At 42.1% G+C, this 288,358-nt stretch overlaps 3 protein-coding genes and 1 pseudogene across 5 annotated transcripts in view; 1 reads left to right on the forward strand and 3 right to left on the reverse strand.

The window, feature by feature from the left end:
• The window catches only part of NOB1 (NIN1 (RPN12) binding protein 1 homolog), a 12,138-nt gene extending 2,843 nt beyond the window's left edge, over positions 1–9,295 (reverse strand). The window contains exons 1-8 of one of the 2 annotated variants that reach the window (XM_032614344.1): positions 9,126–9,295; positions 8,872–9,004; positions 6,908–7,038; positions 4,413–4,484; positions 4,072–4,200; positions 3,777–3,977; positions 3,076–3,173; positions 768–912 (exon numbers count right to left, since the gene is read on the reverse strand). In XM_032614344.1, the coding sequence (XP_032470235.1) occupies positions 768–912; positions 3,076–3,173; positions 3,777–3,977; positions 4,072–4,200; positions 4,413–4,484; positions 6,908–7,038; positions 8,872–9,004; positions 9,126–9,212 (996 nt within the window). In that variant the 5' untranslated portion in view covers positions 9,213–9,295. The remainder of the gene's footprint in view (positions 1–767; positions 913–3,075; positions 3,174–3,776; positions 3,978–4,071; positions 4,201–4,412; positions 4,485–6,907; positions 7,039–8,871; positions 9,005–9,125) is intronic. The other variant, XM_032614345.1, reaches the window with a different exon arrangement.
• A 5,012-nt stretch (positions 9,296–14,307) lies between these two features.
• On the forward strand, positions 14,308–166,038 carry WWP2 (WW domain containing E3 ubiquitin protein ligase 2). 2 transcript variants are annotated; one of them, XM_032611982.1, is made up of 24 exons: positions 14,308–14,392; positions 34,281–34,365; positions 41,669–41,816; positions 42,158–42,279; positions 70,769–70,906; positions 73,100–73,196; positions 96,263–96,384; positions 116,018–116,228; positions 131,772–131,861; positions 144,354–144,528; positions 150,823–150,877; positions 154,402–154,483; positions 155,084–155,212; positions 155,906–155,981; positions 156,264–156,335; positions 156,565–156,653; positions 158,549–158,708; positions 159,961–160,094; positions 160,521–160,661; positions 161,357–161,477; positions 161,816–161,920; positions 163,353–163,449; positions 163,640–163,712; positions 164,193–166,038. In XM_032611982.1, exons 2-24 carry the CDS (start codon positions 34,296–34,298, stop codon positions 164,290–164,292), a joined length of 2,607 nt encoding a protein of 868 aa, XP_032467873.1. In that variant the 5' UTR covers positions 14,308–14,392; positions 34,281–34,295; the 3' UTR covers positions 164,293–166,038. The 2 variants fall into 2 exon arrangements, with proteins under 2 accessions (XP_032467873.1, XP_032467875.1); XM_032611984.1 differs by lacking the exons at positions 70,769–70,906; positions 73,100–73,196 and having other exon boundaries at positions 14,349–14,392; positions 42,158–42,228; positions 96,326–96,384.
• Positions 35,898–36,006, reverse strand: LOC116744829 (annotated as a pseudogene).
• Positions 166,039–175,856: 9,818 nt separating the features above from the next.
• On the reverse strand, positions 175,857–185,075 carry PSMD7 (proteasome 26S subunit, non-ATPase 7). The gene is made up of 7 exons (XM_032611985.1): positions 184,897–185,075; positions 182,692–182,783; positions 181,709–181,801; positions 180,891–180,988; positions 180,221–180,301; positions 177,942–178,033; positions 175,857–176,805 (listed from the first exon to the last, which is right to left on the reverse strand). Exons 1-7 carry the CDS (start codon positions 184,968–184,970, stop codon positions 176,367–176,369), a joined length of 969 nt encoding a protein of 322 aa, XP_032467876.1. The 5' UTR covers positions 184,971–185,075; the 3' UTR covers positions 175,857–176,366.
• Positions 185,076–288,358: the final 103,283 nt, after the last annotated feature.

The following is a 288,358-nucleotide window of genomic DNA, read 5'->3' on the forward strand; positions in this document are numbered from 1 at the left end:
ACACAAGTATCTAGGTGCAAAAGGGCGTCATGCATAATTTACTCTCAGATGGTTTAGGGGAAAAGAAAAAATATAAATGATAAAGCAAATATAGTGAATGATTAAATTGGGAAATCTAAGTGAAAGCTAAATGGGAATTATTTGTACTATTTTTGGCAACTTTTTATTAAAAAAAAAAAAAACTATGAGATACCATTAAAAAAAATTATTTCAAAATAGAAAGTTAAAAAAAACAACCTTTCTAACGTTAGTGGCATGCACCATACCTGGAGAACTCAGAGCCAGGTCAGCCACACTCATACTTGCCTGCCTGTCAACCCTTCTCTCCTGATTCCTCAAAACAAATCCACCCCGCTGTGTATCCAGCCCAGGACTCTCTTGTGCTGAGTATTTACACAACCTTCCCTTGTGGTTCTTGAAGCTTCTAGACATTCTACCCATCCTCAAATTCCCACACAAATCCATCCTCCACCGTCCTGCAAACCATCCCTCTTTGAACCCACATATATTTGGACCTTGCTTTTTACCGTGTGGAATTACTGGTTATTTCTCCTTAGACTGCAAACTCCTCAAAAACCTCACAGGGAGGTTGAGTTGTGAGCTCTCCCCCACCTGCCTTGGTCCCTGGATAACAGGCTTTCAATAACTATCTTTAGAAACCAGGAGGGTCTGTTTGTCCTCTCTGATCATTTCGATCCTGGTGCTAAAAGGTCTCGCTTCCCCGACCTGGGCCCTGCTGTTAGGGGAGCGGGAGATGCGCCACTCACCCGGAGGCCCCGAGGATTCAGCACCTTAGGGTTGCGGGAAAAGTGCATGCACAGGGTTCCATCGTCGCTGACGGTCACAGACACCTTCTTCAGTGTCTTGTTTCCACACTGTGCACAGAACACTCTGCTCATGTCAGATGTTGTCCTGCAGAAACAAAGGAGATGCATCACACTGGAGTCAGAGGCAGCAAACCCCATCCCCAGAGCGCAAGGTGAGTCTCGGGCCTCAGAGGAGGAGACACAAGAAATGGGGACAGGCTGGACTGCACCGCACACATCCCAGACCAAGGCCACCTGCCCTCACGCTGCTGATATAAGCACACTGCTGCTGCACAGCTCCCACAGCAAAGGTAAATGACATAAGGAGCAAGTTAGTAAGTAAGAAAACTGAGCAGGATGTTGTTACAGTAATAATGAACTCTTACTGAATTTTGTTAGGCATTATTCCACAAGTTTAATGTCAAAATAACCCTATGAAGTTAATATATCTCCATTTTACGGATGGGGAAACGAAGGCAAGGTAAGGTAGCTTGCTCAAGGTCACAGAGCTAGTAAGTGGCAGGTATAAGCCCAGGGAATCTGGCTCCAAAGTCAGTGCTCTTACCACCACCATACTTTCTCAAGGGTCATATTATTACATTACTCAACTATTTCTGAATACCTTGTGCCCAAGTATCAGCCTAGGCATTAAGCCAGGAGGTGGCTCTGGAGGTGCTGAGAATTTACTAACCAACAGGACACACTATCAAAGCTACTATGATTAAATGGGTGTGGGTGCTGAGGCAGACCCACAGGCCTTGCCTCTCTCCCACCCGCTCAAGGCCCAGCGAGGGACCCTGAACAGGCAAAGCTGCTGTTGTCAGGGACCAAGCAGGAGCCCTGGTGTCTGTCCTTGAGGAATTCTCCCTCAGTTCCCAGTGGTAAGGACACAAGAGCTGCGTGAAACTGCTGGAGAAGCCAAGCCCTTTCCTGAAGTCTCTGCGAGTGAACTAAGCAACAGGGGCTAGGAAATAATTATTTTGTGCAAGAAACCACTCAGTCACTGGGGTTAATCTAACAAGAATGGAGAACATTTCCAAGTGTTTCTAAGAACGAATGTTAATTTGAGGAACTTAGAGCTTTTGTAACAAAGGACAATGGGGGAAATGAGATTTCATGAAGCAAAAAGCTTTACCGACATGAGCCTGGCATGTTTAAACACTAAAGATTCAAAGAATGCAGAGGCAGTTTTGAGGAGTGGCTCCCCAGCAGACCTGCAGAGGACGGTAATAGAGATGGGCCCCGAGCCACGTGGGGGAGGGCTTCATCCAGGCTACTCCACCGTCAGTGGAACAGCACTGGGGACACAGGGAGAGACACCTTACTGCTTTGGAAAGCAGTGCACACAGGCCTCCACAGTAAGGGGCTCCACCAGATACCTGACATGATGGCTACCATGTCTAGACTGAATCTGTGGAAAGGCTGGAAGCCACCAAGTTCCCAGGGCCACGCTTCACTCAACAGCAGGGCTGCAGTATAGTCTCTTACATTCCAACCAGATCTCGGATCCGGGGGCCTCTCCACACACCACCAGCCCTCACCACGAGAAAAACCAATTCATGAGGCAGAAAAGAAATGGGGAGGACTGCATGGTCAATGAACTAAACAGTTCACCTCAACGGAGCACTTCCTATGCGCCAGACAAGCACTCTTTTATGTGACGATCTCCCTAGTTCCTCACAACCACCTTTCTAATTTTACATAAGAATCATCTGAGGTACAGAGAAGCTGACCAACTTCTGCAAAGTCACACAGCTACTAGGAGACAGAATCTGGATTGGAACCCACTTAGTCTGGATCCAGAGTCCACTTTTTTTTTAAACAGAAAATTTCAAACATGAAGTAAACCAAAGAGCACAATGAACCCTCATGGACCCATCACCCAGCTTCATCTCTACCCTCACCCATTCCTCCCACTTCTGTTTTATTTCAAAGCAAGTCCCAGACGTTATCCCATCCATAAACATTTTGGCACTTACTGCTAAACGACTAGGGCTCTTTGCTCCAGAACCCACACCCTTAATCCTATACACAAAGGTAAGGACAAAAAACACCCGCCCTGGCTTTGTCAGGTGGGAGGTCACTGGCCACCTCTGTCCCAGGGCTTTCAGTGCCCTGGTGGGGGCAGAACCTGGCCTGAGTAGGAATGACAAGGTGGAGGGAATGCCTGTACCCAAGGCAAGGCTCTCCTTCAAGAAGTCTCTAGAAGGTTTAGGAACAGAGGAGTGTTCAACAGAGGGGCACTGAGCCCAGGTTATTGGCTACATACTTGAAACAGCCGTGGCACCGCAAGATGTAGCTCCGGGCCTCGCGGATCAGCATGCCGTTCACGGCCAGCACATGCAGCCCCATCTGGAGCAGGACATTCTGCAACCAACAAGTTAAAGGGAGACTGAACTCATAGCAAAACCAAGAACTGTTTAATATCTGCATAATCACAGGTAAAAGAACTTCCCAAACCCTGGTTTGGCTCATAAAGGGCTTCTACTAAAGAAAAGCAAGCTTAGGATACCTCTCAAGACATGTAAACTAGGACAAGGACCCAGATTTTTCTTCTCTCAGGTGCCATGGACCGAGATCATCATTTCGCCAAGGCCTCCTTTAGCAATCTCTCTTAACAGAGACATTTATTGTGTGAGAGCAAATATACTCATTTCTGGACTCAAAACCTCTACAGTCTCCAAATACTTAACTGAGCACAGGACGTTACACACACTGAAAGAAAAGCAGCAACAGATCATGAATACTGAACATCAGAAATTTAATATACCACATACATTCTGTAGGTATATTATGATTCCCTAACCTCCAAGCAAAACTAAAAATTACCAAAGAGCACAGGCAGTTTCTAGAGCCAGGAAAAGAAGCATTACACAACAGCCCTGTACACACCCCCAAACCTCCAAAGGACCACTGCCTGTAACAGGTATGACACCAAGCCCAGGGCCAGCCGATGCCCATTCCACCCACCTGCATGGCGAAGTCTGTAGTCACACAGCCGACCCGCACATCCTTCGGGATGGCACACTGCTTCATCTCCTGCTGGACCTGCTTGATGTTGCTGGGGGTTATCCACCCACCCCCGTCCTCATCACTGTCTTGGTCCTTCCTTTCTTCAAATCCATTCTCTTCGTTCTCTTCCTCACTTGGAATAGCCTCACCTTTGTCAATCTGAAACGTTAACAGAATTCAAACTTCTCGCCCAAAGGAGCAGCTGGGAGACGCTAGTCTGTTGTCATCAGGAGATCATAAAGCAGGGCCTTACCAGCAGCTCCTGCAGTTCATGATCAATATTAGGCAAAGGATTTCTCCAGAACACAAAGGAACTGAATTCTAGGTCCTCAGGCTCACCGACTGGGTGTCCATGTTCTACTGTTCCTCGTGCGGGTTTAGGCTGAAGTTAAAAGAAAAATAATTTTAAAACCTGAAAATTGAGAGGGTTATAAATGAAATGATATACGATATACAAGCCAGATCAGACAAGGATGGACAAACTATGCTATCTGTCTAGGTAAATTTGGTTCCCTCTAAACAGACAATTTGTGGAGATCTGACATGTAACAGAAAAGAGCATGAAGAGCCTGGCTGGCCTGTCTAAGAAATTACCTTTGAGGGCAGATGGAAACCAGAAATGTGTAGAGGAGTTTCTGGGTGCTGAATTGATGAACTCACTTTAACCTTTAAAAAGAAAAGAAAAAAGTGACAGCTCTAAGCAAAGAAATGCAGGTTGAAAATTCAACATGGAAGAGTAATTTTTTTAAAAAAACAGAAAACAAAATAGTTCCCCCTGGTTATTGAAATAAAAGATATTCAATGTTTTTTAAAAAGTGGGAAACATAAAAATATATGTAAAGAATTTTTTTAAAAAATAAATTTTTTTATTTTTGGCTGTATTGGGTCTTTGTTGCTGCGTGTGGCCTTTTCCCTAGTTGCGGTGAGCAGGGGCTCCTCTTCATTGCGGTGCGCAGGCTTCTCACTGCAGTGGTTTCTCTTGTTGCGGAGCATGGGCTCTAGAGCGCAGGCTCAGTAGTTGTGGTGCATGGGCTCAGTAGCTCTGCGGCATGTGGGATCTTCCCAGACCAGGGCTGAACCCGTGTCCCCTGCATTGGCAGGCGGATTTTTAACCACTGAGCCACCAGGGAAGCCCGTAAAGAATTATTCAGGGATTCCCCTACTACCAAATAACCACTTCAGGACATTTCTTTTTTGTCCCTAGACATAAAGGTTTAATGAACATCATTATGTGTAAAACTTGGAAGTATCTTTGGTTATATCCTTAGGATAAATGCCTAAGAGTGGAATTGCTGGGTCAAAAGACAGGCTGTTTTAAAGCTTCTGATACAAAATAGCTAATTCCTGCCCAAAAGACTGCAGGAAAGGGCAATTTTTAGGAATCTCAAATTGACAGATGCCAAAGCAGAAACCCAGCTGAGCCACAAAGTCAGAGTTTATATGAAACTATTCCCTTCACTCCCATCGCCCCAAAACATTCTGGTGACACACAGATGTCTATATTTTAGGCATCACTTTTAGACTTCTTGGACTGGAGGACTCTACACTTGGTTGAAAACAAGTGAAGGCAGTTCTGCCTAGAATAGAATCATGAGCCCACTACAGTTCTGAGGACCTTAAGACAGTGGAGATCAAGTAATTCTCTGCAAACACTACTTGAAATTACTTATTTCAGTATAAGGTTAATAATCTATCTTTCAAAATCCTCTGGCCTAGAAACAGGTAATGGGGTCCAGGCACAAAACCATTAGTCTCTTCAACTTAGCCAAGCTGGACAAGTCCCTAAAAGCACAACAGGAACCCAGAATTTTGAAGGTAGCAAGAGTTGAAAAAAATGGTAATCATTTAAAGTGTTCTTTCTTGCTTGCTTCTGGAAAAGAATTCTATTTTTAAAAAACTAGTGAGAGGGGCTTCCCTGACGGCGCAGTGGTTAAGAATCTGCCTGCCAATGCAGGAGACACAGGTTCAAGCCCTGGTCCAGAAAGATCCCACATGCCATGGAGCAACTAAGCCCGTGCACGACAACTACTGAGCCTGTGCTCTAGAGCCCGTGAGCCACAACTACTGAGGCCTGCGCACCTAGAGCCCGTACACCGCAATGAAGAGCAGCCCCCGCTCGCCACAACTAGAGAAACCCTGCCCGCAGCAACAAAGACCCAACACAGCCAAAAAAAATGAGAATATTTTTACTCTTTCTGCATTTTATTATTTTAATTTAGTTTATCTATTTGGTTGCACCAGGTCTTAGTTGCGACAGGCGGGCTCCTTAGTGTGGCATGCAAATTCTTAGTTGCAGCATGGGGATCTAGTTCCCTGAGCAGGGACTGAACCTGGACCCCCTGCACTGGGAGTGTAGAGTCTTAACCACTGTGCCAGCAGGGAAGTCCCTGCATTTTAAAATAACCAATGTTACCAAGAACCTACAGGTCAAGACTGAGACATGTTTGCTAATTGCAACGTATGAACCTTATCTGGATCCTGATCCAAACAAGTAAACTATTAAAAAAATTTTATAAAATAATTGCGAAATGTGAACACAGATTGGATATTTGATGATATCAGGGAATTACTATTAATTCTGTGTAGGTGTAATATTGGTTTTGTGGTTATTTTTTTTAGAGACATACCTTACCTTTAGAGACACACCAAGAAATATCTATCAGTGAAATGTTAGGCTGTCTGAGTTCAAAATATTCAGGGCTGGGGTTGGGTAAAGATGAAAACAGATCATGAGTTGACAACTGTGGAGGCAGGATGATGGGGACACTGGGTCCATTATACTATTCCCTCTACTTCTGTACATCTGATAGTTCTCATAATAAAAGTTAAAACAGGGCTTCCCTGGTGGCGCAGTGGTTGAGAGTCTGCCTGCCGATGCAGGGGACACAGGTTTGTGCCCCAGTCCAGGAAGATCCCACATGCCGCGGAGCGGCTGGGCCCGTGAGCATGGCCACTGAGCCTGCGTGTCCGGAGTGTGTGCTCCGCAACGGGAGAGGCCACAACAGTGAGAGGCCCACGTACCGCAAAAAAAAAAAAAAAAAAAAAAAACAAAGTTAAAACAGATAAAACCAACAATCTTTCTTATTTACCTTTTCTGGTTCTTGTTTTAGGTGAGACACCCCAACAAACTCTGCTTCCAGCTGGTAGGTAAGTGCCAGTACTTGGATATCTGTGGCAGAGAGGCTGGGATAGTCTCCAGTTTTCTTTGAAAACTCAGTCACTGTAAACAAGAGATTCCCAACTTCAGTTAAAAGCAAAGAGCTATATGACCTTGGATAACCATAATGAAAGTATAAAAAGAACTTAGGATCAGTATCCCAAGAAAAACGGAAGCCCCAAATCTTTTTTTTTTTTAAACTGAAGTATAGTTGATTTACAATGTTGTTAATTACTGCTGCACAGCAAAGTAATTCAGTTATACATATACATACATTCCTTTTTAAAATATTCTTTTCCATTATGGTTATCATTGGATATTGAATATAGCTGTCTGTGCTATACAGTAGCACCTTGTTGTTTATCCATTTTATATATAAAAGCTTACATCTGCTCACCCCAACCTCCCCCAACCCCCTTCCCCTTCTATGTCTGTGATTCTGTTTCTATTTCAGAAAGGTTCATTTGTGTCATATTTTAGATTCCACATATAAGTCATATCATATGGTTATTTGTCTTTCTCTTTCTGACTTCACTTAGTATGATAATCTCTAGTTACATCCATGTTGCTGCAAATGGCATTATTTTGTTATTTTTTGTGGCTGAGTAGTATTCCATTGCATACATGTACCATATCTTCTTTATCTGTTCATCATCAATGGACATTTAGGTTGTTTCCATGTCTTGGCTATTGTGAATAGTGCTGCTATGAATATAGGAGTGCATGTATCTTTTTGAATTACTATAGTTTTGTCTGGATATATGCCCAGGAGTGGGAATGTTTCAGCCCAATCTTATGAAGTAAGTACTGTTAGTATTTCCTCAAAAAGATTAAGTAACTTGTCAAAGATCACACAGCTAGGATGCTGGAGAAAGCTAAAGAAGTCACAAATAGTGTAGGTAACAACATCTCCATTATCAGGCCTTTAAACCCTAAAACACTTCCAATCACCTAGGTCCTTTCCTGGGCAGGATCACCGCCTTGATCCCTACAAGAGAACAACGCTGACTCCTAAGCCAAGTGAGAGTTGTTTAGTTTTCTTTCAGGACTAATGTAAGGCCTAAAAGCCATCCCTTTTTCTGATTTGAGGCTGGCCTCCATATCCAAAACAGTCATCACTCTTATCTACTGAAAAGAAATGGGCGAGAGTAAGAGATCTGGGTTCTTCTATTTTTTTCTTAATCTTTTTAACATCTTTATTGGAGTATAATTGCTTTACAATGGTTAGTTTTTGCTGTATAACAAAGTGAATCAGCTATACATATACATATATCCCCATATCTCCTCCTTCTTGCAGCTCCCTCCCATCTTCTATTTTTAATCCAAACGAATTTACTGAATACTTACAAAGCGCTGGACACTGCTGAGTGACATTATTCCTCATTTAATGCTCCCAGCAACCCCTCGGGTAGGTACTGTTAATCCCACTTTACAGATGGAGGCAACCGAGGCCTAGAGCGTCTGAGTGATATTCCCAAGGGCACATAACTAGTAACTGGCAAGGCCTGGCTGACTCATGACCCAGAACTCCTCTCTCCCACCACGGTCTCCTAGACCGTGGAGTTTCTTTTATTTACTTATTTTTTGAATTTTTGAATTTTATTTATTTTTTTATACAGCAGGTTATTAGTTATCCATTTTATACACATATTAGTGTATACATGTCAATCCCAATCTCCCAATTCATCCCACCACCCCCATCACCACCACCCCCTGCCACTTTCCCCCCTTGGTGTCCATACGTTTGTTCTCTCCATCTGTGTCTGTATTTCTGCCCGACCGTGCAGTTTCTAAATCAACTCTGATAAAGTATCCAGACTCCGACTAGAACCATAGCAGGTTCAGTCAGCAACCCGGGAACCAGCTTCGCCATTAACACCGGGCAGAGACACTCACCCAGCCGCACGTATTCCGGGAAGGGCTCCCTGAAACGTAGCTCGTAGGGCAGGACTGCGAGCCGCCTGCGCGTGGCCTTATCCCGAATCTCGCTGACCACATCCCGAATGGTGTAGATGTTCTTCCCGATGTCCTGAGGGGAGACCGGCCCAACTCACACCCGCCCGCACCACGCAGCGCGCTGCCCGATTTCCCAAGCTCCTTTAGGGGCCACCAGCCCAGACCCCGCTCCTCTCCGCCGGAGCTCCCTGTACCTGCAGAGCCGCGTCCCGCAGGAAAGCCCCTGCATCGGCTACAACGTGCTCCACCGGCGCCATCTTGGCCCATGTAGGCCGGAGCATGCATGCGCATGCAGATTTGCGCCCGCCCCTCTGTCCCAATCTGGGCCTCTGGGAGCCGGGAAGAGCAGCCGCGGCAGCATCTTCCGGCTCAGGGCTCTCCGAGCGCATGCGCGGTGAGGCCGCCCCATCTGCCTGGGAGGTGTGGGCGGGGTCAAACCTTGGGAGGGGCGGGGGTCCACCCGAGGAAATTCGCTTTGGCGTCTGCTCCTTAGCGCCTTCTTTACGCTTAAACGCAAATAGTCTGTATTAGTTTCATTGTTAACAATCAATACAGAGGCCCTAATTTAAAGATCACAACAACCCTATGAAATAGGTACTATTTTACGGGTAAGGGGTAGCTGCTCAGGAAAACTAGGCCCAACTAACATGGGTAGTTAGTGAGGTATCGAGATTAACACTGAAACAAACCGACTCAGAGCCGCTTTCTTACTACTGTGCCATACCGACCGCTGCTTGCTTACTTACCCCCGCTTCATTTTGAGCACCTTGGGTCCAGGATCTCTTACGCCACTTACATAAGCAAGGCTCATAATTCCTTGCTGAGATTCCATAATTATGAGATCTGGTCTATTAGAAATTCATGCTGGCGAATTTTGGCTGAATGATGACTTGAGTTTTCGGTCATCCACCTTCAGAGGTGTTGAGTTATTCTAAACTTTCTTTGTCAAGTCTTCACTCCAGTTTTTACCCCTTGGTTATATATATATTTTTTTTCTGTACGCGGGCCTCTCACTGTTGTGGCCTCTCCCGTTGTGGAGCACAGGCTCCGGATGCGCAGGCTCAGCGGCCATGGCTCATGGGCCTAGCCGCTCCGTGGCATGTGGGATCTTCCCGGACCGGGGCACGAACCCGTGTCCGCTACATTGGCAGGCGGACTCTCAACCACTGCACCATCAGGGAAGCCCACCCCTTGGTTATACTTTATCCATCGTACTTCCAAAAATTGTTCACTGCCCTCGGGGGTCTTTTAATAGGTGCCCAAATCCCTTTTCCTTCCCCAGATGTCTCAATTTTTTTTTTTCTTTTTTGTGGGATCTTAGTTCCCCAACCAGGGATCGAACCCGGCCCCAGCAGTGAAAGTGCCAAATCCTAAGTGCCTAGACCGCCAGGGAATTCCCTATGATATAAATTTTTTTGTTCTTATTTCTCTATACTTTCAGTTTCTGTGCAGAATTTTACAATGCTGACCATTTCCTCTTTCTGGACTGTCTCCTTGCCTCACTTTGGTGTTACATCACTATCCTGGTCCCGCTGTGTCTCTGATGATCTCTCACACTCCTTCACTGTCAGTTCTTCTGCCTTGCTCACAGGGCACCCACCACAGAACTGTCTTGGCCTCTGTATCTTAAGTTTTCTCCTTCACCAATACTATCTATCCCCAAGGCTTATCACAATTATCGCATTATAGGAATGCCTTTGGAATCTACAGGTCCAATCCCTGTTTATTCCCTAGCCTAGCCATTGGCCACATCTTTCTGAAATTTTTGGCATCTTCACTCAGGAGGAAGGTTAAAACTAAGGTAGTTTTCTCTCCTGCCCCCGCTTAAACTTTCTTCACTGGTTGAGTTCCTATTTTTCCGAATGGCATTACCAAAAAAGGTACTCAAGGTAAGAATCTCTGAGTCATGTTTATTCCCACTCTCAACCCATACCACTCTTGCTAAACTTTATTGATGTCACTTCTGAATTGTTTTGAGGTGCCTGGGTCTCCTCTCCATTCATTCACCTCACTCTAATCAAGTTTTTATTTCATGCCTAGAAAATATAATCCACTCAACGCTAATATTCGTATCTCTAAGTTCTTCCTCAATTGCTCCTGTTGCCTAAAAAGGGAGGGAGTGTATAGAAACTAGACTCCACAATAAAAGAGGTTTATTGAAGTTGGCAATAATTCTGTAGACACTAGGGTGAAGAAGAATGATCGAGATCAGTGTTGTGAAACTTGACTGTGAATTAGGATCACCTGGAGAGCTTGGAAAACTAGATAGCTGGGGTTCATCCTCAGTTTGATTCAGTAGGTCTGGGCAGGGCAGGAGAATCTGCATTTTTAATAAGTTCCAGATGATGCTGGTGCTGCTAACCTGGGGCCACACTTGAGAACCACTGATTTAGGGGAATAGCCAGGGAAAGAAAGATCAGGCTCTGAGCCATTCACTTTCTAGTAAATATTAAAAATACTTGTTAATATAAAAGGTTTCTTGACATTTTGTAGTTTTTGTCATTTTTTGTAATAGTTTAATCCCTTTTCTGTTTCCCTGTAACACTCGCTAGACTTCAAGTCCACTGAAGCCTTAGGAGGACTCTTATTTAGTGAACAAATAAGTACTGAGAGCTAAATTATACCACCACAATTTGGGTGATATAACAGTTATGAACAAAGTGATATTTTGTGTAGTGTCTAGGGGCACCTTTGAGCTTATGACCTTGGAGCCAAATCTTGAAGGATGAGTAGGGCAAAAGCATTGAGGTATGAAAGTCCAAAGGGAGTGTTCAGGGAGTTGAGGGTAGTGCCTGTGGTAGCACAGGGTGTCTGGGGACAGGTTCTCTCAGAAGTGAAGTGAACCCTGAAACACTTCAATTTTTTGAAGCTCCTTGTTTTTTAAAAAGTGAAGAAATCTCAAACATTATTATGAAATTATGGTCACTTGAAACAGTTTACCTTAACAAATTAACACTTTCAAACATATTTAGAACTCCATGTATAACTTATCTGGAGGTAATGACAACTTTTACATGTGAGGCCCTTTATGAAAGAAACGTCTTGTGTGCCAGTGAAGAGCTGACTTCACTTCCAGGACTGGAAGATGTACAAGCTATGAAACTATATGCTTAACAGTGGGGTAGGGGAGATAAAAACTTGAAACAGTGGGATAGGGGAGAGAAAAACAGTGGGGTAGGGGAGAGAAAAATGACATGAAATCAGTAAGTATCCCTAGAATTCCTCTGAACTTTCTTGGGAGTGTCCTGGACTTTCTTGTCTCTGCCTTTGCCCTTGTTTTCTCTTCTGCCTGAAAATTCTGCTGGCCAATCCCTGCGTACTTGGTCTCCAAGAAGCAGCTCGATTGTTTCCTTTGTAAACTGGTCCTCATTACCCAAATCAGATTTTTCTCCAAGGATGGATATGAACCCTTCTTTCTCACCATACTTAAGACAGTTTGATTCTATCACTCAATAAGCAGTTATTACTTCTGCTTTGCATTGTAGTTAATTGTGTGTCTTCTTTAAGTAGGTTGGAAATCAGGGGTCTTTCTTTAGGGGTCTTTCTCCTTAAATGAACATTTCAATTTACTTTTTAACCTTTGCAGGGCACTTTTATGATGACATATTTCAGATTTTTTATGTGTCTTAAAAAAAATCTCCTATATTGTAGGACCTTCAGCAATGAGTTCAGTGCTCAATAAATGTTGATGAAGTCTATGCATTCAACAGATTGTTTAAAGAGGCCTCCTATGGGCCAGGCACTGCTTTGAGAGCTGAGTTATAGCTCCTGTCTTCATAATTTTTGTAGTGGGAAACAGACATATATATATATATATATGTAGATATACATATATATATATATATATACACACACGCACACACATACATACATACACACATATTCATATGAAAGTCAGATAGTGCTAAGCTGAGGAAATACGGAGAGAAAAAATAAAGCAGGAAAGGGCTGGTAGGAGGGGAAGGAAGAGATGAGTTGCAATTTTAAATAGGGTGATCAGGAAAGGCTTCACTGAAAGGGACAGTTAAGAAAACATCTGAAAGAGATGAGGGGGTGAGCCAACTGACTACCTGGGGAAAGAGCTTTCTAGGAAGAGGGAAAAGCCAGTCCAAAGGCCCTCAGGCCAGAGTGGCTGAAGCAGGGTACTGAGTGAAAGAGTAGTTGGAGATGAGATGAAACAAAGGGGAGGGCTGGGAGGTATCACCTAGGGCCTTTATAGGTCCAGGTATATATTTAGCTTTTACTTCCTTAATGCACAGTGAGAGCCTGCCTTGCCTAGTCCCTTTTTTCCTTTTGGTCAACACCTACTCAAATGCCACCAAATCAAAGAGGCCTTCCCTAATTCCCCTAAAAGAGAATTAGTACAACTCCCATCAATGTTACTAGAGAAATTTTAATAGTTTTTTAGATAGGAATTAAGGTGTTAAGAGAGAGCTGTAGCTCCTTGAAAGGCCATGTCCTGGATGGATTTGGAATGGCAAAATAGAGACTAAATGCTCAACCAGTTTCATTTGTACGCATAACAAGATCCATCCAAACTGGAAGAACCAAAAATAACAGAATAATTAGTGCACAGTGCTTAGAGCTAATTAGGTGATTAGTATTAATTTTAGTTAATGGTGATTAAAAGTGAAAAATTCAGCCTTCATTCAACTTGTCAAAGCTGAAGTTCTCAACCATCAGTAAAGAATACTGATTTAAAATGTTTTTTTCTAGTTCATAAAGGTCCGTCTACTCTGTATACTAAGGAAATGGGGGTTAGTCCGGTGTGGTGGGGCACTTTATGGACCCCCAGCAAGAGTTTTGGAGCCTTTCTGCCTTTGTTTCATGTCACAAGAACGGACGCTCCACAAAAGCTACTTTTGTGTTTCTAGAGCCTAGAACCGTGCCTGGCACATAGTAGGCTTTGGGTCGTCAGACATAACAAATTAAAACACAAGATGCCTAATTAAATATGGGTATCAACAACAAGTAGTTTTTTAGTATAAACATGTACTGTACCAGGCAATATTTGGGGCACACCTACGTATTAATGGTTGTTTATCTAAAATTCAAATTTAACCGGGCGTCCTGTATTTTATATGGTAACCCTGAGTTCAATAAATATCTGCTGACTTGATTGAACACTTCCTCTCACTTGTAAAATGGGGCTAAGACAGGCCCGCCCTCGGGGTTGATGGGAGGAGTATATGAAGCGCCTGGAACTCAGCGAGCCCTCAATTTATTTGATTGCTCGGAGACCATTAGCGAGTGGAAACCCCTCTCACTTTTAAACCTACAGAGGACAAGAAGGCCTTCTGGCGAGAGGTTCTCAGGCCTGGCCTAGGTTGCACACACCTGCGGTCCGGCCAGCCTTTTCCGGGTCAGGTGACAGCGCGTGGTCACGTGACCTGGCCCGAGTGCGGGCGGTGGAAGGCGGAAGTGGGAGAGGAGTTGGGCGCCGCTTCTGTGGCCGCAGCAGGTAGCGAGCACCGGCTCTGGGGGCGCGGCGGGCGGGCGGGGGCGCGGGGAAGTCCGGGAGTGGCGGGCGGCGCGGGGTGGGCCGGGGGAGGCGCGGCCAGGGCGCTGGGGGGCGGCGGCTTCCTGTGGGAGGGGCCTGGCGCGGCGGTTCCGGCCTCCGAGGAGGGGTGTCCCGGTTCCCGCCCGAGAGGTGTGGGCTTGCCGCGGGTCGTGCGCGGGGGCTGCTCACAGGTGGGCGCGAAGGCAGTCATGGGTGCGGCGGCCAGCAAGTCCTCCCGGAAGGGGAAAGCGTCTTAGGTGCCAGGGATGAAGAGGAGTGACCTTTGTGCAGGGATCGGAACAAGGGGAAGGGGCGACTTGGGACTGAGTTGGAATGGGTCGCCTGAAATTGGGCGAGTGACATGGGGGGAAAGAAGGAGAAATCAGTATGAAGATGCAGCCTGAACTGCTCCTGAGAGTCTTTTCTTTCCTTCCTCTTTGTAAATGCTTGGTACCCGAGACTTTGATTTTGGTCCCATTCAGTTTTTAAACTTCAGGGAGGATCACAGAATCTTGATCATCTTGCTTTCGTCACACCCACTTACTCCTGCTTGGGTAGGGTTTCCACTTCTTGGGAACCTAGCCCTTGGGATCATCTTTCTTTGAGATTTTTCTTAGATCAGATCAACTTCTAGGCTTAAGAAAAAGTGTGGGCACTTTGCTCTGGCCATAAAATGGCTTTTAGCCTACCACGTTGAGCACGACCTAATCCCAGCATTACCTCACCAATGCAGAGACTGCTGTAACCTTGGACACTGTCTACCTTCCCTGCTTCATGAGTTTTCCTCTTTCTTCAGTTTAAATTATTCAGTTTCCTTTACCATGTGACTGCTTATCTTGACAAACTGTAACTAGGTAGCTGACTGAGAGGTCTGTGTTTTGTTCCTTAGAACTGTGACCTGGATCATAATTTTGATATTAAATATCTGTGCTAAAGCTGTTTATCCTCTTTTTCCTTATGTTTACTAACATTTGCAAAAGTGGAATGAATTTCACAGATGTGGTACAATTGGAGTGAATGTTCAAACTGGATGTTTGCAGGAGCCGGAGTTGTTTTGGGTTACAAGTAGGAAAAAGAAAAGTACTTTGCTAATGTATAATGAGTTCAGGTTTTTGGAGTACTTGACAAACATTTAAAAATTGATTTTTGTGGCAGCTCTGTGAGTTAGATTGGGAAGGTGTTATTCCCATTTCACAGTGAACAAACAGACCTAAGAGAGATGACTTGATTTTTTGACAGTTGTTTGCTTTTTCTTCTCTGCTGGTCTCTTTCTCCCTGCTAGACTGCAAATTCCTCAAGGGCAGGGTTCATATCTTATTTGACTTATTTGGCTCCTAGCCTAGTGCCTTGTCATGTTGTGGGCACTTGGTGTTTGGTGAATAAATGAATTTCTAAAGGTCACAGACCTGTAAGTGGAGGACAAGAGATTTGAACCTAAGTCCTAGCTCTTCTTTGTCAGACAAGCTTGCCATTTTCTGTTATTGGTCCATGTGAAAATGACAGGCATGAGGAAAAGGCTTGGGTTGGCTTCTCAGTCTCCTTTATTTAATGACTACTTTCCCAATTGTAAAGAGCTTATGACAGCATCTCATTTAATCTTCACCATGATCCTGTGAAGGTTGGAATTGTCCCTATTCTGCAGATGAAGAAACTGAGGCTTAGTGAAGTCCTTGCTTTAGAGTCTGGAAGTAGTGAGTGACTGAGTAGGGACTCACGCCCCGTCATTTTATCCTTAGACCCATTCTTTTCCATTTATAGAGGCAACATAAAGTTTTATTTTAAAATATTTTTTCAAGTGGACAAAGTATGACATTTTAAGGGAAAAATAGTACAGGTTACAGCAAAAATTGTGAATATGGAGTGTAACTGAAGTTTAGAAAATCCTGTGCTATATCGTAGCTGCCTCTTCCTGGGAAAACATTTTTTTCATTCAATGAATATTTATAAGTACCTACTCTGTACCAGGCATTGTTCTAGAGTTGCATTGTCCAGTATGGTGGTCACTTTCCAGTGTTGAACACTGGGGGTAGGCTATGAGTATAAAATACACGCCAGATTTTTGAAGACTTAATATGAAAAAAAAAAGAGGTAAACTATCTCATTGATTTTTTGAAATATCATAATAAATGATAAATATAAATATATGCTATAAATCATAACATTTAAAGTTTATTGGGTTAAATACAATAGAATTGAAATTTCCTCTGTAGTTTTTATTTATTTTTTTAATAAAATTTTTTTAAAGCTGTACCTTTTTTAGCTGTACCTATTTTAAATTTATTTATTTATTTATGTTAGGCCACGTTGGGTCTTTGTTGCTGCGTGTGGACTTTCTCTAGTTGCAACGAGTGCGGGCTACTTTTCATTGCGGTGTGCGGGCTTCTCATTGCGGTGGCTTCTCTTGTTGCGGAGCATGGGCTCTAGGCGCGCGGGCTTCAGTAGCTGGGGCACGTGGGCTCAGTAGTTGTGGCTCACAGGCTGTAGAGCGCAGGCTCAGTAGTTGTGGCACATGGGCTTAGTTGCTCCACGGCATGTGGGATCTTCCCGGACCAGGGCTTGAAGCAGTGTCCCCTGCATCGGCAGGCGGATTCTTAACCACTGCACCACCAGGGAAGTCCCCTATTTAGTTTTTAAAATGTTTCCTAGAAAATTAAAAATTATATTGGACAGTGCTATTATGAGCACCAGGACTATAGTATACAAGGAAGGCAAAAACCCCTGCCCTTGTGGATCTTAAATTTTAGTGGGGAAAGGCACAATAAACAAAATAACCAAGAAAAATGCACACTACATTGTAATAAAGTAGGGAGGCAGGATGTGGGTTATTGGCTGCCATTGCGGTTTTGAAGAGGGTCCTTAGAAAGTCTTCCTGAGAAGGTGACAGTTGAGCAAAGATCTGAAGGAGGTGAGAAAATGAGCCATGTGGCTAAATGGGGACACAGTGAGCAAGCTCAAAAGCCCGAAGGAAGGGCCACCCCTGGCAGGCTAGTGGACCGTGTGGCTGGAGGGGGTGGTGAAGGGGGGATGGAGAGGATGAGGTCAGAGAGGCGTTGGGGGAAGGGAGAGATGGGCAGGTTGTGGGGGCCTTGCAGGCTCTCGTGGGGATGTTGATTTTCCCTCAGAGTGAGTTGGGCCATTGGAGGGTTTTGAGCAGTGGAGTGGACATGTTTCATCCTGCCTTCTAACAGGCTTACTCTGGTTGCCTTGTGGAGAAAGCAAAGAGGAGTGAGGAGTAGAAGCAGGGAGACAAGTTTAGAGGCTTCTGCCGTGATCCAGGTGAAGGATGGCCTGGGTGATAGTGATGGAGGTGGCCAGCAGCGGTCGGGCCCTGGGTATATTTTGAAGTACAGCCAACAGGATGTATGGAGGTGGGATGTGAGAGGAAGAAGGGAGTCACGGCAATGCTGCAATCTTTGGTGTGAACACCTGGAAGAATGGAATTGCCATTAACTGAAATGGGAAGACTGAATTGGGGGCTGAATTTCTTTCACACTGATCGTAAAGTGCCCAGTAGAAAAACAAGTGAAGGTGTCATGGGCAGTTAGATAAGGAAGTCTGGAGCCGGGCTGGGCTGGGGATGTACATGTGGAAGCAGTTAGCATGAAGATGATATTTAGAGCTAAGAGACTGAGGGAGGTCACTTAGGGCGTAGTGTGGATACATAGCCAAGAGTAGTGCTAGAAGTTCAATTTTGAGACAAAAATCTCACTTTATACTATTATACTAGTAGGTATTTTAAGTATAGCAAAGCATTGCATTATATCTTGGGGAACTTTGTTTTCTCTCCTTTTCACTTTTCATTTAAAGACCGTTTTGAAAACCACAAGCTAATGGGTCTCTTTTCTTCCTAAGGAGGCTACTCTTCCAAGCGTGCATCTTTGTAGTGCCGCTGAAATCAATATAAGTCCCAGTTTCTGGAATTCGTCAGGCTTTCTGGGTTGGCAACCAGTTTAGAGACCTCCAAGAAGGATGGGAAAGAGACAGCTTGGAAGGATGGGTAATGGCTTTTTAATGTTTAAAATATTGGTTCTACCTAACATTATTGAATGTATGTTGTTGCCAGGCATCCTGCTGTTTTATAGATTTAAAACAAACAACCTCACTGTGGTGAAGTGACCTGCGCATGAGGTCACATAGCTAAGAGATGGAGGAGCTGGCATTTGAACCTTAGTCTTCTGAGCCCAGATCTGATGCTTCTGTCAGTAAGATATGCAGTAGTAGATGCATGAACATCACCTTCCACTGGAATCAAGTCAGTGAGTGACTTTGGGTTGCTTCAGACTATTATAGACTCTGGAATTTCTGAGAGGTAGGGACAAAAGGGAAGATCTTGTTTCTCTTAAAAAGAGCCAACTGAATCTTTTTTTTTTTTTTTGTGGTACACGGGCCTCTCACCGTTGTGGCCTCTCCCGCTGCGGAGCACAGGCTCCAGACACGCAGGCTCAGCGGCCATGGCTCACGGGCCCAGCCGCTTCGCGGCATGTGGGATCTTCCCGGACCGGGGCACGAACCCGTGTCCCCTGCATCGGCAGGCGGACTCTCAACCACTGTGCCACCAGGGAAGCCCCCAACTGAATCTTTTTGAGAAGGTTGTAGTCCCCTGTTCCTGCCTCACCACCACAGCAGCTTGAAAACAAACATTCAGTGCTTTCAGTCAAGTGTTAATCACCATTTCTAGGAATATACTGAATATCAAGACTTGGCAGCCCTGACCTTGGGCAGGTCCTCTTTCTCTCTGTGTCACCCATGCCTTTTGCTTCCTGTTTTGTCCTTAGAACTGCTTTCCAGTCTCTCTCTCTCTTTTCTTTTTTTTCTGGCTGTGCCGTGCGGTTTGCGGGACCTCACTTCCCCAGCCAGGGATTGAACCTGGGCCATGCCAGTGAAAGCCTAGAATCCTAACCTCTAGGCCACCAGAGAACTCCCCAGTCTCTTTTATTACTAGCTTATAATTCCACTGCGCTTCCAATGCTGTGACTTCCCATGTCCCTCCCTCCCTCTCTTCTTATGTGCTTGGTCTTTGTACAGATGGCATTTGGCCAAGTTCAGTTCTGTTTGATTGTTTTTCAATATGGGCCTTCGGGGAATGGAAGGTAACTCAATGCTGAACAGAAGAAAGAAGCGGAGAAAGAATCATCAGCCTTGGAAAAGCATGAGAGGATGGAGGGAAGGAAGAATCTTTTGAACAGACCCTTCTCATCCGCATCTTTCAAGAAGTGGATACAGGGTGGGTCTGTACTTATAAGTAAGAAGCACTGCCTGTTTCCACAGTGGCCTAATTAAAAATAAACTCTTAGTGCTGTTGAGTCGTTTTTGCTCTCCCCTGCCTCATCTGCTACACAGGTTCTTTCGTGTCAAGATCAGTGTTCAGTGATTTCTTGACTCAAAGCTGGGTCAAGAATTTCAGGAATCTCAGAGCCTAGAATTTCAACATCAAGAAGAACAAGTTTAGCTTGTAGTACTACTTGAAGAGCACTTAGTATTTGCTGGCTGCTTTACCTGAACTCATTTATTCCCTATGATAATCTTATAAGGTAGTGCTATCATTAGGTTCATGTCTCAGATGAGGAAACTGAAATTTAGAGAGGATGAGAAGTAACTTGTCCAGTGCCACTCAACGGCTAGTGACTGGTGAAGCCTATTTGTTTCCAAAAGATTTACTGGTCTGAAAGGTTCTTGCCGAAGTTGGGTGATAAGAATAATCAGGTCCTTCAGATATTGCAAGAACTGTCACTTGCTAAATCTGACATGTGTTTGCTTTCTCCTGCCAGAAGCTCTTCGAGGATTTATTTAATGGGGGACTCTTAGAGTAAGATATCTGAACTCCCAGAGGGCAGGGGCCCTGTGGCATTCTGCTTTGTATTTCCAGGGCCTGGCACAGAGTGGGGTCTATGAGCATCTGTTGAAAGACTGACTGTGGCTCAGGACTGGATGGGGTGAATCAAAGGGGTCTGGAAGAGGTACAGTCAGAAGGCTGGCTGCCCTCTTGCCGAAGGTGCCCTTGACCGTTATAGTCCCCTGGCTTCAAGAATCAACCCATCCTGGAAACTCCCTAGAGGTCCAGTGGTTAGGACTCGGCACTTTCACCGTGGTGGCCTGGGTTCAGTCCCTGGTCAGGGAACTAAGATCCTGCGAGCCGCGTGGCTCAGCCGACGACAACAAAAAAGAACCCCCCACCCCCCAAAAAGGGGGGGGCTTCCCTGGTGGCACAGTGGTTGAGAGTCCGCCTGCCAATGCAGAGGACACGGGTTCGTGCCCCGGTCCGGGAAGATCCCACATGCCGCGGAGCGGCTGGGCCCGTGAGCCATGGCTGCTGAGTCTGCGCGTCTGGAGCCTGTGCTCCGCAATGGGAGAGAGGCCTGCGTACCGCAAAAAAAAAAAAAAAAAAAAAAAAAAGGAAAACCCTTCCTAATAAGACAAATGTTGAGTTGTCCATTGACTGATGAATTGATGAACAAAATGTGGTCTGTCCTTACAAATGGAATATTATTGTTTTTTCAAAAAAATATTTGTTTATTTCAACTGCACTGGGTCTATAGTTGCGGCACACAGGATCTTTTAGTTGCAGCATGCATGTGGGATCTAGTTCCCTGACCAAGGATCGAACCCAGGCCATCTGCATTGGGAGTGTGGAGTCTTAACCCCCAGACCACAAGGGAAATCCCTGCAGGGGTTATTTCTTAAGGGAGGTTACAGCCGGGCCTGGGTCCAGGTGGATATGGAAATCTAGTGCCCCAAGGATGTGTTGTTGGAAGAGGCTTTTCAGTTTCAGCTTGCTGTCATGAAATCCACATCTTCTAAAAGCCTTTGTCCTTAATCGTGTTAATTTCCAATTCCTCCTGTGTGTAACAAATTATCACAAACTTGGTGGTTTAAAACAACCGAAATTTGTTCCTGTATAGTCTGGAGGCCAGAGGTCTGAAATCAAATCAAAGTGTCAACTGTGTCAGCAGAACTGAGATCCTTCTGCGCACTGGGGGAGAAATCCTGCTTTGCCTCTCGTAGTGGCTCTAGGCATTTGTGGGTTTGAGGTTGTGAGACTCAAATCTCAGACTCAGTCTTTTTTTTTTTTTTTTTTGGCCGCACAGCTTGCGGGATCTTAGTTCCCTGACCAGTGATTGAATCCGGGCCATGGCAGTGAAAGTGCCGAGTCCTAACCTCTGGACACCCAGGGAATTTCTTCAGTCCATGTCTTCATGGCCTTCTTCCCTGTGTCTGTGTCTTCTCTCTTCTGTCTCCTATAAGGACACTGGGCCACCCTAAAGGATGGTCTCATCTTGAGAGCTTTAACGTAATTACATCTATTTCCAAATAAGGTCACATTTACAGGTTCCAAGAGGGTAAGCACCTAGGCATATCTTTTGGGGACCGCAGTTCAACCCACTACACTAATTAAATGTAGACTGGGTGCTCTTGTAAAAATTAAATAAGGACATCATCCTACGACCTGATTTGAAGAGACCCTTTTTCCTTTCTTGAATTTAAATTTTATATATGCCCCAAATAACACACGCACTTAGTTTAGAAAGTCCAATAGCATTACACGGCTCATAACGCAACAGCACTTCCTTGTTTCACTCCCTTTTGTTCTTGATTCTTGTTCTGCAGAGTCAATCAGTTTTAACTCATTGAGCTGTTTTCTGGTATAGACTTCTGCATCTCTAAATGGCATCCTTATACCATCATTTCTTAGCTTGTCAGTTTTTTTTTTAATTGAAGTATAGTTGATATACAATGTTCTATTAGTTTCTGGTGTACAGCAAAGTGATTCAGTTATATATATATACACACATATATATATTCCATTATAGTTTATTACAAGATACTGAATATAGTTCTCTGTACTATACAGTAGGACCTTGTTGTTTATCTATTTTGTATGTAGTAGTTTATATCTGCTAATCCCAAACTCCTAATTTAATCCCTTCCTGCCGCGGCCCTTTCCCCTTTGGTAACCATGTTTGTTTTCCATCTCTGTGAGTCTGTTTCTGTTTTGTAAATAAGTTCATTTATATCATTTTAAAAGATTCCATATGTAAGTGATATCATGTGATATTTGTCTTTCTCTTTGACTTACTTTATTTAGTATGATAATCTCTAGGTCCATCCATGTTGCTGCAAATGGCATTATTTTGTTTTTTTTTTTATGGCTGAGTAACATTCCATTGTGTATATGTACCACATCTTCTTTATCCATTCATCTGTCGATGGACATTTAGGCTGCTTCCATGTCTTGGCTATTGTAAATAGTGTAGCTTGTCATTTTTATCTATTGCTTTTTTTTTTTTTTTTGTGGTACGCGGGTCTCTCACTGTTGTGGCCTCTCCCATTGTGGAGCACAGGCTCCTGGTGCACAGGCTCAGCAGCCATGGCTCACGGGCCCAGCCGCTCTGCGGTATGTGGGATCTTCCCGGTCCGGGGCACGAACCCATGTCCCCTGCATCAGCAGGTGGACTCTCAACCACTGCGCCACCAGGGAAGCCCTTATCTATTGCTTTTTAACTCTTTGAGCTCTTTTCTGGTATAGACTTCTGCTTCTCTAAATGGCATCCGTACACCATCATTTCTTAGCTTGTCAGTTTTATCTGTTGCCTTTTAACCACTGAGGATGGATGCTGAGCTCTCTTTCTGGCCAGTCTCCACAAATGTACTCTTCTACCCCCACCTTCTGATTGCAGCCATATCACAAGTTTTGATTAAATTGTTCATGCTATTTTGATTATAAATATTATTCACAGCTGAGCCACACTGTGTATTAGGATTACATTTCCTTTCTCATAATAGCTTTTGTTATTACTAGAGTTGTTTATTTCCTGATTTTTTCATTTGCATAATTTTCTGTGTACCTATCACTACCTCAGCCCCAAACATTCTGGTAGAGCTAAAATAATACTTCTTTCAGTGCAATCAGATGCCTCATCTAATCTATTTTGTCAGTTTTTTTCTTTCATCTAAAGATGACACATCTTATGAACTCTCTCATCTGGACTGGTTGCTCTCTAGGCTAATGGACAGTAATGCCTTGGGATTTCTCTTCATCGTTAATCTGGGAATTCCTTTTGCCTCTCCCATGTGAATACACACTGTCCTCCAACTTTCTCATTTACTCCCCTAGAGCGTATCTTTCAGTAGCTTCCTAAGAAAATGAGCTTTGGAAGCAATTTTTTTGACACGTTACAAAGCTGAAAATATCATTGTTTTCCTGTCATGCTTGATTGATGGTTATGGAATTCTGGATTGGAAATAATTTTTAATTATAAATTGGGATTAATCATTTTATTTAATAATTGGAAATAATTTTATCTGAAATGTGAAGCATTGCATTGTCTTCTAGCATCCAGTAGTACTGTGAAGTCTGATGCCATTCTGATTCCTGTTCTTTGTAAATGTGGCTGGAAGCGTGTATACTCTTTGTTCTCGTGTTCTGAACTTTCATGACGTTTTGTCTTAGTGTGTTTTTTTGTTTTTGTTTTTCATTCATTGTTCTGGGCACTCAGATTCTTTCTGTATATCCTTCAGCTTAAGAAAAATCTGTAACATTTCTTTGCTGTCTTTCTTCTATTTCTGGACTAAGTCAGACATTGGACATTTTAAATGAATCTACTATTTTAAAAAAGTGTTAGGAATTCCCTGGTGGTCCAATGGTTAGGACTCCGAGCTTCCAATGCTGTGGGCCCAGGTTTGATCCCTGGTCGGGGAACTAAGATCCTGCAAGCTGCATGGCAAAAAAAAAAAAAAAAAGAAAGAAAGAAAACAAAAAGGAAGAATTAAAAAAAATCTTTTCTCTCCTATCTACCATCTTCTTTTTCTTTTGGTTCTATTTCTTAGAATATGTCCTCACTTTATCAACTTCGTTTCTGCTATGAGATCTGTCCTTTCCAAGAGCATTTTCTTATTCTCTGAATCAACCAACCAACCAACTTCCCTCTCTACCTTCCTTTCTTCCTTTAAAATTACATTCTGTTTTTGTTTCATGGATGCAACATTTTCTCTTATCTATCTGAATTGTTTTGAGGTTTTCTCTGACCACAGTTACATTTAACTATGAGTTAAAAAAATTGAAATATAATTCACATACCTTAAAATTCACCAGTTTGAAATGTTCAGTTCAGTGGATTTTAGTATTTTTTACAAAGTTGTGCAACCATCACCACTATCCAATTCCAGAATATTTTCATCACCCAAAAGAAAACGTGTACTCCTTAACAGTCACTCCGACCCCCAACCCTCTGCCCTGGACAACCACTAATCTACTTACTGTTTATGTGGGTTTACCTATTCTAGATAGTTCATATAAATGAAATATGATAATTGGGTCTTTTGTTCTGGCTTCTTTCACTTAGCATAATGTTTTCAAGGTTCATCCATATTGCAGCATGAAACAGTACTTCATTCATTTTTATGGCCAAATAATATACCACTTTATGGATATACTACATTTTGTTTATCCATTTATCAGTTGATAAACGTTTGGGTTGTTTCCACTTTTTAACTACTACAAATAATCCTGCTATGAACATTTGTGTACAAATTTTTGTGTGGACACATTTCAGTTCGTTTGGGGGTATACCTAAAAATGGAATGGCTGGATCTTAATGGTAATTCTGTGTTTATCTTTTTGAACAAACTGTTCCAAAGCTGCTCACCATTTTACATTTCTTGCCTGCAGTGTATGAGGATTTCAATTTGTCCAAGTTCTCGCTTGTGCTTATTATTGTATGCTTTTTGATTTTGGCCATTTTGGTTTGTGTGAAGTGGCATCTCATTGTGGTTTTAATTTCCATTTCTCTAGTGATTAATGGTGTTTGAGCATTTTTTCATGTGCTTATTGTTTATTTGTATATCTTCTTTGGAGAAATGTCTGCTTAAATCTTTTGCCCTTTTTTTTTTTTTTTTTTTTTTTTTGCGGTGTACTGTGTACACTTCTTGGGGGTCGGAGTGACCGTTAAGGAGTACATGTTTTCTGTGAGTCTCTCCACAGTTGTGTATGCTTAAGTGTACTAGGACCCAAATGAGGGAAGGTAAGTGGGGATGGGGAAACCTCTCATAGTTCATGATATAGACTTTCTCTTATCTCCCTGGATCAATATGGTGCCTTATCCCTACTCTCAACCATGCCTTAAGTTCTCAGGTCTGATTTAACCTATCCAGAGATTAAAATTTAACACTCTGTTTGGGATTAGGGAGGGATGAGTGCCTAGCTGAGGTGGGTGGGGACTGGAGTCTGGGACTCTTTTCCATGCAGGTTTTTACCAGCCTTCCTGTTTTTAACCCCACTTCCCCCATCGCAGGCAGTTAGATTTCAGTTTTGACTCACTTGCCACTTTCCAAAATGTTGCTGCCATCTCTGTTGTTTCCTTTTCCATTCTTTTTTAGTGAGTTTACGTTCTTTGTGTTTCTTTCCTGACATTTTGATGGGGTTTGAGAAGGGAGCAGAGATAAATATAGGTGTTTAATCTGTCATGTTCATTGAAAGCCCCTGGAAGACTCTCTGTGGGAAAAGTTGGCATCAAGGAAGGTGGTGCAATACTTAGTCTCCTTGGAACCACTCCTGGAACAGCTCCTCCAGTGTATTCTGTTCCTAGAGTTACATATCACCCCACTTTTTCTTTTTCTTTTTTTTTGGCTGCGTCGGGTCTTAGTTGCGGCAAGCGGGATCTTTTGTTGCAGCGTGCCAGCTCTTCATTTGCGGCACGCGGGCCTCTCTCTAGTTGTGGTATGCGGGCTCCAGAGTGCGCGGGCTTAGTAATTGTGGCATGCAGCCTCTCTAGTTGTGGCGTGTGGGCTCAGTAGTTGTGGCATGCGGGCTCTGTAGTTGTGGCTTGCAGGCTCCAGAGCATGTGGGCTCTGTAGTTGCGGCTCAAGGACTCAGTAGTTGTGGCATGTGGGCTCATTTGCCCTGCGGCATGTGGGATCTCAGTTCCCCGACCAGGGATTGAAGCCGCATCCAGTGCATTGGAAGGTGGATTCTTAACCACTGGACCACCAGGAAGTTCCCCCCACTTTTTCATTTGCAATTTTGGGACATAATTTTAGTTTAACCTTGAGCCTTCTGATAGAGGTAAAGTCCTACTTTCAGTGCACTCAAATTAGTTGAAGCCTCAGCTGATTCAGTAACACTGATCCAGTGGTTCTCGCCACAACTTCGCTTTGGAATCGTTTGGGTAGCTTTTAAATAACACAGCTGTCCCCGGCCCACTCCAGACCAATCCAATGAGAATCTCTGAGGTTAGGGTTTGATTGTCAGTGGGGCTTTTTTTTGTTTCGTTTTGTTTTTATTGCTCTTCAGGTATTCAAATGTGTAGAAAGAATAGAGGACCACTGCTCCAAGGCATTTCATAGTTCATTAAGGATGATTTTACCTAACAGGATAAATTCAGTTGCATCTTTTTTTTTCTTAATTTTAAAAATTTTTGGCTGCACCATGTGGCTTGTGGGATCCAAGCCATGCCCCCTGCAGTGAAAGCACAGGGTCCTAACCTCTGGACTGCCAGGGAATTCTCCAGGTGCATCTCTTATCACTATCTTCTTCCTCCTCTTTCACTGCCCTCCAGCCGCGCTGGCCCCCTTTCGTTCCTTACACTTTCAAGACATGCAGCCATCTCAAGAGCTTTAGCTCTTGCCCTTTTATCTGCCTGGAATGTTCTAACACAGATATCCTCAGTTCCCTCCTTCTCCTGTGTCAGATCTTTGCTCAGAAGTCACCTTCTCAGTGAGACTTGCCTTGTCCACAATGTTCAACATTTCTACTTCCAACCCCCTCCCAAATTCCTGTGTTCTTTCACTGCATGGTGTTTCCCCATACCTCTCGTCACCTCTCTAGTTCTCTTGTCTGTTCCCTATTTGGTATCCGCTTCCCACATATGCCCTTCCCGTAAGCATTAGTCTTTTACTGTATAAAGAAGCCAGTGGTTGGAGCTTCATTTATTCCTTCTGCCATGCTCTTTTCTTTGTGTAGGTAGAAGTTTCTGACCTATATCATTTTCCTTCTTTCTGAGGAACTTCTTTTCAACATTTCGTGCAGGGCAGGTTTTTGTTTGAGAAAGTCTTTTTTTCTCCTTCACTTTTAAAGGGTAACTTCATTGGATACAAAATTCTGGGTTGGGTTTTTTCTTTTAAAAAATATTTATTTATTTATTTGGCTGCACCAGGTCTTAGTTGCGGCACTCGGGATCTTCGTTGCAGCGTGCGGGATCTTTGGTTGTGGCATGTAGGATCTTTAGTTGCAGTGTGCATGTGGGATCTAGTTTCCTGACCAGGGATCGAACCCAGGCCTCCTGCATTGGGAGCGCGGAGTCTTTACCACTGGACCACCAGGGAAGTCCCGGGTTTTTTCTTTTAACACTTTAAATATTTCACTGCACTCTCTCCTTGCTTCTTTTTTAAGTTTATTTTTTGATTTTTGTATTCATCCTGCTTGATGTTCTGTGAGCTTCCTGGATCTATTATTTGGTGTTATGTCGTTAATTTTGGGAAATTGTTGACCATATTACTTCAGATATTTCTTTTGCTCTGTTCTCTCTTCTGATATTCCAGTCATGTGTATTTTGTACCTTTTGAAATTGTCCCACAGTTCTTGGCAGTTCTGTATTTTCTTTTAATTCTTTTTTTCTCTTTGCATTTTAGTTCGAGACGTTTCTGTTAATATATTTTCAAGCTTACTGATTCTTTCCTCAGCCACATCCAGTCTACTCATGGGCCCATCAAGGCATTCTTCATTTTTGTTACCATGTTCTGCATTTTCTTTTGATTCTTTCTTAGAGTTTCCATGTCTCTGCTTACATTACCCATCTGTTTTTATATGTTGTCTACTTTTTCCATTAGAGCACTTAACATATTAATCATAGTTATTTAAAATTCCCTGTCTGATAATTCCAAAATCTGTCATATCTGAGTCTAATTCTGATGCTTGCTTTGTCTCTTCACACTATTTTTTCTTACGTTTTAGCATAACTTATAATTTCTAACTGAAAGCCAGGCAGGATGTATTAGGTAATAGGAACTGAGGTGAATAGGCCTTTATCTAGTTGGGAGTTTTGTGTAATCTGGCTAGGAGTTGGCTTGTGTTTCATGATTGATGTAATTGTAGGTACCAGAGGCCTCAAATTATGCTAGTATCCTTGTTTTTGTCTCCCCTGTAATCTCTGGTCTTCCCTAAGAACCCTTTCTTAAATAGAGTATACACCTTTTAGCTCTTTCAGCTGTAGTCCACTGTTATTTTATTGGACCCTCGATATGGTGGCAGAGTGTGGGTGAGGGAAAGCATTTTATAATTTTATGATTAAATCTCAGTCTTTTAGTGGGTCTCTGTCCCTGGGCTGTGACCTTTACAAGTGTTTATGAACTGTTTTCCTTTCTCAGTGCGATAAGAAGTCTAGAGGGGGCCTCAGGGAAATTTCCTCCCCCGCAGTTGGGATAAGTCCTGGTAGAGTCCTTTTCCTGGAGTGAAGGCTGCTGTTAGAGAACACTCTGGGCATACAGCACAATGGTTACTTTTCCCATCCCCCTGTCAGAGCCAGGATCATTCTTGGCTCTTTACCAGGAGAATCTTACAGGGTAGGAATTTTTTTTTAATGTTTTATTCATTGATGTATCATTAGCACCAAAAACAGTATATGGTACAGAATAAATGCTCAGTACGTATTGAATGATTGAATAAATACTGTTTTACATAGATGTGGGAAAATTTCTCAGACCTAAAATGATAATAATAAACTGATGGCATTTCTCTGAGTGACTAGTTAGTCCCCAATCTAGTGTTTGTCTATTTGCTTAGTGTTTGTGTCTCTCTAATCCAAAACCCTAAGTAAGATAGGATTGTTGTAGAGCAGTTGTTCTCGAGAGGTTTTGACTACAATCTTTAGTAAGACATATACATATTTTATATCATGACCCAATATACATGAAGATGTAAATATACATTTATCTGAACAAACTTTTTATGAAATAATACTTTCCTTTATGTATGGTGTACTTTAATATTTTCTACTCTGTTATTTTATATTTTATTTTAAAAAGTGCTTGTCGAGATTTACATAGAGGTTAAGTTCAGAGGATAATGTTTTTTTTTTTTTTCAAGAAATTTGGGTAGATCTACCACACTTAGTTCTGGCTTCCCCCTTTTTCTCCTGATAAATCCATGACTTCCTTGAATAATGAAATTCATTGAGCATCTATAACCTTTGGTGATGTTTTAAACATGTTCTCCCTCCTCCCCCTGCCTGCCCCAGGCTTATGCTAACTCAGTTATTTTGGAAGTGATTTGAATGCAAACACTTCTCATCACTATTAGAAGGGGAAAAAATTACTTGAGTGCATGTACAGAGTCATCTATTTGTGTTGCTGAGACAGGTGTAGAGTAAAATCTGGGTCTCAGGTTTCATAAGCTTCCTAAAGTGGCTAGTAGGAGTTTGGACCTCATGCCCATTGGAAACCCTGTCCAATATGGGGCCCTGAGACAGAAATTGTAAGTACTTTGGGGTACTTTCCCTTCAACAGTAATGGTTATTTGTCTTTATACATGGATTGCAAAGGTTCAATTCAAGATACCTACCTTGGGGCTTCCCTGGTGGCATAGTGGTTAAGAATCCGCCTGCCGGACTTCCCTGGTGGTGCAGTGGTTAAGAATCTGCCTGCCAATGCAGGGAACACGGGTTCGAGCCCTGGTCCGGGAAGATTCCACATGCTGTGGAACAGCTAAGCCCGTGCACCACAACTACTGAGCCCACAGGCCACAATTACTGAAGCCCATGCGCCTAGAGCCCGTGCTCTGCAACAAGAGAAGACACTACAATAAGAAGCCCGCGCACCACAATGAAAGAGTAGCCCCCGCTCGCTGCAACTAGAGAAAGCTGGTGCGCAACAAGGAAGACCCAACACAGCCAAAAAAATAAATAAATAATATAAATAAATTTATTTAGAAAAAAGAAAAGAAAAGATACCTACCTTGTAGTGTCAGGGTGGTATCTTGCTAATGGATCTGGAGACAAAGCCGTGCATAAATAACATGGGCTATTGTTAGTAAACAGTGGCCTGTAATTATGAAAGACATGGGAGGAAGAAAACATGGTAGTCTTATCTACTCTATTTCTACTACTTTCCCTGTTGGTTTTGTTCGGAGCCGCCTCTGGAATTTATCTGATTGGTTTTGTTTTGGAGCCACGAAGTATAGATCGAAAGGTTTGGTCTTTCTCCCCTGTAACAGGCCATGCGAGGGCTTTGCGTTTCATTCTCCAGAATTCTCTCTAGTTCAGAGCAAAGGCTAAAAACAGCTAAAGCTCAGGGAGAACAAGCTAGTTTAAAAACTACCCTTAGTCAAGTTGCTTCTACCCTTAGAATGAGTCCCAGTAGATGTAAACATTTTTAAATTGTTTTCTTTTTAAAGTCTATAAGTAATGGATTTCCAGCTTTTAGTGCTTTAATCTGTTACTAAAAGCCCCGAGGCTTAATTTACAATCATTAATCTTTCCTTCATTATTCAAGATATCATCTTTTTATCCCCTTTAAAATTATTGTTAAATTATGAAAAAGATCAAACATATGAAGTGGTTCAGAGAATAAGATAACAAACAGTCATGAAAACCACCATCTGGATTTAATGAACAGTAGCATTTTGCCATATTTGCTTCAGAACTTCTTCCTTTAAAACATGAAATGTTGCAGATACAGTCGAAGTTCCCTTGGTCTCTCTGTTCACTCCAGTTCCCCTGCTCCCTCTTCCGCTACCCCAGAGGTAACTTCTGTCCTGAACTTGGTGTGGTTCCTTCCCATCCATGCTTCTATACTTTCATACCATTTATGTGTGTCCACAACAGTAGATACAATTGTTTTGTGAAAGTTCAAGTGTATACCAATGGCATTGCCCTACACTTAAGCTATCACTTCCTTTTTTTTTTTTTTTTTAGTTCTAGTATTATAGTTTGGGGTTTGTACATATAAGTTGAATTCATACATTTCAAGAACTATATAGCATCCCATTTTATAACTATTTCACAATTTATGCATTCCCTCATTGATGGACATTTAGGTTATTTATAAATTTTTGCTGTTATAAACATTGCCATGATGAACATTTTGAACATGGTTGCTTCTGCATTTGTTGCAAGATTTTCCCCTGGCAAATACCTAGGAGTGGAATCCTGGGAACTACAATATATGCATCTTTAACTCTATCGGAGGTTGCCAGGTACCGTCTAACTTGCACTGCTTCCAGAAGCCTGTGAGGCTTCTCAGCAACACTATTGTCAGACTTCTGATCTCTTGCTAATCTGATGGGTAAAAGAGTTGATATGTTTATTGCTTTACCAAAAAAACTTCAAGGGAGTCAAAACATTATTCTTTTGAATTTCAGAAAGTTGATGCACCTCTTCATTCATTCAATAAATACGGAGTTCTTACTAGGAGCCAGGCACTATTCCAGATAGTAGGCTACAGGGCTAAGAGGGGGACACACATCTCACCCCTCATGGAGCTTACCTTCTAGAGGAGGGAGACAGTACACACAAGAAGTCAATACACTATGAACCGTGTCAGTGATAAATGCTAAGGCAGAAATGTAAACTAGGGAAGGATGGGTACAGAGTGTGTGGAGAGGTGAGGTTGACAGGGTGGCCAGGGAAGGCCCCTTAAGAAAGCAACATTTGAGTTAATGCCTGAAGGCAGTGAAGGAATAAGCTGTATATGTGGACAGTTGGGAAAAGAGAATTCTAGACAGAGGGGTAGAAGTCTGATGGGGGAACGTGGCTGGCATGTTCAAGCAACAGCGAGGAGGCCCATGGGGAAGGTAGAGAGAGGGGAAAGAAATGGGAGGCCAGGTCAGAGAGGTGTGTGGTAGTGTATCACGCAGTCCCTCTAAGGTCATTACAAGGACTTGGAGGTAGATGGGCAGCCACTGGAGAGCTTCCAGCTTTTGAATAGCACAGTGATATGATCTGATTACATATTAAAAGACAGGACTCTTGCTGAACATAGAAATTCAATTGAAGGGGGCAGAGAGCAGAAGCAGGGAAAACAATAACCCAGCTAAGAGATGATGGTGTTTGGAGCAAGGCAGTGACAGTGCAGATGGAGAGAAATGTTTGAGCTTAGAAATATTTTAAAGGTAGAATCAATAGGATTTATTGATGGGTTGAATGTGGGGTGTGAGAGGGAAAGGGGAAGCACGAATGAGCCCCAGAATTTTGGCCTGAGCCACTGGATGGAGGGAGTTGTCATTAACTGAGATGTGGAACAGGATTGAGGGCGAGTATCAGAAGCTCAGTATTGTCAATGCGCAAAGAGGACCTGAGGTTCTCCTGCATACTGAAGTATAACTGTTGTGCTGAGAAAAAGCACTGTATGACTGAATTAAAAGCTGTATTACATAGTTGCTTTTTTCATGAAATACCATTTTTACTTTAAAAAAAAATCAACAGATAAACTAACGTTAATAGATTTGGGTGTTTGGCAGACATTTTCCTGAAGATGAATGAAGTAAGCCTGTCACTTCAAGGAAAACAACTGACAGTGCTTGTTGCCAATGATAGAATATGAGTTTTTAAGTGAAAATTAGAAATTTGGAACACTTCCATCTACCACAAAGAGCTTGACAGCTTCCCAATACTCAAAAACTTGTCTGATGAGATCAGTGGTGACATTCACAAATGTGATATTTTGGATAGGGTATAATGAAATGGGTCAACATTTGGAATATCTATAGAACTCAGTGAACCAAATATTTTCCAAATGACAAATGACGATGTTACACAATTATGTATGAGTAAAAGATCCACTCAAAATGCAAGATAGACTTCTGCTTCTAGCCAAGATGGAGTGACGGGGATGCCTTATGGCTAATGAGGTCCATCAAAAATTATTTCATGTGCTTTGTTGGCCAGGTCCATGTGCACATCCAGGTGATAGCAGAGTAGTCGACTGGATGAATGTTGGGCTTTGGAATCAGAAGATGTAGATTGAATCCTGGTCTGTCTTTTCCTTGGCCAATAAACACATTTACTGGTATATCTTCTTGGAGAAACTTTTATTAAAATCTTCTGTCCATTTAAAAGATTGGTTTAATATTACTTTAGAATTTTTTTTAATGTTTAAAAATTTTATTTATTTATTTTTTGGCCACACCGTGAGACATTTGGGATCTTAGTTCCCCGACCAGGAATTGAACCCGTGCCCCCTCCAGTGGAAGTTCAGAGTCTTAACCACTGGACTGCCGGGAAGGTCCCTACTTTTTAAAAAATTGTTGAACTGTGACTTTCCTTTTGGAGATATTATTTTAGGCTCTCCATCCTTAAGAGGTTGATATAGCAGTGCTGTGTCCTTCTTAGCCCATCCAAGTGCTACCCAGATTCAGTACTCATTACAAGACAGACACCACTCTGCCTGAAGCAGCGTGGCTGCAGTTGCTTAGATGTTTATATTTTCTTTTTTTTTAAATAAAATTTATTTATTTATTTTTGGCTGTGTTGGGTCTTTGTTGCTGCGCGTGGGCTTTCTCTAGTTGCAGTGAAGGGGGCTACTCTTTGTTGCTGTGCATGTACTTCTCATCGCGGTGGCTTCTCTTGTTGAGGAGCACGGGCTCTAGGCGTGCGGGCTTCAGTAGTTGTGGCACGCGGGCTCAGTAGTTGTGGCACACGGGCTTATTAGTTGCTCTGTGGCATGTGGGATCTTCCCGGACCAGGGCTTCAACCCGTGTCCCCTGCATTGGCAGGTGGATTCCTAACCACTGCACCACTAGAGAAGTCCTGGATGTTTATATTTTCTTGCTTCTATCTCTTTAGACTTAGATATTAAAATTGGGTTCAGTTCCTCAGTCTCTTCTCAGATATCCTCTAAACCTGCTGCTTTGTTTGTCTTTCAGTTTCCTGGTGATGACATGGCATCTGCCAGCTCCAGCCGGGCAGGGGTGGCCCTGCCTTTTGAGAAGTCTCAGCTTATTCTGAAAGGTGAGTGGCACTGTATGAAGTTTGTCATTTCAGGTCCAGCCCCATCTTTGGGAAAGAGGTGGAATTATACCACACTTTGGCTTACGAGCATAACTATTCATTCTTATAGGGTTGTCATATTATAGCTGGAGTTTTTGAAGAGGAGGGGGATGAAAAGAACTTTTGGAAAGAATTATATAAAATGGCGAATCCTTCCTGCTCCAGGGCTCTTTTCTATCTACGCTCATTCCCTTGGTGAGCTCATCCGAACCTTATCACTTTAAATGCCACCAAATAGTAGGATCACTGCCACATTTGTATCTCCAGCCTGGCCTTGTCTCTGAACTCCAGGTTTGTATATCCAGTAGCTCACTTGGCATCTCCACTTGAAGGCTTAGTAAACGTCTAAAATGTGACATGCCTGGAACTGACCTGATTTTTTTTTTTTCTCAATATCCTGTATTCAGCAAATCTGGTTTTGTCTACATTCAAAATGTGGGCAGCGTTCAGCCACTTCTCACCACCCCTGCTGACCCACCAGCTGGCATCATCTCTGCCCTAGATTAAGGCGGTAGCCTCCTAACCTGGCTTCCTACTTCTGCCCTTTGCCCCGCTTCATTCTGTTTATCGCACAGCAGCCAGTGATCTTGTTACAGTGTAAGCCAGCTCTTGTCACTTCTCTGCTCAAACACATCAAGGACTGTCTATCTCACTCCGCATACAAGCTGAAGATCCCACGTGATATGACCCCTTCCATTTCTCATTTCCTGTTCCACATTTACTCCTCTTTGGCTAGATGCACAGGTCCACGTGGACCTCCCGTGCTATTCATTGCCTCTACCAGGTACACTCCCACCCCTGGGCCTTTGCACTTGCTGTTCCCGCTGAATGAAATGCTCTTTTGGCTGAGTTATCTACCTGGTCTGCTTCCTTACTTTCTGCAGGTTTTTACCCCGAAGTCACTCTCTTCAACGAGGCCTTCCCTGATTCCCCCATCTAAAGCCTCCCTACCCTGATTCCCTCATGTCTCTCCCCTTCATCACCTTATCTTTTTCTTATCAGCCCCTGTCACTATTTAATGTTTGACCTATTGGAATCTATTTCATTTATTCACTATCTCTTTCCGTAGAATGTAAGCCCCACGAGAACAGGGGTTTTTGTCTGTTTTGCTTACTGTTGATGCCCCAAAGCCTAGAACAGTGCCTGACACATAGTGAGGCCTCAGTAAATATCACACGGATGAAAGCCTGCTGCTCCAGTAGCTTTAGGAGGAGGAGTCACGGGACCACAAGATGCTCGGGGAGAGAGGAGTGGCATTCAGTATCTGGGCTCAGGCCTCTCAACGTGATCATTGGGAGGCAAAATTGTATCTTTGGTCCAAATTTTTAAATTATTGTTTGAAAAATGGAAATGTTATTCATTTATTTCACACACTCACATAGTTTACAATTGTTTCCGTTCCTGCAGCTCCCCAGTTCCCTCGCCTGGAGGGAACCTGTTGTTATCAATGAGTGCTCCTTTTCCCACATCATCTTTTTTTTTTTTTTTTTTTAAGCCTACAGCACCTGGTATTGCCAAGCGGTCTCCCATCCAAGTACTACCCAGGCCCAACCCTGCTTAGCTTCCGAGTTCAGGGGCATTCAGGGTGGTACGGCTGTAGTCCCCACACTTTTACCAACATGATATGTTGTCAGATTTTTTTTTTTTTTTATCTTTGCCAGTCTGGTTGGTTAAAAAAAAAAAATTGTGTTCTCAGCATAGTTTTATTTCTCATTAAATGATAAGTGATGTTTAGTGTCCTATCATATGTTTAAGTAAATCTGTATTTCCTTTTCTGTGGGTTGCCTGTGTCTATTCTTTGGCTGTTTCTTATTGAGTTATTGTTTTTTTTTATAGTTTTCATACATTTTAATTACTTTCTTGGTGTCTCATGGCTGTTCCAGCCCTTTTGAGAAGGGAGAAGGATTAGAGTGAACTGGTAGGGTCTTGAACTTGAGACTACAGCCTTTACTGCCTAGCTAATAATTAGCAGGGCTAGGTCAGAACAGAAGCCTGCCCATGGAAACTGGTGATATCCTGAGGTCCCTGTTTTGGGACCATGTTATTCAGGAACAGGCTCTGACTTCTAAAGATTTCTCTCTTGCCTTTCCCTGATGTGTATTTTCTCACTAGTGTGGAGAGAGCTAACTTGATAATACAGGTGCACCTCGTTATATATGCACTTAAGCTATAGGGAGTTGATAATACCATCCAGGAAAATGGTGGGGGAGAAAGAGGAGAGAAGCAACCATTTAAACAGTGTGGGTGGTTCTTCCTCCTGTGCATTTTGTGGATAGAGCCTCTGGTGTAATTTGGGAGCTGTTGCTATGCTGTCCCCTCTCTCTGCCTCAGTTCCCTGTGCCTCTCATAGTGCAGTCCTAGAGATTTATTTTTTTATTTTTTATCTTTAAAAATTTTTATTGGAGTATAGTTGATTTACAGTGTTGTGTTAGTTTCAGGTGTATGGTAAAGTGAGTCAGTTATGCATATGCACATATCCCCTCTTTTTAAGATTCTTTTCCCATATAGGTCACTAAGGAGTATTGAGTAGAGTTCCCTGTGTTATATACAGTAGGTCCTTATTAGTTATCTATTGTATTTATTTTTTTAATTAATTTTGTTTATTTATTTTTTTGGCTGCATGGGGTCTTTGTTGCTGCACGCGGGCTTTTCGCTAGTTGCCACGAACGGCGGCTACTCTTCGTTGTGGTGCACGGGCTTCTCATTGCAGTGGCTTCTCTTGTTGCGGAGCATGGGCTCTAGGCGCGAGGGCTTCAGTAGTTGTGGCACGTGGGCTCAGTACTTGTGGTTCTCTGGCTCTAGAGCGCAGGCTCAATAGTTGTGGCGCACGGGCTTAGTTGCTCTGTGGCATGTGGGATCTTCCTTGACCAGGATTCGAACCTGTGTCCCCTGCATTGGCAGGCGGATTCTTAACCACTGTGTCACCAGGGGAGCCCTGGTTATCTATTTTATATATAGTAATAGTGTGTATATGTCAATCCCAATCTCCCAAGTTATCCTTCTCCTCCAGTCCTAGAGTTTTACAATACACTTTTTAAATACACTAAGGTCCTCAAACGTAAGCCAACTATTTTATCTGATATTTAACTGAAGGAACACTGAAAACACAGCACAGCAAAGCAAAAAACTGGCTGTTTGGAACCTATAGAAGGATAATATGCCACACTTTATTCTGTTGCCTTCCTAAGAGCTTTTCAGGGGTATAATTTTGGAAATATGTGATTTTTTGCCTTATTTGTTGACTTTAAAAGCTAAATCCTATGTGAAGATGTGACTCCATGTATAAGAAACTGACATTTACATTTTATCAAATAGTAAATAAACTTTCTAGATAAACTTGAGACCTTTATTTTGGCTTGTCTTTTTTTTTTTCTTTTTTTTTGGCTGTACGCGGGCCTCTCACTGTTGTGGCCTCTCCCACTGCGGAGCACAGGCTCCTGACGCACAGGCTCAGCGGCCATGGCTCACGGGCCTAGCCGCTCCACGGCATGTGGGATCTTCCCGGACCGGGTCACGAACCCATGTCCCCTGCATCGGCAGGTGGACTCTCAACCACTGTGCCACCAGGGAAGCCCTGGCTTGTCTTTTAAGAACAAGAAACATTGAAAATATCACCCCACTTATTAATTATAAATTACTGCGGGGAAAATGTATCTTTACAGTGGAGTGACCTGGCAAACCCCACATTAACCATGGGATCAAAATTAGTATCCCCAATAGGAGGATGGCCTGGTGTGTACAGTAAGAAGTATACAACCTAACCTGTGTAGTTAGTATTCTTGACAAAAATGTTCACTGTAAATCTAACCATGAGGAAACAATCAGAAAAATGCAGGATTTAGTATTCTATAAGACAGCTGGTGGAAGGAAGTCTTTAAAAATCATTGTCATGGGGCTTCCCTGGTGGCGCAGTGGTTGAGAGTCCGCCTGCCGATGCAAGGGACGCGGGTTCGTGCCCCGGTCCGGGAAGATCCCACATGTACAGTTTGTTCATCTTGATTGGATCCTGGGTTGGGAGAAAAACAGCTATAAAAATATGTTTGGGGGACTTCCCTGGTGGCGCAGTGGTTATGACTCTGTGCTCCCAATGCAGAGGGCATGGATTTGATCCCTGGTCAGGGAACTAGATCCCACATGCATGCCACAGTTAAGAGTTGGCATGCCACAACTAAGAAGCCCGCGTGCCACAACTACAGAGCTGGAGGGCCGCAACTAAATCCTGGCACAACCAAATAAATATTTAAAAAAAAAGTTGGGAACAACTGGGAAAATTTGAATATGGAATGGGTATCAAATGATGGAAGGAGTGACTATACATTTTTTTTTTAGGTATAATAATGGTGGTGTGGTAGGTGGAAGAATGCCCTTATTGTTTGGAATTGCATTCTGAAAGTAATCAGGGCCGATCTGTCATGATATCTCCAACTAACTTTTTTTTTAAATACAGATGTCATATATATATCTGGGTCCTGTGCTATCCAATAGGGTAGCAAGTATAGCCACATAGAACTATTTACATTAGAATTAAATAAAATTTAAAGCTCCAGTCCTCAGTCTCACTAGCCATATTTCAAGTGCTTTATAACCATATGTATCTCATGGCAATGTATTGGACAGCGCTGGTGTAGAACATTTTTATTATTGCGGAAGTTCTCTGGGTAATATTGATGATAGACGCTGAGAGAGAGACAGAAAAGCATATGTGGCAAAATGGTAGCAGTTAGTAAATAATGTGCAATTATTTATTCTATTCTTTCAATTTTTATGTAAATTGGAAACTTCACAAAAAACTACTAACTGCACCATGTGATCTTAGATTGAGTCCAGGACTAGAAAAAAATCTTTTCTCTTTTGCTATAATGGACATTGATAGGGTAATTGGCAAAATTTGAATAAGGTCTGTACCTTAGATAATAGTATTAAAGAATGTTGAATTTCCCAGTGTTGATAATTATACTATGGTAACATTAGAAAATGTCTTAGTTCTTAGAAAAGACACACTGAAGTATTTAGGGAGAGAAAAAGAGGGAGTAATAAAGCAAGTAGCGTAGAAAGTTAATATTTGGTGACTTTGGGTGAAGGGTTTTTTAATCAAATTAATTAATTAATTAATTTATTTATTTGGCTGCGTTGGGTCTTCTTTGTGGCATGTGAAATCTTTTGTTGTGGCACTTGGGCTTCTCTCTAGTCGTGTCATGCAGGTTTTCTGTCTCTAATTGAGACGCGTGGGCTCAGTAGTTGTGGCGCACGGGCTTAGTTGCCCCATAGCTTGTGGGATCTTACTTCCCCGACCAGGGATTGAACCCACGTCCCCTGAGTTGGAAGGGGGATTCTCTACCAGTGGACCACCAGGGAAGTCCCCGGTGAAGGGTTTATAAGAATTCTTTGTATTAGTCTTGCAACTTTTCTAAATGTCTGAAATTATATCAATAAAAATTTTTTTTAAAGTAGATACTAAAAAAACAAGGGCCAAAAGGGAAACTTGATGGAAGGGTTCAAAGAATCAGCCCGGGAGCTGAGAGGCTTGATTCCAGGCTTAGCACTGCCTTTGACTAGCTCCGTGATTTTGGATATGTCTCACTTCCCTGGATCTTAGCTTGCCCAACTATTAAATAAAGGGTTTGAACTTGTTGATTTCAAAGAAACTGTCTAGCTCAAAATGGTAGGACTCTATATAACTAGTTCCTATTTTTTATCTATATTTTTACATTTAAGGGTCTGCCTGCAGATCTGCGCTCACACCACCAGGTGGCCTCAGTTAACCTTGGTCTATGTGTGTAGTATTTTCATTTTCCCACTCTGGGCCACATTTCCCAGCTCTACGACCTTTTTTCCTAGTACCAACCCTTGTTGCTTCTTAATCTTCACGACAGCTTTTGTTGCTGTTGTTCCTTGACTTTCTCTCTAGTGTTCTTTTGGTCCTGGAGAAGACACGTATTGCTAAAAAACAATCAGAGGTGGCTTTGCCCTTTGCCAAGTTGTGGACCCTTATAGGACTGTCATCCCTCAGAAAGGTCTAGGAGGGAGAGGTTTGCTAACTCTTGATGGGAACTCAGGTTCAGGCAGTCTTGTCATCATGGGTAAGGAACGTCAGTTATATGCTCTGATTTGGGGCATAGGATAGAAAACATCCAGATGGGTTTCGTCCTAGTGATCTGGAGTTTCCACCATGGCTGATAAATGCTACAAAAGGAGCTTGTCTAGCATCCAGCCCTGGGCGTATGCTTGCTTAGTTGGTGCTGAGCCCCTCGCTTGCTGGTGCCGTGTAAGCATCAGAAATGCTGCCACATGAAGGAAATGAACAGAAGAGGAAATGCAGGTGGTTAACAAGTACATGGAAAAACTGGTCAATCTGGCTAGTAATTGAAGAAAAGCATTAGAACAAATAAGCAAAGTCTGGAAATGGCATATAGCATGGTGTGGAGTCAGGCTGCCAGGTGCACATTGTGGTTCGAAGCTCCCTGGATGGGTAGCCTGGGGCAATGACCTAGCTTCCCCAAGCTTGTTTCCTCGTGGGTGAAACGGAATGATGATGTATTTCCTGCCTCATTGTAAGGATTCGGTTAGATAATGTGTGCATAGCACAGGATCTGTAATAAGTGCTCATTAACTCTTAGCTATTATCTTTATACTATTTTTTTTTTACCTACATGATTTGCAAAGGGTGAAAAAAACATAGTACTCAGTGCTATGCAGTGTTTGGTGAAATGGATATATTCCTATAGTGCTGATAGGTGTCTACATGGGTTTAGAAAGGAACTGAGCAGTTTTAAGAACTTTAAAAAATGTTCATATCCTTTGGAAGAATACTCAGAAATGCATGCAGATACTATATACATTTGTGGTCATTTTCCCCAAGCCAAAAGTTGGAAGCAATCTATTCAACAGTGAAAGAATAGTTGCCTAAATTATGGTGTATGCTTGTAATGGGCTTATGTTGCAGCTTTTTAAAATGGATTTTGGGGGGAGAGGAATTTTTAAAGAATTGGAGACATAAAAGATGAAAGTCTAGAAAGTCTGTATTTACCAACATCTTAATGATAATTATCCCAGTGTTTTTGGGTTAGGAGTGATTTTTTTCTCTTATGCTTCTTTTCTTATGCTCTTTTTATACCCTCACATTAAAAAAGAAGTCTTTTTAGAATGAGGAAAAGACAAGATTTCTTTTTTAAAAGAAACAACAAAAAAAGAGGGAGCACATCTGCCACAGGGGGGCAGCTGGGAGCCCTCTGACTCATCCTTGACTTCTGTCTTTCCTGTCCAGTGGTGTCAGCAAAGCCCAAGGTGCACAGTCGTCAACCTCGAATTAACTCGTTTGTGGAAGTGGCAGTGGATGGACTCCCCAGTGAGACCAAGAAGACTGGGAAGCGAATTGGGAGCTCCGAGCTTCTCTGGAACGAGATCATCATTTTGTAAGAGAAAACCCCTTCTCTCCGAATGCAGCCTCCCAGGAGAATAGAGGAAGGGGTTGTGGGAGATCCAGGTTTCCTGTAGCAGCCTCTAGTCCTTCCGCCTTTGGTACCTGAGGCACTTTCTCTTCAGGTGTTTTTACATCATCGAGGTCACAGAGTGTTCATTGTTAGCTAGATGGTTACAGGGTCAGCTCTGGGGGGGAAAGGGTATATGTGAGTGTCTTCTTCTTTGGGGTTCCCGCCACCTTCAAGATGTCAGCAGTGTAGTTTCTCTGTTTTCTTCTAAGTTACAGGAGTGACTGATCTGCTTGGATATGATGAATCAAGTATTTGTTTTCCAGGAATGTCACGGCCCAGAGTCATTTAGATTTGAAGGTCTGGAGCTGCCACACCTTGAGAAATGAACTGCTAGGCACCGCCTCTGTCAACCTCTCCAATGTCCTGAAGAACAATGGGGGCAAAAGTATGTACAAAGAAGGGGTACCTGACGTCATTTATTTGTGGGGGTGGGGGAAAGAATGTGAAGGCGTGGATGTCTCTCACATGGTGGATAAACCTGGTGATGCAGTTTCCTCCAGGACCAGAGGCTGCAGTTACTGTACTCCCGGTGGATGTGGTCCGTGGAGTTCTAGGAAGACTGAGAGCTACTCTCTGCCTCTATCGCGGAACTCAGCCCCTTGGTCCAGGGCCCCTAGTGGTGGGATGCACTGATGTCTCCCCCTTGATCCTTCCTCAGGGATGCATACTTTCCCTCTACCCCTCTTTTCCTGATCCTGATGTGTGATGTGTAAAATCAAACTGTCAAATGCCTCCAACCTAAATCATTACTTTCCTAGTCTGATCCCTCAAACACAACAAAGGAGCTTCGTCTGTGGGTGGGTATGTACATGTGTGCCTGCCTGTCTGCGTGGAATGGTGTTACAAATGGTGCCCTGTGCTTAGAAGGCGCTCGATAAACATTTCCTGGTTGTTGGAATGCAGTGGAAGCTCTATCATGATTATTCAGCATGCCTCGGCTGCACGGAAATCTAAATCCTCACGTCTGTTTATTGCTGTTTGTGGTCAGTGGAGTAACCCATGGCTGAGGTATCTGGATCCTCCCTCATAAAGCCTCTATTCAGAGCAGTACCAGATGTGGTGAGGGAATGCCACAGAAAGAAAGGCTCCTTCTTTTCTTGATGTGTGCTGTCTAGCAAATATTTTCTGAACGTGGATTTAGTTTAAGAGAGATGTGTGGGTGGGGAGCCCCGAGTCCCAGGGAGAGTGCTGCTTGATTCAAGAGTCTTTCCTTTCTGAGCCTGTCCTTTCTTATGGGCCTCTTGAGTAGGGTGTGAGGCTCCGCCGGTCTTTTTCTTTCTGCTGGGCACACACTGATGTGGTGAACCCACTCCGGACTCGGGAATCGTCTGAAATGAGGATCTGCCTCTATTCTAATTCTGCAGGGAACACCCCGCTGCTCTGTCTTCTGAGTCGGTCTTTATTTTCCCAAATGCTAGCCTGCCTTTTATAATTTGATTCTCAAGGAGGATTATATTTACTATGTCATTTGGAAATAGACTTGTGGGCATTCTCACATTAGGATCAGCAAGCGACATGAGTGTCCTTTTCTCTCCTTTTTCATTTGTCCAGTTGGCATATTTTTGCTTTCAATTACAAAAGTAATTGTTGAAAAATTGGGAATCACACAAAAGCACACAGACACACAAAGAAGATAAAATTCTCCTGGAAGCACAGTACCTAGAGATAATTATTGTTAACATTTTGATATATGCCTTTCTGAGCTTTTTGTCCCTGTGTGCAGTGTATTAATATTTAAGACATCAGTGAAACAAAATTGAGATCATACATGAACTTATTATTTTGCAACATGCATTCTTCTCTTTAAAATGTATTACTATATCTTTATTTTTAATTGTGATTTAAAAAAACACATAACGTAAAACTTACCATCTTAACCATTTTTAAATGTACAGTTCAGTGGCATTAAGTACATTGACAGGATTCTGCAGCCATCACCTCCATCTGTCTCCAGGACTTTTTCATCTTGCTAAACGCAAACTCTGTACCCATTAAAGAGTAACTCCCTCCCTTCTCTCAACCCACACCATTCAACTCTCTGTCCCTATGAATCTGCTTACTCTAGGTACTGCATATGAGTGGCATCATACAGTATTTACCTTTTTGTGTCTGGCTTCTTTCACTCAGCATAATGTCCTTAAGCCTCTTTCACGTGGTACGTGTCAGAATCACCTTTTTTTTTCTTTCTTTTAAAATTTTATTTTATTTTATTTTGGCCACACTGCACGGCTTGTGGGATCTTAGTTACCTGACCAGGGATTGAACCCGGGCTCTCGGCAGGGAAAGCACGGAGTCCTAACTGCTGGACGGCTCAGTAGTTGTGGCTCGTGGGTTCTAGAGTGCAGGCTCAGTAGTTGTGGCGCACGGGCTTAGTTGCTCTGCGGCATGTGGGATCTTCCCGGACCAGGGCTCGAACCCGTGTCCCCTGCATTGGCAGGCGGATTCTTAACCAGTGCGCCACCAGGGAAGTCCCCAGAATCATCTTTTTTATGCCGAATAATATTGCATTGTATGCCGCATTTTGCTGATCCATTCATCCATCCGAGGACATTTGGGTTGCTTCTACTTTTTGCCTGTAGTGAACAGTGCTGTTGTGAACATGGGTGTCCAAATATCTCTTCAAGTCCCTGCTTTCAGTTCTTTTGGATATATATTCAGAAGTAGAATAGCTGCATCACATGGTAATTCTATTTTAAGTTTTTGAGGAACCGCCATACTGTTTTCCATAGCTGTTGTACCATAAAATATTTAATTGTTCCTCAGAAGTCAGTTTTTGATCACTGTCTGGTAGTAGTCTTATCAGATGGCTGTGTGAAAATTTAAGGTTGAACATTTGGGTAGTTTTCAGTATTTCACAGTCACAAATAATGCTATTTTGATAAACTTATAAGTTTACAAATCTTTGTACCAATTGTTAAAAATGTGTATTAAATTATTGAACATAGACTTGCTGGATTTAAACATTTTTCAAGGTTTCGGACACATTGCCAGATTACCCTCCAGAAAAGTTCTACCCATTTATCCTTCCATCAGCAGTAGCTGAGATGGCTGGTTTCTATTGCACTTTAACATTTATTGGATTTATTTGTAAAAAAAAAATATATACATATATATTTTTTAGCCTATTTTATAATTAACATTTTGCCAGATTTGCTTCATCTATTTCTTTTTGGTTGCAGTATTTAAAGTAAATTACAGGTGTTTCAACCTTTTATCCTAGATTCTTCAGCATGCATCTCATTAAAAAAGGACTTTTTTTACATAATTACTGTACCATTATCACACCTGGCAATATTTACACGAATTCCTCATTATCACCTAATACCCAGTTCATATTCGATTTCACCATCTATCTCAAAGTGTTGTTTTACAGTTGGTTTGCCCCAACCTGGATTTGGGCAACGTCCCCTCATTGCATTTGGTGGTTATGTCTTTGAAGTCCCCCCACCTCCACTCCACCTTTTTTAAAGCTGTAATTTACTCAAGGAGACTGAATTTTTTTTTTTTTCTGGTACGCGGGCCTCTCACTGTTGTGGCCTCTCCAGTTGCGGAGCACAGGCTCCGGACGCGCAGGCTCAGCGGCCATGGCTCACGGGCCCAGCCGCTCCACGGCATGTGGGATCTTCCCAGATCGGGGCACGAACTCGCGTCCCCTGCATCGGCAGGCGGACTCTCAACCACTGCGCCACCAGGGAAGCCCTGAATGTTTTTAAAGTGTGCTTATTGCCTTATTAATGTCCTTTGCTCATTTTTTTACTGAAATGTGCATTTTTCTCTTTTGGTTTTGACAGAGCTCTTTATATGTTAAGGCTGTTATTCTTTGTCTTGTAATTTGTGTTTTCCCAGTTTTTCATTTGCATTTTAATTTTTCAGGCTTTTTTTTTCCTTTTTTCCATACAGATGTTTTAAACTTTCTGTAGTCAAGTCTGTTACCTTTTATATTTTCAGCCTTTTCTTTTATGTTTTGGAAGGCTTTCCTTTATTCTGAGATCAGGTAAATGATCATCTCTATTTTCCCCTAGTTCATTGTGATTTTATATTTTTAATTTAATTCTTCATCCAAATGAATTTATCTTTGTGTACAGTGTGAGTAGGGATCTAATTTAATTTATCCTGAATAGTTAACTGATTACTTTAGCACTACTTATTAAATAACCTATCTATATCCCCAGTGATCTGAGTTGCTACCTTAAGCATATATTAAAAACATATGTATATTTAGGCCTGTTTGGGACTTTCCATTCATTGCTGTTTTTTTTCAGCCTTTTCAAATCACTCTGCCTTAGCTAGTATAACATTATGTTATGTTTTTAATATCTGACAGTTCAAGTTTCTCTTCTTTTCAAAATCTTCCTGCCTCTTCTTTGCATGGATGACATCATCACATGAATTTTACATTATTTTGTCAGGTTCTCCCCTCTTCCTATTCTTCTACCCCCAATCCCTTGAGATTTTTGTTGGAATCTATCATATGTAAAGTTTCTTTATGGAGAATTTTCATACCAGGAACATGGAATGTCTCTAAATTCACTCAAATCATTTTGAAGTTATCTTCAGATAGATTCTTTTAGTTTTTAAAGAAGGTTTGATATTATTTTCAGTGGGATCTTTTTCTATTATGTCTTCTAACTTAGTGTTGTTGGTATATGACTATTAGTTTCTGTATTTTCTTTTATATAATCAGTCACTTGCTGAATTCTTAGTATAGATTTTCAACAGTTTCTTTTGGATTTTCTTGGTAGACGTTTATGTGGTTTCTAAGATCGAAAATTTTGATCGTCTTAGGAGATAATTTTACTTCTTTTTCTTTGTTAGTTGCTTTGTATACAACTTCCTGTTTTAGTGGTGATGGAGTGGGCATTCTCCCCTAATAACTAAGCTTATAGTGACTTATTTAGGTGTCAGGTTGGGTATTAGTTGGTAACCTGTCTTCTTGGTTTACTAATCATTGTTGTCTTTTTTAAAAAATCAGGATAAGGGTTGAATTTTGAGCAAATAGTTTTTATTTTATCTTTTAAAAAATATTTATTTGGCTGCGTCGGGTCTTAGTTGTGGCACGCGAGATCTTTTAGTTGCAGCATGCAGCAAATAGCTTTTAAGCAACCATTGGGATAATTATATGTTTCTCCTTTCAATGTATTATATTAATTTCCTTGTAGTAACAACCTTAGAATTTCTAGAATATACCTAATTGCTCATGGTAGATTATTCCTTGAAAATTTTTTTAGAATTACATGTTCGTATTTTATTTGGGGGTTTTCCATCTAATTCATAAGTGACATTTGTTTGTAGTTTTGTACTATTTTTGTCATCTTTGGAATCAAGGCTAGGCTAATTTTATAAAGTAAATTGAAGTGCTTTCCAACTTCGGGAATAGACTCTATAACATGGGAATTATCTGTTCCATGAGTGCAGGAAAGAGCTCACCCATAAAACCAACTAGGTCTGGCAGCTTTCTCTGAAATAATTCTTTGATGACTTTTTCAGTTCTTTCCCCATAATGATTGGTTTGTTCAGCTTTTCTGATTTATCTTGTGTCAATTTTGTTAATGCATATATTCTGAGAAAACTGTTTCATGTTCAAGTTATTAATATAAAGATTTGAGATAGCATTCTCATTTTTAAAAATGTTTCTAGTTTTTCTCACTTAAAAATGTTGGTATTTGTGTGTTTTTTCCCCATTTTTTTTTTCTTGACTTGCATAAACATTTTTGTTTTAACTTTTGGCTTTTAATTTATTTTTCACAGGACAACTACTTGGACTTATTTATCAATTATACCATGTTTTCTAACGTTAATTTCTATTTTTAACTTTGTTAACCTTTTTCATCTTTTAGCTTTATTTATTCAATAGTCAGTCATTTATAGCTTTTTGAGTTGAAAGCTTAGTGCATTTATTTTTGTCCTGTCTTATTTAATAATAAAAACATTCTTGCTTTAAATTTGTCTTTGATTTTTACCCCACTTGGTATTCAAATTTTTTTCTGCTAAAGAAAAGTGCACAAATCTTAAGTGAGACAGCTCAGTGAATATTTACATGTGTTCACATCTGTGTAATCACCACTCAGATCAAGAGATAGAACATTCCCAGAACCCCAGAAATTTCCCCATGTCCCTTGCTTGCCCTGCCCTGAGATAACAGCTATTCTGAATTTTATCACTGTTGATCACTATTGATTAGTTTTGCCTATTCTTGAATTTTGTATCAGTGAAATCAATTCATCTGTGCTTTTGCATGTAATGAGAGTTTGTTTTTTTTTACTGGGGTATGGTATCCTATTGTATGAATATACCACAATTTATTTGTCTCATCTCCTGTTGGTAGCCGTTTGGGTTAGTTCCAGTTTTTAGCCACCATGAGCAAAGCTGCTGTGAACATTCTTATACAAGTATTTTGGAAGACACAGACATACACTTCTGTTAAATCTATCTATGTGTCTATCTATCTATATCTATCTTGAGGACTTGTTTCATAGGGTGGATGTATGTTTAGCTTTAGTAGAGACTGTCTGGTGGAGAACCAATTTGCCATCCCCTACATTTTGCTGTGTTCTGCTCCTTTTTTGTAATTGCTCTTGTGATTTTCTCTTTGAGCCCAGCGTGATTCAGGAGGATGTTTCCTATGGCTCCCAGGGGCTGTGTTGCTTGTGGCAGTGGCTGCAGCTTCTACTGCTCTTGCTGACGCCAGCCTTAGCACTTTGAGTGTGTGGCTGGGTTTAGTAGTGAGGCGCATCAGATCCAAATCTGATGGAAAATTTGGGCAGTGGGCTGCTTTTTCTTAGAAAAACAAATCTAGGATGACAATATAGATAATATTCTGGCTGTGTTTCCTAAAGCCCTCTGTATAGAGCAAGGCTGTTTCTGATGATTGCAAATCTGTCATGTAGAGAAGTGGTTAAGAACATGTGGACTCTGGAGTCAGACTCCCGAGGTTTGAATCCTGATCCCACCAGCTTTGTACATCAGACACTTAACTTCTCAGTGCTTCTGTTTCCTTGTCTGTAAAATATTGTTTTGAGATTAAGTGAGCTAACAACAGTATGTGACACATGTTCGTACTATAGTAGTAGTAGTAGTAGTAATGGTAGTTATTATTCTGTCTCCTCTGATACTTTCCTTCCCAAAGATTGGGAGGTACAAATCCCAGAGATGGACAGCAGAGACCCAGTTTCCTGATATGGGACCTCCTTGCCTAAATGGGAGGCAGCCCTGAGGTTGTTCCAAGAGAGAATTCTAAGACTGGACAAATGCAAAAGCTTTGCAGGTGTGGAGTGGGGAGGCCATTATTAACATGGGACATTTTTCAGCACCACGGCCTTGGAGCCTGCTCTCCTTGGGGAGCTGCTGGACGGGAAATGTTTCCAGAGTGGTGTCTAGGTATGAATATGGTTTCGTAGGGTAGTGGGTTACAGTAGGTGAGGTGACTCCTCTCATTGTGGCCGGGTCTTCCTGAAACCACTTTTCCTGGGAAAGGGAGTGACGGGTAGTGGTTACCCCACCTGGTGTTTTTCTGCTCCATGGGACATAATTCATTCTTTCATTTGCTCCCTTGTTTTCCCCTGGGTGGACTTGGAGGTTGACTGGGAGACCCAGCTGATGTTTCCTGCCTCCCCTGGCCGAGGGATGCTGCAGTGGAGGGTTTTACTCAAGTCCAGCAGTTACGTAATGGTCAGCCTTGGCTGACTCTGCAGGGACATTGACCTGGCAGTGGCTGCACAGAAGACTTGACTAAAAGTCCTGGTTTGGCTCTTAAGGATGGTTCTAGTCATCTCTGTGTGGAAGCCAGCTTTTGAGTTTGACTATTGCTTTTTTTTAAATTTATTTTTTGGGGACTTCCCTGGTGGTCCAGTGGTAAAGAATCTGCCTTCCAGTGCAGGGAACAGGGATTTGATCTCTGATCGGGGAACTAAGATCCCACATGCTGTGGGGCAACTAAGCCCACGTGCCACAACTACTGAGCCTGCACGCCACAACTAGAGGGCCTGCATGTTGCAAACTACAGAGGCCATGCACCACAACTAGAGAGAGAAAACCCACATGCCACAACTAGAGACAAGCCCGCGAGCTGCAACAAAAAATCCCGCATGCCGCAGTGAAGATCCTGTGTACCACACCTAAGACCCAATGCAGCCAAAAAATAAAGAATAAATAAGTACAATAAAATAAAAATAAAAAATCTTAAAAATAATGTTAAGTCCCCAAAGCAAGAACCAATGCTTTAAGAAAATAAAAAAAGAAAAATGATAATTTATTTTTTAAAAAATTGAATGAATACCAATTTAAAATTTATTTATTTATTTATTTGTCTGCGCCGGGTCTTAGTTGCAGCATGTGGGATCTTCGTTGTTGCCTGCAAAATCTTTAGTTGCAGTGTGCGAACTCTTAGTTGCGGCAGGTGGGATCTAGTTCCCTGACCAGGGATCGAACCCCAGCCCCGTCCATTGGGAGCACGGAGTCTTAGCCACTGGGCCACCAGGGAAGTACCCTGAATACTGATTTTTTTTTTTTTTTTTTCGGTACGCGGGCCTCTCACCGTTGTGGCCTCTCCCGCTGAGGAGCGCAGGCTCCGCACGTGCAGGCTCAGCGGCCATGGCTCACGGGCCCAGCCGCTCCGCGGCATGTGGGATCTTCCCGGACCGGGGCACGAACCTGCATCCCCTGGATCGGCAGGCGGACTCCCAACCACTGCACCACGAGGGAAGCCCTGAATACCGATTTTTTTTTTTTTTTTTTTTCGCGGTACGCGGGCCTCTCACTGTTGCGGAGCACAGGCTCCGGACGCGCAGGCTCAGCCGCTCCGCGGTATGTGGGATCTTCCCAGACCGGAGCACGAACCCGTGTCCCCAGCATCGGCAGGCAGACTCTCAACCACTGTGCCACCAGGGAACTGAATACCGATTTTTAAAAACCTTTTTATTAGGGGAATTTTCAAACATAATCCCCATCCCCCAGTAGTCACCAGCATATGTTTCAGCCGTACCCGCCCCTGGATGATCTTCATTTCTTTCTAGCTTGGTAGCAGATAGGAGCTGAGACCCACTTTTCTCTTGTAGCTCTCCTCTCTGGTAGTTGGACTCATCAACACTGCAGACCTTGGCACTACCAGATTGTCCTGCTTTCAAGGAGGGAAATATGGCTTGAAGTAGATTAAAAAAAAAAATCCAAACTTCTTTATTTTAAAATAATTTCAAATTCAGAGACAAGTTACAAGGCTAGGACAAAAAACTCCCCTATACTCTTCATCCATGTGGTGATATTTTGATGCATTTGCCTTAACATCGTCTGTATGTCTGTATATGCATGTATGGTGATTTGCTGAATCATTTTAAATTATAAATCTTATACATCTTTGTCCCTGAATATTTAAATGTGTATTTCCTAAGAAGGATATTTTCTTGCCTAACCACTATAAATGAACCTAATCAAGAAATCTAACATTTTTACAGTATTGTTATATAATTCGTATTTTCTAATTGTTGCAAAAATGCACTTCAGGTGATTTCCAGGATCCCATGCAAGATTGTGCATTACATTTGGTTGTCCTTAAATCTGGGGTCAGTTCCTCAGCCTATTTTTGTCTTTGATGACACTGTCATTGTTAAAGAGTTCAGGCTGTCTTTTTGTAGAATCTCCTCAGTTTAGATTCAGAGTACTACACATTTTTGGCAGGAGCATTCCAGAAGCGATGTTGTATCCTTCTCAGTGTGTCAGATCAGGGGGCACACAACTCAGCTTGTTTCATTATTGATGATGTGAACTTTGACCATTGGGTTAGGGTTGTGTCTGCCAGGCTCTCCACCGTAAAATGACTATTTTCTCTTTATAGCTAAGAAGTTTTTTATGGGGAGATACCATACTTTGAGACTATGTAAATATCTGTTCCTCATCACACCTTCACCTACTAGTATTTGCATTCATTAATGATTTTTGTCTGAATCAGTTAATATTCTGATGGTCGCAAAATTTTTTTTCCAATTTAGTCATTCCTTCTACATTTATTAGTTGGCATACTGCTGCAAGGAAGAGCTTTTCTTTTTCCTTTATGTAGGTATGTATTATCAGTCTCAACTCATGGATTCTTATTTTATGCATGCGTTATAATTTATTACTGCCATTATTTTGATGCTCAAAGTATCCCTGGTTTGGCCAGTGGGTGCCTCTTCAAGCTTGCTCCTGTATCCTTTTTTTTTTTTTGCTATACGTGGGCCTCTCACCGCTGCGGCCTCTTCCACCACGGAGCACAGGCTCCGGATACGCAGGCCCAGTGGCCATGGCTCATGGGCCCAACCGCTCCGCGGCAGGTGGGATCCTCCCGGACCGGGGCACGAACCTGCGTCCCCTGCATCGGCAGGTGGACTCCCAACCGCTGCGTCACCAGGGAACCCCTCCTGTATCCTTTTGACATGTCTCCATCATATATTTTTTTCCAAACATCATCCAACGTAGATAGAATTTACTATGTGATAAAGGTGGCATTTAAAATCAGTAAAGAAAGGTGAACAAATTGGGACCATTGGTTAACCCAGTGGTTTTCAAAGTGTGGTGTCCAGATCAGCAGCATAGGCGTCACTTGGAAACATATTAGAAACATAAATTCTCAGGCCCTCTCCCAGTCCTACAGAATCAGAAAACCTGGAGATAGGGCCCAGCAATGTGTGTTTTAACAAATGCTCCAGGGCATCCTGATGCCGGTTCAAGTCTTAGAACCACTGAGTTACCACTTGGGAAAAAATACAGTTAGATACCTTCCTTACACTAACACTTGTGCTGGTTTTCTTTATTTAGTTTTTAAACGTTTAACGCTTTAATCAATCTGGAGGTTTTTCTGGTGTATGGTGTAGGCCAAGGATCTAGTTGTATTTTTTCCTTATGGGTTTTATGGTGTCACTGTTTTCACTGGAGGGAGTGCCAGTATCAGTTTGGACATCCCTCTCCTCACTGCTTTTTTTTTTTAATTTTTATTTTTTTGGCTGCGTTGGGTCTTAGTTGCAGCATGCGGGATCTTCATTGAAGCATGCGAGATCTTTCGTTGTGGTGCACTGTCTCTTCGTTGCCACACTCGGGCTTCTCTCTAGTGGCGCACGGGGGTCCAGAACGTGTGGGCTCTGTAGTTTGTGGCATGTGGGCTCTCTTGTTGAGGCGCGTGAACTCTGGCGTGCAGGCTTAGTTGCCCCGCGGAATGTGGGATCTTAGTTCCCCGACCAGGGATTGAACCTGTGTCCCCTGCATTGGAAGGTAGATTCTTTACCACTGGACCACCAGGGAAATCCCCTCACTGCTCTTTTTCTTCAAAACTTTCTTGGCTCTTGAGCCTTCATTTTTCCTGAAAGACTTTATGTATACACACACACACACACACATAAATATCTATTCTGTGTCTATATATTCAAGGTGATGAGTTTGTGCTGAAATCTCCAATTCTAATTCAACCTCACAGAGTTCTTCCTAACTTTCCTCCTTTCCCCACGAGAACCCTGGCTCTCACCATCATCCACATCTTTACTCATTTCTATATGCACAGGAGGCGGTTAGAGAATTGCTGTCCCCAGACCACTGTGAAAAATGAAGTACCTTCGAAAAGCTTTTTGCTTATGCTCTTCGTTTTCTATGCGTGTCTGTTTTCTTTCCCCATGTGTGTCTCCCAGATTTAAAAAAAAAAAAATGAGAGAGGGAGAAAAAGCAAACAGCTCCCTATTTATTTAAAAATCTTATAAGCAGAGGGTTGTAACTGCACTTTATGTTCCAAGAACAGATAGGCCAGTCACGAGGGCTGCACCACCTCCCTCCCTCTTCCATGAGGATGGAGTGTTCTGGTGGGTGGGCCATGCATCTCAAGGAGGCAAGCCTGACAGACAGTGCATGCATTTATTTTAAAGTAAACACCACACTGTTTTTCCAGTTTTTCAACTGAAAGAGAAATAAACCACTGATCCTTGGAACCTGAGTCAGAGGGAGAAGAGACAAACTTTTTAAAAATTGCTCCTAAGTTAAAAACAATTTTAAATTTAAGTTTGAGAAATTATTCACTATTTCTTCAGATGAGGAGGAGGCGGGCAAGAGACAAAAGTGAAAGGAAGGATGTGACAGTCCTGTAAGCTGGTAGGGAGCTATTATTTAGGGCATAGCTACAAACTCCAGTGCCTTGATTAGGCCTGATGGGAGAATGGCCAAACCAGTTCTGCATCGCCAAGTAGTTACTTTTATGAACCTGGTAAACCACTAAGACCTAGTTATTTCAGTCTCATGGAATACTCACAGAAGATTTCTGAGAAATTCTCTCTTGCTCCCCAAATTGAAAATAGTATAATTGTATCTCTGGGATGTGCCCCCCCACCCCCGATACCACAATCCACAGATGCTCAAGTCCCTTATATAAAATAGCATAGTATTTGCATATTACCTATGTACATACCCCCGTATACTTTAAATTATCTCTAGATTATCTGTAATACCCAATACAATGTAAGTGCTTTGTAAATAGTTGCTGGAGCACAGCAAGTTCAAAGTTTGCTTTTGGGAATTTTCTGGAATTTTTTTTTTCCTGAATATTTTTGATCCACACTTGGTTGTATCTGAGAATATGGAGCATGTGGATATGTGGCGGGGGAGGCTGACTATTAATATTTTTTCTGATAATAAAAGCAACGTATGCTCCTAAAACTGAAAATGTTACTGTTATTTTTCTGATTATTATTGTTGTTTTATGCTTATTGAAAAAAAAGACAAAGAACATTGTGAGTGCTAAGTATGTATCAGGCATTGTTCTGAATTCTTTATCTCTATCTGTCTATCTATGTCTATATCTATTCTTTCCATTTAATCCTCCTGCATACCTATAATGTAGGTTGTACTGCCATCCCCTTTAATGAGGAAATAGGCAGATTTTATGTAACTTGCCCAAGATCACATAGTAGGTGGTGGCAGAGTTGGGATTTAACCCAGGCCTTTTTGGTCTCAGAGCCTTTGCCTGCAACCTCTGCATATACTGCCTTCCAAAGAAGAAGCTTAAAAAAATCACTGGAAATTCTTTTTTTTCCCCCCACAAAGCTAGCAAATCTTGTTCCGTTATTATGAACTCCATTGAATGTTTGCATTTTTTTTTTTTTTCTTTGCGGTACGCTGGCCTCTCACTGTTGTGGCCTCTCCTGTTGCGGAGCACAGGCTCCGGACGCGCAGGCTCAGCGGCCATGGCTCACGGGCCCAGTCGCTCCGCGGCATGTGGGATCTTCCCAGACGGGGACACGAACCCGTGTCCCCTGGATCGGCAGGCGGACTCTCAACCACTGCGCCACCAGGGAAGCCCCTGTTTGCATTTTTTAAAGACAATTTTTTAGAGCAATTTTAGGGTTCACAGCAAAATTGAGAAGGTACATGGAAATTTTTTTATTCAGAGCTAACCTGGTTAATACTTTGTTATATATCCACTCAGCTTTTTGGGGGTATGTCAACCATATATATATATATATATATATATATTATATATATATATATATATATATAATATATATGTATATAGGTGTGAGTGTCTGACTTTTTCCCCAAATTGGGAACTCACTCTACATATTGCTTTATAACTTGCTTTTTTTTCCACCCAGTTTTTCTACCTCAGTGAAACTAGATCCTTTTAATGGCTACAACAGCATTTTTTTGGTATGAATGCACCATAGTTTAACAGATCTTTTATTGTTGGCCATTTCTGTGTCTTTACTACTACAAGCAAGACTTTTCAGTAAATTATTGTAATGATATCTTTGTTCTCCTGTCCTTTTTTTTCCCTTAGGGTAGTAAATTCCTAGGCATGCATTGCTGGGTCAAAAGGCAGGCACGCTGCAAGTTCTGTGATATCTGTGGCCTCGGTCTGCTGCAAAGACTGGACCCGTTTACACAACCCACCGTGTGTGTGCACGTGTACTTGTTTCCCTTCCCCCAGTGGCGCTGGGCAGTACCAGTCTTTTAACCTCTGCCAGTCTGTTCGGCTGCGACAGTGATTTCTCTTTGTTATTTTAATTTGCATCTCTTTTCTTTTCTCCTCTCCCTTTCCTTCTTGAGGAACTCCTGGGTAAACTTTTGTCCTTGCTGCCTTGCTGCAAATGCTGTACCAGGTCTCCGGTCACCTCCATGTGACTCCATCCAGGGTCAGTTCTCACTTCCAACTCACTTGCCTTGCAGACTGGATACAAGGAATCCATCCCTCTTCCTTGACCTACTCTTTTCACTTGGTTTTCAGGACACCACGCCCGGCTGGTGTTCTATATTTCCAGTCACTCTTTTCCAGTCTTCTTTGCTGGTTTTCTCCTCGCTGGTCCAGAAGCCTTGGGATACCCCAAGTTGGCTTAGTCCTGCATCCACTTGTTAATTTATACCTCTTCCTTTCACGATCTCATCCAGCCTCATGGCTTTAAATTTGGTCCGTTCACCTATGACTTGCACCCTGGACCTTTCTCCGGGCAACCTGAGACCGTGTTTCTAAATGTCTAATCAGCATCCTCGAATTAACCTGTTAAAAGCTGAGCTATCAGCTTTCCATCTCAGGCAACGGAGATGGAGATTTGGTGTTGGTCAGGCTGAAAACCTGGGTGTCCTCCTTGACGCCATTCTTTCTATTACAACCCACACCCGGTCCATCAACATGTCCTGCCCTGATTACCTTCGAGGAACTGACTGTTTCTCACCCTGACAGCTGCCGTCACCCATGTCCACCTCACCACCACTTCTCGACTCAGGAGGCAAAGGCCTCCTAACTGGTCTCCCGGCATCATCTGCCTTTGTCTCCCTACACTTCATTTTTGAGCCTAGCAGCCAGAATGATCCAACCCATAAGTCGAATCACATCCCTCCTCCAGTGGTTGCCTTTCTCACTAAAAGTAAAAACTGAAGTCCTTCCCAAACGGCCTAAAAAGCCTTCCCTGATCTTTCTATCACCTCTCTGTTACCCCATCTCAATCATTCCACCCTCACCAAACCGCCTCCTGCCCACAGGCCTTTGTGCTCTTCCTCCAGCCCACTGCTGCTCTTGTCTCAGGGCCTTTGCACCGCCCTGACCTTCTTCCCCAAATATTTCTTCCTTGTGTGTCCTCCTGCCTTTCTCCCTCACCCTCTTCCAGCCCACTCAGATGTCACCTCAGTGAGGGCTTCCCTGATCAATTCAGTGATTTTTTTTTTTAAATTTTACCAAGGTGTGCAACATTACCGTGAACTTTCCCACCACCTCAGTAAGATCCCTCCTGCTCACTTAGCTCTGGTTCCCATTAGTTCCTGTTCCCAGCCCAGCCCCTGGCAACCACTACGCTGCTTCCTGTCTCTATAGATTTGCCTTTTCTGGACACTTTATACAAATGGAATCATACATGTGGCCCTGACCAAACCACCTTAATTTCAGTTCCTCCCTACACAACATTCCCTATTCCTTTCCTTGCTTTATTTTCTTTTTAGCAGTATCCCCATATAGTATATATATATATATATATATATATATATATATATATATATATACTTTATTTATCTGACTTATTGGCCTCTACAACTAGAATGTGAGCTCCATGGGGGCAGGCACTGTTTGGTTTTTGTTAACTCTTGTACATCCCCTCACTCCTGTGCCCAGAACACAAAGAAGATACTAATAATATAATATAATATAATATATACCATAACATAATATATTATACAATGTAATGTAATAATATGATATTAGTATATATATAATATACATATTTAATTAGATTAGTGAGGATGAACATCTTTTTATGTGACTGTGGTTTTTGTGGCCAGTGTCGTGGCTGACCGCTGAGGCAGAGGTAGGACCAGGGAAGTGCTGGGTGCCCTCTCTGGGGAGGTATCAGGCAGAGTCCGTCCCCAGCCTCCAAATGCAAGGCTTTGTTTCATTTTACCTCCATCCAGTTGCAGTTGTATCAGTGACTACTCTCCTTGATGGGCACCAGATGCCAGGCATTGGGATTTAAAACCATATTTAATAGTCTCTGAAAAGCTCCCTGTGTGTTGCTTTCCATCATTGTGCACCTCAGGCAGATACGGCCAAGCCAGAACCTCAAGGAATTTCTGAAGAAGCCAAAAGCCACCCCCTCCCCCGACCCCAGACCCCCAGCTTCTCAAAGTTACAGCTGGGCCCAGCTCGCAGCTTTGGTGTCAGTGGAGAGCTGGTCGAAAGAAAAGGTCCTTTTAGCCAGGAGTCTCGAAAGTAAACACACAGGCCCCTGCCACGCAGGGTAAAACAGACCTGCTCTCTGTGTCACCGGCTGAGAGGCTGCCTTGTGAAACCTCACTTGAAAAAAGAAGAAAAGCTTTCTGTCAGGAAAGCCATCCCCTGTACGTGGCTGCCTCAGTGTGGCCTGGGGTTTAAGGCCGCCTCCAGAGTGTTCTGTAAACTTACTGGCTTTGGAGGGCCGTCAGCCTCGTGGGAATGCCTGTTTGAACAAAGAGTGATGCCACCCCTCAAAACACGAACGCTGGCTGAGGTCGTCCCCCTTTTTCTTTTTCTAATGGTATATTGAAAACTTTCGCATTTTAATCCATAGTATTTGGTCAGACAGTTTTCCCCTCTTTTCTTTCTTTCTCTCTCTTGTCTTCTTTTTTTTTTTTTTCTTTTTAGACTTGTGAATTTGTCAGTGTTGGATCAGGATTTTGTATAACCGGAAATTTCCTTCTTTTCTATCGGGCATTTTCTTAGGGTTGTGAGAGGGGCCTGCGGCGGAGTCGGGGGTGGGGGCAGGGTGGGTGTGAAGTTTATTTACCAGCATTTGCACAGTAAATCTCTTTGAGCACTGGGCTAGATGCCGGAGATGCAGCAGTGAAGTAAGGCAGACAGTCTCGGAATTTAGGATCTAGAGAGGAAAGCGGACAGATGTTGGACAAATAACTGGTGCAGACTGTTCCAGTTGTGACAGATACGATGGAGGAAAGTGCAGGGTGCTCTGGGAGTATATCATTCAGGACTCAACCTAGACTGGGGTCAGGGAGTGTCAAGGAAGGCTTGCCCGAGGAAGTGACACCAGAACTGCAGAAGGATGACATGCGATTGTCCAGGCCAACAAGGAGAAAAACATTCCAGACTGAAGGAAGCTTGGAGGCAGGAAAAAGCTTAGTTCAGTCAAGTTACACAGAGAAGGCCCCCGGGGCTGGCCGGGCCTTGGCAGACAGCTGCTCGAGATTATGACCAAAAACAGCAGGAAGGAGGCGCCCAAGCAGCGCTGTCCAGTAGAAATGTGATGTGAACCACAGACACAATTTAAAGTTTTCTAGTAGCCACATTAGAGAAAGTAAAAACAGAAATAAACAGGGGGGAAATTCGTTTTAATGATCTATTTTCTTTAGTCCAATATATACCAAATGTTATTGTTTTAACACATGAGATCTGGTGTGTCATTTACACGCCCAGCACATCTCAGTCTAGAGATAGGAAAATGAGACTGTTGCCTGGATATGAGCAGTTTCCTTCCGCTTGCCAGAAAAAAAACCAACCCTGAAACATTGCATCTGATGACGGGGCCTCTTCCTTGTGCCAGTTCCCTGAGAGTGGCTCCCGCCTGCCTACCCATCCAGTCTCCCAGGTTCTTCAGGGGAGACACCGCGGCTGCTGGGGTCATAACGAAGATCAGACCTTGTTTAGCCCATCGGAGTACCTGATTTCCTCTTTTCCTTCAGTCTTCTGGGATTCTAGGAGCATTTTTCTTAGAGCAGGAGACTTACTCTTGTAGGAGAGTGGTGAGTTGGGAGGGAAAGCAATCCTGGATCAGAGTGAGAGTGCCACAGTTACACGCGTGGTGCGGTCAGTGCTACGGTCAGGTACAGAGCGGAGATTTTCACCTTAGCGTCAGGCCCGGCCTGGGGGATGCTGTTTATTATGTACAGGATAGCAAGGCACACAGTTCTCAGAATATGATGTCTGTGTCTTCCCTCCCTCCCACTCCTAATTAACTGATTAATGTTTATTTACACGTGTATTACGTGAATTCATTCTTTTGGGGCCGGGGACTTTGTGGTAAAGGCTGAATTCCCTTTGGACGTGCTGCTCCCTCAATCCTAAAACCCTCCTCAACAGATAGATTGCTTCTGTATATATTTTTAAAGATTCTTAGGATACTTTACAAGTCAAGGGGCACAACTTGTGGGCCTAGGGTGAATTCACTTTTGCATGTGTAGTTTATACGTGTGTTTTTGTGCTGGTGTTTGCAAGTCTGGTGACTTCATACAAAGTTGACGACAGTGACCTATGTCATGGGGAAAGGGTTTGGAATGTGTGTGCTTACATCATATTTTGAATTTCTTTTTCTTTTTTTCATATTTTGAATTTCTGCTTGAATTTTTAATAATAAGCATGTTTAAAAAATTGTAAGTTAATGTTATTTATTGTGGGGCAAATATTATATAGCATAAATGGGGAAATTTTTAAACTTTTTATTATGGAAAGTTTCAAAGATAAATAAAAGTAGAGAGAATCATATAATGACTGAGTCATCCTGTATCCATTACCCACTTTGAACAATGAGGAGCACGTGTCCAGTTGTCTTTCATCTCTAGCCCCCACTTTTTGGGGATGTATTTGAAAGCAAATCTTAGGCATCATGTCATTTCATTTGTAAACACTTCGGTATACGTGTGTAACTGATATTGGAAATTGAGAAAAAATACATATGCACTGTGCAGATAATGGAAATTTAAAAAGTGAAACCGTTATTTCATAATCTGACTCTTCAAACACAACTTATTGTTTTTCTCTGCTTCATTTATTTCTTTGCCCCTTTACATACTTATTTTTACAGGGTTTTATAGTAGGGTGCTTTTTATAACTTCATGTTCTTGTTTTTTTTTAAATTAACATTGTAGTGTAAATGATTTTCCATGTTGTTCACTCTTCATAATCATTAATCCAAATCTTTTTTTTTTTTTTTAAGATGTTGGGGGTAGGAGTTTATTAATTAATTTATTTATTTTTGCTGTGTTGGGTCTTCATTTCTGTGCGAGGGCTTTCTCTAGTTGTGGCAAGCGGGGGCCACTCTTCATCGCGGTGCGCGGGCCTCTCACTATGGCGGCTTCTCTTGTTGTGGAGCACAGGCTCCACACATGCAGGCTCAGTAGTTGTGGCTCACGGGCCTAGTTGCTCCGCGGCATGTGGGATCCTCCCAGACCAGGGCTCGTACCCGTGTCCCCTGCATTAGCAGGCAGATTCTCAACCACTGTGCCACCAGGGAAGCCCCATCCAAATCTTAATAGTGGCATAATATTTCACTCATTTGAGATTTGTAATTTTTCAAAAGCCATTTTTTAAAAGGGGTAGTTTTTTTTTATTGTGAAGTGATTACCACAATAAGTTTAGTTAACCCTTATCATCTCAGGTAGATACAAAAAGAATAAAGGAAAAAAGTGTTTTTTTTCCTTGTGATGAGAACTTTTAGGATTTCCTGTCTTTGCATCTTTCCAATAGATCATACAGCAGTGTTAACTGTAGTCACCACGCTGTCCATCACATCCTTGGTCCTTATTTATCTTACAACTGGAAGTTTGTACTTTTTGGCTACCTTCATCCAATTCCTTCACTTTGCTGATTTGTTTAAAAGGAGAACCTTAACCATGGAAGCGCTCTTCTAGCTGGGCTCCTGGATTTCACTATTCCGAGACCGTTGAAAAGGAGGGTTATTCATTGAAACCCTTTCTCTGCTGTGTTTACAGACACGTCCTCAATTCTGTGCAATGGGGAGAGGTGGTATAGTCACCGAGGTTCCCTGAGGGCGCAGAGAATGGATGAGCTGCTCAGATGGGACTAGTCTAGGAATCCTCCGAATTAATGGGTGATGAGGACCACCCCCGCCTTGGGATAGAGGAGCTCTAATGACAAGGCCACAGTAATTAATGTGAACTGACAGTTTATCCTAAAAATGCAGCTTTCCCAGATCTGTATTTATTTCCTCTAAATCACTTTAAAAATAGGCTATAGCTTTACAAACAGTGAGATTCACCAAGACACATGAGGCTTTTTTTTTGTTTCCTACGTGAAGGGGACCCTCAGTTGATTCAAGAGGGACTCTTTGTCTATAAGGTACCTTATTAGATAGATGACTCAGATGAATAGCCAGTTCTGAAGTGTCTATGTCAGTGCATTTTTTTTTTTTTTTTTGTGGTACGCGGGCCTCTTCACTGTTGTGGCCTCTCCCATTGCGGAGCACAGGCTCCGGACGCACAGGCTCAGCGACCATGGCTCACGGGCCCAGCCGCTCCGCGGCATGTGGGATCCTCCCGGACCGGGGCATGAGCCTGCGTCCCCTGCATCGGCAGGCGGACTCTCAACCACTGCGCCACCAGGGAAGCCCCATTTTTTTTATTTTTTATTTTTTTGTAAGTAAAGAAAAGCATGTGTAGCTTCAGGGGTTTGGACTGTAGAACACTGTGACCCTGAATCAAGAGAAATAAGGACGATCATGACTGACGAATCTGTCATGTACCTAAATGAGGATGCATGTGCCTAACCTCTCCTCCATCATTCTTGTGGTTGGAGGCGAGCCGTCCCTCTTCCTCCCATGTGAAGGGCAGACTCTCCATCCATGCTTTGGAGCCCACCCTTTCCTGCCTTCTCAGGACTCCTTTCTGACTTTGCTCCTGCCTCTCTGACTGGTCTTCTTCCCCAACCTGCTTCACCCCGCAACGTGCTAGCTCTTTGCCTGAAACTTCAGATCACAGTTGAGCTGTCAGTTCCTCAGGAAACTTTTCCTGATGCCCTGACCAGGCCAAATATCCAGCACTGATGGGACCATAAGGTCTCTTGCATGAAATCTGTTTCACAGTTGCAACTTTACATTTCTTTGTGACATTATTTAGTCACTTCTGTTTCTCCCACTGACTTGTGAGATTCCTAAAAGCAGAGACTATGTCCATTTTCCTTCTTCATTATAACCCAGCTTCTAGCACAGTGTCAGGCACATAAAGGATGCCCAGAAAATGCTTCTTGAATGAATGCACAAGAAAAAGAGGAGAAAAATAAAAGTTTAAAAACTGGCTTTGTAAAATGAAGCTCTTTTCATTTTTAGAGGAGTTGATGCAACCGTCAGTCAACCAAGACTTTAAACTTTTATTTATTTATTTATTTTTGGCTGCGTTGGGTCTCTGTTGGTGCGTGCGGGCTTTCTCTTGTTGTGGCGAGTGGGGGCTACTCTTCATTGTGGTGTGCGGCTTCTCATTGCGGTGGCTTCTCTTGTTGCGGAGCGCGGGCTCTAGGTGCGTGGGCTTCAGTAGTTGTGGCACCTGGGCTCAGTAGTTGTGGCTCGCGGGCTCAGTAGTTGTGGCTCACGGGCTCTAGAGCGCAGACTCAGTAGTTGTGGCGCATGGGCTTAGTTGCTCCGCGGCATGTGGGATCTTCCCGGACCAGAGCTTGAACCCGTGTCCCCTGCATTGGCAGGCGGATTCTTAACCACTGCACCACCAGCGAAGCCCCAGACAAGACTTTAATTTGGAGATAATTAAGGATACATTCCAAGCAGTAGCCTACAGAAGAAGCTTCAAGGCCAAGGTAGACGCTTCCTTACACCATGTGTTCTGGGAAGACTCTGCCAAGGCTTGAGTGATGGGGGCCGAGGGAAGGTGGGTGAAGCAGAGTCAACCTTGGTACCCTAACAAGAATTCCAGTGTCTACAGCGTGCTGCTAGCTTGGTAGAAGAGGCTTTCTCTTGTTAGGCTCTGGCTAAGGTTGGAAGCCAAAGAGACATCGTAACAGTAAATCCTGGAAGCCTCTGGCTTTCTTTACTGCGAAGGGAATGTGAAACAGTGTTCTCTTTAAACCTGGGGTAGCCTCCAGTCTGTGTGTGTCTGAGTTAACGGGGAGCCAGGGAAGGGAAAGGAGACTGTTTACTCTCTGCCCTTCTGGAATTTCCTCCGGTTCCGTTCCTCTGTGCACCAGTGTTTCACAGCTACGTGTAGAATGAACACTGACCTGTTAATGAATGCCCTGTTTATTTTCACTTTCTTTTGATGGGCCTATGGGATTGAGGGCAGAAGGAGGCCGGAAGAAGGAGGTTTGTTTGTTCCACTGAACAGCTCTGTTAAGGCCAAATCAATCACATCTTCCTCGGGCTTCTGAGACTCTTGGCCGGAGAGTACTTGGTCTCCCTTAAAAATATCCTACTTTGTGTCCTGTTTTGTTTTTGTCAAATTTCCAGGTAAATCCTTACATTTGTATTCTGAGTTAGGAAGAAAATACTTTTTCTCTTAAATGATATAAGCGTGATATACATGCACATACATTTGGTGGTGTGAGAGCAGGGAAGGACAGTGATGATAGAAGATTCTAAAGCAGAAAGTTCCTTCATACACTGCAGTGAAACTGCCCAGGCAGGGCTTCTGGTCTTAACTGAATTGCACTAAGGGACACAGTTTGGCAGTTCTGGTTTATGTAGTTTTTTCTTCTGTCGGAATGAGGAAGGCAACTTCCATGCCCTATTTATCTATACTTATTGGTACCATATGCAAACAGCATATGAAAAAGTCCATGTCAGGAAAGGGAAAAAGTAAGTCTTATAAAAATATTACTCATCCTTGTTGCACGTAACAACTCTTCCCAATAGGAAATTATTAACCTGAAGCCACTTGCAAATCTGAGGCTTTGAAGTAAGGGAAAATTAGCATCAGAGCTACTCCCTAAGCAGCTTGATTGTATATTTTATACCTTTTCATATTTCAAAATGTGTATGTAGCATTGAATTTGTGTAAGTTTTTTAGTTTACAGTCACTGTTTGTTCTTTAGGTATGCTGGCTTGAAAAAAGAAAAGCTATTATGGAAAATGTCAAAATACACAAAAGTAGAAAGAATAGTCCATGAACCCCTATGTGCCCATCACTCAGATCCACAGCGGGCTACAGGTGGCCATTCCCACCCCACCTTCCACGGGGTTATTTTGACATAAATCTCAGACATGTTTCATTTACAAATATTTCAGTATGGATCTCTTAAAGATAAGGGCTCTTAAAAGCCATAACCATGATACCAGCTTCATACCTGAGAAGCTTAATGGTAATTATTTAATCTCATCAAATATTCAGAGAGTTTTTAACGTTTCCCCAGCTGTCTTCACATTATTTTCCCCCCACCATTGGTTGTTTGAATCAGATCCAAACAGGATTGACTTAAGTCTCTTAAGTCCCTCTCCCTCGCCCCGCAACCAGGGATGGAACCCGGGCCCTTGGCAGTGAAAGCTCGGAGTCCTAACCAGTGGACTGCCAGGGAATTTCTTCTTTCTCTTTTAAACCAATATGTGCTCCTTCTTCTTTTTAATCCCTTACAGCTCATTGTTGAAGAACTGGACAGTTTGTCCTGTAGCTTCCCAATATTGGGTTTTGCTGTTTGTGTCCCTGAAATGTGTTTTAACATGTTTCCTCTGTCCCTCTGTGTTTTCTTGTAATCTCATACCTGTTGAGATCTAGATCTAGAGACTTGATCTGATCCAGGTTCTTATTTTTTCTTTTTAATGAGGTAGTGTGTGTTTCCACCAGGAAACACGCTATGTCCTTCTTGTCTCTTCTGGTGTGCCGGCTTTTAAGGGATCTCCTGGCACAGTCCTTGAGGATTTTCCTAATTCTTTCCCCTAGCTTCTAATCTCCAGCCCTACCGCTGTATGTTGACCTCCATAAAGTAGCTTTACAAGGTATTGGTAACCAGTGGGTACTTAGGAAGAGAAGAAGGACATTTGCTGAAGTTAGCATGAGCTCATGACTTTGGTTTTTCGGAGGAACTAAAGTCTCTTGCCGTCGGAATATTTTCATTGTATATGTTCCACTTGGTCGTAATTGAATCTGACTTCCCCCAGCCATGCTCTACGTTTGTGCTTTTTGCAGCCCCTGCCTATGATTTGCCCAAAGCTTTGATTCCAAGGGGCCTGATGGGGCCCTGTGGGACCGACTAGTGTGCTCGGTGGGGAACCATGGGGCTTTCCTAACACGTGCTGGAAAGGGGGAAAAGGGCGAGTCTCCCTTCTGCTACCCTGCTCCCCAAAAGGACACTGCCAATCGCCTGGCCCAAGCTACCAGCTACTCCCGCCTGGAGTATTGCAGTGACTTCCTCCCCGGTCTTGTCTGCTTCATCTCTTGCTCCTCCTGCAGCTGGAGTGATTGCGCTGCAACAGAAGTCACGTCCCTTCCTTGCTCACGAGCCTCCAGTGGCTCCCAATCTCCCGCCGAGTAAACGCCAGCGACCATGCCAGCGCTCCAAGGCCCTCCTTGTGAGCTTCCAGTTCCCTACCACCCTCATCTCCTGCTCCTCTCTTTCCCCATCCACTCCAGCCACACTGACCTCCACGCCATTCCTCAGATCTGCCAGGCATGCCCCCATCTGGGGCCTCTGTGTCTTATTCTCTCTCTGCCTAGAATATCCTTCCTCCAGATACTTACGTGGCTCCCCTGCCTCATCCTTCTCGAAGTCTTTGCTCCATTGTCACTTTCCTGGCGAGACTTTCTCGCCACCCCAGACCCTCCTCCCACCTCTAGCACTCTTCATCCCTTCCCCTCCTTTCATTTTTTTTTCTACTGCATTTGCCACTAACAGATTGTGCAATTTACTTTAAAAACAAAAAACATTGCCTAGTGTCTGTTTGCCCCAACTAGAATATAAACCCCCTGGGGCACAGCTTTTTGTCTGTTCTGTGCCTGTTGAATCTCACCGACCAGAAGAGTCTGTGCTCGCTGCACACGTGTGGACTGCATGATTACAGATGGAGCAGGGCCGGATGAGGTGGACGGTGGCTGGTGAGCCTCCTACGCTCAATCTGGTTCTAGTTCTGGAACTTGACTTACTACACCCATGTTTTCATCAGTTTCTTGATTTTTGAGCAGTGCCTGAAAAGGTGGGGGAAGACCTGGTGCAAGAGAAAGGCCCTTTGTAGAGTTGATGGCGTTGCTGCAGTGAAACCCGAGGGCCCCAGAGGAGAGGTGGCTAATGCTGCTATTTATAGCTCAGATTCCAGTGTATGTTTTCCAGCCACACTTACTCCTTTCAGCCTCCCCTGTATGCTCAAGTCTGTCACTCAATTAGCTAATGGTTTCTTTAGTCCCATTATGCATTGTAGTGCTCCTCTGGCTCAGGTGTGTTCTTTTTGTTTTTTAAGAGAATAACAATGTTCTATTGTCAGAGGTTTAATTCTTTAATAGCTGTGGCCAATTAAAAAAAAAAACACAACCCTTTCCCAATGTTTTATCGTGGAATTTTCCAACATACAAAAGAGTTGAAAGAATAACACAATGAATGCCCAAATGCCCTTCACCGGGAACCAACACTTCTTAAGATTTTGCTGCATTTGTTTTACCTGTATGTGTGAGCCTGTGGGTGTGTGTGTGTTTTTTTCCCTGAACCATTTGAAGGTAAACTGCAGACATCGTGACACGTCACTCCTGAAAACTTCAGCCTATTTTCCTACAAAACAGTTTGAGAATAAGTGCAGACATCATCATAATATACTCTTGGATCTCCCGAGAATGAGACCATTCCTAAATACAACCACAGTACCATTAGTGAACCTAAGAAAATCAACAGTAATTTCAGACATCATTCAATATCCAGTCTGGATGCAAATTTCTCCAATCGTCCCAAGAATGTATTTTTCAAACCAAGGTTTTGTCAAAATTTATGCAAGGCATTTGGTACTTATGTTCCTTTAAATCTAAAAGAGTCTTCTTCCTGCCTGCCCCCGCTCCCCTTTTAAATTTATTTAATGACATTGACTTTTTGAGGAGTCTGGGATGGTTACAGTATGGATGTCCCATATTCTGGGCTGGTCTGATTGCTTCCTCGTGGTATCACTGAATTTATTCCTCTATCCCCTTATTTCATGTAAGCTGGGAAAGAGGTTTCGAGGCTTGATTGGATTCAGGTTAAATGCTTTTGAAAGAAGACTTTAAAAGTGATGTTGTGGGTTTCCCTGGTGGCACAGTGGTTGAGAGCCCGCCTGCCGATGCAGGGGACACGGGTTCGTGCCCCGGTCCAGGAGAATCCCACATGCCGTGGAGCTGGGCCCGTAAGCCATGGCCGCTGAGCCTGCGCGTCCGGAGCCTGTGCTCCGCAACGGGAGAGGCCATAGCAGTGAGAGGCTCGCGTACCGTAAAAAAAAAAAAAAAGTGATGTTGTGTACTTCATCCTGTATCATGTCAGGAAACATGTGGGTGTTGAGTTGTCTTGCTCTGAGTGATGCTCACTTCGATCACTTGGTTATGATTGAAGTGATGCTTAGAGGTCTCTCTGAACTGTTCTCTTTTAAGTAAATAGAACAGTAGAGCATTTTGTTCTCAAAAGCTTAGTTTAAAGAAAAAAAAAAAAAACCTCCCCTGTCACTGGTTCTTTTGAAGGTCAGATGTGTCTCTAAGATTTGCAAGGTAACTTCCAAGCCTATATGTATATAATGACTGCTGGACATGATGAGCAGGTAAACCAGACAGAAGAGCTGAGTTGGAGCTTTGAGTTGAGGCCGCGGAGAGGAAAATGTGGGCTCTGCCCCTGGCTTTGTCAGAGGACCGTGGCAGGGTGGCTGTTAGGAGGTTGAAATTAGCAGCGAGAGGCCTTGGGCTCTTCCAGCTTCCTGTTGAATATTAACATTCTTCCAGAAAGGAGGGGAAAGGTACCCACACTCCATTTGTAAAGTGATGGCCTTTGAGATATCAAGGAGGGAATTAAGGAGCCCTTCTAGAATTCTCATCCCGGCATGTTTCCTAAGAGTGGTGTACCGGACATCTTTAGGAAGTGTCCTAGATACAAGATGAGAGGACCATACATCCTTGTGATAGGTATGTGGGTGATCTTGGAAGATTTTTGCTGACCTTGGAGTTTGTTGTCGAAAGCTGAAAAAGGCGTGGAAAGGTCAGGAGAAGAGCAAGTATACAATGAAAAAATTAGATTGAGAGAAATCAGGACTTTTCAGCCTAAAAACAGGAGAGTCAACAGGGAGACAATAAAAATGACAGTTTATTGGGAACTTACCAGGTGCTGTTTAATTCATTACATGTGTTCCCTGAACAATGTGTTCTTACTGCTCCTGTTTTGCAAGGTAGAGAGACCAGAGCTCAAGTTAAGTAATTTGTGTAGTACCGCATAGTACTAGACAGAACTGAGATTTGAATGCAGTCTGTCTGACTGGTACCCGCCCTCGACCTCTGCGCTTTGCTGCCTGCTAGGGACTTATACCCTGGATCTCAGTATGATAGAGTAGGGAGGTGCTCCTTGACTTTAGAGAAATAAATAAATATTTATTACCTCGTAGTTTCGGTGAGTCAGGTTTTGGGAGCGGCTTAGCTGGGCAGTCTGGCCTGGGATCTTCCACGAGGTTGCACTCGATACATTGGCTGGGCCGCAGTCATCTGAGAGCTAGACCAGGGCTGGAGGATCCATCTCCAAGGTGGCTCATCTGCACGGCGGGCATGTGGTGCTGGTTGAAAGGCCTCAGTTCTTTCCCTCTCTTGGACCTTTGAAGGAGCTAGTTTTCAGGTTGCAAGTGTTCTTTTATAGAAATATTTGGAACTCACCAAGCCCCTTAGTAAAACTGACTGAAAACAGACTCAAAAGGATTTGGAGAGATCCATCACAGGGAAGAAAGGTTAAGGGGAGGGAGAGGTGCTTCAAGAGCTTGAAAACATGAGGGAAAACTGGTTTCTACCTTATTATAGTAGATCCTTGAATTGATTGAGACTGTTGTTTTTTTTTTTTTTTTGCTAGGTTCTTAAAGGGCTGTGTCTGTTTCTTGGAGAGATGCAGGGTAGACTTTTTTGGTGAGGGGAGGTTGTCTCTAGGAAATGCTCATGGAGGTAGTTATTTATACATACCCTGCCTTGTTCTAGAAAGCCAGCTTATAATAATACAGTAGCAACAAAGAGAGAAAATGAAGTGGCGGTTTGATGGATACTGTGGGTGGGGAAGGAGGTTGGAATATGTGGCACTTTCCTGGTCTGGCTTTGTAAGATGTGGGGTGGCGTGGAAGGGCTGCATACTCTTTGGAAATCCTCATAAACGCTGCTCTTTCTTGGTAATTATTGAACGGCTCTGAACTGGAGGCTCTGGGTCCTCAGCAGTAACTGGATGGAGGCCATTCGGTGCGGCCAGGCTTGGTGGGTGGGGTCAGGGGTGTGTGTGCAGCAGTTTCCAGCCTGCCTAGGGTTTGGTGCTTCTGCCTCGTGCCAGTTAGTTCTGTTTCTTGTTCGCCCACAGGGCTGAATTTGCCTAGTGTTCCAGGGGCTGGGTGACTCTGAGCTGCCTTCTCACCTCACTGATGGAGCCAGGTGTTGACTAGTCTCTCCCTGTGGGACTTACCCAGGACCGTGTAACGATGGGGCTGACTTGCTTGTACTGAACTTTTGTTGTTTTAAACTTTTTTCCGCCTTATTTCAAAGTGAAACATTTTCCGGATTGAAAATTAAAAAACACTTTTTAGCCCAAATAATAAGTCCCTGAAATCCTTTATCTAGAGATGACTCCTGATAACGTTTCTTTAGGGTCTCCTGACCTGTTTCGATACTTTTTGCCACCCCTCTTCCTATGGGTGGGGGGGATGCTATTTGTAACTGCTTTCTTCCTCTATATGCCGTCAGTATCTCTTACTCTTTTCTTACGGTCCTGCAGGTATAAGCAAACAAATAAATAAAGTAGAAATTACCTAGTGAACCTAACGATATAAAATGTTCAGAAAAAAATGAGCACAGCTTTCCCCACCAGCCTGATACCATGGTGACAGTTAGGCATATTCCTTCCCGTTCCTTTTTCTGTGCCACGAGACAAGTTTGAAGATGTAGAAAAAAGTTGCCAGGAAAGTCAGAGTCGGTTAAGTGGGAGTTTATAACTTACAGAATCTGAACTCAGTGTGCATTTGCTTTTGTCCATCCATGTTGCTTTTTGTGTCCAACAGTGGAGAACACACAGCTGACCCTGAACCTGCAGACAGAGAACAAAGGCGGTGTTGTCTCGGGTGGTGAGCTGACAATTTTCCTGGACGGGCCGGCTGTTGATCTGGGAAGCGTGCCTAATGGCAGCGCCGTGACGGATGGTGAGTGCCGCCCTGCTTCCCAGGGCTGTGCCGGGATGGGACAGGGCAGGGCAGGGCGGGGCAGAGGAGGTGCCCAGATCTTGGTTCTCTACCAGATACCTGGGTTTGGGTACTGCACAGCCAGCCCTGACTCTTCTTTTTTTTTTTTAACTGAGGCTTAGGGGTCCTGGGCAAGTCCCTTAACTGCTTTGAGCCTCAGTTTTTTGTTTTTTTTTTTTTTAATTTTGTTTATTTATTTATGGCTGTATTGGGTCTTTGTTTCTGTGCAAGGGCTTTCTCTAGTTGCGGTAAGTGGGGGCCACTCTTCATCGCGGTGCGCGGGCCTCTCACTATTGCAGCCTCTCTTGTTGCGGAGCACAGACTCCAGACGCGCAGGCTCAGTAGTTTTGGCTCACGGGCCTAGCCGCTCCACGGCATGTGGGATCCTCCCAGACCAGGGCTCGAACCCACGTCCCCTGCACTGGCAGGCAGACTCTCAACCACTGCGCCACCAGGGAAGCCCCCTGACACTTCTTAGCATCATGGATCACAATCAGGACATGATTTTTCAAGGACTGTTTTCTGTTAAAGGACCAAAATAAATACCAAGCCTTTGTAAGCGTGTTGTTGTTTTGGTTCTAGAGCAGAGAAAAACATGTTTTCAGCCCACATGGACTTTGTAAAATAAAACATCTTTATTAAATGTTACTTAGGCCCATTTTTCTTCTTCCCAATCCAGTTAAACTTCCTGGAGAGCTTGAGAGTGTCTTTTATGAGATGGTCTTGGTTGGAAAAGGGGAACTGTGTGTCTCAGAGATTCACACTAGCTGAATACAGGCAAGAAGCAGGGAAATTGGAGTGTCTCCTGCTCTGTCCTGAATGTTGGCGGTTTGTTTCTTTTCATCTAGTTTGAAATTAGTCACTTTTGGATCTAGCAGGAAATTACTTCATGAAGTCTGAGGTCCAAAACCGGTTGGCTTTCTCCATAATTTTTCTTGTTAAGCGTGATGTAACTATGGCACCTTCCAGGCCCCAAGCAGGCTTTCTGTAGCTTCAAGGGGTGGGGTTTGAATTCTATCTGAAGGGCATTTGACTGGAATCTCAGTGACTGGATGGGCCTTGACTTCTGAGAATCCTCCCTCAACTAACCTCCATGGTGCTTGGGGTACTTTTGGTACATCTAGAAAAACCTGCATCGTTCACTCATTGAGCACATACATCCACAGCTGAGCACCTGGTATGTACTAGCTCTTGGACCAGGTGCTAGCCAGACATCAGGGGCAAAATTCACATGGTCTCTACTCCCTAGAGCTTGTGATCTACTTGGCAGGGGCAGGGGATGTTAGATATCAAATGAGTAAACACAGAAATAATTATATAACTGTAACTGTGAACAAATCTATGAAGGAAGAGTACTGGGTGGTATGAGGTTCCTTTACTTGAGGGGGAATCTCATCTAAATTGGGGGGCCAGGGAAGGTTTCCCTGAGGAAACTGAGTCCTGCTGGAGTACAAGGAGTTTGGACAGGCCAAGGCGGGGGGGTGTGGGGTGTAGGGGCAGCTGAGTAAGAGGTGGAGGGGTCTCACATGCAGGGGCTCTGAGGTGGGAGCGAACGTGGCCTGCAGCGGGTACAGAGGCAGCCAGGGCAGCTGGATCGTGGGGAGCGAGAAGGAGGTGCTGGGAGGTGATATCAGTCAGGTCACACAGCCTCGAAGACCTTGGTAAGGATTGTGAACCCCAACCTAAGAAGTAGAAAGCTGTTGAGGGGTTTTTAATCAGGAGAGTCTCATGATTTGATTTAGATCGAATCTGATTTGGCTTTTTAAAAGCTCTCTGGTTGCTGCCATGTGGAGAGATGCCCCAGTGCCTTGCCTCCACTTTGCATGGCCAGCATCTATCCTCTGTCTCACGGGGTGTGGTTCATTTAACGTATAAGGCAACACGCTTGTAAGTGCCTTAGACATTCTTGAAGGTCTTGGGAAGAGCTGTTTCCCAGGTTTGAGCCCCTCTGTTCTGCAGCCCTGATCAGACCTCACCCAGCCGCCCCTGTCCTTGTCATGCTGGAGGCTGCAGCTTGCTGGACCGTTGGTGTCCCCCTGGGGTGGGTAACTTTAAAACATGCACTTGGCGCTGTTCCTGTACCCACATCTCAAACAGAGGTGTGAGCTTCTCAACGTTTCTGCCTTTTTTTTTGGTGATTGTTCCCTTTTCCAGGTTCACAGCCGCCTTCGAGAGAATCCAGCGGGACGGCTGTCACTCCAGAGAACCGGCACCAGCCCCCCAGCACAAACTGCTTTGGTGGGAGATCCCGGTAAGACACCTCCCTCCTTGTGAATGAGGAGGAGCCTGGAAGTTGCTTAGAGCTCTTGAAAACATGTTGGGAAGCGGCGAGGAACAATTTATGTTAGAAACTGTTGGAAATTTCCAGAGAGCTTATAACTGACTTATAAGTATGTTAAGACGGCCCAGAGAGGAATACACAACTCAGGATTCTCGGAAGGGTCAAGGGTGCCTTGACAAAGCTTGGGACTGACTCAGTTGGTTATTTGGCTGAGCGGAACTGTTGAACAGAGCTTGACTGCTTTTTAGGCATCAGGTACAGTAGCCACAGTTATCCTTCCAGGATGCACATAGGAACACTTAGAGCAGTGGTTCCTTGTATGTGAAATTTTCTGTCTGTACATTTCTATTTGCAGGGGGTGATCCATGATTCCCTTTGGAGTGTTGGTTAAGACCTCCTGCACACAGAGTCTGACCTGTATTATACTTGTTATATACATCCCAAATGACTTAATTTTATTTACCGACATTCCCATCTTATACCTGTGTTAATGGTGCAAACTCCTCTCCACGGTCACCGAATTCCCAGGCAGAGGAATAGTTTTAAGTGTATTTGAGAGATGGGGAGGAGGTTGGGAACCTGCTTTTTTAAATAAATAAATAAATAATTTATTTATTTATTTTTGGCTGCGTTGGGTCTTCGTTGCTGTGTGCATGGGCTTTCACCAGTTGTGGCGAGCGGGGGCTACTCTTCGTTGAGGTGCGCAGGCTTCTCATTGCGGTGGCTTCTCTTGTTGCCGAGCATGGGCTCTAGTGCACGGGCTTCAGTAGTTGTGGCACACTGACTCAGTAGTTGTGGCTCGCAGGCTCTAGAGCGCAGGTTCAGTAGTTGTGGCATACGGGCTTAGTTGCTCCGCGGCACGTGGGATCTTCCCGGACCAGGGCTCGAACCCGTGTCCCCTGCATTGGCAGGCAGATTCTTAACCAATGCACCACCAGGGAAGTCCCGGGGACCTGTTTTATTGTTTATTACAATGTACAAAATCCCCAGACATTTTAAGGAAATTTTAAGGAAAAGAATCATATGGAATGTAGTTTGTATCTGCAGAGAGTAGGCGAATAACTGGTAAAAATCCTCCCAAACCAATCCCGGGCGGTGGGTAAATAATGCTTTAAAAACAAAGCATATTTTAGCCAATACCCACAACATCTGGAAAGATCCCTCTGAGGACAGCCTTCAGCCTCTCTGGATTTGGTTGTTTTGAGGGTTTGTGAGGTCTTGATGCTTGCCAGGTGTCAGGAACAAGAGAGGGTTGGATGTTTGGATCTTTTGTCTATAGCATCATTAGAAGCAGAGGTGCTATTTGCCTGTCATCTTTTCTCCAAGCCTCTGCAAAGGTCTTAATTACCTCATACCATGAAGACTAGTCATCTAGCGAGTCACAGAGAAGAGTGATTTGAAGGTTGAGATAAGTAGTTGACTCTCACAGGGTAAGGACCAACGATATAACTGGCAAATCTTATATCAACAAAGGCATGATTGGCGCCCAGAGCTAGAGAAAAGAAAATCTCTTCAATGGTGAGTAGCTGGTGGAGAGGAACAACTCAGACATTCACTCTGAGAATGGTGCCTTCTTGGCTCTGGTGCTAGTAACTACCATCTTGGTCTTTTAGCTGACTTGGAAAATTGGTGTCCAACACAACTGATGTCACTTAATTTGGGGCTGGAGGGCAGTGTTCAGCTCTTAACGTTTGGACTTAAGTTCTTGACCTATTTGTTGCTCTCTGAAGTTCTCTAGTTGATAGACCTTGAAATTTACATGTCTGGATAGCCCTTCTTTGCTGATGTGTTGAGGATTCTTGAGTGTTACAGCAGCAGGCAGACTTCAACAGAAAATCGGACGCATTTTTGCCCATAACACATGGCGGACGTTCAATGCTAGTTGATTGTTAGTAGGCAAATTGCCTTCTAGGTAGCTGAAGCCGTGTGGGAGTCCTCTTCCGCCTGCCCAGCTACTGCAGCATTTTCCATGCATGGTCTCTGAATTTTCACAGGCCTCTTCCATCTACGTATTTATTGTGTGTTCGCATGGAACCTGCTGCCATTCAGCAGCAAACACTTTTGGATGTATGGCCCCAAGGCAGTCTCTTCTGCATCCTTAGGAGCCCCCTTTCCCCACTGCTGCCGCATTTACGAAGGTCACCGTGCACACAGAGTAGTCTGCTGGATGAGTGTGAGGCTCTGGAATCAGATGTAGATTGAATCCTGTCATTTACTTGCTATACAATATTGGACAAGTCACTGAAATGCTCAGCCTCTCAGTTTTTTCAGGCATGAAATGGGGACATCGCCTGCCTCACAGGGTCATTGTAGGGATTAACTGAGATGAGTTCTGTCAGCCTGAGGGCCTTGCACACTGGGAGCGCTCAGTGAAGGTGGCCAGGAATTGCATCTGGAGACTGTCTTGCGCCCCACATCCCCACACCCAAACCTGGGAAGCACGGCATTACTGAAGCATTCCTGTCCAGGAGACTGTAGTTAGGAGGGTGGTGAATCTAACGTTCAGGATTCAGGGACAGTCCTCCGCTGTCCTTGGTTTCCTGTGGCAGAGAGAATGACGGGCTTCTGCTTGCCGCCTCCCAGACTAAATATTTAGCTTTCGCTGTCTGAATGGTAGGTTTTTCTTGGACTTGGGTGCTGTTCTCCACGATCAAAGATGCTCTGATGTGCCCATGAAGGTGAAGATTACAATGTGAAAGCAGCCTTTTCCTCTCCTTCCCCTGCTTTATACAGCCATAGAACTGGAACCGTGTAAGAGTTTTATCTTAAAGGTTCATCTACCCAAGCTCATCCAGCAAAGCTACCACGTGCTTGCTAAACAAGGCCTCAAAGCTCCGTCTCTTACTGGGATCTTTCTCACTATTTAGGGATCATCAGGTGAAACATCTCTAGTTGTTTTGCCATCTGAGCTGCCACGTGGAAGCCAGCACGGGATCGCCACCGATGGCATAAATTTATTAGCAGACAGACCATGTCAGTATCCAGTCGGTGGGTCTGGCTGAGTAAAGAAAGAGTTAACATTGTACATCGTTGTTTAGTCCTACAATGAAATGCCGTCCCATAACAAAAATGGAGAAAAGATAGTTGCATCACTGTGGTAGAATTTCAGAAACATAATGTTGAACGAGAGCAGCAGATCACGGAAAAAATATATAGTATGATGTCATTTATGTGCAGTTCAAAAATGTAAACTGAAACCATGTATTTTTTTTTAATTAATTTATTTATTCATTTATTTTTGGCTGCTTTGGGTCTTCATTGCTGCGCGCTGGCTTTCTATAGTTGCAGCGAGCCGGGGGCTACTCGTTGCTCTGCAGCACATGGGATCTTCCCGGACCAGGGCTCGAACCCGTGTCCCCTGCATTGGCAGGCAGACTCTCAACCACCGTGCCACCAGGGAAGCCCCTGAAACCATGTATTTTTTATGGATACCTTCATAGGTGGTAAAACTATAAAAATGGGAAGGGAATGCTCATTAGCCCTGAATCCAGGGGATGGTTGTCACTGGTGGGTTTACTGAGGAAAAAGCACAGTGAAAGCTTCTGGGTATGGGGGATGCTATTTCTTGGCCCTGGGTGTTCATTTTATTATTCTTTTTCAATTGACTATATATTTAATATATTCTTTGGTTTACACCGTATTCTTCATAATACAAAGACTGTCATCCACCAACCTAGGTAAACTGTATAGTGATGGTGTTAGGTTGGAGAAATTGCTGTGTGCCATCGAGGTAGACAGATTTCAGAACTTAGGGATACTCCAGGCTCGATAATGACCACTCATTTCTCTTCTGCCCAGTTTATCTTTATAGCAGTGGAGCCAGTGATTCTAAGGCGATGCTTCACGTTGGCCTTGTTGGCTGTGCTCCTGTTACTTAGAAATCTCAGGTGGGAGAATTTAGTTTGGGCCTTGGGAAAGGGTTCCAGATGAAAGCTGGTCACTGCCAGATCATGTGTCAGAACAGCAGTAATCTTGGGGGCCCAGGAAGCCCTTTGGTGTTTGGAGCAGGGACCATTACGTGGTGTACCCAGGGCTCTGTGAGTGTGCCGTCCTGCCCTGCGTCCTCAGCCAGCGTTCCTTATTCCAGTGTGTTATGGAGCCCCCTGGGAGAGTGTGTGCTAGTTGGCACGGGGAGGGCCTACCACACCCTTTAATAACCCCCCAGTGTTTATTTTATTTTGCTGGAATGAGGGCCAGCTTGGGAACCGTGCCTAAGTCAGTTCAGGCTTTGCAGTTCTCATGTGTGCCCGGTGTCGTGCACACATCGCCTTGCACGAGGCCTGTCAGAAACATGGTGTCTGCTCTCCACAGTGAGCGCACAGTCTTCGTGGCGTACACGATGTATATGAAATGGAGAGTGTCACGGGAAGCTCAGAAAGAGGAGAGACGAGCATGTGGAGAGGGAGAGACCGAGGCGAGGGGGGGGGCGTGGGTTTGCAGAGAGACTTGTGCACTGTCCAAAGGTTCAGTACAGTGTCTTAGGGACTAACACGTGAGGGTGCTAACTAGTGAACTAGAGGAGCTAGTGCTGTCGTGGACGTGGAGGGGGAAAGAACCCAGCAAGGGGATCCACTCTGGTACCGGCAGCTTTCTTCAGAGCTACCGCTAGGTTAGAAAAGCCAGGACGTTGGAGTCCCTCTGTGGTTTGCCGATTCTTCATCACCTGTGATTTTTTTCCCCACTCTTCAGCTATTACATGAAACCAGGGAGTTAAGGTGATGTCGAAACCATAGGACTGCCCGTGAGCACTGCTGCTGCTCCAAGCATAGTCTTAAGATTTCTTCTGACTTGAGTAACTAGCTCCTCCATCTAGAATACCCGTAGATTTTCCATCGTCATACAGGGAAATGGTACCAACAAATGGAAGAATGCATTGAATTTGCTTTTAGGTTCCTAAAGATTTTCATTAATAGGTCTGAAAACTGTGAAAGGGATCTTGGTTAAGAATCTAGACATAGGGGCTTAGATAAGTTTTCTTCATTATGTATTATGTACATATTTATTGTAAGAGTATATGTGAATGTGCGTGAGTGTGTGCACGTGTTTGGTGTGAAGGGCTGCAGGCCTCCGTCCTCCGTCAGCTGTCACTACTGGGCAGTGTTGGTTGGAATCTAGATTTTAACAAACTCCCACACAATTCTTTTGCATGTGAAAGTTTAGACCCTCCTGTAATAAGTTTTCATCCAGCCTCCTTTCCTCTCTCCCTTTTTATCCTGCTTTGATGAAAACATATCCGATTTATTGACTCCCTTGCCTTGGCATCAGTGACCTCTGGAGATGTAAAAGAGCTGTAATCTTGGCAGCATAGAAAGGCGCAAGGTCTCTGGTGAGCTCTAAATAGCTCATCAGCTGTGTCTGCAGACAGCCTAGCCCAGAAAGGAAAGAAAAATAAACTTAACGGGGCCTGAGACTGCTGGGAACACTGCTGGGAGTCCTGGGAAGCAAAACTAATGGGGTAACGAGGGGTGGATAGGAACTGAGCCTTCAGGCACTCTGTCATTGTTGGCTACTGTCACCTGTCCTTCCACTGAGATGACTAAAGGCTAATTGATTTGGAACTGTAGTCATGTGGCGATGTCACCCTGTCAGCATGACACTGAACCCAGCATCTTTACAGTTCAGGCCTCCCATCCAATAGCTTTTACTTAAAATCTAGCTCTAGCCTCACTACGATTACTGGGGATGAGAAAGGAGTAAGAAAAGGAATACGTGTACTTCATTTGCTTGTTCATTGATAACTAAGATCTGGTCCCTGCACACAAGGAGCTTTCAGGGCTCTCTTCTGAGCAGGTGGTGTGTAAGGAATAGGATTGAGACTGTGGACAGGAGCCCCACTGCGTTCTCAAAGGCAGACATTGAAAAGTCATCCTGGAGATTAACTACACATTAATTTATATATTAATTAATTATTAATTTATCAATCAATTATTTATTAATTCTGCACTAATTAAAATTATGCATTATACATTATTGTACATTTTTTTGTTTGCTTTTGGCCATGCTGCGAGGCTTGTGGGATCTTAGTTCCCCGACCAGGCCCCTGGCAGTGGAAGCACAGAGTCCTAACCACTGGACCGCCAGGGAATTCCCTATTGTACGCTTATTTATTCAGATCCATTTATTTCATTGGTCTTTACTGGGCATCTCTTCTGAGCCCAGAGAGGTGTGGTATGTGCCAGAAAGTAAGGCAAGTATCCGAAGTATCTGCGATTGGAGGCAATATTTGTTCCACAGACATGAGTGCCAGGCTGTGAGCTAGGTTGTGGTGATAAAAAGATGAAAAGCCGAAAAAAAAAAAAAAAAAAAAAAAAAAGAAAAGCCACGGCCCCTGACATTGAGGACTGGCACCCAGTAGGAGACAGAGTCACAGGTGAGAATTCTAGTTTAGTGCAATGGACCCCATAGTGATGGTGAGTGAAGGCAGTGGAAAGTTTACCTAAATCCACCTGGCGGGGCTTAGGGGAAAACCTCACACATTTGAGCTGTACGTTTTTTTTTTTTTTTTTTTGCGGTACGCGGGCCTCTCGCTGTTGTGGCCTCTCCCGTTGCGAAGCACAGGCTCCGGACGCGCAGGCTCAGCGGCCATGGCTCACGGGCCCAGCCGCTCTGAGGCATGTGGGATCCTCCCGGACCGGGGCACGAGCCCGTGTCCCCTGCATCGGCAGGCGGACTCTCAACCACTGCGCCACCAGGGAAGCCCCTTAAGCTGTACTTTTAAGGAGTTTGCAGACCATTGAAGTGGGGGTAAGGGAAGTCACTCAGGCTGAGGGAGCAGCGTGGGAAAATGCAATGGAGAAAAAGAGAACTTTGCATATTCGAGGACATATTAGTCATTTGGTAACATGGACACATAGATATTCAGGATGATAGCTGAAGCAAACCATTGTTTGCAGGTCACATCCAGGCTGCCACCTGTTTGTTTGTTTGTTTAGAGCAGTGTTAGGTTCATAGCAAAACTGAGTATGAGGTACAGAGATTTCCCATATACCCCCTGCCCCACTTACACACAGCCTCCCCTGCTATCAGCATCCCACACAAGAGTGGTACATTTTGTTACAATCGCTGAACCTACATTGACACATCATTGTCCCAAATGATAATGAGGGACTTTACCCCCCAACGTCCATAGTTTATATTAGGGTTCATTCTTGCTGTTGTACACTTTGTGAGTTTTGACAAATGTATAGTGACTTGCATGCACCATTATAGTATTACGCAGAATACTTTCGGGGCTCTAAAAATCTCCTGTGTTTTGCCTATTCATACCTTCCTCCCTATTAATTCCTGGCAACTACTGATCCTTTTACTGTCTACATAGTTTTGCCTTTTTCTAGAATGTCATATAATTGGAATCATAAAGTTTGTAGCTCAGATTGTCTCCTTTCACTTAGTAATGTGCATTTGAGGTTCCTCCATGTCTTTTCATGGCTTGATAGCTCATTTGTTTTTTAGCACTGAATAAAATTCCATTATCTGGATGTACCACGGTTTACTCGTTCACCTACAGGAAATCTTGGTTGCTTCTGAGTTTTGACAGTTATGAATAAAGCTGCTGTAAACATCCCTGTGCAGGTTTGTCTGTGGATGTGTTTTCAACTCCTTTGGGTAATACCAAGGAGAGCAATTGCTAGGTTGTATGGTAAGAGTGTAAGAGTATATTTAGTTTTGTAAGAAATTGCCAAGCTGTCTTCCAAAATGGCTGTACCATTTTACATCCCTACCAGCAATGAATGAGAATTCCTGTTGCTCTGCATCCTCACCAGCATTTGGTGCTGTCGGTGTTCCAGACTTTGGCCATTCTAATAGGCATGTAGTAGTATCTCATTTGCATTTACCTGATGATATACGTGGTAGAGCAGGTTTTCAAATACTTATTTGCCATCTGTATATCTTCTTTGGTGAGGTGTCTGTTCAGGTCTTTTGCCCATTTTTTAAATCAGGTTTTTCCTTTCTTTATTGTTGCGTTTTAAGAGTTCTGATAACAGTCCTTTATCAGATATGTCTTTTGCAAATATTTTCTTCCAGTCTATGTCTTGTCTTCTTATTCTCTTGACCACCTCTTTTTGTAAATAAAATTTTATTTGAATACAGCTATACTCATTCATTTACATATTATCAATGGCTACTTTCACGCTACAATGGCAGAGTTAAATAGGTATGACAGAGACCATATGGTCTGCAAAGCCTAAGATATTCACTGTCTGGCCCTTTACAGAATGCTGATCCCGCTGTGGGAGATGGTAAGAAGGCGAGACCAGTTCACAAAGGGTTATGCTTTGCTGAGGACTTCAGATTTTATTCTTTGGAGATAGGAAACCACTGAGTTCTGAGCAAGGGCATGTTGTGTTATTTCTGTGGTAAATTATTCAGGTAAGTATCTGCTGGATGAATTTGAAGTTGTGTCAGTTAGGGTTCATTGCAGGAAACAGAAACCACTCTAGGTATTTTGAGCAGAAAGGGATTTAATATGGGGAATTAGGTATTTATAAAAGTCACTGGGTGGGCTGGAGGAGAAATGAGGCCCTCCCCATCCTTGGTTTCAAGGTCATAGTCCTGTGGTGGCAATCCAGACAGATGTCAGGAAACTTCTGCCCCTCCAGCCACTGCATGTGCATGAAGTGGTGTCCAGGCAGTGAAGCAGGGAGACTGCTGGAACTACTGACAGCCATCACCACCACCTGGTGGTGGTCTCTCCCTTTCTTCTGCTTTCCAAATCTCCTGCAAGAGCTTCTCATTGGTGCAACCTAAATCACTTCCAGAACCTAGGGGCATGGTAGTCTGAGAGTTTTCTGGCCCATGCAGTGAGGGGACAGGACAAGGGACACATGTGGAATAGAAGAAGGTAGGAATGTCTGACACAGTGGAGGTTGAGGCTAGACTCAGGGACCAATAAGAGGACTGCTGTGGGAACTGGTGAGATAGGAGTGGATGACTAGCTGTGGGTGGTGGCAGATTAGGGAGGAAATAGGAGAAAGACCTATAGGAGGTGTAATCATTGAGCAGGACTGGGTGACTCACTAGTGAGACAGGGTGGAGGATGAGGAGGCATATAGGGGACTCCCAGGCTCTTGGATTGAGACGCCATTCATGGAAATAAGAAATGCAGGAGGGGAGCAGCTTATGAAGCTGTCACTTTAAGGTGGCATCCCCCATGACGGTTGTGATTGGTGCTTAGCAGGCTCTGTGGAACTGGGACGGAGTCATTCCTCTAAAAGCGTATCCATAGGAGGAGGAATGCAGAGCAAAACAAACTTAGGAGATACAGAGCAAATCAAAGTGTATTCCTGACAGTGAACAATGGGGCCAATATAAGTGTCTCCACGATTTAGGGGACGGGGTGAAATTTCTATTGTATTTTAACTAGCTCTCTGTCTGGATTTTAGCACTTCTCAGTCCCAGAAAATTGTGATTGAAAGGGAAAGAGTTTAGAGAGAAACCAATAAAAAGAGTATGCATCTCAGAGAAAGGATTTTTTAGTCATGGGAGCTTGAGCAGTTTGGGTATGGGATGATCAAAGATTGGAATAGAACTGACTGCAAATGCTTTGGACAGATGTGGATGGTGGGGGAAAGGGTTGCTGAAGCCATGGTGTTTGTGGTTGTGGTTTGGTGAGGTTAGACTTTTCCTTTAGGATTCTGTTGGCACTGGATGGCTCCTTTTGAAAGTGCCAAGGTCTGTGGAAGTGGAGATTTGGGGTTTGGTTTAGTGACTGTCTTTATGATGGCGTGCTCCATAACCTAAATAGAACGACTCCTTTCAAACACTGGAACAATTCTATATTTAGCTTTTTCATTTTGCGTTAGGTAAAAATAGTCACAGAACTGAAGCACGGAATTTCTAGTGCTTTACGCTCTACATGCCACAGGGGTTCCTGAAGTTGTTATGTACCCATAACTTACTGAAAATATAGTGAAGATATTAGTCTTAATATTCTATGGGTCTCCCATCCTTATCTCTATTTGTGTATTAGTTCGCTTCATTCTAGCATCCGCCTCTATCATTCTGCCAAAATTACAGCCACAAAAGGCCAGCTGACTTGTCTGCAGGTTTCACCTTGTGGACTCATCCTTTCTGGAAAAGTTGCCTGCCTTGGCATCTGTAGTAGTGTGGAATCCCAGAGTGTTCCTCTTTTTTCTGGTTTTATTGATCTTCATTATTTAAAAAACAAATTTGATCCACGTGAAAAAAAATATATATAAATGTATTACACAATAGCAGAATGCACAATTATATAATGCAGTCAAGAGAGGTATCATTAGGGCTTCCCTGGTGGCGCAGTGGTTGAGAGTCTGCCTGCCGATACAGGGGACAGGGGTTCGTGCCCCGGTCCTGGAAGATCCCACATGCAGCGGAGCGGCTAGGTCCGTGAGCCACGGCCGCTGAGCTTGCGCATCCAGAGCCTGTGCTCCGCAACGGGAGAGGCCACAGCAGTGAGAGGTCCACATACCGCAAAAAACAAACAAAAAGAGAGGTATCATTAAGAAGGTGACCTATAAGCAAAGATTTGAAGAAGGTGAGAGATTTATCCATGAGGCTATCTCAGAGAAGAATGTTGGGCAGAGCAATGGCTCTTGCAAAGGAACCGAGCTGGGAACGTGCCTTTGGAGTTGAAGGAGGCCAGTCTGGCTGGAGTGGAGGGAGTGAAGGGAAAATAGGAGGTGACAGCAGTAACAGGTAGGGCCAGATTATATCCATGAATTTCTTTCCTTTTTTAAAAAATAAATGTATTTATTTATTTATGGCTGCGTTGGGTCTTCATTGCTGGGCACGGGCTTTGTCTAGTTGCAGTGAGCAGGGGCTACTCTTTGTTGCGGTGCGCAGGCTTCTCATTGCAGTGGCTTCTCTTTTGTGGGGCTCTGGGCACACGGGCTTCAGTAGTTGTGGCGCACGGGTTTAGTTGCTCCGCGGCTTGTGGAGTCTTCCCGGACCAGGGCTCGAACCTGTGTCCTCTGCATTGGCAGGCTGATTCTTAACCACTGTGCCACCAGGGAATTCCCATGAATTTCTGCGTTATGTATTTCAAGGTTATTTTGTCCACAATGCAAATTTGAAGTACGTCTTGTGGGTGAATTGAACCTTTTATCCTTATCTCACGATCTTCTCTTTTTCTAGAGTTTTTTCTCTTAAAATTTATTTGTTTTGAGCAATAAAAAGGAACAGCCTACAACAACATGGGTGATTCTCAAAAGCATTATGCTAAGTGCAAGAAGCCAGACACAAAGAGCTACATTCTATGTGACTCCATTTACATAACATACTGGAAAAGGCACAATTATTGGGACAGAAATCAGTCAGCAGTTGTTGGGAATTGAGGGGGGGATTGACTGCCAAGGGCACCAAGAAGTTTTGGGGGGCGATGGAAATGTTTTATGTCTTGACTGTGGTGGTGGTAACACGATTGTATGCGTTTGTTAAAACTCACTGAACTGCACCCTTAAAAAGGGTGAATTTGACTGTATGTATTAATAAATATGCCTGAATTTTAAAAATCATTTAAAAAATCTGTTTGGGGGACTTCCCTGGTGGCGCAGTGGTTGAGAGTCCACCTGCCGATGCAGGGGACGCGGGTTCGTGCCCCGGTCCAGGAAGATCCCACATGCCGCGGAGCGGCTGGGCCCATGAGCCATGGCCTCTGGGCCTGCGCGTCCGGAGCCTGTGCTCCGCAACGGGAGGGGCCACAACAGTGAGAGGCCCGCATACCGCAAAAAAAAAAAAAAAAATCTGTTTGGTTTGACATTAACATAGCTTCCCCAGCTGACCTTTGTTTTGTGTTTTCACAGCATATTTTTCCCCACACATTTAGTTTCAGCCTTTTGGATGCTTATATATTAGATGGTGTTGCTTGCAACAGCATTTAATGGGATTTTTAACAAATAGTATGAGGTGCGTGGGAGGTTGGGAGAAATAGGTGAAGAGGATTAAGAGGTGCAGACTTCCAGTTATAAAATAAATAAATCATGGTGACGTATGTACGATGTAGGGAATGTAGTCAATAATATTGTAATCACTTTGTATGGTAACAGATGGTAACTAGACATTGTGGTGATCAGTTCGGAATGTATATAAATGTTGAACCACTATGTCGTATACCTGAAACTAATGTAATTTATATGACAACTATATTTAAATTAAAAAAAAAGGTTGAAAAAAAACCCAAACCAATATGATACCTTTTATCTTTAAGCTCTCACGGTTAGTCCATTTATGTTTCTTGTGATTCTCGAGATCTTTGGAGTTTTCTCCAAAGATGCTATCTTTTTGTCTTCTTGCCTTTTAATTGCTATCTGTCCTGCCTTCCTTGTTTCCCTTTGCTAAGCTAACTGCACTTTAAGCCCGTGTTTGGCCTGCCTTTTCTTTGTCTTGATGAGTTGAAGGTATCTTTGGCTCACTGATTATTTGATAATGGAGTGTGAAATTCTGCACCTAACAGTGTAAAGAGAACAAGAATTTCTACCTAGGCTCCCTGTCTGAAGATTTTCTGTTTGGACTTGGACTTTACTTGGACTTTTATGGCACATCTACATGTTGGGTCTATTTTGTGTGCTTATAAATGGCCTTTGAAGGTACAACTTTAAAATGAGAAAACAACAACACTTTTTAACATGAGATTAGCGAACGTCTAGAATAGGAGATGGTATGAATAATTGTTATTTTGTGAAGGAGAAGGGGAGATGAGGACATGGTTCTTTTTCTTTAAAATTTTACCTTAAAAAATTTACCTTAAAAAAGGTAAGCAAAAAGCTTTATTTTAAATCACATCATACAATTTTGCTTTGCACTTAGGAAAGAATGGTGAACTGGGGACTCCTGAGGAGTTAGTTTTTCCTCTTCCATCTACAGCACTCCTTTCTTTGGAGGTGGGGAGGGGTACAGGGGGAGTGGTGCTGAGTTCTCAGCCAAACTCATCTGGACCTTATGCATCTTTGTGTCCCTACCAGGGCCTAGAATAGTGCTTTGCTGCACGTAGCAGCAGCTCAATAAATCCTTGTTGAGTTGAAAGAGTCTTGTGTTCCTGCTTCTCACTTGCCAGGACTTTGGGGTGGGTCTTCCTACTGGTTTACATTCCTTGGCACCCTGACTCCCTGAGAAGTGGCGGTTTCAGGGGCACAGGTTACAGGGGAGACTTTTTATCAGGATGGCCTTGTGCTTTCCAAGGCTTAGCCGGACCACCAAGAATGTGGTGGGTTCCCACTGCCTGCTCTGTCCCTCCTGTTCCTCCTCTTTTTTTCTTCATGATTGATGTTTCCACTTTGAACCCTTTTCATGGACTGTTCTCAAATCCTTGCAATTTTTAAGGTTAACATTGGAATCAGAGATAAGTTGACACATAAATACGTCTTACTTGGAAAAAGAATGTGTGAAGTCCATGTGCCTGAACTCTACCAGGAAAGAGAGTTACTTACTCACTCTCTGAGAACAGTAATGTCCCACATATATATAGCTGTTCAAATCCCCAAGTGATGGTTGAATGTGAGGAATGCGTGTCTCATAAAGGACATTCGGATCATGGAAATGTGTCCCTATGAGATGAGCACTGATTCCATAGGGCATCTCCATCTCTGTATAAGGCCTTCTAACAGAGTGAGGTGGGGTGCTCAGCAAGAATTACCTGGGCGTATATTTGAAAATTAGTATTTTCTTCTGTGGAAACTGACATTTATTTGTGCTGAGAGGATCTATTAGTTTTCAACTGCCGTGTAACAAATCACCACGAACTTAGGGCTCAAAACAGCATCATTTGTGAGCTCACAGTTCTGTAGGTCAGAAGACGAGGACACCATAGCTGTCTGACTGGTCTCCTTAGGGTCTCACAAGGCCAAAATCAAGGTGTCAGCAGGGCTGCATGCTTGTCTGGAAACTAAGGAAGAATTTGCTTCAAAGCTGATTCAAGTCATTGACTGAGTCATTGTAGGACGGAGTTCCCATTTCCTTGCTGGCTCTCAGTTAGGTCCTTACTCAGCTCCTTATTAAGGCCATCCACATTTCTTCTTATATGTACCCCCCCCCCACCCCACTCATCATCAGGTTGGCAAGGGTGTGTCAGATTTCCCTCGTGCTTTGAATCTCTCTGATTTTCTCTTCTGCCCTCCACTTTTGACAACTGCTGGAGAAAGTCTTCTGCTTTTAGGAGATTATGTCATTAGATTGGACCCATCTGGATGATGTCCCTTTTTTCTTTTTTTTAAATACATTTTTTTTTTATTTGGCCACATGGCATGGCAATCCCGACCGGAGATTGAACCTGGGCCCCAGCAGTGAAAATGCCGAGTCCTAACCACTGGACTACCAGGGAATTCCCTCATGTCCCTTTCTTAACATCAGCTATGCCATATAGTATCATAATATTATCATATATTACTATGGTAATATCACGTGCCATATAATAACATAATCAAGGGTGTGATATATCATCATATTCCCTAGTTTTAGGCATTAGGGTGGGGTGTCTTTGGGAGGAGGGGCATTTTAGAAATTCTGCCGACCACAGAAGGTATCTTTCTTAAATCCCATATTTAATCACTTGCCTAGTCTTCACCTGTTGGAGAGCACTTGAAAATTATAGCTAGAACAAAAAAAACCATGAAAAATAAAATTTGGTTGGATTTGAAGATTGTCTTGCAATTTTAGTAATCAGTCTAATGAAATGATTTTTATCTGTAGACCCTGATGCTAGAGAATGTTTTTTTTTTTTTTTTTGCGGTACGCGGGCCTCTCACTGTTGTGGCCTCTCCCGTTGCAGAGCACAGGCTCCGGACGCGCAGGCCCAGCGGCCATGGCTCACGGGCCCAGCCACTCTGCCGCTTGCGGGATCCTCCCAAACCGGGGCACGAACCCGTGTCCCCTGCATCGGCAGGCGGACTCTCAACCACTGCGCCACCAGGGAAGCCCTAGAGAATGTTTTTACATGATGTTCAGGGCTAACCTTTCTGGAAGACACTAGCTCTGGCACTTCTCAATACCTGGTAGATTGTGGATTCCATCTCTCAGCACGGATTCCATTCTTTAAAAGGGTGGAGGGAGATGGGGAGGTGAGGACTGGTTGCCACAAACATGGGAAGTATTAGAGATTACAGGCCCAAGAGTGCTTTTGTGCTTGAGAGCTTGCTTCTTTTATTCATTCAGCAAATGTTTTTATATGCCTACTCTGGGGCCAAGCGCATTCTAGGTGCTGGTTATACAAAGGTACACAAAACAGACAAGGTCCTACCGCCATGGGCCTTGTTGAAGTCAGACATTAAACAGATAAACATATAATCACAAATGGAAGTGCCATAAAGGAAAAGTTTAGAATGCTGTGTGAAAACAATTCAAGGCAATTTAGTGCAGGCTGGGAGGTGAGGGACATTTAGACTAAGATTTGGATGAGAAGCCAACTGGGTGAAGAGTCCAGAGAAGAGGATGCCAGGCGAGTAGATCTGCAAAGGCTCTGAATTTTCCTTGGGAGGAGTTTAGAAGGAGGTTTGGAGGAATGTATGTTGAACATATTCTTTTAGGAGCTTACCTCCCTCCTGCTGAATCCCTGCCTTTGCGATTCGTTGTCAGAACACTTAGAAATAACGCCCCGTGTACTGTCATCCCTGGTACCGCAGGGTCCCCTGTGGCTCTTTCAGGTCTGGGGCTGTAGCACAGGGACACTCTGGGCTGGGCCAGGTTCAAACAAGATGTGATGCCGGGAGGAAGAAGGTGGAGATACTTTTCTGGCCCACCTGTAGCAGAAGCTGGAGCTCTGTATTCAGGGTCAGCCCTGTGCAGCTTCCTCCTGCGTGTCAGTGGAGGCAGATGGTCCACCACGCTCATCTCCTGAGCTGCTAGAGCATCCCATGCCCTTGTACCATCTCAGGACATGGGACAAATAAGTCAGGGGCTGCCCTCTGTGTTCAAGAAACCTCAGATCATCCCCTCCTGCCCTGAGCGGGGGTGGGGTGGAACGAGACAGTGACCGCTTCCCCTGGACTTCATCTCTCGGTCAAGTTTGGGAGGGCGTTTGAGCGTTCTTTTTAGTGAAGCCCAACATGCAACCTGGGATGAGATGAGGTGAGTCAAAATTTATTGTATTTTCTCTCTTAAAATGATTTTTTTTAGTCTCAGGAAGCTGCCACCATTGAGAAGGTCTCTATATTCCAGGTTGGGCAAAAGTAAATCACTTGTCTTTCTGTCACGTAGAATGGACTTGCAGCAGTTTTATTTTTACCTTTCCTGTCGTTTCTGAGGCTGGCAGCTAGAGGTAGGGTGTGGAATGGAGCCATAAATTACCCTTGGAATGACTCGGATGGCCCCATTTTTAACTCTAATTGCGCCTTTCCCTTTTCACCTCTCCTTTTTATCCCCCTCCCCCCGCCCCTCCTCCACATTTGAATGAGAAGGAAGAATTGAGGCGGCTGTAGGTGGGAGCAGGTTTGCTTAGTGACGCCTCTCTGAATGGTGGAAAACGTTTCTTTTCCCATCACCACTTCCCATTTTTTCCCTCCATGCTTCTATTTTAAGTGGCTGGTGTGTTTTTTTGTTTTTTTCTTTTTTCTTTTTCTGGTTCTTTTACTGGAAACCAGCCCAGCCTCACTCAGTTTTGTTTCCATGCTGCTATTAAAAGACAATGCCCAGTTAAGAGGACTTGGAGGAGGGGCCGCCCTCTTGGTTCTAGTCATCCAGGCAAAAATCGATTCCCTGGATTGGAGTGTGAGAAGAGTTTTAAGATTATTAGGCTATGGGAACATATGTATATGTATAACTGATTCACTTTGTTATAAAGCAGAAACTAACACACCATTGTAAAGCAATTATACTCTAATAAAGATGTAGAAAAAAAAGATTATTAGGCAATTTTTAACTTCTGTATCTGTTTTTTGGTTGTTTTTTTTTTTAATTTAAATGGAGGAAAACCCCACTATCAGTAGTTCTACCCTGAAACTTCTCTTTTGCTGAGCTAATGGGCCTGAATTCTGAGGTCAAAGAACCTCCCTTTAGTATCCTGGGCCTCTTTTACCAAGATAGAAAAGTATGCTTGGCACCCGGTATCCGGTCAGCCATGAATTCTTTTTTTTGCGGTACGCGGGCCTCTCACTGTTGTGGCCTCTCCCGTTGGCGGAGCACAGGCTCCGGACTCGCAGGCTCATTGGCCATGGCTCACGGGCCCAGCCACCCCGTGGCATGTGGGATCTTGCCGGACCGGGGCATGAACCCGTGTCCCTGCGTTGGCAGGCGGACTCTCAACCACTGCGCCACCAGGGAAGCCCATGATGAGCTGTTTTTGCAGTGATTGAAACACACAAATTGCTTTTTAAAATTATGAAGATAGGTTTACGGAGGTATACAATAAAACGCCCCCTATGCAATGTACAGTTTGATAAAAGTATAGCGTCTGGTAACCACTACCATAGTCAAGATATTGAAAGTTTCACCCCCCCCAGAAGTTCCCTCATGCCCCTTTATAGTCAGCCCCTACTTCTTTCTCCAGCTATTGGCAGATACTAATTGCTTCCTTTCCCTACAGTTTTACCTCTTCCTAAATGTCATAAAAATGGATGGCTAGACTCTGTAGCCTTTTGTGTCTGTCTTCCACTTAACATAATGCATTTGTGATTCATCTATGTTGTTGCATCATCAGTAGTTCAATCCCTTCATTTACTGAGTAGTATTTCACTGTGTGGATGTACCGCAGTCTGTCTGTTCATTCACCAGTTTGGGTTGTTTAATGTTTTTGGAAATTATGAATAAAGTCACTATAATTTGCCTACAGGTTTCGTGTGAACGTTTTCATTTCTCTTGCGTAAATACCTAGGCATAGGATTGTTGGTTCGTATGCTAAGCGCATGTTTAACTTTATAAGAAACTGCCAAACTCTTTTCCAAAGCGACGGTGCCACGTTGTGTTCCCTCCAGCAGTGTTTGAGAGTCCCAGGTGCTTTGTGTTCTCACCAGTACTGTTACTGGCAGGTTTTTTTGTTTTGTTTTTTTGTGTGTGATTTTTTAGGTTTGTTTTGTTTTGTTTTTACTTTGTCCATTCTACCAGTTGTGTGATGGTACCTCATTGTCGTTTTAATTTGTATTTCCCTAATGACTAATGATGTTGAGCATCTTTCATGTGCTTATTTGCTGTTTGTAGATCTTCTCTTTTAAAATCTTTTGATTATTTTTATTGGTTTATTCTTTTTATTATTGAGTTTTGAGAGGTTTTTTTTTTCTAGAAATAAATCCTTTATCAGATAGGTATCTTGCAAATGATTTTTCCCAGTCTAGGGACTGTCTTTTCATTTCCTTGATAGTGTTTTTGGGAGAGCAGGAGTTTTAAATTTTGATGAAGACACCAACTACTTTTTAAATCCATTTCCTCATAAAGGATATGATAGATTTATCAATCCCAAATTCTGAGTGACCACCAAATTTAGAATTTCATTTTTTAATTTAGCAAAAATTTTTGTTTTCGTGTCTGTGAGCCATCACTTTTTTTGACTCTTCATTTTGTTTTCATTTGCATTACTGATGCAAGGGCTGGCTTTTTTATTTAAACAAAGTTTTGTTTTGTTTAATTACCCCACATAAGCTATTACATATGTGATGATCAACAAAGCTGCACTGGGTGACAGCGCCAAGTTATCAGGCAGGCTCACTCACTAGACAAGTGGCTCTCTCACACACTGGCATTGTAGGGTGTGATGCAAATTTGTTTCTGAGCAGAAGTACAAATCACTGCATTTCCACTAAGATGTAAGCTCCTTGAGATGAGCGACTCTTTCTGTTTTGTTGCTAGCCCTAGAACAGGGCCTAGTGCTCGGAAGATAATAATTGAATGCAATTCTCTGGCCTTCATGGAGAGCAATGCAGGGTGTCCCACAACATTGGAGGCTGTGGCTCTCAGGGTCAGCTGAGGACTGACTGACGCCAGTGCTATGAATGTCAAAGCTTGAATGGCAAGGGACAGCCAAGAGCCCTCTCCTGGGGACCTCACCTGCATCAGTTCTCTTTCTGCAGAGTGGAGAGAGAATCCCAGGGTCCTGACCTTGACTGGCATTCCTTAGGGGGGTCTTAGTTTCTGATCTGAGGGAGGAACTTAGGTAACTTCACACCAGCATTTTGAGAGGCACGTGGTATAGTGAGAGCTGAATCTCTGTAACTAGGTGACTTAAAACCATTCGTGGAATTTTGCCGTTCTGCCTTCTTCTGACTGCCCCAGGGGCTGCATAGCTCCTCCCTCCCACCCCCAAGGTGGTGGAGGGATCAGGCCAAGGTTGAAGTCATTGGCAGAGCCGAAGCCAGGCTGCCTGTGGTGGGGCCCAGCTCATCTCCACCCCATCGCCCCGCTTGTGTCCTGGTACTATTTTGGCTTATGGTGTGTGGTTTCAGCTTTTGGGCCAGCTTTTAATCACAACACAGTCCCATCTTTTAAGGGTTGAGTGACCTCCCAGAGAGAAAACTGCTGAAGAGAAGATTGTCCTCAAACATTGAGGCCTTCTCTTCCTTCTAAGAGTCTTATTTTAAAGGTAATTCAAGAGGGGAACAGTGGAAGCTCCAGATTTAGGGCAAGAGAAGAATCTGGGGGAAGGGTGTTTGTGTGTGTGTGTGTGTGTGTGTGTGTGTGTGTGTGTGTGTGTGTGTATGGGGTGGGTGGGTAGCTGGGTGGCCGTGGGCCACGGGCAGGGAGGTGGCAATTCACACAAAGTGGTCCCAGCTGCCCCTGGCTTACAGGCTAATCCCGGCTCTGCACCAGCCTGTCATTCAGGGTGTGCTGCTGTCATTAGTGGTTGAACATTTCTGAAAGTATTCTCTCTCAACTCTGACAACACGCCCCTTTGGGGAAGGGAGGGAGGGGCTAGGAGAGTAATGGGACCCATCCTGTTGTCACGCCCAGCTGCTCTGCAGAGGGACAAGGAGCCCAGGACTTAGAAGGAATCACAGGCCTGTCAGAGCCCGTGCGTGTGACACAACGAGTGTCGCATTTTCTATGCTGCCCCCCGACCCCCTGCCCTGTGGCCTGCTGCGCCCAGAGGGGTGAGCCCTCTGCTGTGGGCTGTGAGTACAAAATCACAGAGACTTTTTTACTTTTGTCCTTTTTTTTTTTTTAAATTAATTAATTTATTTTTGGCTGCACTGGGTCTTTGTTGCTGCGTGCGGGCTTTCTCTAGTTGCAGCGAGCGGGGCCTACTCTTTGCTGCAGTGCACGGGCTTCTCATTGCAGTGGCTTCTCTTGTTGCGGAGCATGGGCTCTAGGCACGCGGGCTTCAGTAGTTGTGTCATGCGGGCTCAGTATTTGTGGCTTGCGGGCTGTAGAGCGCAGGCTCAGTAGCTGTGGCGCATGGGCTTAGTTGCTCCACGGCATGTGGGATCTTCCCGGACCAAGGCTCGAACCTGTGTTCCCTGCCTTGGCAGGCGGATTCTTAACCACTGCGCCACCAGGGAAGCCCTTCTTTTGTCCTTTTAAGGGGATTTCTTGTCTGAAATAAACCTTCTATTAACCAATTTGATCTCTCTCAAGCTCTCTGCCCTCAACACATATACGCACATTCACCAGTGGCCAATGACCATCTTTCCCTTTGGAACAGTCTGCACTCATTCTGCTTTCGAAGAGGACTCATGGTGAAATGCTCAATATTAATATTCCTTCCCATGGAGTGGGGACTCTGAGATATTTTTCTTGACTGAGGTGTGATTGACAGCTTTCATTTATGAAATTAGCTCAGGGAAAAATAAGACGGAAAAAGAGAGTCCAAATTAAATCTTTATTTCCACAGCTCAGTCGTACTCTCTCTATCCATTTTTAAGTGCCACGCAGCCTTAGGTACAAAGGACTCTAGGGTTTGCTATGTTTCTTTTTCTTCTTCTTTTTTTTTCTTTTTTGTAGTTTTGGCCCCAAGAAAAAACTTTTTTTTTTCTTTTTAAATAATTGTGTTTCTTCCTTGCTCAAAAGTAGACATGCTTAATGAAGAAAATCAGAAAAACCCAGAAAAGCACAAAAGGAAACACTAAAGGCATCCATATTCCCAACGTCCAAAGATAATCACTGTTAACATTTTGGTTTATACTCATCTTGTTGGAGAAGGTAGTCAGTGGGGGCACTTCTTATTCCTCTAGGAATCTGAGTTTGTTGTGCTGTAAGTTTGTCCCAACATACTGGACCAAAATGTCTCACCAGCAGAGATGTTCTGGTGGGTATGGAGCCTCCCAGTGGGGGGAGCTTTCTTTCTTCCTTCCTTTCTTCCTTCCTTTCTTTCTTCCTTCCTTTCTTCCTTCCTTTCTTTCTTCCTTTCTTTCTTCCTTTCTTTTTTTCTTTCATTCTTTTTTCTTTCTTTCTTTCTTATTGTTGCTGTTTATTTTTAAAAAAAATTTTATTGGGGTATAGTTGATTTACAAAGTTGTGTTAGTTTCAGGTGTACAGCAAAGTGAATCTGTTATACATATATGTACTCTTTTTTTTTTTTTAAAGATTTTTGATGTGGACCATTTTAAAAGTCTTTATTGAATTTCTTACAATATTGTTTCTGTATTATGTTTGGTTTTTTGGTCCCGAGGCGTGTGGGATCTTAGCTCCCTGACCAGGGATCGAACCTGCACCCCCTGCATTGGAAGGTGAAGTCTTAACCACTGGACCACGAGGGAAGTCCCTATCCACTCTTTTTTAGATTCTTTTCCCATATAGGCCATTACAGGGTATTGAGTTGAGTTCCCTGTGCTATTATACGGTAGGTCCTTATTAGTTATCTATTTTATATATAGTAGTGTGTATGTGTCAATCCCAGTCTTCCAATTTATCCCTTCCCCTGCTTATCCCCTGGTAACTATAAGTTTATTTTCTACATTTGTGACTATTTCTGGGAGCTTTCTGTTAGAGGTCTTCGTCTCGCCATTGACCAAATGACCAATGAATAACCTGGAAGGGATTCAGCTTAAGTCCAGGCTTCCCACCCCCAGCCTCCAACCAGAGAGAATGGGCTCTTGACCTTAGAGCACCTGGATTCGAGTCTTTGCTCCATTGCTCACTTTCTCGGTGTCTGTTTTCACCTGTAAAATGAGCATAATAATATAGTAAGCCACCTCTAGCGTTGCCAGGTTAAATGAGATAATATATGCGAAGTGCACAGTACACCACAGGTACCTGGAACATAATATTCCAGCTCAATGAATATTAAATTCTTCCATAGTCATTGTTTTCACGTTTCTTGTTGGTGGTATTGTCACTGCCCCGAGTCCCGTGGTTGTAAATTGTTCTCTGGATCTCTGTTTCTCTGCCTGGAGAGGGGTGGTCTTTTCTTCACTGGGTAGTACTTAAATCATCTCACTGTTGAAAAGTAGTATATAATGAGTAGGAAGTAGAATAACCTCCTTTGACAAAACTGAGAAAGGCAGGGAAGCTTAGACATTTCCATCAAGTGAACAAAATCAAGCTACCACAGGACCGTGAGAACGTGTACTGCCTGTTGCCTTGTGTCCTCCGAAGATGTTAGATCGAGCCTCTGCTGCTGTATTCCACCATTTTCCTTGCGGTACAGATCCCTCTCTGCATTTGTTCCTCATTTACTTGCATGGATGTTGAATCACCTTTCCTAGATAAAACATGTCAACATACACATTGGTTGAAGTTGTCTAATGCCCCTTGACTTTTATTCCCAAGGCAAGCATGTTTCTAGCCATAGAGAATATGGATTTGGATAAGTTTTGGGCTCTTTTTTGGCCAATGGGAGAAACATGTCATCTGTAGCCTGTGCAGTGATTCTTGTTTATTTCTTACATCCAAGCCCAATAAAAATAATGTGATGGTCACGGGATATTTTGCCAGTTATTTCAGATGTGGGGGAAATTCACTCTGGATTTGTTCACTTCAAATGGAAAAGTTTACCGAAAGTTGCCTTCTGTGCTTTTACCAAGAAGGAAGCTTACATGGGTCTCTCCATTCAGGGCCAGCTTCTGTCGAGTCAAAGACCAGAAGGACGATTATGGGGCTTATTTCCCATAAATAGCAAGAGAGGGAATACAGTGACTTAGGTGGGGCACACCTCTGTCTTTTTCACAGTGACTTATATCTGTCTGCTTTATATTTTGAACCCCCAGGACACACAGACATTCAGGTGGTTCAGCCAGAACAGCAACTGGTGAGCAGAGCCCCGGTGCTAGCAGCCGGCAGCATCAGCCCCTCAAGAACCCAAGCCACAGTGGCTCGGCCAATGGCACAGGTGAGTGACAGCGCAGAGCACCAGCCCAGACTAAGCATGGCCTCTAACTTGTTCTCACATGGAGTCGGGGCCCTGCCCGCTGTGTCGGGATGCAGGGTGGGCGAGAGAAGACTCCCACACTAAGATGGAATTTGAATCCATCAGTCTTTCCGTGACCCGTCTTCTTTTCTCTCTGGCATCGTGTGTACAGCCAAGGTTATTCTCCACATGACTGTGCTCGTCTGAGATCTTCCTTCGTACAGAAATGAAAAGTATTGATATTTAAATTCATTTCTTATCAACATTGGATTTCTTTGCGAGGGGGGCGATATCTTACTTACACATGACACGTTTTTTCATTTCCTTGATTTAAGGGACTAATCAGACTAGGGAGAAAGAAGACTAAGTATTGTTGTGAAGAGCTGGCTTAGAGAAGATGGCAGCACTGTTGAGCAGGTTGGGATGCCGGACCAGGAGCAAAACCCAGCTGCCACTGAGGGGCCTCCTGTGGCTGTTCCACTGAGAGTATTTGGTCCATTTGAGAGCAGATAGCGCTTCCACATCCACATGGAACCTCTCTGCACTTGATCCTGCTTCCCCATAAGTGGGAAGAGAAGGACCTATTTCAGAACAAATCCATTTTCGTTGTGTTCTCCTTCTGTCTCATCCAGACAGTGTTGAATTTAAAAGGGGGAGGGACCAAAAAAAAGGTTTTTTTCCTAAACATCTTTTTTTTTTTTTTTTTAAACATCTTTATTGGGGTATAATTGCTTTACAATGGTGTGTTAGTTTCTGCTTTACAACAAAGTGAATCAGCTATACATATACATATGTTCCCATATGTCTTCACTCTTGCGTCTCCCTCCCTCCCACTCTCCCCATCCCACCCTTCCAGGCTGTCCCAAAGCACCGAGCTAATATCCCTGTGCCTTGCGGCTGCTTCCCCCCAGCTATCTACCTTACTACGTTTGTTAGTGTGTATATGTCCATGACTCTCTCTCGCCCTGTCAAAACTCACCCTTCCCCCTCCCCATATCCTTAAGTCCGTTCTCCAGTAGGTCTGCGTCTTTATTCCTATCTTACCCCTAGGTTCTTCATGACATTTTTTTCCCTTAAATTCCATATATATGTGTTAGCATACGGTATTTGTCTTTTTCTTTCTGACTTACTTCACTCTGTATGACAGATTCTAGGTCTATCCATCTCATTACAAATAGCTCAATTTCATTTCTTTTTAAGGCTGAGTAATATTCCATTGTGTATATGTGCCACATCTTCTTTATCCATTCATCCGATGATGGGCGCTTAGGTTGTTTCCATGTCCTGGCTATTGTAAATAGAGCTGCAATGAACATTTTGGTACATGACTCTCTTTGAATTTTGGTTTTCTCAGGGTATATTCCAAGTAGTGGGATTGCTGGGTCATATGGTAATTCTATTTGTAGTTTTTTAAGGAACCTCCATACTGTTCTCCACAGTGGCTGAACCAATTCACATTCCCACCAGCAGTGCAAGAGTGTCCCCTTTTCTCCACACCCTCTCCAGCATTTATTGTTTCTAGATTTTTTGATGATGGCCATTCTGACTGGTGTGAGATGATATCTCATTGTAGTTTTGATTTGCATTTCTCTAATGATTAATGATGTTGAGCATTCTTTCATGTGTTTGTTGGCATTCTGTATATCTTCTTTGGAGAAATGTCTATTTAGGTCTTCTGCCCATTTTTGGATGGGGTTGTTTGTTTTTTTGTTATTGAGCTGCATGAGCTGCTTGTAAATTTTGGAGATTAATCCTTTGTCAGTTGCTTCATTTGCAAATGTTTTCTCCCATTCTGAGGGTTGTCTTTTGGTCTTGGTTATGGTTTCCTTTGCTGTGCAAAAGCTTTGAAGTTTCATTAGGTCCCATTTGTTTATTTTTGTTTTTATTTCCATTACTCTAGGAGGTGGGTCAGAAAGGATCTTGCTGTGATTTATGTCATAGAGTGTTCTTCCTATGTTTTCTTCTAAGAGTTTGATAGTTTCTGGCCTTACATTTAGGTCTTTAATCCATTTTGAGCTTATTTTTGTGTATGGTGTTAGGGAGTGATCTAATTTCATACTTTTACATGTACCTGTCCAGTTTTCCCAGCACCATTTATTGAAGAGGCCGTCCTTTCTCCACTGTACATTCCTGCCTCCTTTATCAAAGATAAGGTGTCCATATGTGCGTGGGTTTATCTCTGGGCTTTCTATCCTGTTCCACTGATCTATCTTTCTGTTTTTGTGCCAGTACCATACTGTCTTGATTACTGTTGCTTTGTAATATAGTCTGAAGTCAGGGAGCCTGATTCCTCCAGCTCCTTTTTTCGTTCTAAAGATTGCTTTGGCTATTCGGGGTCTTTTGTGTTTCCATACAAATTGCGAAATTTTTTGTTCTAGTTCTGTGAAAAATGCCAGTGGTAGTTTGATAGGGATTGCATTGAATCTGTAGATTGCTTTGGGTAGTAGAGTCATTTTCACAATGTTGATTCTTCCCATCCAAGAACATGGTATATCTCTCCATCTATTTGTATCATCTTTAATTTCTTTCATCAGTGTCTTATAATTTTCTGCATACAGGTCTTTCGTATCCTTAGGTAGGTTTATTCCTAGATATTTTATTCTTTTTGTTGCAATGGTAAATGGGAGTGTTTTCTTGATTTCACTTTCAGATTTTTCATCATTAGTATATAGGAATGCCAGAGATTTCTGTGCATTAATTTTGTATCCTGCTACTTTACCAAATTCATTGATTAGCTCTAGTAGTTTTCTGGTAGCATCTTTAGGATTCTCTATGTATAGTATCATGTCATCTGCAAACAGTGACAGCTTTACTTCTTCTTTTCCGATTTGGATTCCTTTTATTTCCTTTTCTTCTCTGATTGCTGTGGCTAAAACTTCCAAAACTATGTTGAATAAGAGTGGTGAGAGTGGGCAACCTTGTCTTGTTCCTGATCTTAGTGGAAATGCTTTCAGTTTTTCACCATTGAGGATGATGTTTGCTGTGGGCTTGTCATATATGGCTTTTATTATGTTTAGGAAAGTTCCCTCTATGCCTACTTTCTGGAGGGTTTTTATCATAAATGGGTGTTGAATTTTGTCGAAAGCTTTCTCTGCATCTATTGAGATGATCATATGGTTTTTCTCCTTCAATTTGTTAATATAGTTTATCACATTGATAGATTTGCGTATATTGAAGAATCCTTGCATTCCTGGAATAAACCCCACTTGATCATGGTGTATGATCCTTTTAATGTGCTGTTGGATTCTGTTTGCTAGTATTTTGTTGAGGATTTTTGCATCTATGTTCATCAGTGATATTGGCCTGTAGTTTTCTTTCTTTGTGACATCCTTGTCTGGTTTTGGTATCAAGGTGATGGTGGCTTCGTAGAAGGAATTTGGGAGTGTTCCTCCCTCTGCTATATTTTGGAAGAGTTTGAGAAGGATAGGTGTTAGCTCTTCTCTAAACGTTTGATAGAATTCACCTGTGAAGCCATCTGGTCCTGGGCTTTTGTTTGTTGGAAGGTTTTTAATCACAGTTTCAATTTCAGTGCTTGTGATTGGTCTGTTCATATTTTCTATTTCTTCCTGATTCAGTCTTGGCAGGTTGTGCATTTCTAAGAATTTGTCCATTTCTTCCAGATTGTCCATTTTATTGGCATAGAGTTGCTTGTAGTAATCTCTCATGATTTTTTTTATTTCTGCAGTGTCAGTTGTTACTTCTCCTTTTTCATTTCTAATTCTATTGATTTGAGTCTTCTCCCTTTTTTTCTTGATGAGTCTGGCTAGTGGTTTATCTATTTTGTTTATCTTCTCAAAGAACCAGCTTTTAGTTTTATTGATCTTTGCTATCGTTTCCTTCATTTCTTTTTCATTTATTTCTGATCTGATTTTTATGATTTCTTTCCTTCTGCTAGCTTTGGGGTTTTTTTGTTCTTCTTTCTCTAATTGCTTGAGGTGCAAGGTTAGGTTGTTTATTTGAGATGTTTCCTGCTTCTTAAGGTGGGCTTGTATTGCTATAAACTTCCCCCTTAGAACTGCTTTTGCTGCATCCCATAGGTTTTGGGTCGTTGTGTCTCCATTGTCATTTGTTTCTAGGTATTTTTTTATTTCCTCTTTGATTTCTTCAGTGATCACTTCATTATTAAGTAGTGTATTGTTTAGCCTCCATGTGTTTGTATTTTTTACAGATCTTTTCCTGTAATTGATATCTAGTCTCATGGCGTTGTGGTCGGAAAAGATACTTGATACAATTTCAGTTTTCTTAAATTTACCAAGGCTTGATTTGTGACCCAAGATATGATCTATCCTGGAGAATGTTCCATGAGCACTTGAGAAAAATGTGTATTCTGTTGTTTTTGGATGGAGTGTCCTATAAATATCAATTAAGTCCATCTTGTTTAATGTATCATTTAAAGCTTGTGTTTCCTTATTTATTTTCATTTTGGATGATCTGTCCATGGGTGAAAGTGGGGTGTTAAAGTCCCCTACTATGAATGTGTTACTGTCAATCTCCCCTTTTATGGTTGTTAGTATTTGCCTTATGTATTGAGGTGCTCCTATGTTGGGTGCATAAATATTTACAATTGTTATATCTTCTTCTTGGATCGATCCCTTGATCATTATGTAGTGTCCTTCTTTGTCCCTTTTAATAGTCCTTATTTTAAAGTCTATTTTGTCTGATATGAGAATTGCTACTCCAGCTTTCTTTTGGTTTCCATTTGCATGGAATATCTTTTTCCATCCCCTTACTTTCAGTCTGTATGTGTCTCTAGTTCTGAAGTGGGTCTCTTGTAGACAGCATATATAAGGGTCTTGTTTTTGTATCCATTCAGCCAATCTGTGTCTTTTGGTGGGAGCATTTAGTCCATTTACATTTAAGGTAATTATTGATATGTATGTTCCTATTTCCATTTTATATATTGTTTTGGGTTCGCTACTATAGGTCATTTCCTTCTCTTGTGTTTCGTGTCTAGAGAAGTTCCTTTAGCATTTGTTGTAAAGCTGGTTTGGTGGTGCTGAACTCTCTCAGCTTTTGCTTGTCTGTAAAGGTTTTAATTTCTCCATCAAATGTGAATGAGATCCTTGCTGGGTAGAGTAGTCTTGGTTTCAGGCTATTCTCCTTCATCACTTTCAGTATGTCCTGCCACTCCCTTCTGGCTTGTAGGGTTTCTGCTGAGAGATCAGCTGTTAACCTTATGGGGATTCCCTTGTGTGTTATTTGTTGTTTTTCCCTTGCTGCTTTTAATATGCTTTCTTTGTATTTAATTTTTGACAGTTTGATTAATATGTGTCTTGGCGTGTTTCTCCTTGTATTTATCCTGTATGGGACCCTCTGTGCTTCCTGGACTTGATTAACTATTTCCTTTCCCATATTAGGGAAGTTTTCAACTATAATCTCTTCAAATATTTTCTCAGTCCCTTTCTTTCTTTCTTCTTCTTCTGGAACCCCTATAATTCGAATGTTGGTGCGTTTCATGTTGTCCCAGAGGTCTCTGAGACTGTCCTCAGTTCTTTTCATTCTTTTTTCTTTATTCTGCTCTGCAGTAGTTATTTCCACTACTTTATCTTCCAGGTCACTTATCCGTTCTTCTGCCTCAGTTATTCTGCTACTGATCCTATCTAGAGTGATTTTAATTTCATTTATTGCATTGTTCATCGTTGCTTGTTTCATCTTTAGTTCTTGTAGGTCCTTGTTAACTGTTTCTTGCATTTTGTCCATTCTACTTCCAAGATTTCGGATCATCCTTACTATCATTATTCTGAATTCTTTTTCAGGTAGATTGCCTATTTCCTCTTCATTTGTTAGGTCTGGTGGGTTTTTATCTTGCTCCTTCATCTGCTGTGTGTTTTTCTGTCTTCTCATTTTGCTTATCTTACTGTGTTTGGGGTCTCCTTTTTGCAGGCTGCAGGTTCGTAGTTCCCGTTGTTTTTGATGTCTGTCTCCAGTGGCTAAGGTTGTTTCAGTGGGTTGTGTAGGCTTCCTGGTGGAGGGGACTAGTGCCTGTGTTGTGCTGGATGAGGCTGGATCTTGTCTCTCTAGTGGGCAGGTTCACGTCTGGTGGTGTGTTTTGGGGTGTCTGTGGCCTTATTATGATTTTAGGCAGCCTCTCTGCTAATGGGTGGGGTTGTGTTCCTGTTTTGCTAGTTGTTTGGCATAGGTTGTCCAGCACTATGGCTTGCTGGTCGTTGAGTGAAGCTGGGTGCTGGTGTTAAGATGGAGGTCTCTGGGAGATTTCCACCGTTTAATATTATGTGGAGCTGGGAGGTCTCTTGTTGACCAGTGTCCTGAAGTTGGCTCTCCTACCTCAGAGGCAGAGCCCTGACTCCTGGCTGGAGCACCAAGAGCCTTTCATCCACACAGCTCAGAATAAAAGGGAGAAAAAGTAGGGAGAATTAGTAGAAGTATGAGTAAAGAAAGAGGGAAAGGAGGAAAGGAAGGAAGGAAGAAAGAAGCAAAGAAGGAAGGAAAGGAGGGAGGGAGGGAGGAAGGAAGGAAGGAGGGAAAGAAGGAAAAAAAGACAGAAAGAAAGATGATACAGTAAAAATAAAATAAAGTATAATATAGTTATTGAATTAAAAAATATTTAGAAAAAAAAAAAAAAAGGGACGGATAGAACCTTAGGACAAATGTTGGAAGCAAAGCTATACAGAGAAAATCTTACACAGAAGCATACACATACACCTTCACAAAAAGAGGTAAAGGGGGAAAAATCATAAATCCTGCTCCCTGAGACCACCTCCTCAATTTGGGGTGATTCGTTGTCTAAAGGAGGGAGGGAAGGAAGGAAAGAAAGAAAGAACGAAGGTAAAGTATAATAAAGTTATTACAATTAAACTTAATTATTAAGAAAAAGAATTTTTAAAAAAAAGTCATGGACGGATATAGCCCTAGGACAAATGGTGGAAGCTAGAGTATACAGACTAGATGTCACACAGAAGCATACACGTACACATTCACAAAAAGAGGAAAAGGGAAAAAAATCATAGATCTCGCTCCTAAATTCCACCTCTTCAATTTGGGATCATTCCTTGTCTATTCAGGTATTCCACAGATGCAGGGTATATCAAGTTGATTGTGGAGCTTTAATCCGCTGCTTCTGTGGCTGCTGGGAGAGATTTCCCTTTCTCTTCTTTGTTCTCACAGCTCACAGGAGCTCAGCTTTGGATTTGGCCCTGCCTCTTGCGTGTAGGTCGCTGGAGGGCGTCTGTTTTTTCGCTCAGACAGGACGGGGTTAAAGGAGCCGCTGATTCGGGGCCTCCGGCTCACTCAGGCCGGGGGTTGGGGGATGGGGGAAGGAGGGGCACTGCGTGCGGGGCCGGCCTGCGGCGGCAGAGGCAGCGTGACGTTGCGGCAGAGGCCGGCGTGACGTTGCACCAGCCTGAGGCCCGCCGTGCGCTGTCCCGGGGAAGTTGTCCCTGGATCCCGGGAACCTGGCAGTGGCGGGCTGCACAGGCTCCGCGGAAGAGGGGTGTGGAGAGTGACCTGTGCTCGCACACAGGCCCCTTGGTGGCGGCAGCAGCAGCCTTAGCGTCTCCCGCCCGGCTCTTGGGTCCGCGGTTTTAGCCGCGGCTCGCGCCCGTCTCTGGGGTTTGCGCTTTCAGCCGCGGCTCGCGCCCGTCTCGGGGGCTCGCGCCCTCAGCCGCGGCTCGCGCCCGTCTCTGGGGTTCGCGCTTTTAGCCGCGGCTCGCGCCCGTCTCTGGAGTTCCTTTAAGCAGCGCTCTTAAACCCCTCTCCTCGCGCACCAGGAAACAAAGAGGGAAGAAAAAGTCTCTTGCCTCTTCGGCCGGTGCAGGCTTTTCCCCGAACTCCCTCCCGGCTAGTCGTGGTGCACTAACCCCTTCAGGCTATGTTCAAGCCGCCAACCCCAGTCCTCTCCCTGAGCTCCGTCCAAAACCAAAACCCGAGCCTCAGCTCGCAGCCCCGCCCGCCCCGGCGGGTGAGCAGACAAGCCTCTCGGGTTGGTGAGTGCTGGTCGGCACCGATCGTCTGTGCAGGAATCTCCCCGCTTTGCCCTCCGCACCCGTCGCTGTGCACTACTCCGCGGTCCCGAAACTCCCCCCTCTGCCTCCCGCAGTCTCCGCCCGCGGAGGGGCTTCCTAGTGTGTGGAAACTTTTCCTCCTTCACAGCTCCCTCCCACTGGTGCAGGTGCCGTCCTTATTCTTTTGTCTCTGTTTTTTCTTTTGCCCTACCCAGTTACGTGGGGAGTTTCTTGCCTTTTGGGAGGTCTGAGGTCTTCTGCCAGCCTTCAGTAGGAGTTCTGTAGGAGTTGTTCCACGTGTGGATGTATTTCTGGTGTATCCGTGGGGAGGAAGGCGATCTCCGCGTCTTACTCTTCCGCCATCTTCAAGGTCCCCCCCCTAAACATCTTGAAGATTGTCATATCTTTTGTGACTGCTGGTCATTTGGTAATTTGTCTTAATTTGGGGCAGTTGGGAAGGGACACGGGTGTTTGCTTTGGTAAGCTGTAGGTGGGGGAAATGCAGGTGTTTAAATCAGTAAGAGACACTGAAATAATTTTGTAGATGCTCGTGATAGCAGAGGTGTGGCAGGAAGGACGGGAAGTTCAGAGCAGCACAGCTTCTTCACATAAGCGTTACCATGGTACTGTTCCTGCCCTTTGTGTGACAAACTTATTGAGCAGGAGAAGTCGATTGGGGTTACTTTCTAATGACTTTTAGTTCTCTTGCAGCACTGCATGAGGGCTGCAGAGCCCCTTTGATAGCTCAGGGTGCTCGGCTGTACTGTCGTCTGCGGCAGACTGCAGGGTGGAGTGGCCTGCGTCCCGCAAGGCTCACTGTGTGTGCAGTGGCCTGACTTTCTCCCTGGAGTTTGGGACCCGCCTGCAGGAATTGAGTTAGTGAGCTCGCCCCGAGGCTTGAGGACGAGGGTGAGCTGGAGGTGAGGGGCATAAGTGGTAGCTGTCTCAGCCTGCCTGATGCTCCTTTGCCAGCCACAGTGTGCAAGTGCTGGAACTGCCAGTTACAGAAGCCAGGGGTGGCCTGGCTTCCCGTTTGTGTGGTGGGGACAGCGAGGTGGGGGCCGTGGACTGTGTTACAGAATACTGTATGCAGCTCCGCGAGCACCAGTAAACATGTTTCTCTTAAGCAAATAAGTCACTTGTGGGAATTCCCTGGTGGTCCAGTGGTTAGGACTTGGCTCTTTCACTGCCAGGGCCCAGGTTAAACCCCTGGTCCGGGAACTAAGATCCCACAAGCCATGTGACGTGATGAAATAAAAAAGCCACTCATAGATGAGGGCCGGTGTTCACAAACGGGCAAGGGGAACTGGCTTTGGAACCAGTTGTTTCCTGGATGCCACAGGCGTGATACCAGCCACTTTGTTCCTCCAGGGGCCTGCATCGTTGTGATGCTGGTCTCCCCCAGCCATCTCTGCTTGTCTTACAAAAACTATGGGTAGGACTTCCCGGGTTGTCCTGTGGTTGGGACTGCACGCCTCCAATGCAGGGGGCGCAGCTTCGATCCCGAGCTGGGGAACTAAGATCCCACATGCTGTGTGGCACAGCCAAACCCCCCCCCCCCCAAAAAATAACCCCAAAAAACACCTGTGGGTAAATTGCCTTTCTGTGGTGATGGTCTTTGAGTAACTCTCCTTGGACATTTAAACAGGTCTGTGTTTCCCCTACTCTTATTTTTAGGTACCTTTGTGTATTGTCCTTATCTCCAGGAACATTATGTATTTCAGCAGATGAGGCACATGCCAGCCACGTCTTCCAAAAGCCACGCCTTCCAAAAGCCCCAAACTGCCTTGGAGATGTCTTATGGTGCTGTGTCTGAATGCCCAAACTGTTCCCAAACATGTCTGTGAAGGACAGTCATTGAATGTTAGGGATTTCTGCCTGTTAAAATACAGGCCTTGGCCCCTATCTTGTTTCCTTTCTGCTCTGAGGACGGTTCACATTTGGCTCACAGCCAGCCTGGACTTTGTAGCCTTTTTAATGTCTATCCAAGGGGTACAGAAAGATCTCACCTTTCCTTTGGGGAGCAGACAGAAGTGCCCCTCTTTGGTAGCGTAAAACTAGAAGGGGGTTGAGGCACTGATTGAGGACATCTCCATCCCTGTATGGACATACAGGTATATGGACATCTCCATATACCGCTGTTCGAACTGCTAGGACCAGTTCCAAAATGGTGGTGGTAGAGAGCCGTGCTTCCAGGAAACATTTCCAGAGACATACAAGATTTATTTAGCAAGCCGTTTTGGCTGTGCTCTGCAGCTATGCGTGAAAAAGACATTTGGGGCAAAGATGGAGCTGACTTCCAGGTGTTTTTTTCACATCACAACTGTAAAGTATCCGTTTTTATAAAAAGAAAATGAATGGCGGTCTGTCTGTATAAATATTGTATCTCTGAGTTTTAGAAGTGGTGGAATCAAGGACTAGGCTAATGGTATAGCACTTTATAGAGACTTGTGTGCAATGATTTACTTTCTAATTTTTTCTTGAAAACTTTACCCGCCCCCCCCCCCCCGAAAAAAAATTACATCTCTCACTCATTCCTCCCTTAAATGTGATTTCCATGCCTGTAAGGTGGGGAGTCACATTGACTGCAGTCAGATTCTGCCCCCGGTGTATAGCACGTGTGTAAGACCCAGGGACTAGTTGGGCCTTAGTTTTCTCATTAATAAAATTAGGACAAGATTATATATCTCATAGCGTTGTTATAAGGAATAAATTATATAAAACATGTAGCATGTCTAGCACAGTGCCTGGGACATAGTAAGCTCTCAGTTAGCTTTTGTCTTTAAGAATAATTTCATATGGTTATAATTATGCAGCGTGAATAGATATTCTTTTTTCCATTTCATTATTTTTGTTATACGTGTTCATGTATCAGTGGTCTTCTTGTTTACCTTTTTTTAGTGGCCTCATACTATTTCACAGTTAATATGCCATAACTCATATAACCATTTTGCAGTCCTTGTGTATTTCCCTTTTGTAAAACAAAATCCTGATGCAAACATTCTTTGCATACAACTTTGTTTCTTCCAGAATGGAGTTCTTGAGTCAAAGGATGCAAATTTAAAAAATCTAAAGTGTGTTACCAGAGTGCCTTCCAAAAGGTTTGAAATAATCATACATCCCAAGGCACTGTAAAATTTTCCTCATGGCATATGAGGTTTATTTTTCCCTTGACCTTGTAAATACTGGTTTGTCATTTTGCTAACAGGTATTGGGTGCCACCTCATCCTTTAACCTCATTGCATTTCTACAATTATCAGTTGCTTTTCTCTTAAGCGACTTTTTTCATGGTGTTCAGTTATTTGTCTCATGGAGTTATAGATATTTATTTTAGAGATTTATATAGTCTAAGTACAGGTTTTTAATAAAATTGTGGTAAAATGCGCATAACATAAAATTTACCATATAAACCATTTTTAAGTGTATGATTCAGTAGCATTGAGTACATTCACAGTGTCGTGCAACTTTACCACTATCCATTTCCAGAACCTTTTCATCATCCCAAACTGAAACTCTGTACCTTTTACACAAAAACATTCTCCCTTCCTCCTACCCCCCAGCCCCAGCCCCTGGTAACCTTCGTTCTGCTTTATGTCTGTATGAATTTGCTTATTCTAGGTACCTTTTGTCCCTGGCTTATTTCACTTAGCATAATGTTTTCAAGATTCATCCACGTTGTAGCATGGGTCAGGGTTTCACTCCTTTTTCAGGCTGAATAATATTCTTTTGTATGTTTTTACCATGTTTAATTTATCCATTCATCTGTTGATAGACATTTGGGTTGTGTCCACTCCTTGGCTATTGTGAATGCTGCTGTGAACATGGGTGTCCAAGTATCTGTTTGAGTGTGTTCTTTCCATTCTTTTGGCTGTATACCTTGGAGTAGAGTTGATGGGTCATAGGGTAATTCTATGTTTAGCGTTTGAGGAACCCTCGAACTGTTTTCCAGAACAGCTGTACTGTCTTTTCCCACCAGCAGTGAATGAGCATTCCAATTTTTTAATATCCTTGCCAACACTTGTTTTTTTCTAGTTGTTTTGTTTTGTTTTGTTTTGTTTTTCCCATACTAGCCGTCCTAATGGGTGTGAAGTATCTAGGTACAAGTTTTATCTGTTATTTGTATGATTATAAGTTTTCCCCCTATATCATTGTTTTGCCTTTTGTCTCATTTTCTATGGTTTTTGTAGCAAAGGAGTTAAAAACTTAAAAAAAATTGTTCCTGAGCATTTTTTTAATATTTATAATTTTAACTTTTGCTTCAGTAGTGAAAAGATTCTCTTGTCTCTAGATGGAATAAATATTTTCTGTTTTACTTTTTTTTCATGTTAAAAATATCCCACTGGAAATTATACTGGTTTATCTGTATCTATACATTCATAAATAGAATGAAAGTTGGGTTTCAACTAATTTTTCTCTATAGCAGGGTCCTGTTATCCTGTAAACATTAATTACTTTTTTTCTTTCTGTGGTTTTACTCAGTGTTTATCACTTACTGTATTCTTATATGCAGTGAGTATTCATTTCCGGACTCTGTACTTATCCCATTTATTTCTGGTTTTGAGCCAGTCTTGCGTGATTTTGATTATAGACATGTTATAGGATGTTTTTCTAATGTCTGGAAGGGTTAATCCTACCTTATTGCTTTTTCTCCATGATATTTTTTGATAGTTTATACATTTTCAAAACAAATTTCAGACTTTGAATGCTTAGAAGCGTGGTGGAATGTAAGTGGAAACTGTATGAATCTACATATTGAGCAAGGAAAGATTGAACTTTCCCATCAGGTGACATGGTATGGCTTTATCCATTTTTAAGTTTTTCTTCTTTTTTCCATCTAATTTAATTGCTTTTAAAAATATAATCCTCACCCACCCTGTGTCATACTAATTATGAAATATTTTTCTAGTTTTGGTCCGCTCCCTCGAAGAGCTGAGTTGATCGATTGCATTGGAAGTCATTGCTTGGGTTTCACGGGTGAGAGATACCGACTGCTTTACCGTGTATCATAAGTTACGAGCTGATCTTCAGTTTAAAAAGCTTCCATTGTTGGCAGTCGCCTTCTCCATGCCCGAGTGAGGGGGCTGAAAAGACCTGTGTGTCCAGTGAGAGTCTGTGCTACACCACACACACACCTAAAGATCTTGGAACACACAGTGAGCTGGCAGCCTATCTAGGATTAAGAAAAAGAATTTCCAATTCCTGATCTTTTTTTGGCCAACTGTGACTAGAATATGTCTTAGTCCTGAGTGAATATCTGATTCAGAAAGTTAGAATGTTTAACCAACATCACAGAGGGAACCTTGTGAAATACCCACAATTGTAGAAATCAGCCATTTTACCCCCTTATCCCATTTACCCTCTCATCTTGGTACCCAGCTTTTCTTTCCCACACAGGAAAGCCATCTAAGCCCTCTTCATTTCTCCTCCTCCCACCTCCTTCCATTGTTTTTGTTTAATAGTCTTCTGGTTTTGAGTGCTGGTTCTGCTACTTGCTGGGCACCTCTCTGAGTGGTACCTCTGGGAACCTCAGTTTTACCTTCAGTAAAATGGGAGTAATACTACTTTCCTCATGGGGTTATTAGGAGGATAAGTGAGCTAATGAGAATGAACTTGTGAAAAGCAGCATGGGATCCTGGATTGGATCTTGGAAAAGTAAAAGGACATTTGTGGAAAGCCTGGTGAAATCCAAATAAATTCTAGAATTTAATTAATAGTAATATACTAATGTTATTTTTTTAGTTTTGACAAATGTGCCATAGTTCAGCAAGGTAGTAATAGCATGGATGAAGGGCATGGATGAAGGGCATGCTATCTTTGTACTTATCTTTGTAATTTTTCTATAAATTTAAAACTATTCCAAAATTTAAAAAATTTAAAAAGAACCTGCTTTGCAAGTGATAGTGTTACCCAAATATGAGGCGGTTTTATTTCAGATATCTTTTGCTAGATTATTAGGCCTATTAAACAAGTATTTATTCAATCAATATTTGTCGAATGCCATTTTGCTAAGCGCTATGACAGTGTGAAGAAGTCTGAAATAAGGCCTTTGCCCTATAGTCTGTTTCAGGGAAAGAAGCTGAAAAGCCCCAGTCAGCCAAGTACCAACACAGCAGATGTCACAGGGGCTGCGAGGTTGAGTAGCCAAGGCCACAGGTGCTGTGGGCTCTGCAAAGGGATCGTCTGGGCTGAAGTGGTGGGGAGAGCCTCTAGGGAAGGAGGGCTGAAGTGAGCAAAGGGGTGGAGACAAGAATGTAGTAGGTAGAGAATGGAAGTAGCAAAAAATGAAGGAAAACAAATTTGCCCTCATTCTCAAGAAGGATGCTGTCTTTTGGGGGAGATAAGTTGTGTACATCAAATAATTATGATTAATAGAGAACACTGGCTATACTGAATAGAGCTTAAATGTAAAATACAGCAATTTTCTAAGGCATGATGAAATTGTAACTCCTCGTCTTTGTCAATCCAGTTTTTCTCTCTACTTGAACTCATGGCTCAAGTGTGGCGCTCTGTCACTTTTTTACCAGGGTGACCATGACGCAGTAACTGAATTATCTGAACTTTGGTTTCTTCTGACTGTAAGCTGCGATGGTTTGGATTTACTTCTGAGGTTTCAAGCCCTTATGTTCTGAGAACATGTGTGTATATACAGGCATACCTTTGTTTTATCTCTTTTTGCTTTATTGTGCTTCAGAGATATTACATTTTTTCTTCTTCTTCTTTTTTTTTTTTTTTTTTTTTTTTTTTTACAGATTGGAGGTTTGTGGCAACCCTGCATCAAGCAAATCTGCCGGCACCATTTTTCCAATAGCATTTGCTCACTTCGTGTCTCTGTGTCATATTTTGGTAACTCTTGCAATGTTTCTTTTTTTTTGGCCATGCCGTGTGGCTTGTGGGACCTTAGTTCCCTGACCAGGGATTGAACCTGGGCCCTCGGCAGTGAAAGTGCGGAGTCCTTACCACTGGACCACCAGAGAATTCCCCAGTTCTTGCAATATCTCAAACTCTCCACCAGCAAAAAGATTACAACTCACTCAGATGACGGTTAGCATTTTAGCAATAAAGTATACACTGTATTTTAAGATATCATGCTATTATTGTACACTTAATAGACTGCAATATAGTGTAAACAAAACTTACACGCACCAGAAAACCAAAAAACTTGCTTTATTGCGATATTTGCTTTATTGTGGTGGTCTGGAACCAAACCTGCAATATCTCTGAGGTATGCCCGTACGCACACACATACAGAGTCTTTGAGAGCAGAGAATTTAAGCATGGACCCATAAAGTTTCAATGCTAGGATATCTGGCTTTCACATTCAGTTTCCAAATCTAAACTCGACAAACCACAAAGCTCTTAAACAGATGAACTACTCTGGTGAATCAAAGGCTCTTGGGAAGCTCTGTGGACAGATGCAGTCCTGGTGGGGACCCTTCTAACTAGATTTGCAGCGGCATGAACGGTCAGGTCCAAATAGTATTGACTAGGCCGTCTTTTCCACTGGCATGCTACAGGGCTCTGGTTTTGTTCTTTTCCTGGTTGAAAATTTCATAAAAAATTTTTTAATAGGCAGTACATATATGTTGTCAACACTTTAATGGTATGAAAGCTTAAACAGTGTAAAGAAAGTCTCCTTCCTATTCTGGTCTTCCAGCTTCCCCTTCCCTCCCCAGAGGCAGTCACTGTTGTGTTTTGTACGATTCTTTCCAAGATATTCTTTGAATATACAAGCATATTCTTTGAACATACACACACAAATGGTAGCACAATATATATGCTGTTCTGCACTTTCCCATTTATTAATTATCTTAGAATTTTTTCCAAAGAACTTGAAGGCAACTTGAAGATCTTTGGCCCTTCCCTCTTCTGCTAACCCCAGCCAAAGATGGGGACAATATTAGTTTCAATAAGAACAATAATCACAAAAGATTGAAATGCTTTAAATATATTTAAATCCAAGAACTCATAATGATTTTTAAACAGAGCAAAATTTCACTGTTTGTTTTTGGAGAACATGAGAGTATTAACTCATTCTTCTGAAAACTGGTAAATGAAAGAAAAGACTCAAGCAATTCTCTTGCCTTTTCTTTACAAACTGAACCTCAAGGTAACCAGATAGTTGATAGGGGAAATTTCTCTTTAGAGACATGATAGAATTAGAATATTACTATTTTTCGGTTCTTTACCAGTTAGTGGATTTAGGCAATAATCATCAATGGCTGCTAACATTGCAAAAGAGAAATGACCAGACATTATGTGCCTCTCCTGATGGGAGTACACACTCCATCTGTGCCACGGACATTGAATATGTACAAAAGTAAAAAGGAATATTACAATGAACCCCTCACCCAGCTTTGACTGTTATTGACTCATGGCCATTTTAATTTCACCTGTAGGCCCCCTGACCTCTCTTTGTACCCACCCAAGCTTCCCCCCACCTCCCAATTATTGTATTTAAATTTTTGGTGTTGCCCAGCTGCACTCCACAGAGGTTCTAGCAGTTTCTCCTCTTACCAGCAGTATGTGAAAATCCAGTTTTTCTTACATTCTTATCAGTGTGGTTGAATATTTTTCACTCTTGCTAGTGTGATAGGTTAAAAAATGGCATTTCATTATAGCCTTAAATTGCATTTTTTGGTCTCATAATTGAGGTTGAGCATCTTTTCATATGTTTAGGGGTAATTTGTATTTCCTTAACTGTGAAGTGTCTGCATATTTTTGGTCTTTTTCTTACTGTTTTTTTTTAAATTAATTAATTTATTTTTGGCTGCGTTTGGTTTTCATTGCTGTGTGGGCTTTCTCTAGCTGCGGCGAGGGGGGGGCAACTCTTCGTCTCTGTGCGTGGGCTTCTCATTGCGGTGGCTTCTCTTATTGTGGAGCACGGGGTCTAGGCGCGTGGGCTTCAGTAGTTGTGACACGTGGGCTCAGTAGTTGTGGCTGTTGGGCTGTAGAGCACAGGCTCAATAGTTGTGGCGCACAGGCTCAGTTGCTCTATGGCATGTGGGATCTTCCTGGACCAGGGCTCGAACCCGTGTCTCCTGCATTGGTAGGTGGGTTCTTAAGCACTGCGCCACCAGGGAAGTCCCTTTCTTACTGTTTTGTAGAGGCTTTTTTTCATATCAAAGAAATTAGCAACTGGTTTGTAATATGAATTGATAATAATCTTTCCCAGTTTGTTGTTTTTCTTTTGATTTTAATTTTGCTTATGGCGGTTTTTTGCCATTTAGATTTAAAAAAAATTTAATGTAGTTGAATTCATCAATACTTTATGACTTTTAGATTCTGTCTTTTCCACTTTGAGATTATAAAACTGTTCTCCATTTTCTTTGGTTCCCCTGTGATTTCATTTTTTATGTCAAAATCTCTGATCTCTCTGGAATTTATTTTGATGTAAGGAGTGAGGTAGGAATATATCTCAGTTTTTGTCCAGTACACTACCCACTTGTCACAGTACCTTTTACTGAATACTCTGTCTTTTCTTCAGGAATTTAAGATGTCACCTTTGTCATATACTAAATTCCTTAATTCCAATGTGTATTTAATTCTGTTTCTGAACTATCTTGTTTATTTAATCGACATCTGCCTATTCATATATCAGTGCCACATTGTTTTAGTTACTGTAGCTTTATAATATGGGTTAATTAATACCTTAGAAAACTATCTCCTCCCCTCTCCCCCACCGCATGCACACAAGACTCTTTGTCTCTAGAATTTTTATGGCTATTCTTCTGTGTTTAGTTTTACTTATAAATTTTAGAATGAATTTATTTAGTTCTCATAAATGTCATGATGGTTTTTTCATTGGAATTGAGTAAAATTTATAGATTTGCATAAAAATAATTGACATCTGTTGTGTTTTACTAACTCAGCCGAGATAGACTAGGAATATAAATAAAAATTCTTGCATTTATGTTGAGGAAACATCAGTTGCATAAAATATAGTCATTTATTAAACAACTAATTTAGTCTGTGTGCCAGACAATATTTTATATGCTGAAGAGAAAGCAGATTATTTAAATTAATCGTAGGCTCCTTGCTGTTTGTTAAGATCAAGCTTGGCATCATCTCATGTGAAGAAATTTTAGTTTCAGCTGACCACCAGTCTCACGTCAGCCGACAGGCTCATGTGGTTGCTTCTGAGTTATTATAATCCCGGGCTGCATTAGAGGATGCGCAGAGAGGGAGAAGTAGAGTGTAGTGAATGAGGGTTCAGGCTCTGGAGGCAGACAGCAGGGGTGTGAATTAGGTGCCCTGTGACCTTGGCAGGTTATTTAACCTCTTCGAGCTTCAGTTTCCTCAACTGTAAAATGGGCTTGTGTATGAGGCTTAAATGAGATAATCCAAAAAGCAATGATGTGTACTTTGGCTGGCATTCTGGTGTTCTATAAATATAACTAATATCATTTATATTGGAAATCTGACTCTGCTGGTCTGATGGTATCTTGTTTATTATGTTCAGTTCATGATACCATTATTTAGAAATGGGAGGCAATAGAAGAAAATATCTACAAGAGGGCAGCCAGATCATAAGAAGAGAGTAATAACCTAGAGACATTAAAGAAATAGTAGGCCTTTTACTGGAATAGAGAGGGTGAATGAGAAACAGGATGGCCGGATACTTATTTTGTATTGCTTGGGGTGTGGGGACTGAAACCATCTAGTGGAATTCAGCTTAACATAAGAAAAATCTTTCTGGCAGCTACATCTGTTCAACAGTGGAATGGCTCTGTAGCAAGGTGTTTGTCAGAAGAAATGTTCAGTCTGGATACCCATTTGTTAGGGGAACTGCAAAAAGAGTTTCTGTATTAGGAAGATGAGACTAAACCAAGGAGTTTTCCTACGAAATTCTAGTGTAAATGTACACATATGCAATCACATATGTAGAAAATTCTGTTTATGGCTTATCCGTTTTCAAAGAATTTTAATTCTTTGAAACCGCATTTGATCCCTTTCTGAGTGAGAGGATATTGCAGTGCTTTGGGATCCTTGTGAACATGAGTGATCGTCAAAGGAATGGAAAAATGAGGAGACTCAGGAATCAGCTTATTTCACTTCTGTCTCTTTGTCTATTGTTACCTTGGAGACAAGTTCCTTCTCTCACAGCCCCATCTTTTCCATCTAGGGTGTTAATCCTTGCCCCGCACTTTGAGCATGAGTCTTTAAAAGAACAAGCACATTATTGGAAGTTTTCTACCTCTTAGTGTGTATGGAGCTTTTTGAAGGAAGGTGCTATTTGTGCCTAGCAGACAAGTGACAAAGAAAAGTATACAACCCTATGAACTTGGCTTTGGCCTTGCTCCATGTAGCACTAACATTAGTTAGTGCTGGTATATTAGTGCTGGTACATTATTTTTTCTGCTACTCTTTTATCGCTGTAAACGTAACCATGGCATGTTAGAAAAATTTAGTGAAGTTATATAAAAGAGGTAATATTTAATAATCTATTTATTTCAGCTCCATCTCCCACTGTTCTTCTGGCAGGCCCTCACTGACTTGCTGTCCTTTCCAAAGTTATGTTCTGTAAAACTTTTTGCCGTCACCAGGTAACATGTACAGTCACCTTGTAGGTACTGTGTTACCATGTTAAGTGAGGAACCTGGTGAATGTGAACACACGCTGAGTTGATCTCTAAACTACGGTTCCGGTATTTTCAGTGAATGACGAACCCACTGCAGCCACTGACCCCGAAGGACCCTCCGCTGTTGCTGTGGTGTCCCCGCCTGCTGCGGCATCGAGTGCGGTCCCCAACCCCGCCACCGCGACACTCCCTGCCACGGCCACGCCGGAGGAAGGAGAGGAGCCCAGCACTTCGGGTACCCAGCAGCTCCCAGTGGCTGCCCAGGCCCCTGATGCTCTGCCTGCTGGGTGAGTAGCCTTCTGTCCCACAGCAGCACCTCCCTCCCCACCCCCTGAAATAAAAAACAACTGAGGCTCCTTCACCAGGGTAGAAACAACGTGGTTATTTATTACCTGGTGGCTGGCTAGTAGTCTCTGGGGAGGCTGCCATGCATAGGAACAAGGGAGGTGTGGGAGAACTGCTCGTTCTGCATAAATCTTGAAAAGGATCTAAATCATCTAGGGCAGAATCAATGGTACCTTATACCGCGACTTGAAATGCACAGCTTGACTCAAAGAATGTGGCTTTTATGGAACAAGGGGCTCATTTTGCCCTCCAGCATCACTGGATTTGCCTGGATCCTGCCTAGAAAACAGCTTTTCTCCCTTGCATTTTATCTCAATGGCCCATGGAGGACTTCAGGCTCTGAATATTACTGTACGTTATTCCCATGGCCGGGGCTGACGTTAGTGCGGGTTCCTGGTTTTCTTGGAGCCACCTTTTAGTTCAGAATTAAATCTGATGCTGAAGGCCTTGAATGACAAGAAGACGGCCCCAGTAGGCCAAAAGCGAGTGGAGATTAAAAGCATGGACCTGGGAATCAAGTAGATCTGGGTTTAACTCCCCACTCAACCCTTTATGACTTTGCCTGCGTGACTTACCATCTCGGTAAGGTGGAGGTAATAATCATGCATATATATCTCCCCAGGAAGTTAAGGGACTCAAATAAGACAGTGTATATGAAGCCCTCACCCAATGGTGGGTGTTTTACCTGGTGAATGATATTTTTTAAGTGGGTATGAAGGAAGCATAAAGGAACAGAACAGTTCTGAACTGGGAAACAGAGTCTTATCTAAGGACTGCTGATCACTTTCAGGGCCAGTCCTGTTGTGGTCCCAATGCCCATCCTGGTTATCAGTTGGTACTGAGAAAACCAATGTCCATATCACCACAGTCACCATGGTCTGGCCGGTGGTGGTGGTGTGGGGTGATTCACAAAGGAAAAGGGAAGGATGGATGGTCTCTTGCTTGATGTATAACATTCTGTATTGTTCTTAAACCAGTTTAGAAAACCCAGTTGTTTAAGCAAAAAATCCTAAATCCGAAGGCATTTGCGATCCCCAGCATTTGGCACACAACTTAACTTATATTTCTTAATAAAACACAGTGAACACGTGAAAAGTATTGCAAATAGTTTTTAATACCTCAAACCCGGAGAGAATTGGGGGTATTGAGAGGTGGCTCCAAAAAGTCTTCTGTGAAGTTTTTGATTTTGTGAAAAGATTCATAAGCCATTGCTTGTGTGTAACTCCTCCCTACAGAGGCGTTCTTTTTTTTTTTTTTTTTTTTTCTCTTTAGTACGTGGTAAGGAATACTTGAAAGACCTTTGTTTGGTTTATAATTTGAAATCTGTATATAATTTGGGGGGAGCAGGGCAGAATCATTTTGGTAGAAAGGAGAGAAAATGGCTGCCCGGGTGCTCCAGGAGCTGTTTGTTTGCTTTGCGCTGAGCAAATGCCTGGAGGGCGGGCTTCACTCCCGGTGTCAGTCACAGGCAATTAGGGCTAATGGCTCAACGCGTCTTTATGTATGGCGTGTGTGAGGGTTACTGTTCTCCTGGATTGGGCTCTTCCTGTTTCCAGGCAGCTGGAAAACTCCAGGCCTTGAAAACACCCTTTATTCTGATCAGGTCTGGCGATTGAGAAGCCTGTTCTCCTGCCCCCCACCTCCACCCAACCAGAGGCTGAAACGCTTTTCCTGAGTACAGTTTGAACAGCATCTTCTCCGTGGAGCGTTTAGAATGGGATGAGGCCCTGTGTGTGTGTCTGGGGAGGCCACTCCCCACTTGAACATGTATCGTGGTCCAGAGAAGGGTACCGAGACCCAGTTTTCCAGCCCAGATGGACTTCCAGGTGCCCACTGGAAGCTCCGGTACTTTGTGGGCTGTCTCAGGGCCTGGAGATTGCCAACGGCACTGCTGAGTGTGTGGCGGTGAGGATGGCAGGCTTTCAGTTCTCGGCTCTGTGACAGCAAGCCAGAAAGGGCGCACTTTCCACTGTGAGCCTTCCAATTCACAGACCTACCGTCCCCGCCCTAGCTTATTTACAAGTTTAGGAGATTCAGACAAGATGAGTTATTCCTCTTTTCCTGGTATCTTTTTTTTTTTTTTTAACTTTTCTGAAATTATTCTATTTTTATTAAAAAAATTTTTTTTAATTGGGGTATAGATGCTTTACAGTGTTGTGTTAGTTTCTGCAGTACAGCAAAATGAATCAGCTATATGCATACATATATCCCCTCTTTTTTTGGCTTTCCTTCCCATTTAGGTCACCACAGAGCATTGAGTAGAGGTCTCTGTGCTATACAGCAGGTTCTCATTAGTTACCTATTTTATACATAGTAGTGTGTATATGTCAATCCCAATCTCCCAGTTCACCCCACCCCTGCCTTTCCCCCCTTGGTGTCCATATGTTTGTTCTCTACATCTGTGTCTCTATTTCTGATTTGCAAATAGGTGCATCTGTACCATTTTCTAGATTCCACGTATATGCGTTAATATACGACATTTGTTATTTCTGGTATCTTGCATTCAGGAGTCAGGGGACCACTTTTAACCTTTTTAAATAAAACTCCGAGCATGACATTTCACCACTTAGAATGCTGCAATGGCTTCCTATTGTCTTTAGGGATAAATTCTCAAATCTTAATAAGACCTAAAAAGCCCTGCAGTGTAGGACCTCATCTACCCCTCAAGGCTTCCATGGAAGACATTCTTTGCTTTGCTCTCTAAGCTATAGCTGTAACTTATTTTAGTTTGACAGATGTACCACCCTTTCTCTGGAATTGGGACCCTCTGCCATGCCGGTTACCCTTTCTGAAACCTTCCTCACCATTTTGTCCATTACTTTCTATCCATCTTCAAGTCTCAGATTAATCAGCACTTCCTCTGGGAATCCTTCTTCTATCCCCGGTAGACAAGGTCAGACCACCCTGTGTACTATAACTTCTCACACGTGTAATTGCATGTTTTGCGTCTCTCTGCCCTGCTGGGCTGTAAACGCCAAGATGGCAAGAAGCCTGGCACAAAGTTGGCCCCCGAGACATACTTGTAGTGAATTAATGAATCGATTTAAATGCCATCTTTTTTTTCTCCACCTGGATGAATGTTTTCTGCTTCTTTGATGCCTCAAATAAAGAGGAACTGTGACAGGAATACTGCATTTTTTCCCCAAGAACAAGACCCTAAGGGGTTACTAACTAGGCTAGGTTGTCTAGCTTTGGGTTCAAGTATGAATCTCTCACAGGGTCAGGATGCTCTTCCCTGCTCACTAGGGGTCCTCATGCCCTGGGAGACACTGTGAACCTTGTCTCCCCTTTGCTAAGGCATTTCTGAGCCATGCTAGACTGCTTTTTCATGGCATCCAGCTGACTGTCTCTTTCTAACCTTACCTTCTCAACCTCCTTTACAGAGGGATCGGGCACAGTTCATTTGGGGATCCCAAGGGCTTATTTTTCCAGTTGCTGCATTGCCTTTCTAAAACTTGCAGCAGATGAGACTGGACATAAAGATGTCACGTCAGTCTGTGTGTTTTAGTGACCCAAGGCCACCGAAAACTGGGCCACATAAATCCAAATAGAACACCCTTTATCTCTTTCCTCTCTCTCCCTGTCTCCAAACCCTCCTGCTTTCCCTACCTTTTAATTTAATTAGCATGAAAGAAGCTAGTTGGAAAGGCACGGTGTTTTCAGCTGGCAAATGTCCGTTAAAGGAGGGGGTGCCTGCCAGGAAGGCTCGGGAGACATGGTGAGATAGTGGTCCGGGCAGTGGGCAGTGTGGAGGGAGGCCACTTTGATCAGCTGGCCCTGCATCTGGTTTTTATCAGCAGGGAGCCCACTTTGGGGACCAAATGCTCATTAACAGACCGTGTGTACATGGCTTAGATAAACTCCAAGTGCGTCCCAGGCTCTGCAGCTCGCCCAGGCCCTCTCACACAGAGGCACATTATTTCACCCTGGCAGCCTGCGCTGTGCTGTGGTTTCTTACATAAGGGAGGCCGTTGTGTTTGGACTCTGCCGACTTACCTCAGCACTGCCACTTCACACCATCCCTCTCCTCTTGCAGTCATTGGCTGCCCTGGCTGTTTCCTGCCTCAGAGTAGAAATAATTGAGGAGGGTGTTTTCTGGATCTGTTTGATTTGCCATCTTCCCCTACCCCCAGGCCCAGTAATGGAGACCCAGAGGTCCTTTCTCCAGGTGGTCCTTGACACACTATCAAGGATGACAACCTGGTAAGAGTTCTTTGATGTTTTCTTTGTAGAGACACTTTAAGAGACGTTGGAATTTGCAGCTTTTCTGCTAAGTTATAAACCAGCTGCTGCCACTGAATTTCATTCCAAACTCAATTTTGGCGCTAGCCAAAGATCCTTACCCAAGGAGTTTTAAAGCAGTGCTTCTGAAACTGTCTGTGAAGAACTAGTCCTTGTTTTTTTTTTTTTCCTTCTGGTTTTGTTTGTTCTGTTTTAATTTTTTTTTCAATCTCTTATGAACCTTTACTTTTGTCCTCTGTTCTGTTCAGTGAGGCAGATCTACAGATCACATATTTGGATGTTGTGGCAATGTCAAATTGGTACAAAAGTTTCTAAACATCTAGAAGCTTCTGTACTTTTCTGGTTGCTGAATAGTAACAGTTTGAGCCATGAACCATACTTCAGTAGCAAAGGATTAAAGGATTATACTGGAGAATCTGTGCCTTTTTGCTAAGTAGTATGGTTTAGTTCTTGACTCTGCAGGGATTATTACATGCTTAGTAAATGGCAGATAGTACATGTTCCTGGCTCGCTCCTCCTCATCTCAGGACGAAAGCCTTGTTTCCAAAGATTCTACTGTTGTTGGGACTGGCCCATGAGAAGTTCTCGCCCTGCTATATGTATGTATTCATGTGTAATTAGGAATTTTCTTTCTTTTTTTTTTTTTTTTTTTTTGCTGTACACGGGCCTCTCACTGTTGTGGTCTCTCCCGTTGTGGAGCAAGGCTCCGGACGCGCAGGCTCAGCGGCCATGGCTCACGGGCCCAGCCACTCCATGGCATGTGGGATCTTCCCGTACTGGGGCACGAACCCGTGTCCCCTGCATCGGCAGGCGGACTCTCAACCACTGCGCCACCAGGGAAGCCCAAGAATTTTCATTTTTTACTACACTTTCTTGAGCGCTCCTCAGGAGTTGGGATTATTGGGTTTTTGTATTCCCAGCACCTAGCATAACTTGGCTCCTAGGGAGCTGGAGTGAGAAGTGTTTGTTGAATGACTGGATAAGTGTTTTCATTCTCAATAGCTCTTACAATTTTTTACAGTTTTTTTTGGGTGGGGGGGAAACTTAGAAACAAAAATAGAAGAAAGAAGTAGAACAACAGCAATAACAAACACACACCCACCTAGATTTAACCACTGGTGCTTTTCATGCACCTTGTGTATTTTTTTGCCTGATCATTGGTGAGAGTTAACATGTGTTAAATGTTTCCAGAGTGCTGGGGAGTGCTAGGTTTCATACGTGGGTTATTTCGGTCTTCACAGCATTCTGTGTAGTTGCTACTTTCACCCTTATTTTGCAAATGAGTAAACCTTAAGCAGTTTGCCCAAGACCACATACACAGACATGTACACATCAACACACATCTACCAAAATTTTTTGACAGTCTTAGGGTATGTGCTTTTAAATTTTATTTTTTAATTGTAAAATATTTTAAGCATGCAGATAAGAATAGAAAGTAATATAAGAAATACCTGTGGGCTCCCCTACCGAGCCGTGTCAGACTTTAGCATTATGCTGCATTTGCTATAAAACTCCCCCCTGTTTTTTAAGCTCTTGATGAAGACTGTCAATAAAGTTGAAAGTCCCTGTGAACCCCTCCCCAGTCCCATTCCCTATATACAGAGATACATGGAACTTCATACATTCATTTAAACTGCTATATGGTCTTCTGTTGTATGAATAGGTAAAATTTTATTTATGTTATAATTAAAATTTATTTATATTTATTGTGTATATTCTATATCATATAAATGTAAAATATAACATTTTATATTTGTGTTTATTTATACTATAATTACATCTTTGCCTTTATAAACAATGCTACAATGAAGTTTTTTCTGTGTATGCCTTTTTGTGTGCATGTTTGTTTCTTTAGTGCAAGTACTAGAACTAGGGTTTCTTCTTTGTAGGATGAAGGTCTTCAGTTTTAGTAGACACTATCAGATTGCTTTTTTTTTTTTTTTTTTTTGCGGATCGCGGGCCTCTCTCACTGTTGTGGCCTCTCCCGTTGCTGAGCACAGGCTCCGGACGCGCAGGCCCAGCGGCCATGGCCCATGGGCCCAGCCGCTCCGCGGCAAGTGGGATCCTCCCGGACCAGGGCACAGACCCGTGTCCCCTGCATTGGCAGGCGGACTCTCAACCACTGCGCCACCAGGGGAGCCCTCAGATTGCTTTTTGAGTCAGCTCACCAGTTCATGCTCCCATGAGCATGCATAGCGTTCCTGCTAAAACTTAGAACGGTCAGATTTTTTTTCATGTTGGCTAGTCTAATGGGTGTGAAAGGGTATCTTTTGCTGGTTTTAATTTGAAAACCTCTTCTTACATGTTATTTTAATTTGGTTCTTGAGTTTCCTTTCTTGTGAATTGTCTATTCATATATTTTTATCCATTTTTCTGTTTGCTATCTGTCTTTTTAATCTGCAGGATTTCTTAATATATGCTGGATACTAATCCCCTCTCAATTATGTGCATTGCAAATATTTTCTCCCAGTCTGTGGCTTGTCTTTTCACTATTTTTTTTTGCGGTATGCGGGCCTCTCACTGTTGTGGCCTCTCCCGTTGCGGAGCACAGGCTCCAGACGCGCAGGCTTAGCGGCCATGGCTCAGGGGCCCAGCTGCTCCGCGGCATGTGGGATCTTCCCAGACCGGGGCATGAACCCGCGTCCCCTGCATCGGCAGGCGGACTCCCAACCACTGCTCCACCAGGGAAGCCCTCTTTTCACTGTTGCTTTTTATTGTACAGGAGTTCAAAGTTTTAGATAGCCAAATCTGTTCATCTTTTTCACGTGCCTTTTGTGTCTGTCTGAAATACTTCCTTACTCTGATGTTGTAAAAATTTTACACGCATACGTGATCCCCCTGCCCCCATGTTTTGTAGATTCTGATACGCATGTTATTTCACATTTAACTTCTTTAAAATCAAGATGTGTAGGCTTCCCTGGTGGCGCAGTGATTGAGAGTCTGCCTGCCGATGCAGGGGACACGGGTTCGTGTCCCGGTCTGGGAAGATCCCACATGCTGCAGAGCGGCTAGGCCTGTGAGCCATGGCCGCTGTGCTCCGCAGCGGGAGAGGCCACAACAGTGAAAGGCCCGCGTACTGCAAAAAAAAAAAAAAAAAAAAAAAAAATCAAGATGTGATTTACAAACATTGGAGTGTCATAGTTTAATTGGCAGCATTTTTTTCTTTCTTGGTGGTATGTAAAAAAATCTTACAATTGGTGGCATTTTAGATTTAATGAAAAATAGTATATTTTTATAATTTTTAAACAAAATTTTGATTATCTTATGCATGTTATTTTTTCACTTATTTTTGTTACCCAATATATTGTAAACATCTGTACAAATCTGTATTATCCACAATGATATTTTAAATGATGGAATACCCATTATAGAATGAACATAATTTATTTTACTAATTCTCCACTTTGGATCATTTAGGTTGTTTCCAGTTTTTCTGTAACATGCTGCAACGTACTGTGACGGATGCACTTAAAGCTAAATCTTTTGACACATAATTATTTCCTTAGGATATGTCCTGGAAACAGAGTTGCTGAATTAAAGGGTATTCATGTAGGAAAGGTTTTTGACTGAGTTGCCAAATTACCCTTAGGAAAGAGTATACCCATTTTTGCTCCCACTATTTTAAAAAAATATTTATTTATTTGGCTGCGTCGGGTCTTAGTTGCAGCATGTGGGATCTTTAGTTGCGGTGTGCAGGATCTTTAGTTGTGGCATGTGGGATCTAGTTCCCTGACCAGGGATCGAACCTGGGCCCCCTGCATTGGGAGCTCGGAGTCTTAGCCACTGGACCACCAGGGAAGTCCCTCACTATGTTTTAAGAGTGGCTATTTCCCTGCATTGCCAAACTTATCTGCAGTTTTTAAAATCTGCAATAATGTTAAAAAATTTTATTTTAATAGACACCATCTCTAGGAATTGTCTTGCCTGTCTGTGAGAGCATATCTTTTTTTAAATTATTATTCTTATTTTGCCTGTGTTGGGTCTTAGTTGTGGCACTCAGGATCTTTCATTGCGGGGCACGGTCTCCTTGTTGCATTGCTCAGGCTTCTCTCTAGTTGTGGCGTGTGTGTTTTCTCTCTCGAGTTGTGGCGCGCGGGCTCCAGGGTGCATGGGCTCTGTAGTTTGTGGCATGCGGGCTCTCTCATTGAGCTGTGCGAACTCAATAGTTGTGGCGCACAGGCTTAGTTGCCCTACGGCATGTGGGATCTTAGTTCCCTGACCAGGGATCATACCCGCGTCCCCTGAATTGGAAGGCAGATTCTTTACCACTGGGCCACCAGGGAAGTCCTGAAAGCAGTTGCCATCTTCCATTGAAGAGCTTTGGGGACTTTTCCAAGGCAAAGAAAATGGGATGGGTGAAGAAGAAAGAGATGAAAAACAGACCTTAATTCAGAGTCCTCAGTAGCTACTACTGTGCCCCCCTGTGATTAAGAGGCATAAAGTGCTGGTTGTTGATAGTTTTAAAAAGGGGGTTAGTGTGCTTGGATTTAAAGGAAAGCTCAGTATTTCAAGAAGGGTTCTTGGGGGAAGGTCTGAGTTTAACACACTTCCTACCCAGTTTACAGAGGACCTACTGAAGCAATGAAAAGAGTGAGTAGGAGATGTGTTCCACCGCACACAGATTTTTGACTCATAAAACAGTCTGACAATGTCCCTACAGGGGAAATAAATCTTACCATTCACCCAGGAAGTGGCCAGAGTTTGGGGAATAGGATTTGGTTCAGAGTTAAAATTTATTATAAGAGCGCGAAGTAAGAAAATATGAATTCCCTGTAATATTTGCCTGAGGGGAGTTGAACTTCTACATAGGCAGCTTTAAGAATACCTGAATACTTTCAGTGTATTTTTCTGAAGTTTAGTTTTTGTCCAGGTAACCAGCAAGGCATCTTTTCTTTATTGCTGCATAAGTATTCTGGCATGACTTTGTTTTCTGATAGAGAGAGTGAATGTTGAGTGAGAGTCAGCTTTACTAATGCCCAGTGCTTTTGTTAATAAAATTTATTAACAAATTATAAATAATACAAATTAATAATGTTCTTACTAAGAATTTGTGAGTGTGATGATAGCATCTCTGATACTAACCTGAAATCCTCGGATTATCCAGCTTTAAATTCCTTCCCAATTTAATCCGACTCTTGGTGAAACTGTGGTTCTGTCCAAACTTAGGGGAATCTGACCAAGAAGTGTGTTGATCAGGATGGTTGAATATACACTGTAACGGCAAGTAACTGAGAATTGATTTCCTGAAGACCTTTTAGGAAACCTTCCACAAGAAAATGTGGTTCAGGGAATTCCCTGGCAGTCCAGTGGTTAGGACTCCGTCCTTTCACTGCTGAGAGCCCTGGTCGGGGTCCCATAAGCTGCATGGTGCACCCAAAAAAAAAAAATGTGTGGTCACTGTTAAGTGACCAGACAATTTCCTTTCAGATAACATAGGAGAGAAATGATTGGATGCCATCCTAATAATGGAATTGAGATTTTCATCCTTTACCTTTTTAACAATGATGGTGAGGGGGATGGGGGCATGGGCATGGAAGATATACAACTTGTTAACAAATGCAAGTTCGTGTGCCCAGTGGACAGTGAGGTCAAACAATACCGAAACATTGGAGTTTGGAGCAGAGAAAGGTTTATTGCAGGGCCATGCAAGGAGATGGGTGGCTTGTGCCCAGCAAACCCTGAACTCCTCGAAGGGTTTCAGCAAAGCACTTTTAAAGGCAAGGTGAGGGAGGGGCATGGTTAGTTGTCTCAGACTTCTTGGTGTTGGAATCCTTTGTTCATGCAGCTAGGTCAAGTCACAGTGTTCCTGTAGGTCAAGTCTCAATGTTCCTGTAAACCTCCAACAAGACAAATGTTACTCTCTGTTCTGCAACTTTTTTTAATCTCTAAATGAATGGACTCTTAAAGGTCAGAGTCTTGAGAATGGGCTATCCTGTATATTTCAGGCTATAGGCAACATTCTTTTACAAAAGGTGCAGAGCCAGCATGACTAAGCACAGGCAACAGAGCACTAAGGTTAAAGTAAAAGAAACTGATCTAATATGGAGTCAGATTTGCTCTTCCCTATTACAAACTGAATAAAGGACAGTTAAAATCCATAGGAGCAAAGGAAATTTAGGTTAAAAAAAAAGTACAGAGATTAATTGAAATTGGAGACTATTTTTTAAGTACTTTCAAAACAGAAAGACCTGTGTAGTCCATGGTCCAACTAAAGGCTATACATCGAAAGCCAAGGAGCAATGTGTTGGGAAGGGACGTGAATCAAGCTTGGTGCTTTGAACACTGTTTCTGAGAGCATCAAAGAAAGCTATTCAGTGGGAGAGGATATGACCCATGTGACCAGGATGCAGTATCGAGACCCATGGGTAGTTTGATTGAAAAGCCTTTTAATCTCAGCATGAAGAAGATGCTTATAAGGTTTAGAAACCTAACCCCTGCCAGGGATGTGCCGATGAAAGGTCACTTCCAGTATCACTTTCTTGGCATGGGGAGACCAAACCAAGACAGTTGGAAGGCTCAGTCTATATGGGTCAGCAGTTACAGCCGAGAAATGAGAATCCAGGGGCTTGTTTGATTGACGATAGAATCAACCGACTCTGCTACACAGATGGAGGAGAGGGATTTGTATGAATTCTGAGGAGCCGTGCAGGTAGGGAGGAGTTGAGAGTTCTCTAAGGAAAGCAGTTAGGCCAGGTCACGGATCAGGGAGGACCCACATGGACATTGAATCTGAGCAGGAGTCCAATTTTAAAAAGAAGAATGTAGATATCAAAAGAAAGGTAATGGAAGAAAGGTCTTGCTCCTCTTGGTAACTATTTTTCTAGCTAAGCCAATTGAGAGGGTTCATAGAAGGACACTGAGATTCGCTGGACAATAACAGTGCCCAAAAGAGAGCCTTTCATTTCTAGGATCAGCTGGGATCAAAGACAGGATAGACGGGTCTTGTCAAGGCTTGGGAGGAGCCGTCATAACTCTTGAATATAAGCAAAGAGTACTTCACACCGATTTCCTTTCTGGCAGTGCAGGAAGACCACTGTGTCAATTCAAGGCATTTAATTCATGGAATTTTAAGAATTATTCCATCTTCAAATGAAACTATTAGCCAAAGTATAATAAAACCGAAGTTTTCTCCTTGCCTCAAATGAAATAGAAAAGAAGCCAGAAGTCGAGACCACTTATAAGATGAAAGTTGTAACAAAAGAATTGTTGGAATAAAGAAAAAATGTGTTTTAGCACCTTTTCTCTCCAACTGCAACAACACATATTTTGTCTTCATTCAAGGGGCAGCCCCGCCCACCAATTATGGTCAGTTTTCCAAATAGTGACTGCAAAATGAGCAAAGTTGTTTTATTGGTGCTTTTGTGCCACAAAATTGCCAAGGACAGGAAGGATAGAGCTAATTTCTTAGGAAATGCTGAGGAATTCTCAGCTCCTTAAGTCTTTATTAGGAGCAAATGTTATGAAAGAGTGGCTTGCTACCCTTGCCTGAGGAGCTTCCATATTTCACTACTTACCCTTAAGCCAAGTATCTTTCTCAAGGCTTTCCTTATTTCCAAATTCAGATGAATAAAGAGGGTATCGGATTTGCTGCTTGATTACCCAGCAGACAGGAGGAATTTAGAGAGCTGGTGTGAAATCACAGTATGTTAGCCTTTTTTGCTGAAGGGTCCCCACCAGATCCCTACCAGTCTTTTGAGCTGGCAATATCTGTTACTCTTTTGTCTTTAATTCAGAAGGGCATCGAGAGGGAGAAGAGCTTTAACTTTACCCTGTGTTTATTTTCACCTGCTCAGTTTTGTCAGAAGATTCTGCCCTTTCAATAAAATACTGACTGAAGTGCAAGAATCTTCCTTTTGCAGTGGGAGGAACCCAGGGCACCTGGGCCAAGTCACCAGCATCTGCTTCAACCAGAGCCTTGAGCGGGAATACCCAGGAGAGAAAATGTTCTCGAGCTCATTTTAATGGTGTTTATAGCACTCGGGTCCTCAACACAGTAGTTGATCCCTTTTGGAAGGAGGGAGTCTGGAACTACCAGACCTCACTGCTCCCAGGCTGAGCCTCCCAGTGGTGCAAAATGTGCAGCCTCTTCCCATAGATTGTATCTGAGCAGAGGGTTGTGATTAAAATGGAGCCTAGAAATTAACTAGGTGGACTTACTATAATTTCTCCCCAGTCGTCTTGATCCTATAGGTCCCCCTCCCCAGACTCCTGTGCTAGGGAAAGCTGTTCACGTTGAGGTGGGCTTTGGAAAGGCACCTGGCACCTTGTCTGCTGGGTTGTGGGTTCCTTATAAGTTCCAGTTGCCCTTCCTTTTCCTCCTTTCTTCCTTTCAGAGTGACATGGTAAAACTCATGGGCTAGAGAGTCAGAGCTGAGTTTGTTTGTTTGTTTAGATTTTTCTGATGTGGACCATTAAAGAAAAATAACTTTAAAAATATTTATTTATTTGGCTGCGCCGGGTCTTAGTTGCAGCATGTGGGCTCTTTAGTTGAGGCATGTGAACTCTTAGTTGTGGCGTGTGGGACCTAGTTCCCTGACCAGGGATCGAACCTGGCCCCCTGCATTGGGAGCATGGAGTCTCAGCCACTGGACCACGAGGGAAGTCCCAATGTGGACCATTTTTAAAGTCTTTATTGAATTTGTTACAATATTGCTTCTGTTTTGGTTTTTCGGCCACAAGGCACGTGGGATCTTAGTTCCCCGAGCAGGGATCAAACCTGCACCCCCTGCATTGGAAGGTGAAGTCTTAACCACTGGACCACAAGGGAAGTCCCAGAGAGCTGAGTTTAAATGCCATGTAAGAGTTACTTAGCCTCTCTGAGCCTCAGTTCCCTCGATGGTGATGGCATGTGCCACCGTAAAGGATGAAGGCAGGACTGAATCAAGTAAAGATGAGCCTGCAGCTCATTGTGGACATTCAGTGGGTGATGGTTACCCCGTTCCCATCTTTGCCTTAGAAACCTTGCATATACCTGTATCTGAATTAACCTCAGAGGGGCTTATCAATGCAGTCCGCTGATCAGACGTGAGAAATGGTATCGAATAAAGCTGATGTCTATTTGAGTAGGCACACCAGGCTTAGTAACAGAAGTTAGGACATTTATTTCAGTGTACAGTCAACTCTGCTATAACATATGTGTTCCTAGAAACCACCACGCTATGCCAAATCATGCAGTAAAAACCACAGGGCTTATGGGGAAAAATGGATTAGGGGTGTAACACTCAAAAATTTGTCAGTGACACAAATAGGAACCTAATAACGATGGTAGCATGGTTTTACACATGTTAAATGGTTGAGATCATAACACTACAATACATATGGCACATTTCCATGAGAAGACCTGAAGTCTGCTTGTGGAAGCAGGTGTTGGAAGGGTTGGAGCTTGTGAGTGTTGTCATGAAGTGGCACAAAGAGGGTTTTCTGAAATCAGATGGGAGATGTAACACCAGATATGGGTGAGTATGGTGTGTAGCATGCAGTAAAGTGAGGTTGCCGGCAGATAAGTATGGGTTTTGTGTATTTCTATACGACTGGGTTTAGCTGGGGGAAGTCTTCTGTGTTCAACTAGTGTGTTTTGAAGGCCGATTCATGCAAAGCAAACCCAAAATTCATAGTATGTTCCCTTATGTATCAATCACATTGGCATAGATTTGTGTTTTTAAAACAAGCATTTCAGTAGGACTGTACTAGCTTCCTGGCAGAGGTCACCTTCCCCTAGGCAGTACCCAAAAGTAGAAGTAAATAAAATCAATGTAAAACATAAAGGCTAATGGGACCATTAACATCCTTCATAAAATGGTAATCATTTTATAAACATAAATCTTTGCATCCCGTATATGTAGGTTACTGTATTCTAGGGAAGTGGAGTTATTGTCAGATTGCATTGAATGTGGGAATAACACGAGTGTGGGGACGGGTGGTCCTTGGCTGTATTTTGTAGTGATTTTGTCTTTGTCTTAACTCTTTGGTTCATCTGCTACCTTGTTGTTCTGCCATTAGCACAGATGAGCCACCCTCAGCACCCTGATCTCATAGTAACCCACACACAGACTGAGGGGTAGAGCAGCCAATAAATAGCAGTATGCTATGTTTCTTGATTCATCCAGATCTCTTTTAAAGATCCTCTGTAAATGAATCCTGTATTTTAAAAAGAAATGTGGGGCTTCCCTGGTGGCGCAGTGGTTGAGAGTCCGCCTGCCGATGCAGGGGACACGGGTTCGTGCCCCGGTCCGGGAAGATCCCACATGCCGCGGAGCGGCTGGGCCCGTGAGCCATGGCCACTGAGCCTGCGCGTCCGGAGCCTGTGCTCCGCGATGGGAGAGGCCACGACAGTGAGAGGCCCGCGTACACCAAAAAAAAAAAAAAAAAAAAAAAGAAATGTGATCATGAATATATATGATTCTAGGAGAACAGGGATAGTCATATAATTTGTGACTTTAAAAGGTAGTAGGCTAGGGACTTCCCTGGTGGCGCAGTGGTTGAGAGTCTGCCTGCGAATGCAGGGGACGTGGGTTCGAGCCCTGGTCTGGGAGGATCCCACATGCCGCGGAGCAGCTAGGCCCGTGAGCCACAACTGCTGAGCCTGCGCGTCTGGAGCCTGTGCTCTACAACGGGAGAGCCCGTGATGGTGAGAGGCCCGCGCACCGCGATGAAGAGTGGCCCCCGCTTGCCACAGCTGGAGAAAGCCCTCGCACAGAAACGAAGACCCAACACAGCAAAAATAAATAAAATAAATTAATAAACTCCTACCCCCAACATCTTCTTTAAAAAAAAAAAAAAAAAAAAAAGGTAGTAGGCTACAAGCGCTGGAGGGTCCATGGATGAGCTTTAGGAGAGGTCCGGGAATCCCAGAAATTGCACACACATTTTTGTTGGTGAGTGCATTTTGGAAGCTTTCATCACATTCCTAAAGGGCTGTTTGATCCCAAAATGGCCAAGAGACAGTGATTCACAAAAATCCATGGCAATGTAGATTCATATGGGTTGTTTAGGGAATTTAGCGTGATCTATGGGTTATCTAGTACTTTGAATCCATAAAGGGGAACTGTTACAGTGTTTTCAAGAAGCAGACGTGGGTGCCACCATCAGTGACAACGTGGAGCTTGTCTGACCAGCGGGTTGGTCTTGCATGTCGACTTTGATGTTACCTCTCACATTAGCCTAATAGTAGTGAATGACTCCTTTGAGCAAGGGCATATGCCTTTCACCGGTTGTCTCATGTCTCCCTTGACTTTATTTTGCAGATGGGAGCAGCGAGAGCTCCCCAACGGGCGTGTCTATTATGTTGACCACAATACCAAGACCACCACCTGGGAGCGGCCTCTTCCTCCAGGGTAAGGCTTGAACCAGTAAGACCCTAGGCTCTAGAACTGGCACCAAGAGTCCCCCATCAGCTTCTCCACCACTCACTGCCATGGCCATCTCTTTATTTCCCCCCACTCTCCTCCTTTCTCTCTTTATTTTCCCCTCCTCCTACAGTCATCCCCTTCTACATTCTCTGCTCTCTCTTTCTACTTTCCCTTCTTCCTACATGTGTTGTATTGGCCATGGGCTTTCTTAAGTGGTATTCAGAGCCCCCATGGATATTGGGTTCTGGAGGAAGGAGGGCTGGGGAGGCCTCCGGGGCCCTTGGTGTCTCACTGGCCTCAGTCATTTCACCTACAGAAATATCCTGTAGGGCCCGATTTTCAGTTTCTTTCTGCAGAGGTAGCAAAGTCCAGGGACATTTATCCTGGGTCCCTTGATTGCCGTTCCTACTCACTTACTTTAATTCTGCTCTCATTTCCTAGGACAGACTAGGAACATTTAGAGGATCTCTGGGGGAAAAAAGAGCACAAGGAAGCCAAGATAGAGAGGGTGTTGATGCATTTCATAGCGCCCTGTGTCCAACCAGCCCCTGGAGACAGTGTGCTTCTCGTTCAGCGGGCTTTGCGAGAACGCAGCTAAGTTCTCCAAAACCAGAGGATGAGTGAGGCTTCCAAGTGAGGGAAGAGTGTCCAAGTTCAAGGAGAAGGGGTTTGGTTCCCTGTCTGCCAGGGACAGAAAGTTCTTTCCACATGTGTCTCCCAGTCCTGAGAGCTTTCGAAAGGGAATGCATTCTGCTCTCAGGAAAGAATCACTTCCCAGTAAAGCAGCCATGAAGGGCTCCTACATAGAACATGAATGCTGACTTCCCCCTCTGAAGCTTGCGGAGGGAGAGGATGTCAGAGGTGGGCGTATCGGGAGAACCCCCGTGCTGTTTTGTTCACCTGTCAGGCGTGTGCCAGGCAAATATCACCTCACTTTCCAGTCCTACAAGTTTCCACGGATGGGCTGCTTTTAGTTTCAGTTTTCCAGTAGAATGTTTTTGTGTTTTCCTTTTCTTCCTTACCGTTCTGGAAATCACACTCATAATCCGCCATCCTTAGTTCTCACTCTGTTTCTCCTTTTACTTTAAGTCCAGGAAACTTACCAAAGATAAACATAGACTTCTTAGAAAAAAATTAAAACATTTTATTATGGAAATTATAGAAATTTTCATATTGAATTTTTCAAATATGTGGGACAAAGAATGCCCACACACTCAACACCTAGGTTCAATAATTATCAACTAATGGCCACTCTTGTTTCATCTATACCAGCGGTTGGCAAACTGTGGGCCTGTGGACAAAATCCAGCCTGCCACCTGTTTTGTAAATAAAGTTTTATTGGAACACAGCCCCTCTCATTTGTTTACTTATTGTCCATGGCTGCTTTTGTGCTCATTGGCCGAGTTGAGTAATTGTGATACAGACTGTAAAGCCTGCAAAGACTGAAATATTTACTTTTCGGCTCTTGGTAGAAAACATTTACCACCTCCTGCTGTGTAATCCTCACTCACCCCTCCCCCACCCCTGTTCTAGATCATTTTGAAGCAGATCCCAGACATCGTATCATTTTATCCAAATTTCAGTATATAGTTCTAAAAAGTGTTCTGTTATTAAAAGTAAAAACACTATGTTATTAACAGTATTTACCTACCACCATCAAACCCAGTGAGTAGTCAGATTTCTCCAGTTGTCTCACAAATTAATCATCAACTTTTAACAGGGCACATTGCACACTGGTATGTTGTGAATTTATAGAATGTATATATTTTTTTGGCTGTCTTTTTTGTTTTGAACTTTTGAATTTTATTTTATATATTTTTTATACAGCAGGTTCTTATTAGTTATCCATTTTATACATATTAGTGTGTATATGTCAATCCCAATCTCCCAGTTCAGCACACCACCACCACCACCCCGCCACTTTCCCCCCTTGGTGTCCATACGTTTGTTCTCTACATCTGTGTCTCTATTTCTGCCCTGCAAACTGGTTCATCTGTACCATTTTTCTAGGTTCCACATATATGCATTAATATGCGATATTTGTTTTTCTCTTTCTGACTTACTTCACTCTGTATGACAGTCTCTAGATCCATCCACATTGCTACAAATTACCCAGTTTCGTTCCTTTTTATGGTTGAGTAATATTCCATTGTATCTATGTACCACATCTTTTTTTTTACCACATCTTCTTGATCCTTTCGTCTGTCGATGGGCATCTAGGTTGCTTCCATGACCTGGCTATTGTAAATAGTGCTGCAATGAACATTGGGTTGCATGTGTCTTTTTGAATTATGGTTTTCTCTGGGTATATGCCCAGGAGTGGGACTGCAGGCTCATATGGTAATTCTATTTTTAGTTTTTTAAGGAACCTCCATACTGTTCTCCATAGTGGCTGTATCAATTTACATTCCCACCAACAGTGCAAGAGGGTTCCCTTTTCTCCACACCCTCTCCAGCATTTGTTGTTTGTAGACTTTCTGATGATGCCCATTCTAACTGGTGTGAGGTGATACCTCATTGTAGTTTTAATTTGCATTTCTCTAATGATTAGTGATGTTGAGCATCTTTTCCTGTGCTTATGGGCATCTGTATGTCTTCTTTGGAGAAATGTCTGCTTAGGTCTTCTGTGCATTTTTTGATTGGGTTGTTTGTTTTTTTTAATATTGAGCTGCATGAGCTGTTTACATATTTTGGAGATTAATCCTTTGTCCGTTGATTCATTTACAAATATTTTCTCCCATTCTGAGGGTTGTCCTTTCATCTTGTTTGTAGTTTCCTTTGCTTTGAAAAAGCTTTTAAATTTCACTAGGTCCCATTTGTTAATTTTTTATTTTTATTTCCATTACTCTAGGAGGTGGATCAAAAAAGATCTTGCTGTGATTTATGTCAAAGGGTATTTGTTCTTCCTATGTTTTCCTCTAAGAGTTTTATAGTGTCTGGTCTTACATTTAGGTCTCTAATCCATTTTGAGTTTATTTTTGTGTATGGTGTTAGGGAGTATTCTAATTTCATTCGTTTACATGTAGCTCTCCAGTTTTCCTAGCACTACTTATTGAAGAGACTGTCTTTTCTCCATTGTATATCCTTGCCTCCTTTGTCATAGATTAGTTGACCGTAGGTGCATGGGTTTATCTCTGGGTTTTCTGTCCTATTCCATTGATCTGTATTTCTGTTTTTGTGCCAGTACAGTATTGTCTTGATTACTGTAGCTTTGTAGTATAGTCTGAAGTCAGGGCATCTGGTTCCTCCAGCTCCGTTTTTTTCCCTCAAGACTGCTTTGGCAATTCGGGGTCTTTTGTGTCTCCATACAAATTTTAAGATTTTTTGTTCTAGTTCTATAAAAATAGCCACTGGTAATTTGAAAGGGATTGCAATGAATCTGTAGATTGCTTTGGGTAGTATAGTCATTTTCACAGTATTGATTCTTCCAATCCAAATCCATCTGCAAACAGTGACAGTTTTACCTCTTCTTTTCCAACTTGTATTCCTTTTATTTCTTTTTCTTCTCTGATTGCCATGGCTAGGACTTCCAAAACTATATTGAATAATAGTGGCGAGAGTGGGCATCCTTATCTTGTTCCTGAACTTAGAGGAAATGCTTTCAGTTTTTCACCATTGGGAATGATGTTTGCTGTGGGTTTGTCATATATGGCCTTTATTATGTTGAGGTAGTTTCCCTCTATGCCCACTTTCTGGAGAGTTTTTATCACAAATGGGTGTTGAATTTTGTCAGAAGCTTTTTCTGTATCTATTGAGATGATCATATGGTTTTTCTGATACAATTTGTTAATACAGTGTATCACATTGATTGATTTGCATACATTGAAGAATCCTTGCATCCATGGGATAAATCCCACTTGGTCATGGTGTATGGTCCTTTTAATGTGCTGTTGGATTCTGTTTGCTAGCATTTTGTTGAGGACTTTTGCATCTATATTCATCAGTGATATTGGCCTGTAATTTTCTTTTTTTGTACTATCTTTGTCTGGTTTTGGTATCAGGGTGATGATGGCCTTATATAATGAGTTTGGGATTGTTCCTTCCTCTGCAATTTTTTGGAAGAGTTTGAGGAGGATGGGTGTTAGCTCTTCTCTAAATGTTTGGTAGAATTCACCTGTGAAGCCATCTGGTCCTGGACTTTTGTTTGTTGGAAGATTTTTAATCACAGTTTCAATTTCATTACTTGTGATTGGTCTGTTCACATTTTCGATTTCTTCCTGGTTCAGTCTTGGAAGCTTATACTTTTCTAAGAATTTGTCCATTTCTCCAGGTTGTCCATTTTATTGGCATAGAGTTGCTTGTAGTAGTCTCTTAGGATGCTTTATATTTCTGCGGTGTCTGTTGTAACTTCTCCTTTTTCGTTTCTAATTTTATTGATTTGAGTCCTCTCCCTCTTTTTCTTGATAAGTCTGGCTAAAGGTTTATCAATTTTGTTTATCTTCTCAAAGAACCAGCTTTTAGTTTTATTGATCTTTGTTACTATTTTCTTTGTTTCTTTTTCACTTATTTCTGCTGTGATCTTTATGATTTCTTTCCTTCTACTAACTTTTGGTTTTGTTTGTTCTTCTTTCTCTAGTTCCTTTAGGTGTAAGTTTAGATTGTTTATTTGAGATTTTTCTTGTTTCTTGAGGTAGGCTCGTATTACTATAAACTTCCCTCTTAGAACTGCTTTTGCTGCATCCCATAGGTTTTGGATCGTCGTGTTTTTGTTGTAATTTGTCTCTAGGTATTTTTGATTTTCTCTTTCATTTCTTCAGTGATCTCTTGGTTATTTAGTAACGTATTGTTTACCCTCCATGTGTTTGTGTTTTTTACGTTGTTTTCCCTGTAATTGATTTCTAATCTCATAGCGAGCATTGTGGTCGGAAAAGATGGTTGATATGATTTCAGTTTTCTTAAACTTACTGAGGCTTGATTTGTGACCCAAGATGTGATGTCTCCTGGAGAATGTTCTGTGTGCACTTGAGAAGAAAGTGTAATCTGCTGTTTTTGGATGGAATGTCCTATAAATATCAATTAAATCTATCCGGTCTATTGTGTAATTTAAAGCTTGTGTTTCCTTATTAATTTTCTGTCTGGATGATGTGTCCATTGGTGTAAGTGAGGTGTTAAAGTCCCCCACTATTATTGTGTTGCTGCTGATTTCCTCTTATAGCTGTTAGTAGTTGCCTTATGTATTGAGGTGCTGCTATGTTGGGTGCATATATAATTATAATTGTTATATCTTCTTCTTGGATTGGTCCCTTGATCATTATGTAGTGTCCTTCCTTGTCTCTTGTAACATTCTTTATTTTAAAGTCTATTTTATCTGATATGAGTATTGGTACTCCAGCTTTCTTTTGATTTCCATTTGCATGGAATATCTTTTTCCATTCCCTCACTTTCAGTCTGTATGTGTCCCTAGGTCTGAAGTGGGTCTCTTGTAGACAGCATATATATGGGTCTTGTATTTGTATCCATTCAGCGAGCCTGTGTCTTTTGTTTGGAGCACTTAATCCATTCATATTTAAGGTAATTATTGATACGTATCTTCCTATTACCATTTTCTTAACTGTTATGGGTTTGTGTTTGTAGGTTCTTTTCTTCTCTTGTGTTTCCCACTTAGAGAAGTTCCTTTAGCATTTGTTGTAGAGCTGGGTTGGTGGTGCTGAATTCTCTTAGCTTTTGCTTGTCTGTAAAGCTTTTGATTTCTACATCGAATCTGAATGAGATCCTTACTGGGTAGAGTAATCTTGGCTGCAGGTTCTTCACATTCATCACTTTAAATGTATCGTGCCACTCCCTTCTGGCTTGTAGAGTTTCTGCTGAGAGATCAGCTGTTAACCTTATGGAAGTTCCCTTGTATGTTATTTGTCATTTTTACCTTGTTGCTTTCAGTAATTTTTCTTTGTCTTTAATTTTTGTTAGTTTGATTACTATGTGTCTTGGTGTGTTTCTCCTTGGGTTTATCCTGCCTGGGAATCTTTGCGCTTCCTGGACTTGGATGGGTATTTCTTTTCCCATGTTAGGGAAGTTTTTGACTGTAATCTCTTCAAATATTTTCTCGGGTCCTTTCTCTCTCTCTTCTCCTTCTGGGACCCCTATAATGTGAATGTTGGTGTGTTTAATGTTGTCCCAGAGGTTATCTTAGGCTGTCTTCATTTCTTTTCATTCTTTTTTCTTTATTTGTTCCACGGCAGTGAATTCCACCATTCTGTCTTCCAGGTGACTTGTCTGTTCTTCTGCCTCAGTTATTCTGCTATTGATTCCTTCTAGTATAGTTTTCATTTCAGTTATTGTATTGTTCATCTCTGTTTGTTTGTTCTTTAATTCTTCTAGGTGTTTGTTCTTTAATTCTTCTAGGTGTTTGTTCTTTAATTCTTCTAGGTCTTTGTTAAACATTTCTTGCATCTTCTCGATCTTTGCCTCCATTCTTTTTCCGAGGTCCTGGATCATCTTCACTATCATTATTCTGAATTCTTTTTCTGGAAGGTTGCCTATCTGCACTTCATTTAATTGTTTTTCTGGGGTTTTATCTTGTTCCTTCATCTGGTATATAGTCCTCTACCTTTTCATTTTGTCTCTATTTCTGTGAATGTGGTTTTCCTTCCACAGCCTGCAGAATTGTAGTTCTTCTTGCTTCTGCTGTCTGCCCTCTGGTGGATGAGGCTGTCTAAGAGGCTTGTGCAAGCTTCTTGATGGGCGGGACTGGTGGTGGGTAGAGCTGGGTGTTGCTCTGGTGGGCAGAGCTCAGTAAAACTTTAGTCCTCTTGTCTGCTGATGGGTGGGGCTGAGTTCCCTCCCTGTTGGTTGTTTGGCCTGAGGCGACCCAGTACTGGAATCTACAGGCTCTTTGGTGGGGCTAATGGCGGACTCTGGGAGGGCTCACTCCAAGGAGTACTTCCCAGAACTTCTGCTGCCAGTGTCCCCATCCCCACGGTGAGCCACAGCCACCCCCCGCCTCTGCAGGAGACCCTCCAACACCAGCAGGTAGGTCAGGTTCAGTCTCCTATGGGGTCACTGCTCCTTCCCCTGGGTCCCGATGTGCACACTACTTTGTGTGTGCCCTCTGAAAGTGGAGTCTCTGTTTCCCCCAGTCCTGTCGAAGTCCTGCAGTCAAATCCCGCTAGCCTTCAAAGTCTGATTCTCTAGGAATTCCTCCTGTTGCCAGACCCCCAGGTTGGGAAGCCTGACGTGGGGCTCAGAACCTTCACTCCAGTGGGTGGACTTCTGTGGTATAATTGTTCTCCAGTCTGTGAGTCACCCACCCAGCAGTTATGGGACTTGATTTTATTGTGATTGCGCCCCTCCTACCGTCTCATTGAGGCTTCTCCTTTGTCTTTGGATGTGGGGTATATTTTTTGGTGAGTTCCAGTGTCTTTCTGTCGATGATTGTTCAGCAGTTAGTTGTGATTCCAGTGCTCTCGCAAGAGCGAGTGAGCGCACGTTCTTCTGCTCCGCCATCTTGAACCATTCTCCCTATGACACATATATTTAAAAGTGGTGGTAACTCTGTAAGTGTGCTGGTTGCTTGCCTCTTAACCTCTCTGGTCTATAAGTTATTTAGACCTTGACCTGGTGAACGTTTGAATGGAATCTAAATGAAGATATTTAATGGTATCTTCTAAGAATGGCTGAGGATTTACTCTTCTTTAAATATTGAGGTGGAATACTAGACCCAACTTTCTTATTTTCAGGATAGTTTTAATGTTTTATTGTGAGATGGCTCAGCTCTGCACCCCCTATAGCCTATGAGTCCTTCCTGAGTTTTAGGCCCAGACCTTAAAGCCCCTGGCACTTAGTTCTGCTATGTAATAGGGAACCCAGAGAGAACAGAATGCTCAAGCTTTCATTGCTAATTAATGGGAGAAGTTCGGCCCTGGGGAAGTATTACCACGGTGAGAGCAACCTTGAAACTATAGATGGAGCCATTATATCAGCAGGCGTAGACATCCAGGAGCGAGATTGAACCAAAGGATTCAGTTTATCATGGCCGTCCCCTTCTGTCCCACCCGTGGGACACTTGTATGAAGACCAGTCGTTTTATCCAGGAGAAAAAAGTATTGGACCTGGTAGTTAAGGATGAATGCAGTAATTTGCTGTTTAGTCATTCTTAGGTGGCTCTCAAACTTGAGGTGAGCAGGGAGAGTGATCACCATAGAGCATGGTATTGGGGAGGCCTCACAGGGGGCTTAGACTTGGTCTTTAGGAAAGGCTGAAGGGTGGACTTCAGTGAGAAGAGGAAGGTGATCCAGGTTGGGAGAACAGTGTGAATGTAGAAGCTGTGTTTAGGGAATGATGCATGGAGCAGTTTTGCTGGAGTGGAGGGTTTGTGTGAAACAAAGATGCTCCAAGTGTGTACAGCAAGGCCCCTGGGTTTGGTGCAGATGCCCCCTGGAACCAAACAACATGGAAGGGCTGACCTGGCCTCCAACCACTGCTCTGTTTTTGTAGATTGTGATTCTGCATAAGATTTTACCTGCAACCAAGGGTGTGATTATGCTGCTTAGAAGTTTGAAATTCACCAGTGCAGAGGACTTCTAGTTAAACATATGGATCGAACATGTGTTTATTTCCATTCCTTCCTGAAAACCCACTAAAATAGCAATAAAGGTTATAAAAATGTATAATGATAAAGGAATGGGAGAGGAGAAAAAGCATATGGGAGATTGTAATCAGAGTTTAGTTGCTGATGGATAAATGGCAGAGTTGCGAAAGCTGAAACCCAAGCTTCCGGTGTGGGGTTTCCACCCGGAAGGCAGCCAATTTGCACCATGGAGCCCTGGAAATCCTCAGCGATCAGAAACATATGGGGTGTGTGTGTGAATGTGTATGTGTGTGTGTACGTGTAATGAGACAAAAAACTTGGAAGTTTAAAATTTGTGCAGGGAACAGCTAGACTTCTAGTTGTCACCCATCGCTCCCAACCCTCTGCCATGTGTATGTGTGCACACACAGACATGCACACACACACACACATGTTCACATACACGCACGTGAGTACTGCTAGCGTAAGAAGTTCCTGGGAGAGTAGAACCAGTGTGGAGAACACAGCCATAGCCGAAGGCAGAGATGAACTCAGGAAAAAAGGATTAAGTGAGGATGCTATCTCCAGGGTAAAGACTGGAAGGTTTTTTTTGCTGGGGAAAGTGACCAGTCTAAGGGAAGAAAACTATAGATTGTGATATTTGGGGATCTTCTAGTGAAACAGCTGAGTGAATCCAGAAATCAACTTTTAGACCTTTTAACACTCAGGTGTGAGGGTTGACATAAAGGTATCTTCGGACATGCAGGGTTTCAAAAAATTAACTTTGGTGCATCCTTTCTCAGAAACTCCTAGATGATTTCTTCTACCAGACAAGAGGAAACAGAGAAAGAAGTCCTGAGATGCAGGACACAGGAGACTCCATTCAGGGGCCAAGAGGAGGGTGAGGGAAGATGACTCAGGGCAGGAATGTAGAGCAGGCAGGCCTGGAGGACAGCTGTCCACGCTGGACAAAGGGTGCCTGCAGAAATGAGGCCCAGAGTTAAGTGATCCTGGGAGGCCACCAGCCCTGTCAGAATCTGGGGGTGAATTTGTGATAGGTCCTTGAAAACCAAGCAGAATAAAACACGCAGTTCTTAACTCTAGAGAAAAAGAATAAAAGTGTACAAGTAAGCAAATGTATGTATAGTATTCTACAAAGTCATAATCCAAACTCTGAATATTGAGTTAATGATGGTTTTCTAGATTGGGAGGATGGGGGAGGAGAGAGCATTGTGTGTGTTGGGGGGTGGAGTACAAGAACTAAATCCTCAGCTTTGCTAGTGGAAAGTCCATAAGTCATATCTAATTTGGCAGAACTCAAGAAATTATGGAGTAAGCATTTATTTAGAAGTACGACTGTCAATAGAAGAAGCAGTCAAGAGCTGAAAGTAGTTGTTGCCTCTGGGGAGCAGAAATCAGCAGTGGGGAGAAGGAGGGCGGGAGACTGCTTTTCATTGTATCTCCTGTAGTACTGTTTGTGTTTCAAACCATAGATATGTGATTCCTTTGCTAACAAATAAAAATACATAAAAATCACTGGTTGGGAGAATTTATGAGAAAGGTGGGAAGGTTCCAGATTATTGTGAGCCTTGAATACTGATTCAAGGTTTTGACTCGAGCCTGACATAAGGAGTCAGTCTGCTGGGGTTACCCTGATGGCGGTTTATTGGCTGGATTGGATAAGGAGATTAGTTCAGAGACAGTTGGACAGTAGAAATGGAAAGTGCAGGGCAGGGAGACGAAATAAAAAGAAGCCCTCGGGCTGAGTGGCTTACTGACATCTGTAGGAAAGGAAGAGTCGGGAATGATGGTGTTGTTTTATCCCTGGGAGGAGGACTGATGCAGGGAGCACGGAAAAAGGCTCAGGTTTGGGGCGAGAGGGATGGCGTTTAGTGGAATCCAAACTGGCAGCAGGTCAGGACGGCAAGGCAGTCCAGCAAGCGGAATTCAGACGCAGTCTGTGAACAGGGACTGGGACTACTTGAGGAGAAGCCATTTTTAGGGAGGCTTTGAGTTTGAAAGAATTGTTGAAGAGGTGGCAACAAAAGTCAGCTAGGAGGCTAACCCTGAAAGCTGAGGAAAGTATCAGACCAAAGCGCCATAGTCATGTGGATAAGATCAGAATTCAGAGATGGTATGACAAGGTAGTTAGGGAACAAAGACCCTCCCACACTTTGGAATCATACAGTGTAATCCATTTTGGGTTCCTTTTGCATTGGGTTAACCCCGTTTTCTTCAGTGGTATCTCTCTCTTATTTTTTTAAAACTCCTTTTCTCCCCTTCTCCTTTCAAATTTATAATGGAAAATTCAGGCATACAGTAAATTTGAGAGAATAGCAATGAATCCCTTGTAACCATTGCCTGGTTCTAACAGTTAATATTTTGTTTTATCTGATCTTCCCACTTTTCAGGGGAGGGGACCAATGAATTGTAAAGCAAATCCCAGTCATCATATCCTTGGATCCATAAATACATCACATACACCTCTAACAGATGAGTGTTTTGTTCTAAACATAACCAAAATACCATTATCCCACCCAACACTATTAACAATATTTCCTTACTTATGTCATACGCAGTCTGTGTTGCGTTCTCCCCAATTGTCTTAAAAATGTTTTAACGCTTGATTTGTTTGAATCAGATCCAAACTCAAGATCAACACATTGCTTTTGGCTGATCTCATAAGTCTCTCTTAATCTATAAGTTCCCCCACCCTTTCTTGTTTTTTTCTGGCTGTTTATTTGTTGAAGATCCTGGGCATCTGTCTTGTAGAATTTCTCACATTCTGGATGTGGCTGATTGTGACTCCTGGTGTTGTGTTACATGTTCCTTTATTCCTTATCTTTCCTGGTAAACTGGTCGTTAGATATGGAGGCTTAATTAGATTCAAATTCATTTTTGAAAATTGAAATATAATTTACACACAGTGAGATAAACAGATCTTAGTTATACACTTCACTGAGCTTTGACAAATGCATACACTTATGTAACTCACACTCCATCAAAATGTAAAATATTTCTATCACCCTGCGGAGTTCCCTTTCTTACTTTCTTTTGATCACTTCTTCCATGTGTATGTGGAAATCAAGTTACACCTACCAAGCACAGCTGAGGATTTTTACTCTCTGCTCTAGCCCTGCCTTGCCCATGGATATTTTAGGGCCAACTCTGGAAAGATTGCTTCCTCAACAAAAGATAATGTGGAGAGTCCTGCTGTCATTTGCACCAACTCTTCTTCTCGTGGTCATGCAACGTATTTTCACTGGCACCTTATATCAGGATAATTTCAGTTTCAAGGAACAAAAATTGGGATCCAAATTGGCTTGAATAATGAAGAGAATTCACTGCCTCATGTAACTAAAAAATCTAGATGTAGATCCTGGTTTCAAGTGAACCATGATCCAGTGGCTCATCAGTATCCCCAAGAGACTGGCTTTTTTTCCCCATTTTTCTGCTCTGCCATCTACTGGGTCAACTTCATATTGTGTTTGGGTCCAAGATGGCAGCCAGTCCCAGGACTGCATACTTTCTCAGTCATATCTGGCAAAGAAGAGAGACTATAGTCTTCCCACCATAACTAGCAAAAGCCATGAGATTCATCCTGATGGGCTCAGCACAGGTCACTTGCCCACTCCTGGTCCAGTCAACACTTCAACTCCAGGGTTGGGAGTACAGTCAGGTGCCCCAGAGCCACTTGGATCTCTGACATGGAAATCAGGAGCTGTTGGTAAAGAGGGATGGGTTGCTGGTGGGGGCAACCACAGATGTCTGCTACGAGCATCTAAGCCCTAGAAGCCTCCGTGACTGGAGCCCACCTGGCTGTGCCTTCCCGGAGGAGCTGAACTCCTGTGCCAGACCCCACACCAGACCCTTCCTCACCCTCCTCCTTGCCAGCCATCCTGAGATTTCTCTAGCATTTGAGCGGAGGGGTGAGGCGGTCACTGTATTCATTCTGAGCTTGATGTTTGCAGCTGGGAGAAACGCACAGACCCCCGAGGCAGGTTCTACTACGTGGACCACAACACTCGGACCACCACCTGGCAGCGCCCCACGGCCGAGTACGTGCGGAGCTATGAGCAGTGGCAGTCCCAGCGCAACCAGCTCCAGGGCGCCATGCAGCACTTCAGCCAAAGATTCCTCTACCAGGTGAGCGGCCGGGGGACAGCCACGAGGGAGGGGAGCCTCCCAGCGGCCACGCACATTCTCCGTCGACCTGTTTGGTGAGCAGGGAAAATGGTGGCTAGAAATGTCAGTGCTCTGACACTGGAGATTTTACTCATCACAGTGAAATTCCTCAAACTCCAGTGTTTCTAACTTAGTGACTCAATGTCCACCTTCTGTGTTTATGGACTCAGTACATGTATCTGAAACTGAATTCCCCCATCTTTCTTCCAGGACTGGATTTCTCTTCTGGTCCCTCCATCCAAGTCCATTTACCCAGACTTGAGACCTGAAGATTGCTGTGACCTCTCCCATACCTTGCCTTTTCAAATCAAAGCAGTCACCCAAATCCTTCCCTTTCTATTGCTGCTACTGGTTTTCTTTAGATGTTTATTATCTGACAGGTTCTGAAGGATGGAGGGACCTTAAAGTTCATCTGGATTTGGGGTGGGCAAACTATGGCCTTTGGGCCAAACGGGCCCCCAGCTAGTTTTGTAAATAAAGTTTTATCAGAACACAAGCACACCCCATAGTGTGGGTATTGACTGTGGCTGCTTTCATGCTACAATGGCAGAGTTGAGTAGCCACAACAAAGACCAGGTGGCCCATAAAGCCTAAAATATTTTTGTGGCCCTTTACAGAAAAAGTGTATTGACCACTGGTCTAGATCAGCCTCCTTCTATCTGATTCCTGATTTTTCTCTGTCCCTCCCACCTGAATGATTAAGGCAGGCTTGGAATTGTCTCTTTGCTGTCATTCTCTCTCCTCCAATCTGTACTGCCTGTTTCTAGCAGAGCAGTCTTCAAATATCGCTGTCATTTTGTCACTTTTTTTTTTTCTTTTTAACTTTTTGGCCGTGCCACGCAGCTGTGGGATCTTAGTTTCCGAACCAGGGATCAAACCTGGGTCCCCTGCAGTGGAAGCTCGGAGTCCTAACCACTGGACCACCAGGGAATTCCCCGTTTTGTCACTTTAAAAAAAAATCACTGTGGAAGATTTAAGGAATGGGGCTTTGCTCTACATTATTAATCACTGGCTCAAAACCTTCTGTGGTCATTACCTACAGAATAACATTTAAACCTTCTAGTCCAGAAGTCAGAGTGTTGTGGTCCCAAATTAACTGTCTAATGGTCTCCCATACTGGGTCCCTTTAGGAACATTCCTTCCTGGGTCTCTGTCTCATTAGAGCCCCTACCAGCAGCCTGGTGCTTGATGGGGAGCCCAGCCACACAGCTTCTTTGGCAGAGAGAAGTGGGATTCCTAAGTGGGAACTCTGATTACATTTTCTCAGAGCCCCTTGAACATGAAGCTTTGTTCCCCCTGCAGTGGAACCTGCACAAGGTGTGGTATATCGGAAGTTGGAAACTTTTTGAGCTGGTCTAGGACATCACCACGTTTAACTCACATTGTTTCTATTTGAAATGAACTTTAACCCCACAACCCATTTCTAAATGCTCAGAAAACCTGTAATTCCAGTTAATAACATTCATCATCAGCTTTGCCATCATTTCCAGCTCTTTCTCTGCTCACCCAAAGCAGGAGCTACCCCATCATCCAGAAGGCATGGTGGCATTGGCCTTGGCTGGCTTGTTCCTTCTTCTGTCTGTGGGGGCTGATTGCTCATCATATAGTGTTTCCTTAGTATGGATGAGCAGAGAGTCTGGTGTTTGTCACATTGAGTTGCCTCCAAGGTCAGCTATGATGCCTGGCTACAACCCGTGCCCAGTGGTCTACCTGGTACAGCACTGCTGGGTATCTGGCTTCCCACTCCACAGCCCCCTTCATACATGCCGGACATCTGGTTCTGGCATGTTTCAAAATTGGATGGAATCTGGTCCTTCTCTGCATTTCAGAAATTATTTCTTTTGAGCTGGGCCCCAAAGACTTTCCCTGCCATTTTCTTGGCTGCAAAACTGGAAAGGTCTGGGCATCTTTGTCCTTTGACTTAGAGGCAAGGATGCGTTTTAGGAGTCTCACATGGTTTTGTCTCCCTGCTTACCCGACTTCTTAAATTAAAAAAGAAAACTCCATTGAAGGACTCTTTTTTTCCCTACCCTCCCATGCACTGTGTAGGTTCTGTCAGTTGACCCAGATGTTTGGTGTGTGAAAGGGAAGATTCTGGAGCTCGCGTCTGCTCGGTCGTTTGGAGCCTTCATTTCTCTCTCCTGCCTCTCTCATTTTAGCAATATCATTCCAGGCCTGTAGAGGTAGAACTTTGACTTGGAGTGTCCCCAAAAGTAAAAATTCAGCACTTAAAAGAAAACGTTCTTTCTGAGTCCTCTAACATGGCTTTCTCAGCTTGGCTGGGGATCCAGGAGGGTTCTGGATGGAGGTGCTGGTTCCCTTTTGTTCCTGAAACAAGACCCATATTGAAAAACGTGGTAGGAATCTTTTTTGGGTCAGCTTTCAATGTCTCTCTGTTGATTCCCCTCCCCTCTGGGTTTGGTTTACCCCTCTTGTTTGCTATGGTGCCATGTCCTGGTTACAAGTAAGAAGAGTCGCTTTCATAGAGTTATTTTGGGGTTTGGCCTTGGCCCAGGGTTTGACTCGGAAGACTTAAGAGCTGATACCATACCATTGGCTTCCCCTCCCCCTCCTGCTGCTGCTGCTGGACTGAAACCAGGCCTTGTTCTTCTTTGCTGCCTGCAGAGAACACGAAATACAGTTCAATATGGGAAATCAAGGGAATCCCAGATGGCAGTGTCCTGCATTCCTTCCTGCCTCAATGCATACCTTTTTCGGGGGGGCCTCGCTGTTATCATCCCCTTATCTCTGACAAGTTTCCCTCTCCTGACACCCCAGTGTGCCGTTGTTACTCGTGATCATCGTGCACATACTTGCGCTTGGCCGCTGCAGCTTCGATTTGCCCTCTGTTTTGTGGTCCTGCTGCGGTCCACCGAGCATGCCCAGCCCCGTCGTGTGCATCTTGTAATTGCGACGGGACTCTGCTTGCAGCCTACTACTGTTTCTGTGGCGACTCCTCCGCCATTCCTGCCTGATCCTCCCCTGATAATCAAAGGTGTAGCCAGTGTTGGCAAGACTGAAGCAAACCATCCTGCGGCTCCTAACGTATGGACGCCAAAGTGCTTTATCCAGAAACAGACAACTTGTTTCTTGCTCTGCAAAGAGCCCCTTGGAGCAAATTCTCAAGCACCTGGGTTTTGTTCTGTGCCCAGTGGGTGCATCCTTAAAAACAACAACAACAAAAAAGGAGCCTGCCTTCCACACTGTAACCTCTGCCCTTCCCAGAGCTTGTCTTGCCCTCGGCTGTGTTTGCTAGACATTCTTTATTTCTGAGTTTGTATCTTAAAATATTACTGGAACTAAATGCTTTTAGTCCCTAAGGGACTTGAACTCACGTGAGCCCTCTGGCTCATGGCCTGCACCCCAGTTCTTCCAGCCCAGGGACGGTTACCAGGAAAATTATTCAACAGCATTCCTTTCTCTTCCTAATAATAAAGGAAACTGTCTTGTCTCTTAGAGTCACCTGCACATCCCAGGATCTCTTCTCTGACCGCAGTCTCCTCCCCCGCCATACCCCTTTCTCTGTGCTTTTCCAGCCATGCTCCAGGTAACACTTGGGATCTCTCATTTCAGGGGAAGGTGTGGCAGGAGAGAAGGGGCAGTTGGTTGGCTCACTGGAGATGTGGGGTTTTTGGGTTTTGGTTTTCTGGCCAGGATATATAGCTTTGAATTTTTTGTGTCTTCTTGGCTTCTGTTCACTTCCTTTAAACATTTTTCAAGTTGTACTATATACATCAGGGAAGAAATATCCAAAATACTCAAGTGCTTTGCTTTAACTGTAAGAGGTAAAATGATTATGAGCGTCAGCTTCCACTGACCCATTTCACGTGTTGCTTGTGTTTATCAGTCTTTGGTCTCTCACCCTTCCTGTCCGCCTCCTCTTCTCTCCGCCTCTAGGGATGAGAATGAGAGGATACCAAAGACATTTTTCAAAAAGCCACCTTCATGAAAGAGAGCCAACACTGTGTGAACATTTAATTTCTGACATTAAAAAAAAAAAAGGCAAAGATTAAGAAAGGGGCCGTTAAACATTTTTTGTTTCTAGTTCAGTGCAGGTCACGAAGCGTGTCAGAAAAAAGACCTTTTGGTGTGTTGATTTGTAGAGTCAGGCAAGAGACGACTGTAAGCCCGCTGAAGCCCTGTTGGTACCAGTTGGGAGCTTATTTCCCAGCAGAGCTGCTGAATGCTTTGCAGATCATCCACTTACTCTGGTGGGGGAGAAAAAAGGCCTGAATCAGCCAAAACAATCGCACCAAATGCTGCTGCTTTTAATTTCTTAGAATGACCTTTTCTATAGCCCTTCCCTTTTGCGAGGACACTGGTCCAGCTCAACGTCACCCGCCGCCTCCTACTTGGCTTCATTGTCTGAAGCGCGTGCATGTTTCACAAGGTAGTTCCTTCCCTTCTGTTGCCGCGTGTTTTTTGTACCCACTGTTCTTGTTATGTATTAACTACGAAAAAGGTGGAGGAGCTTGGGTTTTATGACATGCCAACTCCCCTCACCTCGCCTCTCCTCCACACACATACCATAATAACCACCGTGAATTGGGGAAGTTTTCTTTCAGCAGCCCTCAGACGAATCGGAACAGTGGTGGGGGTCGTAAGCACACCCTCGAGGCTGAGGGCACCATGCCCTAAATCCAGGACAGCCCGGCTTCCTGCACCTTCGAGCAGTTTCGCTCTGCCTGGTTAGGAGGCCCTCTGCTGGAAGGGGGCTCCGTCCCATCAAGGAACCTATGGTTTCAAGACTGAAATGTCTTTGTTGGAACTTGCTTTGGAAGAGTCACTTGTAGCTGCCACCTCAGAAAGAAAGTTTCTCTGTCCTTTCAGCGGGGGGTGGAGGGACGGCCGTGGAAGGGGGTTCGTTGGCAGTTGAGTTCTACCAATGTTTTCTCAAGCCGAGACTGAGCTCCATTCATCCTCCTGCCCGTGTGTGGCTCCACCGCCCCCAGACGGGGCCCGCCAGGCAGCCTGAAGTCTGCATTGAGAACTTGATCCCCCTCATGTAACAATTAAATTTTAGTAAGTGAAATAAAAATGCTTTGGCACAAAAAAAAAAAAGAAAAAAAGGAAAAAAAAGGAGAGAGAGAAAGCAAGCCAGCGGGGAACAATACTTGTTTTATTTCAGTGTGAAGAGTCTTTGACAGCACCCCTGTTCCCTGCAGGCTATGAGAACTCTTGGGCCACTGCAGCCCTGCCCCAGGGACCCCGCAGCAGAGTGAGGCTGGGGGTGGAGGTTCTAATGTAAACAGTGACCCTGAAGGCCCGGAGTCAGCTCCCCCTTCTTTCTCCTGTCTCCCCTTCTCTCTCTCCCTCTCTGTCTCTCTGTCTCTGTCTCTCTCTGCCTCTGTCTCTGTCTGCCTCTGTCTCTGTCTCTCTGTCTCTGTCTGTCTGTCTCTGTCTCTCTGTCTCTGTCTCTCTGTCTCTGTCTCTCTCTGCCTCTGCCTCTGTCTCTGTCTCTCTGTCTCTCTCTGTCTCTGTCTCTGTCTCTGTCTCTCTCTCTGTCTTTGTCTCTCTCTCTCTCTGTCTCTCTCTCTCATCGTCTCGCCCCCAGCCCCACCTCCCCAGACAGACGCACACAGAACACTGAACAACTTCAGGTTCAGGCTGGAGGAGAAGAAAGGTGCTTTGTGAAGGGAAGCAAAACATTCCTGGGGGAGGTGAGGGGCCCGGGGCCTGAATGGCCCTCAGTCTGCCTCACACCGCTGCTCCCTCTCCCCGCGCCCAGGAGGGAGGAGGGCCCAGCCCCCAGCCAGGAAGCTCTGGGCGTGGGCAGGGTTTGTGGGAATGATTTCATTGGAAAGGCCTGCGATATTTTTTCCCCTCCCGTGTGTGGTTCTTGGAGAAAGTTGGAGGTGGTGGTGATTTCAGCCGCCTTGGCCGCCTTGAGCAGTAGCCGAGCGGCTGATGCACCGGCCGGCCGCGCTTTGCCGGGTAGCCCCGCTCCGGGCTCCCGGCCTGGCCTGGGGGCGTCCTGGCCCACCTTCCTCTGCACACTTCTCCCTCCCCCTCGCTCCACCCTCTCCACAACCCGTCTGGGCCCTCAGCGTGCAGGGTTCATTTTTGGTTTTTCTTCTTCTTTGAAGACTTTCGAGAGGAGCAGATGCCACCTAAGTCCCCGCCGTATACTCTGCAAAGTGCTAAAATGTGGAAACCAGTCCTTGGCATTTTTATTTTTATCGATTGATTTATTTTTAAGCAGTGGCCTTTTTTTTTTTTTTAACTTCTGTGTTCTGCTGTGTTTCTTGTGTTTAGTCTTCGAGTGCTTCCACTGACCATGACCCACTGGGCCCCCTCCCTCCTGGCTGGGGTAAGTACTGAATTCTCCTTCTGTGCTGATGCTTTGTTGTGCTCTGTCCTCTTTCCCTGCACATCTTCTCCCTTCCCTGCCTCGGTTCCCTGTTTCTATTCTCTCCAGCACACCCTCTGGGGATACCCAGCTGGAGAAGTTGCAGGTGATGGAGCTGGAAGGTTGGGAAAGTAACTGAGTTCCCCTGCACCCCTATAGCGCTCACCTGCCACAGCTGCAGTGGGGTGACCCTATGAGAGAAATCCCCCAGCAGCCTTGGGACTGTTGGGTTGTGGTGCTGACTTTCAAGGTGTCTCCTCAAGAATCCATCCTATTTGATGAAGGCATTTTGACACTGGCTGATTCCCAGATGCATTTGTTTCAGGTCCGTGGCTGTCTGCTTAGACACCTTACCAGACCTTTCTTTGCAGCTGAGATGTTGGAGGACTTCAGCCTGATTTTGACTTCAGCCGCCTTTTTATTTATGATAACGGCTGTGAAAGGGGCCAGAGGGAAACAGATAAGAGAGTTGAGTGAGGGCTGGTGATGTTATGGAAGTGCACTGTTGCTAGTTTATGATGTCGTACTGGATTCTCCTTGTCACTGGAGAACTCCAAGTCCTTGGTGTGATTTGCCAATAATGAGTTAGAGGGATGCACAGCCATGACTTGGTGAGACGGTGTGCCTTATGGCTATTCTGGGAAGGAGTGGCCATTTACAAAGGGGTCGTGAGAGATGGCAGGACCCAGCGCATTCTGCAGCTCTGAGCTGGGTCAAGGTTTTGTTCAGCATGTACAACAGGAGCCCCTGGGAGCTGAAGAGGGCCGTTTTTGCAGGAATTGTTGTGGGTCAGGTTTAGTTTGTTTGTTAGGCCAGCAGAAGACAGCGAATGCTGGTTTGATGGTGTTCACAGGTAGTATTAAAAAAGGCCGGGGTGTGCTCCCCAACAAAGACGAAGAAGCTGACAATGATAGGAAAAGCATCACCTGGAAAAATGCAGCTTTTGAACTGGATCCTCTACATCTCTCCATACAGTCACAACTACTCCCTGGTAGTAATTTGCAGGGTTGCATCAACCCCTATGGCCCTGCAGGGTATCAGTTAGTCAATTACCACTGCGTGCCAGGGCACTTGGAAAGGCCTCCTAGCCCTCCTAAAGGAAAAACTCAGATAGCGAGGCCTCCACACAGTTCTTGACTTTTCAGCGGGGTAATCCCTTAGGCACACAGCTGATCCACCCGGCTCCCTGAACTGATGAAAGGTCACTGTTCACTGCTGTCTCAGAGATTGACAGCAAGTCAAATGTGAGAGGGTCAAACATAGGATCCCTGGCTGGGCAGGGGAAGACTCATCCGATGAAATAAGAATCTGTAAGGCTATCTGGCAGACCCTGTGAACTAGAGCAGGGGACCCAGAATTGTTCCTGGATCTGTAGAGTCAAGTGGTTTATTTCTGTACCAGTTCTGCTAAACGGTGGTCACCAAGTAAGAGCAGTTTATAGGGTCTCAAAAACAGCTCCTAGAAGCCAGGTGTGAAATATTTGAGATGGGAATAGGAGCCATGGTCGGAGTCAGTGCTGTTTACAAATGATCAGGAGAACACACAAGACTGTAATGATATGAAACTGAGAGGAAAAGAACATCTGGCCGAGGGCCAGGGAACCTTCCTGATCAAATCCTTTGGGCTTTGTGTTAGCTTCCCCAGGGCTGTGGCAGGGTCATCTCCCCTGGGGGAGTTAAGATTGAACAGAAAGTATAGCAAAACCAAAGGAGAGTTTCATTTAGTGCAACCCTGCTGCCAAGTCTCCTGTGCTCAGTCCTGGGTCCCTTTCTGCTCCTCTAGGAGAGATCCCACATTTTCCCTGAGCACCGACCCAGGGGTCAGAGCACCTGAGGTTTAAGATCCACATCGTCTCAGCTGCTCTGACCCTGGGCATGTGACTGAATGCTCCCGAGTCCATTTCTTCCTAAATGGGGTCAAGCTAGATGTCACCTAAGGACTTTCCCAGCTCCCAGACTACGACCTTGCATGCAGCAAGGTGGTTCCAGTGGGCCATGAAAGGCCTCCACGCAGCAACAAGGGCACTTCCCGGCTGGACAGATCCACCCGCCTCGGCTTTGGCCCTTGGGAGAGAACACGCGGGAGGATCTAGTTCAAAGCAGAAGCTTCCGGGCTGGGAGCAGCTCCTTCTTCCCCTCAGAACCCTGTTGGGAAGCCGGTCTTCTGTGGGACAGTCCCACGGGCTGTTCTGAGGTGATGGTAGCTCTGTAGCAATCCCAGTCACCTTCTTTTTTTTCTTTCAAGTCTCTTGTTTTTGAAATTTCCATCAAGTAGTGGATACCAGGTAAGTCAGACAGAGACCAGGACCATGGGTTGATACTGTGAACATTGCAGCCTGCTACTCAAGGGGAGGGGGCTGGGCTCCCTAGTTCTGCATCTATTTCAGCTTTTGGTTTCCCTGTAGCTTCTGGAACTGATGATTTTTATTTCTTTAATTTCTCCCTGTCATCGTAAAAGAGGGAGGGCCATGAGCATTGTTTGTTTTCAGGACAGAAACAGGTTTGAAAGCCCAGGAACTTTGAACTGGGAAAGGTGACGCTCTTGGTTTCGGAGTCTTGCTCCAGTCTTGCCTGCCATCCACCTGGAGCTGATGGGCACCCCTTTCAATCCCTCTTAAAGACCAGAATCACCAGCTGGAGTTGAGTTTGCCCCTGGAGCCCAGAGTTTCTCCCTCAAACAACTCAGCGCCATTGTTAGTACACCAGTAAAAGGGCAAGAGGATCAGTGTTGTCCAGAGAATAGAGAGAATGTCTGAGCTCCCCAAACACAGCCCCATCTCGAAGCACACACTTAGGTATAAGACCAGGATGGCACTGTAAGTGCCCACAACCCCAGGGGTCTCTTGGCATGTGTGCAACATAGAGGTTTTGCTGTGATGTAGGAGTTTGAGAACAAAACTTTGCCTTTAAGCAGGGGGGTACATAGGCCCTGTGGTGCAGAGCGCTGATCAGAGAGGGATGAAGGAAAATGCAGCCACCCCACAGTGACCCTGCCTGTGGGACGGGGGCACCTGGGTCGGCTGCATCCAGTGGATGGAGGGGCTGCAGAACCAGAGAGCAGCCGTGATGGACTGGGGTGGGGACCAGGATCCTGGGGAGGCTGGACTGTGCTTCCACTTTGCACACAGCTGGATGCAATTATGCCTGTGGTTTCAGCTGGACTGCCCCCTCTCCATGTTCTCCCCTCCGTGTTGCCACACCGCCCCCTTGCCTCCAGCAAATCAACCAACCAAAGATGGTGTTTGATCTGGAGTTGAAAATGTGTATATCCCTCCCCTACTCCCCAGTAGGGAAAGATTCTCTTTGTCCTTTTTGCCAGTGACAGATGTGAGTGAACCAGGCTCACGCTGGTTAAACTTCTCTAACAGGTTAGGAACAGGGGTAGAAATTCAGACCCAGCACCCAGGAGGTGGGAGCCAGAGGGGAGAGGACATAGGCTCAAGACGTCTCAATCTGAGAGTCCGCTTTTCCTTCCTCCCCTGACAGAGAAGAGACAGGACAACGGACGGGTGTATTACGTGAACCATAACACACGCACTACCCAGTGGGAGGACCCTCGGACCCAGGGGTAAGGACTCAGGCCGGGAGGGGTCTCCAGTTCTGGCCCGGTGGCCTTGGACTGCATTTGTCCTCCACGGCTGATGTTCTGGGAACTTCGGCCACACACAGGTGCCCTGAGACCCTCATGATATGATGTCGGCCCAGTGAGAGCTTGAAAGTGGCACCTTAAGTTGGTCTTCCTCATGGATACAGAGTGGCCCGGCTGGCAGGTGCTGCTGGTCTCCGTGCCAATCGTGCAGGGTGCCGATCATGTGATTTCAGAAGGCTTGAGAGCCCTGCCCCAACACCGTCAACCCCCCACCCCCAGAAGCTAGTCTGGGATGGAGCACTGGGTGCCCTGGGATTGCTGGTGCCCGCTCAGGCCACGGCCATCCACCCAGGGCTGGTTCTTTGCCACAGTAGGACAGTAGATGCCCTCTCTCTGCTGCAGAACCATCCTCAGGACTTGGGTATTGCCAAGCACATTTCCTCAAGGCCCACCCTCAAGGGCTGTGCAGGGCCTGCGTAAAAACAGAGAGAAAGCAGCACTTCAGGGACCCCAGCCTCCTTAGCATGGAGGCCCAGAAGGTGAGGCCAGCCCTTAACCCCTCTCTTCCCATGTTTCCAGGATGATCCAGGAACCAGCTCTGCCCCCAGGGTGGGAGATGAAGTACACCAGCGAGGGGGTGCGTTACTTCGTGGACCACAATACCCGCACCACCACCTTTAAGGATCCTCGCCCGGGGTTTGAGTCTGGGTAAGGACTTTGCACAGGTGACATCACTCTTAGCACAGGCCTGGTATGGCTGCTCTTACTGCCCTCTAGTGGCCAGTTTTGATGTCACACTAGTGGGGATGTGGAGGAAAGGGGCTACTCTATTTACTCAGAATAACACTGGTGGTCTTTCTCTAAAAGCAAGAGGTCTGGCTTTCTTTTTTTTTAAATTAATTAATTAATTAATTAATTAATTTATGGCTGCGTTGGGTCGTCATTGCTGCACGCGGGCTTTCTGTAGTTGCGGCGAGCGGGGGCTACTCTGTTGTGGAGCACGGGCTCTAGGTGCACAGGCTTCAGTAGTTGTGGCACGTGGGCTCAGTAGTTGTGGCTTGCAGGCTCTGGAGTGCAGGCTCAGTAGTTGTGGCGCACGGGCTTAGTTGCTCTGTGGCATGTGGGACCTTCCTGGACCAGAGCTCGAACCCGTGTCCCCTGCCTTGGCAGGCGGATTCTTAACCACTGCGCCACGAGGGAAGTCCCTCTGGCTTTATTTCTAGTTTTTCTTTTTAATCTTCAAATCTTCAGAAGGTCTTAATGGCAGTCACTTTCTTTCTTTTACACCTTACTTAACTCGTCTTTAAATTAACATAGCATCAGCTTTCCTTAGGACTAACAGGATGCGTTGCTAATTTTTGAGAAATCACATGGATTCCAGAACATCTTTGCTCTTCCCAGGACGAAGCAAGGTTCCCCTGGTGCCTATGACCGAAGTTTTCGGTGGAAGTATCACCAGTTCCGTTTCCTCTGCCATGTGAGTTCTGGTACTGGGACCTCCCCTGGAGATTGGGGTTGTAGAGTTATTTCAGCACAATTTTCTAGTCCAGCAGCAGGCGTTGGAATGCCTGTGTCTTAGGTGGGAGCAGGTCACTTGTCTCACCTCGAGCAGTTTTGTGACGTTATCTCTAGGAAGCCAGCCAAGTTCTCTCCCCAAGCCCAGGGGGATGGGGAAGCCTGTTCAGACAGACAGGTGACCAGACTGAATAGTTACCACCAAGACCCCAATTTGAGGTTTGTTTTTTCCTTTTCTTATCAGTCAAATGCTCTCCCCAGCCATGTGAAGATCAGCGTTTCCAGGCAGACACTTTTTGAGGATTCTTTCCAACAGGTTAGAGAATAACCACCGTGTCTAAGACCAGGGGCAGGCAGGAGGTCCCCTCCTGCTACCCTGTCTTCTATCATGTAGCCCGTTAAGCCCACATGGTAGAGTTCTCAAGGCGTGGGCCTTGGTGACTGGTATCTGCCGTAGAGCAGGCCTGGGAGTCCCCTGTCCCCCACCCCCCAGCCTGCCGTGGAAGGGAGAGTGGCAGGCTGGCCACGATCTTCTGTCTCCCCAGATCATGAACATGAAGCCCTACGACCTGCGCCGCCGGCTGTACATCATCATGCGTGGCGAGGAGGGCCTGGACTATGGAGGCATCGCCAGGTGAGCTGCGAGGCCCAGAAAGCTGCGCTGCACCCCGCTTCCCCAGGCTACAGGGCCCACGCCCAGAAAGCTGTCTGCTTCTTGCTCAGAGTGTTGCCAGATCTCTCCTGCATCTTCAGGAGTGGGCAGGGGTGTGGCCAGTCCGAAGGGACGCTGGAGCTGGGTCTGGGGGGTCCCCTGCTGGGCTAGGTATTAATCCTTTAGTTTTTGGGTCATGGGAAGGCTAGGGGCCTTCTGGGGGAGGGGCTCAGGACAATGGCTCTTTACCAACCAAGCTGTCATTATTTCCGGCTACACCAGTGTCAGCAGCTAAATATCAGTGTTAAGTGGTTGTCGGGTAGAATCGAGCCTGGGCTTCACTTCGTCTTGAGGCAGCCGGGGCGTGTTAAGTCGGCTGTCGTGGTGTATACCTGGCGTGTATAAGCTGTGTCACAATCCAAAGGGCATTGATCAGTACTCAGCTGCGTGTCATGTGCACAGGGTCAGTAAATTAAAATAGCTGATATAACCCTAAAAAGAGCTCAAAGCATTGTCTTGCCCTTACCCCAGCCCACCTACAAAAGTTAACAGACTCTGGCAAAATGTTGCCTTGGACGATGGGGCACAAGGGCCCCGGCAGAGAGAAGGAGCATCTTGGCCTGCGGTGACTGCTCAGCTTGCTGACCTCTCATGGTGTGGGGACGTCTTCTCACTTGGTGTTGGGTTAACTTGCTTCTGGTCCTCTGTGTGCTGGTGGTGTTGCCCTCTGTGTTGGCACCCACGGATCGATTGCTCTTTTTTCCGTGGTGACCGTGGTGACCGTGGTGACCTCCTCTCTAGGCTCTGCTTGGTGGTGTGGCTCCCGCCCCGTGTGTGTCTGTCTCTCTGTGTCCTGCCAGTGGTTTTACCCTATGGTAGGTTACGTCATGCTGTTCTACCACAGGGTAGAACCACGGACAGGATACCGGGGCACCCTCTGCATCGAAGGACTCCTCGTCTGCCTGGCCACAAACAGCCCAGCAACCAGGGACTGGCCCCCTTGGGACGTCCCCCTGCTGGTTTAGCTCAAGCCCCAAAGGACTCTGAATTCTGGCTTGAGGCTTGTACCTAGGGAGCAAAGAGATGCGAAGGCGTGGGCATTGGTTCAGATGAATGTGTGGACATATGGGGAAGGGTGTGGTTGATGGGGTCTGGGGTGAGGGGATGGCAAAGTGCAAGGGCAGTGAGATACCTGCGTGGTAGCTGGGGGGAGTGAAATGTAGACACTGCATTGGTTACAGAGTTTTCATGCAGAAGGAGTTAGGAACGTATTACCTTGTATTCACATTATGCTGCCTACTCAGGTAGGGTGGAAGCAGCGTGGCTGCTGTTCATATAGCACCTTTAGCAAGATTTAGAAAAAGATGCCCTTTGTCAAGACACTTCTGTGTTGGAATATGGCCGAGATATACTGGCTTTATCAGAAAAAAGGCAGCTTCGCTGCTATTTGCAGGAAAATTGTTGTGATAAATGTACAAATCTATGATACTATAACATCGTGTTGTTGTGCAGTGCACAGCCTACACAACTGTGCATAGTGGCTCAGGGTGCAAGGAGCTCCTTTGCCATTAGGCACTCTGGATAACAGATGGAAAGTCCTGGAATGCAGCACCTGGAGCCAACATGCAGGCACGCAGGTTTTCCTGAGCATCATCGTCAAGTGCAGTTGTTCTGGTTCACACTAGGTCTGACCCTGCCCCGTTCACTGACCAGCTGTTCACAAAGGTTAGCCCAGGTGCTGATCCCAGTGGGGCTGTCTCCCCAGGACGCACGTCTCCAGACTAGGTGAAACAGGACAGCACAGGAGAGTCGCACCTCCAGAACAGGTGTGCAGGGAAGGATCCATTAGTTCCGTTTTTCTCTCTCTTTTCTCACAGAGAGTGGTTTTTCCTCCTGTCCCACGAGGTGCTCAACCCCATGTACTGTTTATTTGAATACGCCGGGAAGAACAATTACTGCCTGCAGATCAACCCCGCCTCCTCCATCAACCCCGACCACCTCACCTACTTCCGCTTTATTGGCAGATTCATTGCCATGGTAAGATTTGCTGCCGCGAGCCCTCCAGGGAGGGTGGTGACCCTATACACCACCAGCAGCCGCTGCAGCCTGGCGCCCCCCTCTCTGAGCCCCACCCTCGTCCTTTTACAGAACTACTCACTAAAGATGCAAAAAGCTAGCGAGAGAGTTCTGGAAATAGTTCAGAGCTCTCTCAGTGGCCACCCCAGGGCGCTGAGAAGGTTTTCGTGTTGATTTGTGTAGGATTTGTCAAGCGAAAGCCCAGAGTCCCTGGATCAAAGTCTTTACTTAACGCTCAGCACTTGCCCTGTTGGGGCTGGGGCATGACGGACACAGCCCACCTGCTGCCTGTCTCTGGGTGTTGCCACAAGCTGGGTGGCAGCGTTTGGGAATGTCCGACTGAGACTCAGGCCTTCTGGAAGGGGATTTGGAATCTACACTAGCTGAGAATAGAACCCTAGTAGACCGGTTGGTGCAAGATGTAGGAGGCATCTGTCAGGAGGAGGGCAAAGTAGGGAAGGGGGAGTTAGGTATTTGTATTTATGTAGAAATAGGAACACAGTGTGAATATTGTTGAGTGTCCTGTTGAGTGTCTCATGAACATCAGGAACCAGGATGGAGATGGGAGCCCATGAGGGCCACGGTCCCGCTGTCACATTTGGTAGTTTGAGAGGTTTCACTGCTAGCTTTCCTTCACTTCTTCCCCTGACTTCCCGAGTGAGTGTCTACCCCGCTTCCCTCTCAGGAGGACCCAAGAGCCCATGACTAAATATGTCCCTTCCCTTTGTCTGGAAGTTCTTGGCCAAGGTGCTGGGCTCAGGAAGTGGGCACATTCTTCCCCGGTCTAGAGACCCGCCTGGCCCTGCAGCGGACAGGACAGACCAGTAAAACCCTAGACTATTACTCACCACTGGCCCGCCAGCAGCCGCGTCTGCATTATTTTTGGCTGCCTCCGCTGCCCAGCTCAGAGCAGCAGTGAGTCAGGGCCACCACCTGGAGCTGTGCTGAATGAGTCGTCTCTGTATGCCTGGGGGCAGATCTCTGCTAGAGCAGGGAGCCGGCAGGCAGGCAGTGGGCCGGAGGTGGGTTCCTGAGCGGCCAGGTCTGCTCATCTCCGAAGTCTGCAGGCGGGACCAAGAGTGCTGCAGACTTTCCCTTCAGGCCCCTGGGGCAGCTGGATGCTCAGGAGGGCAGGTTGCAGTAGCTGGGCAGTAGGTGATATGGGGCATCCTAGGAAAACCAGATCTCTCTGCCATGTCTCTTCCTTCCTCAGGCTCTGTACCATGGAAAGTTCATCGATACAGGCTTCACCCTCCCTTTCTACAAGCGGATGCTAAACAAGAGACCAACCCTGAAAGACCTGGAATCCATCGACCCCGAATTCTACAAATCTATCATCTGGATCAAGTGGGTCCCCTCCATCGCCCTGTGCTGGGAGAAGAGGGAGTGGGTCCCCTCCATCTCCCTGTGCTGGGAGAAGAGGGAGTGGGTCCCCTCCATCGCCCTGTGCTGGGAGAAGAGGGAGTGGGTCCCCTCCATCGCCCTGTGCTGGGAGAAGAGGGAGTGGGTCCCCTCCATCGCCCTGTGCTGGGAGAAGAGGGAGTCTCAGGGTGGGTCGTAGTGCGGGTGGATGCACAGCTTCTAGGTCCCCCTGCAGGGCAGCTCTGGAATTCTCTCCTTGCATCAGGGAGATGTCCCGTGACAGCCTTTCTGGGTTCTAGGCCACCTGTGAGTCCTCGCGTCCCACGGACACTAAAAGTGAGTGACGCAGCAGGAGGGAGGGAAGACCCTTCTAAGACAGACATCTTCCCTCTTGGTCTCTCGTGCCCCCAGAGAGAACAATCTGGAAGAGTGCGGCCTAGAGCTGTACTTCATCCAGGACATGGAGATCCTGGGCAAGGTGACAACCCATGAGCTAAAGGAAGGTGGTGAGAGCATCCGAGTGACAGAGGAGAACAAGGAAGAGTACATCATGTGAGTTTCAAGCGCTGGGAAGCCAGGGGCCTGGAGAAAGGGGAGCAGAGACACAGCTGGCTGCAGAGAAAGGGTCTCCCGCTCTTATCCCGGGGCACCCTCTTCAGCCAGGCCCCCACGCGTGGCCCCTGGATCACCAGGGATGGAAAGGACCTCTCACTTTGCCCTGACCTCAGATGGCTGCCATGGCCAGTCACGTGCTGAGCAGAGCCGGGGCAGCCAGAGCCCGAGGCCCTCTGTGCCAGCTCCCGGGTGCCCTTTGTTCCCGAGTGGTAGACTTCAAGACCGCAAGGCTGAATTTGTTTGAAGAGGCATACAGCTTTGGCGCATCCCCCTTCTTCCTCCTAACTCACAGGGTGTCTGTGTCCTGCCCGCTTAAACCCACTCTCGCACGTGAGATTGTGCGTGGATGTGCCCATTTCTTCAGGTCCCTTGGTCTCGTCTTTTAACCTCCACTCATCTGAGGTTCAGTCAGCAGTGGTGAGAGGAGCAGAAGGGGGGGATTTCAAAGATTCAAGTGTCGCCGGGTTACTCTGAGGTTTTAAAGGCCGTGCTCTTGGGGCCGGCCGCAGCCTGGGAGTCCCGCCTGCCCGAGGTCAACTCTCAGCTGCCGATAGCAGCCCCCTGGCAGGCCCTGGCGGTGGCCTCCTAGGCAGTGCATCTCGGGCTCCTCCGACTCCCGGTCTTGGTTACAGGCTGCTGACTGACTGGCGTTTCACCCGAGGCGTGGAAGAGCAGACCAAGGCCTTCCTGGATGGCTTCAACGAGGTGGCCCCCCTGGAGTGGTTGCGCTACTTTGACGAGAAAGAGCTGGAGGTAAGGGCTGAGGTTGTTGGGACCCTGAACCCCTTTGCCCCTGGGGCTGTCCTGCCCTTTGATAGCCTCGCCGCGCACCCACAGCGACTCACCAGTAAAGCCCTGCGCTCTCCCAGGACGGTGGCAGCGGGCGAATAACATTGACTTGGGTCTCGCACCTGCCCTCACCTGGGCCCTTGTCGGCAGGGGGTCCACGTGTTACCCATACTATTAAAACTGCCCGCAGAAATAGTTGAAGATGTGTGGGATGCTTTCATCTGCCAGGGAGTGGGTGAGGCACGGCGCACCAGGGGAAAGGGCTGGCGCCGGGTGCCTGACACCCTCTCTCTCCACCGCAGCTGATGCTGTGCGGCATGCAGGAGATAGACATGAGCGACTGGCAGAAGAACACTATCTACCGGCACTATACCAAGAACAGCAAGCAGATCCAGTGGTTCTGGCAGGTGGGTACTGGGTCTGGTCCCTGCAGTCAGGGTGAGGGTCTGGGCAGGGATGTTTGAGCCGTCCCCACAGAAAGCGAGACCTGATTCGACCCCAAGCTTGAGGACGCTTGTGTGATCACCTCCCTCGTCTTTGACACTCTCCTCACCTCCCCCAACTTGCAAAAGGAGATGAAAAACCCAGCCTTGGGACAAAAGGAGCTGTTGCAGCTGGGTCGTGGCCACTGCATTTGACAGGAGGTGTCAGCGGTGGGCCAGCTCCCAATGCTGGTGTGTGTGTATGTGTGTGTGTGTGGACGGGGGGGTGGTTTAGGCAGGAGGGAGAGCTCTCGTGGGTTGCGTGGTCTCCTTCCAGCCAGGTGGGGTGGGAAAGCCTGGGCTTGCTCCAGGGAAACTGAAAGCGCTTGATGTCCTGGATACAGTGAATCGATTCCTTTATATGAGTGGGTCTTGTCGTTGTGGTCCTTTTGAAGTATAGCATACATAAAAAAGAATGAGCGTATATAGGTTTTCTATGGAGGTAAAATTCACATACCATAAAACTTCACCATGTTAATTTAAGCATTTTAAGGCATGCAGTTCAGTGGCTTTTACAGTAGCTTTTGACAACATTGTGGAACCATCACCACTATCGAATTCCAGCACATTTCATCTCCCTTAAAAAGAAACCTCATACAGGGAATTCCCTGGCAGTCCAGTGGTTAGGACTCCGAGCTCTCACTGCCGAGGGCCCAGATGAGGGCTCTGGTTCAGTCCTTGGTTGGGGAACTAAGATCCCACAAGCCATGCAGTGCAGCCAAAAAAAAAAAAGAAACAAACCTCATACCTATTAAGCAGTCAGTCTCATCCTTAGCATTTTTTAAAATTAATTAATTATTTTTTGGCTGCGTTGGGTCTTTGTTGCTGCGTGCGGACTTTTCTCTAGTTGCAGTGAGCGGGGGCTACTCTTTGTTGTGGTGTGCGGGCTTCTCTTGTTGTGGAGCACGGGCTCTAGGCGCGTGGGCTTCAGAGTTACGGTGTGTGGACTCAGTAGTTGTGGCACACGGGCTTAGCTGCTCCATGGCATGTGGCATCCTCCCAGACCAGGGCTCGCACCCGTGTCCCCTGCATTGGCAGGTGGATTCTTAACCACTGAGCCACCAGGGAAGACCCTTAGTGTGTTTTTAGAAGTGGAACTTGAATGGAAAGGAGACTACCTGGCCTGGGGTGTCCCTGAGACCAAGAGATGTCACATAGATTGGTGGGAACGGTCTATAAGCACAGCCTCTTAGAGCAGCTTTGGGGTTTCCCAGGTACTGGCTGTCACCTTCCCACCCAGCCTGGGCTCCATGTTCTCAGCCCTAAAGAGGGGCCCTGGCTGACTGGAGAGTTACAGGTCAGGGCGAAGTGCTGGGCCATGGGGGCCCTGACTCCGCCTTGGCTTGCGGGGTTCCAGGTGGTGAAGGAGATGGACAATGAGAAGAGAATCCGGCTGCTGCAGTTTGTCACTGGGACCTGCCGCCTGCCTGTTGGGGGATTCACCGAACTCATTGGTATGTCTTCACTTGCCCTGCTCGCACCCTTGGGTGGAGGGGAGGACAGCTCAAAGCGGGAGCAGGACCTAGTGTCTTCCTGGAAGCAAGTCCGGGGAAGGGGGCTGAACCATCTGTGGTGGAGTCGGAGGGTCCTGCCTTAGGAAGGGACCATCCTGTTATATATAATGTGTTTTTCTTTGGGTAACAGGTAGCAATGGACCACAGAAGTTTTGCATTGACAAGGTTGGCAAGGAAACCTGGCTGCCCAGAAGCCACACCTGGTGAGTGTGCTGGTTTTGGTGGGAGGTGGCCAGAACCTGAGACCCGATGAGCCACTGAGGGCAGCCCTGTGGGCAAGGTGGCTTCAGGACCTTGACCCGGGCAACTTGTGTGTAGTTCTGGGGTTTGGGGAGGAGGGGCTCCTGGGCCTGGGCCTCTGATCTTTTGGGAGTTGTGACAGCAGTTATGTGCCCTGACGGCCGTACCAGATATGAAATACTGAAACACTGCTATTCCAGTCAGCAAAGAGCTGCTGTCCTGAGTCCCCCCCTGCCTGTGGTTCCCCATTTCCCTTGCAGCCCTGCCTCCTCTGACCCCTTCATGGTCCAGGGACACAGCACAGCCTTCAGGGACCCTGTTCTGGCGTCTGGCTGGCTGGCATTGTGGTCGAGCCACAGTCTGAGAACTCTTTTGACCCCACCCTGTGGCTGTTAGAGCTCTGACCTCCCTGTGCTGACTGCCCTGCTCTCCTTTCTCAACAGTTTCAACCGGCTGGATCTGCCACCATACAAGAGCTACGAACAGCTGAAGGAGAAGCTGCTGTATGCTGTCGAGGAGACCGAGGGCTTTGGACAGGAGTAACTCAGGCTGCCCCTTCCCACACCCCCAGCACATATGTAGTCTTGAGTCGTGCTTACCCGAGAAGCTGCTGGCCGCACAGCCCGGGAGGCCCCTGCGGATGGCGGCCCTGCACAGGACCACACTGTCATCAGGCTGGTGGCAGAAGAGCCTGACCTCAAGAGGCCCTGCCCACCCCACCCTCCTACCCGCTGGTGGCAGTCTGGAATAAAGCCCCCATGTCACTCTTGGCCCCATCAACCATTGCAAAGCCTGGAGGGCTGACCCTGTCTGTAGAGCTCACCCTCCTTCTCCCCCGAGACCAATCCTAGGTGTGTGTGAGTGTGCAAGGTGGGGCGCGCCATGCCGCAGCCCTAGGCCTCATGGGCTGGTTAGGTGAGAAGGAGACCGACCACTTGGGGTAGGTGTTCTGGGCTAACAAAGCCCACGGTCTTTGTCAGTAAAAGAGGTTCTGTTTTGTATAGAACTTTTCCAGTGATCTGTATAAATGAAGGTCTGAGGGAGCGGAGCTCCAGATCAAGGTCACCGCTCGTCCCTCGCTAGCCGTCTCCAGCTGCAGAGGCTGAGCAGCATGGCCCCTCCCTCCACTCATTGCTGGCCAGTTGGTTCTTTCCAGCAGATAAAGGGTCGTACCAGCTGCTTGGGTGTTGCGGATGGAAACGGCAAACCCCCTCAGACTTTCTTTTCCCATTTACATACACTTGAAACATTTTGTGTGTAGGGCTGCTTTGTGTTCTGTTGTTGGTATGCTGCTGTCACTACTTCCTGTCAAGGAGCTGGTGCACCAGGCATGGCTGGGACCCTGAGGGACCCAGCACTGTTGGTCCAAGAATTTCCCAAACAGCTGCTCCCCTTAGGAACCTGCTCAGCAGTTCTACGAGCTCAGGCAGGCCTGACCCGGCGGCTCAGCTTCCCAGCAGCCTTGTCCCCAACCCTTGACAGAGAGGGAAGGGGGTTGTTGTCCTGAGTGGCACCCCGACCTCTCTGCCTCCAGTAGACAACTCCCTTTGCTAGATGGGGTGACGGGGCACGTGGGGCTGACCTGCCAAGCCCCCGGACCTCCAGGCGGCACATGCGTCCGGGTTGAGAATGAAGTGCACCCCAGCTACTGTAGAGTGTGTTCACTCTGCCTAGAAGTGCAGCTTTACCTGCACAGAGGAAACGATGCTCTTGGAAGCCAGCAGAAGGGCCCTGAGCTGCTGCCCATTGTCTGACTTGATTGCTGGAGCTCCTGCCAGCCTCTGCCGTGGGCATCCCGCTGTGTGTTGAGATCTTCCAGGCGAATACTCTCCTCTGGGATGCTGGAGTGGTGATTGTTGCTGGGCCCCCATGCAGGCCCTCATACTGGCTACGTGGTCTTCTGAGGACAGTCTCGTGCTCCCAGGTCCTCGTCCTTCCCCCTGGCCTATGTTGGCTCTGTTGTGTGTGCTGATTCGGGTGGCTCAGCTCACTGCAGCCCAACCTTTCTTCTTCCCTCGAATCGTTGGCAGTGCTTCCCTGTGGTGTCTCACCATGTTGGGGGTTGGGGTGCAAGCTGCCTTGCGGGGTTTGGGAGCCTCAGGCTCATGCGTGTGCAGAGTGTTGTCATGTGGGTGTGGGTGTGTACATACGTGTATATAACTGAGGTGTCTGTATGGAATGCCCTTTGGTAGCTCTGAGTTGGTCACCAGATTGTTTTGTAATGCCCACCCCCTTGCCTCGGTATTGCCAGTTTCTTGTGCAATAAACAATCAGCAGCTGTGGGTGGTGTTGGCGTGGATGTGTCCAAAATTATTGTCCTCCAGACAAAAGGCCTCCAGGCCTCACAGACCCTCTAGGTCCAGACAGGGGCGGACATTCCATGACCTTGCTGGTTTTGAGAGTTGTGTGTGTCATTAACCAAGACAGCCACACTTCTGGTGGGTGGCTGAGTCCTCGTCCAGGGATCACAGGCTTCAGCCCTCGGTCAGTTGCCTCACAGCACCCTTTTGGCCTGGGTTTCTTTGAGCAGTTGCTGTGGAGCCAGAGCACCAACAGCTGAGCCTGCAGGTTGGACCGGCTTCAGGAACCGGCTCCTGGGGACAGTGTTATGGGCAGTCATTCATTCGAGAAACATTTCCTGGGGTTTCTTGAGTTCCGTGATCATAGAGGGACCCCCTGATCTTGAGCTCATCACAGTCAGACAAGGGCTTGCCGCCCACTTTTTTGAACACCTGAAGGTCCAGATAGGACCCATCAGTGCAGTCTTGATGCTTTTGACATGGAAATGACTTGGTTGTGGATCAGGCCTTGCTCTCACCGGGCTTCTTCCCGAGGGAGGCAGAGGTGGCAGAGCATCTCCTCCCTGGAGTTCATCAGCTGAACTCACTACCCCCAGCACCAAAGCTATACTTTGAGGAAATTATCGACAAAAGCCCACACATTATACAGATGTCTCATAATAAATTCCAATAAGACATCTCTAGTCGAAATTGTTCTCCCCACTCTTATCCCCAGAAGTAACTGCTGTTCAGTTTGCTGTCCTTCCAGACTATTTTTGTGTGTATAAATCATATGTACGTATAATTTTAAAATGTACTAAAAATGAGATCTTACACATACTGAGCAACTCATCTCATTAAATGAGATATTAATAGGGACACCTTTCCATGTTCGTCAACATAGGTCCAGTGAATTCTTTAGTGTGTGATAGCCCATGTCATGGTTGTCCTGTAACACAACCATCTTTGTCCTAACGGGCATTGTATTTGTGTCCAACAGTTTGCTGGTGGAGGCTCTTGGTCAGGTCTTGTGCACCGATGCTGCTCTTCTGGGAGGGGGCAGTCCTGGAGTTGGACGGTTGACTATGCACCTTTATTTTTATTTCAAAGTTGTACGGTTTAGAAGTCCAAGACAGGAAGGGTCCACAGTGAAAGCCCCCCTATTTTGTTCCTCAGGCATTCTGATCACCTTCTAGAGGCGACTGTTGTTGCTGTTTTCTTTCGGATCCCTCCAGATAGACTTTAAAATCCCAACAGATTCTACTCAATTGCCCTTCAAAAAGGTTCTTGTTTTACCAGCCTTAGCATTGGACAGGACCCCTTGCCTCCCCACTCTGCGAACTGGATCTGTGAGCTTCCTGTCTGTTCTTCCGGCTCTTTTTACACTTTTCCATCTCCTAACTCTGGGCATCTGCCCTTTTGCTTTTACATGATCATAGTGTTTTTTTTTTTTTTTTTTTTAAAAACATTTATGTTCTATTTTGTAACCATAATGAAGTCTGTACTTTTCTAAAGGTTTATTCAAAAAATTGAAAAGCAAGAAAAATGTTTATATCACTATGATGATCTAAATGCTGTTTACTCCAGAACAAAATGGTATAATGTAGTACAACTATTTCTCCCTCATACAGCTCTTTCACCCTAGGGATTCTAATTACTGATCCTTGATTTTACTATATCCTCATTTTTTTTCTTACTCTTAAGTGTTTCAAGTTAAATTAGACAAGCAGGAAGCCTCCCTACCTCTACACGCTGTAGTAAGTTCCTGATAAAATTAGCCAAAGCTACAAATTATTTTGGAACTGAAGAGTAGATATGACTCCCTTTGTCACCCAAGGTCCCCATTGGGGCTCAAGACTTTATGTAAGGTGGGACCTCACTGGATCTGGTATATTGCCCTTCTATATTGGGGCTCACATCATCCTTCTAGAAAAACTTAGGCTAAAGATCTACATGCTTCCATTCAGAGGAATGCTTACAAATAGCAGGCACTTCTTGATCTTCAGCTGAACTTGGCAACAACAAGGCCCCAGCCTCATCTTGGGGAAAAAAATTGAGTCAGTACCCAAAGTTATTACCTCTGCTCATTTCCCTACACTCTCCCCCATGAGTCTAGTTTTAAATACTCTTTTCTCCACGTCCCTCTGATTCTGAGGTTGGTTTAAGTTTCATAGTCACTTTCAAGGTCACTTTCCTGTGGTCCATGCTGCACGAGTCAGGCACCAATCAGCTGACTCAGATCGGAGCACATGACTTGTCTTTGGCACATTTTCTGTTTTTTGTACCTTCTGAACGTCATCATGGACTCAGGGCCTCACTCCAACTCAGCTGGTCCCAGTGACAATGATCATTGTTTTCTTTTTGCTGCTTGTCACAGTTTTGGCCCCTTCAACTCGACTCTCTTGTCACCTCTCCAGATATACTTGATGGTCTCCATGACATCTAGTACCAACACTAGTTCTCTTGCCCAAACACAGAATCAACTACTCCACTAGGAGCCCTGGTTCTTTTTGGTGTAAAATAGTACTAGAAACCAAAATGTGGGGTTCCATCAGGATGGTACCATGAACTCATGACTTGATCAGCTTCTCGGCTCCAAACGTATAATATAAAAAGGGAACACAAAATATAAAAAGACAGAAAAAAAGGCTGGTTCAGAAACAAGATAAATAAGCCCATGGGTTATAAATAAAACAAAAATGCAGAACGTTGGGCAAGATTGAACTGTGGGTCGGCTGCACCTGGAGCCTGGCAGTGGTGGCTGAGAGTTCAGCGGAGATGGGCACCAGTTGTGTACCCGGCTGTGGCTTTGAGAAAGATGGAGGCCCAAGGAGGCAAACTCATTAAGCCAAACCATCCCACTGTTTCTGGCCTGGATCTGTGACATTCCTATGTCCCCCCCAGGCCAGGGCCCCAAACTGCCATTCAAAGACCAGACTCTGGAATGGATGGTCAGCAGGACAGGATGTGGCAGCTGCAAAACCATTAGACAGGAAAAAGCGAGTGCAGATGGAGAAGGAGGAAAAGAATAACTCCTTACTCAAAATTTTTGGCTCCCTATTTCAGAGAAAGACATTCATGAGTGGTCTCTTGCCTGCTAGTCTCTGCTGTAAGGGTATTAGGTGGCAAGTGGGCTTTTTCATGGGGCCCTAAATATCACTGTGCAGGGGTCTTTTCTCTGGGGTGATCAGTTTCTCCAGAGATGAGTCCTCTGCTCCCCACCTGAGTGGGAGACTGTACCTGAGCCAGGTAACCTGCCTGTAGGCTTCCTGGGAACAAGGAGCAGGAAGGAGCCGGGGCTCTCAGAGTCCTGGCCACTGACCTGACCTTTCCTCTCCCCCTGGCCCTCTGCTCTGATTCGGGTCCCTGAGCCTGGGGCTCCACTTGCCCCCTGGTCTTCTGCAGCTGGCAGAGGGGAGGTAACCAAGCTGTATGGGGCTTCATGGGGACCTGTATCCCACCCTTCTGTGTAGAAACTTTTACCTACCCCAGTTTCTGCTCCCCTCCTGCCTTCCTGTTGACCTTACTTACTGAGTCTCTGTGAGGACTCGCTCATTTTCTGTCTGCATCTCCCTCTGCAGTGTCTTAGGTTAAGACTTCTCCTTGGTTGGTTACACTCCACCTTTGAACACTTTGTTAAACAACCTTGTCCACTGCTGAATCCTCTTATGTTCTCTTTGCCTTTGTGGATTAAGACTTTCACAAAGCTTTCTTCACTGTTGTTTTAGTGAGGCTGGAGAGGGAGAGGAGATGCTTCATCTGCTATCTGTCTCAGTTAGCTTCCTTTCCTTTCTATAGGTCTGCCTGTGGGCAGCTTGCAGCTGTGCAGAGAGGTCCCAAAGTGGGCTTGGCTGTTTCATTATATAGACTTTCGACTAAGCTGTCGTGTTTACCCCCATGGCACTAACTCTGATCTTAGGCCTGAGCCTTTCCCCGCTCAGAACCCTTTTGGCTAAGCTCCTTCCACATGAATTTGAAGCTGGGGCTCCTGCTGCCCGGCCGCTGCTCCTGCTTTCCTCCTTCCAGAAATGTGTCGAATTCCCTTGTCCACCTTACAGATGCTACCTCTTAACTTGGGCCAAATGGCAAGGGTAAAATGGGAAATCTTTAACATTCATTCACTCTCATTTTAGTGGGGTCTTGGGAGGGAGAAAGGATAAATACATGTCAGAACTGGTTTTTGCTAATCAGCCACGATTTTGCACCTCACGTCTTAGGAGCACTGACTTGGTTCCTAACTCTAGGGATTTTGTTTTGTTTTGGTTTGTTATCCCTAAAGCCACTGGGAGCAATAGGTAGTCCTGCATATAAACGAGGAATGTTTTACTTCTATATTTTCTATTAACATGATCTTTATCCTAAGGCTCTCATTAGGCACTGAAATTAAAAATGAAAAACCCACTGTAGTAGATTGTGGATTACCCTGGTGAATTCTTGTTTTTATCTGTAGGAGGCAGGCTTCTTAGGTGGCCCCCCATGACCCCCTCCTGGTATGCACACCCTTGTGGTATAATCCCCTCCCCTTGAGTGGGAGTGATCTAGAGACTTGCTTCTAACCAATAGAATATGGTAAAGGTGACGGGCTCTCTCTTCCTGCGATTAATTTACAAAGGATTTGGATCTACTTGCTAGCTGACTCTCCACTGCCTTCTTGGCTTGTGTACTTCGATGAAGCAAGCCGCCATGGTGGGGAGGCCCACATGGCAAGGGACTGAGGGCCCCTTTGTGTCAACAGCCAGTGAGGAACTGAGGCCCTCAGCCCAACAGCCCGTGAGGAACTGAATCCTGCCAGCAACTACACGCTCTTAGAACCTTGAGATGGCAGCAGCCCAGCCAACACCTTGATGGTCTTCTGTGAGCATCACTGAGCAGAGGACCCAGCTAGGCCCTGCCTGGGCTCCTGACCCAGAGAAACTGTGAGATACTAATATGTATTGTTTTTAGCTACTAAAGTTTATGGTAATTTGTTATGCAGCAATAGATAACTGATACACTATCCTAGGTCAGATTAAATGTCCTTGGATTAGCATTTCTTCCAAGTCCCAGGTCCTGAATGTGGCCATGATTTTTAATAATGAAAGAGCCATGGCATGGAGATTATCTGTAGTTCAAAAAATCACACTAACCAGGAATATAGGCAGAAAAGTACCAGTATCACTCTTCTTCCTTTTCTTGGGGAAAGAAAATACTGGGAAGTGGGAGTCATTTCAATCCCCGCCCCCAGCCCATGGCCTGACATCACTTCCCGGGTAGTACTGATGGCCTCAGAGGCCTTGGGTTTGGCCCAGCCTGCGACTGTGGCGCTCTGCCTTGGGTTGTTATTCATTCTTATCTGGGCTTCCAGCCAAACCCAGTTGGCAAGAGTCATGTCCAGTCTCTCAAGGACAATTTTGAGTCAATTTTCTGTACAATCACAGGGTGAGCAGTAGGATAGATGGTGCCGTTGCAGCAGTGAATGCACCTGAAGGACGGCCTTTGCAACCGCGGGACCCCCATGGGGGTTGGTTCAAGGGGCACATCTCCCACCTCAGTGGTGCCTCCCTCGTGAGCATCTGGGCCCTGGTGAGTTGTGGGTATAGAAGTGTCCTTTTCTTCTGGGAGGGAATTAATTTCATCCTTGAACTTTCGGTTTTTATAGTCGTGGTTGTTTGCCAACTCTTGTGATTGGTTCACATTGGTTAAAATATGGGGTATTATGGGGTGGGGGAGAAGTAGCATATGCATTAAACTTTTATGCTGTCCCTACTCTTTTTTAAAAAATATTTTTTAATTTTATTTTTTACCTTTTGGCCGTACCGTGCAGCCTGTGGGATCTTAATTACCCGACCAGGGATCAAACCTGCACCCCCTGCATTTGAAGTGCAGAGTCTTAACCACTGGACCGCCAGGGAAGTCCCCCGTCCCTACTCTTGAACAGGGGCACAGATCCTTGAGGCATCGACTGTCTGCCATGGGCTACAGGAAACCCCTGGATAAGTATTTTTTTTTCTAGCTTTATTGAGATACAATTGATAGAACGTGTTAGTTTAAGGTGTATAATGTGGTGACTTGATTCGTGTATATATTGCAAAATGATTACCACAATAAGGTTAGTTGATGCATCCATCACCTCACATAGTTAGCACTTTGTTGTTGTTGTTGAGACCATTTAAGTCTGGGATGTGGTGAGAACATTTAAGAGCTACTCTCTTAGCAACTTTCAAGTGTGTGATACAGTACTGGAGTCTTTATCTGCTGTGGGGTAAGAGGTAGGGATAAAGCCAGGGTTGAAAATGAGGAAGGAGGGGATAATAGATGAACTGAGGATGTCAGTTAGTTATTTTGGTTAAAAGTTTAGCCAAATTATGTTATCATTGATCAGATACTAGCTGTAGCATATAGAGAGAGGTAGACACTGGTGCTAAGTTGCAGAGAAGGAAGACACTTTGTGGAGTGTAATAGACATATATGTATGAGAAGAGATCTTGAGCTGGGAAAAGACTTCTTAAATATGATCCACAAAGTGCTAACGATAAGGCAAAAAGTTGGTAGGTTTATCTACATCAAAATAAAGGTTCTCTAACTTCCATATGTGCAGAGACCACCTGTTTCTTAAAAACACAGATTACCAGAGATTCTCATGCAGTAGGCAAATTGTATAAATTTACAATGAAATAAATGATATCTGAAAAGGGTAATAAATACTCACTATGCATCATAGCTTAATCATTTTACTATGGTTTACTATCATCTGTGTTCTTGAGGTTATTTTTAGCTCTTGTATCCATATTTAGGTAATAGTATGTAATGGTGTGCTAATATGCATCTTTTCCCAATTCATGTTGGTTTTGAAATCAGCCATGGTGGGAGTATTTATACCAGGGAAATTGGCAAAAGGCCACAAATCAACATCCTTTCTCCTCTTTTTTAGAGACCTGGTTGTTACACATTTACCGTCACTCCACTGGATATGGCCCTTAAAGAAATCAGGAGTGAGGAAAATCAAAGCATGAACTATCAGAAGGGCAGAGAAAAACCTTGTATATTTATTGCCCAAGCAGCAGTGTATAGTAGAGTACAGTAGGGGTGAAGGTGTGGCAACTTGACCCAATTTTTTTGCACCCATATGCTCTCCAGATTCCCTCAAAGTCTAGCCGGGATGGTTGCAGCCAAAAGCAGAAGTGGTGGGAAGCAACTCTGGGGATGGTTCCCAATTCCATGTTGAACTGGCAATCAAATGATTCTCTTGCCAAGATGAGATTAGTCAATGGTGCCATCTAGTGTTGAAGAACAGATTGGCTCCAAAGAGGAATGCTCAGAGAAAGATTTCTCTTGACATAGGACTTGGAAACACACTAACTAATGCAGTTTCCTCTTCCTTTCTTTTCCTCTATTTTCTTTCCCTACTTCCATTTCCCTGCTTCCAGAGTCATTTTTATAACTACTCCCCCAATGGGAATAGCCATTAGTTTGGGGTTTTTTTCTGTTTTTTTTTTTTAAAAGATATGAACTCAGTGCTGCTTCCAGGCAAAATAGATAAATGCAGAGAGTTGAAAGGCACAGATACGGAAATCAGCACTTGCCTATATTATGTATAATAATTTGGAATGAATTTGTTTAGGGAAGCTGTAGAGATATTCTCTTGTGGGTCACATAACTCAGATGCTTCTCTACTTTCCCAACACGTCCCATATCCTTCCTATTTCCTGTGTTGGGGGCAGATGGAGTAGTTTGGTTAGCAACCGCAAATTCATTCTCAGGTCTTATTTCTGCTTCATAGATCTTTTCGTGGGAAAATGGTAGAAGAAAAGGCCTGTTCATAACTTCCAAGTGAATAGGATCTTTCATTCTTTTATGAGGACCTGTGTTAATAAGTTCTTTTATTTGAAGTTAAGGTAATTGTGCACGGCTAAGTTCTCACAGCTGGAGGGTCCTCCAGAAATGGGAGTGAGATTCTGGGGTTGCTAATTCCCGCTGGAAAGGTTTACTTTGTATCTGGCACACTGGAGAAGTAATATGGTAGTCCTTCAATGATGATTACTTCCGTTTGTCCCTTTAGTGACTGATGATCTGAGTAAAATGAAAGAACATTTAACTAATTAGCGGGCCCAAAGCTGCTGTTCTACCCTGATAGTATCCATCTTTTCACTAAGGATAACTGACCTCTAAGTTTAGGGATATTTCAGATGTTAGTTATCAGACAGAAAACTAGTAAGGAATAAATGCCCTCCTCTCTGTAATGTGTGTAGCAGGAGCAGCCTGAACTCCCTAAGCCATCGTGGAATGTTTTGAAAATGGAAGGAAGGGAATGTCATAACTCTGGATATGAGGCCCAGAATTGGGATCAGACTTTTTCTAGGATACTTTTTCAGTGTGTTCAAAAACAACAGAAGTAGTTTAGAAATCTCATCTTGAGACTGCTGAGCTATCCAGACACATGGCTTTATTTTAGGTGAGGGCCATGGGTTTTGCAGTCAAGTCAGCTGCTATTTGTATAAGCAAGACTTCATCAATATTCTTACAAAGCTTGCCCCCCTTATATAGGATGGCAGCAATTTTGCCTTAGAAAATGAGCCTACGTGACGCTAAAGGCTACAAATGAATCTTGTTACAGGTAGGAACTGAAGAGCCTGTTAGGAAGGTAGAAGTCAATTTTGCCACACGTGGCTCAAACTATTAAATATAACAAGGCCTGGTTATTCCCATGTTCTCATATGCTCAATAAACATTACAATTTATCAAACGGTGACTAACTTAAAAGCTTGTGGCATTGTCCTGTTAGACCCTGGGAAAGGTTTTTAAGTGAAGATCATACTACTAAAGGTGGATATGATCCTGTGTGGTCTCAAGTTGCCCCCGATCCTACATAAAGGACCCACTCTTTGGGATGACATTCTCCTCCTTCCCCCTGCCTAGCCTCAGAATCATTGCATCCCAGCTCTTTCCTGGCCACTGTGGAGAAAGTTTCCCTTTCTCAGTCTGTTCTAAACATGGCAACCAAATCTGAAAAACTTCAACACACTCCTGTCATTTTAAATGCATCTCATGCATCTCAAGCTTTGAACTATGTATTTCGTATTTTTTATTCGGTTAGATGTAACAACCATCTGACTTTTGATTGCTGCAGTAGACAAAACTTGGTTCTCTAGTTTTTTTCCCTTTACTATTTTTTTTCTCAGAATCTTAATGAACCTTGAAGAGACCACTGATGTGGGTGCTCCTATTTATGTAGGATAAAAGCTAGCTCTACATCAGCCCCCAAATTTCAACTAGTTCTTTGGCAGGCAGATCTGTGGATTAAAAATGGATGCTTCCAGTAACTTTAAGGCATTATAACATTATGAAGTGGTTTATGAGATTCCACTGACTTAGTTCTAGTGCTAGTATATTCTTAAATATCTGAACATTGACAGTCCATATGGTGCATTAGAGAACTCTTAGGGAGGTTCTAATCTCTTGAGAGGAAATTAATATCCAAGTGACAGCTGTAAGTCAAATGATTAAGTATCTTGAACACTTACTTTGGGGAGACTTTGTTCCATCCCCACTAACCTTGTGGCCTGATGTACTTAGACCTACTGCAATAGTAAGTGAATGTGTCTCTTATAAAAAACTGTTCTAGGGACTTCACAGATGAGGAATCTGAGGCATTAACTAGGACACAGGTCTTCTGGGCTCAGTTGAGAGCTCTCCTCCCTACAGCTGTATGTCTTTAAAGGAATGAGGTGCTTTCATAAAAGATTCAGTCTAAAATAATTCTTTAAGGCAGCTTCAATGAAAGACTGTCTTGGTTGCTTCTGAAAACAACGGATCACCACACCCAGAGTCAAAAACGACCAGAACACAGACTTAAAAACCAAGCCATTTAATTGTGTCTTCGAAGGTAAACAATATCTTGAGATGGATCCCAAGCCCCGAGAATGCCAGAGCTACGGGTCCAAGAAGTCCCGTGGGGTGGTATTCTCAACAGAGTCCAGAGGGGCAGACCTCAAGGTGTTCTGAGGCAGAATACTTATGGAATTCGTGCATTCCATTCTGCAATTTTGCAGACTGCCAGAAACAGACCCCAAGAGTCTCTTGAGATGGGGAAAATTCAACTCCTGGTCTTATAGATAAAAGCAGGAAGAGTACCAAAAATGTTACGTTTGTGTCTCTTCACTTTTCTCACACAGTCTGAAGCCTGAGCTATCCCATTCCCAACTCAGAGCAGCCTAAGCTGCAGTTCAGGTACAAGATTAGTCCCTCCATCCAGAGAGCTCTCATCAGTACAGCTTTTGCACTTACGGTGAAAAGAACCCTCTGGCGGCACAATGAGTTAGTTTGTAAGATTTTAATTTACAAATTAAAAAGCTACATGTTTTATTTTTTCTCCTTTTTCTCTTCTTTCTTTACATCACTCTTTTCCTTATCTTTCTCTTTGTCATCTTTTCTATCCTTTTTGCTGTCTTCTTTTTCCTGCCCTTCTTTCTTCTCTGCGTCCCGGTTGGCGATCTTGTTGTTGATGAGGTTGTGCAAGGCGACCACGGAACGGATCAGCGAGGCCAAATACACCACCACCATCTGGTCATTGGTCTTCAGGTAAAAGGCCTTGACAAACTCCTGCAGGCTGACATCTGGCAGCAGGTTGAAGACGTCCTGCAGCTGGTAGATGATCTGATGGTTGATGGGCAGCTTGCCTGTGGCCACTTTCTCCAGGTAGCTCCTGATATCCAGAAGCTTGGAATTGAGTCCCTTCAAACCATGGACCTGGTTTGTGATCCGCTGGGAAAGAGTGCCCACTGTAGTGTCTTTGATGTCTCTGTAGGAACCCACAAGAAAGGGCAGGAAAATACATCAGTGTCCTGTACTATCACGCAGATTTTCACATTCTAAGGAAATACTAAGTTTGTGAGGAGGGGCAAGTTTTCCAAAGGAAAAATGTTACTTCCCCATTTTATAAAGATTTGAGTAAAACTGCCTTAATATTGTTTTCATTTGGAGGAATATGTTTTATCTTTCTCATCACAAGGCATTTTTCAAAAGAAAAGGGAGAGCTAAAATGAAATCATTTTCACTAAAAAAACAAAATAAACACCCTCTCTACTTCAAGTTCCCTGTTCCTAAGAAGGGTGGCATTTTCTCCACCTGCATCTATATGATGTTGGGAGAAGCTTTTAAATCAGTCAGCAGTAACTTTTTGAACTGGAAGGAATCTTATTGTTTGAAAAAATCTATGACCATTTCAAGTAAGTCAGGGTTATGTAAGCCGAGGATTTAAAAATAAAACCCCAGGGCTTCCCTGGTGGCACAGTGGTTAAGAATCCGCCGGCCAATGCAGGGGATGTGGGTTCGAGCCCTGGCCCAGGAAGATCCCACATGCTGCAGAGCAACTAAGCCCGTGTGCCACTACTGAGCCTGCATTCTAGAGCCCGCGAGCCACAACTACTGAGTCTGTGTGCCACAACTACTGAAGCCCATGTGCCTAGAGCCTGTGCTTCGCAATAAGAGAAGCCACGGCAGTGAGAAGACCACGCACGGCAACGAACAGTAGTCCCTGCTCGCCGCAATGAGAGAAAGCCCACGTGCAGCAATGAAGACCCAATGCAGCCAAAAATAAATAAAATATAAATTTAAATCAATCCATCCATCCATCCATCCCAGTCCAAGATGCAGATTCTCTGCAGAAAACTGGCTAGCTACAGTCATTGAAAAGGAGGTACACTGAAAGAGCACACGTTTGCTTTTGAATAATTCACACATCTGTTCCTGTCACAGCCAGCATTACAGCTTCCAGACAAGGTGTGCTGTCCACAAACTCATAAATCATAACTCGGGACACTTTAGAGATGACCCAGGGCTAGAAGCCAGGTCTCCCTATTCCTGATACAGATCTCTTCTTTACACTGAGCAGCTTCTTGGGCTGCTGCCGATTCTGATGCTGTCCTAAAGTCTCACCGTAACAAGTGTTCAACTCCGACTTCCTCAGCTTCCTCTGCTCCAATTTCACTGGTCACGTGCTCAAATGTTTTTGAGGTTGGAGTTCCATCCTGGGAGAGGAGAATTAACTAGTTATTTACTTACAAACAAATGAACAAACTGGCACATGTTCCTTTTCATGGCCTGATTCTTCTGCTTTAAGCCAAATCACTTTCATGGGTGTCATTACTGGCTTTTTCATGGCAAGGGTGGGTAAAGTTTGCTTTGAAAGCTTTCAAAGCACTGCGACTTCTAAGCTGAAGTCAGTGGTCCTGCTCAGGGACGAGATGTGGTGGGGAATCATCATTAGTTTATTTCTAAGGAAAATCTTGATATTCTCTCAAGCCTGCAGTAGAGATGAACATCAGGGAAGTCTTGATTCAGCTAAATTTTAAGGACTTATAAGCATTCATTCTAAAATAGGCAATATTCAGAACACCTGTACTTGAGGCAAGCTCATGTCACAAGATACAGTTTTTAACCATCTGTTGTCCCTTGGGTCAAATAGAGCACCAAAGCAACGTGGTTAGAATAACTGATTTTCTGGTGACCTGAATTAGTCAAGGAACCCATTAGTGGATGTGGTTTGCTGTATCACTTAGTGATTTCTTGATGGGACTCAGGAGAAACTTTTATCAGATCTAGTGCCAGAAGAGGCTGTACATCTCCTGTAAAGGCTGTAAAATGTGTGCGAGGCACGACAGCACAGCAGTGAGTGCAGACTCTAGCCAGGCTGCTTAGATTCAAAGCCTGGCTCTGCCATGTGTGATAAGGGAGCAGTGAGATCTCGGGAAAGTCACTTCACTTACACTAAGTGGTATAAACATTAGCCGTTGTTATTTTACCCAGGACAGTGTGAATCCTGCAAACGGCATCTTCCTCTTGGCTTTGTATGCTAGGATGGTCAGAGCCTTCAACACTTGTGCAGGACTTCGTGGCATGTCTTTTCATGTGCTGATTTTCCCTGGCTTCATCTTATTACAGGACCCTTACATCCCCTCCATCCTCTTTTAAAAGATCTCGTTTCACTGGTGTGTGTGTGTGCGAGTGCGTGCGTGCGTGTGCACGCGTATATATAAGCAGCCTCGAATTCCTTTTTGAAAGAGGCAGGGTAAAATTTAACTTATAACAACTGTATCAAGACCAGGGATGAAAGTCTTACTGCAACTAGGCAATAAATTTGGATCTAAGCTCTCTGGTAGCAAGGCAAAGAGAAACAGGAGCATAGAGCTCAGTGCAAGGAACATCTGCAGGGAACTAACTTAACAAAGCCTTTTCCAGATTTTAAAACTGAATATATGGATAACCATAAGGAAGAAAGACAGCCTTTAGTCTGTCCGTTCAATTTTGGAAATTCAAGACTGAGCTCTTGGGCTTCCCTGGTGGCGCAGTGATTGAGAGTCCACCTGCCGATGCAGGGGACACAGGTTCATGCCCCGGTCCGGGAAGATCCCGCATGCCGCAGAGCGGCTGGGCCCGTGAGCCATGGCCGCTGAGGCTGCGCGTCCGGAGCCTGGGCTCCGCAACAGAAGAGTCCACAACAGTGACGGGCCCACATACCGCAAAAAAAAAAAAAAAAAAAAAAAGACTGAGCTCTTTGCACACCCTAAGTGCAAATATTTTACGCTCAAAACAAAACTCATATACAATTTCACATCAAATCCTACCCTAGAATTTGAGTTCAATTTTCTTGGAAATAGAGAAAAGCTATTCTGGCAGCTCTTCATGTCCATACCCAAGAAACAAGCTAACAGACAACATAGCTGGTACTGAATGCCATGGAGCTGACTATACAGGTGTCAAATCATACAGATGGGTTTTGCCATCTAGCTCCTGGCAGCTCTGACTTACTCTGTTTGAAAACCTAGGATCTAGTCTATAGGGATTGGCTATAGACTAGATAATATAGTCACTATATAGGTGGGCCAACAGTGGAAACTGCATTAGATTAAGACCAAGCTCACCAGGCTCCGCATTTACTTTGCTGAGAACATCTCTGGGCAATCATTTGACTACTTTGGTCTCAATTTCATTTGTAAAAGGGAACTTTAGATTTCTATGGTCCTCTCTATTTCTGAAATTTGGTGACTCAAATTTGGGGGAAAAAAACATAATATCAAACTACTGACAGAAACTAATAACCTTTTCTTTGTTATAAAGTATTTGTTGACTTGAAAATGGAAAAAAAAAAAAAAAAAAACCCAATGGCCCTAAAAGTAGCAAATCTAATCTCCTAGGCTCACAGCAAGATGACTTACATCATGAACTTCTTCCACCGAAATATATGCTTCTGTGGGCAGTCCCAAGTCCTTTGGTTTTACGTCAATGATGACCAATACCTGGCAGAAAAACAAATCATAGCAAATCACCTCCTACTGAGCACGTAAGGAATAACTGCGGCCATTCTGATGATTACCGAAGCTTTTTCATTCATTCAACCAGATATAAGCCAGAATTTTCAGAAAAAAAAACAAAAAACAAAAAAAAATCTTTACATTTCAAGTTATCTTATTTGCCCTGCTCTTCAACCCCATCCATTAACAAGCTGAGAGATAGTACAGTGAAGTTATCAAGCAGAAGAAGATTAGAGTCAAGACAGCCGGCATTTTAATCCCAGCCCCACACTTAGAAGACCTTACTAACCATTCTGAACCTCAGTTTTCTCACTGTAAAGAGGATAACAATCTCATACAGTTACTTGAGAGGATTAAGGAAGATAACTTACATACCTAGCACTGACCAGATGTTTAATTTACTAAATACACTGGGTTACCGTATACTACACAAAACACTGCAAATTAACACAAGCTTATAGAGAAAAAGTGGTGAAATGATTCTTTTTCCAAATCCTTCCTAGGATGCTTTCTTTTTCTTGAGTTAGCTGGCAACGAATATGAGTCAAGAGTTTTAAAGATGGAGTACACTTACTGAGTTAGGGCAGTATCTTTTCATGAGTTCATTGATGGCGATGTCATTCTTGTGTAGTTTAGGGCCTGTGTGGTACCACCCAACTATTCTTTCTCTGGCTGGGAAGGAAAAATTAGTGGCTTTGAATTGTTACATAAAGATCTATATATTTCCCTCAAAAAGGGTAAGAACTCCAGTGGTTATGTTCTCTAGCTTTTACAGAAATTCCAGACATCTAAACCTTGACATACCTATGAAATCTAAAACTCAAAAACAGGATTCTCAGAAAATAAACAGCAGGGGAAATCTAGAGATATACATATCTCAGACTAGTTTAGACCAGTCATACATGAAACAACTAGAAAACAATTCCAAGGCAATATATAAACAAATTCAAGTTCATGTCACATAGATTACAACTGTGAGTGTTGTGGGAATAAACATTTCCAAAGCAATGTGGTTGTTGAAATGAAATAAAATGAAAGTGACACATGTAACAGAGATATTTACCCTGGTGGTACTAAAGCTCTAGGGGCAGGTGGATTTTATTTGACCATTCTTTGCTTTTCTGCTGTAGAGGGCTAGCTCTCTCCCCTGAAGCCTAGGTGGTCTAACTGGCCTTAAATTGCTACTCTAGTTTCTCATTTATTCTACCTCATTCCTCTACTACCACTAGTCTTACTTCAGTCTAGCTAAGTGAAAGGGCCTTTGACATTAAACAAAGAAAAGTGAATATTTAGAAAAGGCATTATGGGCACACATATACCTACACACACACACACACACACACACACACACACACGCGCGCGCGCGCGTGCGCGCACCACAATGCCACCTACCATTGACCTTCTTAAACATTCCATACATGTTTTCCAAATAATCGTGGTCTAAAAACCAGACAGAATCATCTTTGTCGTCTTCATCAAAAGGGACTAGAGAGAAAAAAACCAAAAAACAGTTTAGGGTGCTAGACAGAACTCTAAGGGCACATATCACAACTGTAGACCCCTAGGCCAGATCTGATCCATGTCTTTGGTTTGTCCAACCCAGTACTAAAATTATTTTTGAGTTGCTTTTAGTAAAAACTGGAAGATTTCACATACAAATCCAGACCTCCAGGTTCTCTGGAAAAACTGGAAGACCAGCAACAACTGGCTAGAGCCAGACAGAAGCCACCCGCTTTGAAAAGGACACATTCTTCAGTTTGCTAAAAGCTCCATCACTTCCTAATATTCCCGTCTGGCAAATTACATTACTGCCTGATCCTTTTAGACACTGGAGTTAGTGACTGCTAGTCTAGCAGCCATGCCAGGAATTATTTTGTTGTTCTTTATTATTGTTGCTTCAATCATAAAATATATGGATACATTCTTATAAAGATTTATTAAACAGTGTAAAAGATAAGGTCTTTATCTCCCCCTTGCCTAACCATAACCATGGTTAATAGTTTAGTACACGGGTTGACAAACTACACCCGCTGCCTATTTTAATAGTTTTACTGCAATATAGCTATTAGTTTGTCTATATACTGTCTATAGTTGCTTTCCTGCTACATTAGCGGAGCTGAGCAGTTGCAATGGAGACTGTATGGCCTGCAAGTTTTAAATATTTACTATCCAGCTCAGTGTGTAGCCTTTAGCCTCCCTTTTCTATACTTAAACAATTCTGAAATAGAATTGCTTGGTTATAATAAAAAATGGAAACCACGGGAGTTTCTTTCTTTTTAAAAGTTAACTGACATTTTAACCATACTCAGAAAATGTAAAATTTGCCTATTTATTTTTTTAAAAACTGAGGTATATTTGACAAATTTTTCTTTTACCTGCAAAACTGTTGGATACATCGAGAACTTTCTTTTGCCACGACCCCAAAAGCACACCAACAACACGCTTCTGGTTTCCAACCTTGCCTATTCTGAATGAGAAAACAGAAGGTCAGTCTGGATGGGCACAGACAGAAATGGACCGTCAATAAGATATCCAACAGGAAATATCAATGGTACAGATACAATTTAGCTTATCTGGGAACTAATCCCACTAAACAAATATAATGGGTTAGTCCTTAATAATTCTAATAAATATAATGGGTAATTCGTGAACTTTGGACACTGGCAGTTTCACTGCTGACTGCAAAGAAAGACATGCTTGGAAAAAAATCTCAAACTTTATAGAAATTTAAAACGGAGAAAATGAAAACTCCCCAGATCTTAAGGTTTTACATGTTATTTGACTGGTGTTTGAAATCACATTTAATTTTATTTTTTCCTCTGCAGCTTACCTTTCTCTTTTAAATTTTCCCCATCTTCTCTGTCCTCAAATCTTTTCAGGGATAAAGATGCTAAAGTCGAACCAGTTTTATGGTCCAGCTTGCCAACTCTTCTCTGGAACATCTATGTCAACAAGCCCCAATAGATGTTTTAATTCTTTGTACCATTTAGGGGCTCAGAAAATGATTCTGACCCAGAAGCATGTGTGTGCCATTTGTGGTCTCTGAATGGCTTAATTATGCAGAAGCTGGAAGTGAGCCGGTGACTAATCATACTGGGAGGAGGGCTCAATGAACCAGAAAGACTACTTCAGAATATTTATTTCCATATCAAACCTCCTCAATGATTTTTGTCCTAAGGAACTGCAAGTGTTTCACTTATATCTCATTTCATTGGTCATCATGTAGAATTCTCCTTTAACCACTAACAATTGTAACATACAGAAACAATACAATTCTATGTTCAAAGCAAAGACAAAAGTCACTGTGAAATGAACTACAATTCCTTAACAGTTGCTGGTTTCATACTGATTTAACTGTATTTATCTAAACATATGGCTTGGCAAATTTATAAATGCTTACTATATTTAGGGTTTGGACCAAACAAAGTTAAGGATTCTGTATTCTGGTGGTTCTAATTTTTTGGGAAATCTAAGTTCAAAGGAAACTTCCACACTCATGGGCTTTTCTTTTGATCTACAAAAATCCATTTGCGTTTTAAAAAACCCTGCAATTGCCTGACACAGCAGCTTGCAGTGTCTGCCTTCACTATGCCCTTAACAAGTGTTTGCTGAATTTACTGAACAGAACTGAAAAGATGCTTGCCCTCTTAGTACCTCTAGTATCCTACGGGAGAAAAATACTAATCATTGTACAGTGGGAAAGCTCGCATATCCTGTTAGGCTAAGGGTGCTACAAAGCAATGGAACTGAACTGGGGACCCTAAACCTCACAGGAGTCTTGAGTTTGGTTTTGGCTCTGGTTGAACTGGGAGTTGTACAAAGCAAGTTGCAAGAGGATGGGCACTGAGCAACTATGACTTTACAGCAGATGCTCCCAACTGGGTCTTACAACTTTCCAAGGCAATTAATTATCTTGTAAAATTTATGAACACGTGTAACAGGTCCAGCTGGACGAACAGCTCAAAAACAAGCAAGCGAAGGCGGAAGAAACATCTGTGGGATGTTTTCTTATTCATTAATGCCAACATCTCCAACCGGTCTCATTTTTAAAAGAAAAACTTATCAAAACTTAAAACATCTACGTTTCAAGCTATCGTCAAACCACAGTCCCACTTGGAAACTTTCACAAGTTATATTAAAACCACAGTTCTTCCAGGGAGTCCTTCGGAGCGCTGGGTACAGAATTTCGGTGACGGCCTTCAGAGGCAAAAAGTGCGAGTCTGAAGGGCTTCCCTACCAGACACCGAGTCTTTCAGACGAAAAGGGGCGGACGAGGTGACAGATGGGCACGAGGCCTGGGGATCAGGGCCAAGTGAAGCCTGCCCCCCATACTCTGGCATCGTACGGACTGGGTAAGAGGAACGAGAAGCCCAGTTCATGGAGTGCCGGCTGGACGGCGGGGGAGACGATGCCGGGTGACTTGGGGCTTCGTGAACGGAGCTGCTCTGGGCCCCTCGGTGACCCAAGGCCAACCCCGGTGCATCTGCGCCCCCGCGGCCGCCGCGCCATCCCCAGCGCGCCGTGACTCAGCAGCGGCGGCGCCACCGGCCCCGGTAGGACGCCCCGTGCCGCCCGCTCACCGATTGAAATGATCCACCACACTGAGCAGCACCAGGGGGTGGACCACCACCTTCTGCACCGCCAGCTCCGGCATCGCGACACACCCCGCCCGCCAGGCTCTGCTCCCCGCGACCCGCAAGCACCGACGGCCAGAGCAACAACGATTCTCAGGGATCCTCCAGGCCCGGCTCCTCCTCTTCCGGTTGGGCCGCTGCCGCGCGGCTCCGTCTTCCGCTCCCAGAGTGCCGCGCGCGTCGCGCTCGGATTGTCGCTCCCGCCGCCACCTTGAGGAGGGGAAGTGCCGGGGAAGGCGGGACCCGCCTCGGGTGACTGGCTGCGAGTTTCCCAGGTCATGAAAGCTAACAGGACACTGGAGACTGATAAAGGTTGACCTCCTGGTGTTTGGCCTGTACTGTCACCCGCTGCGGCTTTTCGCCTCAGTGCCTTACTAGCTCACCTCCCCCTCCCTCCCATCTGAAGACTGGAGAAGATGCTAAGAAAAATGTAAATAGTAATAAGTAATATTTCCACCATTCAGAAAATGTTCACTTTCGCTTCTAGTCAAAATCTTCCAGAATTTCTTAGAGGAACTAACTTTAAATCTCTAGCATTAGGGCATTCCCTTAAAGTAGGTTTGGTAATTTATCTCATCATTTTATTGTCTGGGAATTTCCCCTTAATCTTTACCATGGACACTTAGCAAATAATCAACCTGTCTATATTTTCCCACCTGTCTTTATATTACTTTCCATTTAACAAGGGTTAGAAGAATGCAGTTTGTGCCTAGAGTTAGGTCATTCAGATTGGTTTTAAAATAAAACCTTACGAAAAGATTGGCGAAAAGATGGAAAGCAATAAGGAAATATGTTTTCATAGTTAGCTGGGAAAGAGAAAAAAGAAGACTAAAAGGGGAAATGTAGGAAAAGAGGACTTGAGCTTATTTGTGGAAGAAGGCAAATGACTTAAAATCCATGCAAGTTTAGTTTTCTATCTGACTTTAAGTTGCCATTTCTGTAAACAAAAACAATACTTCAGCAGCGTGAATTATTTATTGTTTATCCTGTTTTTAAACACCTACCTTCCCTATATCAATAGAGGATCTGAACTCTCTGAAGAATGACAAGGAGACTTTTGCTCTGAACCTTAGCCTCCTTCCAGTATAATTAGGGAGCTTTTGATACCCTTTCTGGGCGCTACCCCTCACTTTCATTTCATAAACTCTTCCTACTTTGGGGAACACTGTTTTGCATCTTCCTCATTCTTTTAATGTTTTTGATTTGACTATGAGATGATTGCTGCTACTTACGACGATAGAACTTTTAAATTAAGGAAATGTAAGTCAGCCCCACTGTGTGATGTGTTAAAGCATGCTTGCTGGTGTTTAGTGCCTGGTTCAAAGTAGATGTTCTTGTTTCATTTCTTACGTGATGCTATTCAACAAAGTGTAGACGTGTAACTGTTATGAAAAGACCTTGGAAGGGTTTCCCCCCCTAATTTTTAAGATCAAAGATTGATTTTGATTTTTCTTATGTGTCAGGTAAGGCATAATAATTGGAGTCTAAAGGAAGCATGTTTTTGGACTAAAATATTTAGAGGATAAAGAAGACAACTTGAAATCATAAGGAAGGTATTTTTCATGTTGTCCTATATTTTCTTTTTCTTTTTTAATGGAACTGACTTGAAATCGTAACTAATTTCGTAGCCACTATTAGGGGCTAAATTCATTCAGAGGAATGCAGAAGGAGATATAAGAAATCTACTTTCTTTTGTTCATTTAATTCTGGACTTTAAGAGGATTTGATGAGAGCATAAGGATAATACATTTTATTTTCCTTTGACTGTTTTTTTTTAAAGAAAGAAATGTAATTTAAAAAATTTTATTTATTTTTTATTGAGGTATAGTTGATGTACAATATTATATAAGTTACAGGTGTACAATATAGTGATTCACAATTTTTAAAGGTTATACTCCATTTATAGTTAATATAAAATATTGGCTATATTCCCCGTGTTGTACAATATATCCTTGTAGCTTATTTTATCATAATAGTTTGTGCCTCTTAATCCCTTACCCCATGTCTTTTTTTAAAAAAATTAATTTATTTTTGGCGTGTTGGCTCTTTGTTGCTGCGTGTGGGCTTTCTTTAGTTGTGGTGAGCGGGGGCTACTCTTTGTTGCAGTGCTCGGGCTTCTCATTGCTTTGGTTTCTCTTGTGGCGGAGCATGGGCTCTAGGCGCACGGGCTTCAGTAGTTGTGGTGCGTGGGCTCAGTAGTAGTGGCTCGCAGGCTCTAGAGTGCAGGCTCAGTCGTTGTGGTGCACAGGCTTAGTTGCTCTGCGGCATGTGGGATCGTCCCGGACTAGGGCTCGAACCCGTGTTCCCTGCATTGGCAGGTGGATTCTTAACCACTGCACCACCAGGGAAGCCCCTGTCTTTCTTTTCTAATGTTAAATTCTCCTTTTCCCAAATTTATTGAGATGTAATTGACATATAACGTGTAAGTTTAAGGTGTGCAATGTGATGATTTGATACATGTATGTATTGCAAAATGATTACCACAATAAGGTTAGTTAATGCTTCCATCACCCCACGTAATTACCATTTTTTTTTTGTGGTGAGAATATTTAAGAGCAACTTTCAAATATATAATACAGTATTGTTAACTATAGTCACCATACAGTACCTTAGCTTTCCATCTTATTATTGGAAGTTTGTACTCTTTGACCAACAACTCCCATTTCCCTGACTCCTAGACTCTGGCAACAACTATTCTACTCTCTATTTCTGTGGATTCTGCATTTTTCATTTCCACATGTAAGTGAGATCATATAGTATTTGTCTTTCTATCTGTCATTTCACTTACCATAATACCCTCAAGATCCATCAATTTTGTCACAAAATGGAAGGATTTCCTTCCTTTTTATGGCTGAGTAATATATATATATATATATATGCCACATTTTCTTTATTGATTCATGCATCAACAGACACATAGGTTGTGTCCATGTCTTGGCCATTATGAATAATGCTACAGTGAACACAGGGATTCAGACATCTCTTTGAGATAGTGATTTCATTTCCTTTGGATACATACCCAGAAGTGGGGTTGCTGGATCATATGGTAGTTCTATTTTTAGTTCTTTTAGGAACTTTCGTACTCTTTTCCATAGTGGCTATATCAATTTACATTCCCACCAAGAGTGCACAAGTGTTCTCTTTTCTCCACATTCTCACCAACACTTCATATCTCCTGTCTTTTTGATAATAGCCATTCTAACAGGTATAAGGTGATATTTCATTATGGTTTTGATTTGCATTTCCCTGATGATTAGTGGTGTTGAGCATCTTTTCATGTACCTGTTAGTCATCTGTATGTCTTAAAAAAAATCTCTATTCAGGTCCTCTGCTCATTTTAAAATTGGATTAGGTACTGTAATCCCTTACCTGAAATTCTTACCTCTAGTGAAGGTATTTTTACATGTGGATAGTTGTTCCAACTGATGTTTTGGGAGAGGATGTGTGCTAGAAGTTCCTATGCCACCATCTTGTTCATATCTCTCTAATCCACCTTTGTCTTTCAATTTAGGGAGATAGCCCCCCACAGACCCTAGTATCTTGAAAGAGTTCTTATTTTTCTAGGTCCAGAACATGGAATCATGGTCCTGCATGCATGGCAGCAATACTTTGAACTCTGCAGCCTCTGTTGATCATCTTACTAGATTTGGGAAAAAAAAAAAAAGGAAGATATACCACCTTTAGTCTAAGTTGTATTCATTGCTGGGGTTCAGACATCCTTGTGGGTGCTGGAAGTTTACCATTTTCTTTGGTGGTGTCTTGTTGACCTGATTCCTCGTGTTCCCTATAGCCTTGTATAGATGTCTCTACCTTTGAAGAAGCAGTCACCTCTTCCAGACTTTCTGGACTGACTTCAGAAAGGAAAAACCTTCACCTGTGAGTGAAGGCAGTCTGGAGTGTGCTATGGTCCTGGGTCTAGTGGTGTGGGGTGCTAAGTATGAGGGTGAGTAGAGCCTCTGGGTCCAAGGGTGTGTGTCTTGTTGGCTCAGGCGGCTGGGATCCGCCACACCAACAATTGCATGATCCTTGGTGAGAGCTGTGCGGGGTCTGCAGTAACTGCAAGCGCTGTTGAGGTCTTCAGTGGAGCCTTCAGGTCCAGCTGCTACCAGTGGAGGTTAGCAGTTGTGACCAGATCTGGCAGTGTATTCGTGCTTGGCTGTAGGGACCAGCTGCAGGTGCCTGTGTGGGGGCGGGGCCTGCCGCAGACACACATGAAGTGGTGAGGGACAGGGCCAGCGGCAGGGGCTGGGGCTAACTGCAGACATGTGAGCAGCTGAGGGGACCCTGGCTGTTGGTGTAGACCCATGTGACTGCATGGGCTAGCTGTAGGTGTGTGCACAAGCCAGACGATTCTTATTTTTTTATTTTTCCTGTACGCTGTCCTCTCACTGCTGTGGCCTCTCCTGTTGCGGAGCGGACGCGCAGGCTCAGCGGCCATGGCTCACGGGCCCAGCCGCTCCGCGGCATGTGGGATCTTCCCGCACCGGGGCACGCACCCGTGTCCCCTGCATCGGCAGGTGGACTCTCAACCACTGCGCCACCAGGGAAGCCCAAGCCAGACGATTCTTAATTGCTGGTAGTGGAACCCTACGCTAACCAGCTGAAGTGAAGGGAAATTCATTATCTCATGTAACAGCAAGTTCAAGGGCCCTGCGTGTTCCAGGGGGCTTACTGATGTTTCTCTCTCCACCTTTCAGCATCCTTCAGTGTTTTGGTTCCATTTCCAGATAGATTTCCTACTAGTGGCGGGGAAATATTTTGATGGCTACAGATAGTCACAGCTTTAAATATTTAAAGGAAGGGAGGTTTTGAACTTCAAACCTTTATTTACGAAATTTGATTGGCCTTGCTGGGACTGGGAGCCACTCTGAACTGACTGCTGTGCCCAAGGGAATAGAGTTTTCTAAATGTCCAGTTTAGGATCAGTTTGGAGATGGTGCAACTGTGATGGATCAGCTCACCATGACCACATGAGTGGGGAAGGAAAAAGGGGATGTTGTAATTGGAAGGGGGGAATGAATGCTTAGCAGGCAAAAATAAGTCTATCTTGTGATATAGAGAGCTTAGCATAGTTCTTGGAACATAGTAAGAACTCAGCATATGTTAGACATGGTTATCATTAGAGTGTAGGGTCATTATCATTATTATATATTATAAAAGGCTATAAGAATTTTTTCTTGGGAATTCCCTGGTGGTCCAGTGGTTAGGACTCTGCACTTTCACTGCCAAGGGCCTGGGTTCAATCCCTGGTTGGGGAACTAGGATATCATAAGCTGCATGGCGTGGCCAAAAAAAAAAAAAAAATTTTTTTTTTCTTAACTGGTGTTTATATTTTAAGTAATCCAGCAGAACAAGAGTTGAAATTCATCTTTTGCATTTGCCGAGTGTTTCTTTATCCTTCTTTTGCCTCAGGTATATTTAGTTTATGGAAATATGTTTTTTAAAATTCCTCTTTTAAAATGTATTGGTGATCAGTTTGATTTTTCAAAAGGCTAATTGTTGCAGAAAGATTGGATTCGTTTAAAGAGATTTTCCTTGTTTTATGCTTTACACAAGTGATGAGCCTTATGTGTTGGCCCTGGATACCTGCATGATTGCTATTCCTCTTGTTGTTGTCATATTTCATTTAACTGCAAATTAAAAAGAACTAAAAAAATTACAGCAATTTCTAGTTTATATCCAGGAAATAGAACTCTCCACAGGAACCCTTATGCGGTACAAATATGTTAGAAAACCATTCTCCATTGTGCTTTGAAAGCCTGTAAGGAGGCCACAATGGAGCACAGTTCACCTGTCTTGGATGAAGCCCAGAGAGACTGCGGTGTGCAGACCGTAGGAAATCTCCTATCTGAAGAGTTAATTTTCTTTCAGGAACAGTGTTAGCGGCTGCTGCGATTAAAACAGGACACTTTAAGGTTGGTATAGGAACACTTGTAACAGTTGACTATAAAAGAAAACCCAGGAGGCCAGATTCAGCCTTGGGAGCTACTTTGAGCCTCAAAGACCTTTATTTATTTATTTATTTATTTTTTTAAAGACCTTTATTTTGAATTTATCTCTTCTTTCAATTACACACACTTTCAGCTTTATTAAAAAGAACTCATTAAATATAAAGAAGCAAACAACTAGTGTCAAAGAAAACCCAGGAGGCCAGATTCAGCCTTGGGAGCTACTTTGGTTTGAGCCTCAAAGACCTTTATTTATTTATTTATTTTTTTAAAAGACCTTTATTTTGAATTTATCTCTTCTTTCAATTACACACACTTTCAGCTTTATTAAAAAGAACTCATTAAATATAAAGAAGCAAACAACTAGTGTCATCTATTTAACATTTTAAAATGTTTTGAAGGCCATTTAAAAAAATTTGTCTGTTTATTTTTGGCTGCATTGGGTCTTTGTTGCTGCGTGCGGGCTTTTCTCTAGTTGTGGCGAGTGGGGGCTACTCTTCGTTGCGGTGCATGGGCTTCTCATTGCAGTGGCTTCTCTTGTTGCGGAGCATCAGCTCTAGATGCGCGGGCTTCAGTAGTTGTGGCATACGGGCTCAGTAGTTGCGGCTTGCGGGCTCTAGAGCACAGGCTTAGTAGTTGTGGCGTGCGGGCTTAGTTGCTCTGTGGCATGTGGGATCTTCCCGGACCAGGGCTCGAACCCATGTCTCCTGCATTGGTAGGTGGGTTCTTGAGCACTGCACCACCAGGGAAGCACTTGAAGGCCATTTTTGTCTTTTGTTTCTATTCTGATTCTTTTCTTATGCTCTTTTTAAACATTTTTATCTCGGAGCACAGTTGATTAACAATGTTATTAGTTTCAGATGTACAACAAAGTGATTCAGTTATACATATACATGTATCTATTCTTTTTCAAATTCTTTACCCATTTAGGTTATAACAGAATATTGAGCAGTGTTCCCTGTGCTATACAGAGCCATTCCTGATGACGGTGTAAAATTAAACATTTTTTTTAACTGGACTTTTAGATGAAGATTTATGAATGTATCAAAACAAGTATAAGGTTTGAAGACAGATGAAGCTTTTCATCTTTTTAAGGACAGAGATATTTTTCCTTTCCTTATTTTCTTCAAGATGGTAAATCAAAGAAGCCTTTTTTTAAACTTGAAAAGCCAGGGCAATACGTTATTGTTAAATATCTACTATTGGAAGAAAAAAAATCAACCATTATCCTAATCTCAAATGGAGCAACTAGTTTTAGTTTTGTATTTACCTTTCAGTTTTGGGCACCTGCACACATACTTCAGTTGAAGTTTTAATGCAACTAGAAAGACTATTGAGAAATTTAAGGCAAGTTGAATCAATTTGAAGTTGCTATACTTTGTGTTTTAATAATAGAGCAATGTTTGTCAATTTTTTGCTTTCTGCAAGAACAGGAAAGGGCAAAAGTCTTTAAAAAAAATCAGTACGTTGTTTATATAACATGGAAGTTTCTTTTTTTAGACCTGGAAGTCAGAAAAGAAGTAGGCGTTAACCTGGGTTTGTGGTAATGCTTCATTATCACTGACATTCTCTCAAGTTTTCCAAATTTCTGCAGTCTGTTGCTACAGGTGCCTCTTCCCTCCTCCAGCCAGAACCTTCAAGCCATCTTTCAAAATGCTGGCGTTGTTTTTTTTCCCCCAATGCGAAGTGCTGATGTAACTTCCTTAAAATCCTTCAGAACCTTTCCAGTGCCTACAAGATAAAATCTGAACTTTAGGAAGGTATCCAAGACTCTTCGTAGCGTGGCCTCAGCCAACCACTCAGAGCCTCATCCCCTATTGCTCTCATCCTCTGTTAGACCAGCCTGAAATCATTTAATCTGTTTCCAAAGGAATTTGCTTTTCTCTGTGCCCATCCCATTTCTGCTTTCTGAATTGCCCTTGACCGCTTAAACACCAGAATTGCTGGGTCTTTCTCAAGGATCACACTCAGTAGGTCATCTCTTCTGTTGGAGTTTTCCTTACCTTGCCCAGGCAGTGTTAGTTCCTCTGACCTCTGGGTCCCCACAGCACCTAGTGCTTATTACTACTGTACTGCTCATCGTGCTGAATAGTAATGATTCATTTGACATGTGTCTCTTTAGTACTAGGGTATATGTGGAGGCCAGGACCATAGCTTAGTCATCTTATTAGCATCTGCACCTAGCAAGAGTCATACACTTGTTAACTGTATTGTGTAACTTGGGTAATATGTTACACAGTATATCCATAATATGTTGGTCAGTGATCTTTCAGCATGCAAAAAAATAACAATATTCTCTGTAGTTTCCTGTTTAGTTAGTGATCTTTCAGCATGCAAAAAATCATAGTATTCTCTGTAGTTTTCTATTTTAGTCTCCCTATATGCAAAACCAAAACAACACAAAACCAAACCAAACTCATATAGACTGAGCAAAACTCTCTGATTAAAAATTTCTGATAATGCATGTAATTTTAAATATACTCATTGTTTCGAATATAAATGAAATGTGTTCAAATGTGAGTGAAAAAAATATATGGACTGTTATTGATAAAACCATTCAAAACCAAATGGTATATTCTGGGTAGCTATAATTTTTCAAAAGGTACTATGTACAATTTTAGGTTAGTGTCAGATAACCTCTTCACCTTCATTTCTCTCTTAACACTTTTTATCGTAATTTCTGAAGCTCCTCTTTGTAGTTCGAGTTAAAAGTCCTGAGGCAGGTTCTTCAGAAGTCTAACACCTGCTTAGGGCTGAACTGGCAGGGGGAGAAATTGAAAAGCAGTGAAGAGTCTTTTCAGTAAAGCACTTAGCATTTTAAATAGTAGATTTTTGAAAAAAGAAATAATGGTAATAATAGTATTGGAAACTCTCATACCACCCCACACAGCGAGAGGAATGTGAAGCTGTTTAGTGGATTCATACTTTGAGTTCTCAAAACCCTTCATTTGCAAAGATAGTTCAAACTTGATTTTGATCAAATTAAACTGCAAAGAATGTGGACTTTTCCTTGAGCACAGATTTATACTTTCTCTTTTAAAATTCAAACCCTTTTCCTTCTGACATCAAAGAGAAAGGATTCAAGGCTTTTAGAATATTATTCTAAGATACCAAAAACCCTAGGATAATGGTTAGGAAATTAGGAAGGGAGTTTTGAAACAATTAAATTTTGGTTCTCATCTGCTGTTTGATATTGACTATAAAGTACCATGTTCCAGGTTAATGACAAAGTTTTAAAAAGGTGCATGTGCTTTTTAACCCTTAATGATTTTGTATTCTCATGAGTTTCTGGAGTCTTTTAAGATTCAGAGGTCTGTTGTGGACTTTTTGAGGTTACATCTTTTAATTTTTTATCTTTTTGTTCTTAACTGGAGGAAATTGCTTAATTTGTTTTTCCAGCAGAGGGAGACATCTGACCATGAACGTGGTACTGCTACTTGCCAGGAGTATTCTATAGCCCATTTTATCAATATACATAAAAAACTCAATGTTCAAATTAACTAGTTCAATAAGTAATTTAGCTCATTGATTTTTGGGCATATCCTAAGTGCCATTACAAGCTACGGATATTTTAAATGCCATTACCTAATAGAAGGAATGTTTTAAGCACCTTTTATTGATTTTATTACTGCTTTATTTTGCTGTCTTGGTTTAAAATCATTTTAACCACTCTGTAATCAAGAAGAAATATATCGTTGGTGAAATACAGTCAATTTCCTAAAAACCTTTGACATCATTAAATAAGGAATTACAGTTGTTAAATCATGTCAGGCAATAACTGAGGAACAGAAGAGATATAAAATTTGGAGCAGTGGGCCAGCATACCAGTAAGTCACATTGACCTCTAACACTCAGATTCTGCATGTGACAGTCACACTTGAGGTTTGCTTATGGTTTTTACGTCAGCAAGAGAGATTTAAAATCTCAGGTAACAAGGAAGATGGAAGAATGATAGCAAAGTATAATACAGGGGCAGTTACAGTGCTTTTTAATGACCTCTTGTGACTTTTGGTGAAAATGATTCTCTAAGCAATTTTTAAATTTCATTTGCTTTGCTTGCTAGATTATAGTATATTGATATTCTGTATAAGAGGGAACCAGAGTGCTCACAGGGGTTTTTACCGCTTTCTTCTTCTGCTGATTTGATTTTATATTAGCAGTATTACTGAGCTGATCAGCTGGCAGACAGGCAGGGACTATGGTCCATAAACTGCTTAATCAAAGAGGTGCAGAAGTGGGTAGTGAGCACTGAAGCTTGATACAAGTCTGCTAATGAGTTGATTGCATTGACATGTGATGTAGTTTAACTGTAGAGTGGCAAACATCAATACCTGTATATGATTTGGCAGATGGTTGTTGAACTGTGATTAGAAGTTTAGAATGATTCCCTGTAAAAGACCACCTGGCAGAAACCCAAGAACAAAGAACTGAGTTTTCCCCATTAAATGGAATAGGTCCAGAAAGTCAAGTGTTCTGATCATTAATAGCATCTTTCCTTTTCTTTTAGCAAATGTTAGCTTCAAGAGGAAATTGATAATTATGCATAGGTCTATTAAATGATCTTAGGGAGAGCTCTCTGCATTCCTTCAAATGAGCTCATATCTATAGTTGTGGCAATTATTCACCAGCAAGGAAAGAAAACTAGTTAAAATGCTGATAGGTGTCATTTCAAATATATCAGGGATGTTGGGAGCATCTTTGTAGAATTAATCTCTTTGAGGCTAAAAATCATATTCAGTTGGAACATTATTGATTATTCGATATTAATTTATGTAGCATATAAATATGTTATAATATGAAATAATTTAAGGTATATTGAGTATGTATTATATGCAAAACACTCTTGTAGTTGTTTGAAATATAAAGAACACCAAGATGCTGCCTTCCTTTTCCTCAGTTAAGGAGGGGTGGTAGATGAACACGTGCAGTGCATGTCCCATGGAAGGGATGGAATAAAGGTTCAGGAGCTGTGGCAGCATAGAGAAGAGTAATAGGTTCCTCTGTGGCAAGAGGAAGTATCAGGGAGGGCGTTATGGAAGTGTCACTTAAAATAGATTTTGAACAGTTAGAGATGAGCATTCAGAAGTAGAGGGACTAGCAATACAAACGTTTTTAAAAAAATAAGTTTTATTTTTTAGATCAGTTTTAGTTTCACGGCAAAATTAAGCAGGAAGTATAGAGTTCCCATATGCCCCCTGACCCTATAGGTACACAGCCTCCCCCACAGCCAACGTCCTGCGTCAGAGTGGTACATTTGTTACAGTTGAAGAACCTGCATTGACGTGTTGTTATCACTCAGAGTCTGTAGTTTACGTTAGTGCTCACTCTTGGTGTTGTACATTTTGTGGGTTTTGACAAATGTATAATTACATGTATCCACCATTATAGTATCATACAGAATACTTTCACTGCCCTAAAAATCCTCTGTGCTCTGCCTAATCGTCCCTCTCTCCCTTCTAACCCCTGGCAACCACTGATCATTTTACTGTTTCCATAATACAAAAGCTTTTGAAAAATTTGAAATGCTTGATATACCATTATATGTGTGTGATGTATGAAGAACAATGAAATAAATAAAATGTGTTCACTTTTCAACTGAGGTGTTAGAATATTACCAGTATTTCTGAAGGCCCAGTGTATTCCTCCCCAACTGCTCCCTTCTGCTCTACAAATACTTCAAATTATTTAATATTCTTATACATAGTTGCAAAGTACACAAAAACCTTAGGACCCACAACCCCCTTATTTTTATCTTTGGTTAGGTCCATGAAAGATAAAATGAAGGAATGTGTTGATATTTGTCTACTGAATTCAGATTCTATGGAAAGCAATTTTTTTTTTTTTTTTGTGGAAAGGAAGGGGGAGTCCTGGATAACCTAAATGACTGTCAGTATAATTTGAAAGAGGGCATAGTCTGATTTATTCAAATTATAGTGTCTGCTTCAGTTTGAGCTTTATAAACCTTTCTTCTCTTTCTCAGTATATCCAGATTGAATGACTAAACTAATCTCAGTGCAATATGGTAGAGCCACATACTTGGCTATGGAGACTCACTCAGAATTTTCATGCATGTAAACTTCCATGTCAGCATGGAATACTCATCTTTAAATTTAGCATCAAGTATTTTCAGAATAAGTTTTTAATTTGGCTGACGGCCATGCTCTTATTCCTCCGTTTTCATTTTCTAGTTTTACAGGACTTTTAGGTGAATATATTTTATATTAAAGCAATGGTATGTTGGAAAGTAGAACTCTAGGATACAGTCTTATTCCCCTCCCTCTCTGACCCACTCTGTGGGCCAGTTCTTTGCCTACACCTGGATGAAATCTCAGACTCATCCCTTAGCTTTTCCAGCCACTCTTAGATTTAAGAAAATATATTCTGATTGTCTCTAGTAATAATAACAGTCTACTTTTAGTAATAAAAATGACTAGTCCAGTGTAACATTCTGAACTTTCTTACAGTTCAAGCCACTCTTCTTGCCCAGCTTGGTGATGGATTAGGTTGAGAAGCCCACAATAGGAGGTGGGGATGGGTTGACTTCTCTGTTTCTGTTTTGGAGCTTCTCCTCCCCACCTATCCCAACCCCAGGGAAGGGCTGAGAAGGGTGAAGAGGTGGGGTAAGTACAGGAAAAGCTTCCTTGGCAATCCTGTCCTGATCTGCTGGTGGTGTTCTCTGGGCTTGGCAGATGCTCTGACTCTGGAGACACTCTCCTGGGTGCCCCCCATGGGAACGGCAGAGGGCGGCTCACATGCCTCTTGTCTGCATTCCAGGGTCCATCTCCAGCCTCTTTCTACTGAGGTTGACCCTTCTGGATTGGGGTCTCTTTTTAAATGACTCCCTGACTACTTCTTTTACTTAAGGGCTAATAATACAGTTGTTGTGGGATTAAGTGAAATAACATATGGAAAGAGCTCTTCCTGGCATATATTTGTTGAATAAATTAATTAGTGTTTTACTGGGTACTTTCTCTGTGGGGCATTCTGCAAGTGCTTTATAAACCTAACCATACACCAGTCATAGCTATGACATAGATTTAGAGGGACTCAGACACGTTAGGTTATTTGCAAAGTCACAAAACTAGAAAGTGGATAAGCTTAAATTTGTAGCCAGTTCTGTCCAACACCGGAGTCTCTGGTCCTTTGGACTATGGTCTGTTGCCTTCTGAAACAGCCTGGCATGACCCTTATTGTTCTAAACCCTGGGAAATCTGGTTAATACCCGTGGATCTTAGTACCTCTTCTATCTTATCAGTTTCTTAAATGTCAGGCGTGCTATAAATCTACAGGAATGCTCTCTTGGATACTTTCACTCGACTACACCTATATGATATTTGGACAACCTGAGTTCCTTGACATGACTCTTTTATCTCCAGAGATCTGGGCCAGGTTTCTGGTCATCTTAATTGGAGATTCAAGGAAATTTATCCTGATAATCCAGATGGAACCTGGGTTTTCCTTCCGGAGAAGTGCTTCAGTGTTTCACAGGAGTTCATAGCACACATGGAGTTCTGAGTCTCATGGAATAATCTCTTTAAGGTAACCACACATCTTTCTTTTGTCTCCAGTATTCTGATGATCAAGTATGAGCTATCTAAGTTCTGCTGTGCCGACTGCCCCAGATGACTCCCGGGGTGACCTGTGCAGTTTGGAAATCTCAACAGAGAGCCCTGGAAGAGTTTGGAATCTTGTTCATTTTTATTTACTTGGGACAATGGATTAAGAAAATTTACTTTGGAGAGAATTGGCCAGAGTTAGACTAGGTAGAGCAAACCATAGAAAAGAAACAAAATTTCCGGAACATTTGTTCTAATTTGTTTCAGTAAAATGTCACTTAATGAAATCCTAATGGTAAAGCCAGGTCCCGGATATACACTTGCTGTGAAATGTATACTTAATCAGCATGTTCCAAAAACGTACATCGACATTAGCTATTGTTTAGCCTCTTTAACTGTATGCCCACCAAACTGCAAGCTGCCACAAGTAGATAATTTGAAAGACATTTTTATTTGCCCTTGTGGCTTGTGGCAAAGAGAAGTTGAACCCCACATTGTAAACTGGCCAGTTTCTGGTTCAGATAGATATTCAGCCAATTTAAATGGATTACTAACCCTTCTTTGCTGTGGAGATATTGTCAGAGGAAAATGCATTCAAAATTCTTATTTTGTGTGCCGTAAAATAAGTGAGGTCTTATGAGAAGAGTACCAACTCTAGTTGGTCCTTATTTTTGGCTCTATGGAGAACTTAACAATAATCAGGAAAAGGCATTTCTCGTTTTTTTGTGCCTCAGCTTCCTCAGCAAGAAAGTACAAATAATAAAGTCTGCCCTTTAGGACTTTGTAAGGCTGTTGTGGCAAAGTATTTTAAACTCCTTGAGAAAAAGGCTACTCAGTGAAGTAGCTTCGTTATTCCTTTTAACGTCAGTTATATTCTGAAACATGATTTCAGAATTTCAGGATCCCAGGACCTATGATTGAACTGGCAGGTGATCGGTTCAGTGGAATTTAGCATTCTCTTTCTTGACACTGAACCAAAATTTGCTTTGGCTAAAAGAGGTAAAACATGCAATTATGGTAAAAAATGTAATAATAAATCTACTGTAACAACCTTCTTTCCACCACATATCTTTTCTGGTATTTATCTGAATATCCAGCTTATGAAAACTAGAAGAGGTTGTAATTTCAATAGCAACGGCAACTCAGTGAGTATACAAAGCCATTTAAACTAAAATCTGCTTTTATTTTTCCAACGTGCATGTCTGAAATGTTTTCATTTTTTTGTTTTGAAAATTAAAAAAAAAGACAAACAGTTAAAAGTATGGAAGTTCCACGCATGCTGCTTTTTCTGCACCTTGAGGACTAGCAAAGTCTTTAATATGAGACTTTATTTGTACAAAGCAAAACTTCAAAACCACTCAAAAGCTTTTCTTATTAACTGCTGTCAGTCCTGTGATTTACAGAGGCAATAAAGAACTAGAGGGGGCACATTTATCATGGAATTCAGCACACCAGGAGCCATTTTCTCCAGCGGTAAAGGCAAGTGATAAAACGAATTCTTTTGTTCTATAACCAAGACACATTCTCTGTTCCCTTTTCTCTAAAGTTGGGCACGCCAGGCTTCTCTGGTGGCAACTTGGCACCACCTCAGCCACACTTTATGACAAACTGTTAACATGAAAACATTGACGATACACCTGGAACACCTGGCTGTGAAAAGTGCTATGTGTTTGCCTTCAACACACAATAGTTAGCTTCCAACATATTTGTAGTATTAATTCCCAGTTTTTTTTGAGCAATGCTTTTTTTTTTTTTTTTTTTGCCGTTCGCAGGCCTCTCACTGCTATGGCCTCTCCGGACGCGCAGGCTCAGCGGCCGTGGCTCACGGGCCCAGCCGCTCCGCGGCATGTGGGATCTTCCCGGACCGGGGCACGAACCCGCGTCCCCTGCATCAGCAGGCGGACTCTCAACCACTGCGCCACCAGGGAAGCCCCTGAACAATGCTTTTTGTGTGTGTGTGCGGGCACTTTCTTTGGTTTCAGAAGGGAGTTGATGGGAATGTTAAATAATGTGGGTTTTGTTTGTTTAGTAAAGAGCATAAAAATTTGGATTTTGAATTGCAAATTTCTCATTGTATTAAAGAATGCCTCATGTGAATTTTGATACTGAAAAGCGAAATCAGTTCCAGTACACATTTTTTCAGTTCCCTTTGTATTTGATTTAGATTTTGTGTTTTAGGCGGGTAGGTGTGATACAGAGACACTTTTAAGCTGTCTCTGAGCGTTGATTATACATTTGTGGGTTTTGAAATGAATTCTTCAGACTTTGAGCTAAGGTGCACATAAAGGCTACAACAGTTTTGCTCTTTGGGAAGCTTACAAAATGGAGCATTTTGGAATATTCTATAATTGAGTACATCCATCATCCAATAGTATTTATTAAGCGCTTGCCTGTGCATGACGATGTACTGGGCACAAAGATTACTGAGAAAAAGTTCAGTGATTTGGAACCAGAGACAGTGGTAGTGTTTATACCTTTGGGAAAATGAGCACAAATGTTAAATTGTGAATGCTATTCCTAATGGAGCAAGTTATGTAGTTAATGTAGTCCCAGAAAAAGACAAGAACACTCAAGTAAAATCTCCTGGCATTTCCCAATTATACAATCACTAACTATGCTCTTATTGGTGTATTAATGAAAAATAGTGTGTTCAAAAGACAGTAATAAGGCAGAAGACATGAAAAATTCAGGAAACAAATTTCAGGCCAGGTGCTTTTGTGACTTATTGGTCATTCTTAAAAACTTTTAGCTGGGAAGGAATTTGGAACAGAATTATGTGGGAATTTCATTCATCCATCCATTCTTTGCAATGTATAATTTAGTGGTTAAAGTTATTCTCTTGCTTCTGTCGTTGTCAGTTTCTTTTCATAGGAAGGGGAAATAGGTCCTTCTGTCAGTAATTTGGCAGAAGTGCTGAAAAGCCCATTATCCCTGTTGGAGAGAAAGCAAACCACCCCTGGTATATGGGGGTCTGGCAGGCTTCATAGAGATGAGCCCAATGAGAAGCTTCCAGTGAGAGACGGTTTTTTATTTTCTGAGAGATACTGATCATTAGACATTCCTCTTGAAACCACCTGACATTTCTCGGAGCAAAGTTATCTGCCCCTTACTCCCCACCCCCAAAACAAATTCACTGCTATAGAAGATGGGAGAGAGAAGGAGAAAAAAGCAGTCATTTGAATAAAGAAGTCATATCTTTTATGTGCTTTATGTTATACTCTGCGTACTTGGGAAGGGACCGCATCTGTCCGGAGGATGGTGGGAAATGGAACACTATGCTTCATGGTGTGCTTCTTATAGTATTTCCTTAACCAAAAAGGAGCAGCTGTTGGGTAGCAGAGACAGCACTGTTACCAACCTGAGCATATGGAAGCTTGAAGCTTTGGCTAATTTGGATGTCTGGGCACCATTGCAGAAAGATTGTCATAATTGTTTGCTGTGATTTTAGGTCCACACTTCAATGTTGGAAGGAAAAACTTTTTACAGAGGCTTACTTTTTTTATATATGGCTTTGAAGGGAATTGTATTTTACGTCTGACACTTATTGTATTGTAAAATCTCTAGTCTCTGATATTTAAAGGTGGAAACTTTTAACTTTCTTAAAAAAAAAAACCCAACTCAAGGGACTTTTTAGTACTATAGCCTCTCAGATAATCCTAAAGCTTTGAAAAATGAAATACTTTATTTTATGAAGCAGTTTTGGGGTCAATTTTTTTTCCCTAAAATGTATGCTTTTATGTTGGGTGGTTTAAAGACCAGCTGTTAACTGAAACCAACCGTCAACGAAGTTACATAAAGTTGTGTTTCCTATTAGTCTTGTATCTTTCCTATTAGTCATTTATGAAAGGATACAGGAACATCTAAGAGAACTCTAAACAAAAATTGAAAAAACAGATGTCAAAACCATATTGACTTGATGGTTTGCTATTTTTTTTAAATAGAAAAAGAGCTTAGTAGTTATTAGTGGATTGTGATATAAGGCTTGTGTTGCTAATTTATCACAGAATTATTTGTAGTAGCTTGCAGTTGAAAATTGGTGTTTTACTAGAATTTCAAAGAATCAAAAAATCAGTTGAAGTTTATGCCTGGGAGGACCATGAAGGAGGAGCTGTGACATTTTCAGTAGTTGGGCATGTATGGGCCTCTAAAGGTGTGTTTATTATGTTGTCATGGTGAGCAGTGAATTAAAAAAGTAACAAGACTGCTCCTTGGGTAGTTGTGACTTACTGGTAGTTATCTTTACAAGAGTTCCATGCTGACTTATGTAAAGATCTTTGGGGAAAAAAAAAACAAACTTTATTTTTCAAATAAATTCAGCTAAGAGCCCACAGGCTTCCATGACACCACACTGAATTGTTATTAATGTGCACTGCTGTGAGAATAATGCTTGCTGCTGTTTAACAATAACCCCGTCCTCTGGAATTTTAGGAAAGTGGTAGGAAAATGAGAGGCAGATTTAAATGCTGCTGCTGAATTAAATGTGCTGGTTGATGGGCACAACATTTTTATCATTACTTGTGCAAGGGAGTGTAGAAAGAGATCTTTATTCGGGGTCAGGTCACATGTGGGACTGGTGAAGTTGCCTGAGAGGCAATTTTGGCAAGCAAGGGCATTGCTTCTGTTCAGGAAAAGATTTGTTCAGCCTATTGCCTTTACCTTGGATGTCCCATTTACAGCCTTCTCTTGAGGGTTATGTGTGGTGTTTCTTGAAGGCAAGGACATGATCTTTTTTTTTAAGTTTAATGTTTTTAAAATTTATTTTATTTATTTTTGGCTGTGTTGGGTCTTCGTTGCTGCGCACAGGCTTTCTCTAGTTGTGGCGAGTGGGGGCTACTCTTTGTTGTGGTGCGTGGGCTTCTCATTGTGGTGGCTTCTCTTGTTGTGGAGCACGGGCTCTAGGCATGCAGGCTTCAGTAGTTGTGGCACATGGGCTCAGTAGTTGTGGCTTGCGGGCTCTAGAGCGCAGTCTCAGTAGTTGTGGTACACGGGCTTACCCGTGTACCACGGTGTACCGCAAAAAACAAACAAAAAAAAAGATGGTAGAATCTAGAGTCTGACTGCTTGCTTGGTTTAAAATAACACCATTTCCAGCTATATGACACAAGTTTTATAAGCTTCTTTTGCCTTGGTTTCCTTATTTATCTAATAGGGCTAATAATCCTATCTACCACCTAGAGTTACTATGAAGAGTACATGAATTAATATGTATAAAACATTTAGAAAAGAACATGTGTAGAAAGGATCTCGATAAATATTATTATTACCTCTTGTGACTTTAGCATGCCTTTGGGTTATTTTGTTTTTTTGTTTTTTTTTTTGTGGTACTCGGACCTCTCACTGTTGTGGCCTCTCCCGTTGCGGAGCACAGGTTCTGGATGCGCAGGCTCAGAGGCCATGGCTCACGGGCCCAGCTGCTCCGCGGCATGTGGGATCCTCCCGGACCGGGGCATGAACCTGTGTCCCCTGCATCGGCAGGCGGACTCCCAACCACTGCACCACCAGGGAAGCCCTGGGTTTTCATTATTTTTATGAGGCTATAGGAAACCTAAGTATATTTACTTGGATGCCATTCTGTCTCATTTTTCTCTAGGGAGATCATAGTCTCTCTGATGGTCATCTCCAACTGACGTAGGGCTTCACCAGCAGCCTCTGAGGTAGAGCATGAAGATGTCTGGTAGGCAGTAGAAAGTGTGGATTTGGAGTTCAGAAAGAGGTCTAGAATAAAGGTATAGATTTGAGTAAATATAGCAGAAGCCATGGGAATGGACAAGATCATCTTGGGATAATGTTCAGACTGAAAAGAGAAGAGGCTTGGGACAGATCTCTGAAAGAGGTTTTGGGGATGGTGGAGATTTTGGAGTGGAGTAGAAGGTGACAGAGAAACATGGGCCAGGAGTCAGTGTAGTCAGTCAAGTGATACTAATAGTGAACATGATTGAAAACATACTATGTGTTAGACATTGCTCCAAGTTCTTTTATTCATTCATCTAATCTCTCAACAACTCTTAAGTAGATATTATTGTATTCTCACTTTACAGAGATACAGAGAAATTAAGTCATTTGCCCAAGGCTGTAAAGCTAGTAATTGATAAAGCCAGAGGAATTTGAATCTAGGTAATCTGATTCTAGATCTTATACTTTTTTTTCCTTTTAATGTTTTCCCCTTTTGTTTGGATTTTTTAAAATCGAAGTATAGTTGATTTACCATGTTGTGTTAGTTCTGCTGTGAAGCAAAGTGATTCAGTTATATATTCTTTTCTCAGATTCTTTTCCATTTTAGTTTATTATAAGATATTGAATATTATAAGATATTATAAGATACTGAAGATATTATAAGATATTGATACTGTGCTATACAGTAGGACCTTGTTGTTTATCTATTTTACATATAGTGGTTGGTATCTGCTAATCCCAAACTCCTAATTTATCCCTCCCCACGCCTTTCCCCTTTGGTAGCAATAAATTTGTTTTCTATGTCTGTGAGTCTTTCTGTTTGTAAATAAGTTCATTTGTATCATTATTTAGATTCCACATATAAGTGATTAGATCTTACAGTCTTATTGACTATACCAAATGGTCTCCAAGGACAAGTAGAAGAAAAATCAGAATAAATAAAGACTAAGAAGCTGTCTCTGTTAGCATTTAGTTTGTTGATGTTTTCTACTTTGGTTTATTTCTTTTATTAATTGTTTCAAACCAACACACATGATGTTCTTTAGCAATAGCAACTTCATGGTATATTTAGAAGGTAAACAGCTGTGAATTGAGAAATGAAAGTGTGTTGATCAGCTTTTGCCGCAATAGTAATGCATAACAAGCACCCCCAAAATGTCAGTGGTTTACATCCATAAGCGCTATTTCTTGCTCATGGATCTGTGGTTTGGCTCTGCTTCAGGCTACAGGAACGGGTTAGGTCAGTTCCATGTGTGTATTAATTTGTTACGGCTACCATAACAAAATACCACATACAGGGTGGCCTAAACAACCGAAATTAATTTTCTTAGAATTCTGGAGGCTAGGAATCCAAGATCAAGGTGTCAGCAAATTTGGTTTCTTTCAAGGCCCTTTTCCTTGGCTTGCAGTTTTCAGCATCTCACTATGTCCTCACTGTGTCCTTTGTTTCCTTTGTGTATCTTTTTGTGTGTCAAATTTCCTCTTCTTGTGAGGACATCAGTCAGATTGGATTAGGGCCCACTCTAACTATCTCATTTTACTTTAATCAGCTCTTTAAAAACCCTATCTCCAAATATAGTCACATTTTGAGATACTGTGGGTTAGGACTTCAATATATGAATTTGGTGGGTGGGGGACCCAATTCAGCCCACATCAGTGTGTCTCCTTATTTTGGGACCTGTGGCTAAGTGGGGCAGAAGCACAAGATACCTCTTAACGCCTTAGCTTGGAACTGGCACACCGACCCTTCTGTCCACATTCCATTGTTTAAAACAGGTTTCATGACCAAGCCCAAAGTTAATGGGATGGGGGACTATAATCTTAAGGGAACTGTGGGATGAATGGGGAGGGAAGGAAACACTGAGGACAAAAATATATAATCCAGTATATAGCAATAGCAAGTTTTTTTCAAGAAGTTTTGTTAAAGGAAGTACAAAGAAGGGGTAGTAGGTACATGGGGACACCTGTTCTCACAAACATGTAAATTGTGTGTAACTAACAGGTTTCACTGACAATCTTTCAGAACAAGCCTACCAATGACATGGAATGGAACAGGAATGCCTTCTCCTGCAGCCTTGGTTTCTTGGCTATCTCTAAATGCCCCCTCTCTGTTCACATTGTTGTCTGCTGAATGCCTTTCCCCATTTTTCTTTTCCTGGATAACTGTTGTTCATCCTTCAAGACTCAGTTCAAAAGCCACTTTCTCTGTGATGCTTCTGTTTCCCTGAGGCAAAGCAGGTACTTCTTTTTCTGTTCTCTTACAGCACCTTTGTTTTAGCTTTTATTACTTTTTAAATTATAACTGTGTAGCTCAGATATCAACTTTTCTCCTGTCCTCTGGGTCCAGCATTATCATGATCAGTGTATGCCCTGGGTCCATGAGGATGCGAAGTTCAGTGCTGCTTTGGGCTTACAAACTAAAGTGGCTATCGCCACAACAAAACGTGGGCTACTACAGAGAAACAAAAACCAATAGTAAAAATTCAAATTCACTTGTATAAAAGTCTTAAGGGAAAAGATGCTTTTGCAGGGGAGGTAGAAGAAGGGTTTACGTCTTACTCCAAGGCAAATAACTACAGAAATCCCTTCTAGACATTTCTACTCTTGCCTCAAATTTCTTCTTGGTCATTAGGGATTCTTTAACTGCCCAGCACTGCCCAGTCCCTCTGGCTTTTGCAGGGCTGCTGGCTAGTACAATGCCATTTGGATAGAAAATGATGTATGTGGTGCTCCCTGGAGTTGTGTGTTATGGCCCTGGGCCAGTTGTGTGTTCTCCCTTGCACATCTGTCTATAGCCTTGGGACTCTCAGTTGCTGTTCTGTGTTATGCAGAACAATTTAGCTTGCTCCATTTAGTCCTCCAAGTGCAGTGGTACTCAACCCGGAAGAGGGAAAACAGGACCCGCTGACCATAGAAGGAAGTTTAGTGACCATTTTTAAATTATTTTAGGATGCGCTTTAGTGGATGCATACCCTTAGGGGCTCATCAAGACATTTTCTAAACCAAGGTGATGTCCCCTTATAAGAAATTCTTATTGTAGCTCTTGTGATAGTACAGTTTTCTCCATATCACTACACACGTTCACTTAACTGTTTCGTAGCTAGACCGTGATATTCTTTAAGGCAGGAATTTTGCTCTATTCATTTTTGTATTCCAACATCCACGACAGTCCCTGAAACAGTAAGGGCTTAAAATGTTGCCTGAAAACCTAAATGAGTACAATTCAATCTTCTTTATTTTAAATCAGAAAGCCAATGGAATGTGAATTAGAAACTAGTAAATATATTTCCACATTCCCAGAATTGAACTAGAACTGTTATTTTATTGAACCTGAACTTGAACTAAGTTGAAACAAAGCTTCTTGATATTTTCACTGTAAATCAGTTAGAATTGCTTACTGACTTGAACCAGAGATAAACTGCTTCACTTCTGAATGTAAAAGGGGGACTACTTTGAAAAACTTACTGGTTTATTCTCTAGTTCCTTAGTAAGGTACTTGGACATTCTATGAATATGAAATTGCCATTTCATTGACAGTGGATCTAAATATATTAAATTGTCGGTAAGATCTTTTTCTGTTTCTTCCAGTGAGATCACAGAATCTCTTATAAGATCCTTTAACCTAAGTGGAATTGTTCTAGGGCTTGCCAAAATATTGTGGATAGTCTTCTCTCTGTCTCTCATTGATTCATTCAGTCCATGATTCCTTGCCTTATTGCCAAAAGCCCATTTTAGAGTAAGATGAAAATCAATTAGTGAGGAAATCAGGAGATGGAAGTAGAGGAGTTTTTGAAGTGGGGGGTAGGAAAGCAAATAAAGATAGGAAAAATAAAATAACACTAGGAAAATCTTTGTATCAAAGTATGTGCCAAAAAAGTCTTACTCATTTTGCTAAATAATATTATAAATGTCAGTAAAAGTAATGACAATAATATACAGTTAATTTGGATCTGATAGAGGAGAGTTAGGTGAATTGTGAGAGAAAAAAAATCTTTGTATTTAAATTTTACCAACTTTCTTTTTCCTTCCTGATTTGTGAAGAATTTATATTGCCTTACCATTCAAAAACATCATTTCCCCTCCTTCAGTTATTTAAATTCATTTGCAAGGCAAACTAAAATCCTGTGAGTAATTACAGAATTGTGTGCTTTAATTTGGCTGTATGAATCAGTCCATAGAAAATATTTCTTTTTTTAAAAAATTTATTTATTTTATTTATTTTACTATTTTTGGCTGCCTTGGGTCTTTGTTGCTGCGCATGGGCTTTCTCTAGTTGTGGCGAGCAGGGGCTACTCTTCATTGCGGTGCGCGGGCTTCTCATTGCAGTGGCGTCTCTTGTTGCGGAGCACGGGCTCTAGGCACACGGGCTTCAGTAGTTGTAGCACGTGGGCTCAGTAGTTGTGGCTTGCGGGCTCTAGAGCACAGGCTCAGTAGTTGTGGCGCACGGGCTTAGTTGCTCCATGGCATGTCAGATCTTCCTGGACCAGGGCACGAACCTGTGTCCCCTGCATTGGCAGATTCTTAACCACTGTGCCACCAGGGAAGCTAGAAAATATTTCTTATAAGTGTTTTCCTTCTGTTAAAAATAATATGCATGGCTCCAAATAGTCTTACTTTTATGATGAAATGCCACACTGTCTCATCTGTTATCACAACCTAGTGATAGCCCCTTTCATTTTCCCAAGATTTTATTAGAATTTAGAAAAGTTAATTAGTTATCCACTGATCTTAGTTGAAGAAGATTTTGAAAAATATAATATTCCAAAACATTCTAGTAGGGTATGAAGCTACCACCACAAGGGGGTACTATAATTTTATCAAATTTGTCCTGGTAAGTTGGTTCAGAAAGTGAAATGATTACAGCTTGCTGAGTTAATTTTAATATGCTAATACATCACAGCAAGTTGGGAACTTAAATAAAATGATACAATTAAAATACTTTTATGGGATGTAGAAAGACTTAGTAAGGTCATTTATAGATTATATTAGAGCTACATTTAGAATTATTGGGTTTAAGATTCAGCGTTGTTAAAAGAAATCAGCAGATATCTGACGTATGCATTTTAGTGACCTTTGAATGAAGAAGTGAATGTTGAATTGTGTGGATCTTGTTCTGGGTTCTTAAAATAAATTAACTCTCTGGGCTTCCCTCTAAATACAGCTAGGATGAAGCCTTTAGATATTAATTTCTTTAGTGTTGCAACATAGAAAATGTTGCAGTATGTTAATCCTAGAAGGGATTTTTTTGAAAGGCTATCATAGAAGACTTTAGTTTCTTAATGTGCCTCTGAAAGTGATTCTCCAATTTTCCTTGGTAATAAATTTGAGTGGCTTGTAGTCCCTCTTGGTTGGACAATTCTTCTCTTTCATTTAGACTGAAATCTTTGAAGGTGCTTATATGGGCAAAGGAAATTTTTTTCTTTTTTTGATGTAACATCCTGTTACTCTGTTTTTGCGTTAATTTTACCAGGTGTTGCTCATTTGCTGGTCAGGGTAGACCAGGGATATTTAAAATAAGCTCATGATTCATCTATGTGGAAGAGGAATTACATGTTTACAGACTGCAAATAGAACTGCTAGATATTCTATCTTTTGTCACATACTTACCCAGTGGCATGTTGGTCCAATATTTAGCATCATCCTAGGATTAAATGAGATATTGTGTGTAAACTGCCTAGTATATTAGCTGGGGCAATGATGAGGCAACCCACAGCCTCAGGGCTGCTGGAGGCCTCCTTGGCTCTACCATATGGCCCTCGATCTCACTGCAAAATGCAAGGTTAGAAAACTGCCTCTGTGTCTCTACCTCTCAAATGTGCACAAATGCTAGAATTTAGTGGCTAAAAAGCACAGTCATTTTTCTCGACGTTCTTCTCAATAAAGTAAGTAATCTGTATTTTAAGAATTTGTGATTTACTCCTGCACAGGACTAAATACAATAAATATTTTGTATTAAAAAAAAAGCAAACCTCAACCCTTTAGATGTCTCTTAAATTATCTTAGCCTAAAAAAGATTGCTCATGACTGTCCAAGGACATAATTGGGTAAAGGATTTTTTCTTTCTTTTTTTCCCTTCTTATTGCCAGTAAGCACTCCTATTTACCTGAAGGCCCTGACTTGTCTCCACCCTTAGAATGATTCTGATCTTGAGCGGTGGCAGCTGTTTCATGTTTTCATTGGTACAAATCCTTTGTGTAAATTCAGTCTTTTGTAGTTCATACTGTCTCATATCATTTTCCTCTGTTCTCTGCTCTCTGGGCCTGATTTCCTAATGCCAATATGTGTTATTTCAGAATCTGAGCTCTACTTGTCCATCTTCCCATCTGTTCTGCCTGGTGATGGTCAAAGTTGACTGGACTGGAAGACTCAGTTCCCAGTGTTACTAAGCTTTGAACCACTGAGAATCAGTCTCTTCTTCTTTCTGAACTTTGATATGTTAAGCTTAATATAAATTTATCTTTATGGCTGATAAATAGATTATACAACAGCATGTACAGCATCACCCCATTTAAAAAACATGCATGTTACTATTAAAGTCCCTTTTTAAATGAATGGATCTTAGGAGAAAATTAGATATTGAGAAATTCCTGCTTCTGATGGAAGATGCAGTGGAAAATAGAGGCCCCTGTGGGAAGCAGGCTTTGCTTATGATGCCAGAATTTTAAGTGTTGGTGTGGAAACTAAACATGGTGGCAGGAATTGTGTATATTTTGCTCACTATTACTTACCCAGAGCCTAGGATAGCATCTGTCATGTGATAAGCCCATAAGAAATATGTGCTGAATGAATGAAATGAAGAACTGAGACCTGAGCACACAATGGGACTATTGCATGATATATCCAGCCTGTTCGGATGACTTGACTCCTTGGCTTTCCTGAAATAAGCACCTTTGACAATGACCTGCAGCATCATGTCATGGCCCCAGAAGATCACTAACACGTCATCTTCCATTAGCCATATCTTTTGCCAGATAGGATATTTATACAGGTGTCTGGTATTGCTACTTCTAAACAAAAAGGCTTTTTTTTTTTCTGAAAGAGACTGATTTATTTGATCAGCACTGAAGATGGATTGGTGGGGTTGGGATAACCTATTTACTTGAAGATTAGGGAAAGTTAAGGAAAAAAACCATCTTTCCTTAACTCCTCCAGCTAACTTGGGGATCGACTGACATAGAGTAGATATCTAATACATCTTTGCTTCTTGGCATGGGAGAGGCTTGAGTATCTTACAGGTTGTGGCAAAAGAGCCATCGGAATGAAATGGGGTAATTGATGGGCAAGGCCCCGGGCAGGCATATGGTGATGGGGTCAGCATCACAAGGCCAGAGGAGGGACACTTCTTCTGGAATCTCATAAATCAGAAACTAGATTCTTTCCTGCCCTCATCTGCCACATCTAATTGAACACCATGAACAAAGTATCTAGTTCCTAAATATCTTGAGGTCTGGTCCCTTCTCTTTTTCAACTGCTGCTGTATTGGTTCAGGTTCTCACTTTTTGCAGCCTAGACTACTGTAACAGAGTGCTGCACTGGACTTCGGTAATACAGCAAAAATGCTGTTCTGGACTGTTGTAATATGGTCAGGTGCTGTCTGCACTATTCTAACAAGTGTCCTTTCTTTTATTCTAGTCTGCCTCAATTGAATGTTCACCCTGCTGCCAGAGGGATCTTTCTAAAATGCAAGTCTGATCATGTGTATTTTCTGTTTAAAAAAAACCCACAGTGACTCCCCATTGCTTTCAGGGTAAAATCCCAGTGCCTTAGCCTGGAATCCAAGGTTCTTTGTGATCTAAACTATGCCTGCTTGTTTAGCTTCACCTATTATAGCTACTCCTATTGGACCCTAGACCTCAGCCATATATCCTAGAAGTTATCAGCTCTTTTATCCCTGTACCTTTACTTGTGCAATTCCTTGAACTTGAAATGTCCTTTCCCCCCATTCCATGCCTCTGTACTTGGTGATGGTTAGTGAGGTCTTGATGGTGGAGCCATCTTTCCTTGGTGCCTGACTTACATTATCTCTGTACCCTCTGTTGATCAGAGAAGTCTGCCTGCCTCTTCCCGTTTTAAAGCGTATGCCTTGTTTTGGGATATTCACACTGTTTCTTGTTTTCTCTTCTATTTTTTAAAATTTGATGATTTTTATGGCTCACTTAAGAAGTAATGTTTCTTAATCCTACTGTAATCATATGATGTCAGAAGTATTAATTATACAGTAAAAATTAAAGAGATGATTTCTACCAAGTTAGAAGCTGTTCTGTCATGTTCATTGTCAAGGGAAAGCCTATTTTATTTTAGAGTTTTCCTAAGGGTAAGACAATGAGACTAACATGGGGTTTCATGTTTGGTGGAGAAAATGCAAAGAATGGGTGGAAATGGTGAGGTGATGATTTAGAAACACTTGCAAGGCAAATATACTCACTAGGTAACTTTCTTTTCATATTCAAACTTCTTTCAAGCCTCTTTCTGGGAATAGGTATACAAATAAAATAGCTCTTTTTTTTTTTTTGCGGTACGCGGGCCTCTCACTGTTGTGGCCTCTCCCGTTGCGGAACACAGGCTCCAGACGCGCAGGCTCAGCGTCCATGGCTCACGGGCCCAGCCGCTGCGCGGCATGTGGGATCTTCCTGGACCGGGGCACGAACACGTGTCCCCTGCATCGGCAGGCGGACTCTCAACCACTGCGCCACCAGGGAAGCCCTAAAATATCTCTTTTTGAATTTCTGTGGAGTCTTGATAAGTATCATGGGGCTTATTCTTGATTATCTTTGTGAAGCTTTAATTAGAAGAAGAGTATAGTAATTTTTTTTTTTTTTTTTGCGGTAAGTAATATATTTTTGAAGCAGAAAAGACAGGAATGAAAAAATACTTCAAATAATTCTCAATTTCTATTTACCAAGATCTGATACAAGCAGAAATAATTAGAGTGATAAAGTCTAACCCCACTAGTAAATTTGACTTAAAGCCAAGAGCAGCACAGCCAGGACACTTATGTTCATGTTTAAATTACTCAAGTGCTTAATTGTATAATTTCAGTTTCAATTACTAAATGCCCTTACTTTTAAAATTAGTCCTTTGGGTATTAGCTGCATGATGTTGTTATTAAAGTTGAAAATCTGCCATTATGGTTTAGAGGATTATTGTAAAGTTGTTGGCATATGTCCTGTTTAATAAATAAGTTTAATTGTGCATGTAATCTGGTAATTTAATAATGATGAATTATATTTTACAGAAATGTAGAATGACTGTTTTCTTCTTGGGGTAAAACAAAATTACTTCTTAGGATTTATTTTCCAGAGGAAATATTTTTTATAAAAATACCTAAAATACCTCTTGTACCATGTAAACTCCTGTAAAGAGTAAGACTTAATGGAGATTTTACATTAAAAATCGCCCCTCCCATATAAAGGAGGTTGGCAATACGGAAATGAAGTTCAGTTAACCAGCAAGTGATGTTTATACATTTAATGCTTTTTCAGTTTGTCTCACCTCTAGAATATTGAGAGTATGACAGAGTAGCCCATACAGTAGATTAGTGTATTGTTGCCCTGTGAGGCACATTCCCATTTGGATGTGAACTTGCAGCTGCTATTAATGTTAATGAGCTTCACTAGTCAAGAAAGTCCCTTGAGCTCATCCTGAATTACCTTGGGCAAAACCATCTGATTGGCATTATATCGTTCATGCTTCTGTCAGCTCTACTTGTCTTTATTGAATCCTAGTGGGGAAAAGAGCCAATTGTTTTAGACATATCTCAGAATAAGAAAGTTCAGAATTTTAGAATTCAAATATATTTTCTTTTCTAAATGATATTGGCCTCTCAGTTGATTCTTACATGAAGTCTTTACATCAAGAAGGGTTGCTTTTTTTTTTTTTTTTTTTTTTTTTTTTTTTTGGTGGTACGGGCCTCTCGCTGTTGTGGCCTCTCCCGATGCGGAGGACAGGCTCCGGACGCGCAGGCTCAGCGGCCATGGCTCACGGACCCAGCCGCTCCGCGGCATGTGGGATCTTCCCGGACCGGGGCACGAACCCGTGTCCCCTGCATCGGCAGGCGGACTCTCAACCACTGCGCCACCAGGGAAGCCCCAGGGTTGCTTTTTTAACCTCTGCCTTTATTTGATGGATGAAGAAACAGAGGGACGAAAGGTTTCTTCATCTTTTGTGAAAGATTGTACAACTAATGGTAGAGAAAGGACTAAAATCCAGCTCCAATTAAAACAAATCCAATTGATATATTACCTGACTTGTTTCAACACATTGAGAGGAGATTAAGAGTGTTTTCAAAAAGCTGGGTATAAGTTTGTGATGGGTCCATAGAATATTAAGCAACTAAAAAAAAGTAATTACCTGTAGGTAAAACAGTAAGTTGTATTAGAAAAGAAATGAAATCAATTATACCATGCGGCACAGTTGTAAACAATATTTACATGATCATGTTAATTTAAACGCTGATTATTGATTTGACTAAAAACTATGATACAGCTGTGTTGGGAAGAAGAGGTAGGAGGAATTGTGTGTATGTGTGTGTGTATGGTGGAGTAAGTGGCTGGGTGGATAGTGGTAAAAATCCTCATTTTCCATAATAGAAAGTAAATGAATGATAAGCATATTAATTAAAATACAGATGTAGATATTAGAAGAAAGAGCTGCAAGAATCTAAAGTGCTGGTCTCTGAAGAATTGCCCACCAATTCTTTGATATTCGTCTCTTCAGGAGGTGAACTAGTGTCCCTGTTCCTCTAGTATGGGCTGGACTTAGTGACTCTCATTTAATGAATAGAATAAAGCAGAGTGATAGTTTGTAACTTCTCAGACTAGACTGTAAAAGTTATCGGGGCTCTCTTAGAACACTCGTTTGGGATAAAATCAGCTACCATGTGCAAGGATGCTCAAGCAGTCCTATAAAGAGGTCTGCATGGTGAGTGAGGGACATGTAGATGCAACAGCGAGGAACTCAAGATCGAGTCTGAGGGAGTGGCCCTGCATGGGTCTATGTCATTTAGTGGTAGACTGAGTGATCATTTTCTAAGATGGAAAATGGAGACTTTCATATCCTGAAGCATACATTCTGAAAATTGCACTCTAAAATATTTTAACTTCTTGGTTGTCCCTATAAATTTTAGACAGTGAACAACTCTAAATGGACCTCATTAAGATTTCTAAAATTAAAGTAGAACATTTTATTTAAATATTCTCAACAAATGTTATGTGGCCTCCTAGGGTTTAATTAATTAGTTAAGTAATTGGTTCTGTTTATTTAAAAATATTGAATAGATACTCCCAGCACCAAGATCAAGACAGTTCCATTTTTCTTCTACATGGTGCATTTATTTCTAGGCACCTTTTCTTGGAGAGTGGCTCTTTGGTGTTCTAATTTTATGGGACGGAGGTGGGTGTCTTCTATTAGTCTCTTCTTCTTGGGAAGGCCCAAGTCCTAGTCTTCTGTCCCTCACACACCACTGTATTGCAGTCAGAGCAGGTGGTCCATGTCACCAGGGTTTGGTGAGACCAAAGCTGCCTTTGGCACTTGCTTATATTTCTGGATTTCAGCTTCCACTTTTCTTTTGTCGTCAGGGGTGTCCTTATTATTAGCCCAGCTCTGCATTTGAGTTTTATTTGAAATTTTTATACCCAGCATTTTTAGTCATTTGCAGTAGGAGAGTTACTCAGAGTCTCTAGTCTGTTCTGTCGGCAAAGATTCTGATTTAGGTAAGCCAGTATTTGTGAACAGTTGGGTCTGTGATGAACAGTGTAAAAACAAATTCCACACTCAAGATGAGGAAGCTTAAGAAAAACTACTCATTACCAGCTGTGTCAGGCATTGTTGATGCTCCCACACATATTCTATCAGCCCACCTATGTTTGCCTGTAGCTGAGGTCAGTCCTCCGTATGCCAAGCTTTTCATCTTAGTATCTCCTGCCTGAGGGCTTTCTCTGGCTCTGCAGTGTCTGGGCTGGGCACAGGTGCAGCCTATAAGGGTGGAGGTGGTTCTGTGCTCAACCCTCAGCCAATGAGGGCCGGGAGTTGGTAGATAAATACCCCACCTCCCAGACCTCAGGTGTGTAGGTTCTGAGGCGTGTTCCGCGGAGTCTCAGAGAGTCTCAGACGGTCCCAGCGGCACTGCGCTCCCCATGTTTGCCAGGTAAGCTGCTAAGCGACGCACCCTTATATGGCTTTTCTGTTTTCTTTTCCCCACTTCCTTACTGGTGCTTTCTGGGACCGCTTCTCAAATCGACTACCTAAAACTTTATCTTAGGATCTGATTTTGGGGGAGCCCTAAGACGCCATCACGTAGCTATAAACTTTTTTTTGACTCTGTATACAGTAGAATTAGCCTCCATGGATTTTTAAGCTTAAGAATTCTCCATGTCAGCTTTTCTTGATAACATGGAAATGACTTCTCTGAATTTAGCCTTAAAGAAAAAAAGGTTAACTGCTTGGTAACAATTTTGGTTTGATGTGTGAAGTGCGGTGTTTTCATGGTCTATTCTCATTTAAAAACATGCTGTAGGAAAAGTGTTGGTAAAGCTACCCTTTCCTTTGTCTTTTCTCTGATATTTAAATTCAACTTTTGTCTTTTAAAATGTTTTATAAGTATTACAAACTATTCTATTAATTGACCCAGAAAGAGAAGTAATAAATCTTTCTAGAAATTTCACAGATGCAGAAGTGGTAGCATAAGGTATAACAGTGATTACTGCTGCCTAAAAAGGTGAGAAAATTAGTAAGAATAAATATGAGTTCAAATCTCTGTAAAACAGTAGAGAGGCTATGATTAATGTTGGTAAGGATTCCATCTGTTATGTGTTTCTTTTGTTTAATTTCGTATATAAGTTTTTGGGAACACAAAATTGTTTTAATTCGCATGTTTTTGTGGCTTTTTCTTTTGGTGCTCACCGTTGGCCACCCAAAGTTACCTCTCATTAAGGAGGTTTCAGAAGTCTCCAAAGCTGGAAATAATTGAAAGTGATTACGTGTGCAAATAGGTTTGAATTTTTTTTTTTTTGTTAGTGGTGATTTGAGATTTCCTTGGTGATGCTGGAAGGAAGTTTTGAGCAAGTTGGAGTGTCATTGCGGGGCAGGATAGCAGAGTGGAAGATCATGACCTTTGCACTCAAGTACCCATCCTAGCCTGTTGCTAACTTTGTGCACCTGGGCAACTGCTAGTTTCTCACCTGGAAAACCCACTTAGTAAGGTAATTATAAGGGTTAAACAGGGTGGTCCACGTGAAGTACTAAAGAGGGCCTAGCATATACTGCAGCTGTGTAATGCGCATTTATTGCAATGCAGAAACCTTGAAGTAATCTGAGCAGGATAACTGTCTCCCATTTCTTTTTCCCACTTCCTCACTGGTACCTAATTTCTGAAGAAATGTGGTTTATAACTTTACATGGGAGCTTTTTAGACTACCTCATTTAGCTATCAGTGTTGCATAGTTTATTTCTCCTCTTGAAACATCTCATCCTAAAGCATGGATCTCCCTCAAGTTGTAATTTCAACTCTGGCATCATTTCCAAAATGGTTTGGTTTGTGGGCTTGTAAAGTACTGTAACATCACATGTTTGACCTACTCCATTTCTTTTGAAAATTTGCTCTTGGCTTAGGTCCAGGAGTTTTTATTTCAGGGTTCTCCTGGATACTGTACCTCAGGCCCCAAATTCTGTGACTCCCAAATTGGAACTTAGACCCCAAAAAGTCATATCGGGGTGCCAACACATGACTGTTCTAGAATAGCATCGTATTTTTGGAAACAGTTTTACCAAGAGTGAGTAAGGTATTAAAAATTGGTCCCAATGTAATTATTTCCTCCATAAGGCATGTTGAGTAGTGCTCGCTACATAGTGTTTGCAGCCAATAAGCTTCTTTCTTAGGCATCTTTTTTTTTTTACCTTTTTTTTTTTTTTTTGTGGTACGCGGGCCTCTCACTGTTGTGGCCTCTCCCGTTGCGGAGCACAGGCTCCGGACGTGCAGGCTCAGCGGCCATGGCTCACGGGCCCAGCCACTCTGCAGCATGTGGGATCCTCCCGGACCGGGGCACGAACCCGTGTCCCCTGCATCGGCAGGCGGACTCTCAACCACTGCACCACCGGGGAAGCCCTCTTAGGCACTTTTGTGCTATTAATTTGAGTTATATACTTAGAATGAGTCAAGTCTGTTCTCAAGCATGTTTATGCCAATTTTACTTGATATTATACCTATGCACTATAGTTAGATGTTATGTAAACTGATGAATTATGAGTGTTAAGTAAAGAGTTGTTTCTGTGAAAATAACATTAAATACTTTAGAAAAACTCAAAGGCATGCTGTTAGAACTACTGTCAGATTAGATGTTTAGTGTTGGAAAATATCACAAATCCAGAAGTGTTCTGTTCTTAGATTGCTTTACATCCTTGCTGTACTTTAAATGAACTGGAAATCATAGACAGTACCTTAGTTGCAGCTCATGCAAGAAAAATAGTGTGATAGTCCAGATGGTGGATTTATACTGAAAGAAAAGTCTTGGTTTTATATCAAAAGTTTGGTAGCAAATATTTTACAACAAATAGGTGGAAGAAAATAAAGATGCTGCATATTGGGCAATAGAAGGGAGAAATTATCCATTGAACAGCCTGTTGATTATAGTCTACAGATTAGTGAATCATTTATCAAAATATTTTATTGGTGAATATTTTTATAATATAAACAGACCCAAAGTGTAAGATACTGCTTATAAAAACAATTTCATGAAAAGTAGAGTGCACATCATGAAGATCCCAAGAAACATCACAGCACTGGCCTGCAGCCTTCCATCTGGAGCCTAAAAATTGCCACTTGAGGTTATTGACCAAGCCAAAAATCCTAGAGCACTTAAATGTATGAATTGTTTGCCTTTACTGGTTTACTATAGCTCACAAAACATGGCATGGATGAACTCTACAAAGAACTTGTTTTTTATGAAATAGTACATTTTCTAAAGAAAACTGAAAAACTAAAAGGGCTGTATTCTTTTAGCTATCTCTCCTTTATATCCCAATTTTAAGGACTGTGTAGGGGATGTAAATGCCATGTTTCCCCCAGCAGATATAACCTCTTTGATATAGTCAGTGATAGGTTAGGGAATTCTGAAATGTTTATAGAATAATACAAGTGAAAGTTTTTGACTTTTATTTTGGAAACAGTTGAAGATAGATAAAAATGTAGGTAGTGCAGAATTATTGAGAGTTATCAACATGATAGATACTATTTATATTATTGGAGTAGAATAGTTTCCAGTTCAGCATATACTGCATCTTGGAGAAAACTGGCCTGAACTTGACAACCACTACAGAAAATCTAAATGTACAAGAAGAAAGTAAAGGACATGGTTTATTAGTTTGCTGATCTCAAATCAAGGGTTCTAGTGACTTTTAGGATGGTGTATAACAGGGTTGAGGATGACAATTCATAGGAAAATGAAACTGAAGGATGTAGAAATCACACATGCCAAAAGAAGAAAAGATGGAGCTGAATATGAAGAAAAAGATAAAAACAAATCAAGAGGCAAACATTACTCATGTTGTAACCAAAAAAATGCCCCTTTACAGTATACTGAACCACAGCTTGAATTGACCAGTCAGCAATATGGTACATAAACATGGAGGAACTAGATATGAAAATAGTATGCCATCCTCTAACAAATTAATACTAGATTTATTGAATGAATATGTATTTACATTTTGAGGTAAATTGTTTATATATGAATTCTTTTAAAAATTATTTTTCTTCCTTTAACCATTAAAATTTTAAAAGTTAGCATGTCAACTGTCAACTCTGAATCAGATAATAGGATTTCTACTGTATCCTTAAATACGCCCTCTGAGTTTCTTTTGCCACCCTTAGCTTGATTCTTCTCAGATTAGATTGAATAATGAGTTGAGGGGACTTCCCTGGTGGCACAGTGGTTAAGGATCCACCTGCCAAAGCAGGGGACACGGGTTCAAGCCCTGGTCCAGGAAGATCCCACGTGCCGCGGAGCAACTGAGCCCGTGCACCACAACTACTGAAGCCCGTGCACCTAGAGCCTGTGCTCCGCAACAAGAGGAGCCACCGCAATGAGAAGTCTACGCACCGCAACGAAGAGTAGCCCCTGCTCACTGCAACTAGAGAAAGCCCGTGCGCAGCAGCGAAGACCCAACGCAGCCAAAGTATAAATAAATTAATTAATTTAAAAAAATGAGTTGAAGCTTTATTAGTTGAGAGTTGTGGCATCCAGAGTCAGCAGACTTAGCTTCAGCATCTTCCAAGTGACACAGTAATGCCTTCATAAGACGAAGAGCAAAGTGACTGTTTAGGTGTATAAGTGATTGAAGCTGTGATCACCCACTACCGTTAGATGGCATTGGGATGTTTCTTATACCAGTTAATCAAATAAGTACATTCCAATAGATTTGGGAACTGAAAGCTTTCAGGATAGACTCAAAGTTAGCTACATTTGAAAATCTGACTGATGCATCAGCATAACTGCAGTTACATCCCATAACTGCAGTTGCACATTCCACAGCTGCAGCTTTGCTCTGATGCCAACAGGTGAGGACAGGATTAGTGGAAATTTTGTGAGCTAATGAAAATTATGGGATTATAAAAATCTATATGCAAGGCTTTTATGTGCTTCTGTTTCATTTACATCTTGTCTTCCCCCCCCCCCACCCCGCCTTTTTTTTTCCACCTATCACCCTTTGGCTATTAAAGAGTCGAGGCGGGGATTCCTTGTGGATTGTGTGACCTTCAGAGAAATAAAGCAAAGACAAAAAAGACTTGGTTCTCTGTTCTTACTGCCTATGTGAATGCCCATCCACTGTTTTCTTTTCACGGTAAACAGGGCATAATATGCATCACATTACGAGCCTTAGAGCTTCAATTAAGTGATTCAGTCACCCTGTTTCGGTCATTATGCAGAATTGACAGAAAGTTTTCCTCTTGCTCCCAGAAATTGCTGATATTCCTTTGGGAGAACTAAAGACACTGTATTAAGAGGAACATTAAGAAACTTGACAAATGAGAACAACAGACAGCAGAAGTCAGCACACGTTCAAAGAAAAGTGACTACAACCTCTGTCATTGCATTTTCAAAAAAATCCCCTTATCGGATGATTAATAAAACACTCACATACTGTCTAATGTGTTTTTCTCATGACATGATGTATTCTAGTAGGCACATTTGTGGGTGTAGTGGGCTTTTCTTTTATGAAAGATCTGAATCGTAAGATGGAATGTCTATTTAAGTGTTTTTTAAAATGTAATATTGAAATATAACAGTAGTAAAACTATACACTAATAACCCTCATCTTCCCCAGCTTTAGATCAAAATAGCAAGCTACTGCATCGTCGGTAATAGAGATACGAATTTAATACAGTTGACAATATGGCCACATCTCTCTTTGAGCTTTGAGGAATGAAGAATACAAAAACAAGCCAATATCAATTATTATTTTCCTATATCCCTGTGCATCCCTTTAACATCAAAATCCCTTGCTAATGTCATGTAACTTCCTGGTCCCTTTTCAAGGTCTTCAGTTTAACCCCACTGTAGTCCCAGACCATCACAATGACACCTGGCCCTCCTTGTTCTAAGAAACTTCTCTACCGGATTAAGCAGTGTGTGGGCTCTTGGTGAATGTTGTTGAACAAAAACATGGTATCTGTTTTCTTACCATTTCTCTCACAGCCAATCTTACGTACCAATCTTGCTCTTCTCTGCCCCTTACTGGCATCTCCAACCATCCTAGTGTCTTGGTTTCATCCAGGCTATTTGGTAGAATTCTATGATTATCTATGGCAAGAGTGCCCTTTCCAGTACCTTTGGTCTATTACAGGTACTTGACCATTTGCAGTTTTTCAGGCTTTCTTCTGTCCATTCTCCACTCCCTTCTGCAAACACACAGACACCAACACTTTGTCTCCTAATTCCATAGCATGGAGTCAGCAGTAGTATACAACAAGCCCTGGCCTCTTCCCTCTGCTTTTTTTCTATACTCACTGCAAATAATTTAAGGTTTCTATGAGAGGGTGACTTGACCTCTAATTTAAGAGAGACTAGACTACCCAATATGACTACATATCCTATATTTGACATGTTATTTCATAGCCCTTATGACTTTCCTTTCATATTTTTCTAGCAGTTTCAGATGCTTCTTTTCTGTAAAGCTGATTCTTATATTTTGGAAACCCACCCCACTGTTAGTGAAATGCACTGCTTCCTTGAAATCTTCCATTGTTTTAGTCATATTTCAACTTAATTTGCCCTTGGTTTTGCATTTAATATTTCTGTTTCAATTCTGTTTTCTCAAAGTAGATTGTTAATTAATTGGGTATACATTTGAAAGAGATACTGCCCCTCCTTTATTTTATTTTATTTTTTAAAAATTTATATTCGTCGGCGTTGGGTCTTTGTTGCTGCCTGCGGGCTTTTCTCTAGTTACAGCGAGTGGTGGCTTCTCTTCGTTGCGGCGCGCGGGCTTCTCATTGCGGTGGCTTCTCTTGTTGCAGAGCACAGGCTCTAGGTGTGCGGGCTTCAGTAGTTGTGGTATGCGGGCACAGTAATTGTGGCTCACAAGCTCTAGAGCGCAGGCTCAGTAGTTGTGGCACACGGGCTTAGTTGCTCTGCGGCATGTGGGATCCTTCTGTACCAGGCCTTGAATCTGTGTCTCCTGCATTGGCGGGTGGATTCTTAACCACTACGCCACCAGGGAAGTGGCCCCTCCTCTGTTTAAAGAGACACTACCCTTCGTTTGTTTGGTTCAAATAAGAAAGGTAGGATAAATGCTTGACTCATCTCTGTTATTTACCCATTTTTAAGATTATGAATTAGTTTCTAACTATTCTCTAAAGGTGGCCAATTAATTTCTTTAAAAAATTATTTTGTCTTGGACTCATGGATTGAAACATACTTGATAAGCTCCAACCTTATTGAAGCTTAAGTTACCCCAGGTTTCGTCAGTGGGAGGCTCTTTAAATTGGCAACTGAATCTTTTTGGCATGACCCTGGTAGACTTTGTTAGCTTTCCTGCTATGTGGGATAACAAAACATTCAGGCTCATTTTATTCGTTTCCTGCCAAAGACCTAGAGTCAGTTATTTCACCAAGAAGCCCTATTTTCTTTTGGTAGGAAATGGTATTCCATCACCATGATCTGGGCACTAGGGAGGTTCATTACTATATTTCACTGTATTATTTCTACAAAATGTCTGCTGGAATTTTGATTGGGATTGTGCTGAATCTATAGATCAATTTGGGGAGAACTAACACCTTAACAATATTGAGTATTTCATTGGTTATATCATTTCACTTATTATGCCTTCTTAAATTTTTCTCCCAATGTTCTGTTGTATACAGACTGCTGTATAGACATTTTTGTTAAAATTATACCTATGTGTTTCTTACTCTTTGATGTAATTGATAATGGTTCTTTAAATTTATTTTCCACTTTTCCCCCTTCCTAGAATGTAGAAATACTACTGATTTTTATATATTGATCTTGTATTCTGTAACCATGTTAACACATTTATTCTAGTTGCTTTTTAGAAAAATAGAATCTGTAGGATTTCCTACTTAGATGACAATGTTGTCTCTAAATACAGTTTCATTTATATTTTACAATCTGGATGCCTTTTGTTTTATTTATTCACTGGCTAAAACCCAACAGTGTACTGTTGAATAGAAGTGGTGAGGGTGGATATCTTTGCCTTGTTCCTAATCATAAGGAGAAAGTATTCATTAGTCTTTTACTGTTAACTGTGCTGCCCATATAAGTTTACATAGATATCCTTTGTCAGGTTGGGAAAATTCTATTCCTAGTGTGTTGAGAGATTTTATCAGGAACAGAGGTTAAATTTTGTCAGACGCTTTCTCTCCAAATACTGAAATGATCACAGGTCTGTCTTTCTTAGTTTGTTAACATGGTGAATACATTGCTTGATATTTGAATATTAATCCAACCTTGCATTCTTGAGGTAAAACTCACTTGGTCATGCTGTGTTACACATTTTGTGTATTGTTGGATATTATATGTTAAAACCTTAGAATTTTTGCAACTATGTTTATGAAGGATGTTTGTTTGCAGTTTTCTTATAATGTCCTTGATCTTTTTGGTATCAGGGTAATGCTGGCTTCATAAAATGTGTTGGGAAGGAACCCTCTTCAAATTTCTAGAATTTGCGTAGCCTCCATAGTAATTCTTTCATAAGTGTTTGGTATAATTCACCAGTGAAACTATCTGGGCCTGGAGTGTTCTTTGTGGGAAAGAGTTTAACTACAAAATCAAAAAATTTTCATTATCTTTAATAGACATCTTCCTAAGTGAGCTTTGGTAGTTTGTGTCTTTCAAGGAATCTTTCCATTCATTTAGGTTGTTGAATTTATTGGCATAAAGTTTTGTTCTTTATTTTTGTATTTTTTTTGTGTGAAGCTGTTGATATTTTTTATTATCCTTTTCCTATCTGTGGGATCTGTAGTGATGTCACCTCTCATTCCTGATATTGATAATGTGTGTTATCTTTCTCCTGGTCAGCATGGTAAGTAGACTTTTTTTTTTGCGTTATGCGGACCTCTCACTGTTGTGGCCTCTCCCGTTGCGGAGCACAGGCTCCGGACGCGCAGGCTCAGCGGCCATGGCGCACGGGCCCAGCCGCTCCGCAGCATGTGGGATCTTCCCAGACCGGGGCACGAACCGGTGTCCCCTGCATCGGCAGGCAGACTCAACCACTGCGCCACCAGGGAAGCCTGGTAAGTAGACTTTTGAGAAAAGATTACAAGGGATAAAAAGTGATTTTATAAATAGAGATAAAGGGGTCAGTGTATCAAGAGGATATAACAATCCTAGATGTTTATGGACCTAATAACAGACCTTCAAGGTACATTAAGCAAAAACTGATAGAAGTGCAAAAGAAATAGACAAATTGACAATCACAGTTCGAGATTTCATCACTTGTCTCAATCATTGATAGAACACTGAGACAAAAAAGTCAGGAAGGACATAGAAGACTTGAGTAACATTATCAACCAAATTTACCTAATTTACATTTGTAGAACATTCCACCCAACAACAGCAAAATAAACTTTATTGTCAGGTATATATGAAGTATTTGCCAAGATAGACCATATTATGATCTATAAAACAAGTCACAATAAATGTAAAAGGATTGGGGACTTCCCTGGTGGTCCAGTGGTTAAGACTTGGCCTTCCAATGCAGGAGGTATGGGTTTGATCCCTGGTAGGGAGCTAAGATCCCACATGCCTGGGGCCAAATAACCAAAACATAAAAACAGAAGCAGTATTGTAACAAACTCAAAGACTTTTAAAAAAAAGTTAAAAGGATTTAAATTATACAAACTATGCTCTTTGACTTCAATGTAATGAATTTAGAAATCAATAACCAAAAAAAATATGGATAACCCCCAAATGTTTGGACATAAAACAAGATAGTTCTAAGTAAGCCATGCGTCAAAGAAAAAATCAAAGGGAATTTAGAAAGTATTTTTAACTGAATGAAAATGAAAGCACAAAATCACACAATTTGTGACTACAGCCGAAGCAGTGCTAGAGGAAATTTATGGCACTAAGTGCCTATATTAGGAAAGAGGAAAAGTCACAATCCAATGACCTTACCTTAAGAAACTTCTGCCTTCCACCTTAGAAGCTAGGAAAAGAGAGAAACCAAAAGCAAGCACAGGAAAGGAACTAGCAGAAGTCATTGAATAGAAAAGAGAAAAACAGAGAAACAATGAAACCAAGAACTGGCTTATTGAGAACCTCCCTTCCTCCCCACAAAGAGAATGGAAAACAGTAAAGATCCCTGCTCACATGGAGCTTATGTTGCAGTGGAATAAGATTTAATATAATCAAGAAATTAAAATTATGAAGAAAATAAAATGGAGATGATAGTATACTTTCAGATTAGTGGTCAAAAAGACCTATCTGGGTGCACATAGTGTCACATTTTATCTAAGCCATGAATGACAAGAAGGTGCTGTTGGACCAAGATCTGGGGGAAAACCAGGCAAGGCAGAGCTAAAGACTGGTGAAAAGGCCCTGTGGCAGGCAGAATAATGTGAGGAAGAAATACATTTCTATGTTTAAGCCACTGTTACTTGGAATATCTTTTTTCATTCTTTTGTTCTTACCCTACCCATGAAAATTTATTTTGGGTATGTCTCATTTACATAGTATGTAGCTGGATTTTTTAACCTGGTTTGAGAGTTTCTGTCCTTTAAAACTGGCATTTAACTTACTTATATGTATCAAATTAAAGACACTTTTAGTCCTATGCCTGCCATCTTATATTTTTTTCCAGTTTACTATGCTTTCTTATTTCATTTTTCCCTTTTCCTTTGTGGAATTTATTACTTTTTCCCTCTACTTTTCCTATTCCATTTTTTATGTTTTGGGAATTATGTATACTTTACATAGTGGTTTTAATTTTTATTTTATTAAATTTTTATTAGAGCACAGTTGATTTACAATGTTGTTAGTTTCTGCTGTACTACAGTTGTTTTTAAATGATCACATTTAAATTTATATTTTTCTTTGCCTCAAATTATCCCATATTTATTACTCATAAATAAAATGAGAATCAACAGATTGCTCACTTTTTCCCAACCCATCGCTTTCATGGTAAGATTATCTTGGATTTTAGTTCTAAATTGTTATTTTAAAATCAATTATTTAAACTGAAATACCAGTTTTATTTATTTGCTTAGCACTTTTTTGTCTGCCATACCCTCCTCCTAGTCTTGTGTTCTGGATCTTGAGTGTAATCACATTATATGTTAACTTGATATGGGTAAAGACTCACTTTTGCATCTCTGGAGTTTGGCCTGTAGTAGATACATAGGAAATGTTCATTGAATGATTGAAGGTCTGCTCTTATATCTTAGCCCTGTGCTTTGATCTGCTTTCCTCTGTTTTTAGGTTACCTCATTCTTCTTGGTCTAGGTCTTTATATGGTAACAGAACAAGGCTGTTTGCTCCTTGTGTGGTGTACCACAGGTACATCAGACTTGTCAGGAACAGACAGAAGTCAGGAATCAAGGAGATCTCCTGAGAGGAGGCATGTTTACTCTGCCCCTCTGCTTTGACCTGTTTTTGCTCTGCTTTGACACTCAGTCAATTGCTGAAATTTATTTCCCTAGAAATTTGTATGTATGGTGACACAGAATATTTTATATGGTTGAGTTAACTGAGGGGTAGGAACATTAATGGAGGAGCAGCTATGCATTGACTATTTATTTCCCAGATGTGAGAATGGAGGAAACACGCATCTCAGGTATTAGACGTTGGAGGAATCTCCACATGGTATATCTATTTACCTAGTCATACAGTCTGAATATGAGACTCAAGGCAGGATCATTCCATAAAGACTATTCTAAAAAATCCTAGAAGTGTTGGGAAGTTTACCCTAGGCCTACATTTTACATTGATTAAGTTTCATTCTATTACTTAATGGCTTGATATCAGACTAAAAATTTTCCTCTTGTGTTTACACCATTAAGGCATTTATTGGCTATTATCATGGGTCCCTAGCTAGCTCAGTGGTTGTTTAGCCAGACTGTTCATTATTAATTTTTACTTTTATACTCTATCTCTTTAGTTCTGCCCGTGTTACTTCTACATCCCCTCTCCATATCCATAACTGCCTTATGTCTACATAATTTCAGTCTTTGTTTCAGAAGCTCTTTTAAAAGAACTCAGAGTTCTTTGAGCAATACCTTTTGTTTACCTTTTCCTTAAGAAAACGTACCACCAGAGACCAAGAGCAATGCTGTTGCAGGGGAGGATAAGTTAGGGCAGTGACTGCGAGCCCTGTACAGTCGTGGGGGGTGAGGGGTACAGTAAAGTGAATCCAACCACAGCAGAATTGTCCTGCCTACATTTCCTTTCCACTTTTCCTTCCCACCCTCTTCCCAAGTCACTCTGGAGCCTAGCAGAGGACACGGACATAGTCAGGCATCTTCAGCCTCAGGGAGGAACTGATATATATATATATATATATATATATATATATATATATATATATATATATATATATATATATATATATATATATATATATATATTTGTTCCTAGTGATTATTAACACTTACTTTCATCACCATTAAGAGGCAACCAAGGAGAAAGAGAGCCAGGTTTAGACTTTTGGAAGGAGGCTGTAGCACTATGGTGTGTGTGTGGGAGAGTGTGTGAAATGCACTTTGCCATAGTTGTGTGTTCAGGCCTGCAATTAATAGCCTGAGAGTTGACAGAATTCTTTCTTTCCTCTATGAGATGCTCAGTCTCTGAACTGAACTATGTAAAATATTCAAGCATTTAAAATATATACTCACATGAGATTTCATTTAGACTAGGACTTTATGAATATTCATTTTGAACTGTTTAGCCTCAGGGTGTGAAATAGTAATGTCTTACCTGAGTTTTACATCTAATTTTTCAGTGACACAGAAGAAAATTAAATGTTACCTGCCACCAGGGGCATCATTAGGACGGGCTCTTTAGGTTAAAGCTCTAAAAGGACTCAATTTCGAATAATATTTTGCTGATTCCCGTCATGCAACAGGCAAAATTTATAAAACTATTACCCTTGTTTTTGTTCAACAGTGACCTTTCTCTCCAGATTTGACAAGCAAATAATATTAAAGATCAATTTCTATTGTAGTAAATGTGAGCAATACAAGTTATTTTGTTGTATTAGGGTTTGTCATGAAGAGTGCATGCCTAGAGATTACAGCACTTATCAATAGAAACTATAAAGAGACTCACTATGATGAATAAGTAATGAAAATAAGTACTCTAAATTGAGTAGGAAAAATTAAGAAATAGTATTGGATTATATTTCTGTTGTGGTACATGTTTGTATTTGTATTTTGTTCTTGGTGGTCAGTTGGATAGTTTCAGGTGGGTTTTTCTGAAGGGATGGGATGGAGGATAAGGAGTAGAGGGAAAAAGGCAGCTGAGGGGTAGTTTGTTGTATTTTTTCCATTTTTTCTTGGAAAAAGTATTCATTGAGGAAAATTTAGAAATAATGGTTAAATAAAAATAAAAGTAAAAATACTTACGACCCTACCAATAGGAAAACCCACCACTGTAATTTCAGTTTCTTTTAGTTTATTCAGTCTTTTATTCTATATTAAAAATTCAAATAAGTATATTTTACAAAAGCAGAGTCATACCATACTGTTTCATAATCTGTATTTCAATAATTATGACAGTTTTCTTGACATCATTTTAAATAGCTGCATAGTATTCTATTATATGGATGTATTAATTCATTTAAACTGATATTTTTTATATTTAGGTAGTTTGTAATTTTATGTTGTTATAAATGGCATTTCAGTGAACATCCTGAGACCTTATCTTATAAATAGCATACACTTTTAGTGCCTTAGGTATATATTGTCAAATGGCCCTCCAGAAAGAATATATTAGTTCATGCTCCTGCACCTTCCCTAAAGCCAGGCAATTTCATTACAATATATATATTTGCTAATTTTATAGGGAAAATTTAGTAGCTGATTGTTTCTAATTTTAACTGAGTTAAAATTCCACCTTTATCACATGAAGTATATTTTTAAAGGATAAGTTGAAGAATAAAAGAGCAAAAGAAAATTTTCCTTCCTTTTGTACTGGAAGGAGATAGAATATCTTCAAAAGAAATGATTTTCATTTCAAGGATTAGTAATAATTCCCTAGTTGTAGAAATCATTGCCATGGTAGGGCATCTCTCTTGAGACACATCTTTTTCCATACTCTTTATTACAATTAAGTTCATTGTAATGAGATTTTACCTGTATATAATTCAGCAAATTTACATTTAAAAAGCTGTGGGTTTGTAGATTGATACAATCCCATGAATTTAATGACTGCAAGAGTCTGATTCGGGGTTATAATTAAGAAGCACATAGGTGGCCTTGGACATAGGCTAACCAGGATTAAGTAGACTACTTTCATATTTTGGGTTTAGTCCTAGGTGGGGAGAAGAATGCCAGATAGCATGAAAGGATAGTATTCCAACCAATAGACAGTATTTGTATTCTTCTAGAAGAATTGTTATTATAATAATAATGTATGGGTTGAGATACTCACTAATAAAAGTTCACTAATATGTACATGGATTGACCTCACTAGCTCAGTTTTGAACCCAAAGGGTATATCCATTTATTTTGGCATACTTTTTGGAAGATTAGCTTGAATATTGGGAATTCCAATGAAAAACTGTAGCCTAGAGGCATCCTGCTTGTGTCTGTTTATTTAAATGCTACTGGAAGTCTGCATTTTATCACTCATATTTACTAGATTATGGGAGGCATTTGGCAAAAACAGATTATTCAGTTTATTTATCATTGTTGTTCTAAGACTGCTTAAGATGATCATTGTTTCTCTTACCCCTTACTCACTTGTTGCAATGCTCTTTTGTGGTTCCCCCATCCCAAGCACATTATTGCCAGATTAAATGTACTAAAGGACATGAATTTGCTGAATTATAGACAGGTCATATCCCATCATGCCAAAATCCTATTTGAAATCTTGAGTGGCTGTCCTTCCCTGTAGAAATTAGTAGGAATCATTTATCTGCCAATCAAAGCCCATTGTAGTAAAGGTCATTGCCTACCAGTTTCATGTTGAATGATTCATCTACAGTGTTTGTACCCTGAAGAGAAAACTCTTGCTCTCTTACCTTCTTGCCTCTTAAAAAAGCATCTCTCTCAAACTGGAATGTGCTTTTTCATTTGCACAGAGAATCTTGGAATATAAGGTTTGGGAGAGACCTGCAACATTCATACTCCTATTTTCAAGACTCAGAACATGTATTCCTGGCCCTGATTTCTAGTTGAAATGATTGATTTCCTCTGATTTTCTATGTACTTTATTCATACTCCCTTTAAGACAGCATTGATCACATTCAGCCTTATTTTATAGTTGTTTCTGTACTTGTCTTATTCCTCTAATAGATTAAAAATTGCTTGGGATCAGGGACTGCATTTTATTTCCTTATTTTTGAATGCCTTGTAGTACCTAGTACAGTGCTGGGCATACATTATTGATATACTTATCAATAAATGTCTAAATACAGATACATTGAGAAATTGTTGGCATTATTATTCATGTGATTTCAAGGGTATTTAATTATGATAGTAAATTTTGGTGGCATCCAAAACTTCCAAGTTTTGTGCATAGAAACAGACTAACTGTAATGAATCTTTTTAAGAGCAGATTGAAAATTTTAATTTTTTTAAAAACTATGATGTAACTTGAAGTTTAATTTAAAAAATAATATGGAGGCAGAATTACCACTCTTATAAAACAGTAATTAAGGCTGACCTGAGAGATGGGAGTGAATGTAAAATGTGTGAATTTTCTATTCACTTAATTTCTTGATTCTGTGCCTCGTCCTATCATCCTGAAAGGATTTAAACCTAAGGCATTTTTTGGGTTCTCTTTCTTATAGTCAACCAGTCACTCTATTTAATTAATCTTCTTAGAGAACAGCTTATAGATTCATTGCCTCTCCTCTAGCTTAGCCTGTATCACTTTAACAACTGCCTGACCACCTTTCTTTCTCACACATCTCCATACTCAGGGCACTGGAAACACTGTCTCCTTAGAATCATCTGCGGAAATGTCATCAATAAACCCCTACTCCTACATCACTCCTGGCTTCCTGTTGATGAAATTCAAACTGGAGCTTTGCAGTCCATGCTCTGGCTAATCTGGTTCCATTCTACCTGTGCAACCTATCTTGCCTTTTGCAAATGGCATTATTTTTTTTTAACTTAGGTGATCATAACTTGGAGGTCTTTCAAATCCACAATTTTTAATCTTTTTATAAGCCATGACTGGTTGGTGCTACATGGAGCAAGTTTCTCTCTTCCTCCGTTTTCTTCAGACTTTGTCTCTCTGGCCAGGTCTTCTTTCCTCCAGAGGAATTCCCTGATGCTACAGCCTCCCCTCTCTGGCCCATTGATTGTCTGGTTTGCCCAGCTGCTGCATAAACCTGGTTTCTCCTACTACACTGAGCACTGGCACACAGTTGGTGCTGGGGTAAATACCTAGTGATATAAAGTGGAAATCATGATTTGTGTTTCTCTTGTGTTGCTGTGGTGCTTAGTACTGTGCTAGGGAACGTTCAGTGAACATCTGAGAGTCTATTACTTGGGAAAAAGTTATACCTACAATAGGGTATGCTGCCTTTCAGAAATCTTACAATATTTTCATGATAATGTTATCTACTATAATTTTTTCTTTCCCCCCAACTTATAAAACCCTTAAAAAGAACTTTGGATTTTACTGAAACACTTCGATTTTAGAACACATGATAAATACAATGAAATTTAACACCTTGTGCATGACCAGAGCAGATTTATGCCTAAATCACAGCATAAGTTGGTCGTTGGCTGGAGTTAGGCATTGAATGTGGTGGTCAGGACCACCAGCCCCTGTCTCTTGTATAAATTTAAGCCAACTTGTACAAAATTTCCTTAAAAGCAACCTAAACAACTTGGAAACCGTCTGATTTTACAGGAGTTGCCAATGGGATTTGTGCGTTCTCTGTCCCAGGCTGGTCCTGCCCAGATGACAATGTGCAGTGGCAGTACCTGTGCTCCCACAGAGAGCGATGATAGCCCATTCTCTGAGTAGAAGGATGAAAGGACTAGAGCTTTCTGATGGCTACTTTGAAAACTCTGCTCTCTTGTCCTTCTTGTTTAAAACATTTATTTGTCTAAGTATTATTAAAAACTAATCATTGCAGTTTTCTCGTTTCACATTAAAATGGTTCCTTGCTGTCTAACATCTGATCTAGCTCTGCTTTGTTATTCACATCTTAGGTTTTGTTTCAGTACAACAGTTAACAGCTAGTAAAGCTCTGTGAACGTCAGGGGATCTGACCATGACAGTAAATGACACATACCATGGAAGAAGGCATCTGCAAGTTTTGAAAAGCCACTGTCATATAAAGAGCTCTGTATTTTCTCCACAAGAGGGCAGGAAAGTCTGGGCTGTAAATGATTTTTCAAAAAAAAGTCTTTATGGGAAGAAGTGTTTTACTTTACCTTCCATATATACTTGTTAAAATATAAAAATGTTTTCACTTTAAAAATCATCTACTCATGGACCTTTTTTTTATGTTTCCCTTATCTTCTGGTCAGTTACTCTTGAGCTTTCCCTCCTCTAGATTCTCATCTTAGGTTCTAATTGCTGGACTAAGTGTTCTCAGGCTACTGTTATCAGTAACCAAAGCAGCTCCTTTTCATTGACTTGTGATTTTAGACCTTTAATAACACACGTTGGAAAGGAAAAGACCAACGTTTCACTAGCTGTTTCTGCCAATGAGAAAATAACACCCATGTCAAAGGAAAACAGAAACCACATAACAGGTTTGAGGCCAGTCCTGAACATCCATACGCGTTCATACATTCTCCTGCTCACGTTAAGTTTTATTCTTCATTGATTCCCACTGGCTGCCACCCCACAACCACTTTCGTCCTTCTTGTTCTGAAAGATTTAAATTACGGGCCGTGCTACAAAAACCATCTAAATCTGATATCAACAACTAAATGCTTCTCTTCTGGCGATCACAACAGGGTTGGCCTGACATGTTAGGTCCCACTGTGCTGGGATAACAACAGGATATGCCATGAAGGAGGAGACATTTGACAAATTCAGTTTATTTTCATAAACATATACTTCGGGAAATATTTGTAGGATTCACATTTTGGGGGTTGAATGCTCCTTGAATATCCACTGCCAATTGAACATTTTTTCCTTCTTTCTGTTTTTATTTTTATTTTTTAAAAGCTCATTGACTATTTGAAAGATAAATTGTGTAAACCAATAAGGCATTAAAGACTCATTTTTTGTTTAAGGCCGATAGTGATACCCCCCTGTAGGGCATGAAATTAAAATGTGCGCACAGAACTAAATGATTGCTGCAGTACCATGTTTTTAGCGGCAGTTGTCCTCTTGAAGCAGTTAGTGCTGCTAAAAGGAAGTGAAGTGAAACAATCCAGGTGACAAAAGATTGATTCAAAGAGGATGTTTATATAGAAAAATTATTGACAGCTACAGGCATAATCAGTTGGCATAGCTTGGTGATAGGCATGGCAAGAAGATATGAGAAAGATATCAGAAGAAACGTGGGGACTTTTTTTGCTTGTGAGATGCAAGTGTAACTAATATCACTCACTTGCATACCACAAGTATAAGCAACGTGGCCACCCACATGCTCTGTTTTTTTTGCAGTATGGCTGCCCAGAAATTCCAAGTCATTTGGCACCCCTTCCTTTAAGTACCATGGCAGTTTGCAGCCCTACGAAAGGTTTACTTGAAAAATCCCTTATTGTTTCACTCCTCATTATAGATACAGATGGCCACATGGGTTTGGGGAAAAAAAAAAATTAAACTGTAGAACATGTAGCAGTCCTAAAAGTTCATTTAAATCCTGTGAATGCCTTGTGTCTTTTTTCATAGCTTGTCTTCTTTTCAGAACACAGACAGTGGGAGTTAACTGTTTTTCTTTAGAAGTAGTATAATGGGCGGGGTGTGTGTGTATCTATATTTTATATATATATATATATATATATATATATATAAATTTAATCATTTTTCTTTTACATTATAACTCATTTTTGCCTGACTCTAATGTAGTTAGTCTTGGATGAGTGAGTGATATCACAGTAATTCTGGCTTCCTTCCAGCAGGCAGCCCTTTGCAGAGGGAAAAATGACAAAGTTGACTAAGAATTCCGTAGCACAATGTGAAGAGGAATGTACTAAACAGACTTTACCCAAAGGAAACATGAGGAAAACATCTTATTATAAGATACATATTTAATATGTTTTTCATATTTGGAAAGAGAAGTTAATGTCTGGGAATGTCCTTTGATTCCCTGGCCAGAAGGATTTTTGTTACTCTATGTACCTCTCTCCCACCCCCAAGTCTTTCGATTAGAAATGATTTATTTACAGAGAAAAGAACAGTACTTTGATATGTTATACCAATGTTAAACATTTATGGGGTTTAAAAATATTTATGAATGTGTAAGTTATTAAAGCAAGTGTGCTTTAGGTTACCTTGTGATCAGGTAGTATGAATACAGAAACAGGAATTTTTATGAGAGAAAAAGACAGAAAATATGTATGAGTAGATTTGTAAAGTTTAATAATCTTAAGGTATATGAATGTGTCTATTTTGTATATAATTTAAAATATATACAATAATCTTGTGTAATATAGATTTAATATATATGTACATTTGTAGAGTCATATGATAAATTATAATGTTAAAGCTCCAGAAAAATTTCCTTATAGTTCTTTATTTCTACTCATTCAAAAATATAATGAAAAATTTTTTTCAGTAAACCTCCACAGTTTGCTCTTCATTTAAAAAAAAATAATTTGGAGGAATACTGTACTGCATTTATGGGCGTTAATTTTAGAGGAAGAGAATTTTTATTTGCTCTGTTAGATTATTCAGGCCTTATGTTAGTTCATAAGAAAAATGTTAAATAGATTTACATAAAATTGCATATACAAGTAGGATACAAAGAGAGAGGCCGTGGAATATTTCAAGTGAACCTAAAAGTAAAAGTTGATATCTTAACTCAATTTTTCTAAAAGCATCTATTTATCCTTAAAAGGATGTACTAGACAGACTTTACCCAAAGGAAACATGAGGAAAACATCTTATTATAAGATACATATTTACTATGTTTTAAGGGCATATTAAATATGCCTTTAAAAGGATAAATGCCCTTCTAGCAAAGTTAATGGCACACCTATCACAAATAAAGCAAGCTCCTCTTGTTTTTTCTTTTCAGTTTTTCAAGGAAATCAAAGAACCCCAAATTTATTACTCCGAAATAATAAGGTTTTAAATCTTTCTTAGTTTCCTCTTTGCATCTGAGATTTGTAAGCATTAAATGACACACACAAAAAACCACACACAAAACCCTGGTCTTTATATGCTGATCAAAACGGGCTAGGGAGGTAGTGAGATCAACCTAAGCATGTTGAAGAGATGCCATCGTCCTGCTTCGCCTTCTCTCAATGTTCAGTCCCCTTTTGTGGCTTTGTAGCCAACCAGGGCCCCCCAAAATTAAAGCCTCACAGATCTCCTTTCACCATGGGAGAGTTGGAGCCGTTCCCAGTGCAGCTAAGCTTTGTTAGGTACTTCATTATAATTTTGCCACTTTAAATTCTTTCTACCTATTGGTAATTGTTGAACCCTATATTGAATTTCCATACATGCCTACAACTGTTGTGATTACTTAGTTTAAGTAGAAAATGAATATTTGTATCCTAATCCATTACTAGGGGTGGGAGTTGTGGGAGATGAGGCAGGGAGGACCCATTATAAAACCTATAGTTTTCTGCCTTGCTTTGATGTAGTAGCTGTGGCTTATAAATTTTAATTATAGTGAAAATAAGTAGGACATGCAAGGTAGATTTTTTTAATTAAAATTTTAACTATGTAAAGAATCACTTGATCATTTAGTATGTCAAAGAGTTGTGGAAATCTGTTTGTATAAAATTTACCCATTTCTTTTTACTAAACTTTGCATTTTATATCTGTATAGCCATTTTTGATTGTAGTTGATGACTATCAAAACCTTGAGGATTTTTATACTCAGTGTTAACTGTGGTTCTGCCACCTGAGGAAATAGAAAATAAAGATTGAGACTAGTTAAATTGTTGAAATGGAAACTACATGTAAGAACTATCTTTATGAAAATGTTATGCAGATGTGTTTTTTTTTTTTTTTCCTGTAAACAAAGATGCCATGGGTTGTACCCTTCATCGAAGCACAGGTTTCACAGTGTGGGGGGAAAAGGCAAAAGGTTAGAACTACCAACACAGTGCTCAACTTTGAGCATCAAATTTAAATTTTGGGGGGAAGTTGCAGTAAGACAGTAGTCTTGAGAGTCTGGCTTGTCAAGAGAGAAAGAGGGACTTCTGTTTTCCAAAGCTCCTTCTGCATTATCCAGAGACAATAAGCAAGGGCTTAAATAAGGCCAAGTCTGCAAAGATGGGGAAACCTACTGGGCCCCAACAGTGACAGAAGAGATCACAAGTTCTATCAGCTGAGGACTTCAGCAGGGGACACTGCAGGGTGACCAAGAGGGAAAGAGGCATCTCTCTGGAGGCTACAGGGCAGTGAGGACCTAGAGGACAGCTCAGGGTCCAGCCCTTGAACCCCAAATGTTGTAAAAAAAAAAAAAATAGTACAAAGAGCTCCTGTATATCCTTTACTCAGAACCACCAATTTACAACTTAAGCTTTAGCAGTCTCTCTCATATAATTATATATAATATGAGAATTTATTATATCAAAAAATATTGTTTATATTAAAACTTAGTTTTTGAACCATTTGAGAGTAGCTTGCATAAATCATGCCTTTTTACCCCTCAGTCTTTCTGTGTGTATTTTTTAAGAACAAGGATATTCTGTTACATAACCATATCAAATTCAGAAAGTTTAACATTGATAGAGCACTTCTATATAGTCTACAGTACATACTCCAATTTCATCCTTTCTCCTAATGATGTCCTTTTAAAGCAATTTTTCTACTCCAGCATTCAGTCCAGGTTTACCTTTTGAATTTAGTTGTCCTGCGAGATGGAATTATCTTTAACCGACAATTTCTAGTCCAGTTTCTCACTCTACAAACCCAACCTCCATCTACCAGAATAGGAGCTACTGGGCAAGTTTTATATTTCTTAGTTTAGCATATTTATCTGTAACGCATGTTTATTGTGCTACATATATCGCCTGTGTACCTATTACTGTTTCCAAATGCTTCCACTCAGACCTCTGTGTGGAGCTGAGAGATTTCAACTTTATCCTGCATAAAGTCTCCATCAAGTAGGCTTTCAGCCCAGTGACAAAGGGATTGCTTTCACTTCTGTAGCCTTGGAGGGTGTTCTAATGAAGTAAGAAGAAAGTCAGGGTCATATGTTTTTAAATAACCATAGCTGTATTTTATTATGTGCACTAGGCACTTAATATTCACACTCCTATTTGATCTTCAAGTCCATGGTGTAGGTTAAAATCCTTCATGAATCATAAGGCCAGTGTTCTCTATCCCTTGTCTCACTTCCCACCACTCTATTGATTCTCCACCCACACAGACCTTCAAGTTTCTCATGAGAGTCATGATCATTTCCATCCCAGGGTATATACAAATACTCTTCTTTCTGCCTGGAACATTTTTCTCAGTATTTTTTTTGAAGAAGCTTAGCTGTGACGGGAAGATGAGAGAGAAAAGGGTCTAGGGAGAGTTTTGTGTGTGGTTCTTGTTTCTGATGCTGTGTATATTTTAATGACAGTCACATATTTATCTTAGAAGCTGAAGGCAGAGAGTCAAAGGAGAGAGGATGAAGATACAGAGGAAGGCAGTTGATGGAGGGAGATTCCTGAAGAAGGTGGAATGAGAAATGGGATGCAAGTGAAGAGATGAACTTTGTACAGCTAGGAAAATTCAATGGTAAATGGGCCAGAAGTTGAGGGAGTTTGGCTTTGTTAGTCTCCTATTTTTCACTGTGAAATGGGAGGCCAAGTCATTTGCTTGGATGCTCAGAGTGAGGAGGCTAGAGGAGAAAGGGAGGATGGAGGGTGAGAGTAGACAGTAGGCCCAACTCATAAACTGAGGAACCTGGGGACAGAGTTACCTGTGCCCTTGTTCTTATGCTGGAGCTCTGGAAAGCAATATGATTTTAGATGCCTTTTGAATGTAGCATAGTGTGGGAGCAAAAGAAATGTAGGTATCGGAGAGAGCCTCACAGAGTCCTGACCTATAGGGGGAAATATAGTTTTCCTATGTGGTTAGAGTGGCACAGATAAAAACACAAGGGGCTTATGGGAATGGGGAGGAAGCCAAAGTGACTTGTGAGAGACAACCAGATGGCATCAAGAGCATTTTAGAGGACACCAGCCTGATGGATAAAACCGATGACCCAATTGTTCTTCCCCATGCCTCAGTTCTAAGACCCCTAATGGAAGATGATAAAAATCTGAGCAACACGGAAAGGTTGTCTTTTGAACCTGCATACCCTAAGAAAATATAATTGGCTTGTAAATACAGTAACATAAAAAAAAGTCTTATAAGACAAACCCTAGTTCAGCTATCTTGTAAATGGGAGACACTTCTAAATGTTAGTGTTACAGGGACTGAAATTGTTGAGTTATTTCCACTGAGAATTGGAACTGAAAGAGATGTGCAATGATAGAAATGGAAATCTTTCTCTTATGAGCCTTTGGAATATAGACCTTTTTACTATCAAATAATTTTCTGCCTGAAGCAATGAAATGTCTGATTAATAATAATCTATAAAAAGTATGATTAATCTGAGAGATCATTATGAACAAGTAAATTAAAAAACCAACCTAAATCCCCTTGGTCTGATTTAAGATAAAATAAACCTGAATTTCTTATCCAGAGAGGTTTTTTTTTTCCTTGTGATATAACTTGAGGGTATATTCTATTTCTTTGATTCTTTGGTGTGTGTTCTTTATCTGATTAACTTAAAGGAGACTTTTTTATAAGTAACACCTATTCAGTTGCCCCTTAATTTAATTACAGTTTTGTGTAAGCTATTTGCATGTGCATATTTTTGCAGAATATATCAGTTACATAATATCTTTCTGTTGTTAGTTTCGTATGGGGCAAAGCTGTTAATATTTTACTAAAAGAAACAAAGATTTGAGAGAATTAGGCAGAGAAGGACCCCATGGAATATTTCAGCATAAATCCTAATATTTCAAACTTTGCCTGATTCCTGAGCTGGAGAAGTGGCAGTAGCACTGTTTAATAAGTTCAGTGATGGAAAACAACATAAATGGTCTTGATTACTTAAAGGGCATGATTTTAAGCAAGTCCAGAAATTTTAAGAGTTGTTGTAACTTGAATTTTTAATTCATCAGTGGGGAGATTTTTAATTAACTTCCCCTTGCCGGCCAGTGGAATGTAGCCATTAAAATCGAGGTTGGGGAACTACTTGGTTTCAGGTTTCAGTTTTGCCACTAACTAGCTGTGAGGTCTTGCACAAGTTGGTTAATGCCTCAGGCCTCAGTGTCTTCATCTATAAAATGGGGAAGTCACCAGTTTGCTAGGCAGAACCTCCTCATTTGTGTGCCTCTCCCACAAAAGGTCTGAGTGTTGATCTTCTTGGCTCTGTCACCTCAGGCCTCCAGCAGGGGGACAAGCTTCATGGGCTTCTATACAAGCTGAGTAGTGGGAAAGTTAAGGAGGCAAAGCCAGTTGTGAGAATTAAAAGTGTATGATGAAAGTAAAGCCTTTAGCTCTGTCTGGGACCTCATGGTTGTTCAATAAAAGCCAACATGTAGGGCTTCCCTGGTGGCGCAGTGGTTGAGAGTCCGCCTGCCGATGCAGGGGACGCGGGTTCGTGCCCCGGTCCGGGAGGATCCCACATGCCGTGGAGCGGCTGGGCCCGTGAGCCATGGCCGCTGAGCCTGGGCGTCCGGAGCCTGTGCTCTGCAACGGGAGAGGCCACAACGATGAGAGGCCCACGTACCGCAAAAAAAAAAAAAAAAAAAAAAAAAAGCCAACATGTATTATTACTTATTGCAGTTGAACATTCATTAGATTTTCAGATTATATATGTTATTTTTAGAGGTTATCTTTTAGTCAGTTTCCTTTCACCTGGAATTTTAGTGTTGTAAAGATTTATCTATCAGCTGAAATTCGGAGCCATATGGTGGCTACCTGAATTTCCTAATAGTACTTGGACATATATATATATATAATATTTTACATTTTGCAAAACATTTCTCACATCATTATTTTAGTATGTGATCAGTACTAATTATGACCAATTTTAATATTTGATTTTGCCTGATTATCTCTGGATATCAGTCATAGACCAAATTTTGAAAGTTCAAGAAAATGCTACTCATGTGTGCCCACACACCTTATCTATAGATTATTTCAGTAAAACACACACACTGCTTAGATAGTAGTACTCATAAATGTTGATGGAGATGTAATAATTTATACTGTTGTGTAATAAAACAATTGAGTGGCATTGGGAATACTTCCTGTAACTGAAATAGGGGTGAAAATGTAGTAAACAAAAATGACAGAAACATCTCATAATGTAGGTAATATGAGGGAAGTTTTAAAGTGTCATTGGAAAATGAAGAAAAAATTTCTGGGATGCCAAGAATTTAAAGATACAAATTTGAAATGAAAATATACTTTAAACTAAATGAAATATGTTGTCAAGTGGAAATTGTTTAGGGGACAGTAGGACAAAGTGAAAACTCAATGAAGTGTACGCTTTTAAAGTACATTGTAATTGATAGTCAACCATCATCTCCATGATGGTTTTCATGCATTTCAAATATTTATCTGTTCTTAAAGAGCGCATGCATTCAATTGAAGTGCTCTTAATATAAACATCGTGGGCACATATAGGCGTCTTGATCTTAAGGGCAATCAGCTGTAATTAAGACTCTTCCCAGATGAATACAGGGAGCCCAGAGAAAAGTGACTTCTCCAAGGTCGCACAGCTCATTCATGATAGAAGAGTCAGGACTAGAGCCCGTGGAACTGTAACGTATTTCCACTACTGAGTTCTCTTCTGTGGGTGATTTCAGGAGCCCTTGAGAAAGTCAGATACCTCCTAATCCAGCTAATTAATTCTCTAATTTCTGTAATCAGAGATGCATACCTCTTCAGTTTTTCAATGCTTGGTGTAGTGCGAGTAGCTCAGGCTTTAAGTCAGGTAGCTTTGGGTTCAAAATATACTGCTGCCACACTCTGCAACTCCAGTGGATACCATTACAAGGTAGTTTATATGCACAGGTAAACACGGGGCACAGAAAGGGTCAGTCTTGCACACACCTTAATTCTTCAGGAGTAGTATCAGATGCAGTTTTTGATTTTGACAGCTGATAGAATAAAATTTTTCCATAGTGAGGACCATGTGTGAAGAGCTATTCTGTTCAGGGACACATATGTGCCTGTCCCACATATGCTTTAATTAAGTCTCATAAGTACACATAACAAAAATCACGTTAATTCAGACACCACTATTTTGGAGTTTCTGGTAATGGTGATGAGAGCTAGAGTGCTGTCTCCCATCTTCTCTGTCACTCTGCTTTGGGAGGTGCTGGCCTTACACTCCTATTCAGGATCCTGGTTGGAGGCCTGGTTACCTCTGTTAACGTGGTGATCAGCTAATGAAGCTTAAAAAGGTTACTGAAGAAGAGGTTATAGGTATGGCCTCTGTCATCACCCCTAGGGCAAGAATGAGGAAAGGCTACTCTTCTACACAAGAAGAGCATCCCATTCCAGTTCTGCTCCCCATTTGTGAGGTTGGTGAGAACTTGCTGAGACTCTCCTAGAACCTCTTTTATTGCCCCTCAGTTTGCAGAACTGCTGTGATCTGAATCTGGGTCCTGGAGACTGGGGATAAGTGGGATAGATTGGATTTGGATTTTACTTTTGGAATGTTTATGGCCTACTGAGCAAATTATTAGCACCATAAAATTGCAAGTCTCTTCCAAATTAAGAAAATGAATTGTTTTCAGACAGTTTTAGAAGAATCATTTACATATGGACAGGATACTCAGGGTGTGACACAAGCTTGTATTATTTAAGTGAGGACTTATATTACTTAAGTTAGTAGTCTAATTTAGTGGGTGTCTGTAGTTGATTGTTGTAACAGTCCCCCAGTGAATCACAACTTTCTGCTCCACACCTGCTTTGTTAGTGTGCTGTTGTTGTTCTTTCCATCAAGAAATGGAGCCTCAGGCTTCCCTGGTGGCACAGTGGTTGAGGGTCCGCCTGCCAATGCAGGGGACGCGGGTTCGTGCCCCGGTCAGGGAAGATCCCACATGCCGCGGAGTGGCTGGGCCCGTGAGCCATGGCCACTGAGCCTGCGCGTCCGGAGCCTGTGCTCCGCAACGGGAGAGGCCACAACAGTGAGAGGCCCGCGTACTGCAAAAAAAAAAAAAAAAAAAAAAAAAAGAGAAATGGAGTCTCTTTCTCTACTTCCTTGAATCTGGGCTGGCTTTGTGACCTGCTCTGACAGATAGGATGTGATGATGTGATGGAACTGATATTTTAGACTTCTAAGCCCAAGTCCCATAACTTCTGTTTCCAGAGAGGGGGAACATAGCTGTTAGGTAAAGGATTCCAGACTATCCTGCTGGAGATAGAGTCCCCATGGAGCAGCTCCAGCTGAGCACCAAGGCCACAGTCAGTGAGTCAGTCTTTTTTTTTTTTTAGTAGATTGTTATTGGACTATAATGGCTTCACAATACTGTGTTAGTTTTTGTTGTACAACAAAGCAAATTAGCCATATGCATACACATGTCCCCATATCCCCTCCCTCTTAAGCCTCCCCCCCATCCTCCCTATCCCACCCCTTTAGGTGGTTGCAAGGCACTAAGCCAATCTCCCTGTGCTATGCTGCTGCTTCCCACCAGCCAACTATTTTACATTCGGTAGTGTATATATGTCGATGCTACTCTCACTTCGCCCCAGCGTCCCCCTCCCACCCCATGTCCTCAAGTCCATCCTCTATGTCTACCTCTTTATTCCTGCCCTGCAACCTGGTTCATCAGTACCATTTTTTTTTTTTTTTTAGATTCAGTCCCAGCCAAGTCACTGCTCTGCCGAGTCCTACCCAAATTCTTGACCCACAAATTTGTGAGCAAATAAAATCGTTGTTCTTTTAAGCCAGTAAACTTTGGAGTGGTTAGTATGCAGCAATAATGATTAATTACAATTGAGCTGCGAATCAAAATCATCATGGGAGCCTTTATAAAAAGCAGATTCCTAGGTCCCATCTCCAGAGATTCTGATTTAGAAGGTCCAGTGGGGAGAGGGTTATCCCAAACCTCTGTAATTCCTCCATGCAACTTTAATTTGGAAAAATTTCAAATCAATAGAGAAGTTGAAAAAATAGCATAGAAAGCACTCAACTACTCCTAGATCTACCGATTATTAATATTTTACCGCATTTGTTTTATCTATCAGTCTGTCCTTTTCATATATCTTTTTTTCTAAAATCGTTTGAAAGTAGTTGCAAATGTCATTTATTTCATCCCTAAATACTTCAGCATTTACTGCCTAGGAAAAGAACACTTCATTGCATGACTGCATTATCATTCTCACATCTAAGAAAATTAACATTGATTCAATAAAATCATTTAATATAGTCTATATTCAAATTTCTTAAATTTGGAAATATGCTTTATAGATGAAAAAAATCAAAATCAAAGAAACGCTACTTCTTATATTCTGGATCAAATCTCCTTTTGCCTTCTTAAAGGTTCACTTCTTTGCATCATCAATTTCTGCCTCTCTACAGAATTGTTACTATCAGCAAATGAACACATGCTCTGCCATCTCCTTTCCCATAACTTCTTATCTCCTCACTCCCCAACTTGGCTAAGGCCTCATCTCTATGTTGCCTTTTATAACAAAATTTAAATCATAAAAGTTACTGACACTAGCTGATTGTGCTTCCTTACATCTCATTATCTTCTCAAAACAGTCATAGGTGTTCTGTTCACTCAACTGCACAGAAGCTCTCTTTTTAAGGTCACCAAAAATCTTAATGATTTTCAATCCAATGGTTACTTGTATGTCCTCATATTTCTTGACCTTTCAAAATTTTTTTTCCCATAGTGAACCACTCCCTCCTTCTTGAAACACTGTCCCTTTGGCTTTTGTGACATCACACTGTCCTGGTTTCCTTCCTATCTTGGTGGCTGCAGCTTCATGGTCTCTTTTGCTGACCTTGGTAACCTTTTCTGCCTGACCTCTAGTGTGGGAGATCCTCAGGGATCTCTCATCTATTGACAGTCCCTCCCACTACCAACCCTGCCCCAAGCCCTGTCATCTCACTCAGCCCCAGGACTTTGCATCTATATACTGAGAGATTCCCAAATTCATATCCAGCCCTGACCTCTTTTCTCAGTTGATCTCATATAAACAGCTGCCTACTTGTTAACTCTACTTTGATGTCTAAGAGGTGTCTCAAACCTAACATCCTCCAAACTATTTTGATTCCCCTCCCCTGCCTTGCTTCTGCCCCAAGTCTTGCCCATCCCAGTTGCTTTATTTACCCAGTCCCTCAAGCAAAGCCCAAGAATAAACTTGATCTATTTTCCTTACCCTGCACAGCTAACCCATTCACAAAACCTTCCAACTCCACCCCTAAAAGGGACCCTGGGAATGCTCAACTTTTCTCACCTGCTCCAAGTCACCATTATTTCCAGTCTAGATCACTGCAAGAGACTTCGAGCTAGCCTCTCTGATTCCTTTTTTGCTCCCTGATCTATTTCCCCAATGATCTGTTGTCACTCCTGCTTAAAACCTGCAAAATTTCTTCTGTTACGCTAAAACAAAATTCTTACCCAGCCTATAAGTCTTATGTAATCTGACCCTGCTTGCCTGCATCTGCCATTTCATCTTGCTCACCATGACAAAGCTGTCTTGGCCTTCTCTATGTTCCTTGAAACTGCCCTATTTTCTTCACAGCGCTTATGTATTCTTATAGTACTTATTTGTTGTAGTTCTCCATTTGTCATCTCTTAGTTTAGGAGTTTGGATTCTTAAATGGTCACTGTTATGTCTCCAGTGTTTAGAACAATGTCTGGCACCTATTAGGTAGTAAATAACTGTTGAAATGATGAACGAATTGGTGAATGATACCAGTATTAGAAATCTGGCATTCATCCTACGCTTCTTTCACGCTCTGGCTTTCTACTTCTAATCAATAGCCAAGTCCTGCAGGTTTTGTATTCATGATTTTTCCAAAATCTGTCCCCTTTTCCCCAACTCTACTACTACTGCCTTGGTTTATTTCATCAGTGCCTAGGTGGTTTCTAAGCCTCTGGTCAAGGACTGACGCCTGCATACAACTTTTTCTCTTCCTACAGGAGAAACCAAGCAACTACTCTTTGTGCTACCATGATATCCCTACTTCTGCCATAGGACCTCAGAGAGTTTGTCATGCTTACCTTTTACTGTGTTCATCTCCTTTTACTATATTGTAATCCCTCTGGAGACAGGGACCACATCTTTCTGGTTTTTCACTCCTAACACCTAGCACAGTGCCTGGCATATAGTAGGTATCCACTAAATGTCTGAAAGAAAATGAGTAAATGCAAATGAATGAGGCTGGCCAAGTGGGGCCATTTAAAAACAGCTACAATAAAACACCTAAAATTTAGATGTAAAGATAATGATGTTTAACTTGTGAACTTAAAATTTTAAAATCAAGTTCACCTATTATAATTAAGCCTTATTAATGAGTATTGATTGATAAACTTGCTTTTGAGAGTACCAAGCTCTACATTCCAATATCTTCAGTTCTAGCTCTTAATGTTTTCTTGAGATAATTTTATATGTGAAAATAAAAAAGTAGTTATCCCCATATTTTTCTTAGAGATATAAAAATAACTTAGGGGGGCTTCCCTGGTGGCGCAGTGGTTGGGAGTCCGCCTGCCGATGCAGGGGACGCGGGTTCGTGCCCCGGTCCGGGAGGATCCCACATGCCGAGGAGCGGCTGGGCCCGTGAGCCATGGCCGCTGCGCCTGCGCGTCTGGAGCCTGTGCTCCGCAGTGGGAGGGGCCACAACAGTGAGAGGCCCGCGTACCGCAAAAAAAAAAAAAAAAAAAAAAACTTAGGGTAAAGAACCCCATGATATATACAAGTTTGAGAAAATCCATTTTTTTCCCCTTCGTATCTTTTGGTGTCTTTTAAATATGCTTCATATATCTAAAATAATTTAGGAAAACTATGAATAAAATTATTCACACTTCCTAGGACCCTAATCTAACCTTGGGTGATTTGACTTTCCATTCTTATTTTTGCTTCAGTACTCCATGTGCATCTTTTGTGTTTCTAAATATTGAAATCAGAATATGTAAGTCCATATTGGTTACTGGGAAACTGTAACTTTATAGTATTTCCAGAAAATGAATATACAGTATATTTTGCATGTAATTTTTATCTCCTTCCATCAAGTGTAACAATATGTTGAATTTGCCGTGGGCCTTTAAAGCTTCGATGTTGTGAAGAGCTCTGCATGAAATTTTAAAGAGACTGGACCTTTCATCTGCACAGCAGCAGGGCACCTCGCTATAGGGACAAAAAAGGGAGAGAGAGAGAGAGAGAGAGAGCACATTTCTGAAGCAATAGCAAAAAATAACAGCAGAAGCAATTATTTCATCAAAGATTGACTTTTTTATTCCATATATATATATTTATATATATATATAATTTTTTTCCTTCAGATTTCTTAGCTGGAGATTGTCTGCCTTATTGCCTTTGTCTCCTGGTATATGTTTAATTTGCAGGTTTCACATGGTCAAAATGGGCATAAATTCATAAGTGAAAAATGTTTATTTTAGGAGGTGGTGTTATTGATAATAGTATTTAAATATATTTTCAGGAGGTATGCAAGTTGGGAATGATGCGAAGAACTAAATTTGGCGTTCCCTAAGGTTCTTAGTCTGTTTATCTGCTTGGGGATGTGAGTGATAAAGATATGTTTTCTTCCTGACTTTGTTTTTTCTCTTTTTCTCCCATAAACATTAGCACAGACTTTGACTACCCTGGGAGGGTAAGAGAATTTTCTCCATCTCTGTGGCTAATATTGACATACTTTTATTTGTGTTGGGGCTGGGCACCCCTGGCTGTGGGGTGAATTAGTATTAGTTCTTGCAGCATGGACATTATTTTACTGGCAGTGAGGATAACCAAATATGGGCCGCCATTTTCTTTCACTGTGACCCTGAGATTGCATCAAAATGAAATGCCTGGGCTTCCCTATGGGCAGGATCTGAACTTCTCACTCAAATGAAGCTTGGTAGTCTTCCAGAGAGCTTTCTGTATTTTTGGAGTTGGAAGAATCATGTTTCATTCTGGGTATTAAACTTGGTAGTATTTTCCTTCCCTGTTCTGCTATTTAGTCTTGAATGACTTGCTCTAACTTCTCTGTTTCCATTTTCTTTATCTTCTCTAGGCTGTTGAGGGGATTAATAAAATACTTGAGCTTTGAGGTCTTTGGAGGAGGCCCTCTCTCCCCATATTACACACACACACACACACACACACACACATATATATATATATATATATATATTTGTCTGGAGGCCCCGGATGTGCAGGCTCATCGGCCATGGCTCATGGGCCCAGCCGCTCTGCGGCATGTGGGATCTTCCCGGACCGGGGCACGAACCGGTATCCCCTGCATCTGCAGGCGGACTCTCAACCACTGCGCCACCAGGGAGGCCCTATATATATAGATATAGATATAGATTTTTTTAACAAACTGACTACAAATGTAGTGGCTTAAAATACATTTATTCTTTTTTGATTCTGGAAGTCAAAAGTCTGAAATGAGTCTCATGGAGCTAAAGGTGTTCATGGAGCTGTGTTCCCTCTGGAGGCTCAAGGGGGAGAATTTGTTTCCTTGTCTTTTCCAGCTTATGGAAAAAGACTACATTCCTTGGCTCATGGCCCCTTCTTCCATTCTCTAAGTGCATCACTCCAACCTCAGCTTCTATCATCCTATTTCCTTCTCTAGACCCTTAATCACATATGCAAAGTTCCCATTAGCACGTAAGGTGACATATTCACAGGTTCTAGTTCTAGGAATTAAGGCATGGACATCTTTGTTGGGGAGGTGTTATCCAGCCTACCACCCCTTCATTGAACTACTTAAAATTTTTGTAATCCTTATCCTGTTTCTTTGAATTCGTGGGTGCACACTTTATCCCATTTTCAACTGGAGATGATTGTGAACTTCTTAAATGGACAAGAGAGAAGTTTTGTTGATGTCCTCTCCAAAGTAGCTCCTAAGAGTCAAGCAGTGATAAGCTTCAGAGGAGTAAACTTCTTTCTGGGATGACTCCCTAAGTATTGGAAGCTGTTTTCTCTGTATCTTCAAGAGGCTTGTGGACTCTGCCCTTTGCTGTGCACCTGAAACTATCACAGCATACTTAATTGGCTATACTCCAACATAAAATGAAAAGTTAAAAAAACAAAAGAACAAGAGGCTTGTGGAACCTGAGGAAGCTGATTTTTAGGGTCCACTGCTTTAGGTGTAGCATGATGCCTGGAGGTACAAATGTTGGAATCCCAACTATTCTAAGCTTCCTCAGTGGGAGGTTATACTTCTCTTCTTCCTCTCATATTATAAACCTCTCTTCATTTTTCGGTCAAACCCCATTCTGACCTGCTGCTTATACTTTTAGGAAGATCTCTCCCTTCTCTGCCAGTCTTATTCATCTAAACTTCACCCTCTCTGTTCACATAGCACTTGGTGTATACTTTTATTGTAACTCCCATCTCTTAGGATTAATAAGTCTGTGTCGCCTAAATAATGGACTTGCCTTATTTACCTTCTTGTTTCCTCCACTAAAATGGTGCTTGGCACAGAGTAAGCATTTAGAATGTATTTTTCTGAACAAGTGAATTACTAAACAACTTTCAATGGATCCCCATACCCTATAGCGTGAAGCCCAAACCTTAGCAGATCATGAAATCTCTAGTTCACATCTCCCCTCTTCATGTTCCCTATTCTCTATTGATTTCATGCCCTCCCTGTGTTGTACTGCTTTCTATTCTCCAAACCTCTTCACATTTTATCTTCAAGTCTTTGTTCCCAATGTGATAATACGTAAACTAACATTTGAGGAGGTTTGATCTGTGTGAGTCTCAGTACAAACCACTTTACAGGTATTTAATCTTTAGAGTATTCCTATGTAGTTTACATTTTACATGTAAAAATCCTGAGGCTTGTAGAGGTTACAGAACCTCCCCTAGACCACATAGCTAGTAAGGAGTAGCTCTGGGGTTTAAACTCAACATGTTAGGTCTAGATGTTGATCATAAGATCAACATCTTATATTGATCACTGCAGCTACCTCCTGATATGGGCTTCCATCCTGAAGGGATTGCTTAGCATTTTCCAGAAAACTGTGCATTCCCTTTATGCCCACCATAGTGCTTGAAAAACCTACATCTATTTAGGATTGAAGTTTGGGGTGAAGGTTTTAATTATGAGGGCTCTTTTATGGCTGTAAATCAGATTTTTAAGAGAGTACTGGGTAGAGCCATTCTGGAGAATGCCTTGGAATTCATTCCCAACCACGTCTCAGTCAGCCATAGCCATGAATGCCTGCCAATTAATATCCAAAGAAACAGTAGTCATGACTGAACTGAGCATCAGCCATCCCTTCCTTCTACCTCATTGGTGTCCAAGCTTTTTTTGTTTAAAGCAGTGGAACCCATTCTTGAAAAAATCTCATGTAGACCTCCAGTATATAAAACAGATAACAGTGGACATGAATTTTCTATCAGCGTGTCCTTCCAGATTTTTTTACATAAATCCCTTTCTTAAGCTTAAGGACACTGCATCCTTTCCTGAAACTCTTCTCTTGCACCCCACTTGCCCCAATTCTATATGTGTTAACTCTGGGTCTGTGGGGAGAAGCCAGTTGGCCTAGGTTTATGACAGATTTGTGATACATATATTCTTTAACCATGCACTGTGTCAATCAATTAGATTGTTTGAATTTAAAACAGGCTTAAAATAGCCAAAAATAGTGGAAATATACCTAAAGGACCATAGAGTTCCAAATAGGAAAAAAGCTCACTTAGGGCCCATGGAGGAGCTATGTATTTTTTATTTTATTTTTACATCTTTACTGGAGTATAATTGCTTTACAATGGTTTGTTCGTTTCTGCTTTATAACAAAGTGAATCAGTTATACATATACATATGTTCCCATATCTCTTCCCTCTTGCGTCTCCCTCCCTCCCACCCTCCCTATCCCACCCCTCTAGGTGGTCACAAAGCACCAAGCTGATCTTCCTGTGCTATGCGGCTGCTTCCAACTAGCTATCTATTTTACATTTGGTAGTGTATATATGCCCATGCCACTCTCTCGCTTTGTCACAGCTTACCCTTTCCCCTCCCCATATCATCAAGTTCATTCTCTAGTAGGTCTGTGTCTTTATTCCTGTCTTACCCCTAGGTTCTTCATGTCATTTTTTCCCTTAAATTCCATATATATGTGTTAGCATATGGTATTTGTCTTTCTCTTTCTGACTTCACCCTATGACAGACTCTAGGTCCATCCACCTCATTACAAATAGCTCAATTTCGTTTCTTTTTATGGCTGAGTAATATTCCATTGTATATATGTGCCACATCTTCTTTATCCATTCATCCAATGATGGACACTTAGGTTGTTTCCATCTCCAGGCTATTGTAAATAGAGCTGCAATGAACATTTTGGTACATGACTCTTTTTGAATTATGGTTTTCTCAGGGTATATGCCCAGTAGTGGGATTGCTGGGTCATATGGTAGTTCTATTTGTAGTTTTTTAAGGACTCCATACTGTTCTCCATAGTGGCTGTACCAATTTACATTCCCACCAGCAGTGCAAGAGTGTTCCCTTTTCTCCACACCCTCTCCAACATATATTGTTTCTAGATTTTTTGATGATGGCCATTCTGACTGGTGTGAGATGATATCTCACTGTAGTTTTGATTTGCATTTCTCTAATGATTAATGATGTTGAGCATTCTTTCATGTGTTTGTTGGCAGTCTGTATATCTTCTTCGGAGAAATGTGTATTTAGGTCTTCTGCCCATTTTTGGATTGGGTTGTTTGTTTTTTTGTTATTGAGCTGCATGAGCTGCTTATAAATTTTGGAGATTAATCCTTTGTCAGTTGCTTCATTTGCAAATATTTTCTCCCATTCTGAGGGTTGTCTTTTGGTTTTGTTTATGGTTTCCTTTGCTGTGCAAAAGCTTTGAAGTTTCATTAGGTCCCATTTGTTTATTTTTATTTCCATTTCTCTACGAGGAGGGTCAAAAAGGATCTTGCTGTGATTTATGTCATAGTGTTCTGCCTATGTTTTCTTCTAAGAGTTTGATAGTTTCTGGCCTTACATTTAGTTCTTTAATCCATTTTGAGCTTATTTTTGTGTATGGTGTTAGGGAGTGATCTTATCTCATACTTTTATATGTACCTGTCCAGTTTTCCCAGCACCACTTATTGAAGAGGCTGTCCTTTCTCCACTGTACATTCCTGCCTACTTTATCAAAGATAAGGTGACCATATGTGCGTGGGTTTATCTCTGGGTTTTTCTCCTGTTCCATTGATCTATCTTTCTGTTTTTGTGCCAGTACCATACTGTCTTGATTACTGTAGCTTTGTAGTATAGTCTGAAGTCAGGTAGCCTGATTCCTCCAGCTCCTTTTTTCGTTCTCAAGATTGCTTTGGCTATTCGGGGTCTTTTGTGTTTCCATACAAATTGTGAAATTTTTTGTTCTAATTCTGTGAAAAATGCCAGTGGTAGTTTGATAGGGATTGCATTGAATCTGTAGATTGCTTTGGGTAGTAGAGTCATTTTCACAATGTTGATTCTTCCAATCCAAGAACATGGTATATCTCTCCATCTATTTGTATCATCTTTAATTTCTTTCATCAGTGTCTTATAATTTTCTGCATACAGGTCTTTTGTCTCCTTAAGTAGGTTTATTCCTAGATATTTTATTCTTTTTGCTGCATTGGTAAATGGGAGTGTTTTCTTGATTTCACTTTCAGATTTTTCATCATTAGTGTATAGGAATGCCAGAGATTTCTGTGCATTAATTTTGTATCCTGCTATTTTACCAAATTCATTGATTAGCTCTAGTAGTTTTCTGGTAGCATCTTTAAGATTCTCTATGTATAGTATCATGTCATCTGCAAACAGTGACAGCTTTACTTCTTCTTTTCCGATTTGGATTCCCTTTATTTCCTTTTCTTCTCTGATTGCTGTGGCTAAAACTTCCAAAACTATGTTGAATAATAGTGGTGAGAGTGGACAACCTTGTCTTGTTCCTGATCTTAGTGGAAATGCTTTCAGTTTTTCACCATTGAGGGTAATGTTGGCTGTGGGTTTGTCATATATGGCCTTTATTATGTTGAGGAAATTTCCCTCTATGCCTACTTTCTGCAGGGTTTTTATCATAAATGGGTGTTGAATTTTGTCGAAAGCTTTCTCTGCATCTATTGAGATGATCATATGGTTTTTCTCCTTCAATTTGTTAATATGGTGTATCAGAGTTATGTACTTTTTAAGAGGTATCCTGGAACGACACTGCCTTGGTGAATCCACAGTCCAGGCACTGGCCTTTATCTTGGAAGGTTGAGAAATTTCATTTTGTCCATATACTGTGTAGCCCTGTTGGCCTGTTCCTTGAAACAAATGGGTCCTTGGACCAAGGTCCTTGTTGACTCTTTGAACAGGCACTGTTACCATGTGCTTGTCTGAAACCCTTTCTGTGCTTCCATGGCTAAGCTATACTTGTTTTATTTGACCCATTATATCCTTAGCTATATTAACACATACAGCAAGGATATCGTCCAGCATTGCCGACTCAGACTTTATGCTTCTGTGATGGAAGAGAGCATACCATCCATGGTAGTTAAGAACTTAGGTGTTGAATTAAACAGGACTGGGTTCAATTCCCTGGCAGTGCCTTGTATAAGCTATGTGATCCTTGCTGATTTCCTTAACCTCTCTAAGCTCATTTTCCCTTCAATAAAATAAAAACAACTGAGGATTTTTGTCAAAATTGAGATAGGATGTGTGAAAGTCCCTGGTGCTTGGCACAGGAGATTGCTTGGGGATTGGTAACTGCTAGCTTTGTTATTATTTTAGGTGGTCTCTCATCTCCTCTAATTCCTTCTGTGCTGATTTTGAAGTTTAACGTTCAGAGGCTCATCTTGTTTTTCTTAATTCCAGATTCCAGGAGGATGCCCCACTGTGGTCCTGAGAGGCCAAACACAGGATCACCCGCCCACTTAACTGCTCAGTATCTCCTCTTCTCTGCCATGGGGGAAATCATGCTACAAGGGCACCCAGTGCTCGTTCCTGTTCTCTGTGTGCAATGCCAGCCACTCCACTGCTTTGAACTAGGATAAAAGTGGAGATTTCCTCCATGAAGGTGCAGCTCTTTCTCTGGCTCCCTGGTTGAATGCGTTTATGCTCTGCTCCTTTCTGCTGACCAGGTATGTGTAATATAAACAAATTATATGCATATCACATAAATCTATGCTTGTGGGACATTCAAATGATACATAAATATGTAAAAACTTACTGTTTTCCTTCACTCTCCCAACTATACTCCCCCTGTTAACTGAGCATGGCTATTATTTTAGTGTATATCATTCTAACCTTTTTCTATGCAATTATATACTTATTAAAAAATGGTATTATACTATTGTTTGGCGACCTGCCTTTTTAACTTAACGTTTCTTGATCTTTTCATGACAGCATATACAAATCCATCACATTCTTCTAAAATTTTGCATAGTTTTCCACAGACAGGTGAATCAATATTTACCATGGGAGTATTGACGAATATTTACCTTTCCAGTTTACTATTAAAAACAAGTAAACTGGAATTGTACTACACAATTGTTCTCCTAAAAGCTATGCCACTTTATACTCCTACGAACAGTGTGAAAGAAGGCCCATTTCCGTACACAGTCACCAATACTGGATCTTATTTAATCTTTAAAATTTTTAATAATCTGGGTAAAATTCTCATTTAAACATACTTTTTCCTGATTATCTGTGAAGCTAAGCATCTTTGCACAGGTGGTTTTCATTTGTACTTATGAATACTGTCAATTTAAATTTTTTCTCAGTTTCATTTTGGGTTGTCTTTTTATTGCTTTATAGGAGCTCTTTGTATGCCATTGATTTTTAGGTCTTTGTTGAATATACTATAACTATTTTCTCCTAGTTTCCTTTTTAAAATTGTGTTCTTTGTATCTTTTGCTATACATAGAAATTTTACATTTTATCTAGTTCTGGTTTTCTTATTATGAAATTTATTATATGTCGTACTTGTTAAAGGGTTGTGAAGGCATGAAATCAATCTCCTTTGTGGTGAAACAGGCTAATATTAATTACATGTTATAAATTAGAAAAGCATAGCAGATACAGTTTAAAGATCTTGTAAACTCTAGCTACTTTCAAAACAAGTGTTTATTGAACACCTATGTGTTTAGTGTGTTGGATAATAAAAAAATATATAAAACATGGTCTCTACCTTTAGAGACCATTTCTATGTGAATCATAAATACTTAGCTATACCTTGAGAAATTATATAGGGCATTATTTATCTAAGTGCTAAATTTTTTTACAGAAAAAAAGTGGTATCAGAATTCAAAAGGAACTAGGTCAACAGAGTATGTGTACTAGTACCTGTTAAAAGCTATGGGCATAGTGGAAAACTTGAATTGGGGCTGGAAGCCTAGAAAAGATACAGTTATGAGGTTGTAGGACCTGTATCTGTTATCTATTTCTTCATAACATACCACCCCAAATCTTAGTGGCTGTGAAAGTACCAATTTAATTTAGCTCATAATATTGCAGGTTGACATTGTTTGTTGGGCTCAGCTGGGCAGTTCTTCTGATGTGGGCTAAGCTTAGCTAATCTTGGCTGGGCTCGCTTATGCATCTGCAGTCAGCTGGCAGATTGCCTGGGCAGATGGGTTTATGACCCACATGATCACATCTGGGGCAGCTGGGATGACTGGGGTCATTTCCCACATTGGCTCCCAACCTCTAACAGGCTAGCCTGGATTTGTTCCCATGGTGGGCACAGAGTTCCATGAGTTTGAGGATGGAAGCTGCAAGGTCTCTTGAGTCATAGGCTCAGGATTGGTGTAGTGCCATTTTTGTGTATTCTATTGGTCAAAGCTACAAGACCAACCAAGATTCGAGGGGTGGGAAAATATTCTCTACCTCTTGATGGGAGGTGCTGAAATTGTGTGGCTGTTTTTGTGGTCTACTCCAGAACTCCAATTCAGACTCATGTTGGCTGAGCGATTTAATCCTTACAGTTAAGTGTGATGACCATGCTTAAAAACTATCTTTGACAAGGCCCAGTAGAAATATAAATAGCAGTAGAGTGGAAGTCTGAATGCAAATGACTTTTTTTCCTTGGCCAAATGTGTATTGATATTTTAGGGAACCTTTCTTTCATCTTGTTTTAAACAGGACAATTACGAACATGATGTCTGGATTCCTAGACTGGCCAGAATGACGTACGATAATCTTGACTTCCCACTCCTTGAAAAAAACAAAACAAACAAGAAAACTGAAAGGGTAAAGGAGATGTGGTGTTTAGTTCTGGTAATAAATGCCACGATCATGAATGCAAAGCATTAGAAAAGCTACACATGACAGTTCTCCAACTTAAAGGAGCCAGCTTTGGGTCTCGATTTCTTCATTTAAAAAAAAAATTAATTTTTGGCTATGTTGGGTCTTTGTTGCTGTGTGTGGGCTTTCTCTAGTTGCGGCTGTGGTGCGGGGGCTGCGGTGCGCGGGCTTCTCATTGCCGTGGCTTCTCTTACTGCGGAGCATGGGCTCTAGGTGTGCAGGCTTTGGTAGTTGCAGCACGCAGGCTCAGTAGTTGTGGCTCATGGGCCCTGGAGTGCAGGCTCAGTAGTTGTGGCGCACGGGCTTACTTGCCCCGTGGCATGTGGGGTCTTCCCGGACCAGGGCTCGAACTTGTGTTTCCTGCATTGGCAGGCAGATTCTTAACCGCTGTGCCACCAGGGAAGCCCCTTATTTCTTCATCTTTATTTTCAACTTAGTTGACTTTGGTTTGCAATTTATGATTGCAGTGATTGGTATAGTTCCTTTTACCTTATTTTGGTCTTGTAGAAACAGTTCTAGAAATTCTGTCAATTTTTGTTTTTACTATTTGGAGGTAAGGGGAGTTGGCCAATAAGTCCTTTTTGTAAGCTTCTCTCCCCTCAAGTGATCATGATAGCTTCTCAGTCCAGAGAGTATATGTGAGGTTCAGACGTAGCCAGATAGACCTACTGGTTCATGTCTTTGTTTATAAAGTTATGGTTTCTTGGTCAAACCTTTAACTCAGAATGAAACATGAGTAATGTCAGGGTGTAACGTGAAATACTATATGTAAAGATGGTGCTTTATAAAAACTCAAGGTTGTTTTTTGTTCTCAGTTCTTCCTTATGTAAGGAGCAGAGACACCTTAAGATTTCTACATATTTGTACATAAAAAACCCGATTTCCCTCTGATTCTTGTATATGTACCAAATGATGCTAATTAAAGTACGCTGTTCAACAGAGAAACAGTGTAGCACCGTAGAGCTGTCTGTGAATGCTGGAGCCAGAGTCTTGTTTGAATTAGGAGGATGTCTGCTAAGTTGAGGCGTCCTACAGAGATGTATAAGGTCAGAGCTTCCAGCAGTCCATACTGTCTTTATTGAGAGACATATTTATATCTTCCAGACTAGTAATTAATCACTCAGTGGGGGTTTTTTGGGCGAAGTCGTGCACTCAGAGAATCTTTTTGTGCTGCCAGGAACCACAAAGCATGGGCACAATTAAAATGCTGATTTAATTTATTATATTGAGGCATGGAACAGGAATGTTTAAATGATGTTGACAGGGCCAGAATTTCAGAACCACCTCTTTAAAAATAGAAAACAAATGCCTACCCCCTTAAATTAAATTATATTAATAACATGTTTCTGTAAGTTGCTTGGAAGCAAAATAAAGCTCTTGACATTAATTAAAATTTGAAGATGTTGTATCATTTGTTGTTAATGTGCAGCCTTTGTTAGGGAAAATAAATTTCAAAGGGATCTATTTATGAAAATTAAATGGAGGAAAATTGCCTATTGAGCAAACATCGTTTAATAAGGCTGCTTTTCTTAGAAATGTGGATTCTGAGGTAACTAAAATGTTTTTATACTCCAATAATGGTTTCTATTTTTGATCCTCTGAAAAATTCTTTGTTACTTGAATCTTGATATTTCCACACAGAATTCCATTGTCAGGGGGCTTATAAACTCTAAAAATCAGGAGGGCTTTCATATACTTTGGGGTATTGGGTAACATGCAGTTGCAAAGAGAAGTTCATTTGAAATTGATGTGGTTAGGCACTTGGACCTCATCCAAATACCTGGGCAGGACCAGAAGCCAAAGGGTCCCATTGGCAGCATCTAACTAGCTTTCCTCTAATGAATACTGTGTTCTGTGTCTTGAAACTACATTTTGCTGGTATCACACAAGCTAGAAAGTGCCATGAGATAATGGATAGCTGTTTGCGCTGCTGTTCCACAGTAAGGGGGAGCTAATAGTTACCTCTGTGTGGACGTCACATGCAGATAGTATTCTGAAAAAATACACATCTCCACTGTTATGGGGGAAAGGTGGTTCTCACTCTGATTTAGGTTTATTTTCTGGTGGCATTGGTACAGATGCATTTGACTTGGGCTTAAAGTTGATTATAGAATAAAACTCTTAGAAAATGTTAAAATGATGTGTTCTTCAGTGAATGAAATAAACCATAAACTATGCACATTGTTCCTCATCGCATTACTGCCATTTTTGTGGACTTGATAGTCCAGTTACAGTATGGGAATTAGACAACCCCTGTTGGTCTTGACAATTCTGGTGATAGGAGTGCAAATTGGATGGAAGAACGGGAGTAGTTGGTCTATGTGAGTTCCCCCACTGGTTAAAATTAAAGCAGTCACAGAGGAGTCAATATTTATTTTGCAACCATTTACATGGTGTGAGTTTTCTTCCAGGAAATGTTCCTGTTTTTGTGGAAGAACTCTTTGACTTATGTACTAAATAATAATTAGCCATTTTTAACATGTTTTTCTCTCTTCCCTTTACTCATCCCCCACATCCATTTAGCCACGAATTCCTGTGGCTTCTACTCTTTAACATCTAAATGTTTTGTTCCCTGCCCACTCCACAGGCTCCCAAACTGCCATCACTGCAAATGTTGATTTGTTTATCTGTCTCTTGTACTAGGCTGTAAATTATTTGAGGGCATGAATCACATCTTATTTGACTTGGGCACAGTGTCTGGCACATAACAGGTGATCTGTATGTATCAATATTTGATGTGTCAGTGAAGGCTTTTATATAAATCATTTATTTCAGTCATTCTTAGCTGGGGGTGGGGGGTGATTTTGCTCCCCCACCCAAAAGTGGACTTTTGGCAATGACTGGAGACACTTTTGGTTGTTCCTACCAGTGTGTGTGTGTATACTACTGGTATCTGGTGGGTAGAGACCAGACATGTGGCTGAACATCCTACAGTGCACAGAACTGCAACAAGAAACATAAAGCCCAAAATGTCAGTAGTGCCAAGGTTGAGAAACCCTGCTCTAACATAATTTTCAAAGTATCTCTCTCAAGTAGATGGACAGTTTCTTCACTCAAGATATGAGAAGACACACTTGGAGAGATTAAATGACCATTCCAAGTCCTCTCAGCTTAAGGTAGTGACAGAACCAGGAATTTAACCCTAGGCCCTTGATTCCACATGTTAATAATAACTAAATTTTTTCAATTACTTAGATGATTATTGTGATTTTTGAATTTAATTATCTGGACATTTGCCTTAGATTTTAGCCTTGGAAATCTCTCTATGTTCTACTTGAAAGTAATAATCAGAAATTAAGGCAGAAGATATTCGTGTGCTCCTTTGAAAGGTATCTCTCATGGAGATTCCTTGGGATCTTATATTAAAAAATTTTGTATTTCCTGGGGTTACTGAGAGTGGGTTTCTCTAGTGAAGTGACTCAATCCACACATGGATCTTATTAACATAGTTCTGAAAGATTAGTAGTACAGAAACATTTAATATTGGTAGACTTGAGACCTGAAACATCTGAGATGGCCATTAGATCTTTTGAGCTAATACCTGATTTAATTTTTCACGTAGTACCTATATACATTCTGGGATTACATAGAACACAGATGCTTTAAGCACATGAATCTTTATCACCTTAGTTGTAGGTTTTAAATAAAATTAGGTGTGTTTGTACTTAGACTACTATATATTGTTCAGTTGTTGCCTCCCTAGAAATAGGAGCAAAGATGGAATAGGAAGGATACAAATAAGGGTAACTAAATTGGTCTAAGGGGAAAAAACAGTTGATTTAAATGAGATAGGAGCTCTGGTGTGCAAGGATGTTTCCAATATACAAGGCTTTGAGAGAGAAACAGATATTTAAGACATATTCTCACTCGTCAAGGAGTGTTCAAATAGTAGATGAGATGTATGTACATATGTATCAAAACTAATAGAACAAGGTAGCATGAGGGTCAGATGATGGTAATAGCAGGGAACACAGAAGACAAAGTATTTTGTATTGGTGAGATCTGGGAAGGAATTAGCCTTCTGAGATGCAAAATACGCATATTTAATCCAAGTTGGAAAATATAAGTTAAGAGCCTTGGTTACAAAAAATATTTCATAGTAAGTTATCACAGATAATAATCATTTTTATATTGTCAAAAGAAAACTCTTTCCTATAATTGCTGTAAAATCTTTTTGATATCCAGATGTTCAAAATGTAAATATCTCTATGAAAGATTTATTTGCTATTTAAAATTCTTTTTATACTATCAATTCCTCGTCTTTGCAGGTTCTGAGTATTTCTGGGTTCTTTAGGGCACAATGCCACATTGTAAGAGAATTATAAACACCTTCTATATAATCTTAAAGTCACTTGAAGTGGAATTTAAAGACTATTTAGAAGAACATAAAATATCTTTATTTCCATCCTACCTTTGAAAGTCTACGTTGACATTGCATTTAAACTTGTGGTTCCCTGAAAATTAGGATGGGTGGCTATTCAAGAACAGCTGAGTCAAAATGGTGAAAAGATTGTCTTAGAGGCAGATTCAGGTATATGTTTTCAAAATTATAAAAAAAAATCCATGATAAAAAATTATACTTTAGTTCACAGTAGAGAGGAAAGAGAATCATTCCAGTGAGAGGCAAAAGTAAAATTGTTAATTGATAGTACTTCTGCTTTACCTTTTACCTTAATTCCAAATTTAGTATAAGATTGAACCATTTTGGCCACCAAAAATGGCAGTTTCAAAGTTAAACCTAACAGTGGCTAAATATGCTGGGAACTGTGGCTAAATATGCTGGAAATGGAGAGTTCCAGTTTTGAAATCAGCAGTTGAAGAACCATAGGAATATGTTAACGAAACACATTATGAATACATGAAGAACGTCAATTCATAAAAAAAAAAGTGTCCCACCCAAGAATGCCAACACTTTGAAGGTTAGATTGATGGCACCAAAAAGTTAAACCATCCATCTGATTCATGACAGAGTACAATGATAATTCATGTAAAAATTATAAAATTGAGAAATCTTAAGTAGACTATAGAAAAAACAGGTAACTTGGTGATTTCATCCCCCAAATCTTATTAAAAAAATCTTTCAATCCAGCTTGTTTAAAGTTCTGCCATTTACAGGAATGTTTGAACATATTACTCAAAAAAGCAAAATTAAAGACCTCGAGGTAAAGTTATTTTACACTGAGATATTATACAAATGTTTTTTAGGTCATGGAACATGGCAGCTGAAAGGATTCATTTTAAATTTCAGTCAAACATGTCTAAATTGTAAACAGTAGAAACTGTGGTTTCCAGATCACTTGAACTCTTTTATTTGGCTGAATAGAGGAACACACTATCTCCTTTTAAGTAGGACTGGTGTCAGGTAGAACAGTAGCCAAATATTCTCTATTTGGTTCTAGGCTCTCCTTTTTATGTTGTTTAGTGTCCACTTCTGTCAATACCTACTTTCAGAAAAAGATCTGAAACTCATTCACAGCAGAGTAGAATGTCTGAGATTCACTTTGTGACCACTTTCTGAAAAAGATGGAGAGGTGACTAGAAGCCATGTCATAATTTCCTGAAAGTCGAAGCTCCTCTAAGTGCTTGGTATAAGGAAAGGAAGGAAGATGGGAGGGGGTGGGGATGAAATTTAAAAGGCTGCCGCGAGATAATGCATATTGAGTGTAGCACAGAACATGCTACCTAACATAATGTAATAGGCATTAATAATGAAAGCTATAATTATTATAATGGAGAGGGTTTCAGTTTATGGCTCCAAAAATAAGATGAGTGGTAGATCCCAGTGAGGTAGATTCTAGTTCAATGGAAGGAAAAAAATAATTCAATAGAGCTTTCCAAAAATGAAATGAGCCAATCCCAAAGAAGACTTTCTAATGATTGGAGCAGATCTGTCATTCCCAAATCTGGTCACACATCAGAAAACCTGGGGGAGAGGCTTGTTAAAGGTACCCCATCCCAGGCAATCTCCGATCTGCATTCTTCTCCTGACCCCAACCAGGGCACCACTATTGTGATTATTTTCCACTATAGATTAGTTTTGCCTTTTCTGGATCCTCTTTTAAATGGAATCATTCAGAATGTGCCTTTTGTGTGAGGATTCTTTCACTTAACATTTTTTGAGGTATGTCCACATGTTTTATATATCATTTATTTTATTGCTGAGAAATAACTAAATATTTTTTACTGTCTACAGTGTGCTAGGCAAAGTATTGATGTTTTGGGCTCACAGTGGTGAACAAAGCCAACCTTGAGCCTGACTCTGATGCTGCCCACAGTTTAGAGGTGAAGACCTTTAAGTTCCTTCCAAACCTTAGACTTGTGATATTATACCTTATGAAGCTTTCGGTGCACCTCTGTTCACGCAGCTCAAGGTGTCTAAACTTCAGTGCTTTAGTTTTTCCAATCTCCTCTTCCCTGTCTCAGTTACAGAGGGAACTAAAACAAAGAGTCGATAAAAATAAATTAGCTCACCAATGAATAATCATGTCTATATATCTGTCTGTTTTTATCGACAGCTTCAATATGCCCGAAGGAAAGCAGAGGCCCACAGACTTAATACTTCTCTATGGAGAAGAAAAACAGGCAGTATTTGACCAAGTTTCTCGTAGCAAGAGAAAGTAGAGTTGGGATAATTATTGAGGGTTTCCCAGACCTAAAAAAATTATAAATGATCTAAAAGTAGTTTAGAACTAGATGGTCCAGATAATCATCCTTGTTTTCAGCGACTCATCCTTTAAGCTTTTCCAATGAGAGGTTTTAGATTCTGAAAATACTAGTAGATTGAAGAAGAAAGTGATAATGGGCTATGAATTTAGGTTTTGCATGGGTGTTGTTGAAATAGTGGAAATCAAGAGCTGTGTGGAGATGGTGTCCAGGGCAGTGCCTATGCATGAGGCAGGATGGGCGTTCCCCAGGCTCATCCTTGTGACTGCATTGCTGGGTCAAGGACCCTAGGACCAAGCAATGAGTAGAAGGATGAAGACACACATTGAAACCAAGGGGTGAGGTTGATGCATAAGTAACAAGTAAACTGAGAGGCGAGATGAGGTTCAAGGTATATATCAGATTGGGCCATTGAGGAAGATATTTGAGGTGGAGATACAGTTGATCCTTATTATTCATGGATTATGTATTTGAGAACTTGCCTACTTGTTAAAATTTTTTTTGTAACCCCAAGATCAATACTCACAATGCATTTGCAGTCATTTGTGGACATGCACAGATTGATGAAAAATGTGAGTCACCCTACATGCATGTTGCTAGCTGAGGTTAAAGAAGCTGATTATCTTCTGTCTTCCAGTGCTGATACTATATAAACAAGTTGCTAATGTTTTTTTGGTGGCCTATTGAGTGTCACATTTCCCACATTTTTTGCTTTTTGTTGACTTTGCTTTTATAAAATGTCCCCCAAGTGTAATGTTGATGTGCTGTCCAGTGTTCCTAAGCACAAGAAGGCTGTGATATGCCCTACAGAGAGAATACATGTTAGATAAGCTTCGTCAGGGATGAGTTATAGTACTGTTGGACGTGAGTTCAGTGTTAGTGACTTGACAATATATATCAAATAAGGTGTCTTTAAACATAAAACAAGGTTATGTATTGATTGGTTGATGAAAATGTCATCTAGAAGCTCAAAAGAACCTATATTTCCTCTAGGGCTAGTGGTTCAGCATTTGCTAATTTAGTGTTTGCAGCAACTTTATAGAATATAATTATCACAAATAATAAGAATCAACTGTGGTACATTGGGTGGGTCAGAGAAATAGATTGGACACTTTAGTGTTTCTCATCTTTTAAGCTCAGATTGTTGGAGTTTTCTTAGGAACACTTGTTTTTAAGAGCATACTGGCAAATCCTAGTCTTCAGAGTGGTACAAGTTTTTGTGAAATAATAATTCTACTTTTATGGGAAGTTTGCAGGCTGAATATTCCATTTATTTAGACATGCTGCTAAACTATTAATTTTGGAATTATATTCTTTGATTTAATATATAATTTGTGAAAATTTGCTGCATTTCCCTTAAACATAATTCTAGTAAAAGAACGACTTACATATGTGGTATTATCACCTTTTTACTTGGGCTTTATGTAAGATTTGTTTGTTTTCATAACTTTTAAGATAACTCTTCCCAGAGTCTGACTCCTGGGACTGGAATTAGAACCTGGTATGTAGCTTATGAGGAAGGTTCTAGAAAGCCTGTGTGAACAAATACAGTGCTTGGAAGAAAATAGGCCATGGACTAGGGAATAAAGTGATGGTGGAGGAATCAGAGATAAAGAAGCAGATCAGGGAACCTCAAATCTGACCATGGGCTGGGACAGATGTGAGGCCAGAAAGGTGACTGTGAGGCCAGAAAGGTGACACTAAGGCCAGCAGGGTTACAAGCAGCTGAGAGGATGGATAAAGGTCAGGGTAAAGTTCAACAGAGGACTCCACATCTGCGTATTTGAGGGTCACTCTTCTTGGGCCTGTGACCTAAAATTAAAAGGGCAGAGCTGGACCTTCCTAGGTAGTTGAATCATGTTTAACATTAGTAACCAAGCAATTTACTATGTATCTGTTATGTACAGAATATAAAACAGACATTACAGATATTATTTTGAAGAATCAGTGATCTGTGGAGGAAAAACAAAGTACACATAAGAAATTGTGGGTAATAAGGCAATACATTGGTGAATATAATATTATCTAAAATTCAATATGTAGGTGTTGGGGAGAGGAAATATCAAGAGTGAAGAGGCTCCATGACCTCATTTTGGTAAATGTGGGGCCACCCCACAAATGTGTATCTTGTCTCTTATTTCAGGAAAGTAAAAGGTAGAGAATGTAAGATAAGAAGTTTCATAAAAGTAATTTAAAAATACTTTTATGTTTTAAGACTGTCTTGTGAGAAAAGCTCACTGATAACGTGCAAAAAAAATGCAAAAGCAAGTTTGCTCTGAAGTCTTACTGAATATCAAGTACTTAATGAATACCCATGCTTTGTCCAGTACTATGCAAAGCGATAAAGGTAATATTAATAAAAGGATAAGAGTAGGCCTCTTTCCTTAACTTCTATAGTCATATCAGAGAAAATTCTGAGGAAGCATCAAACACACTCAATAAGATACCAAGATGAGTGTCACAATTTGTTTTTATGATATTAAATTATCATAATGGTACTTTAGATGGTACTTTAGATTTCCACTCAGCTTTCTTCCTAGATTTTCACTCAGCTTTCTTCCTCTAAATGTAATGTTTCTTTTTTCTCCATCTGTCTTCAGTATTTTTTCAGCAGTGTGACTAGGTTGTGTCTAGGTGGTTTTTTTGGTAGTTTGTTTTTCCTTTTTCAAAAAAAGATCCTGCTTGAGGTTCTGTGGGATTCTTGGATCTGTGGTTTATTGGTTTTCATTAATTTTGAAAAATACTTTCTTCAAACATTTCTTTCTCTCTTTTCATTCTCAGACTTCAGTTACATATATATTAGGCCATCTGACATTATCCTACAGCTCTGTTTTTGTCTATTTTTAAACTTATTTTCATTCTTTTGTGAGTGTTTGTGTTTCAGTTTGGATACTTTCTACTAATCCATCTTTAGGTTCATTGTGTCCCATCTGCTAATGAGTCCATCAAAGGAATTCTTCATTTTTAGTACTATGTTTTTTTACTTACGGCATTTCCATTTGAGTCTTTTTTGTAGTTTGTATCTCTGCTGACATTTCCTGTGTTCATATATGTTGTTCATCTTTTCCTCTAGATCCTTTAATATTCTGATCATACTTATTTTAAAGTCCGTATTTGATAGTTCCAACGTCTAAATCACCTCTGTGTTTGCTCTTGTTAGTTGATTATTTCACAGTGACTTGCCTTATCTTATTTCTTTTGTATATCTTTTTACTTTTTGTTGAATTCTGGACATAATGTGTAGAAGATTGAAGAGACTGAGTTAAATAGTATTTTTGCCTGGTAATGGGCATGCCTTCTCTTCTTTCATGCCAACAGTGTGGAGGTTGAATCAATCTATTCAGGCGTTGAGCTAGATTTGGGCTTTGTTGTTGCTTTGGTTATCTTCAGTTCATCACAGGCCTTGGATTACCCCAGTGGTGGCTGCTGTTACCTTGTGCTTAGAGTGGGACCTGGGGGTGCTAGAAGGTTTTTCTCAGTGTTCCCATTCTACCTTGTCTGCCTGAGCCACAGAGGAATATCACTTCACGTTGCATGAATTGGTGTTGGGCTCTTGGTGGGCACGGGGAGTTCTCTATTGCATTGGTCCAGCTGCAGTCTTAGGCAGCTCCTGTGTGCCTGGGCTTTGGGGTTAAGGTTTTCTCAGCATTACTTCCTCTCCTCCCCATGGCAGCCAAATTCTGCCTTGTGTCTCTGGTTGGTCTTAGGTAGGACAGAATTTCTTGTCTCTCACATAGCAGAAGCTGACCTCTGCTTGGCATCAGTGCAGAATCCTGGGCCCAGGAAGATTTCCTGCCTCAGTCCAGAGATGAAGGGTTTCTGCTTCTGTCCCTTCCTCATAAGCAATAGAACTTTGCCTGGACCATGGGGGCAACAGGTTGTCCCTCCTTTAATGTGTGTGCATATGTATTATGCTAATTAAAACAAAATTTTGGGATCCACTAGAAAGCACTAAATGCTCAGAGGAGAAACATAACCATCCTTTGCTTCTTTGCACCAGTAAGATAGTTGAAGTAGTTAGAACAATATTAATTGTGTTAACCTCGAACTTCCCAGAAGCTGTTTCTGCATCCCAAGTCCTATTACCTTTGAATTCTAATCAGCCCCCATCTCTCCTCCCTCTTCCCTCCTCCCTCCTTCAGAGGAATCAAATGGAAGGATTGAGGTTGACTGTCTCCTGTTGAAAGTTGGTCAAAGGCTCTAGAAGCTGGGTGAGCAATGTAGGGGTGGAGGGAGGCTATAGCAGCAACTATAATAGCACCTGTGTGTGTGGGAAGGGACCATATAGAAGTGAAGAACAAAACAACAGAAAAAGAGAAGGTTTAAAAATTTTTTTGTAATGTTATTTATTTTTACAGTGCCTGTGTTGTTGCAGATCAAAATCAGGCCAGATCTTTATCAGGATCCTTTTTCTAAAATTTTAAAATTTAAATACTTTTTACTTTTATAATCAGCACTAAAGGTAAAATAAATAGGTATGTAAGGCCACAGTGGGAAAAATATATATTGGAGAGTTCAAACAGATTTCTGAACCTGTATAGACAAGGTAACTTGCCACGTTATCTGTGAGATGTCTTTTTCTTTCATTCTTTAAAACATTTATTATACATTCTGTATCCCCCCAAAGCAAGTATTTTACGGTATTCCAGAACTAGGGTTTTGTTTCTATGTGAATATATGGAAAGGACTTCATTGTATTTCTCCAAATGTAAGATGCACATTTTTTTTTCACATTTTAATGTCTCCAAAATGGGGATGTGTTTTACCGTTGATGGACTATCATAACTTAAGTGGCATATTTTTCTTAGTAAATAAAATGTTTTACAATTAATGACATCTTAGACTTGAGGAAATATGATATTAAATAGAGAATCTCACAGATGAAGAAACTAAAAACCATCTGACTTTTTTGGGTAGAAGTGGGTGGAACTTCCTTGACGTATTCTAAATTGATCCACCTACAAGGTATTACTTGTTTACATTTGAGATGTTTAAAACCTTATATCTGAATTAAAAAAAATAAATTATATTAACTTTTAACTATGGTATAAAATAAAATGCCTCTCTTCTTATAGGCTTACAGTATTTTTTTTTTTTTTTTTTTTCGGTACGCGGGCCTCTCACTGTTGTGGCCTCTCCCGTTGCGGAGCACAGGCTCCGGACGCGCAGGCTCAGCGGCCATGGCTCACGGGACCAGCCGCTCCGCGGCATGTGGGATCCTCCTGGACCGGGGCACGAACCCGCGTCCCCTGCATTGGCAGGCGGACTGTCAACCACTGCACCACCAGGGAAGCCCAGGCTTACAGTATTTTTATTGTCTCCTCAGCTTTTCATTTTAATCACAATCTCCTTAGAAATTTGACCACTCTATTTTCACTCCTACTTTCAGAGCGAATGGCCTGTATTTTATGTTCATAAAAGGATCCTCCAATATTATATACGCGTAGAGAAATTAGGCTAAAGCAGTGGTCCCCAACATTTTTGGCACCAGCGACCTGTTTCATGGAAAACAAATTTTCTATGAATGGGCTGGGGGTAGGGGAAGTGGTTCAGGCGGTAATGCGAGCCATGGGGAGCAGCAGATGAAGCTTCTCTCACTTGTCTGCCGCTCATCTCCTGCTGTGTGGCCCAGTTCCTAACAGGCTGCAGACTGTTACCAGTTTAAGGCCCGGGGGTTGGGGATCCCTGGGCTAAAGTACTTAGGTTCTCTTCTTTCTTTAAAGGGGACACATGTCCAGAGGACAAGATTTTAGTGTCATTACCATGTTAATGGTGGCAGAAGTGCATAGCAGGAAAAACTCTTTAGTTTATGAATTCAAGTTTTGTTTATTCTTGTGGGGTAGATCATAATTTGCTGTCTTTGCCTCATAGGAATCCAGTTATCTTGATTACAGTGTCTGGATATCAAAGGATGACTAAAACTTACTCCCTTTTCTGAAATGAATGACTTGTGCAATAATTTAAAAAACCCTTAAGTTATTCATAACCACTATTAGCTTTAATTAAGGGCAGAGAATCTTAGTTACACCTTGACATCAAAAAGTACAGTCAGGTCTTTACTATTCATTGTCTTGGTTGGGTCATATTTGTATATAGCTTGTAAGTGAGATAATTTGAGAAAATATTCTTTCTCACTATCAACATAGAATTTAGAACTCCTTGAAGGGTTGTCACTTTTACGTAGGAAAATATGGTGATGTAAAGAAAACTGTTTCTTTTCCTACTTTGACTTAAAACATTTTATTTGATTTCGTGGCTTCTCTTAGACCCAAATCTTGATCATCCCTCCTAATATATTCATTCTTCACTCCGGTAACACACAACTTCTTTAACTCATGTATTCTGAATAGACACTTGCAGGAGAAGAACAGTAGGATAGAATTCTGTTAAAGCAAAATAAGCACAATCAAACCAGGGTTTTGGCATGTCTATTGGAACAATTACAAGGAGCCGTAATTGGTTCTCTAATCAAGCCAGTTGGTCTCATTCCGGGGTCATCATTGAGGAGATACTAAAAAAGTATGTACAGAGGCTCTTTCTAGTGCTTTGAGAGAATACATCTAGAACCATGTGTACTGAATCAAAGGTAAAAACAACTCAAGTTAATATTTATAATATTTTAACACATTGGAATGAGAAAAAGTCAAAATGAACTCTGCTGTGTGAATATAGTTTAAATGAAATGCTTCTGAAGGAGCAGTGTGATTGGCTGGACTTAGGAGGCGATAAATATTTGATAAATTTGGGACTTAGGTCTTCGGGAGTGTAGTTTGATTCTTGACATTAGTGGATGAAAAGAAATGAGAAAGGACCTCATTAGAAAATTTAAGGATTTCAATGAATCAGGTGACCTTTGGGTTGGTTGGAGGGGTAGGATTATAAAGAAATGGTGTACATATTAAGCACTCGTGTCAAAGTTATTAGAGATCAGTAGAGAATCTACCACAAATTCATGGAAATACACTTTGCACCAGAAAAGCTGCTTTCACCCCTTATATTTAATAACTGAAGTGTAAATGCAATTCACAGTGAATGTTTATATATAATCAATTGTTCTTTAGTTAAATAAAAAAAAGGAAAGCCAGGAAGAACAGACCCATAGAGGTAGTAGATATGTATAGAGTGGATTTGGGGTTAATGGGTGTTTTAAAAGGAATTCAAAAGGATAACATGTATCAAAACATGATACCAGAAGGTGGAAAGTATCATTTAAAAGCCTAATCACTATGTATCATGCAACAATATCAATATTTCTCAAATGTATAAGACTGTATTAGGAATAAAGTACAAAGTTCTATGGCTTCAATGCAGGTTCATTCAGAGAAGGGGAAAAAAGCCCTTTGTAAAATATGGAAACCATCTTGAGTTCAACAAATGCCAGAAAAAATTATAATTGTAAAAATGAGATGTCGACTATCGTTATTACAGTGGCTGTGTTGTTTCCAGTAACAATTTGGCGTTTTATTTAGTCTGTAACAATCTACAATTGAAATATAAAATAAAGATTTTTCTTTTATTTCCCTCTGAAGTTCTGTGCCAAGCTAAGCAGAACTGAATGAAACATCTGTGGATGATTAAAACAAGCTTTCCTATGAGGTTTTGAATAGAAAGTAAACATGGATTTTATCCATAGTCAACAGCATTTACAAATGTAAAGGGAGGAAGCTACTGAGTTTTTGAAGAATGAGCTGTTAGAGAGGAAATAGAAGTATGGAACAGCAGATGGCGATAATTAGTTCCATACGGTGAAATCCTTCTATTAAAAAAAAATGACAGTGAGCGGCTCTGGTTGGGTGATATTTTATTGAAGCAGTGTTTGCATCTTATTTCCTATCTTTGTCTTTCTAGAATTGTCCCATCTCACAAAACCAATCAAATGTGACTAACATGTGAGGGATTGTTGGGGAGTATACTTTGGTACTCATGAGTGAGAAAACCTTGAGTTTAGGGGGTTCCTCAGACTGGTGAAACTCCCCACTGGACGCCCACCCATCTCTCCTACCTGGGATTTTCAGTTCTCCAATCTTTATTGCTTAACTATTTTCCGTCAGTCAGAGTTCCCTAACTTCTTGAGACTGTGTTGTGCAGTGCTTAAGAACCCTGGCTTTGGTGTGACTGTCTGTATTTGAATTCTGCTTCCCTTACTCACTAGTTGTGTGAACTTGGGGAATGACCTAACCTTGCTATGTCTCAGTTTTCTCATCTGGACAATGGGAATAGTTATAATACCTGCCTTGGAATATTGTATAACCTAATGGTACAATTGTTGAAAGGATTAAAATGAATAAATATGTTAAAAATGTCCACCAGAGTCATTTGGACCCCACCCTAGACCTACTGAATCCCAATCTATATTTTTGATCACATACCCCTTCTCAGTAAACAATTTTTTTTTTTTTTGTGGTATGTGGGCCTCTCTCTGTTGTGGCCTCTCCTGTTGCGAAGCACAGGCTCTGGACGCACAGGCTCAGCGGCCGTGGCTCACGGGCCTAGTCGCTCTGCGGCATGTGGGATCTTCCCGGACCGGGGCACGAACCCGTGTCCCCTGCATCGGCAGGTGGACTCTCAACCACTGCACCACCAGGGAAGCCCAGTAAACAATTTTTGATTATTTATCTTCACTATAGGCTTGTTGGTATAGTTAGTAATTTATGTGTACTGTTGTTCTATAGAACATACATTTTATAACATCTACAAGGTAGATATTTTAAAAGAGAGATAAAAAATAAAAAGTTTGAGTCTCTTTTTTCCCTGTATCCTGGTGAACTAGGATTTAGAGGTCACTGGTTTAGAATATATTAGTTGAATTGAACTAACTTGAAAAAGAGTAGTACTGACTTCAACTAGCCAAAATCTTCAGGCAACAACAGCAAACAACAATGTAGCACACAGCCCCAGAGCTTTGGTAAACAGTTTCTTCATGCCCTCCGGCTTGTGCCAAGGCCAAATGTCTTGTTCCCAGTTCCCTGTTTTGCATTTCAACAATATTTTTGGTTACTTTTATCCTTTTGTTCTTTGTGTTTTTTTAATACTGCCAACCAACTCACTATTTGCAGTTGTGACCTTGACGGTATTCAAAATCCTCTGTTTTTAGCCACAAATGTCTATAGCTTTCAAAAGGATGAAGTAAGCTCTTTGTTTTTAATTGTTGATGAAGGTTTCCTCACATGCACCTTATTTCAATTTTCTTCCCAATTGGCATCTTTCTTAGTTCTAGGTCACTGGCGACCCCGCCTTGGTTAATCTTCTTTTGTTCCCTCTCACAGCCTTTCTCTAGCTTTATAATTATCCAAGGTGGTAACAGCTCTTAAGAACATACTCTGTCACCTTGAAATCAAGTGGTTTTTGGCTGAAAACTCAGGCATGGTCTTAAAGATGTTGTTTCTCTCAGCTATGAATAGTGAGGGAAAATTTGAACATGACAGTCCTTAGTTGCAACGATATTTAGATGATGGATTCCCATTACCCTGCATAATGTGGTTTGTTGACATTTTATTCAAACATGTAATCCTCGTCATTGAGCGTAGGAAGGAGAGAGATTGCTGCCTGAAGTAGGGGCAACACAGGATGGCACTACAGAGAAATGTCATAAAGCCCAAAATAATAGCAGTAATCATTTTCTACTTCCTATCGTGTCATTTTTAGAATTAACATGTTGTTCTCTGGTACTGTTTTCATGATTCTGCTGTAGTTCTGAGCAATGTTTATATATAAATGCCTTATATAAATGCCTTACACATTAACATTGATGATACATGGTTATTGAAACAAAGTAGTTAATTTATGTCCTTAGAATCACGTCTTGTAATCAGAGCTTCATCGTTGAATACTTATAGGTAAGCTTGCATTTGGGAAATAATGCCTATTCTTTTACACTGTTAATATGTCAAAGAGAGAAAGAAATCACTGCTGCCTTAATGACACCAACTTTGTGATAAATATTCAAGAATAATAATATGGTAGTATACGTTGCTCTTTATTTAGAGATTTAAGAAGAGGGGTTTTATTTAATTTGAATATCCTGTATGTACCATATGCTGATTAACAATTTATAAATAAATTGAATGCAACAAAATAGACACAAAAGTACAAAGAATTCAATCTTTTAGAGTTCTTGTAGGAACATGATAATAGCCTAGAATTACATATCCCTACCTCCCTTCCTAAAAATCATACAAGGAGAAAGCAACATAATATAGAGTCAAGGAGAAGGGGACACTTGCCCTGAGTGATGAGGAGTCACCATTGAAGATCTGTGGGAAAGACCATTCCAGACAGTCGATGGTAGTGCAAAGGCTCTGGGGTAGAAAAAAGATCTGTGGGGCTTGATTAAAGTGAGGGATGGGGAGAGTGTTAGGGGGCGATGATGATGATGGAGAAATAGGCAGGAATCTGAACATGCAGGGCCTTTTCCACCAAAGTAAAGAATTTTGGATAGTATTACAATATAATAGATAGTCATTGGAGTATTTATAGCAGGAGAATGGCATAGTTTTATTTACTATTTAAAAGATAGCATTGTTATTGGGACAACTGGTGAAATTTGAATAAGGTCCGTAGATAATAGAATTATCAGTGCTAAGTTCCTGATTTTTGATGTGTACTCTTTTTTTAATAAAAAAAGATACTAGAAATGACATTACATTCTTTATTGTTTAATTAAAAGCAACATTTAGCACTCATGCAGTAACTGTTAAGACATCACAGCCTGAAAGGCTTTGCTTATCATTATGGTGAGGGAGGTACAACTGACTTTACATTTTTTATGATGAAATGTTAATTGTGCTAAGTGTACTCTTTATGCAAGAGAAAGTTATTGCTTTTAGGAAATATGCCTGAAAGTATTGAAGGGTAAAAAGTTGAGATTGTTAATGAAATGGTCACCTGCACCCACCCTGGGGTCCTAGCCCGGGCGGAGACCCCTTGTCTCTGCCAAGGAGGTTCTCCTTCCCCTTGGATTCACTAAGCCAATAACAAAACCAATGCTGAGACTGAAAACAGCACAAGCTTTATTCAATGGCCAAGGAATGGGGAAGCGGGAACTTAGTTTGCAAATCAGCTTCTCAGACTGACACTGTATATATGATGCCATATACATAAGAGGGCCGAGGTAAAAGGGAGGGAACTGGAAAGACTGGGAAGAATATTCATGACTTATCTGAGAACAGGGGTGTGGTTTGAACCTAGAACCGAGGCAACACTCCTTTTCAGTCCTTGTATGGGGTTTTCCAGTTGTTATCATGGCAGTTGTCAGCCATCATGGTGCTGGTGGGTGTGTCATTTAGCTAATGTATTACAATAAGTGTATAATGAAGCTCAAGGTCTATTGCAAGTCAAATGTTGACCATCTTGGGCCTAGTTGGTTCTAAGCAGTTCTTGTTATTCTCTTTGCAGCTTCCTCCTGAAATTTAGATAAGAGCAATTGGTTTCCATTTGAGGGAGGGGCAGGGGTGTGATTCTGGGGCAACAGCCTTGGTAACAAGATGTATAAAATGCTTCAGAAAAAATGTGTGGAGAGAGAGAGAATGATAAGCAAATGTGGTAAATGTTAACTTGGGGATTTGGGGGAAATGTGCAGAGAGGTTCTTTGTTTATTCTTGTACTGGTGTCATGACTTTTCTGTAAGTCTGAAATAATTTCAAAATAGAAAGTAAAGGAAAGAAACCATACTGGCCTGTATGAGGAATGATTTTTAGGTGAGCAGATGTGGGAACAGGGAGACCAGTCAGAGAACTATTGCAGTGGTCTGGGGGAGCAATGATAGTGGTTGGATTGAGGCAGTACCATGAAAGTAGAGAAAAGTGGTGATTCAAGACAAACACGGTTGATGGGATGTGGTTGCTGAAGGAAAGAAAGGAACAGTATATGACCTCAGGTTTCTTGGCTGTGGTGATGTTCTTTTCTGAGATTGGAAGACTAAAGTTGTTCAGAATATAGAAAAAATTATCCTGATGATTTGAGGTTTTGGGTAACTGGAGCTGATGATGATGGAACTTAAAACCTACTTTTAACAAAAGTTTATTAAAACCAGAGGTTAAGTTTCTGTAAGGATCAATTAGTTTTGCTTCATTTCATTGGTGGTGTCTCTGTCCTTGAAAGAATATACCTGTTACAAGAGAGGGAGTGTGTGAGTGGGTCGGTGAAAAATCCATCACCACATTTGGCTAAACAATCAGAGTAGTACCTCACTATTACCAGTCAAGAACATGATACAAGGGTAATTATACAGAAAAATTCCAAGAAAATATATATTTAGACTATGAAAATGATACGGACTTATTGTTATAAATTCAAACAGTATGGAAATAAAAAGTACAATTTTCCTTCTCTCCTAATTCTGTAGTCCAGAAAGTCCATTAGCAGTTGGATGTTCTCCTTCCACACATCTATCCCTGCATGCAAGTTCCCACCCTCTCCATACATATACATAACATAGTTTAACTTTTTTTAAATATAAAAATGGGATTGTACTAGTTATCTCTTGCTGTGTAACAAATTTCCCTCCACCCCAAATGTAGTAACTTGAAACAACAAACATAATTTCAAAATTTCTGTGGGCCAGGAATCTGGGTGTGGATTAGCTGGATCCTCTGCTTCCAGGTCTCTCGTGAGGCTGCAGTTAGGATGCTGGCTGAGGCTGTGGTGTCAGATGAAGCCTCACCTGGGAAGGATATGCTTCCAACTTCACTCATGTGGTTGTTGGCAGGATTCAGTTATTGATGAGGCTGTTGGACTAGAGCCTCAGTTACCTGTTGGTTGGAGACCTCCCTCAGTTCTTTGACACAGGGGTCTCTCTATGGGGCAACTCACAGTATGGCAGCTGGCTTCCATTATATTAAGCAAGAGGAAGCTACTGTCTCTTTGTAACCTAATCTCAGAAGTGATATCCCATAACTTTGACCATATTCTGTTTATTAGAAGTAAATTGGTAGGTGCATCCCACATTCAAGAGGAGGGGATTACACAAAGGTGTGAATATGGTGATTATTGGGAGCCATCTGAGAGGCTGCATACCATAGTATATACATAATTATGTAACTTAAATTTTTCACTTAATAATGTGCTGTGAATCTTTCCATGTTAGTATAAATAGATCTACCTTAAATTGTTTTTAATTGTTGTATGGTATTCCTTTTTATGGATATGTCATAATTTATTTAACAATTCCCCATTAGTTAAAATTTAAGTTGTTTTTATTATTTTTGCAGTGAACACTGCATGTATTTCTTTGACATTCATGTAAGATTTTTTTTAAAGACTTAATTTTTTTTAGTTTTATGTTTATAATAAAAATGAGAGGAAGGTGTAGAGATTTCCTGTTTAGCTCCTGCCTCCACACATGCACAGCTTCCCCCATTATGAACATCACTCACCAGAATGGTTTTTTTTTGTTTTGCTTTGTTTACTAAGAATGAACCTAAACTGACACATCATAATCACTGAAAGTCCATAGTTTACCTTAGGATTCACTCTTGGTGTTGTACATTCTGTGAGTTTGGACACAAGTATAACATATATCCATCATTATAATACCATACAGAGTATTTTCGCTGCCCTGAAAATTCTCTGTGCTCTCCCTAATCATCTGTCCTTTCCCCAAACCACCAAGTCCTGGCAACTACTGATTTTTTTTTATTATCTCCATAATTTTGTCTTCTCCAGAATGTCATATAATTGAAATCTTACAGTATGTAGTCTTTTCAGATTAATTTCATTCACTTCACAATATGCATTTAAGTGTCCTCCATGTCTATTCATGGCTTGATAGTGCTTTTTTTTAAAGTGGTGAATAATATTTGTCAGGATTTACCACAGTTTTTTATCCACTTCCCTACAGACAGACGTCTTTGTTGCTTCCAAGTTTCAGCAGTTATGAATTAAGCTGCTATAAACATTCATGTGCAGGCTTTTTTGGTGTGTACCTGAGTTTTCAGCTCCTCTGGGTAAATACCAAGGAGTACAGTTTCTGGATTGTATGCTGAGAGTATATTTAGTTTTGTAAGAAACCACCAAATTGTCTTCCAAAGGGGCTGTACCATCTTATATTCCTACCAACAACGTATGAGAGTTTCTGTTGCTCCACATCCTTGTCAGCATTTGGTGTTGTCATTATTCAGGATTGTGGCCATTCTAAGAGGCATGTAGTGGTATCTTATTTTTCATTTGTATTTATCTGATGACATAGGATGTGGACTATATTTTCATATGCTAATTTGCTGTCTGTATATCTTCATCTTCTTTGGTGAGGTGTCTGTTAGATCTTTGGCATATTTTAAAATCAGGTCATTTGTCTTCTTATGGTTGAATTTTTTTTTTTTTTTTTTTTTTGCGGTACGCAGGCCTCTCACTGTTGTGGCCTCTCCCATTGCAGAGCACAGGCTCCGGACGCGCAGGCTCAGCGGCCATGGCTCACGGGCCCAGCTGCTCCGCGGCACGTGGGATCTTCCCGGACCGGGGCACGAACCTGTGTCCCCTGCATTGGCAGACGGACTCTCAACCACTGTGCCACCAGGGAAGCCCTTATGGTTGAATTTTTAAGAGTACCCCCAAAATATCTGGATAACAATCCTTTATGAAATGTGTTTTTTTGCTATTATTTTCTCCTAGTCTGGCTTGTCTTCGAAATCTTTTGATATTTCACAGAGCAGAAGTTTTTAATTTTAATGAAGCCTAGCATATCCATTATTTCTTGCATGGTTCATGTCTTTGGTATTGTATTCGTGTCTTTCTCCTATGCCATTTTCTATGAGTTTTATAGTTTTGTGTTTTACATTTAGGTCTCTGATCCATTTTGAGTTAATTCTTCCTGAAGGATGTGAGGTTTGTGTCTTGATTCATCTTTCTTTGCATGTGGGTGTCCAGTTTTTTCTGCACTATTTGTTGAAGAGACTATCTTTGCTCTACTGTATTACTTTTGCAACTTTGTCAAAGATCAGTTGACTGTATTTATGTGGGTCTATTTCAGGGCTGTCTATTGTGTCTATGGATCTATCCGTCTATTTTTTGCCAGTACTAAAATGTCTTGATTAGTGTAGCTTTATAAGTCTTGAAGTCAGGCAATATCAATCCTCCAACTTTGTTGTTCTTTTTCAATATTGTGTTGTATATTCTGGGTCATTTTGCTTCTCCATACAAACTTTAGAATCAGTTTGTCAATATTCAAAAAAATAACTTAGGGTTTTGATTGAGATTACATTGAATCTGTAGGTCAAGTTGGAAAGAACTGACATTGTAACAATATTCAGCCTTCCGATCTATGAACATGGGATATCTTCCCATTTTACTTCTTCTTTGATTCTGAGTGTAAACATTTTTATAAGATGATTCTTAGGAATGTAATTAATGGTATGAATATTTGAAAATTTTATAGCAGTCACCAAATTTCCCTCCAAAAAGACCATACAAGTTTAAAATTCTTTCAAGCATTTAAGAGATTGCCCTTTATCCACACACTCAACTGTGCTGGATGATAATAATTAAAAATTTTGTCATTCTGTTAAACATAAATTTTATTTTATTTTAATTTCCATTTTTTCAGTACTATTGAAATTGCATAAATTTTCATATGCTTATTTGCCATTTGTATATCATTTTTGCCTAATTTTCTATCTGTTGTCTTTGAATTTTGTTCATGATGTAGTTTATCATACTTTTTCTTCTATGCCCTGGAACACTTTACCTAACAAGGCTTATTAGAAATGAGACTCACTCTAACTAATTTAAGGCTGTTGTACTCCCGGGCCAGCCCACACCCTTACTCAGCTTTACTTATTTTTTTCATCTGTATTAGTTTCCTATTGCTGCCGTAATAAATTAGCACACATTTAGTGGCTGAAACAATACAAATTTTTTATAGTTGTGGAGATCAGAAGTCCTAAAATCAAAGTGTTAGGACTGGTTCCTTGTAGAGGTTCTCAGGAAGAATCTGTTTCCTTGCCGTTTGCAGCTTTGAAGGGGCTGCCACCATTCCTTGGCTCTTGGCCCTTTCCTCCATCTTCAGAGTCACAGTGTAGCACATTCAAATCTGTCTGTCTGACTCTAACCCTCCTGCCTTCCTCTTATAAGAAACCCTGTGATTACCCTGGGTCCACCTAGATAATTCAGGAGAATTATCCCAGTTCAAGATTCTTTTTTGTTTGTTTGTTTTAAAATTAATTCATTTTTGGCTGTGTTGGGTCTTTGTTGCTGCATGTGGGCTTTCTCTAGTTGTGGCGAGAGGGGGCTACTCTTTGTTGTGGTGCACGGGCTTCTCATTGCAGTGGCTTCTTTTGTTGTGGAGCACAGGCTCTGGGTGTGCGGGCCTCAGTAGTTGTGGCTTGTGGGCTCTGGAGTGCAGGCTCAGTAGTTGTGGCACATGGGTTTAGTTGCTCTGCAGCATGTGGGAACTTCCCGGACCAGGGCTTGAACCCATGTCCCCTGCATTGGCAAGCAGGTTCTTAACCACTGCGCCACCAGGGAAGTACCCCAGTTCAAGATTCTTAATCACATCTGCAAAGTCCCTTTTGTCACATGAAGTAACATAATCATTTGTCTGGGGGATTAGGACATGGGCGTCTTTTGGGTGGGTAGAAGGCTTTTATTATCCAACCTACATACCATGTAACATATGATATATTTTACTTATTTATTCTATTATTGTTTGTATTTCTCCTCCACCACTTGTCACCCTCATCACCTCTAGAATGTAAACTCTGTGAGAGTATGGATTTTTTTCTGTTGGCTTATTGCTGAATCTCAATCATTAAGAATAGTGCCTGGTATATTTTCTGTTCTACTGATATTTTTGAATGATTAAAAGTAAGAATAATAAACAATCTGGACTGATGCCTTTTTGGGGTTAGATCTTAAACTATCATTTCTATGCATTTTGTGATTATTAGTATTTTTGTATTTTATCTATTTTCTTGAGTTAATTTGGGTCATTTTTATTAGAAATCATCCATTTCATCTAGATTTTTGCTTTATTGTAACTTAATATTATTATTTTACGTTAAAAAATTTTTTCCCAAATTTGTGAGTATGGCCTCCTGCTCATTCTTAAAGTGTTTATTTGGGTTTTCTTTCTTATTTTGTTGGATATACTTACTAGAGATTGTTTCTGTGTTCTCTGGAGAGTATTAGAGTGACTTCTGATGTATTTTAAATTAGAAGTCTGTCCTTCTGGCCATAGCTTTTAAGATGAGCAAATAGACCTCATTCATGGAAAGACTGGGCTTTTTTCTGCCTGCTGCCTCTTTGCTGGGCCCTGAGGGATTAGCCATGGTGAGTCCACCTGAGCCCTTTAAGAACTCTCTCAGTTTGCTTTGTGGATTCTTGTGGACACAAGCCTATTGGCTTTCAAAGCTAGATGTTTTGGGAATCTATCTCTCAGGTGGAAGTTGGGCACCAGATGTGGGGTCCAAATCCTTCACTCCTCAGGGAGTGGGAGTTGTGAATTCCTTCCATGTTGTGTGTCACCATGCGGGGGGTGGGGTTTATGGTGAGTTTGTGTCTTAGCATCTCCTACCCATTTCGATGGGGGTTTTTGGAGTATTAGAGTATTTAAAGTATTAGAATATTCTGAATTTGACTGTATTCTTACCTTTACCAGTGTGCTGTATGTTTTCATCGTACTGGTTTTGAATCCCCACAGCTTTTGTTTGTCTGGGAAAGTCTAACTCTCCTGAATTTCTGAAGGATAACTTTGCTGGATAGACTGTTCCTGGTTGGTGGTTTTTTTCTTTCAACATTTTGAATGTATCATTCCACTCTCTCATGGCCTGTAAGCTCTTTGCTGAGAAATCCACTGATACCCTTATGGAGGTTCCCTTGGAAGTTAATAGCTTCTTTCTTCTTGCTGCTTTTAAGATTATTAGACTTTGATTTTTGAAAGTTTTATTTAATGTATCTTCGAGAGGATTTCTTTAGTTGGTTTTGTTTGGTGACCAGTGAGCTTCATGAACTTGGTTATCCAAATTTCTCACCAGATTTGGGAAGTTCTCAGCCATTTTTTCTTTCAGTAAGCTTTCTGCCCCCTTTTCCCTCCCTTCTCCTTGAACTCCAATAATTCAGTCACTGGTTGTTTACATGATATGCCATAGATCATGTAGGCTTTCTTTTTTTCATGGTTTTCTTCTCCTTTGAATGGATCATTTCAAAGTTCCTGTGTTCTATCTCACAGATTTTTATTCTGGTTGGTACATTCTGCTGTTGATGCTCTAAGTGTTGCATTGAGTCTTCACATTTGAAATAGTAATTACCTCCTTCATTTCACTAACTGCCTTCAGGAGAGAAATACCTTCTGTCAGTTCTGCTAGTGATTCTGAGGCTTTCTCAGACCTTCTCTGGATATACATGCTCACACTTTTTGCTTCCTTTTGTCAGAATTCTTAAGCTTGAATGTTTTCCCTTGATCCTGCAACACACTAGGACAGGTGCTGACATTCTCCCTTTTGTTTTCCAAAAGATGGCACTAAAGCTCAAGTTTGTGGTCTCTCCCTGCCTCACAGATTTGGGCCAGCTTTCTATGTGTTCTCACCAGCCATCTGCCAAAGCTCACTTTCACCACTGCAACTGGGGACATGCACAGGGAGCTAGCCACAGGGTCAGGATGTGTGGAGGTGAGGCATGCTGGTAGTGCCCATGGGCTAGTTGAGGGGGATCCACAGGTGAGGCATTCCCAGGCGGTCATGGGTGAGCTTCTTGATGGAGTCTGTGACACAATGAGTAGGACCTGTGTCCTTTCTAATATCCTCTGAGAGTCCTATCTGCCGCACATTCCCAGCCTCTTCCTGCCCCCAAATCATGCAGTTCACGATTTAGTACTCCGAGTGGGGGAAGAGAGAAATAAGCCTCTTCGGCAGTATCCCACACAGCTGGGGAAGCTGGGTCCTCACTTACATCCTTCTACTTTCCCTGGCAAGAAAAATCACAGGTGGAGAAACTCTCTTGGCCATAAGCTTTGTTGTCTTAGGGGAGAGGTGCTGCAGGTAAAGTCAAGCTATTCTTCTTACGCTTTCCAAAGCATCAAATTCTTTTTTTTTTTTCCCCCTCCAAGGGTATACTGGAACCACTTTGGTGACCTGGGTCCACAAAGGCTCTCTTGTTCTTGGGTATTTGTCTAAGACAGTGTTTTCCAGGGGCTCCCAGACCATAGCCAAGAGTGGCTGGAGCCAGTTCATGGGCTACTGCAGGGTCCACAACCAGGACTGAGGTCTGTATGTCTATTACCTAATGCTGGATGAGTGAGACACCTCCTGGGTCTCTTGACATATAGTGCTGGATTCTGTATTTCCCACAAGGCACTTCTGTTGGTGGATGGATGCTGCATTATTATTGTTGGCGGGAGGCGGTGGTGCTGGTGGTGACCGAGAGGACAAAACAGTAGACGTCTTACTTTGCTGTGATGCTGATGTCACTTTTCATCTTACACGTTTTGATGTATGGTATTCTCATTGTCATTCTTATCCTTTAAAAAAATTTATTATGAAACATTTTAATCATGCAAAAACGTAGAGAGATTAGAATAATGAAGCCTTAGTTTCATGTCACCAATTTCAACAAATGGGTCCATTCTTGTGTATCCATACCTTATTCTCTCAACCTTCTGGACTACTTTAAAGCAAAGTCAGACATATTATTTTATCTGTAAGCACTTCTATTTGCATCTCTAACAGACTTGAACTCTTAAACAAACATCATCATCTCCAAATGGGGAAAGTAACAAAAATTCTCTGTATCATTTAATAACCAGCCAGTGTTTAAATTTCCCCCACTTATATCTTTTTACACTTCGTTTCTTGAGTCAGCAGCCAAATAAGGTCCATATATAGTATATGATTGACATGTGTCTCTCAGCCTATATCATTCCTTCCTCCTTTTTCTTTTTCTGTTTTTGTTTTTTGGTAAAGAAATGGAATGGCCATTTGTTGTGTAAAATTTGGCTGATTTTATCTCCATGGTGTTGTTTAACATGTTCATTTATCCCTGGATTTCCTGTATACTGGTGATATAACTAAAGGCTTGATCAGATTCAGGCTTGAGTTTTAATATTTTTGGCAAGAATCTCTCATAGCTGGTGCTGTGCACGTCTTATAATATCAAGAGGCCTGTAATGTCTGATTATTTCTCTTCTTATGCTGTTAAGATTGATCAATGTAAAAAAAAAAAAAAAGATTGATCAGTGTGCTCAGGTGCTTTCAGCCTGATCCAGCCATTATAAGGTTCCCCATTACAGTAGTCTTACCTAATGGTGTTAGCAGCCATCCATGATCATTGCCCAGATGCATTATTTCATTAGAGGTTGCAAAGTGGGGAGTTTTGATTCTATTAATTCTTTATATCAACTAAATGCTTACCCTGAGATAGATTTCATAGAGAAGGGCAGGATAAATTCTGGAATCTCTTACTTACAATATTTCAAAGTGAGTTGGTACTCTAGAAATCTCTAGAATGTTATTAAAAATGCATAGATTTTAATGTTTGTGTTTCAATCCATTGTAATTACTTTTTCAGTGTTCACATTGTCCCATCTTTGGCCATTGGAAGCCCTCTGCATTGATCCTAGGTCCTTTTCATGTGACCCCTGTAGTCTTTGATAACTTGTTTTCTGGAACAACAAAGTGTCCCAGACTTACATTGTACAACTCTTGCCCCAGATCTGGGATCTGTCACTTCTCTAAGAAGTTCTGTTTTTTTTTTTTTTTTTTGTTTGTTTTTTTTTGTGGTACACGGGCCTCTCACTGTTGTGTCCTCTCCCGTTGCGGAGCACAGGCTCTGGACGCGCAGGCTCAGCGGCTATGGCTCATGGGCCCAGCTGCTCTGCGGCATGTGGGACCTTCCCGGACCGGGGCACGAACCGTGTCCCCTGCATCGGCAGGCGGACTCTCAACCACTGTGCCACCAGGGAAGCCCCTAGAAGTTCTGGTTTTTATTAGTGGGAACCATCATTAATTTCTAAATAGTCTATAATTTTATTCTTAGATACTGAGTTATTCAGAAGAGTGTTTTAAAATTTTTAGGTAGTTAGATTTTGGTTTTGCTTTTGTTGTTAATTTCTTTATTTCCCGTAGCCAGAGAATATTGCTGTATGATTTTCTTTACGACTTACCACTGGATTAATTAAAACATGTTTTATGAGCATTTGAAAAGAACTCTATGGAGTTACTAAATCCATTCTTACATTGTTATTCACAAACATCACTTATCTCTAGGTTTTAAGGGAGCTGTGTTAAAAACAACAGCTATTACACAGTCCTGTGTTAAAAACAACAGCACTTTGTCAATTATTTCATTTCTGAAAACATTTCAGTTTACTTTGAAGGGCTGTGATTTAGTATGTAACGTTAGGGTCTAGGGAGAAAATCTAGTTCTCATCTGTAAAATGGGTAATTTGAAACAACATAAAATTAAATTTTCTTCTCTTTATCAAGGATTAAATCCCACAGAGAACAAACATAGATTTTTACTTTTGTAAAAAAGTACTTGGATTTTGTTGGTAGCTCCACGAGGAATTGAAAATGTCGTGTTTTGGGAGTTGTGGTGCTAATTAGTATATGCAGTAATTTAATAATACAGTGAAATGCAAATAGTTGAGCAGATAAATAAATGAGAAATCACTGGACCGTGGACAACATAATTTTTGTCAGTTGCATGCATTTTCTTTTAATACTGCTTCTTGGTAACCTGCTAGTCTGGCAAAACAAAGATACATGTAGAACGTGAGTGCAGTAAGGATGCCCACAGGTTGTGCCTTTTCCTTCCCTGTAATGCTGTGAAATTACAAGTGTCTGCATTAAGAAGGCCCAGTGTATTACCTGAACACCCCATGGGAAGGCCAGCCTCACTTGTGCTAGAATGGGATGTGTGACAGGCAACGTTCACGTGACACTTGAACACACTGGGTTGCGGCCTACTCAAGAGAGCCTGCCACCTAAGAGTCTCCTTCCATTTCAACTGTTTAAAAATACAATTTCATACGTTCTTTCATTTTATTAATGAAATGCTATGCTTCAAGCCAAGGGACCTGCCTGCCAGGGGAAGCTATAATTACGCCTGGGTAGTCTGCAGCTGTGCTTAGTTACAAAGCTTTAACTAAAGAAAATAGAATTTGAGTTGCTTTTGTGCATCTCATAATATTTCCCCCAAATCAGTACATTTATATGACAGTTAAATAATTTCTAAAGCGATTGCTGGCATTAAAAAATACTTTTTTTTCCTTTGGCCAGGACATTGAAAACCTGGTGCTAAAGATGACCTATTTTTTGTTTATCTTTCAGTAAAACTAATCGTAAAATTGTTGTTTTGTTTGCTTGGAAACAGTATAATCCATCTCTTTCTTGAGTCCTTTTTACTTCCCACCCACTACCACAATCTGTTGGCAAATCTGCTGGCACTGATTTTGAAGAAGATCCAGGATACAGCCACTTCTAACCCTCTGACCACCACAACCTGAGTCCACGCTGCATCACCTCTTGCCAGGACTTCTGCAAAAGTGTTCTATATAGGCTCCTGCTTCCCTTCCATGATGTATTCTACACCCAGCTACCTGATCTCTTAAAAAGATAGATTGTGTTATGCTTCTGCTCTGTTCAAGACCTCTTTTGGTGTCTCTTCTCACTTGGAGTAAATCTAAAGTTGTTTCTGTGGTCCACCACACCTTACCTGATAGGGACCCCTCTGGCTCTCTGCTCTCTTCTCCTATCACTCTTCTCATTGCTGCCTCCATCTCAGCTGTACCAGCCTACCTGCTGGTCATGGACACAGTGAGCATGATACCATCTCAGGGCTTTTGCAGTGGTTGTTCCCACTGCCTGGAATATCCTTTCACACATATTTGTAGGGTTTGTTCCCTTCATTCAGGTTTCTACTTAAGTTTACCGTATCAGGGAGGCCTTCCCTAAAAAAATCTCTTACCCTCCTGATTACTGTCTTTTTCCTTACCTAGATTTACTTATTCTTTTCTTAGCTCTTACTAGCATGATAACATGTCTCTAGTCATGCACATAAAAGTTCCAAGAGAGCCTAGATTTTGTTTTTGTTCATGCTGTGTACCTGTGCCTAGAACAGTGTCAGCTACAATAATGCCAAATTAATACTTGTTGAATGAATATACAAAGGCCAGTGCCTGCTGAGTCTCCTGCAGTTGGACTGGGTGCCCTCCTGCTAGGAAAGTCATAGCCTGAATTCATATTTTCAGAAAGCTGGATATAGCAACGCAGAGCTACTTCTGTATGGGAGTACAATCTTACTATGTACAAATGGCCTATTGAATAATGTCTCACTTTTTTTTTTCTCCAGAATGACTTTTACCATTTACAAGCCTTTCCCACATGTTATCTCATTGAATTCTCATTATTTTTCAAATTTTAGTAGTGACAAGATGTAGACTCAAATAATATGGCGGAGTTGGGACTGAAACCCAGGTTTTTTAAGCTCAGAGGACTTTTCCTGCCCAAACAAATAAAAGTATATTCAGGCCCTTTTTATAAGGATAGCCTTTTCAGAATTTTAAGCAAGTTGATAACACTTTTTAAGAAGAATTACCTTAGGCATTAAAACTTTTTGCCGTTGGGATTTGAAGTGGCCCTAATTACTTGAAACCATCTTCAGCAAGAAATAAGGTAGGAAGAATATATTCTAAGGATAGGTTGAACTTGCTCACAGCATGGCAGCTGGTTCCAAGGGGCATGCTGGAGGTCAGACAGAAGCTGCAGATCTCTTAAGACCTGGCCTGTGATGTTTTACGATGTCACTTATACCACATCTGGATTGATCCTGTGATCAAAGTTGGTCACAGGGCCAGTCTACATTTCAGGAGAAGAGAATAAACTCTACCTCCTTACAGGGAAGTGGAAAGGTTATCATTGCAAAAGATGTGTTTTGGCCCTGTTTGGAAACACAACCTACTCGCAAAAGTCATCCTGGAAAACTCATAATTTTATCACCAGTAGAGAATAGAGAGCTTTTAAAGACGATGAGGATAATCACCCTTTTGAAAAAACTTGTGGGTTTTCTTTGGTGTATTAGTTATTGAAGAAAAGCTTCGCCTCTGAATAGTACCCTCCTCATTGGGTGTGCCGTTAGATCCAAGAGATTTATTGTTCCCCTTTGTTGTGACGGCATTGATAACACCTTCAAAAGAAAGAACAAAACCTCTACTGTGAAATCTCACTGAGATTCACATATATTTCACATGTGTAGCTAGTTGTTTGTACTTTGCAACTACAAAGTTAATGAAAGTTACATCTATTTGCCACAAGGAAGCTTGGACAAGACAACATAGACCCATCATTGCCATTCACTTCTATTAGCAGAATAAAATTTGAGGTAATATTTTAATCTGTAGTCTTTCAAATTAAGAAAAGCAAGTGTACAGGTAGTTCTAAATTATTTATTTCTTTTTAACATTTAGATATACTTCTACCATAGTACTAGTTATGTGGGGAGGTACTGAATAAATATTTACAAATGTTGGATATTATAACAACTATGGAATCAGTTTGTTTTGTCTTAGACATTTCTTATGAGGAAGAAAGTACTCTGATTAACTCTAACTGTAGATTCTTACCAGGTACTACTCTTTTACAGACATATGTAAACTATATATATAGTATACCTAGTCATTGTTTTAACTTTCACTTTATCACTATCATTTTCAATTTTTGACGTTCTGGTCTCATTTTAATTTCTTACCCTATTCTGTCTCCCCCAATTCACTCTCTGCTGTTTGGCAGGACACTCTGTCTGGAATTGCTGAGTTAACAACTTCCTCTGCTGTGATCATGTAATTCTAATCTTTCCCCTCACGAGAGGACTTTTTGTGAATTCTAAGCCCATATGCTGCATATTGCCATTTTGCCTCTGAAGTAAGTTCCAGACACGTGACAAATGTGGTCAAACTATTTACAACAAATGTCCACAGGAGCATTCATACTCAGCGACTGGGAAACTGGGGTTGATTCACAGAAAAGTTTCTGTTTGACTTGACTGTCATAAACAATGAGATCACAAAAGTAAATATACCACATCTGGCTGTCTGGATCCTTGCTTGCAATGGATATTTCTGGAAAGAAAGAAGCCACGTGGACCAGTCAGCATCATATTGTCTACATAATTACAATATTTTCTAAGAAGTAAAAATTTGGGGTGGGTTGATTCTTTGAGTAACTTTCACTCATGGTAAGTAAGCAGTCACTGTGTTTCAGTCAGCACTGTATAGGCAAATCAAAGTGTTTGGATATTTCAGTATGACATGGGAATACTTGTGGTAGAAGCAAAATTATACTAAGTTCACAGGTTACAGTCTTGGCTTAGTGCAAGAAAACAGGTGATTAGCTGCCTCAGAATGTATAGATACCT

Source organism: Phocoena sinus, chromosome 19 (assembly GCF_008692025.1).
Source record: "Phocoena sinus isolate mPhoSin1 chromosome 19, mPhoSin1.pri, whole genome shotgun sequence".
Classification (NCBI taxonomy): Eukaryota; Metazoa; Chordata; class Mammalia; order Artiodactyla; family Phocoenidae; genus Phocoena; species Phocoena sinus.

Bases quoted from the DNA above. Each gene is read 5' to 3' on its own strand.
- WWP2 (XM_032611982.1), top strand. From the start codon at position 34,296: ATGGCATCTGCCAGCTCCAGCCGGGCAGGGGTGGCCCTGCCTTTTGAG. The intron at 144,529-150,822 runs GTGAGCGGCCGG...TCTTGTGTTTAG, and splicing joins GCCAAAGATTCCTCTACCAG to TCTTCGAGTGCTTCCACTGA. The intron at 150,878-154,401 runs GTAAGTACTGAA...CTCCCCTGACAG, and splicing joins CCCCCTCCCTCCTGGCTGGG to AGAAGAGACAGGACAACGGA.
- PSMD7 (XM_032611985.1), bottom strand. From the start codon at position 184,970: ATGCCGGAGCTGGCGGTGCAGAAGGTGGTGGTCCACCCCCTGGTGCTG. The intron at 180,989-181,708 runs GTAGGTGGCATT...TTTCCTTCCCAG, and splicing joins AATGTTTAAGAAGGTCAATG to CCAGAGAAAGAATAGTTGGG. The intron at 178,034-180,220 runs GTAAGTCATCTT...CTCCTCTCCCAG, and splicing joins CGGTGGAAGAAGTTCATGAT to GATGGAACTCCAACCTCAAA.